This window comes from Episyrphus balteatus, chromosome 3 (genome assembly GCF_945859705.1).
Source record: "Episyrphus balteatus chromosome 3, idEpiBalt1.1, whole genome shotgun sequence".
NCBI classification, from domain to species: Eukaryota; Metazoa; Arthropoda; class Insecta; order Diptera; family Syrphidae; genus Episyrphus; species Episyrphus balteatus.
Genome location: NC_079136.1, coordinates 107,961,077 through 108,217,483, shown reverse-complemented (window position 1 = coordinate 108,217,483; position 256,407 = coordinate 107,961,077). Strand labels below are relative to the sequence as shown.

The 256,407-nt window shown below is 32.5% G+C and overlaps 2 protein-coding genes across 9 annotated transcripts; one reads left to right on the top strand and one right to left on the bottom strand.

Annotated features, from left to right (window-relative positions):
- Positions 1 to 56,190: 56,190 nt before the first annotated feature.
- LOC129914491 (protein AF-10) lies at positions 56,191 to 173,945 on the bottom strand. 7 transcript variants are annotated; one of them, XM_055993774.1, is made up of 14 exons: positions 173,204 to 173,945; positions 148,342 to 148,913; positions 148,076 to 148,272; positions 131,800 to 132,481; positions 131,576 to 131,741; positions 131,421 to 131,520; positions 75,822 to 76,206; positions 75,430 to 75,754; positions 65,686 to 67,147; positions 65,461 to 65,620; positions 63,223 to 63,375; positions 60,299 to 60,602; positions 59,525 to 60,182; positions 56,191 to 59,420 (listed from the first exon to the last, which is right to left on the bottom strand). In XM_055993774.1, the coding sequence occupies exons 2-14, from the start codon at positions 148,694 to 148,696 to the stop codon at positions 59,379 to 59,381; spliced, it is 4,989 nt and encodes a 1,662-aa protein (XP_055849749.1). In that variant the 5' UTR covers positions 148,697 to 148,913; positions 173,204 to 173,945; the 3' UTR covers positions 56,191 to 59,378. The 7 variants fall into 7 exon arrangements, with proteins under 7 accessions (XP_055849749.1, XP_055849750.1, XP_055849746.1 ...); XM_055993775.1 differs by having other exon boundaries at positions 56,191 to 59,443; positions 173,291 to 173,945; XM_055993771.1 differs by having other exon boundaries at positions 173,291 to 173,945.
- Positions 173,946 to 196,737: 22,792 nt separating this feature from the next.
- Positions 196,738 to 247,392, top strand: LOC129914502 (ELMO domain-containing protein 2). 2 transcript variants are annotated; one of them, XM_055993799.1, is made up of 3 exons: positions 196,738 to 196,831; positions 196,908 to 197,578; positions 246,215 to 247,392. In XM_055993799.1, the coding sequence occupies exons 2-3, from the start codon at positions 197,036 to 197,038 to the stop codon at positions 246,635 to 246,637; spliced, it is 966 nt and encodes a 321-aa protein (XP_055849774.1). In that variant the 5' UTR covers positions 196,738 to 196,831; positions 196,908 to 197,035; the 3' UTR covers positions 246,638 to 247,392. The 2 variants fall into 2 exon arrangements, with proteins under 2 accessions (XP_055849774.1, XP_055849772.1); XM_055993797.1 differs by having other exon boundaries at positions 196,757 to 196,834.
- The last annotated feature ends 9,015 nt before the right edge of the window (positions 247,393 to 256,407 follow it).

Here is a 256,407-nt window from a genome sequence, read left to right as displayed (position 1 = left end):
GAATCATACATAACCACTAACGGTTCTACTTAAAAAAAAAAAACTGAAAAGTTGTCGATTTGGAAAGGAACGTGTCAAAATCAACACAAATATAACTGTTCATTAAAATATTTTGAATGAATTAATATTTTATTTGTAAGTTTCGTATGTTTCCATACTTGCAGTTTGGCTGCTATTGGTCTAGGTTCAATACTCAAGTGTGACGAAAAAAGTTTTTCAAATTAAATGAAAAATTACTAGACTAAGCACCACACACAAATGGAATTAAGGAGTCTGAAGATCGAATTGGCATCCGTAAAAAAGTACTGTAACTCTAGCCATAAACACTTGGTGGTAGCACCTTAAAGATGTTGTTGTTGTTCAAAGATTATAATTAATATTTTAATAATTACATTAACAATTTGAACACCAGAAGTGGAATCAGGGCAAAACATGCCTGGCTACACATTGGGGAATATATTCACAGTCGTTTTTAGACCTCAGTTGATCTTAGACTGGGGTTTATCCAATGTTATTTGAATAGGATAAACTCCAGTCTTTCTTAGAACCGACTTAGGCAGTGTCTATGAAAATGTCCCATTGATTTTTCAATCGATTAAAGAATCACGCGCGGTGGCTACACAGTGTTGTGCCCAATTAATCACGTGCCGCTTTTACATTTTCTAGGAAAAAAGGTCAAAAAGAAGAATAATTAATCCCTAAGATCTAAGAATAAGAAGAACAGGAATGGGTGTTTGAAGAAACCAGTGCGCAATGTTCAACGGCAACAGTATTTTTCTCATTTTTACAAAGAAGTGTTAGTTACACAATCACATATGAACCAGTGATGGATTGCAGTAAGATGGTTGTTCGCATGGCGCAACGTTTTATCTACGTGAAAATTTATATTTTTTAGAAACACGTTATTTATGTTTTTTTTTTTAAAACAAAAAAAAAATTAATTTTGGCATTTAAGCATTATCTAACTACATCGGCTTAAAAGTGTAAAAGTACAAAAGTGAAAAATTTCAAACGTATTTTTTTGAATGGAAAACTTAATAAAATGATGCAGAAAGCTTTATATTTTGGTCTAAAAAACAATTTATATACCTACTCTTTTTCACAAAAAAAAACTTGGGCATTCTAAGCAAATGGAAACAATAATTTCACATAAGGGCGCCCGGCGGTTGCAGCGCCTTACCATAACCAAAGAAAAATAAATACACCCCTGTTTGTGAGATTTTTACTTTGACAGTTCTGGTTTGAAAATATCCAAGAAAAAAGGACACTTTTATTTTAAAAAATTTTATTATTTTTATGTCTTAATTCTACCAGACACCAATTGTAAATTATTCTACGATAATCTATTTATATGAATAAATTCACTTTACATAAATTTATGTTGCAAATAAAGTGTGCTCACCTGTGAAAGGAAAGGGTCTCTGAATGGTTATAAAAATTGCTTTGCACAATTTTACACAGCAATACATTATTGTTTTTAGTGTTTTATTTGTTTTTTTAATAACCAAGACTTATTTTATCAATATTTAATTCTATAAAAGTTTTTGCAATTGTGTTAAAGAATGATTTTAAAGGGTTTTTGAATTTGAATTACACTTTGGCTTTAATTCTATCACACACCAGAATGGCTCGAATGACAGCGTCGGCTTTATTATTGACAGGTCTTATGCCACCCTATCCTACACTCCGTGACCATCTTCCCCTTTCACTCCTCATCCCTCTTAGAGCTGTACCAAATCGTTTGTATTCGTTACTACAATGCGGGTATTTGCTTCAGTAACGAGTAACGAAACGTTACTTTCTAAGCAGCATTGTATATATATTTCCATAGTACTATTGTGAAGTGAAACGATCTTAGGAACTCTAGTGGTGACTTGCAAAAAGCAGAATTTGTATGAAAAAAACACACTGAGCGCCACCTCAAAAAAGTGACGACATGAACTAATACTAAATTCGACTTCATGATAGTACTATAGAAATATATATACAATGCTAAGCAGTATCGTTACTCCTATGTTTCGTTACTGGGTACTGAAGTAACGAAACATACGAGATACGAAACATACGAGTAACGACCGCATTCCAATTTCAATACTAAATTATTCGATATATGAGATACGAAACGATGTGATACACTCAATTTGTCGCATTTAGCATCTCGTATCGATATCGTTACCGTAGTCGGAATGCTGGTTCCAGATAATTATCTGGAGTTTACTTTTGTCTCGATAAAAACAGCAATGCCAAGGTATCGTTGTGTTATCGATAATAATTTATAAAGAAATATCAAAAGAAACTTTTTAGTATTTTCTCTATGTGGCCGAAATATACCCATGCCGCAACCAATGTGTTTATGACCTTTTTGTTAATGGTCTTGAAATGTAGCTTAAGAATGTACAAAGGTTTTTTTTGTTTTTTTTTTTTAATATTTGTTTATTTTCAGTGCAAAATTTTCAACTAAAAAAAACAGAGAAAACGAGGTTTGAAAATTACTCTCAATAGAAAAAAAAATAAATTGCACGACTGGGGTCGCACGTACTTGCTCTTATGCTTAAAGTAACTATAATGTTAAAGCTTTTTATTCAAGAAATTTAAAATTCGATATTTTGAATAAATTTCATAAGTAGTATAAAAAAATTAAATCTGTTTTTATAATTACAAAACTCCGTTTTAAAATATCTTAAAAAAAAAAAAAAACAAATATGCCATTTTATTTCTCGTATAAAAAGGTATTTTTAGAAAAAAAAAATTTGAAAATTGTAGGACCCGTTTTTTAAAAAAATAATTTTTTATACCTATATAAAATTTTTTTAACATTTTTCAAAAAAAAAGTTGGTATGCCATTTTGAAGAAATAATTAATTTACACATAAAAACTAAATTTCAAAATTTTTCATTGATCCGTTTTCAAAAAATTGATTTTTCAAAAAAAAAATTTGAAATATTTTTTAAAAAACCAAAAATGCGTTTTTTGAAAATTTTAATATTATCTTTACTTACACACTTTTGGTTAAAAATTTTCATTTAAATCGGGTTAATTTTGTACGAGATATTCAGAAACGAAAAAAACCGTTCTATGACAGGTACCGTTAATAACGGTACAAAAAATATTTTTTTTATTTAAAAAGTTGGCCCTTATGTTTAGTATTACACACAAAAATTTTAATCAAAATCGTTAGAGCCGTTTTTGAAAAAAATTAACTTTTGTATTTCCGTTATATGGCAGGTACCGTTAGTTTTGGTCATAAAAAAAATTTCAATTTTCCCTCTAGGGAATCACCAAAAACTGCTAACTACCAAGTTTGAAGAAAATAACTTCACTCGTTTAGGCTGCAGCTCCAGATAGAGACAGACGGACAGACAGACAGACAGACAGACAGAAAGACAGACAGACAGACAGTGGCGTACGTTGAGTCACCGGGGCCCCGGGGCAAGACTAAATTTTGGGGCCCCTTTGATATTTGGGGGCCCCTTAGGTACAAAAAAAAAAAAAACAAATACGTATACGCCATACATTTTTTTTGTTGGCTTATTTATTTTTAGGTTTATTTTAATGTTTTAATAAGTTCGTAATGCACATTGATATACCCACTTACTTAAAATTTCTATCATAAAAGAAGTAAATACTTGTACTAGGGGCCCCCTAAATTAAATATTTAGAGACCCCTAAAATAAATTTTTTTTAGCTTAGAATTGATAGTTCTTGGGGCCTCTGTTCTGAAGTAATACATATGTACACATTTGATTTTCGATCATCAAACATAGTTTATTTCTTTCGGGGCCCCTGAAAAATTATTTTTGGGGCCTCAAAATTAAGTGCCTAGAGGCCCCTAAAATATAATATAATATTTTTGGAGCCAAGAATTAATAGGTATTGGTGCCTCTGTTCTGAAGTAATATTCGGAATGCCACCAATAACGTAATATTTTTATTTTGGGCCCTGATATATTTATGTTGGGACCCCTGAATTGATATTTAATTTTCCATTTGATTGTTTTGAACCACTGAAGTAATAGCTTTTGAGGATCCTCAAATAATATTTGTCATGTCATCTGAAAATTTGATGAATATTTTTGGGCTCCTTAGTAATAGATTTTGGGGCCCCCAAATTAATATTTGATTGCCTCTAAACTAACGGGGTTCCTGAAAACTTATTTTTTGGAACCCTTCATATAATACTTTTGGAGCCCCGAAGTCATATTTTTTGGGGCTCCTAAGGAAATATTTAGTAATCCATCAACAAATGTAATTTAATTTAAAAAACAATTTTTTTTAATTTAATTTTTTTTGACGCCCTGAAGTAAAGGCTTTTGGGGCCCCTAATGTATTATTTGTGGTTGCAATTATTTTTTAAGTAATATTTATGGGGGCCCTAAGATAAAATTATAATTTTTCTTTTAAAAAAGCAGTTTATTTTTTTGCGACCCCTGAGGTAGCCTTTTTATTAAATGTATATATATTGTGTGGCTACCAATGCATTGTACATTACACTGAATGACATAATTTTTTCCCCTTGTATCCGATGTGATTCAAATACATTTTAATTTATTTCGAAACTCAGTTTATGCTAACAGTTTACTTCTCTGCATTGTCTCCAGTAGGGGCCCTAGGGTCGGTCGGGGGCCCCGGGGCGCCGACCCGCTTGCCCCAAGGGAGTGTACGCCCCTGCAGACAGACAGACAGACAGAATTGCCGGACCCACTTTTTTGGCATTCTCCATCATCGTAATGTCATGTAAAATTGTTATCTCGAGTTCGATTTTTTTTACGAATCCTAAACTTGCCCTATAGTACCTATATCGCAAGTAAAATGGAAAATTGTTCAAATGGTTGTATTGAAGTGTTAATATTCCGAGATCTGCGCGATGTACTTTTAAAATAAAGGTCTCTAAAGAACTGTGATAAGATTACTGAACGAATATAAACAACAAATTACCAAAATTTTGTCGAAAAATTAGGAAAAAAAATAAAAAAAGTTTCCACGTTTGATTAAAAAAAATCGAAAAAAAAAATCAGTATAGCTACCTTCAAACTCTTATAACATGAAAACGCCGCAAATTAAATTAATATTTATGGCTTTAAAATGTAGCTTAGATTATAAAAATTGTTTTTAGTTTTTGTTTTTGGAAAAAAAAAAATTTACACCCTTATACCAACGCACAGTACACATAATAAGGTAATATATTCCGAAAAATGTCAAAATTTGTTTGTCGAAAAATGGGCACCAATCTGTCAGGCCGGCCTTTAATTTTTATATTTCAATCGCAGTAAATAGGAAATTTGTTTTTGTTTTAATTTATAAAATGTCATTTGAAAAAATTATAAATTGAAAAATAACAAATTTTCTGCGTGTTTCGTCTCGGAAAATGGTAAATAAATGTTAAAAAATTAGTTGTGCGCGTGGTTTTTCGTTTTTTTTTTGCGTTTTTCGTCTGTAATTTAAAAAATTAAGAAAAGTAGTTAACATTGGTCGCCAAATTGTCATGTTTTGACAATTTGGCGACCAATGTCAGTTCGGAATGTATTACCTTTTTATGTGTACTGTGCCCGGCAAAAATCCTCGATCGAACCCTCCAAGTGGGTGCCGGGTGGACAATGACCACCACAATTCATGCTTTGTGCGATGTCAAAGCAGGGTCAGCTAAAGTTAGGTTGGATCGCTGAGAGGTTCTTACTTCTTAGTTGTACAACCCTCAGAAATCCAATTTCACCATAGATTCGAGGTCCCTAATTTCAGAGGTGGTGTGAGTGTTTTAAAACCGTGCCGAGGAATGCAAGGCTGGGGGGTAAACCAGTCACTTACGAGCTCTTTCGGATGCCTGGCAAGGTCCGAAATAGACTAGCCTTACCCCGGTACACGGCTCTGCCGGGGATTCCGTTTTTACTCGTGGGACTCTCAATTAACAATTCTTTAAAAAACAAAAAAACAAAACAAATAAACAAACAAACAAAACAAAAAAAAACCTGACGGGAAGCAAGGCTTGCCCGGCACTTGCTCCAAGTTAACTGAAAAGCCTACGCATGCAAGTGAAGCGACATCCTCGCCAACGTCTACTACTACCAGGTGAAATCCTTATGCTAGTAGTAAAAACAATATTCCGGGAACGGCGCCTCTGCTGACACCGGTTGGCGATGAGGATAGCAACCAAACCGCAAACCAAGGTGACGGAATGTCTCTCCAGGAATAAAACAAACTTCCAGGGTTGGCACCTCTGCTGCCACTGGTCTGCGGCGAGGGAGTGAAGAACGACCAAACCGCCAACCAAGGTGACGGAACGCCTCTCCCGGAAGGAAAAATGGAAAAGATAAAAACTGTTTCGGGGACGGTGTCTCTGCTGCCACCGGTCTGTGATGGCCAAGGTGTCGGAGCATCCAAACCGGATAGTTTAAATGTCCAAGGGGAGGGGGGGGGGGGGAAGCAAAGCTGATATTAGCAACTCTGCCTCAACCTCTAATGCCCGAAATATAAGCGAGACGGGGAGGAATATCGTGGCGGAAGGGGTTAGTGATACTGAAACCGCTGGCCACTATAAGTCATCCTCGAATCCAGTTGATTCTTCCCTTGGTGGAGTTGCAGTTCTGAACAAGATCTCCAGCTCGGCCAAGGAAGGGAGCAAAACGAGATCCAGGCCCTCTAATGAGCGTCGCCGAGCGAAGAAGATCATCGAACTCGATGCTGAAAAAGCTACGGGGGAGAGAAGTCGTTCTGAACTCAGCAAGCTCAAGTGGGCGCGCAAAGTGTTGGAGAGGACCAGCGAAGACTCTACGTCTAAGCGTGAAAGGTCCTTTGAGGATGAAAAGCCTCAACCCAAAAAAGGGTGTTGGATGGCGTACCACCGGCACACTGTTGTCCAAAATGACTTATCTCGTTGCAAAAATCATAACTTTTGAACGGATTAAGGTAGCGGTACCATTTTTTTTTAATTTGAAGGAGATTTCCAGGGCTGTTACACCAATGAATTTCAAGAAAATTGTTTTACAGGGTGTTTAGGAATCATCGGCCGAAAACAGATTTTCTTAAAAAAAATGTTTAAATTAAAATTGGTATGCCATTTTATAGAAATCACTAATCCACATCTAAAAACAAAATTTCAAAAAAATAAAGTAAATATTACTGTTTCATGGGCTATAGGTCTTGATTGTATTTTTTAATGATTAAAGTTCGTACCAGTCGACGTTTCGGGTATGGATATACCCTTCTTCAGGACTAATATTAAAAATTTTTTACCTCTTAAGGTTTCCCAAAAAAGTGGTTTGTCAAAAACTGCTTAGCTTTTTTTATATCAGTGATATTTCAAAAAATGCAATAATAGAATATCTTGAAAAAGACGTTTCACATTATTGAAATTTCAATATATGTATATATAAGAAATAGCAGACCGGTTCAAAAAGGCAAAACTTTTAGATACAGAAAAATATAAACTAGCTATGAAATCGACAAATACAACTTCACAACTCTATTCAAATCTGAAAACAAAAATAGACAAAATGGAACATTCAAATTTAATCTACAAAATCAATTGTAATGGAAACACAGACGAAGAATGTAACCAAATCTACATAGGAACTTCTAAACAAAAACTAAAAAGTAGACTAGCAGGCCACAAATCCGATATCAAGAGCGACGCACTCCAGAAGACAGCACTGGCATCACATTGCATAAGCAACAAACACTCCCCCAACTATGATAACGTCAAAATTATGCAGCGAGAAGAACACCAAAACAAAAGGATGATAATCGAGATACTACATATCATCAATGCTGATAACAAGATGAACAGGAGAACCGATATGGAAGATGTCAGCCCACAATACAAGCATTTGGTGGAGAAGAGAAAAAGCTCTGCAACATGATCTCTATGTGTGTGATGTTCAAATAATTTTTCATGTTATGTTTGTAGGACATGTTACTTGTCAATTAAACTTTATACTGTGTAGTTGTAAGAAGTTTATTATTTAATTTAAATGTAACAATAATTTTTGTAAGTTTTACTGTATTGTGAATAATTTGTAAACATTTCTAAAAATATTTATCAATGCTTAAATAGAAACCATTGTTCACCTGATGATGTCCATATACATGGACGAAACGTTGTGACAAAAAGAAAATATTTGTTTCATTTGACCTGAAGCCCGTTCACCAAAAAACTTATATAAGTACAAAAAGGTCACCAATATCAATAGATAAAAATAAACGGTGTTCAAGAAAAAACAATTCGACTGTTAACAGTCAAATATTTCTACAAAATTCCAGTTGACCAGTTTTCCTATAATTTTGGTTTAAAAATCCCAAATTTCAGTATTTATCAACAATCGATTGACAGTTGTAAATCACAATACGGGTGATTATAAAATGGATAATAGAACAGTCAAATCCTGTTTGCCTAAGAAGTATGGAGAAGGTTAAAAGGTTGAGAGTAGTCAAAGGAGCTGCAGGCACAGTTTTGGAAGTCATTCGGTCTAAAGTTTACAATACAGATGAGTACCCATTTTCTATTTTTTGAAACTATAATACTGAAGAATAAGAGTGGCCCTTTGGATAAATGGAAAAGGAAATGTTTGGCCTTATCCCATGCTGTTATAGCTGCTGCTCGTCCCCGATCCTTCCTTTCCCCCTTCTAACAAGAATAAGTGTATATGTAGAGGAAGGTCCTAAGCTTCTCATTGATATGATTACATCCCTTGGCTTTTCATCAAGTCACCACGAGGCGCAGCTACTTTAAGTTTCTACTACCATGCAACCACAACCACCCCTGATTCAACTCGAACGAACGGATGCTTTCTTCCAGTTGCGCCAGAATTAGTATCTAAAGCAGGTACCATAGAGCTTCAAAGATTTTTGAGGAAGACATCGACTTACAATACCTAGGGCCGAGAACGTGTACCTTCGAAAACCTGGGGGATCAATTTATCTGATGAATTCTCATTTTTCACATTCAATTCTATGGAGAACATCTTACTCATTCATGTCATAAGTGAATGTGACACCACCTCAAACATCTTTGTTTTCGGAATAAAACAAATTTTGCAAAATGCTTCAAAAACCCCTCTGCACTTGAAGCTGCAGAGAAGCTAAGGACCCAAATGCTAGAGATCAGAAAGTATCGGAGGCGGAAGAACATATCTTTTTGGCTTTATATGGAGAGGACAGTAGTCAATCTCTAAGCTCTCTTCGATATTTCAAATTTATGAGCAGTTCAACAAACTTAATTTGTGCAAACTACCGCCTACAACAGATCCAGCACACTTTCATTTCCTCCGGACTTATCACCAGATCATGGCGTGGATGGGTATTGAGAAAAACCTCTGGAATGGGGCTGAACGAGAGAATGCCACGTATTGCAACCCATTAAAACTGTGCAAGATCCTGCCCCCAAAAATTGATGAAAGCTGTGTCATGCAAATACCTATGTGCCTAGATGCATGGGAGCTGACAGATGCAAGAAAGAGGGACTTAAATGTTCCACATTCTGTAAGTTTTGCTGTGGACAATCCTATCAAAATCGTCCACATGAATTTTTTATGCAGATGACGACGAAGAAGATCAGATATCATCGACCAATTTGAAGAAAAATTCAACGAAGCCAACTTTTCTCATAATTCACCATCTTCAACTCCACCTATTACTTCTATATTCCCCCACCTGCTACCCCTGCCCCTCATACCCCAATTCTTTTACCTTCGTCCACTCATAGCCCACCGCTTTATAAGCGCATGAGATATTAAACTAGGTTATTAAGAAATATGACTTTTATTAAATAAAAATACTTACTATTACCTGGTTCTTATCAAAAGAATAAAGTTGTATTCATGAAAATGAATTCCCTACAAAAGGATTTTTGGCTAAAAATTAAAAATTAGGAAGTTATAGCGCTGTGAACAGGTAAGAAACTGAAAATAAAGAAAATCGGAAATTGTAACTTTTTTTTAAAAATTCTTAGTTTGGATATTGGATGTGCAAGTTGTAGAAAATTTTGTGTTATTTTGAAGCTATGGGCATAAAACTGAAAAAATGCAGAGTTGGTTTTTGGGGTATGGTTAAGGTGGCGGAGGGGGCGTGGCTATGCATTTTCTTTTTTTCAATCTACCATTAGAACCTGATTAAATATAGAATAAGAACCACCCGACTTTTTGTTGGATATAAATCCTTCATTTAATGGATAATTAAAAAAATTTCGAAAACTATCAAAAATACTTTTTTTACTATTTTAGCCCTAACTCGGTTATTTGATTCACAAAATCAAAGTGGGTTACATTTTATTTTAGATAATTAAATTGTCTATAAGATTGATTGTGAAGACTTTTGCGTAAAAGTCAATTGTTAAAGAGTTATAGCCAGGGGCGTACACTCCCTTGGGGCAAGCGGGGCGGCGCCCCGGGGCCCCCGACCCACCCTAGGGCCCCTACTGGAGACAATGCAGAGGAGTAAACTGTTAGCATAAATTGAGTTTCGAAATAAATTAAAATGTATTTGAATCACTTCGGATACAAGGGGAAAAAATTATGTCATTCAGTGTAATGTATAATGCATTGGTAGCCACACAATATATATATATTTAATAAAAAGGTTACCTCAGGGGCCCCAAAAAAATAAACTGCTTTTTTAAAAGAAAAATTATAATTTTATCATAGGGCCCCCAAAAATATTACTTGAAAAATAATTGCAACCACAAATAATACATGAGGGGCTCCAAAAAAGCAAAAAACAACTTCAGGCCAGGGGCCCCAAAAGCCTTTACTTCAGGGCGTCAAAAAAAATTTAATTAAAAAAAAATGTTTTTTTAAATTAAATTACATTTGTTGATGGATTACTAAATATTTCCTTAGGAGCCCCAAAAAATATGACTTCGGGGCTCCAAAAGTATTATATGAAGGTTTCCAAAAAATAAGTTTTCAGGAACCCCGTTAGTTTAGAGGCAATCAAATATTAATTTGGGGGCCCCAAAATCTATTACCAAGGAGCTAAAAAATATTCATCAAATTTTCAGATGACATGACAAATATTATTTGAGGATCCTCAAAAGCTATTACTTCAGTGGTTCAAAACAATCAAATGGAAAATTAAATATCAATTCAGGGGCCCCAACATAAATATATCAGGGCCCAAAATAAAAATATTACGTTATTGGTGGCATTCCGAATATTACTTCAGAACAGAGGCCCCAATACCTGTTAATTCTTGGTTCCAAAAATATTATATTATATGTATTTTAGGGGCCTCTAGGCACTTAATTTTGAGGCCCCAAAAATAATTTTTCAGGGGCCCCGAAAGAAATAAACTATGTTTGATGATGGAAAATCAAATGTGTACATATGTATTACTTCAGAACAGAGGCCCCAAGAACTATCAATTCTAAGCTAATAAAATTTATTTTAGGGGTCTTGTAACAATATATAAATATTGCAATTTGTTAGTTTTCAATACAACCTTTTATTATTCATGTTATTTTCATATAATCTTTTCATTGTATAATTTGGTTTGTTTCTATGTGAGTTTGTTTACTTTATCGCCTTTGACTATAATTTTCATTTTTATAATTATTTATTTTTATTTTCTAAAAATTCAAAGCCTCCTAATTAATTGATATTTTTTTTATTGTTTTCTGGCTATAAAAGGAGAGCCGAAACTAGAATTAAATCACTTTCGACTTGACCAGGAAAGAGTCAAGATATTACAGAGGTAACACTTACCGCTTCTTATCCTTGGCTTCTTTTCTGAAAGTATTATAACAGTGTTTCCTTACGCCTTCTGTAATAACTGCGGAACACCAACCGCATAATAGCAAAGGGTAGGAACACCATAATAATACTCTTTCAATAGAAGTAGTACCAAACTTTGTTAATTATTTTAATCTTCGTTTATTCAATAAAATTAATTTTCTTTTAAAAATATCCAGTTTCAAACAAATAAATGTGAATAGATAAAATTCTATAAAAAATAAACTTTGGCACTACACCCTTATTTACAGGAAACAACTCAGGCCATTTTCGACCCCCCTCTAACTTCCACAGCAAAGATGCTAGAAATTTCAAACTCGCTACATTTATTGAGCTGGTCAAAACCAAACACCTCACAAAATTTCAGCCTCCTACGATGAGTAGTTTCTGAGATATAGGGCTACAAAAATCGCAAAAACCGTAACTGACTCACTGACAGATCATCAAAATTATGGAGAACTTCCTGATATCGTAGAAACTTGAAATTTTACACGGTGATAGGACTTGTGGTGTATACAAAGGAAAAAATTTCAAATTTGAGGATTTCAGCCAGGGGGCGTGGCAACCGCCCATTTCCGCTGAATTTTCATAAAATATTATAGCGCACTTCTGATTATCATTGAATCTTGAAATTTGGTAGAATGGTAGAGATGGTAGTTTATACAGAGGAAAAAAATTAAAATTTGAGAATTTCAGCCAGGAGGCGTGGCACAGTGCGTCGATTGTATGGAGATGTTGGAAAAAAATCAAATTTTTGAAAATAAGTTGAGTTTGGAAAAAAAATTGTTTTTAAATGTTATTACAACACGTTTTACAAACTTTAGCGAAATTTCCACGCCCCCTGCCACGCCCACTCCTGAGTGTGCATATTTATATCTAGAAAACGGCTTGCACAATTTGAATAAAATTGAAAAAATTTGATTATCTAGGCGAGTTCAAAAATACAAAATAGTGTCGACCTTATTCGCCCCCTGCCACGCCTACTTTTGTATACATTATTCAATCCAGGAACTTGTTTGTATGGGAATTCGGGAAAAAATAAAAAAACAAGTGTTTTGCTAAGATTTCTTGATTTTCAGGCTCTAAATTTGATTGCATATTTAGTTTTGACTTCATTAACTGCAAAACACCACGCAATCGGGCTGTTGGGTTGGAAAAACAAGCATCAAAAAGCTCCCTAGCGGAACACATTATGTAATAAATACTCGTAAACAAACACTTGTTGCAAGAGAAAGAGCAGGCTTCTGCAAAAAAAACTTACTTTTTTTAAAAGGTATAATTGTTTACTTTCTTTAAATAAAAACACTTTTTTCCCATCGGACCCCTCCAAAAATATATAGCTTATCGAAGTTAGTACTTAACACGCACAAAGAAGCTTTGATTTGGACTCTCAAAAAAAATATAAATTTACATGCAAAAAAAAATAATGCAGTTAGAATAATTATATTTTCTCTCCTGAATATGAATCTAGCAAAAAAAATATTATATGTTCTTTTTTTCTTCAACAAATGCTCTTTTGACCGTTAACTAAAAATCTTACTCTCATCTTCTGAGCATCTCTGACGACAGAAGATTGAACTTTATCATAAATTAACTGTTGATTCATTCACTCAGACTAATTACCTTGAATTTGGCATACTTGCTCCACATTTTTGGCAATTTTTTTTTTTTTGATTTTTTTCCACTAGTCGCCGCACTGTGCGTGGTAACCGCCCATTTTCGCTTAATTTACATCAAATATTTTAGAGCACTTCTGATTATCGTAGAATCTTGAAACTTGGTAAAATGGTAGATCTGGTAGTTATTACAAAAGAAAAAATTTTAAATTTAAGAATTTTAGGCAAGGGGCGTGGTAACCGCCCATTTTCTCCGAATTTTCATCAAATATAGAGATTTTCAATTCTACAGCCATACCTTGCAAAAGTAGTGAAATCACAACAAAAACATTACTGTTAAAAAAAGAGCCAAGTTCTGTTATGTTGAAATTATAGGACACCACAAGTCCTATCACCGTGTAAAATTTCAAGTTTCTACGATATCGGGAAGTTCTCCATAATTTTGATGATCTGTCAGTGAGTCAGTTACGGTTTTTGCGATTTTTGGAGCCCTATATCTCAGAAACTACTCATCGTAGGAGGCTGAAATTTTGTGAGGTGTTTAGTTTTGACCAGCTCAATAAATGTAGCGAGTTTGAAATTTCTAGCATCTTTGCTGTGGAAGTTAGAGGGGGGTCGAAAATGGCCTGAGTTGTTTCCTGTAAATAAGGGTGTAGTGCCAAAGTTGTTAGAGAACTTGGCTGGGCACTACCGTGCCCCTTGATTTCTTTTTTAAAAATCTTTATTTTTTATAGAATTTTATCTATTCACATTCATTTGTTTGAAACTGTTTAGAAAAAAAGTCAATTAAACGCGAGTTATTAATTTTGTCCAGTTAGATTCGTGATTGGCCAAACTGTGCGACGCACCGAAACGAAAATCAAAAGGAAATTCGAAGATAATTTCTGCGCCTTGCGTCTTCGTGTAGCAGACTTATCAACGAACGCTTATTATATTATTATATTAATATTGTTATTATATTAATATTAATTTTTTTTCAGTTCATAAAATTTTTTCCCTAGGCCTGTTATCACTATTTTTTTCAAGGAAATTATCCATTTTTGATTACAAAAAGACAATTCATAAAGAGTCCAATAACTTTTTATATGATGGCCGAGACATTGTGGTTCTAATTTTATATGATCGGGCGTTAAAAAATACCTTGAAATCATGTATCAAACTAATAAAAATGTTTTATTATAATAACAATAAACTAACACTTTGGTTTATTAACAATTTTATGATATTTATTTTAATTAACTTCGCGAACTCGACCGAGCGCCCGTCACCGTTGATATGGAATGAATAATATTATACTCAACCACCAACTTCACTCAGTCGAGCTGCGTACACAGATACATATCCTTATATACCTAACAGAGTGATCGGGATTTTATCACTCTCTACAATATTGTCCCAGTATAAGCTCCTACAGTAGATTACCCATATTCTTTCCCTGTAGGTTAACAATTCGGCCATCCGACGTTTCACTGTCCTCAGTAATACTCTAGAGTTCAGAACCCCTTAACGACAATCCACTCTATCATTAACTCAGTTTATTCAATTAAATTTTCCGGCATGATCACAGCCAATAAAATTTCGATAACAGCATGATCACAGCCATTCAATAGCATCTCAGCATGATCACAGCTAACAAGTTTCTGCATGATCACAGCCAGTTAAACAAAGCATCGACATGGTCACAGCCATTTAATTTAAAACGGCATGATAACAGCCTGAATTTCTTACCTCAACATGATCACAGATCTTTTTCAAGATGATTACAACACAAATTTCTTACCTCAGCATGATCACAGCTCTTATTCAGGAAATTAATTCTCAATAAAAACAAAAATAAGTCCGAATACCTTATTTTTTTTTTCTTTTTTTTTTTTTATTAACTATTTGAAACGTAGGCTTAAATCTAGGTACTAACACAAAATTCATTTGACTTCATTGAATTCAAAATGTACGTAAAATTTCGTTAAAAAAACTGAATAGAAAGAGAAAGAGTAAAATAAATTATAAAAGAAAAGTATAAAAAAAAACAACAACAATAGGTGTGTTTTTTATTACCACCGGTCTTAACTGGACAAAAAAAACGCCTCGGGGCTTAACCTGAAATCTTGGCAGCACTCAGCGTTGCCAACTGAGGCATAATTATGTCTTTTAGGCATAATTTTATTAGCTAAGGCATTGAGACTTATTTTTTGCCAAAAAGGCATAATTTTTTTAATTCCACTTTGGATATATATTTTAAAAGTTTCTTATAATTTTTAAATATTTTGATAAAAAAGAATAAAAATTAATATATTATTATATCTTTTAAATATAACGGTTGTTCTAAATTTTATTTACAGAATTGGTTTTTACCATTTAACTCTTGTTAGTTTTTTTTCGAAGAATTTTGTCCACATTAATCAATAACATTAATCAAGACGAGAATCTACAAAAGCGATTTTGTTGCTATAAAAAGCCTAAAACGCTTGCAAATAGGCGATTATTTCTTAATGGTGAACAAAATTGGTCACTTATTTCTTCCAATTATGTAAAGGAATGCCAATGTCTTAGTTCCCTTGAAAATTCCTTTCGAAGAAAATTAGTTTCCGTTTCATGACAAATAAGTTGCTTTATATAAAAATTAATTAATAAAACATTCCGTTATGTGTACGTGCAATTTTTGTATTTATTTTTTTTAACATAAACTAAGAAATCTAAATTGAGGCATAATTTATTTGAAAAGGCATAATTTTTTTTCAAGTTAGGCATAATTTTGAGTGAATGGGTTGGCAACGCTGGCAGCACTGTATATTGAATGTTCCGAAAACAGCAGATACAATTAAAACTTAGAGTTGGCATATTTTTCGCTTTTGTCCTTTTCTTGTATTTTTCATGTATGTTTTACAATGAGATACAAAAATGTATGCTAGCAAAACTAATTTGATACATTTTGTCCTTCCAAACGTCAGTTTTCACGTTTGTAAACAAATTCTAAACAATTTATGAAAAAATTAGTTTGGTAGCACAGATTTAAAATTCTTCAAAAAGTTAAGCCCAGAGAAATGTCCGGGCTAAACAAATAAGCCCAAGGGGCTAAAGTGTTGTTGTATTTAACATGTAAATTGCTTAGCCCAGACTGCGTTTTTTTTGTCCACACCTAATGTAAATAAACCGACTCATATGGTTTCTGCGACACTTGTGTCATTGCTGAATCTTTAATCAAATATCTGTCATTTGGCAGCACACATTTCACCTCATAGGGCCCTTTAAATCTTTGTAACAATTTTCTAGACTGACCAGTAGCTGTATATGCGGCTCGAATTAATACCATATCACAAACCTGATACATTTGTGGTTCACGATGTTTTTCGTTAAAATCGGCTTGTTTCACTTGTAGTGTTTCGACTCGGAGCTTAACTTGATCTCGCAAGACATCTAATGGTATGTTTTCTTCTTCATTTTCGGACTCTTCGTCCTGTAATGCTAGATTCAATTCATTACTAAGTGAATTTCTTGGTTTAAAAGCGAATAAAATCTCCTGCGGTGTTTGGTTTGTAATTCGATGTTTAAGACAGTTCAATCCCCATTGTATGCATAGAGGAAGGAATACCTAGAGAGCCGACTCGTACCCGCCTTACCTAAAACACCCGCAAATTTAATTTCAGATAATCTCTCTTATTTTTCTCTTGTTTTCCTATCTGTGTTATTTTGAAAAGGCGCCCGGATTTCAAACAATATTCTTTCTGAAGAGATTTTGTCTTTACATTTTTCTTATCACAGCTTGTTAAAATACTTCTAATCTCGTTCAATTGTTGATCCTTGTTTTGCAATGTGGCCACCCAGTCAATATCTTTCATTACCACCATGTTGATATTCAGTCCAGCTTCGTCCATTTCTACGGCCTCCCCAGTTGGATTCCGGCTGAGAGCATCTGCATGTTGCATTTGACCTGCTGTTCTATACTGAAGGACCAGATCAAATTCTTGAATTTTAAGCCACCATCGAGCTATCCTAGCATTCAGGTCCTTTTTATCTTGGGTCATTTTTAATGAGTTGCAGTCAGTGAAGATAGTGAATCTCTTTCCCAATAAATAATAACGAAAGCGTCCAAGACTTTCCACTACTGCTAACGCTTCTAATTCATAACTATGAAATTTCTTTTCCGAATCTGTAGTGGCTCGGCTATAGTAGGAAACAGCTTGTGTTTCACCTAACAAACTCAACTGTAAAAGAACACCAGCCAGGCCTAGGGATGATGCATCAGCTCGTGCTCCAGACTTGGATTGTACATCACCAGAATTGGTGATTCACATAATTTAGTTTTTAAGGTGTCAAATGCTTTTTGTTGATTCTCAGTCCAGACGAACTTTGAATCTTGTCTTAATAAAACATGTAAAGAATTTTCAATCTTCGCGTAATTAGGTACAAATCGTCGAAAATACCCGGTTAATCCCAAAAACTGTCTAACGTGTCTAGTTTCAGTAGGGACAGGGAAAGATTTTACCGCTTCTACTTTAAAACTGCCAGGTCGAATGCCTTAACCACTTATTTCATGGCCTAAATAGGTCATCTTATTAAGGAAAAACTTGCATTTAGTTATACACTCAAAAGTTTTTCAAGGGTTTCAAAAATCGCGTCAATGTCTTTACCGAAGAGGACAATGTATAAATTAAAATGTTATCTGATACTACACGGCGCATAACTAAATATAACAATCGCATAAATGTCGCCGGAGCGTTTGTTAACCCAAAAGGTACACGTTTGAATTGATAATGAACATGTGGAGTGACAAAAGCTGGTAACCCCTTGTAACCCAACATCGTAAATTTTAAAATTAATAATGTCAATCGAAAGGGCTTTAGCTATAATAAAACACGTATTTTTTAAAAATTCAATAAATTCATTATTTGCTTAGTTATTTCGAAATTTACGCAGTAAAAAAAGAAGTTTAAATAATTTATTTTTGTATATAAATGCAAAAATTCAAACAAAAAGCTATCTAATATTTATTTTTAAGCGCATTCCTAAAATCCAAAATAAAACCCTGTTAGTTTATGCACGAAAAATATTTTTTCTGAATTTCGTAGTTTTTATATAAATTTGCTTAATTAATAAAATTGAACACGTAAAAACCGACAAGCAGGTGGCCTTGGCACAGAGGAATAGGTAGATGACTTCAGAGCCAGACATCGTGGGTTCAATCCCAACGGTCGGCTCAGAAGTTTTTTCTAAATCGCCAGCTTAACTGAAGCCACCTGTGCGATAATATGAGACAATTTTCAACTATGTCTCCTCCTCTGTGCCACGTAGTTCTATGTTATATGTTCTTTCTTAGTGTCTATCTGTCTCTTTCTTGTGTCATTGTCTTGTGTTGTCTCAGCCAAATGGTCTCAGTTGCCCGTGCTGTTAAATGTCTGTACTTCGTACATTTATGTGCGTTGTACATTGTATATAGTAATAGTAATAGTAATAGTAATAGTAATAGTAATAGTAATAGTAATAGTAATAGTAATAGTAATAGTAATAGTAATAGTAATAGTAATAGTAATAGTAATAGTAATAGTAATAGTAATAGTAATAGTAATAGTAATAGTAATAGTAATAGTAATAGTAATAGTAATAGTAATAGTAATAGTAATAGTAATAGTAATAGTAATAGTAATAGTAATAGTAATAGTAATAGTAATAGTAATAGTAATAGTAATAGTAATAGTAATAGTAATAGTAATAGTAATAGTAATAGTAATAGTAATAGTAATAGTAAAAACCGACAAATAATTAAGACAAATTAAACACCTTATTGTTTTTACACTTTTTGTGTTGAGATTTAATTAACGACGCGAATTACAACGTTCACGATATACCTACATATACATAATATATACGCACGTAAACATTAAACGAGACGAAAAAACAATCAAAACACGAACCTTGAATGCATTTCGGACTGCTTGCAGTCTATCATCAGCATCACGACTGGTCCAGGTTAGATCTTAGATGAGAGAAAAGAGGTACGATGTGATGTTGCCGTTATCAGCATTGATAGCATTGTTGTCTTTTTGAATATAAAAGGGCATCCAATTTTCTCTCATCTGATATGTGTTTCTTCACACTCAAGTTGTTTATATTTAAGTTTAAATGTTTATGTTTTATTGCGTGTTCTGCAATCGCTGAACACTGCGGTTTGTTTTGTTTTATATATGAGTTGTGTTCTTTAAATCTTTTTTCAATTGTTCGCTTTGTTTGACCATAGTTATTACCGGCACATAGCACATCGAAGCGCGTTTCATTTCACTTTTTTCACTGTTTTGCGAAAATAGAGTTGACAAATTCGATTTTTTAATTTTGTTTGAATGTTTCAAAATGAGTTTGCAAACTAATTGATCTGAATAACCGTTCATATCTGCTACTTTTTTGATGTATTCGTATTCGGTTTTGTAGCTTGAAGCAGACAGAGGAAGTTTACAAAGTCTATACGTAAGGGAATGGAAGGCCGCGAGTTTATGTTGTATTGGACAATGCGAATCAGTTGTTATGAAGCGGAGGGTACTTGTTGGTTTGTGGTAAACCGATATATCTATTTTGTTTTGTGAATTAATTTTTAATTCAAGATCTAGAAAACAGATTTTTCTATTTTGTTCTGTTTCGAATGTAAATTTTATAGACTCGAATTGTTCATTTAAAAGATTTAAGGTAGAATCTACTTTACCTTTTTTAAATCGAAAATACGTCATCTACATACCGGCACCAAAATCGTGGTAGAAGTTGTTGATTTTGTAAATTTGTTTCAAACGCTGACATGAAAAGTTCGGACACTAAAGGACTCAACGGATTTCCCATATTTGTACCTTTTTCAACTTTATAAAACTTTTCTCTGAATTGGAAAAAGTTTTGTTCCATACAAATTTTTGCAACATTTAAAAAACACACTAGATATATCGGTTTACCACAAACCAACAAGTACCCTCCGCTTCATAACAACTGATTCGCATTGTCCAATACAACATAAACTCGCGGCCTTCCATTCCCTTACGTATAGACTTTGTAAACTTCCTCTGTCTGCTTCAAGCTACAAAACCGAATACGAATACATCAAAAAAGTAGCAGATATGAACACTCGTGCTTTGCATTGTATATATATTTCTATAGTACTATCATGAAGTCGAATTTAGTATTAGTTCATGTCACCACTATTTTGGGGTGGCGCTCAGTGTATTTATTTCATACAAATTCTGCTTTTTTAGGTTACCACCAGAGTTCTTGAGATCGTTCCACTTCATGATAGTACTATGGAAATATGTATACAATGGTGCTTTGGGCCCGACGGATTATGGCCATTTCTTTTTCAAGCTCGGCATTTCTTCGCTTTAGCTCTTCCACCTCCTGCTTTATTCTACTCATTTTAATTAATTTTTTTTTTGTTTTGTTTGTTTTGTTTTTTTTTTTTTTTTATTTTTTAATTCGATTATTAGCCTGGCAACGCGCTGTTTTCAGTAAAGAACATTTTCTATGTTTTTGTTAGTAAATATACCGAATACCGATACACATGCGCTTTCTCAAAGAAACACAAAAAAGCGAACGACACTCAGCAAACGCAGAACTACAGAACAAACCGGTGAAATATGTACGTAAAAGAAGTAGCTCGGGAAGAAACTCAGTTATATACTTTCTGTATATAAGAATACGTGAAGCAGCTATCTCTTTCTCGCATGCAAGATGAAATAAATTTCCCCTCCATTAAAAGTACAGAAAAATGTACTTCAAAAGGAAGTGCTTCTGATGTACATTTGCCAGTACTTTTTTAGCTACAGAATAATCACTGAAGCTTCGAATCTGGAAGTACGTAATTATGTGGTGAAATTTGTACGTTAAAGAAGTAGTTAGTTCCTAGTGAATATAAACCTTTTGAAATTACACATGAAATTACAAATAAACTCTGAAGTTGAAACTTTGGTTAGAGATTTAGATTTATTCAGTCGAATTATATAATATCAAAACATACGTCTTGTGCGACACTTTACTTAAGACCACTATGAGAAATGTTGGCGTCGAATTTCTCTAAAATCATATCTATCCACGCAACTGTTGAGGGGAACAAAATGCATGCCTAGCAATGAGTTTGTAATACGAACGTGCACATCTTGATTGTCACTCGAACGGACTGCATCCAATACTGTGGCGAACAAGGAGTCTCTGACGTCATTTTTATACCCGATATAGAATTGTTGAATGTTGTTTTTGTCTAGGATTAGAGCGAACACATCAACAAGTGGTCGGAGGGTGCCATGGTATAAAAAAAGAAGGTATGATCATTAGAAAAAACTCAGTATCGAGAACTGTCAAAACTTATGGCTACTTAAGGTTTTGACAGCCCATCCCATTGAAATTGTTGTTGTAAATAAATTTGTCTTTGAAATTGTTGTTGCTTTTGACTTGCCAAATGCCAAACGTCAAAACACTATTACCCCATTTTGTAAGATGGCGGCTCTAATGATCATACCTTGTCTTTTTATACCATGGGAGGGTGCAGACCTGAGAAAAAAAAATAATACTATCAGCTTCACAAAGCCCAGAAGGGAATCTTATTAACTTACACTACAAGTCTGTGTGTGATCCACACACTCAAGTATTGTAGTCTCTATTAAACATAAGATTCATTTCACTCGTTCTGGATAGCGTGCAGGAACCTTTTGAACTGTAAACTCAGTCATTGATGCCTGGAATTGATCTCCACTAGAAGACAGAAAAAATCAACAACTATATAATTTATCAATTTTAAAATAAACATACCTTTATTTTCCAAATCAATTGGTGGTGGTTTTTGTGTCATTTTTTTATGATTTTTTTTCTAAATGCACAAGGCTGAGGCTGTGCATTTTGATGGTGGAAATGGTGGTGGATTTTATGTGGCGTTCCGAAGAATTTGTGCGGTAGATTGTTTTTTTTTTAGAAAATAGTTTTCACAAATAACACTGAGAAGATTATTTATTTTTTTAAGTTAAATTGTTCTATTTATCTTTCAAATGGAGCACAGAAACGTGTTAACTAATATGTTGCTGTGGCTATCAAGGTTTCACTAGAAAATATAAAATGCAGGAAAAGTCAAATCAATGGCGCGCCGCCATTACAAAAGAGACAAAACTTTGTGCATTGCATACATCGCGCTCTTTTCCTCCCACTTACCAAAGAGTTTATTTTTTTTAAGGAGAAACAAAACTACAATATATTGAAGGGAGAGATTTTGGTAAATAAGGAAACACATACACCTACAAAGTATAGACTTTGTTGGTGGTTGTAATTTCCCCTAAACTACTGAGGTTTGGTTTGCAGGGCACACCAACGCACAATTGTGTAGTATACAAATGGACCCAAGCCGAAAGCGACACAGTATTTTGCCAAAAAAAAGAAAGATACAAAGGATTGTAGTTACAGGCTGCACAGAAGCATTTGCGATACACACGAACGACACACCAACGCACAGTTGAGTAGATGTAGAACGAAAAGTAGAGACAAAACAATTAGACACTTCACGGGAGCGATGAGTAATTTGCAAAAAAAAAAAAGGAGATACAAGGACAAGGACTGTAGTTACAGCTTACAGGCTGCACAGAAACATTTGCGATACACACCAACGCACAACACACCAACAAATTGATGCAGAACGGAAAAAAGAGACAAACAATTATACTCTTCACGGGTACACACAAGAAGAGAGCAACACAATAATTGGCAAACAAAAAGAGACAAAATTGTTGTAGCTGAACAGACGAAAAGAACTCAAAATAAATATAACCACTGTACACATATATATCTGAGGCTGTAGTTAGCAATATATAATACTTCACAATATAATGTTGAACATACTGGTATGTATTTATGCGACATTCAAGATTCAAATTGTAACGGCCAGCGGCGGCGGCTGTAGCGCGTCTTTTACTTATGAATGTATCGCACAAATATTTTTATTTATTTTTATTTTTTTCACTCTTTTTTTGTTTATTAGCTTTTATCTTTACCATACAACCACGCACAAACAAAAAGAATAAGAATATAACTCCAGCCTATGAACTTGGTGGTAACACACACAAGTTGTTGTTGTTCATTCAAAACCTTCAATATAAATTGATTACACAAGCAGCTGCCCTGCACGTATTGAAAGATATAGCATTCGCACTTTTATTTAAACTAAACACAAATTAGTTTCACCTTTCACAAATATATTTCACCTTTTAGCAAATATAATTAAACTAAAAGCAATTATAATTAAACTAAAGCAAACTATTTAAACTTTTCGCAAATCTATTTAACCTAAACGCAAAATGATTTAACCTTTTTTAGAAAAGGCTTTTGATATCGTGCTATGAAGAAGGGATAAGAATTTAGAAGGTGAAATAAGTTTGTGTTTTGGTTAAATAGAATTGCTAAAAGTTTAAATTGTTTGCTTTAGTTTAATTATAATTGCTTTTAGTTTAATTATATTTGCTAAAAGGTGAAATATATTTGCTAAAAGGTGAAATATATTTGTGAAAAGGTTAAATAATTTGTGTTTAGTTTAAATAAAAGTGCGAATGCTATATACACAAACCTCTTCTAATAATAAATTCAAATTTGACCAGTGTCAACCTCTTTCCACTCATCTCCCTCCTTGTATACGAACAACGAATTGTTGTCATACGATTGGAGTTTAAATAGAGAAAAAGAGAAAGAAACCGAATGAACAATAACAGACTTGTCTGAGTTAATAAAAATGCTAGTCGGTTCAAGTAAACTTGATAATTGGAAAACCTGTTCGGGGTTATGAATTCACAAGTGGCAGCGGTGGTGCATCGGCCTCCCAACCGCTAGGTCGTGAGTTCAAGCCCAGCTCGGGCAATTTTCAAAATTAATTGAACATAAGCGACTTAGCACCACTGAAAGGAGTCTGATGATCGGGTTGGTCCCCGTGAAATAGCTATAACTCCAGCCTATGAACTTGGTGGTAACACACACAAGTTGTTGTTGTTCATTCAAAACCTTCAATATAAATTGATTACACAAGCAGCTGCCCTGCACGTATTGAAAGATATACACAAACCTCTTCTAATAAAAAGAATAAGAATTCTTACAGTTGTTTTTCGTAGCGCAATGCTACTTTTATCTAATCACAGTTTTTTTTCGCCTTTTTTCCTTTTTGTTTTGGATATGTAGTTATAATTTGGCTTATTATTTGGATTTACGAATCCCACTTCTGATAACACTGGTCAACAAGGTTTTTGCCACAAGAACCAAAATATATTTTCTAGTAGTTTTTAGGGTGCTGAATCCGAATCTGAAGTCAGAAAAACTTGATTGGCCTTCGTTTTTGAAATATTACCGTTAGAAAATGCCAAAAAACGTAATTTTGGCTATTTTCGAGGTAATGTTTTTATGTGGAGTAATTAATTGTGAATAAATTTGTAACGGTGCCTATAAGAGCTAGTTTTATTCTTTCAAAAAATGTTTAAATCTTTCCGATATCTCTTTTATTGCGCGAGATATTTAAAATTTAAGTAGCGGTCTTTGCATCAGAAACAACACTGGCTAACCAAATTACACTTTTTTTGCCACAAGAATCAAAATATATTTTCTGAAGGTTTTTGGGTTGCTGAACTCGAATCCACAATCAGAAAAATTCTATTAGCCTTCGTTCTTAAAATATTACCGTTATAAAATGCAAAAAAGGGTTTTTTTTATAACGGTTATATTTCAAGAACGAAGGCTAATAGAATTTTTCCGATTGCGGATTTGAGTTAAGCAACTCGAAAACCTTCAGAAAAGTATATTTTGGTTCTTGTGGCAAAAATTCTGTGACCAGTGACTTAAACTTTAGATTAAGTTTAGTTTCTCTTTGACTTATTAAATGAAACTTAAGATATCTCAAGCAATAAAAGAGATATCGGGAAAATTTAAAAAGTTTTTGAAAGAATAATATCTGTTCTTATAATAACCGTTACAAATTTGTTTACAATGAATTACCCCACATAAAAACAGAACCTCGAAAACAGCCAAAATTACGTTTTTTGGCATTTTCTAACGGTAATATTTCAAAAACGAAGGCCAATCAAATTTTTCTGACTTAAGATTCGGATTCAGCACCCCAAGAACTACTAGAAAAGTACATTTTGGTTCTTGTGGCAAAAAAAAAGTTAAATTTTGTTGACCAGTGTAATAATAACAATAAACTAATACTTTGGTTTATTAACAATTTTATGATATTTATTGTAATTAACTTCGCGAACTCGACCGAGCGCCCGTCACCGATGGAATGAATAATATTATACTCAACCACAAACTTCACTCAGTCGAGCTGCATACACAGATACATATCCTTATATACCTATCATGATCGGGATTTTATCACTCTCTACAATATTGTCCCAGTATAAGCTCCTACAGTAGATTACCCATATTCTTTCCCTGTAGCTTAATGCTGAGTGGACCACGTAAAAATCGGGTTATCGTTTACAAATCGGTGAATAACTTTTACATTTTTAAAGATAATTGAATGAAATAAATTTTTATTATTTAGATAATAAACAAGGCTAAATATCTTCATCCCCACAATTTCCAAATTTGTGCACTTGTAATTAAGAGAGAACAAAACATGATAAAATTTTCGTTCTTTTAGAACGACCTGAAAGACATTGGTTTGTTTCTTAGTTAGACTAAAATTTTTATTTTTTTTATTTCTATTTTGGATTGAGGTTGAATCAAACTACGGAGTAAAACTATTTTGAAAAACTAAAAATGTATTTTTCATAGAAAAAAATTAATCGAAACTGAAGCTATTTTTCCTTATGTTACAATGTTTGAACATGTATAACTTCTGCAATTATTGATAAAATTCATCGAAATAAAAAGAAATAAGTACCTCAACTCAAATACTAACACATTGATTAGTTTAAGAAATTTATATTAAGTTTTAAGGTCTTAAACAACAAAAAATACTAAAAAGTCATTTTTTCTTAACTTTTTTAAAAAAAAGTGGTTTAATTGATTTGTTTTTCAAAGTATGATTTTGATTTTTATTTTCTTTAAAAGCTTAGTTTATGGACTATGGAGTAAAACTATATTTTGTTGGAAAATATTATTTTGTAACCCTCCAATCGCTTTTTAAGTAGTCCCAAAAACAATAAACTGTACTATGAAACCAGAATTTTTAGATTTTTTGTTATATTTTTTTTATTTTTTTTCATTATTTTTTCTATCAATATCAAGTTAGAAAATAAGAATTGCTATAATAGTTTTCTTACAATTAATTTTTGAAAAAGAGTCTACTTTCCATTTTTTTCCTCAGAAATTCATGGAATGCGTATGTATTGGAATTTGTAGTTCAAACAAATTCCGCTGGCGCTAGTTGTATCTCTCTCTTTATTATCTTCTATTTTGTTTCTACATGATCTCTCGCACTCGCTCTGTCGAGTGGTTGTTTGGTGGTATAAAGAATAATGTAACGATGAATTACTGAACTACTTTTAAGATAAAAGTCTGAACACACTATCTACTACTGCAAAGGTAGAAATGTGAACGGACCTTTAGTAATTAAGAAAAATATCTCACTGAACACATCTAAAAATATCCCACTGAACATATCTCACTGAACACATCTCAAAATATCCCACACTGAACACATCTCAAAATATCCCACTAGACTGGAAGCCTTCCTGGAAAGGAAGTTTCGAGAGACAGGGACGAGAGCCTTCGAGGACGTTCTCGAGTCTCGAGATTCCGGTATAAAAGGCAGCGTAGACACCGACCGGAGACAGTTTAATCTTGAAAGTGAAAGAGTACAGTACAAAGTGAAATAAAGTGTTGCGAATTGTTAGTAGTAAATAAAGTGATTTAAAAGTGTGTTTGTTTGAGCGAATAATAAAAGTAAATTGAGTTGAAATAAAGTGTGTTCTTATTTGAACGGAAATATAAGTGGAAATTAAATAAGTTTTATTGTGAACCCGGAATAAAACATTACATTGGTGTCAGAAAAGTGGAATAAAACTTATTTATTTGTACGAATCAGATAATTTCGCGAATAAAGTAAAAAGTGCGCGTGTGTTTTAAAAATAAACAAAGTTTAAAACATTTTGAAATAAGTAAAAGTGCTCGCGTTTTAAAAAGTTAAAATGGGTAAGACATTAAATCAGTTAAGTTTGACTGAGCTGAAGGCGGAATTAACTAAGCGAGGTCTTCCTACTGCTGGATCGAAAAATGACCTCATTATTCGTCTGCAGGATCACTTAACCCAGATAAACGAAAATTTGGACACATTTCAATTCGAAATTGAAATGCCAGAAGAACAAGTAAGTACTGGTTCCGCTTCCGATATGTCGTCCGTGATGTCTGTTCTCCTTGCTAAGTTCGAGAAAAATCTTCTTGAACAAATTGAAGCACAACGTAATGAACAGAAGGATGAACAGAAAAATCTTCTTGAACAAATTGAGACACAACGCAAGGAACAGAGAGAACAATTAGAAAAACAACAGAGTAGTGTTCTCGAAAAAATTGAGGCACAACGTACCGAGCAAAAGAGTGAACAACAGAATCTTCTCGAAAAATTGGAAACCCAGAAGAACCTTCTAGATGAACAGAAAAACCTCATCGAAGGTAAGCTTGATGCTATCGAGAACAAGTTCGTTGCTCTTGATGCTTCCATCAAAGGTGTTGAAAAACAATCTCAAGAAAAGTTCGAGAAAGTTGAAGAAAAACTCGAAAAAGTAGAAATAAAATTCGATGACAAATTGAAAGGAATGGAAGTGAAAATGCAAAGTTTTACCGAAGAACTTGACAAGGTTCGAAAAATTAAGGTGCGAGAAAGTTCTGGTGAGTATTTAAAGAAGAAGGAAATGCATCCACCAACCTTTGATGGACAAAGTTCTTGGTCGATCTACAAGAAACAGTTTGAGGCAGCTGCCACAACAAATGGCTGGGATGACGAAGACAAATGTATAGCGCTGACTCTTGCTCTTAGAGGTCCTGCTGCTGAGTTGTTACAAACGTTACCACCAGAAAAGAATGGTAACTTTAACGCTCTTGTCCAGGTCATTGAAAAACGCTTTGGAGATGGCCATATGCAGGAAGTCTTCCGCGTCCAACTCAATACAAGAGTCCAGAAAAGAGGAGAAACTCTACAACAACTTCAAGCAGATATTGAAAGGTTGGCTCATCTGGCATATCCGACAGCAGGAGACGACATTATCAATCAGTTTGCGACAGAAGCCTTTGTACGTGCTGTATCTGATATAAATCTTCAGCGAGCAATTCGAACAGCTGGAAAACGTTCCCTTCCTGAAGCATTAGCGTTTGCACTGACTATGGAAGCAGCAGAACAGGCTTCTCAAGGCGTTCATCGAGTAAGAGAAGTTGCAGTGGAGGAATGCTCTTGTCAAAAACTCGCGTTCCAAAGAAACCAGCGAGACGGAGCTGCTCGATGCTGGAACTGTAACAAGACAGGACATCTCCAGCGGCAGTGCAGATTGCCACCAAGAAGAACTGCTTGCGAACACTGTGGAAACAGGAATATTGCCCAACAACAGGTAAGCGATACAACCAACGCTCATCCTCAACTTGATTCCCATTCGGGAAACGAGAGAACCAACTTCGAGGGGCAGAAGCTGGTTTCTGGTATCGATGGCCCCAGAACCACAATTCAAGTCTCACAGACTAAACGAGACAACAAAAGTCTGACAGTGGAGGCGACCATAAACAACAAACAACACGTGGCTACAATTGACACCGGTGCCACCGCCTCTATTGTACGAAGAGACTTGGTGAAGATGACATGGCTACATAACACCAACAGCTACCGTCTGAAGACAGCCACAGGAGAAGCAGCAAGGGTGTACGGTGAAGTTCGTCTTACGATCCGTATGGCAGAACTAGAGTTTTCACATGTGTTTTTGGTGGCAGATATATGTGACGAGTGCATCATTGGAATCGACTTCATGAAGGAGCATGGAATCATTTTGGATATAGGTAATCAAGTCCTGAAATACAGAAATGTAGAGATTCCAATGGTCTATGGCAACGAAAACTCGACAACAATTAGAACTGTCATCAAAGAAGACATGTGCCTGCCTCCTTCTTCAGAAGTTTTTGTGTGGACCAAGTTAAAGGGGAACTTTGGAAGCCATCGATACCTCATGGTTGAACCAGAAGTTGAGCAAAGTTCCCAAAACATCATCATCGGGAAGACTCTTGTGGCACCAAAGAACAACATGGTACCTGTACGGATACTTAACATCAAACCGTACCCAATCAAGCTTAAGAAAGGAGAAGTTGTTGGGCAATGTGAATCTGTGGCCGCAATAACTAAGATCAACGAGGTGGATACACAGATGACTATGAACTCGGAGAAACTAAAGAAACAAATTCTCAATTCAGACAACCTGAGTCAACATCAGCTTAATGTTGCGGGAAGGCTTCTTCATGAGTATGCTGATATCTTCTCTTCACCCAGCGGGCAATACGGCCGAACACAACTGGTGCAGCATCGAATCGATACAGGAGATGCTAGGCCGATTCGTCAACCAGCAAGACGTCTCCCCTTGGCCAAACAAGGTGAAGTTGAAGAAATGATAACAACAATGAAGAAAGACGGGCTAATCGAAAATTCCAAAAGCCCTTGGGCATCACCGGTAGTTCTCGTCAAAAAGAAGGATGGAAGCACTCGATTTTGTGTCGACTACCGCAGGCTGAATGATGTGACGAAGAAAGACAGCTACCCACTGCCAAGAATCAGCGATACTCTAGATGCAATGGAAGGAGCACAATGGTTTTCGACTTTGGATTTGAAGAGTGGCTACTGGCAGGTAGAAATCCATCCAGAAGATCGGGAGAAGACGGCTTTCTCCACAGGAAATGGTCTGTGGCAGTTTAATGTCATGCCGTTTGGACTATGCAATGCCCCAGCTACTTTTGAGCGCTTAATGGAGTGCGTTTTAAATGGATTAACCTGGAAATCTTGCCTAGTGTATTTGGATGATGTCATCGTTTACGGGAAAACATTTGATGACCATTGTGAAAACCTAAAGGCTGTATTCCAAAGGCTACGAGAAGCACATCTTAAGTTGAATCCAAAGAAATGTGCACTTTTCAAGACCGAGGTTAAATATTTGGGGCATATCATCTCATCCCAAGGAGTGAAGACTGATCCTGAAAAGGTTGACACTGTGAAGAACTGGCCAACCCCTCAGGACAAGCATCAACTTCGGAGTTTCCTCGGTCTGGCAACGTACTATCGACGATTTGTGAAGGATTTTGCGAGAATCGCCAAAAGCTTGCACCAACTTACGGAGAAGGGTAAACCCTTTAAATGGTCAGGTGAGTGTGAGAAAAGCTTTCAGGAACTGAAGCTGCGGTTATGTGAAGCTCCTGTGCTGGCCTATCCGACTCCAGGCAAACAATTCATCATTGACGCAGATGCAAGTAATGTTGGAGTTGGTGCTGTTTTATCGCAAGTTCATGACGGAGAAGAAAAGGTCGTTGCCTATTTCAGCAAGGTACTCTCGAAACAAGAAAGAAACTATTGCGTGACCAGAAGGGAACTTCTAGCTCTAGTATTGGCAACAAAGCACTTCCATAAGTACATCTATGGACAGAAGTTCCTTCTTCGCACAGATCATGGTGCACTTAATTGGCTTTTGAACTTCAAAAATCCAGAGGGTCAAGTAGCAAGATGGATCGAGATACTTCAGACGTATCAATGTCAGATTCAACATCGAAGAGGAAAACTGCATTCAAATGCAGACGCATTATCTCGACGCCCGTGCAAGCAAGACTGCAAACATTGCACACGACTAGAAGAAAAGGAAGTTGTCGCTGTTAGAAGAACGAGAGCTGATCCCATTTGCGGCTGGAGTAATGAAGAACTCAGAATGGCCCAACAGGAAGATTCGGACCTCGAACCCATCCTTGCATGGAAGGAACATCAAGAGAAACCAGAATGGGCCGACATCTCCGACCGAAGCCCCACTCTAAAAGCATATTTGGCACAATGGGACTCACTTCATGTGCAAGAAGGGCTACTCAGGCGTAAGTGGGAATCCGCAGATGGTAAATCCTATGTAATGCAGCTAGTCGTACCTCAGTCAAAGGTAAATGATGTTCTCCGAGAGATGCACGGTGGAACTTCTGGAGGCCATTTAGGCATCAACAAGACGCTGGAAAAGCTACGACAGCAATTCTACTGGTTACGTATGAGAGAAGACGTTGAAAAGTGGTGCCGAAAATGTGATACTTGTGCCGCTAGCAAAGGACCAGCTAGAAAAATCCAAAGCAAGATGCAGCAGTACAATGTGGGTGCACCTTTTGAGAGAATTGCAATAGACGTAGCAGGTCCTTTTCCCGAAACCAACAACGGAAATCGATACATCCTTGTAGTGATGGACTACTTCAGCAAATGGCCTGAGGCATTTGCCATTCCAAACCAGGAAACCAAAACAGTTGTGGATAAGATTGTCTTTCATTGGGTGAGCAGGTTCGGAGTACCCATGGAACTTCATTCCGACCAAGGAAGGAACTTCGAATCTAAGATTTTTCAAGAGGTTTGCTCACTCCTTGGCATCAAGAAGACGCGAACAACACCGCTTCATCCACAATCTGATGGGATGGTTGAGCGATTTAACAGGACACTTAAGGAACACCTGTCAAAAGTAGTCAATGATAATCAACGAGACTGGGACCGACATATTCCATTATTCTTGATGGCTTATAGAAGTGCAACACATAGTTCTACTGGACATACACCATCGGAAGTCCTATTTGGCTCAACAATACGTCTGCCAAGTGAGATAAAATTTGGAAGTGTTCCAAACGAGCCACATGAAATGGATGAGTACGTAGATAAACTGAAAGGAACACTGGCTGACATTCACCAACGGACAAGGACAAATATAAAAGCGTCTAGTGACAGGATGAAAACAAGATATGACGCACGAGCGACAGCAACAGGGTTTCAAGAAGGAGAACTTGTGTGGTTTTACAATCCCCACCGACAAAAGGGACTATCACCGAAGCTACAACAAAACTGGGAAGGCCCTTACACAGTAATAACCAGAATTAACGACGTGGTTTACCGTATACAAAGAGGGGTAAGAGGCAAACTAAAGGTAGTTCATTGTGACCGTTTACATCGTTATAATGGTGATAGAAGCAATGGAGTTGTTCGGGACGAACAATCCTAAGAGGGGGGCAATGTAACGATGAATTACTGAACTACTTTTAAGATAAAAGTCTGAACACACTATCTACTACTGCAAAGGTAGAAATGTGAACGGACCTTTAGTAATTAAGAAAAATATCTCACTGAACACATCTAAAAATATCCCACTGAACATATCTCACTGAACACATCTCAAAATATCCCACACTGAACACATCTCAAAATATCCCACTAGACTGGAAGCCTTCCTGGAAAGGAAGTTTCGAGAGACAGGGACGAGAGCCTTCGAGGACGTTCTCGAGTCTCGAGATTCCGGTATAAAAGGCAGCGTAGACACCGACCGGAGACAGTTTAATCTTGAAAGTGAAAGAGTACAGTACAAAGTGAAATAAAGTGTTGCGAATTGTTAGTAGTAAATAAAGTGATTTAAAAGTGTGTTTGTTTGAGCGAATAATAAAAGTAAATTGAGTTGAAATAAAGTGTGTTCTTATTTGAACGGAAATATAAGTGGAAATTAAATAAGTTTTATTGTGAACCCGGAATAAAACATTACAATAAGATGAACTTAGGTATCTGCATTCTACATATTGTTTGTACATAGGTTTTTCCATAAAAAAGGATTGGCGCCAGGCTAAGTGCATGCAAAGTGTTGTTGTATTTTTTTTCGCGAAAATGAGAGGACACAGGAAATGGATCTCTCGCACGTTTGCAATGTATGGTATCTGGTGTTGCGTGGTAGGTATATGGAATAGGATAAACGAGTTTTTTTTTGTATTCTTGTTTTTTTTTTGGGATTTGGGATGAACAAGTTACCAAATTCTGAGAGCCCTAAAGTTGGCCTATCTGCATATTTCGTTTGATCCATTACTTTTGGGACACCCTGTATATGAATAACAATAATATCAATTAATAATATAATATATAAATCTATGTACAAATTCGAAAGAAAAAGTTAAAAACATTCAAATAAATAAACAAAAATGTACCTAATAGTTTTAAAAAATAAACGTTTTATTTGCCAAAAAAAAAATGTTGAAAAAAATTTTTTTAAACTACTAAAATAAATATCATCACTGAATACTTTAACAAAGAAAAAAAAAGTCGATCAGATTCCTGCGCCTACGAATACTTGCAAAAGTTATATAGAATACCAAGTGATGTAGGTACATAGATGCGCGGAAAGATAGAAAAATTCAACACTGAATATCATACCATTTTTTTCTTCATAAATATACCTACCATGACTCTTGCACATAGAGTAAAACCAACGGAAAACGAAAACACAAGTGAATTCGGTTGCGCAAAGCAAAACCGCAATACACACTTGCAAGGCTTGCAACCCTTTTTTTGCTATTTCCTTGATGATGATTTGTTTTTTCTACCTAAATATACTTTATTTTTATGACTTTGGTTCTCTAGAAAGGGAAAGAGAATGCAAATAAAGATACCGAGAGAGAACTGAGTTGAGATGACGTTGAACGTGAGAGATGTATGGCGAAGAAAGGTCACTTATACACACAAACTCATTTACATGAAGTCTGAGTTCGTCATTCGGGGACATGGTATAAAAAGAGAAGGTATGATCATTAGAAAAAACTCAGTATCGAGAACTGTCAAAACTTATGGCTACTTAAGGTTTTGACAGCCCAGCCCATTGAAATTGTTGTTGTAAACAAATTTGTCTTGGAAATTGTTGTTGCTTTTGCTTTGCCAAATGCCAAACCTTATTACCCCATTTTGAAAGATGGCGGCTCTAATGATCATACCTTGTCTTTTTATACCATGATTCGGGGACACCCACTCTTAACAATTACTTATACTATGATATGCAATAAAGCAAGTGCAGCACAGAAAAAGTCTTGTATCTAGCAGAGAACCAAACGAGTCGAGTATTGTTTACGAACATCGAGCACTTACTCGAAAAAAACGATCTCGAACAAACAGAATCAACACAACTCAAATATGTTCGAGCTTTCCTGTTCGAGTAAAATCGAGTAAAATGAAATGAAATGATGAACAAAATGTTTATGACCAATGTGATCGAAATTACTCGAACTGGAAAGGAAATGTTCATAGTGTTCGAGGGTGGTGTTTCTTGTAGAATAAATAAAAGAGAATCAGTTTGGTACACAAAAGCAAGTTACATTTGTTTTATTTAAATTAATTAATTTGATAATATAATGAAATGAAGAAAAACATATTAGAATAAAATTAAATTAAATACAGAAAAAAAAAGAAAAATTAAATAAAACTTAATGCTAGATACAAAAAATTGAATAAATTAAATTAAGTTAAAAATTATGACACTTCTATTTATGAAAAAATAAAAAACATATTTATATTTGATTTATCTTTAAGTTTGAATTCGCAATCATCAAATTATTTACAGTTTCTGGGTTGTGTGCTTCATAAAGGTTTTTGAATTGGCCTTTATTTTCACACCACCATTGAAAACTATCCACAGGGCCTTTCGAATTAAACTGAATGTATCTTTCTATTTCAATATCAATAGAGTTCACGCTCGTTGTTGTATTTTCATTCATAAAATCCGAGAAAATATAACTGGCCCTGGAACTAAATGTTGGTTCAGATGCCGCAGCAGTAGCAGGAACTATTGACTTTATGTAATCATATATTTCAGTCTTTTCAGTTGGGGACAATAATTGCATTTTATTGCACGGGGGATATAAAAATGTCGCACTTTTGAATGACATTTAAATTTCGGGATAAAACAATGTTTCATTCATAACTTTCCCTTTAACCCTTTCATGCTGATTTGTAATTTCCCCAATATACCTACCCGAAAAAATAGTAATTTGTTTTAAAAACAATCATCCCAAATAGCATTTTTGCATATTTTTTAGGGATATGTTTCTACTACGCACCTACCTGCACAAATTAACTGGCCTTTCCCCACTACCCCATTTGTATTGTAACCTAACGACTAATTACTTTTTTATTTACTCAGTCATTGAAAATCCCTTTCTAAAACCACAATTGTAAAATTAAAATAACCTGTTTTAATTGCAGTTGTACCGCAAACAACCAACCCTCAAAGCCTAAATAAAAAAAAAACATATGCAACAGTTACCTATAGGACTTATGGGAGTGGTTTTTTTCATTTTTCAAACTGTTCATGATTTTTCGATCACGTTCGAACACTTCGATCACTTTCGATCATTTCGAGTAAAGCCTAGTGTTTATGAACAGTCGATCTGTTTACGAGTAATTTTGTTCGTTGGTAGAGTCGTTCGTGGTAAGTGTGCGCAGCCGATAAGTGTGCGCAGTGCGCATTGCTATTTTCTCGAAACTAGTGTATAAATTTAAATTTCTGCTGATGCACAATTAATTAGATATTTGATCTTCGTCGAAGTCCGTTATATTTATGGTTATGTTGTTTTTAATGTTTCGAGAAAAAGCAAAAGAAAAAAACGCTAACTTTCCTTAAAATTTTTCACAATTTTCAAACTCTGACAGTGATCTGTCTTTGACTTAGGCCGTGTGTGAATTGCGTTAAATAGTTAAATATGTGTTAAATTTTTGACACTATTGAGGTGAACAAAATAATTTCAAAAAAAGAATTTATTGTTTAAAATTTTGTCTGCCTTTTTTCTGCCGTGATACTCCTTTTTAATAATAAAAAAAATATAAAACAAAACCATCTGTAAAAAAAATTTAACTCAAATTTAACCAGGTCCCGGAGTCCAATAAATGTTTAACAGCTGAAAATTTTTTATTCACCTTAATAGTGTCAAAAATTTTATACGAATTTAACTATTTAACGCAATTCACACACGGCCTTAAAGTGAAGGCAATTGATTTTTTTTATTAAGCTTACTATTTAAACTTTATGTTCCAATTAAAATGTTATTGTTTTTAGTATTTATTTATTAATATTTTATCAAAAACAATAAAAAACTGCATTTGGGTAAGTGTACGCAAAAATTTGGGGGCAAGTGTGCGCATGCAAATGCATGGGATTTCACTGAAAATATATATATTTGCATACAATGCTTCAAAGTGCATCAAAATTTCACAGTGTACAGAATGGATCAAAATAATGAGAAAATTGTATGGAAGCGGGGGTCTTAGACCCCTCGTTTGTCTTTAAAAATTGAAATAAAGAACAATAGATATTCATTAAGATTACTAAGCAAAAGTACCTGAGCACACTTACCGTACACCCTGCGCACACTTACCCCTTCGAAGGGGTAAGTGTGCGCAATGCGTTTTGGTTTTCTTAGAAAAATATAATTAATTTTATAAATATTAGTTATATTTAAATTGAATTTAAGAAGTCAAAACATGTATCTCTAATAAAATCAATTTACTTTTTTTATGTACATCCTATATTTTACTTGTAATACATCTTCAAAGTCAAAAGTGCGCACACTTACCACAAAAGACTCTATTGAGTATCGAGTATACTCATGAGTTCAAACAATTTGGTACTCTCATGAAGTAGAATTTTCTATTTTGCGTCGCCACCGCTGGGATCGCTAGTTTATTTTATGTTTGAACCTTATGCAGAAAATTGAAGTGCAGATCTACCAAAAGATGTCGCTAAAGTATTTTCATGGATTGATAGTACTTTAGAAATATATATACAATGTTATCCCGAGTCGAACTTTATGTATGAATTTAGTACTCAAAGTACTTAATAGAATCTACTTAAATACTTTTCATTTTAAATTGAACCTAAATATGAACTTTGAATACTTACTAAACTCAGTATCTCCCGAGAAACCTTCACGACTAATAATTAACGCCTTTGAAAACTGAAAATAGTAGTTTAATTCTAAATATTCTATTTGTGTCCTAAATTTTTAGACCTAAGTATGTACTTGAAAAATTCTTTGAGCTTGGAAAATACCATTGACACTATTAAAGCTCGGTTGAGACTATTAAAACTCCAAACACTTTTTAGTCCTAAATGTTCATGTCTCTAGAATTTTTAACCCCTAAATTTGTATTCTTTAATCTGGGCTGAAACTTTCGAAACTCCAAATACTAGTTAAGTCCTAAAGGTATAGGTTCAGACAAGCACGATCTTGTCCATTGTCTCTTGCACTTGACACGTTAAATGCCATTCGAAGTAGGTCATTCGGCGAGAATGGGTCAATCGGCGAGCGTGATTTTAATATTATTAGAAAATTGGAATACAAATAAAATTTAAGTTTTGTTAGTTTGAAATGAAAAAAATAATAATTTATAAAAACCAGCGTACCCTGGAATATGAAAAAAAAAATGAATTTGTGAAATAAAATATAAAGAAAAAAACAGTGAAAGTGAAAAAAAATTAATATTGTAGTGAATTTTTTTTTAATTGCTCTAGGTATAGAGCAAGATTAAGTTTCGTGTCAAAAACAAAAATTTGAGGTTTTAGTTAATGATAATGGAGAAGTAAAAAAAAGTGATTATCGTCATGAAGTCCGGCGGTCTGTGCATCGGTACGTCTGTGCGTCGTCAAACTAAGTTGTAGTCTAAACGGTTAGACGGTTTTTCTTGAAATTTAGTACAGATAATTTTTTAGTAATTGCGGTTTTTTTTTTAATATCTCACTTAAAAAGTGAACCTCCCACACACAATTTTTGAGCTTAAAATTTTCTCGAAAACGGCTTTAACGATTTCGAATAAAATAACTGAGCACACTTTGTTCAGAGGATTTTAAGAGCATGCTCGATATGATGCTTGATGTGTTCGGAACTCTTTTCTGAGCTTAACAGGTAAAATGCCTAATGATCTGGATCAATATAGAAACAGATGTTTACCGTGTTTTATGTAATTCAGTACTCAGTAGAATTTTGCACTGTAAAAACAACAAATAAATGCTAAGGACAAACAAAGCATGGATTTTTTGTGGTTGACGGAAACATTTTTTTCTAAATTAATACATATATACATTTTTTACTCTTTAACATCAAATGATTTTTTATAATAAATAAAAGTAATCGTTTTTTGTTCTTTAAGGTATTAAGGACCATTTGCTGAATCGAAACTTAAATAATTTTTGTTAAACATAAGCTCGCATTCCCTACTTTTTCGCTTAAACTGTCACAACATAAGGATTTATGTTTCACTTAAATGCTTAAGTTTCAATTCCGCAAACGGCTCTTAAAGTTTACTTAGCTAAGTAGGTAGGTACTTACCGAAAAAAAAACGACTATACCCATTTTATTTAACGTGAACATTAATTCTACCGTAGTTAGTAATTGTAGGACCTAGCAAGAATATTTAGACCCTAATGAGAGTAAAAAAGCCTATAGGTAGAATTTTTGAAAATAAGTAGAATAAATAGGACCAAATGAGTTTTTGTAGTGTATTAAGGTTTTAAAACAAGGGTTAATTAGATTTTTTTTGGTCCTAAATAACTACCCCAAATGGGATTTTTTCCGATAACCGACTATTTGCGGTCTTAAGTAGAGGTTATTTTCTTTAGAAATTAAGTGATATTTATGGTCTATTAAATCTTAATAGAGAATGTTTGGGATTAAAATATGTTTTAAATAGTGCCAAATGTTCGACTCGGGATACCTTTCACACGTATTCACATATAGGAAAACAAGAGAAAAATAAGAGAGATGTATACCAATTGTCTGAAATTAAATTTGCGGGTGTTTTAGGCAAGGGGGGTACGAGTCGGCTCTCTAGGTATTCCTTCCTCTATGTTTTCGAGGTTGCTCTTTTCAAATCTGTTATCCGATTTTTTCTATCTTTTTTTTTTTGCAGAGATATTCACTGTTTTTTTTTGACAAAAAAAAAACAAATTTTGGCATTTACGCCAAATTTTTCATGCAATTTACGAACATTTTGAGAATTGTTTTGACGTACGTATTATATCGTTTATGTTTTTTTTTTTTGACGTACGTGTATGAATAAAAGAAACTTCTGATTTTCATGGCGTATGCGGCAAACTCATTTTGGACAAAAATTTGAATATTTTGAGAACTAAACGAATTTCAGATGTCCAATAACATGTATGTATATAAAAGATACATTTTAAGATTAACTATACATATATCATACTAAAAAATCAAAAAATGCCAGCGGTTAGTTCTTTCGCAATAATCTTCGGAACATTTAAATGCGATTTCCTAAAAATGTAGAAATGGCGTATACGGCACACTGTTGTCCAAAATGACTTATCTCGTTGCAAAAATCATAACTTTTGAACGGATTAAGGTAGCGGTACAATTTTTTTTAATTTGAAGGAAATTTCCAGGGCTGTTATACCAAAGAATTTCAAGAAAATTGTTTAGGAATCATCGGTCGAAAACAGATTTTCTTTAAAAAAAATGTTCAAATTAAAATTGGTATGCCTAAAAACAAAATTTCAAAAAAATACAATGTCCCGTTTTCGAAAATTTTATTTTTCAAAAAAAAATTTCAAAATTTGTTTAAAAATCCAAAAAATATTTTTTTTGAAATTTTATTTTTGGCTTATATTTGAGTTATATAAGTGCTTCTTCACAAAAAGTTTCGTTGAAATCGAATACGCCGTTTCGGAGAATATCGGATTAAAAAAAAAAACGGTTCTATGGCAGGTACCGTTAATAATCCATTCGAGTCCATGCATTAAGCCGAATAAGGTATGTATGTGTACCAACCAATTGTTGAGCCAAAATAAAAATATTTAGCTGCGCATGCTTGCGCACTGCTGAGATTTTGTACTTTGAAAAAAAAAATGAAGGCAGAAGGAACAGATTTTCTTAAAAAAAAATGTTTAAATTAAAATTGGTATGCCATTTTCCATTTTATAGAAATTACTAATCCACATCTAAAAACAAAATTTCAGAAAAATACAATGTCCCGTTTTCGAAAATTTTATTTTTCAAAAAAAAATTTTCAAATTTTTTTTAAAAATCCAAAAATTATTTTTTTTTTAAATTTTATTTTTGGCTTATATTTGAGTTATATAAGTGCTTCTTCACAAAAAGTTTCGTTGAAATCGAATAAGCCGTTGCGGAGAATATCGGATTTAAAAAAAACCGTTCTATGGCAGGTACCGTTAATAATGATTTTCCAAAAAAATTTTTTATTAAAAGATAGACCTTGTCTATCCGTTTTTGAGCAATCACAACTTTACTGAAATTGGTGTATGACAAGTACCGTTATTTTTGGTCCAAAAAAATTAATTCCAAAAACCCCTCTGGATGGTTTTGAAAAAATGCTACATACCAAATTTGAAGTCAATCGGTCCATCCGTTTAGGCTGTAGATCCTTATACAGACAGACAGACAGACGGACTTCCGGGACCAACTTTTTTGGCATTATCTATCATCGTAATATCATGGAAAAATGTTATCTCAACTTTTTTTTAGATGTGGATTAGTGATTTCTACAAAATGGCATACCAATTTTAATTTAAATATTTTTTTTTAAGAAAATCTGTTTTCGGTCGATGATTCCTAAATACCCTGTAAAACAATTTTCTTGAAATTCATTGGTGTAACAGCCCTGGAAATTTCCTTCAAATTAAAAAAAAAACTGTACCGCTACCTCAAACCGTTCAAAAGTTATGATTTGTGCAACGAGATAAGCCATTTTGGACAACCGTGCGGCACTTCAATACTAGGGCGACGAGATATTATTGGTAAAAAAAAAAAAACAAACAAAAAATGGGTCCTTTAAAGTTTAAACGTATCAAGTTCGAAAATGATGTCATTGAACGTGAATAAAAGTTGTTTTTACAAAATATGGAAGGTAAAATGTTAATGCAAATAAAAAAAATCGTTATTTGAAAACATTCAACTCGTTTTTTTTTCCTCGTTAGTGGTTTTTAAGAATATTTTGCTCACTATTCTTTCAGAGGTACCTACAGCGAAAAAAGTTAGCTTTTGTTGGACATAGTTTAAAATAAAACATAAAGCCATACAAGCTAGCTACTTTTTAAAATTATTTCTAGAGTGTGCCTACTCGTGCCTCTTTTTACAAGCTTAGGAACATTCGTTTTATATGAAATCTGTGCTAGCAACATACTTTACTTTAAAATTCATAGCAAATACCATTTTTGATTACATCACTTATTGATAAACTAGAAAAATTTTGACAATCGATCCGTTAAAACAAACCCAGTAAACGAATATCAGCATAAAGGAAAAAGTGGCCTTTTTTGTTTTTTTTTTTTCGAAAACTTGCTTTTCGGCTCTGTTTATTAAGTAGCTAATGAATTTTTTGACCTCAATTTAGAATTAACAGTTATAGCTAGTCCATTTATCTATCGAATAAGACTGAAATTAGCAATATTGGAAGAAGTTGACTTTTTAATTAATTCCTATACTAAAATAGGGTAGAGTTCCTAGTAGCCGGCCCCTCAAGGATTCTATCTCATAAAATAAAGCACAGAAAGGTCAAATATCAACATTTTCGAATAATTCTTAAAATAAAATTTACTTTAATTAATAATTTTTTGGTATGGTCAAAAAAATAGTTATTAATAGTTCCCAAAAATATTTTATTTAAGTTTTTGTATAAAAAAGTCCGATTCTCCTAAATCCGGCCTTTGTTTCCTATTTTCGGCCATCTAGTGTCCCATTTTCGGCCACTGACTTTATAAGGTCAAGCTTAAATAAATTGAATGTTTTTTATTTAAATTTTTGTGTTTTAAGAATTTAGAAACAATTTTGATTATTAATAAGTTATAACATCAAATGATTTAAAAATGTATTTATTTTCCCCCATTTTTTAAACTTTTATCAATAAAAGGAGGCCGAATACAGGAAACTCTTGAATTTCAAAGCTTTTTTTTTGTGTTCTATCTCCAGCCCCCCTTAAAATTACCAAAATTCACATATTTTTCCTATTTAAAACCTATTTTATTTGAAGAATAATATATATTTAATAAGAAAAACAACATTTCAAAGCATTAGCTCCGAAATTGTTTCCACAAAACACTAATTTTATTTATTTATTTATTTCGTCTATAAGTACATACATACATAATACTACTTTCTTAGACATAGATACAAAAATATAAGATTATAATAAATAATAATTATTTCTTTAAACCAATCAATCGATAACAATAATGTTCATAATATGTTTTTTGAATACTTCTTTTGTAGAATCAAGTTCGATTACATCAGCATATTTGTTAAAAAAATGACAAGCTTTAGTAATCGGTTCATTTAATCCGTAATTTGTCGAATGTTGTAGGATGAAGAAAAATTGATTAGCCCTCGGTCTTAGACAACGTCCAGGTGTATGTCTTATAAATTGTTCTAATAAAGGAGCACAATTAATATGACCGGTTATTACATCTCTAGCGAGTGAAATCAAAAAATAAATTCTCCTGATTTCAAGGGGTTTAATATCAATCAACGCACACCGATCATTATATGCTGGTAACGGATGGGTCCATTCAAGTTTCAGAAGCGAATATTTCGTAAGTCTTTTCTAATTACGATAGGTAGTAGGTTTCGGCAGTAAAATTTAAAAAAACCATACCCGATTGGATCACTTCACTTCACTTATTTTTTTCTAAGAAAACTGAATAACAAGAATAATAAGAATATTGTAATTTTAGAAGAGGCATATGAAAGAACAGAATAAGAGCAAAAATTTGGAATAAATCCTACGAAATCACTAGTTATAAGGATTTTTCTGAAAGGTGGCCGGCTACTGGAGAGGGCCGGAATTAGGCAACTCTACCCTAGCGTTCTAGCCCACAGTGCGGCGGCGCCTTAGATTTCAAACTAAAAATTCTGAAATCACCTTCTTTCTTACACATACACAAAAACATTATTTAAACGACTTATGTATGAAATTTTCTTTTATTTTAAAATCTTGACTTTTTCATTTACAATTTTTTTTATTTATAAAATAATATTTCATTTAACATTGTTTTAAATTAATTTTACCATTTACCATACATAATTTTGAAATATTAACTTGTTTAATCATTATAATAAATACAATATCTTACATACAATGGCCCCTATCGTGAATATCTAGGGAACTTGTGTTTCCCTCGAAATATTTTTTCCCTCGGAATTTCTTGTGCGATATTGAATCTCTATTGTAATTTATTCCCAGGGAACAAAAAATCCTATGAAATGAAAGCTTAATTTCCCTGGAAAAATTACTGCCGATACCAATTCCGAGGGAATCTTTTGATGATCATTTGTCTGGGAAATGTTTATTCACGATAGCCCCCAATGATACAAATTATGAAAGGTTAATTAAACACATTTTTCAAAAGTAATTTCAAGTTTTAAATAATGAGTTTTATTACACATACATATTCAAATAAGTATAGTCAAAAGAAATTGTTTGGCGATGTCGTTTGCAATAAAAATTTAATTTATATAATATGATGCTTAGAAAACGAAAATCAAAAGGAATGTGGATAAAACGTGGGCCAATTTAACAATTTGTTCAACTGAAAATGAAACAGGCTATTTTTTTAAAAACAGTGGCATTGAACCACTGTTGATTTTTATCCGTTTCATATTTTTTTTAAGTTCTGAAAGATCGCACGTTTTTTAATCCAAATAGATAGAACCGTGAAAAAACTTAAACATAAAAGTTTTGTAATGTTTATTATAGAATTTATATTAACGATTAATTTAACTTATAAATAAATGTACACATTTTCAGACTCTGAAAATGAAGTGTTTAAAAATGGTTATGTTATAAATACTCTAAATTAATAAAATGTTTGTGCTTATGTATAAAAGTAATGTGTATTGTGTATATTATATTCATTGACAACTTTGTCGTATCAATTTATATTTATTTTGACAATAAAATCTTTATTAATAGGTTGAAACGTTTTCTGAATGCAAGAGTTATCATGGAACTGTGCATTTTTAATATGGTAACAAAATAGATCAGGAAACTATTGGCCAAGAATCACTTTTCTCACAGCAATTTTTACAATTTTCACGGCGATCTGGCAAATAAGACTTAACTTATAGTTTTTCAATTAAGGGCTGATGGAAAGTGTATTCACTAGGGCGTTCGTTATTTTTGATTCAAGTTCCTAAGTGGAAAAACTGTTTCTAAATAATAAAAAAAAAATCCTCTAATTTTTTCAGATTTTTATTTTGACACTAGATGGCGCCCCAAGAGGGTTAAAGTTTTTTAACATTTGAAATAGGTATGGTATAGGTATTTTTTTAGATATAGACTTCAATCAAAATTTTTTGATGAGGTCCTTGTCTACGTTAAACAACGTTTTCAAAAAGGTATAGATCATTTTTCTAGGACCAGGGGTTTAGTCAGGGCATGCATGGCTTTTTTGTATGTTTTATTTAAACAAGCATATTAGTAGCATGAAAAATAAAATAAAATCCAACAAAGCCATGCATGCCCTGACTAAACCCCTGGTCCTAGAAAAATGATCTATACCTTTTTGAAAACGTTGTTTAACGTAGACAAGTACCTCATCAAAAAATTTTGATTGAAGTCTATATCTAAAAAAATACCTATACCATACCTATTTCAAATGTTAAAAAACTTTAACCCTCTTGGGGCGCCATCTAGTGTCAAAATAAAAATTTGAAAAAATTAGAGGATTTTTTTTTTATTATTTAGAAACAGTTTTCCCACTTAGGAACTTGATTCTCGAAAAAAACCTAAATAACGAACGCCCTAGTATTCACGTTCTTTTATTGACCTGGAGCCTGCTCTAAAGCTTTCCATAATATACTATTTGAAGAGGTCACTACAAAATTCCTAGAAATAAGACTAATAGTAATATATCGTTAAAAGAGGTTTGTGTATTGCTTTTTCATACGCGCAGTGATGCTGCCTGTGAAATCAATTTATATTAAAGGTTTTGAATGAACAACAAAAACTTGTGTGTGTTACCACCAAGTTTATAGGTTACAGTTATTCAATTAAAAAGTTAATAACTTTTTATTATTAAAAAGTTATATTCAATCACTCCGCTTAAAAATAAAAATAATTTTCATTATTTTTTTCACTTTGTTTATTGGTTACAGTTATAGCTATTTCACAGGGACCAACTTCTTTTAGTGGTGCTTATGTTCCATTTATTTAGAAATCAACTCTCGACCCAGCGATTGGGAAGCCGATGCACTACGCATCGCACTACCGCTGCCACCTGAAAAGCTCTAACCTAGAACAGGTTTTCCAATTATCAAGTTTACTTGAGCCGACTACCATTTCTACTAACTCACACCTGTCTGCTGTTGTTCATTCGGTTCATTTCGCTTTTTCTTCGAACTCTATTCGTAAGACGACAATTCGTTGTTCATCAAGGAGGGAGTTGAGTGGAAAGAGCCACTAGTCAAACTTTAATTCATTAGAAGAGATTTGTGTATGGCTTCTTCATACACCCAGTGATACTGTCTATGAAATCAATTTATATTGAAGGTTTTGAATGAACAACAACAACAACTTTTGTGTGTTACCAACAAGTTTTTAGGCTTGAGTTATAGCTATTTCACGGGGACCAACCCGATCATCAGACTCCCAATCCCTGCTTCGCTGGGGGCCTATTACATAATACGAAACGAACGGCAAAACAACAATAGCCACGACAAACGATAGTCGCGACAAAGAGCGACTACATAAAACGATAATGAATTAATTCTTTTTTCAAGCGCAACTAACTTCACTCCTAACTGTGACTGTCAAAATTGGCTATATAAATAATAAAAAAAAAGTAGGTAAATTAAATTTCTAATCTTTGGTAAAACTGTTTTTTTTTTTTTTTTTTGTTGTACCTATTTTGTAGTATTTCCACACCATAAATAACATAGAAAAGATAACACGGTGTAACACTCAAAATATACGCGGGCGGGGACCTATCAGGTTTTGTAGAGCTAGTCGCACTGAATACGAAACGGTATTTGAAAATCCCCTAACACCCCCAAAATCTAGAGTTACGGGCAAAAAACGGTTTTTTGGACCTTCACCCATTGAAAAAATGGTATCATTTATTACTGTAAGTGTTGCCGTTGTTTTTTAATGATTTTTATTATTTTGATAATTTTTTTTTACAAAAATCTCCCCACCTAAACGGGGGGAGATAGACACCCTCCCAAAGAAAAAAATGTTTGTATTGAGCTCCTCTACAAAAACCCGTTATCAAATCATGGCGCCAAGTTATCCTACTACGTGTCGAAACAACATTTTTGTTTTATACCTAAAAGTTCGAATTTCTATATCTGGGTTGAAATCGAAAAATTTTTTTTTTCTAAGCCAATTTTGAAGTGATTTTCATAAAAAAATATCTCGATTGATTGAGAAATAGTATATCTATTTTTAGAATATATTTTTTAAATAGCATGTTGTTTTGAAAACATATACTTTAAATTGATGCCGAAGTTGGGCAAATGACGAAAAAAATGGAATTTTTGAACGTTGACAGCTTATAAATTCTAAGTGGTTTAACCGAGTTACATGTTTTATACATTGTTGAAAAGGTATATTTATCTTCTATCAGAAACTGTAAAAAAATCGAAAATTGTCGAAGCTAGAATTTTTTCAATGGGTGAAGGTTCAAAAAACCGTTTTTTGCCCGTAAAGCCTGGTACGCTGCTCGCGCTAAATTTTAGCTCCCATACAAATTATCGAAAATTTTTAGCCGAGATAAAATGGATCCCATACAAGTTATCGATAACTTGTATGGGAATTTTATCTCGGCTAAAATTTAGCGCGAGCAGCGTACCAGGCTTAACTCCAGATTTTGGGGGTGTTAGGGGATTTTCAAATACCGTTTCGTAATCAGTGCGACTAGCTCTACAAAACCTGATAGGTCTCCGCCCGCGTATATTTTGAAACCTCATTTTTGTAACACCGTGTAATTTTTCTTATGTTTAAAAGAACATATGCGATACGCTTTTCCAGCCATCGATGTTTTTTTCCGGAAGTCCACTTTCATTGAGAGTGTCTGCCAAATTCAAAGTACTTTGGATTTAGTCTTGGCTTGGGTGTTGGGCAAATAATAATTCTTAGCAAGGCCGGGATTGTTTTCCATACATTTGATAACATCCATTTGTTGGCGGCCTATTTAATGTATAAAATATTTGATTATTTTCATTCTTCATTTCCAAATATAATGTATTCACATTTTTTAGCCGAACAGGAATATCACTGGCAGACACGAAATATTTTTTAAACGACGAATAAAAAATGTATTTAAGTTTTTTATTTTAATTATTTCAAGAGGAATATCACTAGTAGACACAAAATATTTTCCACAACAAAACCAAAACGAAAGCCAAACGACAGCAAAATGTCAGTCGTATTGAAAAAAACGAGTATCGTTCAGCCTTAAACGATTTTCGTTTTACGCAGTCACGTGTCATCGTTTTTATACGATAATCGTTTTACGGAGTCACTTTTCAACGATAACGAGCCGATGGAAACGATAATCGTTTTACGTAATAGGCCCCCTGGTTCGTGAGTTCAAGCCTCGCTCGGGCAATTATCAAAATTAATTGAACATAAACGACTGAGCACCACTAAATGGAGTCTCATCGGGTTGGTCCCCGTGAAATAGCTATAAGTCCAGCCTATAAACTTGGTGGTAACACAAACAAGTTATTTTTGTTCATTCAAAACCTTCATTATAAATATATTGAGTTTACCACATATTCGTTTTAAGGAGTATAGTTGAAGATTCTATTACAAAAGGTCAGAAACTGGGGCCCTATTTTGTATTATGAAACGAAAGGCAAAACAACGATAACCAGGACAACGATAGTCCCGACACATACCCCGTTTGTATGACCGATTTAAAGATCGAATTGAATCTGAATTGAAATTTCGATCCAGGTATATGACTATACCAGATCGAGGAATCGAATTGAAATAGAATCGAAAACACAATTGTTCTTTTAAATATATTAATTTATAGTAAAATAGAAAAATCTTATCAAAAACATAGTGCAAGTAAAAATAGATACCATAATACATACATACAGTGAATTTGCAAATAAGAAGACAATTCACACACAATTTCCACCATAAATTATATCTCGAGTATTTAATTCGTTAGGTATCTATGCATATTTTCGATTCGATTCTGCTTCCCGAGTCGGATCGGATCGACAAATCCGGATTCAATTCGATTCAGGTATATATAGACCTTAATGCTGATTCAATTCGGATTCAAATCGCCATACAAACGGGATAATAGAGCGATTAAATAAAACGATAATGCATGGTTGAAAATATGCCAGATAAAAATGAAAAAACAATTTTTTTTTCAAGCGCAACCAACTTCACGCCTATTAATAGCTGTCAAAAAATTGATAAAGAAACAACATCTTGAGTGGGAAAATATTTTTTTTTACTTTTCTTGTGCCATTTAATAATATTTTCTATTCAAAAACATAATAAAATTGAAGTTATGGACACATTTTGTGACTTTGACTATTTATTTTATGAGTTTAGAGAAAAAAATCATCTTTCCGAGAACTTTATCTCTGCCATTGCCAATTGGCCATGAAGATTAAGATTGTTTTATTCTTTTGTTGTGTTGTGGTGCTTTAATAATAATAAAAAATTTGCTTGCTTGTTTTAATACTTGAGTATGTTTATTGTAATCAGTGGAAAAAAAATGGTTTCGAAGTTTGGCAAATTTGTTTTCTAACTGCCATATTATTCACTAGTTTAAAAAATACATCTGGATGTAAAATTGTCAAATGTCAAAAATAAATCCATATCCAAAATAGATATCCCGATTTTAAGTATGAAAATAGTTAAAAAAAATAGTTAAAAATGAGAAATGACTATTTTTTTGTCTGTGTGATATTGAATTTGGATTTATTTTTAACATTTCAATTTTTTTACATCCAGATGTATTTTTTAAACTATTGAATAATATGGCCGTAAGCAAGCCAAACGAGAACGAAAGTCAAACGATAAGCAAATGACAGTCGTAAGCATTAACGAGTATCGTTGAAATAAAACGATTATCGTAATACCTAATCGCATTTTAACAAGAACGAATTAGTTTCAACGATAATCGTTTTACAAAATAGGGCCCCTGAATACATTCTTCGTAGAATTTAAGTCCATAATTCTTTGCCGCTGGGTACCTACAAAGTCATAATTTACAATTGTTGCCAATTTAATTTTTTTCATACATATGTAATGTAAAGCAAAAAAGGGGTGCTTTCATAAATGCATGGTTGCGCAAGTCTGACCAATGCAAAGCTTTCATTAATGCAAATGACAAATGTCAGGTGTTCATAAATGTAAAACGCAAATATTTGCAGCGCAAATGTGCAAATGAAAAAAATCCCATGCGCAATGAATTTAAACTCAAAGAAAGAAGGAAAATGCGGTAAAAATGATACAGCTTTTCTTTATTTCTCAATTTTGTCAAAATATTGATTGGAAATTCAAAGTTCAATTCAAAATAACAAAAATAGCCGCGAATTTCTTGGATATAATAAGTTTGTAAATATTTAGAGAAATGTTAAAAAAAGTTGTTTTTTCTTCTTAAAGAAGATAGGTATGATTGTTTTGGAGAAGAGGCTGAATTGAAACTTAAAAATTTTGCCAAATGACGCAAATCAGAAAGTATTCATAAATTCAAAGTAAAATACATGCGCAAATAGTTTTTCTGACATTAGTCTGATCGCAAATGACCGCATGTAAACAAAGCAACCATGCAATTATGAAAGCACCCAAGGTCTTGCCCACTTCCCCTACATGCGTTTATATATTTTATTATTAATACCACGTAAAAGAGACATATTGCACAAAAAACGTTATCCAGTAACTAATGACTAAAGCCAGAACTATAATTGGCGGATGGAGTCGGAAGCTACTGTCAATTGTTGTTGTTTTCCATAAGTTTTCATCCGACGAGTGCGCTCGCAACCGCACTCGCCGGACGAAAACTTATGGAAAACAACAACAATTGACATTAGCATCCGACTCCATCCGCCAATTATAGTTCTGCCTTAATGGAGTCACGACGGCAGCTAGCGGCAAAGTGGAGTGACTCCAAAGTTTCAAACTCCTTGAAGTTGGTATGCTCGATTTTATAAGTATTTTTGTACACTTGAAAACTGCCATAGGTATAAAATCGTTTGGAGAATTTCACAGTAGGTCAATATGTCGCGTCGATGGGAACAGAGATACTCCAGTCATTAAGAGGAATGAGTAGCATAAGATCCAGGCTAACTAAACTTGGCCTGAGAAAAAAATGGTGAATGGAAAACATTATTGTTATCATTCTTCCTGTTTTCTGTTTTGGCCCCTCGAAATCATTGAGTTTGACATGCCTTTCCTGAGCTATCACGAATTTTTAAATCAGGAAAAGTTTTATTCATATAAGCCACTTTGGATATGTGTATATTAGGGTCCTTAGGAAAAAAAATTGGGGACGCTACCTAGATTGATTCCAAATCTCTCTAATAATGTTTATGCAGAATATCTTGAGTCGATGGAGATTTCTATCAAACAAGACCCTAAAAGTTTTTGGAAATTCGTCAATTCAAAAAAGAAGTCTGACGGCTATCCAGTCAACTTTAATTATAACAATAATATCTTAAAAAGTACTATTGAGATCTCTGACGCGTTTGCAAATAACTTTAGTCAATCTTTTATTGATACCCCCATCGATATAGATATAGATTACTTCCATTATTTACGTGATTACCCCCAAGTTACATTTAACAGTATTCCACTTGAGCTCGATAAGATCTCACACTGTCTTTCACTTCTTCATGATGATTGCTCTCTGGGACCTGATGGAATCCCTCCGATAGTTTTGAAAAACTGTAGATCCGTTTTAGCTCTCCCTCTTCAACACATTTTCGTATTATCTCTTAAATCGGGTATATTTCCAAACATATGGAAAAGCGCATATATTACTCCTGTTTTTAAAAAGGGAGATAAAGCCCATATAACTAACTATAGGCCAATATCAAAACTTTCATGTATTCCAAAGCTTTTTGAGCAAGTTATTTGTGATAGTTTAACGTTCTACTGTAGAAATATTATTTGTAATCAACAACATGGTTTCATGCAAAAAAGATCAACGGTTACGAATCTACTTTCATTTTTGCAAAATTGCTCCTTCGCTTTAGAAAGTGGACAGGAACTCGACTGCATTTATACAGACTATTCTAAGGCTTTTGATCAACTTTCTCATGACATCATAAAGTTTAAATTAAAAATGTTTGGTTTTCCTATAAGTTTTATCACTTGGATTTCTTCTTACCTTATAAATAGGTCATATCAGGTGAAATTCAGAGGGACCTTCTCTAAATCCTTCATTGCCAAATCGGGCGTCCCGCAAGGTAGCCACCTGGGACCTCTTCTTTTTATTTTAGCTATTAATGACGTACCGTTATGTTTACGTAAGAGTGAAATTCTTATTTTCGCAGATGATATGAAAATTTACAAAAGCATAAGCTCTGTGAATGACCGCATATCCTTGCAAGATGATCTTGATAGATTTGCTATTTGGTGTACAAAGAACGGTTTAAATCTCAACCCGACTAAGTGTCAGACGATGACCTTTTCAAAGAAAAAAACTCCTAGTCTGTATGATTATAAGATATCTCATCACACTTTACTCCGTGTGCATAGCTTTAAAGACCTTGGTGTTAACTTTAACTCCAACCTCGATTTCACAGAGCACATAAACCTGATTGTAAACAAGGCCAATTCTATGTTAGGTTTTGTCAAGCGTTGGTCGAAAGAGTTTAGGGACCCTTACGTTACATTAGCTCTTTACAACTGCTTAGTTCGCCCCCACTTAGAATACGCATCTCAAGTTTGGACACCTTTTTACAGCATCCATATAGAAAGAATAGAATCAGTCCAACGTAATTTTATTCGTTTTGCCTTAAAAGGCTTACCATGGACGGACCCTTTTAACCTTCCTTCCTATGAGCATCGAATCAACCTACTGCAGATCCAAACCCTGTCTCAAAGGAGAGTAAATAACGACCTTGTATTTATTCATCAACTTATAACGGGTGTAATTGATGGCCCGGATCTGCTTAATTCTATTAATTTTAACTACCGGAGAGGTGCTTATAACTTTCGTAGCTTAGATTTAATAAAATTACCCCAACACCGTACTAATTATGGTATGCATGAGCCCTTAACTCGCATGTGTAAGCTTGTAAATTTGAATACTAATCTGTTTGATTTTAATATTAATAAAACTAGTCTGAAAAAAATACTAAAAACCAGTGTACCACGCTCATAAACTTTTTTTGTATTTATGTTTAATGTTTACTGATTCTTTTCTCATTTAATGTCTATATCTATATACCTAATTTTATGTACATATGTATACTGAGTTATTTTTTTCTCAACAATCTTGACTATTAAAACATTTTTGTTTTAAAATTTTGACACTTTCTGAAAATTAAACATGAAATATTAAATTTATTTTTTTTGTTAATTTAAAATTTTTTTTATTTTGCATAGATATAATAAATGCTTGTACTAAGCAGTCCCAATCTTTCACCTTCCTTTGATATTCGTATCACCATTCTCTTAACTTATTTAGTTCTTTTTAATTTGTTTTTACCTTCAAAAAACACTAAAAAGTGCCGATACGATAATCATCCGCAAATGACTTCGTACTCGGTGAAAATGGACCCCAGCGCGTGCGGTATCTGGGGGGGGAAAGAGGCGTGGGAAATAAAAAAAAAAAAAAAAAAAAAAAAAAAAAAACAAATCAGGAAAAAATATGCCACAATTTTTCAAATTTTTATTCCTAACCCTATTTCATAAAGCAGTTTATACGTATGAATGATCAAATATGCGCCATTTACTCAACACACTGGACACAGAATATCGCCCATGCTCTAGCAACTTCTTATCAAAATAGGGTCAGGAAGGGTTAGAGATAAAAATATGAAAAAAAATAGGGTATTTTTTTCCTGATTTGGAACCAATCTAGGGGGCAACGCTCAAAATTTTAGCAAAAGAGTAAAATAAGGACCACTCTAATGTATGTATACAGCCCTATTCTGCTATCCATCGGGTGAACTGCATTATCATACCTATGTAACATCCACATGAACGTCAACTTAAAAAAAATGGCGACGAAGTAAATTGAAAGAAAAAAAATTTGTTTGTTTTTTTTGCATTGCAAAAATAAAAACAACCAATTAGATACTAACAAATACATAACTTAAAAATTTAAGTGGCATTTTGCTTAATTTTAACGATGGTGAATTTATTTTTACAACCAAAAGTGACGGATCCACAACATTTTGTATGCGGATTGCAAATGTATGAAGCAAGTTCATTTACGTGAATAGTGGAATACCGAACAACATTACCGATGTGAGTTTCGATTCCCCTCAAACCTCGATGAATAGCAGAATGGTAGAGATTATTACCCCCGATGCGATGGATTGCAGAATAGGGCTGATATTCAAAATTGTTCCATATGTATATACATTTACCAGCGGGCGTCGCGTGTTTTCAACATGCTTTCAAGAGGTTAACTAGTGCTTTTCTTGCTGAATAAGTCACAAAATTGTGATTCCTAAGTCTCCTGGGAATCTTTGCTTTCCGAGGAGGAATTCTTCCCTAGGGATTTCATTTCCAGCTCCATGATATAAGGGTTCAATCTTAGATTAAAAGTGAACTACGCAAAAAAAAATTGTCTTTTTTTTTTGTTTAATTTTTTGTTTTGTACAGATTCATGGCTGATTGTACTCAGTACTCGTACTCTTGTGTTTCTTTATTAGCTAAGACATAATTTGACGCAAACAAATCAGTTCTCCATTGATTTGTTTAACAGGCAACGGGATTTTTAACTTGTAACAATAAATGCCCTAATTTCAATATTTATTTGCGAAATGTTTCCAATTTTTTTTATGAATCTGAGCCTTAACATGTTCAACAGTTTTATACATGCTTAAAAAAAGCAAAAGGTATTACTTTACCTTACCAAAATTGAAAAAGAATGCTGGTCAAAATACTTATGCCGCTCAAAAAATAGCACTTCTAATACAAAAAAAGCTGCCTGAAAACCAAATTTCACTCAAAAGACTTACCTTGACCACCATGAGATTCACCATAACATACTTAATAAATAACCATTAACTTTACCTATATAAAGTTTAAACGTTAGAAATTATTCTTATTATATCGAGAATTGTAAATTAGTGAAAATAATTATGCCGACGACTGTACATCAGTAAACAAAACTACATTCCAGACTCTCGTGCATTGCTTTTTTTCGCACGAGATTCGATTTTATACATCGTATTTTCTGTCTAAGAAGTTTTACAGAAACGGAACAGAACAGAACAAAAGAAAACAGCACAGAAAACCGTCGTTTCATCCTACAAATTCATACAAGACGAAGGGGATAATGCCAAAATCTTGTTGCCTTGGCATTATAGGTAGGACGGAGTTGAGTTTGATGACTTAATTTGACATCAACAGAAAATGTGCAGAGCTAGATTTCGTGCGAGTTTATTTTTGCTTCTCAACTATCGATGAAGAAAGAACAATTAAGAAGGAAGAATATGAATGTAAGATGTGTAATGCAAGTTGTATGGGATGTGTAATTGTGCATATAAGTGGGCGTCATTATAGACCGAGAGCCAACGACATAATGAATCAAGTCATCTAAAGAATGTTGTGAGGCATTGACCTACTATATATGGACTGCTAGTCGTTTGACTTTTCCATAAAAAAATTAAAAAAAATGATTCCACATCTTTCTAGCTCTACTAGCGGTATAACCTTAGACGGCGAAAAGAGGAAACTTTTAGTGAATGACATCTGTCGTTAAAAGGTAGTGCTTTCTCTGTTTTTCTATATTTGTTCCTTTCGCACTTCGTCAAAAATATTGCACTTATTCTCAGCTTTTTTTTAGGGCGCTAATTTCACGAAGAAACAAGTGGAACCAACCTGAATATGCTTCTAGCAGTCCATATATATTAAGCCAATGTTGTGAGGCATATCATTTAAAAGGTCTTGGTCAGTAGAGCACGAATCTTGAAGTCTGGCAGCATTTTGGAGTGACCAACATGGGTTAAATTCGACCCAAAGTGTAAAAAAATTAAAAAAGTCAACCTGGTTGGGTAAATTTATAAATTTAATTCCTAACCCAAAGTAATTTGCATAATATTTTTGTTGATAAAATTTGTCACATAATATTACCAAAAGTGTCAGCGCAAAAAGTCAGCCCAAATTTCTCTCACAAACACCCCGGTAGACAACTTTAAATGTCGAAATTTCGAAATTTACGAAAAAAAATCCTGTTTCTGTTTCTTGTTTAAGATGCATATCCAGAGAAAGGTCTTGATGTATAGCATAAAAATAAATTTGTCTGGCAGCCTTTTAGTGTGACCAACATGGGTTTAATTCGATCCTAAGCGTGAAAAACAGAAAAAAAACTTGTTTGAATAATTTTGTAAATTTAATTCCTAACCGAAAGCAATTTGTTCAATTTATTTTTTGACAAAATTTGTTAAACAATACTCCCAAAAGTATTTGCGCAAAGAGTCAGTCTAAAATTCTTTGACAAACACCCTGGTAGACAATTTTAAATGTTGAAAAATCCAAAATTTTCGAGGAAATTCAGTTTTTGTTCCTTTTTTTTAGGACTCACAACTTTCTTTTGATGACTTAATCTAAAGAAAGTTGTGAGGCACATAAATAGAAAGGTCTTGAGGAGTTAGACAAGAATAAATTGGTCTGGCAGCATTTTGGTGTGACCAACATTCGTTTATTACGGTCTGAATGTGTGCCAAAACTATGAGAAAATATATTTTTATTCATTATACAGTGCGATTTAGGAGAAATGTGTCAAAAAGCTAGAGCGTGTAGGTTACGTTGAGACAAGAAAAAAAACGTATTGGGGGGGGGGTCTATTTCCCCCGTTTAGCCAGGAGCGGCAATTTTCTAAAAAATTGACTTTATTTGGGAAAAAATAAAATAAAATCAACGGTTTCACCTACAATAACCTGTTGTACCTTTTTGTAAAGCCGAAAACATTGTTTTTTATATACTTTTTAAATAAAGCTGTTTTATGAAATAGTTTTTGATAAAATAATTTTCAAAGTCAAAATTTTGAAAAAAAATGAAAAAAAAAATATTGATATAATTTTTTTTCAAAATTATATGTATATAAGTACTAAATTAGCTTTCAAAAATTTAATGGTCTTATGTTTTTAAACAGAAACAGAAAACGGGAAGTAAAAATGTCACACCGTTTTCGAGAAATTAAAAACAAAAAAAAAAAACAAAACTACTTTAAAAACAACCTTTTTGTTTTGTTTTTACGTGGCTGAACTCTTGGTAAATTATTTTATGAAACATTAACCTTCCATTATTCTTTAACATTCAGATAATATGAAGACAATAAAATGAGATAGTATTGGATTAACCCAGAATTAATGCTATTTTTCAATCAAAAGGTATCTAGAAAAAAATATTTCTCTATGAAAATCAGGAAATATGATTTTAAGAGCCCTTATGCAAATTACTTTGGGTTAGGAATTAAATTTACAAATTTACCCAACCAGGTTGACTTTTTTCATTTTTTTACACTTTGGGTCGAATTTAACCCATGTTGGTCACACCAAAATGCTGCCAGACTTCAATTCGTGCTCTACTGACCAAGACCTTTCTAATGATATGCCTCACAACATTCTTTAGATGACTTGATTCATTATGTCGTTGGCTCTTAGAGATTTCGAAAGTAACCTTAATTTTTACTTGCTCTAAAGAACTAGTGTATGTTTCGTCTCAAAATTTTGTTCGAGGTTTTAATGAAAACGAACATTACGATAGTGGACAAGCTCAAAAGCTCGTCATGCCGTCCGCGCATCTGGGCATCAATCTATACATCCAGCTAGGGTCTAACTGAATTAATAGATTTGCTTGAAATTTACATACATTTCCATATTTAATCTAATCTGAAGATAAATCTTCTAGACTAGACACACTGCAGCTTCGGAAACCAGAGACCAAAAATAACAGTCAACCTTTATTTTCAATCGGTTTCTCTATGAGAGTAACCACATTACTTTAAATAGTTTCGGTTAAGGTTTGAGATTTATTTTTTAAAATCTAAAATAAAGGTTATCGGTTGAGATTTATTTTTTATTTTTTTAAATATCTCTCAATGGTTGAGATTTTTACAAAAAAATAAATGGAAAAGGTCAAAGAAAATAAATCAAAAATGGTCAATTCAAAGGAAAACGTCGCTTCCAGAAGCGTTTTCGCCCGCCCAACTTCAAACGGCTATATCTCAGAATTTGGGTACAACTCCCATCCCTGTAGGTGCACGCGTTCTCAAACTGGGTGAACTTAAAGGTAACAAAAAAGTTAAGCCTGATTCTGAAAAAATAGGCATGATGTGGCGGTTTAACACGGAAGATGATTTTTTAAAAATCTGACAATGTGCAAAGCGTACCCCATGGCACAAGCTATTATTTGGCATCACTCCCAAAAATTGCTCTCAAGCGGTTTAGCTTCCAGGAGCGTTCAAAGATTCGGGGATTTTTCGAAAAAAAATTTTACCCAAACTTTCAAACGCGATTTTCTCGGAATTTTGAAAATAAATCCAAAAACCGATTATACCACTATCGGGTAGCTGAGAACATAAGCTTTCATATGGCACCACTCCCATGTCTCTAGGAATTGATACATTTGCAGATGAATTTATTTTTTTCTCTCAGCGACAAATCTCACTGGTTGACCGAAACATAAAAAAATACAAAATAAAGGTTTCTCTCAGACCGAAATTTTTCTTTTTTAAAAATAAAGGTTATTTTATGACCTTTATTGAAAATGGCGACAAATATGAGTTATAAAGGAACCTTTCAAAAGGTTGAGATTTATTTCTGATCTCTGTCGGAAACTAAGTCCATTTGGCTGATACAGCACAAGACATTAATACAACAGAGAAAGATAGAGAAAGAAAAAAAAAACAGAAACATATACAACACATAACTACGTGGCACAGAGGGGAGACATCGTTGACAATTGTCTCATGTTATTGCACAGGTGGCTTCAGTTAAGCCAGTTAAGTTGAAATTTGAATATGTATATCATACAAGAACAAGTAGGTGCGACCCAGTCGTGCATTTTATTTATCTAAATTCCAGGGTTTTGTTTGGTAGTGTAGTTTAAAAAATAACAATTTTCTCTACTTTTCCAAAGATTTTTTTCTGACTATTTTGGATAACAAAAAAAAATTCATAACATATCAGTAAACATTTCACTTATTTAATAAAGAATCAATAGAAAAGTCTTTAAATTTGGCATTGGAATCATCGACCAAACTTATATTAACCGGTTTCATAGACATCATTGAACTATTAGACTTTAATATCATGTCGCTTGACACCGCAGTTGACATTTCGCTGCTGGCGGTTCTCAATTTATTACGTGATTTTCGTAAAAATTTTGTAGAAATGGTAAATTTTTTAGGTCGACTCCTTAATGATTTCTCAATGTTGGTATTGCCATCTTTTGGGTTTACAGTAATGCGCCGTATACTTTTACCCTGATTAACGCTATTTCGAATATTAATGTTATTGTTGTGACTATATTTTAGACTATGTTTATTATTTGTAGGTTCAACATTATTGTATGGATGCTGGTTTTTGTCTGCTTCATCGAAACAATTTAAGAAATTTTGCACTTGCAAAAGGTTGTTATCACCACTGTCAGATGGAAGCATTGATATCGTAGGTGATGAAACTGCGGTGTGTTCAACGCCATGCAATGAATCATCATCTGATGTATGCGATTCTGATGACAGTGATATAGACATTTCATCGTTGCCATCATTGGCATAACTGATAGCGGTAGCGGTACTCAATACATACTGTGAGTTGCTAAGGTTTTTTGTGTCGTTATTGTTAATCTTAGTCCTATTGTGATTGGACTGTGCAGAATGATCTGCTGAAGATGTAAGGGAGGGAGGTTTTAAATTATGCTTCTTTTCCCGAAATGATTTTCAGCTGGTCTTTCCTTGGGAATCATCTCGCCTTAATTGTGACTGAAAAGGGATCGAGAAATAGGCTGTATTTATTTGATATAAACATTTTCAACAAAGGAAGGAGAGAGAGAGAGACAAGTGGAATGACATTAAACTACTTATACCTGATGACTATACACTGGGTGATAAGCCGAGTTATCACCATGAACTGGTCTTCCAGGTAGCATTTGGCTAGCGCCAACACCACCCCCACCACTATTATTACCGGCACGCCCCGTACCACTATTGCCACCTGTTCCGGTATTGCGCATTGAACTGTCACTTGATGCTATTGACATTTGGTGATGCTGGCTCGGTTGTTGTTGTATGTGGTGTGGAGCAGCAGGTCCAGTGGACGAGGGATGGTGATGGTTGTGGGTATGTTGCACTAGCGGATGAGGCTGGTGCTGGGTATGCTGATGATGCGTATGAAGTGATTGCTGCTGTTGTTGTTGCTGCTGTTGATGCTGTTGTTGAGCATGGTGACTATGGTGCTGAGGGTGGTGAGTTTGCTGATGCGGGTGTTGCGGCTGTGGTGGATGGTGATGTGGAGGAGGCTGAGCTTGCTGTTGTGTCTGTCGACTTACAGAGGCCGACGTCATCACAGAATTTGTATTGCTGGCGGATGACGACATTGTGTTGTGCTGTGCTAAAGATGGTTGTTGTTGCTGCTGGTTGTGATGCTGATGCGACTGAAGTTGGTGATGTTGATGATTGCTATGGTGAGAAGCGGATGAGGAAGGATTTGTAGTGGAATAATTTGGATGAACAGATGATGAATGTCTGAATATGTATTCAAGGATTAAAGGAACAGGAGAAAATAAATTTACAACAATGATAATTTACAAAATCCTCTCACAACATGTGTGTAAATATATTCTTTATCAAATTAAACTCACCTAAGACCAACGCCGCTAGTTGATTGAGGTAATGGGGCTGCAGGGGCTGCTGTTGGAGCTGGAATTGATGTTGGTTGCTGAATAGAGGAATGTCGAAAATCAATACCGTTTTCCATTGTTGGCATTTGCGATGAAGTTGCTGCATTTGATCGTGGAGCTCGGTTATTTGAAGTGAGGGTTGCTACTGTGGGAGTTACGTTACCGCTGCCTGTGGATGGCACAGAAGCTGTGGGTTGCATAGTAGATCCAGCAGCAGCAACATCGGGTTGCGTTGGTCCATTAATATGGATATTATTGAGGTTAACTGGAATTTAAATGTTTTTTTTTTTCTTTTTTGTATATCACCAAGGAAATTTTTTTTATCAGTGGGTTTTACTAGGAAAGTGCAATTGATGTGTCTCTACAAAAATGCAAATAAGTGTATAACGAAGAAATAAAACAAATTAATGTTTTCTTTTCAAGATAATATAAACATTTTTAGATTAGAACCATAACAAAAAATATTGAAATCCAATGAATTATTTCAGTTTTTGCTCAATGTAATAAAGTACTCTAAGGGCCATTTGCTGAAACAAAACTCATGTTTTTTGTTTAAACGTATACGTATTTGATACTTTTGATTTAAACACTCTTTTTTAGGGTTGTTTTATGTAATTTTTACCATTATTGTTATTTTTATGTTTTTTTACTTTGTTTTTGCTATCCAAGTGTCTGTTTGGCATAATAAAAATTTTCTTATTCAACCAAACTACAAAGTTATGAAGAATAAAGTGATGTAGCAATTTTTAAAAAGGTTGGTCACACACAAGTTTCCATTTTAAAGCCTAGTACGCAAATTGGGGAAAAAACAAAATTTTATTTCTACAATTTTAATCTCTACAAAACATTTTTTAATCCTGCGCAAAATTTTGAAGTTGGAGAAATTACCTAGAGTAAACTGCCCAATCATTGGCACCTTAAGCGAAAGTCGCACCAACTTTAGTTTGCAGTTTTTTCCGTATAGCATAAAACTATTATTAATACTTTTTTTTGTAATTATCAATATCTCTTGCCAAAAAATCCCGCCTTTTGAGTGTGAATTGAGAGTGAATTTTTAAACAAAAAATAAAAATAGTAGCTGTAAATGGTTTTTAAGCTCAAGGTGCCAATCACATAGGGAGTGGCAACAATAGGGTAACTGCCTAAGTAATTTCTATCAATAGTTTTTTTCTTCTTTCAAAATAACTTAATTTTTTTTTTTTGTTTTTGATTTGATTCTGAGTTGTATTTTCTTCGTCTTCACTTTCCAAGTATTTTATTATAGAGTCCACCTTAATTTTGTTTGAATTTTTTTCAATTTTGTTTCATTTTTTTTCCTTGTCACAATTTTTGCCGGCAAAATAATGCTTCGAACATTATTTGTCCGCGCAAAATTAAGTGGAGACTATTTCTTAACAGAGGGTCCAAATATTTAAATTTTGCGCGTGAACTGCGTACTGCTTGGAAAAATATTCAAGACAAAATTTGTATAACAAATAAATTTTCCCAATCTGCGTACTAGGCTTAAAAGTTGAAACCCTATTATTTTTAATTTACAGTATCAACTTGCTTTGACACCAATTTTAACCTGCAATTTTATGAGCTTAACAATTTGGCGAGATGACAATCTCTATGTGGCCCATTTACTTGGGTTTTGTTTGACGAATATAAGAACCTTAACAAAAAAAAAAATGCGTTTAGATAATGCCTTGTTTCCACCAGAATTCAATGTATATTTAAGTTTCTATCATTTCGCTGAATCGCGTGAAATTGCAATTCAATTCAATTTGTTTTGTTTTTTTTTTTTTCATTTTTTACAACTTTTCATGTTTTTTGCCTTAGCCCAAACATTATGGTAATTTTATCCTTACGTTGTTTATAACGAAAATTACCCTACATCTAGATTAAAATTCCGGTGGAAACGAATTATAAAATTCAAAAAGGCGTCATAGAATCAACCATCAGTTGCACTAAAAAATTACTATAAGGTTTTACGTCCGCAATTGCCAAACATTTTTATAAATAGAAGTTATTGCTTGAGTCGAAAAACAAATATTAACAACTTCAATTTACGCTTCAATTTATTATTCCCCTGCATAATAGTTTCAGTTAGTAATGCATTGGTTAAATGTAGGCCCACTTTTTACATCAAAAATGCCTATTTATACATTGAAAATCTCCAACACCAAAAATAAAACACTTCAAAAATTAAAATCTTTCACCAACAATAAACATTTAAAAGCCAAAATAAAAAAACGAACAACAGCCACTGAAAAAAAAGGTCTTCGATAAAATTCCAAAATATTTTTATTCAAATTAAATTTCCGGTTTGTTTGTTTTATAATTTGTAAATTTAATAAATTTATAAATCGGTGTATAAATTATTTGTATTTAATAAATGTCTCATAAATAATTTTTAATTACTAATTATACAAGCAATTTTTTTTTAGAGAAAAAAAAAACAAGCATACACCAATTGTATGAAAACTATTTGAAATGTTTTACAATACTAAAAAAATAATATAATTATATAGAATATCTTTCGTTTGTATTTTGTTATAAGTACCTAACATACTTATTGTTTATAAACTTAAAGAATTTCATATTTTTTTTTAGGACAATTTAAAATTGTTTGAGGTGGGTAAGATTTGTTAATTTGTTTTAAAATTAATAAAGTCAAATTTCGAACAGTAAAATAAGATTTTTTAAACAAAATAAATCCAGGATTTTACAAAAATAAAATAAACTAATAGAAAAAATATGCATTTTTTCGGAAAATATTATAAAATTTATAGAGTGAATTAGGTTTCGGTAGGTATTTGCTTAAATGGATGAGTTTGGATGAAGAAATTATGATGGACACGTGCATGAAATTTTCTGATTGTTAAGCTGCAGCTGTTACTTACCTTGACTCTGGGGAACGTTGGCATTTAATGGTATAGCCAAGCGGGCATTTACAGCAAGCAAATGGTCACGCCTAGCAATTAAGCTATTAACATGTTCTTCAAGACGAACATTTTCAGTTTGAAGCTGATGTAGACAAGAGAGTAGTGATGCAACTAAAAAAAATTAAATAAAAAGTTTAATTAAGTTGTTGAATAATTTAAGTGCCTTTTCGTATATTATTTAAAAAACGATCCGAGGATCGTTGTCCTTTCATCAAGCCTTTAAATAAAAATATTCACACAAAAAATTTTCAGATCGTTGCTTATCAGTTCTTACTAAATGGAGGGTGCTTCAGAAAACAACACTATTTTTTCCTAGCCGCTCTAGTTTTTAAAATATTCATACATGAAAAAGCATACAAATTCATAAAATTTGTTTGTTAATTTTTTTTTACAACAGCATTCGTTTTGAATAATATTTTTCTTGTTCTTAGATTGTAACATTCGTAAAGTGTGGACTGTAATTTGTTTCGTTTTTTTTTTTTACTTCGTTATGCGTTATACAACAACATTCCAATAAACAAAATAACAGCAACAAAATTTTTCAAACATTCACCAAACGTGAAATATACACTCTCAAAGCTTCGCATAAATTCCTCAAAATATCCTCGATTTCCGGGGTACTCATGTGTCGGAGCTTCTAAATTATATTTACTAGTAAAAATACAATGGATACCGGCACTGAAAACAAGTCGATTTCATTGATGATAGTGAATTAATCAGAAAAATCACGATTGAACACACTTTTTCTTCTTCCTTTTCTCGGCGCTGTTATAATCTCGAAATACATTAAAAAATACAACTATTTTAGCGGAACTTTAAATTAAATGGTAAGTCATCCCAAATATATGAAAGCTCAAAATGCAATAACATTTTTAGCATTTATTTATTGGTTTATAAGTTATAGACTCGTGAACATTTAGGGCCATATTCATAGTTGTTGTTTAACTTAAACTGGAGTTTAGCCAATGTAATTCAAATGGGATAAGCTCGAATTTTTCTTAAAAGCATCTTAAACAGTGTCTATGAATACGCCCCATAGCCTCTTATCCTTTTTTTTATAAAGAGTTTTTAGGTGATTTTTTGTTTTAGATTTAGCTGCTGTGTATTAAGGTATTAAAATTAAAATAGTTTTTTTTTTAAAGGAAATTTTTCCTTGAGTTTTTTTTAATGCCGATTCTAAATGCCTTAGTACGATATGAGAGAAAAAAAATATATTTTCAAGTTTTAAGTAGAGTTTTCTAAAAATGGTCAAATATGGTTCTTGGGTTCTTTTTAAGCTATTGCATAGATTTTAACGCAGGCCTGGCATGAGGAGCGAGCCAAGAAATTTCGTAACGAAAAATTATTACACCACACACTTAGGTAATTCGCTAAACGTGTATGGTATGTTTGTATATGCATAATATGCATATACACACATACACACATTCAAATGTGACCTTGTTGTTGCATATGAATTGATAGGTAGATACATAACATAATCATTGGTTTTGTGTAGTGTAGGTAAACAAATTATAATTGCATAAGTTGATAAAAATATGCAATGCAATAGCTTTACCGCGGCAGTCCTCGAGTGCCACAAGTTTTTTTTGTTTTATCAATGTGTCTATAAACCGAATCACGAAAAAATCTTGGGCAAGTTTTAATACTTTATCTTTATACTAATAAATCTGTGAGAGGATTATACTTTTTCTCACTCGAAATCTCTTTTCTGCAAAAAAATAAAATGCACGACTGGGGCCGCACGTACTTGCTCTTGCAGTTCAAAGCACTTTTATGTTAGTTTACTTGTAGATTTTAAGAGCTGCCTCTATATAAATTAAAAAAAAAAATGATATTGGGGAAGAGCTATAAAAAAAAAAAAAACAACTAAATTAAAAACTAACCGCACAGACGCACGGGCGGAATTGCGAGACCCACTTTTTTGAAATTCTCCATCATCGTAATGTTGGTTTCGATTAAAACCTCAAAATTTTTTTTGACACGAAACCAATACTTGCCTTATAGCGCAAGTAAAAACTATACCCAAACACTGTCTAAATTCAAGAAAAACATCTCTCACTTGAAATTAAAAAGTATTTATAATTAAGCAAAAGTTAGAGGACTGTTTAAAATTAAAATTAGCACTACAGCTGATTATAATTTTGTAGTTATTTTTAAAAAAGGACATTATATGAAAATGTGTTGTGAACTTACTATCAAAATGCTGTGCTTGTTCCATTAAAAACTGTGAGCCCTGCTCCCATTGTCTTTCTAGCAATTGTTCCAGGGATTGAGGTGCGTAACCTCCTCCATTTCCACCAAACATAGATGCCAAAGAATTAGCACTATTTGGCATACTTGTTGGGTTTCGAACCTGAAAAATATAATTTAAATGAATTTCAATTTAAAAAAAAATTGATTTTGATAGTTTAAGCTTACATTGTTCACTGGTTTTGATGGGAATGGCACACCTACAAATTGCGGTGGCTGCGATTCAGTATACACACTATGGTCCTGCATTTCCATGTGCAGCTGATCGGTGAGTTTTTGCGCCACACTACTTGTTGGATTCAATTGGTTGCCCAGCATATGAGTGGCATGTATTGGGCCATTTGAAGTTGAAGCAGGTGTTGGAGTCGTGACAGGCGTTGAGACGGCACATCCACCATTTTGAAAAACCTTAACATCTTTTATCTCATTTGACTTTCGTCCGCGTTTTCTAGCCGATCCCGCCTCCGAACCAGGTGAGGAGGGAGGAGAATCTTTAAAAGCTGTATTGTTCGCTGGGTTTGCATCCATATTTGAAGGTACAGCTGCCGTCGCAACCCCAGGCTGGGCTTCATAACTGAATTTCAAGCCGATATTCGCAGAAGAAGTTGCTCCTGGTAATGAATTCTGCGAACTGCCACTGATGTTAAAGGACGAGGAGAAGATTCCACTGTCTGGCGTTCTAGAAATGGTTGGAGGAGGAGGGATGGTGTTAGAATTTGAATCATCAATGGGGAGAGAAGAAAGTGGGTTTGTTGTATCTGTCACTTCGACAGTTTTTGCAACAATTGTAGTTTGTTGCTGCTGTTGAACAGCCGCCAATTGTTGCTGCTGTTGTTGCTGTTGTAAAAAATGAGACTGCTGGGCTCGCAGAAGTTTCTTATTAAGTGCCTTAGAAGCTGGGACATTTGAACCAGCTGGTGGAGCAACAACTGTAGGAGTTGGTGTCGATTGTGCTGGTGGTGATGGTGTGATAGGACTACAACTGTTTCTACAACTATTAACTATAAGCGTTGCCATTGTGTTGTTTACATTCTCATTACTATTATTACTTTTAACAGAAGTAATAGTGGTCTGGGTTGTACTAGATGAAATGGAAGAAAAATTTAGGTCAGGTGCAGAGGAAATAGGTAAAGAGCAAGGATTGACCGTAGAACTTGGAGTTGATGGAATTGGAGGTGGTGTAGGTGTGGGTGTTGATGGAGCGGAAGAGCTTAAGTTCATTGCGCTATTGTTACTATTGTTACTATTATTATCATTGTTATTATTGCTGTTGGTTTTGTTGATGTTATTATTTCCGCTACTGTTGCTATTTATAGAAGAATTATTTCCAATTCTGTCGCTATCATTCATTTTTGATGATGTGGTTAGTGGTAGTGCAGATAAAGGTGGTGACTTTGGTTGCAGTTTTTGAGAACTCTCAGATAATATATCTGGCGTATGACTTATAAGAGGAATCGAAGAAGTTGTTCTTTGTTGTTGTTGCGGTTGTTGTGTCGCTTCGGTTGAACTAACTGTAAGCGATGATGATGAGGATGACTTTATCATTTGCGCATTGGTACTGGCGGCTGAGCGTTTTTTACCAAAACGTGGCTTTGTTGGTATAGGATTGATATGCTCTCCAGACCGCGATCTTACCAAATTTAACATTAAAAATGTGCAAATAATATTTTGTTGTTTCAATTTAAAATGTTTTGTAAGATACATTAAGATTGTACGGTGGTGCGGTAAGCATGTAATTAAATTTGATCAGAAAAAAAGAAAATACGTTTGACATGGGATAGATAAATTTTCTATAAATTTATTTTTAATCAAGTAATGGCATTTAAAATAAGTTTAACGAAAAATTCATATTGATATCATTTTGCAAGCTAGGTATGGTCAAAAATAAAAAAGTCTTAGCTTTTGAGATTTATTTACAGCATGAGTTGTCGTAAATACTTTTTGTTAAAAGCAGTTTAGTTTGCTGACAAAAATATTTCAATCAATTTAGAAAAAACTTTTTTGTAAACATAAAATAAGTGAAAGAATTAGTTCTAAATAGATTTGGAGCGATAAGAAATTGTTAAAAGAAACACTTTCCTTGTGTACTTTAGAATGAAATTTTGTTTACTTATAAAATTACACTGTTTGACAAAAACAAGGTTGAAAAATATACGAGGGCGGACCCTATCACGTTTTGTAGAATTATTTGCACTGATTACGAAACGTTGTTTAAAAACTCTGTAGCACCCCTAAAATCTAGAGTTAAGGACAAAAAACGATTATTTGGACCTTACCCTATCGAAAAAAAACGCGACAATTGCCATGGACACTTTTTAATTTTCTTAAATGAAATAACTTCAACTCATTTTGTCGCCCTAGAATTGGGTTGCCGTATAGGCTATTGAAAACCTATGTATATGTATACGGCAACCCAATTCTTGGGCGACGATTTGTTATGTCGCTTTCCAAAATTATGGAAGTGAATCACTCCTTTTTTGTGCAATTTGAATTTGACAAGCGGAGTGATTTGACGTTTGCTTTGCATGTGTTTGTTATACTGCACAATAAATAAAATAGTAACACAATCTTTTAAATTCACTTTTATAGATTTTTGTCAATTCTTTATGATTTTTTTACATATAAATATAATTTTCTTCACAAAAAAATATTAAAACGACCACCCAAGAATTTGACAAGTAGTCCATGAAGAGAAATGTAGAAGTATTGGTAATCACTCCGTCACTCCTTCAAAATTTTGTGAGTGAAGAATTCACTCCGAAAATCCACTCCAATTTTGGAATTTGAAGTCACTCCTTTTGGGAGTGATTATATAGCTAGGAGTGACACTTTTTGAATTTTGGAAAACGACATTATTCTTTGAATTGTTTTTTTCTTTCATCTGTTGTTTTTTTTCTATCATCTGTGATAATTATAGAGATGGCCTTCTCAAAAAAAATATCGATATTTTTCGATTCGATATTTTGTTGAATAGAAATATTGCAATATCGATTCATTTTCTAACTAACACTAGGGTGTAATTTACCGTACATTGACATTCTTACTGATGAAAAACTATGAAATGAAACTCTCTATATAGTTATATGACAATTTAAATGTATTTAGGTGTTTTTATATACAAATATCGGAAGATATACCAACTTAGCAATATATCGGTATATTTTGTATGTACATCTCTATTAAAATCTTGAATCTGACGCATGTCAAATTATTGCGATGCAGTGCGTCGTCGCATTTGTTTAGTATTTTTTCCGATGAAAGATACCTCGAATGTAATTGGAACCTCCGACGAAGTATGCGTTGCGGAAAATCTCCGCTCCGAAGGAATACCTCGCTAGGGCAGACCATTTTGAAATGAGAATTGAACACGGCAACATTTAATGTAACTTGCTTAAATTTCGTAGTGCATTTTTTTTACACTGTAGTCCATTGAATTAGGGTCATGTAAAATGTGTGTGTAGTTAGTTGGGCAAAACAGTGATTTTTCTTTAAAACTGATGCACTTGCAGTTGAGTTTAAATTTTTTAATATGCAATAGGTTTCATAGCAAAAGGAAAAATGGAGAAAAATTAAGACTTGTAATCCCGGCACATGTAAGACCGTCACAGGGTGACCATTTTTTCAATTTGTTTTTTTTTGCTACGATTTTTTAAACTATTTTTCTGATAACTGTCACCACATACACTATCTACCGTTTTCGTTGCGACGGTAATTGAAACAAGGAATTAAAGGAAAAAATTTCAATTAACGATTTTTTGCATTAAATAAATATTGGAAATTAAAATAAGATAAAGATGTCTCAGAACGTTCTCCCGTCCGTTGTGAAATTAAAGGCCGTGAAAATTGGAATTCCTGGAAGGTATCGGTTAAAGAACTTCGAACTGGAAGACCATGTCATATTTAATTTACATATTTAAATATATAACTATTTCCAAATTCAACGAAGAAAAAACTTTAAACGATTTCATAGTAAAAACTTTCGCATGAAATAAAATTCTTTTCCTTTATCTAAATTGTGAGTGAGATGACAATAATGTTACAGCAGAACTTCAAAAACCTATCGAACATATCTTGTTTTTTGATTATCATGACTTCGCAGATATATTTCACAAAAAAAATTTAAGCTATTTAGACCGAGAGCTCACAGCAAATTTTGGGTGTGGAGGTATAACCAAAATGTGAGTATGCAGTTTTATTGTCTTATGCGTTCTAATAACGAATTTGAAAGTCTGGCAGCTTTAAATCGCGGCTTTATATGTTTTTCGGGGGGTAAAAAAACGCGAGTTTTCCTATTAATGTGAGTAGGCTAAGTAAGCAAAAATTCACATTCTGAATATAAGGAATGATGCTCTGTCATTTCCCCTAAGCCTGAATACCTCAATCTCGGTGATACGACAAATAGAAATTAAGATATAAACTTTTTTTTTACAACCATATCAGCTTTCTTCTTGGAGAGTTTTAAATTCAAAATAACAAACAAAAAATTAAACAAAAAAGTCTCCAAAACAAAGCCGCTTAAAAAGCTTATATCTTGAGTTCTATTAGTCGCATCGTCAAGATTAATGTCTTCTGGCTTAGGAGAAACGACAGAGCATCAGTAGCTGTGATGAATTTAGCCTACTTATATGAATTGGAAAACTCAACCCCCTGAAAACAAACCACCCCCTGAAAACAATATAAGGCCACGATTTAAAGCTGCCAGACTTTTGAATTCAATATTAGAACGCATAAGGCTTTAAGACTGCATACTCACATTTTGGTTATACCTCCACTCTCAAAATTTGCTGTGGGCTCTTAGACTAATTGGAATGTGTCGGGACATTAAGTAGATCGTCGGGACACCGCTGTTGATAACGGTACATGTCCCTACGTGTCGGGACGAATGGTAACCCTAAGTTAAAGCGGTGAAGGTTCAAGATTACCATTAATACTGACATCTTCAACCTTCACCGCTTCATTAAAAGCTCCAACTGGTTTAATTAGTCAGTCGTTTTCCGGACAGCCATTTCTATGTAACCTAACCTAAGTTAATGCAACACCAGATGCTAAGAAAGTGACAAAGTCCCGAGAAAAAATAATCTTATTGACCGAGCCGATCAATGTTGTCCATGTGCAGTCTGCGAAAGAAGCATGAAACAATTTAAATCGAACTTTTAAAGATTCTGAACTAACGCGACAAGTTGGACTTTTAAGTTTAATATGAACACTTCTGGAGGAAAGTGATAACGTTGAATCATACGTCACGAATATAGTACAAACTGCCCACAAATTTAAATCTTTGGCGAAAGATGTAAGCGATGTACTTTGTTGCTTGTTGGATTGTTTGACTAGTATCGCCCGATGATGATGGGGGTCGAGAGCTCAGTAACTCCTAACACTGCAGATGCTATCCAGACAAAATTGCTCCAAAATGCTAGATTTATCAAGCAGGATCTGTTGCGTTCTTTGGTAAACTAAAACCAGTTTGAAGGGAAATAGTCTGTGCCAAAAAATTTGTCTGTCTGTGAGGGGCATTGGTGGTTTCAAGTTACAAGTAGCTATTCAGAAAAAATGTCTCAAATCAAACCAGAATGCCATTCAAGGAAAAAGGGACTCGACCGATAGAAGTCCTTGAAATAATTTATTGTGATCTCTGTGGTTCTATTGATGGCGTTTCTCATGGTGGTGCACGATTTATAATGGTTCTAGTGGATGACTTTACAAGAAAGTGTATGTCTATTTTTTGAAACTGAAGTCAAAAGCTTTTCAAAGATTTGTCGAATTCAAGAATTTGATCGAAAGACAGATTAACAAGAAAATAAAAATTATATGTACTGACAACGGCACCGAATTTTGCAATGGATCATTTGACAACTTACTAAAGGAAAATGGTATACGATATCAAATGACTACACCATAATACTCTACAACAGAAAGGTTTGGCAGAGAGAAGCAATCGGAATGTCATCGAGAGTGTACGCTGCATGTTGTTTGACGCTGGACAAGAGATTTTAGGCGGAAGCTGTATCTACTGCTGTGTATGCTGTCAACACGTTACCTTGTCAATCAACATCTGGTTTGACTCCCGAACACACGTTTTCTGGAAAAGTTCCTCACCTTAGTCGCTTTGTGCGTTTGGTTTTGCCAGTGGTACACACCCCGAAAATTTGTCGAAAAAAGTTCGATCTGAGGTCAAAACGTTGTGTATTCTTGCTACTGTGAAGACACCAAAGGCTATCGCCTGTCCGGATGGATAATTTGCTTTTCAAGCTAAGATAACTAAAATCTACGATCCATTAACAGTTCAAAAGGTGTTGAACCGAAGCGTTTCGAAATTTTGGAAAGCAACAATGAAAGAAGAATACGACTCACTAATTTAAAATCAGACTTGGGTGTTGACTGACATTCAGCTCAGGAAGAGGACCATCGATTTCAAGTGGGTTTTCAAGGATTCTATAAAGAAAATTTTGCGATTCAAAGCTCGATTTGTTATCAAAGGTTGTGCACAAAAGCATGGAATAGATTACGAGGAAACTTACTCTTTCCTCTGTAGTACGATATACATACATATGTATGTACCTCGGTCCAATTTCTACTTGCAATGGCCGCAAAATATAACCTGGATATCGATCAGATGGACGAAGTTAGTGCATTTCTTCAATGCGAACTGAGCGAACGGTTTTTTTTATGTTGCTGTCAAATGGCTTTAATGAAAACAGTTCATAGGTATGCAAAAGCCTTGTTACCGCCTCAACTAACGCTTTTTTTTTATTTTAAAATCGTTTCTCACGATATTTAAGTTTAATTTTCAGCTCTTTTAAATTTTTGCTCAAGTAAATAAGATTGCGAAATTTCATGGCAAGCCAGTCGACACACCAGTCGGTGTGTCAAAATCGAAAGTTGATAATAGCGGATATTATAAAATCTCAACAAAAACATGACTGTTAGAAATAGAGCCAAGTTCTGAGTACTGAGATGTAAAAGTGTACCAAGTTCTAAAATTTGGTTTTTAATTTATATCAATTAAATTTTGATTGATGTTGTCATTTCATTAAATCAAGAACAATATATCAATGAAATTTTTAATCGTTTGAATATAATGGATCCAGTGATCCGCAGAGCGAAACTGAATGCGCTGAAATGAATGATAAGCTTTACCAACAAGTTGTTCGTAGCAGAATGCGACTCAAGTTTCACGTCCTGATAACAGCTTTGCTGTCAGCCGTCAGTCGATACAATCAAAATTCTGGGAAACCACACTGGGCGACAGCTAAACATATTTAACGGTATCTTATCTACCCCAAGGGAACAGCCGACATGAAATTATTTTATACCAGCAGTGGGGATAGCAATATCTGCGTTTTGCGATGCTGACTGCGCAAGTGATGCTGATGAATGATGTAGTGTTAAGCGCAGGATACTGACAGATCTTTAACTGAAAATGGTTCTCGTTATCTTTTAGAGGACTCACCAACAGATCCTAACGTAGAAAACTAATGGGTATAATGACGTCAAAAGGCTTCAAACAAATGATAACACCATAATTTTTGCTTACCGCCTCTTTTGTTATATCTCAGATGACCCATCTCTAAATGTTGAAGAAGATTAGTGGGTTCAATACCAAGGGGCCATTAGAAGTACCGCAACTGATGCACCAAACGACAAAACCGAAACCACTTGTTCGACGAAGGATGTAGCATGTAGGCGACCCCATGATGCAGCCAAGGACGGACCAATAAATCCATGCCGTAGCAAGAACTAGAACTGCTGAGAGAGAAGCCCATGATATCTACATCCAAAAGAGGAGAAGAACGCCGAGTTTTAAAACGGAAGAAGAGACAACACGAAAAACAAGCGGTAAAGTCTATCGAGAGATGCTACGACATATCAAGGATATCGAGACAAAATAGATTCCTACCGTGATGAAAATGGGAATATAGTAGGATATACGGAGACGCGTTGGTAAGAATTTATAGAAATCAGTGAACAAGTGAATAAGAATACAATCTACTATTATTTCCAATTGTTATACATATTTGCTACAATACATAATTTTTTCTTTCACTAACGCATATTTTTGGAAACTATCCACTTAATACGTGTCCAAACTAAAAATTGGAAAAGTTTAACGTCATTCCGTTCTGCATTCAAGCTGAGAATCTTTAATTTTTACAAATGTGCTCGTGTTTGACGTAAAAATACGAACGTAAGGGCATTACATTTTTGGAATAAGCCTAGAACCCAAATCGTGCTAAACTAAATCTTATCTCGACAATTTTTATCTCTATACGCGTTTGCCAAAAGCCAAGATAAATTTAAAAATATGAGAGATACATAATGAGAGATACATAGAAATGTCTACAACTGACAGTTTCATTTATATCTATTTGCATACATTCAATTTTCTCGAACTTAAAAGAATTTTGTTTTTCTTTTATTTTTCATAAAATTGATTCAACAAGAAACTTGTTGTAGGTTTTGTTACTGAAAGTTAAATGTGCCCATGATTATGAAAGTCACACAAAAAAAAAAATAAAAGTTCTGACCTGGGGTTGCGACTAAGTTTTTCATATAGTTTTTGGGTCGCTGAAACCGAATCCGAAGTCCGTTTTGCTCCATCACGTCAGGTTTTCGAGATAACCTCTTAAAATGTCACGAAAACAAAAAAATTTTTTCTTTGATCTGGATGTGCGAATATGTTATTCATATAGTTTTTGGATCGCTGAATCCAGATTCGAAGTCAATTTCGCCCTATCACGTCAGGTTTCTGAGATATCCTCAAAAAAATGTCAAAACCAAAAAAAAAAAAAAACAAAATTTCTTATCTGGGGTTGCGTCTAGATTCTTCATATAGTTTTTGGGTTGCTTAAACCGAATTCGAACTCTATTTTGCCGTATCACGTCAGGTTTCTGAGATATCCTCAAAAAATATCAGATAAGAACTTTTTTTTTAGTTTAGACATTTTTTGAGGATATTTCAAAAACCTGACGTGATACGCCAAAATAGAATTCGGATTCGGTTTCAGCGACCCAAAAACTATAAGAAAAATTTAGTCGCAACCCCAGATAAAAACTTTTGTTTTTTTTGGTTTTGACATTTTTTTGAGGATATCTCAGAAGCCTGACGTGATAGGGCGAAATTGACTTCGAATCTGGATTCAGCAATCCAAAAACTATATGATTAACATATTCGCACATCCAGATCAGAGAAATTTTTTTTTTGTTTTCGTGACATTTTATGAGGTTATCTCGAAAACTTGACGTGATGGAGCAAAACGGACTTCGGATTCGATTTCAGCGACCCAAAAACTATATGAAAAACTTAGCCACAACCCCAGGTCAAAACTTTTATATTTTTTGTGGGGCTGTGTAGTTATTTTTAGGCTAGATTTTTGATGCCATTTTTGGGAGTGACTTAGTCCACTTTCATAATTAAGGGAACAAATGATTACTTTTGCTTTCCAAAAGAAAACATTCCATAAAGCTTTGGTAAAACATAAATAAGTATTTTTTACAGCGCAGAAAACCCTTTTTACTATCTCATTTTTTTGTTCCTTTTCTTTCTATTGGCCACAAATAATTTCCAAATTTATCTGTTATTCGCCAAGCATTATTTCGCAACCTAAATTGAGTGGAGACAATTTGCAAAAGTGCGTGCTATCTGGTTAAAAATCGTCGCTTAACTTTATCTTTGGAGAAAATATGTATGGAAGATAAATTTTAGCGCGGTCTGCGTACTAGACTATAAGATTTAAAAAAGTATAATAGCGTGCATGCTTAAAAAATATAAAAACAATGAACATAACTATTATGTATTAAAAATTTATAAAAACAATGAAAAAATAAAAAGCCATAATTAGTTAAAATGTAAACAAGCAACAATTCAACGGCATGCAAACAAATTTTCTATTTGTTCTGATTTTGTAAACTAACCTTGATCTACGCCCCGGCGCTGATTCTTGCTCTTGCAATTGAGCTACTCGTGAATTTTGTTTCTCAAAGCTTATTTTTAAATTTCCAGTTTCTGTTGTTGTTGCAGTTAGATTTCCGCCAGTTATACTGGGCGATGGTGATTTCCCACTTTGTAAAACGGCAGCATTAACCGGCGATGGCAGAGAAGATGAGAAACTGCCTTGTTCTGATATCACTGGCGATGCTGATATTTGATGATGTATTCGAGGAGACTGACGCTCTGTTACTGTTGATTGTTGCTGCTGTTGCGTAGCAGCACGTGTCGACTGTGACGGTGTAGGGTGATCTGTATAAGCAAGTTAATATGAAAAAGTTGAAATGCTGTATCAACTTATTATCTCTATAGATGTTACCTGCTGTGGTTGTTGTAGGTAAATTAAGCCCAGGTACGTTAGCTGTTGAAAGCGGTACTGATACATACAAACTAGGCGCCGCACCAGCTGTAGTATTTCCAGCAGTAACGGTTGTTCCTCCAACACTGCTAACCGTTGAGGTAAATGGTGATGAAGAACGCACACGTTCATCTCGTTCTTTTGCAGTTTTATGACTTCCTGAAGATGACGACGAAGGATTTGTCGAGGAGCTTATTGACGATTCAACTGGTGGAACATTCTGAGTCTGTGATGCAGAACCACTGGAATGTGAGTGATTTTTTGTCGATGGTAAATGTTTAGGGCTAACATTCGGAATACTAGGTTCTGTGGATTGATGGGTTGGAGGACTCAATTCTGTTCTTTGCTAAAAAAAAAAAAAAACAGGATTACAAATTAGATACCATGCTAAAGAAAGACTTTTAAAAGTGTAAAAGTACTTATGTAAGTAAAAATTTTCAAACATATTTCTGGATAGAAAACTTAAAAAAAGCTTAATGTTTTGATCTACAAATCAATTTATATACTCTTTTTCACATTAAACTTGCGCTAGTGAGAAAAAAAATAACAAATGGAATGCAACGCCGTGCCATCACCAAACAAAAATAAAAACACCCCTGTTTGTGAGATTTTCAATTTGACAGCTGTGGATTGAAAAAATCCAAGAAAAAAGGACACCTTTATTTTAACAAGTTTTGTTATTTTTATGACTTAATTCTACCAGAAAACAATTTTTGAAATTGAATTACACTTTGGTTTTAATTCTATCACAGACCAGAATGGCTCGAATGACAGCGTTGGATTTATTTTTGACAGTTTTTTTTCCACGCTATCCTACACTATAAAAGTGATATACACCCATTCCTGTGCTTCTTATTCTTAGGTCCATGGCAAGTGTCGCGTTATTTTTGGAGGCCGAGTCCAAACAAATAAGAGCAAACAAAATTCAAGAAAAAAGGGAAAATCTAAAAAGTGAAAGAAAATTTATTTGTGAAAAAAAAAAAAATTAGTCACGATCCTTTTTCATTCACCAACATCCCTTTGTCGTGGTCTAATTCAATTTAACTGATTCGGCAGATTTTCCCAATACAGCCACAATTTTTGGTGATCTTTTTAGATACTTTTGCTTTTTTCGTTTTTTCCATAATAAATAACAAACATTTATTAAAATACTTTTTTTTTCTTTATTACTCACATTTTAATTATTTATTCCGCCACAAAAACTCCGACGGATTACCTCGCTAGGGCCGAATATGTACATGCTTTTTGGAATAACCAATCAATAATTAGTTTTTGGTAGAAATATAAAAATCTTTTATTTTCCAACGATACCTATATCAAGAATATATTTCATAGTTGAAGAAGGAGTTCCAAATATCGAGGGGCGAAGAGAAACAGTCACATTAAGAGTATTTGTCAGGCTCATGTTCTCCAGAACCTCGATTATAGACAATCACATTAAAAGAGCAATGGACCACAAACTTATCAAGCGAATCCCATCTTTAACAGCGACTGTACTTGAAAAAGCAACCCTATTCAATTTTCAACTTAAACGAATTCATAGTACTACTCCATGTTTCCTCCCATGGTTTATCAACCATGAATCTATCATACGGAGTTAAGCAACATATTTTTAAAAAAGATGTTGTCTGTAAAGTCGGTTTACGGACGGGCCATTAGTAGTTACGAAAACCACAGGGTTCCTATCCGGATCCTGGCACGATTGGTGTTGTTAAACGCATTGTGTATCTCATAGAGCTTAAAAACGATATTGTTGTCATATTAAAAGTAATATTGTCAGCTATCAAAATTCAGAGGTCTTCTGGGTCAAAGCCTGGCAGTTTTGTCATGCAGTCCGTTGAATGTTGAACGCATTTCAAAACTCAGAACTTCAAAACTAATTTTCATCGGCATCTCCTTTCAAACCCCTCCCATTTTTCTTAATACTCGTACTGTGTTCACCATATAAAGGGTAGACCAATCCCTTTAGTGCGCGCTCATTACAAAAAAAAAAAAACATGAGTTTTTTGCTCAAGTCCTGTTTTTTGGTGTGTTGGTCGACGAGTTAAGGAATTTTGTTGTTGTTGGTATCAAATCAAAGGTATAATTCTTTTTCATAAATTATTCGTACTTTTGCATATAGGTAATTTGGGTCGTTCTTCAGAAATTATCAAGATTTTTCAAAAATATCGTTTTGTATCTTAATGTTAGTGACTTTAATTTTTATTTTATAGCAAAAAAATTCCTTAAGGATAGTCGCGCACATTCATCTTTGTCAAAACCAAATAGTTTAATCACCAGTTGAACGAGCAGCGCGCACATGAAAAACTTCACAAGCTAAAGGTATATTACTTTACTTGTCACTCTTCAAAAAGCTGCACTACACATCACCAAGAAACTATTTAGTTGAAAATGCGTGTAGGTAGGTTGAATTTTGTAGGATACAGAATTGTTTTCGGTCTGCTCAACTATTTAATCCTCGCAATCGGCAGATGAAAGAGAAAACCACTATAATTGATATGTATGGGGGATCTCTTCTGTCGGAAATATTGACTACATTTTTGTTCCCTCTTGCACTAATTCACAATTGCTCAAATATCTAGTTGAAAGTGCGCGCTGTTACATACGATTCAGTATGGCACAAACTACAAAACTGATTTGGCTCAACCGTTTAGTTTGTGATAAAACACAAATCGTTTAGTTGATCAAACCGACAACCAAATAGTTTCTGCATATGCGCGGGGTCCCAAGACCGTGTATTTCATTTTTTTCAACCAAACAGTTGAGCGCCTAACTCATCGACAAACATACCAAAAAGAAGACTTTATGCAGAAACTCGCTTCTAACCTTTAAACAAGCTGCATTAGGACCCGGAAAACCTCTTAATTTGGGAAGAAGATTGCCTTTAATTTGACACTAATATCGTCTATTGACTCTATGAGACGCACAATGCACTTCACCACATCAACAGTGCCAGGATGCGGACCTGTGGTTTCCGTAACTACTTGCCCTTGCCTTGAAGTTCCCGAAAATGGTAAAAAAAAATCAGTTTTTGATGTCGGAGGTATAACCAAAAGTGATTAGAAAATTAGGAAAAATACTACGATTACAAAACTCTGGATCTCAGACGTTTTATTCGCGGCATTCACCCTACCAGACGTCATTGGAATCTTGAAATGCATTTTCAGAAAAGTCAAAAGAGTTAAGCATAATTGTTTTCCCCTTAACAATCTGATGGATACTCTTAAGGAAATTACCACCAGAAGTCCTTAAAAAGTCCCGAAATAGCGATTTGCATACAAAATTCAGAAGCAAGGCCGTGGTTAAAACGTCTGGGACTTATAAATTTAGTATCAAGAGGTAGTGATAATTTTTTAATAGTTACATCAGATGGTTATACATCAAGACAAAAATAATATTCTGACTTTTGTATGAAAATCTCTATTTCGGGACTCTTCTAAAACGTCTGGTGGGGGAAAGGTCGTATTTAAAACGTCTGGGACTTATTAATTTAGTATCAAGAGGTAGTGATCATTTTTTAAGAGCAACCATCAGATGGTTGTATTTAAGGGGAAACAATTTAGGTTATTTTTATTTTATTTTTCCTGATTTTTTGGCATATCATACTTTTGGTTATACCTCCAACTACAAAAACTGATTTTTTACCATTTTCGGGAACGTCAAGGCAAGGGGAATGCCGCCCTCTATCGGCTCTATATGGTTATATTCTCGACTCAGAAATCGGAAAAATGCATTTTTCAACTCCCCGTATGTGAGTCACCTTATAGTCTTCGACGAGTTATATAAAAAACCGCTGGTCTGCCCGTCCGTAACTGGCGAACATGTGTAAAATTTGTCAAAAGGTGCAAAAAATTACAAACAATTGTAGGACATTGCTTAGTATTCACTCATATGCCATGTGTCTAAGGACATCCCCAGGTATGTTACTACAAAAAAAAAGTCTAGTCAGCCGTGGCAAAAACGGTCTGCCAAGCACTTGAATGTGAAAAAATTTAAAATTCAGAAATCGACCTTAAATCAATAAAAAATTATTTAAAGACAATGGCAACACTTACAAAACTTAACAATAGCTTTTTTTAAAGGTAAAAAGTTATACTATTTTCTGGTTTTTAAATAAATGTTTTTTGATGAATAGTTTTTGAAACAAAAAACTTCAAACACAAAATTTTGAAAAAAAAAATTTTAAAAAAGTTCAAACAGTTTTTATTCCCAAAAATTTACCCAATTAAGTTATAATTTTTTTTCAATTCTTAATTTTCTTATATATTTTTAGTCAAACACAGAAAACTAGGAGTCAAAATCTTTTTTAGTTTTTGAGAGAACTACTCTCTACTTTTTCTACTACTTTTTTTTCACCAACGCCAACATTACAGTGTTTTATTTTTGCACGATTTTGAAATTTTCTTCAGGAAACTATCTTAATCTATGCTTAATATGTCAGAAATAATTTTCATATCAAAATTAATATGATATAAAACTTTTTTTTGTAGTAACATACCTGGGGATGTCTTAAACATGTGGCATATGAGTGAATACTAAGCAGTGACCTACAATAGTTTGTAATTTTTTGCACCTTCATGACAAATTTTATACATGTTCGCCAGTTACGGACAGGTAGACCAGCGGTTTCTTATATAACTCCTCAAAGACTATAATGTGGTTTGACTCTGAATACTAAGCAATTACCTGCAAACTTTAGGTCGCTGGCTCTTAGACTAACAGCCCTATTCTGCTATCCATATCGGGGGGAATAATCTCTTAATCACGGTTGCCACTGGTGAAAAAAATTCCTACCAAAATTCCCCAGAAATCCTACCAATTTATACAAAACCTGCCAAATTTCGAATTTTTATTTTTAACTGATAAAATGATTCAAAATTCCAAAACGGTAACTACATTTAAGGTAGGTAAATTACAACTATTGAGGCCACTTTTTGCTAGAATTGCAAAGAATAAAAATGAAGCAAAACGAAGAAAAAATTTTTTTTTTCCAGAGAAAAAAAATGAAAAAAGAAAAAAAGGTTAATTTCTAGTTTTTGATAAAAAAAAACATTACGAAGATTTTCTGATGGTCTTCAGAAATTTTCGTTGCTTTTGTCATTTCAAAACTTAAAATTGGTATTTCAAAGATCTGAAGTTCTGAAGTTTTTTTTTAAAGTGGAGTGATGGAATGAAATTAAAAGTTGTAGTGACCTCTCCTCCAAAATGAGTTTTGGTACCACAAGGTTCATCAGTTAGAATTGCAAATTTTGGTCAATTTATGACGTTATTTGGATGAACTTATAATTGAAGTTTTGAAGCAACATTAATTTTTCTTACTAATGCATTGAAATTGCAACTTTTAGAAACAGATTTTGTAATCTATAAGAATGAAATTAAATAAATGTAATTGACTGACTTGAGATTGAAGCGTTTAATAGTCATTCTAAAAACTTTAAAATAGTAAGCATTTTTAGGTGACTTAAAAAAACCTACCAAATCCTCCACAATACTGACCTCGATTTTCTGCCCCCAATATACACTTTCAAATTTGGTTTCTATTAGTTGTTTAATTTGTGTGCTGGTAAAATATTCCCTAAATTTCTTCAAATTTATTCATTTATAAACAATTTAGAATTTGATTAAATACTTTTCATTGTTCTTTTCCTTCATTTTTACTATAAATCGCGTCGGCATCAACAAGTTATCAAGAAAATTCTTGATGCTTTTTTGTTTGATATTTGCGTATCAGTTTATCCAACTCTGCAATAGTGAACGATCGACATTTTAAGTGATGCTAATTATTTGCGTTTATGAACGTGCTATAGGAATGATCGCAAATCATCTCTGCAGTGATGCGTTTGTGAATTTACACTATATTATCAAACTAAATGGTCTATTGTTTAGTTACAATTTCTAACTATTTGAAATGGTTCCTAAACTCCTTTTGAAGTGTCAAATAGTCACGATTCGTATTTTTTCCCAACTCACTTCCATGATACGAGTTTAGTGAGTTATTGATCTAAGAAATAAGATGTTTGGTTTTCAAGACAGTTAAAACATTTGTATTACTTTTATCAGCGGAAAAATTAAGTTAAAATGGAATTTTGGAAATGATGGGAGAAAATTAATTTTGAATAAAAACATGATTTTCGGTTAAGATACAGAAATTGGAATTATTCTAAAAAAAAAAAAATCGTTTGACAGTTTATCATTATCTTACAGCAAATTGTTCCTAAATGATTTATAACAAGAACACAACAAATTCTAATAACTTCTTTTCACATAGTAACCATAATTAAATAATCCCAATAGTTAATTATTCCTTATTTCAAAATTCATTCTTAATTTTACATCACTCACGTACCTATTACTATACTCTTTATCTTCAAAAAGTCATTCAAAGCGATTCATTTTAAATTATCATTTAATAAACCCGAACTTTACACGAGAAATGGCCATCCATGAAGGAACTACAAATGTTCGAGAGAAAAATACTGAGGATTTGCACTGGACTCATCTTTGACCGACAGCGGCAGAAATACTATAGCAACAAGCGACTCTACGAGTCTACGAGGAAGCAAAAATCATACCACTGGATAAGTATCTAATGCAATCGGCGAAGGTACTGGTAGGAAATATCGCCAACAATCCCAATCAACTGATGAGAAGAATGACAGCCCAACAACGACATCCGGAACCTAGGTACCTTTGCGCTTTGGATATACTGGCTGAGAACATAATTTCAATGGACAACCAAGAAGTTAACTTTTACGCCGACACCCAGTCGGCTTACTACCATGGCTAACGCCAACCAAACCAACTCAACCAACCCCACAACTGGACATCCGGGTCTGAACACCCCGAGGACAACCTAGTCAGCAGACTTTAAATTAAGTTTATCCATGTATAATATGTATAATATATATTTTATAACTTAGTCATTGTATAAGGTTAGGCCCCCTCTGTGCCAACAAAATTTTGTATCTATCAATGAATCTTAGACATAAGTTAGTTTTAATTCAGTTGTAAATAACAAGTTCAATAAAAACAAAATTGAAAAACAAGTAACTTTGTGCTTTGCAAATTTGTTGTTGGTGCAACAAAATTTGCAAAGAAGTAATTTTTGTTTTACAAATTCGATTACAACACCAAGAACAAACACTGTGAATGTGGGAGATTTGTGGACACGTATTGATCGGCGCTTTGCATTATTGGAAGAGAAATAAACAGCGAAATAGCTGTATTGAAAGCAACCGAACACTTTATTCTTAAAAAATTGAGTGCAATCGAGTTATCTACAATCGGTAAGCTAGCTGAACCACAGTACATATAATAAGGTAATATATTCCGAACGTTGTCAAAATTTGTTTGTCAAAAATGGGCACCAATCTGTCAGGTCGGCCTTTAATTTTTATATATTTCAATCGCAGTAAACAGGAAGTTTGTTTTTGTTTTAATTTATAAAATGTCATTTAAAAATATTATAAATTGAAAAATAACAAATTTTCTTCGTGTTTCATCGCGGAAAATGGTAAATAATTGTTTAAAAATTAGTGGTGTGCGTGGTTTATCGGTTTTTGTGCGTTTTTCGTGCGTATTTTAAACAATTAAGAATTCGGTAGCTGACATTGGTCGCCAAAGTGTCATGTTTTGACAATCTGGCGAACAAAGTCAGTTCGGAATATATTACCTTTTTATGTGTACTGTGAGCTGAACTACAACAACACTGTAACAAACTGGGGGCGCGCATTGATTCCCTTGAAAGAATGCAAATTTCTTCTGATGCTGTTTTGGTTGGTGTGCCCTCCATAGAAGAAGAAAATCTCAACGTTGTATTTGACAACTTGTGCAAAGCAGTTGACACTGATACGCCACCTCTCAAATCAATATTTAGACTCAAACAACATCCAACAAAGGAACAAAATTCTTCGTATGACGGCACAATAATAATAAAGTTTGTCGAACCACGTGCAAAAAATAACTTGCTGAAGTGCTGTTTCAAGAGATTTAAAGAAACGAATTCTGCGTTGTCTCTTCGTGATATTTCAATACCATCTGATTCCAAAATATATTTAAACGAGAGCCACCAAGTTCAACTTTCTCTTGCAACGGAATGCTTTGAAAATGAAGAAAACTAAATTCAAAATATCATCTGTTCATACCAAAAACGGAAAAGTGTTCGTGCGAACACTGCGGGGAGATTCCAAATTAATTACCTGCATGGAAGATCTGGACAAAATCAACATAAATATTAATGAAAATGGAACATCGTTAGCAGCGAACACCCAAAACAATATTTTTTAACCTAATTTTTCTTGTATTGTTACGAATTAATTTCTTCTTTTTATATAATTTCTCTTTAAATTCTTTTTATCATTCATATCTCTTGCAGTACTCATTTTGTAAAGTCATTGTTGTGTTTGTCATTAAACTAAGTTCTAATTTATTCGTTTGTTTTTGTATTATTGTGTGGTTCACTTGATGTTTACTCTCTTTATTTTATGTCGTTTTCGATTGGCTCTCCGGAAGCGTCCGGAATCATTCAGAAGCCTTCTGAAAGTGTTTTATTCGCACTAATATGACAGACAAAACGCTTCTGAAAATAAAAATTCTCTTCTTGATTTCAAAACAGAATTCACTCAAAATCACTAATATTTAAATAAGTAAACGTCAAACCAAATTTTCTAGTAGAAAAGCAAAAAATTTTTATTTGATTATTCACCAATACAGATAAAAAATTTCAGAATTGAGTGGAAGTGATTTAAACTGTTTTATTGGATTTCAGAATGAGTAAATCCTTGAGTTATTCCAATCGAAAACGACATTAGTGTCAAGCCAAAATTTTATTAATGCAATATAATACATTTGGAGGGAATTATCGGCCATTGGGAAATTGCATTGACAAATCTAAAATTCTTTTTGACATTGTGTGTAAAAACAAGATAGGATAACGTATCTGCCATCTTAATACTCAAAGCATGGTAAACAAAAAAGATGAAATGCGTATTTTGTTGGAAAATGTTTGCATGGATGTAATTGGGGTTTCAGAAACTTGGACAAAACCAGAAATGAGTGATGAGTTATTTAAAATTAAAGGTTTTAAGCTATTTAGAAGTGATAGATATACTAAACGGGGCGGGGGTGCAGGACTGTTTATTAAAGAATATTTTAAAATTAAGATCATAAAGCGTTCAAATGAATCAGACAAATCAGAGTTTATATTTGTTGAAGTTTCATCTGGAGCTCATAAACTATTGGTGAGCACTATCTACTCAGCGCCTCACGTAACATCCCACTCTGAAATTAGAAATATTCTCGAAGAAACTAGTGCAGATTATTCCAAAATAATTGTGAGTGGTGACCTAAATATGAATATATTAGCCAATAAAAATAAACAGTTTTCAGATTCAATTGAATCATTAGGTTTAAAGTTTTTGAACACTTCCAATCCCACTCATTTTATTCCAAACAAAGTTCCTTCACTCATTGATGTCTTTTTGGTACCAAAGACGGATTTAATATCGCATTATGACCAAATCAGTTGTCCAGGATTCTCACATCATGATATGATAATACTCGTGTTAAATGTGTTTCCTTTGCCTAAATCTGAGGTTTATGTACAATTCCGTCATTTTCTATCTGTCAATGTGTGTTCTCTATTCAATGATTGCCTTTATATTGACTGGTCACCTCTATACAATTCATCTGATGTAAGTTTATAAGTTGAAATCTTAAATAGAAACATTCAATATTTATTCGATAAACATGTCCCTTTAAAAACCAAAAAAGTAAGGAACTCTGATATACCTTGGTTTAATCAATATATCAAAGATAAGATCAATGAACGAGATTTACTTTTTCATAGATGGAAAAGATTTTGTTGTCCTTTTATGTATGAAGAGTTTAAACGAGCTCGAAATAAGGTCACATCTCTCACTCGAAAAGCTAAAAGCACATACTATTATAGTAAATTTAATGAAAACATGTCCAGTTTGGGATTTTGAAAACCCATACGGGAAACAGGTATTAGTTCCAACAAACTAAACAAAAACATTGATATGGACCTGAATGAATTAAATCAAAAATTTGTTGGATCATATTCTGTATCACAGCCTCAATTCGAACCAGACATAATTCTGAATACGTATAGTGGACGATCGTTTTCATTACAATGCGTAGATGCATTTTGCTTTGGACAGGCTATACTCTCAATAAAGTCAAAGGCTGTTGGATTGGATGGAATTTACCCAAATATCATAAAAATATTATTACCTCTAATTGGTTCACACATTACTCACATATACAATACTGTAATAACAAATGGAAAAGTGCTAATATATTACCTATTCCAAAATCCAAATCCCCTAATAACACCGATTATAGACCAGGTGTCTATTCTGCCTTTTCTAAGCATGGTTTTTGAAAAAATTATCAGCCACCAGATCAAAGTCTTTTTGGATGAACAAAAGCTAATACAAATTATCAATCGGGATTCAGATGCAAGCATAGTTGCATTACAGCACTTATGAAAGTAAGTGATGACATTCGTTCAGGGTTTGATAACAATTTGATGGCATTCTTGGTGTTGCTGGATTTCTCAAAGGCTTTTGACTCAGTAAACCATTCAATTTTAATTCATAAACTAAGGAGTCAATTTGCCTTTGAGAACTCTGCCTGCAATCTCATGACGTCATATCTTGGTAATCGAACTCAGGCAGTTTTTGAAAATAATAGTAGGTCAGATTTAATGATTGTACCTAACGGTGTACCACAAGGATCCGTTTTGGGTCCCCTTTTATTTGTGATATATTTAAATGACCTGTCTATGTGTATCAATAATAGTGAATTTCATTTTTTCGCTGATGACGCGAAACTAATGCTGAATCACTATCGAAGTTAAATGTCGCCTATAACACTGTGCAAGTTTTTTGAAAAAAATTTTTGAGACAGGCGCGCGATTAACTGTTTCGCCCTATTTCGGACCCGAGAAATCCATTGGCATCATTAGTTTTTCGATTTATCGGTACGACTTCGAGCAAATTTTTTTTTGAAAGTTTTTTCAATTATTTTGAGATTTTTCTACTGTTTTTAGTCATTTTTCAATCAAAAACAATGTTTATATTGCTAATAATTCTGCTCAAACGTTACTTTCTATATTGTAACCAATTTTGAACAATTTATTTGAAAGTTTAGTGATTTTTTTTGAAATTTTTTTAAAAAAATCGAAATTTTTTACATTGTTATCGTTTTTTCGCTGTTTTTGTTCTCTTTTGCACAAATACATAGCATGTTTTCCATTAAAAATTAATTTAACTGTTAATTTAGTGTTGGTTAAACTTTGACATACTATCGATAGCATCGATAACAAAAAAATATCGAGTATATCGATACTTCACAAAACTATCGATAGTTTCAATACTTCCAAATTATTTTACCACAAGGCTACCGATATTATCGATAGCTTTGAAATTAATTAAACACAATTTGAACTACAAGTTAAGTTTTCGTTTGACATTGGATGTAAACAACGAATTAACATAGTGTTTGGTAGATATCGATAGTTTCCATTGCCGATTGTATCGATAGTTTTAAGAAAAAACTATCGATAGTATCGGTAGCCTTGTGGTATAATAATTTGGAAGTATTGAAACTATCGATAGTTTTGTGAAGTATCGATATACTCGATATTTTTTTGTTATCGATGCTATCGATAGTATGTCAAAGTTTAACCAACACTAAATTAACAGTTAAATTAATTTTTAATGGAAAACATGCTATGTATTTGTGCAAAAGAGAACAAAAACAGCGAAAAAAACGATAACAATGTAAAAAATTTCGATTTTTTTTTAATTTTTTCAAAAAAAAATCACTAAACTTTCAAAAAAAATTGTTCAAAATTGTTTACAATGTCTTTCTACTGGTAGCAAAAAACGTTTGAGCAGAATTATTAGCAATATAAACAATGTTTTTGATTGAAAAATGACTAAAAACAGTGGAAAATTCTCAAAATAATTGAAAAAACTTTCAAAAAAAATTTTGTTCGAAGTCGTACCGATAAATCGAAAAACTAATGATGCCAATGGATTTCTCGGGTCCGAAATATGGCGAAACAGTTATTCGCGCGCCTGTCAAGAATTTCGACTTGCACAGTGTAATAGTTGCGCAAGATATGTTTTCAATTTGAGTCGATATGACCATGTTTCTAATTATGCTAAGCAAATAAATGGTTGCTCACTGATAGCTCTATTAAAATTTAGAACAGTACTTGCTCTACAAAAAATTATTTCAACAAGAACTCCAAACTATCTGTTTTCAAAAATTAAATTTAATAACTCTCAAAGAACCCATGCAATAGTTCCACCTAGATATCAATCTTTGGCCAACAGTCGACAGTTTTTGGTTAATGCAATTCACCTTTGGAATAATTTCCCTCAAAATCTACGGAGATTAAGTGCTAGTGGAACATACAAAAACCTAATATTTCAACATTTCGCTACTGATTAATAATATATTCAAAGACTCGAGTACATGCAATTTTGTTATTTTTAAATTTTTTTGTTTAGTGTTTTTTTTTAGATTAAATACTTGTCTTATATGGTTTCTTTAACTACTTATTTGTAAATTTAAATTTTCAAACCAATTGTTTTCCTGTACAAGTTTTCCTCTAGAATTGCCAACCAATTAAAAATATACAGGGTGTCCCAAAAGTTAACGTCGAAACGAAAACGGTAGATAGGGTAGGTGGTGACAGTTATCAGAAAAATAATAAAAAAAATCGCAGCTATATATTTTGGGAGTTATGGGCATTTGAAAAAAAGTCGAAAAAATGGTCATCCTGTGACTGTTTTTCATGTGCCGTGACTACAAATCTTAATTTTTCTCATTTTTTTCTTTTGTTACGGAACCTTGAATAACCCTGCTATCAAATGCATTAAAAAATTTTAACTCAGCTGCATCAGTTTTAAAGAAAATATTACTTTTTTACCCAACTTAGTACTAAAAAATTTTACATGACTCTAATTCAATGAGCCGTAGTGTAAAAAAAATGCACTACGATGTTTCGGCAAGTTGCCTTAAAAGTTGGTGTGTTCAATTCTCTTTTTAAAATGGTATAACATTGTTGGGAATATTTCATAAATAACCGAGATAAATTTTTTTTTCCTAAGAAATCCGACTTTTTTATGAGGTAAATTTTCCATATTATTCAAATTTGTACCCTTTCAGAACCTTTCAGAATACAAAAACTTAAATAATATGGATTTCTTAAGAAAAAAAATTTTATCTTGGTTATTTATGAAATATTCCCAACAATGTTAAACCATTTTGAAAAGAGAATTGAACACACCAACTTTTAAGGCAACTTGCCGAAACATCGTAGTGCATTTTTTTTACACTTCGGCTCATTGAATTAGAGTCATGTAAAATTTTTTAGTACTAAGTTGGGTAAAAAAGTAATATTTTCTTTAAAACTGATGCAGCTGAGTTAAAATTTTTTAATGCATTTGATAGCAGGGTTATTCAAGGTTCCGTAACAAAAGAAAAAAATGAGAAAAATTAAGATTTGTAGTCAAGGCACATGAAAAACCGTCACAGGGTGACCATTTTTTCGACTTTTTTTCAAATGCCCATAACTCCCAAAATATATGGCTGCGATTTTTTTTATTATTTTTCTGATAACTGTCACCACCTACCCTATCTACCCTTTTCGTTTCGACGTTAACTTTTGGGACACCCTGTATAATTGTTATTATACCTAAAAGTATTTTTTTTTATTTAATTTTAGGGCAACCAAAAAGTGTGTTGTTATCGGTAGGTTAACCATTTGTTTTCCGGTGGTTACAATAAGAAACCACCTTTTAAACTTTATTTTTTTACTTTTTATCCCAATTAAATATGTCAGCAAATACCTAGCGCAGAAGTTTACTAATATAATGATATTTACTAGTGCAATGGATATATTTTTTTCTGGTGCGATATTCAAGAAATATTTAAAGTTTTTTCAACGTTTCTTTAATTTTTTTGAGAAAAAAATTGCTCCGGGCAACAAAGGGTTAAGTAAAAAAAGAAGATTTCAACCTTTTTTAACAACGAAAAAAAGTTGAAACTATTTATTGCTTTACTTTGCAAATTTTCAAACTACGCAAAGTTCCATTTTTAGTTGGTTCAACGCCCGCACTTTTTGCTTTGCAAAAATAACATCAAAAATTACAAAGTGGGGAACTTTTAATTTTTGGTGCAACACTTTGCGCTTTTACTTTGCAGAAAAGTTGCAAAATGCAAAGTGCAAAGTGGTTGGTGCAATAGGGCCCAGGTCTTACAGGAATATACATAATTGAAATATGTATATGTATATATATGTATATATTTTTGTAGAATTACCCATTTCTAAAATAACACCGGAATAAGAATAAAAAAAAATCGTGAACAAATGGCTTTCATGACCTGCCCTATCTCACTGGTGGAAGTTACAGTAAAGTCACCTATGGCTATGACACTTTTATAGACCGATAAATTCTGAATAATATGCTTTTTGATTCATTGAGTTACCATAAAATTCAGCTGAGCTGTATAAATTTTTTTAAAAATCTCTGAAACGTAAATACGTCTATTTTGTATGGGAAATCTTAAACTCATAGCGAGTTCCAAATTTTTAGGTAATTTTTTTTTTGACGATTTCCAACCGAATTTTGAAATGGGAGCGACGAAAATCGATGGTCGATGGTTGATTAAAATCTCGAAATTTTATTTTGACACGAATCCAATACTTGCCCTATTGAGCAAGTAAAGGTACCCTAATATATAAAACCGAAATTACAGGAATTTAGCTTTGATTCACGAGTAAATGTTGAGACAAAAATTTCAGTTCAATTAAAACTTTAAAAAAATAATATTGAAAACTAAATTTTAAAAAATTTCTTCAGTCCACATAAGCTACTCTATAAGATTTTAAGTTATGCTTTTCGCGGGTATCAATCATTTTAAGTTTAATTAAATTTTACGAAACTCACCGCGTATTTATAAGAAATATTTAATTTTATTTCTTCGCCCCGACGTTTCGAAGAACATTCAAACTTCGTGGTCACGGGATTACAATGGGTTTGATGGATGCTGTTAATTGTTGTTGTTTGTTCTCGATCGCACACGCAAGTTGTACCAGTGCGTAGTTGTTGGTGCATTTTCTATTGCAGTGGGTGATGACGGGTTTGGTTCTTCTTGAATTGAACTTGTGTAGTCTTGTGTAATCCCGTGACCACGAAGTTTGAAAGTTCTTCGAAACGTCGGGGCGAAGAAATAAAATTTAATATTTCTTATAAATACGCGGTGAGTTTCGTTAAATTTAATTAAACTTAAAATAAGCTACTCTGTCATATTGCTACAGAACATTTTAAAATATAAATGGAACTCGTCAAACATGATAAATAACAAATAACAAACCAAACAACCAGGGCCCTATTTCACCAACTACAAGTTACAAGCACAAATTTAAACTTGTAGATCACAAGTACAAGTTATATGGAATTCTGTTTCACGAAGTACAAATACATAAGAAATTCACAAATTTGTGATTACTGAACAAAAAAATTACAACTAACTTTTGAAAACCACAAGTTTGTAGAGTTACCGATTCACCATTATATTTTTTTCTTGTAAACAACAAGTTTTTCTCACAAACTTGTAAAGCTCATTATAGTCTTAGGTCGTGTGTGAATTGCGTTAAATAGTTAACACCGTGTAAAATTTTTGACCTATTGAGGTGAACAAAAAAAATTCAGCTGTATGGCTTATTGTTTAATATTTTTCTCTGCCTCTTTTCTGCCATAAAACTCTTTTTTAATAAAATAAAAACAAAACAAAAGCATCTGCAAAAAAATTTAACTCAAATTTAACCAGGTCCCAAAGCCCAATAAATTTTTAACAGCTGAGATTTTTTTATTCACCTCAAAAGTGTCAAAAATTTTACAAGGTGTTAACTATTTACCCCAATGCACACACAGCCTTAGAGGTGAAAGTCGAGTTATTTAACTCATAAGGATAAAGGTTAGAATTGGTGTTATTGGTGAATGAAAGATAAATTGATATAGAATACGAAAAAATAGGATTACCACTTTTAAAACTGGAGCTCGTATGTGGCAACCCTATTTTAAACGAAAAATTATCAAATAATTTACACTGTGATACCTTTGTAGTATGATCAAATAATTTAAATATTTATTAGGCTTTTACATCCTAAAATGACGTTTGTTCCATACAAAAAAACGTAATTTAAAATTTTAAAAGCCTGTTTAATGTTGAAATAGGCCATACGAATTTTTTTTAAATGCCAAAAAGGATTCTAAACAGTGAGGAAAATAATAATAATATTTTGTTCTAATTTTGCACAATTATACTAATAATGATTCTTAGTAATATTGCATTCCAAGATATTTTTTTTTTTAATATTCTTGAACCACAAAAAAAAGGAAAAGTTAATCGATTTTTTTAATTTTTTTATAAAATTCTCAAAAACTGCTCAAGCAATTTCTTACACTGGATTTTTCAAAAATCTATACAGATAAAGTTTTTGTTGTATTTAACACGTAAATTGTTTTGTTTTCAAATATCTCGATGTCGTTTTTTTGCACAAAATCTATATAGATAAACAAAAATACACACCTATTGTTTGAAATTGTTGGGTTTTACATATCATTTAGGAACGATTTATTGTTAGATATTGTTAAACTGTCAAACCACAAAAAAAATTGTTTTGAGAATATTTAATTATAACAAAAATTACAAAACTCTGTTTTTATATTCATTTTTTCCGCTTATTTCCAAAGAAAAAAATCTTTTAGCTGTTTTTGTAAACAAAACATCCACTTTGACACATCAAAAACGCTCATGAGTGTTCAACTCATATCATGGAGGTGAGTTGGAAATAGTAACGAATCGTACTTCAAAACGAGTCGACACATCAAAACAAGTTTAGGAACGATGTTCATATGTCAAATAGTTACAAATCGTAACTATTTCGTAGTTTAGGAACGACATAAGGTTTACGATAGTTAACTATTGTTAGAAAAAGAACGCACCTTTGGCTGGGTATCTACTTCTATTTGTAATTATTCAATTGTCGATACGAGTAACATTTCGAATTTCTGTTTAATTTTTCACTTTTTTTCAGTGAAGGGTTAACATTAACTCCTAGTTAACTTATCAAATTTGAAGACTTAATTCTGTTAGCTGAACATATTTGTTTTATATGTAATCCTATGAGTTTTTTAGGCTTTTAAGCATTCATTTTCTAATGCAAAATTACTTTTCGAGTTTACTGGAGTCAAATTCATTTGCAGGATTCACTTCCTCTGAGTTAACTCAGCACAGAAAACCTGATCCTTAAAATTTTCTTTTTAGCTCCTAGTGCATTCACTGAAAGAACTTTAATTTATAAATAATTTTCAACTGTAATTACTACAGAAATTGTTTAAAACATTATATTTTCGAAAAATTGTTTACCCCTGATAATAGAAAACGTATTTTCAAATTATGCGGAAATGATGTTGCCGTGGTGGCTGTTGTTGTGGTTACCAATGAAGTAGTAACAACTTCTGCAGTAGCTGCGGCAGAAGAACAATGATGATGATAATGATGGTGCGATTTCTTTTCCTTATCTTTTTCACGTTTTTCGCGCTTTTTCTTTTTATTTTTTCTGTGTTCTTTGTATTCTAGTACTTCAGTATTATTATTACGCTCAGGTGGCTCCATGTTACTATCACTATCCATTGTGGGGGAGGATTTACGCTTAATTTTGATTTAACAAAAGACTATCAGAGACGATGCAAGAATACTTATAGAAAAAAATATATTTTTCTCTTTCTATCACAGCAGATAAAAGCAAGACACAGCACGCAGCAACTATATTAAATTTGATTCTATTTTTTACGCTCCACTTTTATTTTAATAGCTTCAAACATTTAATAACAACCGAGGATAACACGAATAAAAATTTTCAAACGCTCGTCCATTTTATTATTTTGTGTATCTTCATCTATGCAGACGGAATTCATCGCAACACAAAACCACGACGTCACACTCGGAATATGGATGATACGGCGCAACTAAAGTTCAACATAAAAAAGCCGACGACAAAAAAAGAACAAGAATGGTAAAAATAAAAAAATAACAAAAAAAAACTATTTTAAAAGAGGACGCGCTGAAGCGACTTCGTGCATCGACTACGACGATTGTAGAAAACTGAAAATTTGTGTATAGGACATGGACAACTAATGTTATGCCGGAGGTCCGGAATCTAGATCTAGTGAAGAAACACAGTGGATAAAGAAAACGAGAAATCAACAAGCGACCATATACCGCACACACAGATGCAAAATCTGTATTGCCGCCTTGATGCAATCGCAGTCAATTTTTTTAAATATGTATACCTACTTGATTAAAATCGTTTTGCGAAATCTCTCAGTACTTATAAATACAGATTAAAAATGTCAGATATCAATTCTATTTCTTTTTGCGAAAAATCGTAAAACATTTTGAAGTATTTCGTGCTTAGTGCTATGTGCTCAGACAAATTTGTTTACAACAACAATTTCAATGGGCAGCTGTCAAAACCTTAAGTCGCCATTTTTAAGTTGTGACAGTTCTCGATACAGAGTTTTTTCTAATGACCATACCTTCTTTTTTTATACCATGCTATGTGCTTACTTTTATTTCTATTTGGATAAAATTGAGAATTGGAGGATAGATAGAGTAGGTGCCTTAAATCAGAAATAAATGCTAGATTTTTTCTTCTAGATCGAGAGGTGGCATGCTTTCTCAGATTATTAAAATACATAGTTTTGTTGGTAATTAAAAATGATTGCTTATCCATACAAGAAGGGAAATTTCCGAATTTGTTGAAGTCAATGATGAACCTGACAGATACAATGTCAATACAGTAGGTATACATTTACAAATACAGTTTTTTTTTTTTTTTGTTAACTTTGTTACGAATTTATTAACTTAATAATGGTCGACCCTTAAAATGTTTAATCGATATATTTGATCAGAAAAACAACTTACCCAGTTCCCATACATAATTCCCAAGAGATAAACATAAAAGTACATAATTTGGAGTTTGAGAGAGAGATATATTGTTGTTTGCTTTAAGGCCCTGTCGCCACCACATAGAGATATTATATAAATAAATATGTAAAAATGTCATACTAAAAACACAAATATTAAGAGACTTTTTTTATTTCATCATAAAAAAGGTAATTAAATCATGTTGGCTTAGAAAAAATATGATGTTCAATAATTAGTTTAACTGTACTTTTGGTAATTTGGTTAGTGTTGAATAGAGTCAATCAAATTTTTTCAAGTTCAAATAGACAAAATATACTTTTAACTGTTTTTCATAATTAAATACTTGAAAATTTGAGAGGCGGCAACACTAACGTAAGCTTCACATACACCAAGCAAAAAGGCAATCAATTCGTTGTCTTTGTCTGTCGTCTGGCGGTTTGAATGTAATACTCACAAACATTTAACGAAAAGGATATCTGCTCCGGGAACCGGGATGCACATCACTATCACTACCAGGGTTCACATACAAGAAAACGCTTTATTATTGCTTTAAAATTTGCAAAAAGAGGCACCAAATGCATTATAGAGTAGTGAACCTGAACGGACACACACGCACACACACATAATCACACAGATGACACCTTTTAATATTAAGGGATGAATTTAGAAAACAATTGAATTGAGTTTTTTTCTCAAGTTATACAGTTAAAGGAAAGCCGAAACATTTAAATGCTATTGCCGAATGACTGAAAATTACCCGCCAAATTGAGTTAAACAAAAAAAACTTTGCATTGAGCTCGACAACTCCATTTCCTCTCAGGCGATTTCAAATTGAAAGGGTAAATAACATAAACAGAACAGAAGAGGGGAAGAAGGTAACACAAGGGAGAGCAAATAGGTGCATACATATAAACATTTTTATTTTTTCAAACAACAACGGAATTGGGAGAAATTGTACGTTGATAGACAAACGAATGATGACTGGTCTGGTCGGCGATGTTGCCTATTGAGTAAGGATTAAATCGAATCGATGTAATAAAGGTGAGGTGGAAAATGATGCGTTTTTGGTGAAAAAGCAACTGAGTTAAACGAAAACATGTTTGGAGTGTTACGTGACATTGTAACTTTGTTTGAACTGATGAGATGAGAGATGAATCATTCATATGAAAACGAATATCATTTAAAAGGTAAGGGGTATAAATAAATAGGTATAAAACGTATTTTCTCTGATTTGGCACACCACCTGGATAGGTAGATTTACACAGGAAATTTTGTGGGTATAGGTAGGTACAAACTTATGAATTATAATAATAATTGACGATTTTGTGGCAAAACAAACGCTAAGTACAGTAAAACCCGGATAAGTACCTCACCTTAAATGCACTATTTTGACAGGCACTAAAGCGGGTAAGGTACTTACAAGAACCCGGTTAAGTGCTCATAGGCACTTATCTCTATATTTATTAAATAATAAAAAAAAATATGTTTGATTACTAAAAACATAATCTTCACAAAACAAAATTACTTTGAAAGTTCAAAATAGCTAACTAGTTAATTTCTACCTTTAGTAGAATTTTTGAATTTAAAGCGGTTTAGGAAACGAAGTTTTTCTTACAGTTCAAACTTGTTTCAAATGTGTACTTAAAAGAATTTTTTGCAAGTAAATTCAACTTTAAGTATTTGAAAAGCCAGGCAATTAAGCGGGGAAGGCAGTTAAGCGAAAGGTACTTAAGAGATGAATTTTATATGAAAAAATCCTTAAAATTTTGGTTCTAAAAAAACAAAGGTATTTATGCGGGTTAGGCACTTAAGCGAGAGGCACTTATCCGGGTTTTACTGTAGATAGATACTCGTACATAAATGTTATGGACATTATATTGTTGATACCTATGTACATCGGTAGTTCAGTTTTGCTAATGAAGGTCTTGCTGTATTTGAACTTATTCTAATTATTTGTTATCTTGGTAGGTAGGTAGATTTTTATTGAAATTTGTGAACACCTTAGGTTTTTGTACAGCAGTTGCAAAAAAAGACACAAAAAAAATGGAAACGTAGGTATCTATTATGTACTTTGGAAATGATCGTTTACAAAACCGGTTTGTGTAAAGAGACAATTAAGAACAACCTGGGTACCTATCATCAAATCCCTATGATTCCGTTTTTTTGAGAAATTATTTAAAAAAAAGTAATGTGTGATAGTGAGGCGGCTTAGCAACAAAATCGTGCACTTTGGATAAAAGCATGAAAGGACCACCCACATTTCGTATGGGAAGTGGCCCTCGGTGAAATTGTCTGAAATTTTAGTATGTTGTTCTCTTGAAGCTCTTGATCAAAAGCTGATATGGGCAGAAAGTCGAAAAATGGACAATTTTTAAGATAACGGGTTTTTTCGGATGTCTATCTCAAACCTTTTATAAGGGATAGTAACTCTATATATTGTGTTTTGCGTCATTTTTAAGTAGAATTCATAGGTTTTTAGGGTCGCTGAATCCAAATCCGAAGTCCATTTTGCCTCATCACGTCAGGTTTTCAAGATAACCTCAAAAAATGTCACAGCCTTAACATATTTTTTTTTTATCTGGGAGTGCGACTATGTTAATTACATGTTTTTTGGGTCGCTGAAACCAGATTCGACGTCTATTTTGTCCACGTCACACGTCACGTCGTTACTTTTTGAGGTTATCTCAAAAACTCGAAATGATAGAACTTTTGTTCAAAAAAAAAAAATTTACACTCATGAAACTTGGCAAAAAGTTTGTTTTTGGGATAAGAACCAAGTACATAAAAAGTCTGTAAAAAAAAAGTTGGGTAGAAGGGTGTTTTTTCGCGGACAAGAGGGTGAAGGTCAAAAATATACTGAGCAAAATTGTTTGTCGAATATCATCATATGACACATGTATTATTTGATGCTGAATCTAATGACATAAAAATAAAGCCAATACGATTGCTCTAAGAAAAGTAATTGCCGATTAAAAACAATGGTGCTTTTTTTTACTTCAACAAGTAAAATATAACCGAAACCCATGTGAAAAACATGCTGCACTGATAAAATTCGGGATGAAGGTTTAAGATAAAGCAAGGACAAAGGATTCATAAAGTTCTTAAAATTATTTTCGGTGAAAGGGTGTTTTTTTGATGGGTTAAGTTGTGTGTGAGGAAGGTATCATAACAGCTGACTTAAATTTTATTAATTTTTAAAACTTGGTGTAAATGTTTTGGTTGGTATAAGAATTAAGAATCTATAAAGTGTACAAAATTATCTTGAGTGAAAGGGTGTTTTTTTTTTAAGAAATGATGAAAATCGGAATTAGTACCACAAAAACTAGGAAAAATTGCTACACCAATGAAAATTGGTACAAATGTTTCATTTATAACAGAAACCAAGAACCCGAACAGTCTATACAAAAATTTTAGGTTAAAGGGTGTTTTTTTGGGAAATAGGGAAAAATCCGCGATAAGTCCGATAAAATCAGTGGTATAAATGGTACCCTTACGAAATTCATTAAATATGTTCTCTTTCCCATGGGAATTTCGAATAATGTAAGACTATAATTTTTTTTATGTGTAAAAGGGTGTTTTTTTAGAAGTAAAGAAAATATGGGTGTATTTGAAAAAGAGTGTAATACTAGAGTAATATTAGTGGTACCCTATTGAAATTTAGCAATTATGTTACTTTTAAGATAAGAAACAAGAATCTAAAGTGTCTATAAAAATATGGTGTTTTTTTGAGTGAAAACAAAAAAGATTGGTCACGAAAAGACAGTAAAATCTGCAATTGGTTCCAAAAAGCCAATGATTCGCGTAAAACGTGTAAGAACTTATCTGTAAATGTTTAATTTGTCATCAAAACCATAAATAAAATGAATCATTGGCTTTTTGGGACCAATTACAGATTTTACTGTCTCTTCGAAAAAACACATTTTCACCAAATTTTTTTTTATGAAAACTCTCTATTCTTGCTTTCTATCCCAAAATCAATGTTTTTACCAAATTTCATTAGGGTGACCACTCGTTTTTGTTTTCACTCAAAAAAACACCCTTTTTACCATGATATTTTTATACACTTTAGATTCTTGTTTCTTATCTTAAAAGTAAAATAATTGCTAAATTTCAATAGGGTACCACTAATATTACTCTAGTATTACACACTTTTTCAAAAAAAAAAAAACACACTTTCACATAAAAAACATTTATAGACTTACATTATTCGTAATTCCCATGGGAAAGAGAACATATTTAATGAATTTCGTAAGGTACCATTTATACCACCGATTTTATCTTATGACTTATGACTGACTTATCGCGGATTTTTCCCTATTTCCCAAAAAAACACCCTTTAACATAAAACATTTGTATAGACTGTTCGGGTTCTTGGTTTCTGTTGTAAATGAAACATTTTTACCAATTATCATTGGTGTAACAATTTTTTCCTAGTTTTTGTGGTACTAATTCCGAATTTCATCATTTCTTAAGAAAAAACACCCTTTCACTCAAGATAATTTTGTACACTTTATAGATTCTTAATTCTTATACCAACCAAAACATTTACACCTAGTTTTAAAAATTAATAAAATTTAAGTCAGCTGTTATGATACCTTCCTCACACACAACTTAACCTATCAAAAAAACACCCTTTCACCAAAAACAATTTTAAGAACTTTATGAATCCTTTGTTCCTGCTTTACCTAAAACCTTCATCCCGAATTTTATAAGTGTAGCATGTTTTTCATATATTTTACTTGTTGACGTAAAAAAACAAGCCCCCTTGTTTTTAATCGGCAATAATTTTTCTTAGAGCAATCGTATTGACTTTATTTTTATGTCATTAGATTCAGCATCAAATAATACCTTGAAAACATGTGTCATATGATGATATTCGACAAACAATTTTTTTCAGTATATTTTTGACATTCACCCCCTCCCTCTTGTCCCTTGATTTTATGTATTATTTTACCTGTACTATAGACTTCGAATCTGGATTCAGCGACCCAAAAAACATGTTATTAACATACATAGTCGCACTCCCAGATAAAAAAAAAATTTTTTTGAGGCTGTGACATTTTTTGGGGTTATCTTGAAAATCTGACGTGATGAGACAAAATGGACTTCGGATTTGGATTCAGGGACCCTAAAAACATATAAAGTCCACTTCAAGAGAACAACATACTAAAATTTCAGACAATTTGCCGAGGGCCACTTCCATTACAAAATGTGCGGGGTCCTTTGCATCATTGGCAGTACTCAATAAAAGAGTTATTTTGAGATATTGGGCCACCTTGTATTCCATCTGGAAGGGTAGATAGAAGAGTTTTTCTGTGTTGCACTTGCTTTATTGCATATCATAGTATAAGTAATAAAACATTTTTATTTATATGATACATGATTTCGAGGTATTTTTTAACGCCCGATCGAATAAAATTAATATCAAAGTGTATCGACCATCATGTAAAAAGTTATTGGACTTTTTATGAATAGTCATTTACTGAAAGAGCAAGAATCAGAATATTAACAAATGCTCTTTGAAAAAAAGTGGTAGGCTGATAAAATTTTGTATGCACGCTTAATATACAATATTGCCATTTTTAGAGCTTTAGTTACTCCACTAAAGGTGTTATAATCTAGTTGTAGTACCTAGGTATATTCAAATAAATTAATTTCCAACAATCATATAAAACATTGACGATGAACAGAGCCTGGGTAGCATTACATTATTTAGCACGTACAAATAACATGTTTACTTAAATTTAAGTTTATGTGTGTATATAACACATATACACACAACTTTTTGAAGAGCATCATTACAAGACACGTCGGCGTCGATTGGCATAAACAAGTATTGTACGTAATTACTAAGGTACAATTTTATAACGACAGGTAGGTAAAATTTATTTTATAACATCATTGAGGGTTAATTGTCTTTAAAAATGTTCCTAGAGTAGCATTAAACAGTTACAATCTCATTTGCAGAGAGCAAAGCATTTTATATATGTATATATTAACACCAGTAAATGGCAATTTTAACGCAAAATTATGTAGGTATGTATTTGAACAAATGTATTTTATATGTCACAGGAAGTGTATGCAACCTAGGAATTACATGCATACAATTTTCAGGAAATGTGAACAATGACGAGCTTAGGAAATGTGTAAAATACACTCTGTCGGCACACGGGTGCGAATTTCGCAGGTCAAAAATTTCATATCTCCAACAATCGTAGAGCATACATGGTGGAGCCATGTATTGTGAACCGGAATTATGTCAAAGTATTAGAGTAAGCATAGGGCAGTACATTGGATTCAGTCGCTGCACACTTGCTGTGCACTGAGCTCCGAAAAGTAGCCTTAAGCCAAAGTCGCACCCATGTGCCTAAGGCTACGGCTACGTCCTGAGCGTCTGAGCGGCAGAATCCTGAACGGCAATTTTGAGCGACGAGGTGGCCACGTCCTCAGCAGCGATCCTGAGCGGCAATTTTAAAACCCTACATATGCTAAAAATTCGATGAGTATTCGGCTCACATGCTGGAGTCCCAGGTTCGATTCCTATCGGTGCCAGCTTTTTTTTTATTTTATAGCTCTAAATAAAATAAAGTTGGTATACCATATCCAAAAACTGCGACATACCAAGTTTCAAGAGAATCGATCCATCCGTTTAGGCTGTAGCATCTTAAACAGAGACATTCGAATCACTCTGGCGTCCTAGGTTCGATTCCTTTCGGTGCCCATTTATTTTTTTAAATTTTAAATAAAAATTTATATATTAAATCAATATTTTTTCTTCACATGAAAACATACTATTCGTATTAATTTAGAATATGATGTAGTTCGCCGCTCAGGACTTCAATAAAAACAGAACAGACCTGAGCGACGTCGCACAGTGTGGGAATTCGCTCTTTTAGCGGAATTAAATTAATATCGCTTACAAGTTTAACTTTTTGAGGTTTTTTTTTGCAAGATTAATTATATATATACACAATTGATCGACACCTTAATTCGGATGTTTTATCGCGGCACTTCAGTATGCTTCTTAATCCTTGAAATGAGCACCAGGGTCTGATAGAATACCAGCTGAGTTTTATAATTATGAGAATAGCGGTCTTTTTGAAAGTTTAGCTCTCTTGTTCAATAATGTTTTTGAACCTCTTCAGTTCAAGGAAGCACTGATTTTTCTATATTTATACAAGAAAGGATGTGCATCGGATCCAGCAAACTATCGGGGAATTTTGTTTCTTAATGCATCGTATAAAATATTTATCGCAATAATGCAACGAAGACTATCAACATGGATAACAGAAAATAAACAAAAGAATTTAAAGCCGGATTTGGACAAGGATATTCAACTGTTGATCATAAATTTGTGCTGAGGAGTATTGCAGATTAATTCTTACACCAAGACAAAAAAACTCTACGTGTTCTTCATTGACTTCAAAGCTGCGTTCGATACTGTGGATCGTAAATCGCTAATCTCTAAGCTGTAAGAAAAAGGAATGTCTCTGAAGTTTGTCAGACTAATTGAAAACTTATATGAAGAAACTCGAGCTGCTGTGTGGAATGGTGAAGAAAAGTCTGAAGAAATGTGTGTAAATATGAAAACAGACCACATAGAATTAAGCGGACCGCACCTTAATTTAAGCCGATTTCTGCATGGTTTTTTGCTAAGATGACTTTCACTTTAAATGAATGTGACATCACCTACAATTAAGGTGACAAGTCACATTAATTTCTAGAATGCGCAAATTTATTAAAAATAACTGACAGCCACCGCATGTTGTGGGAATTCGCTCATTTAGCGGAATTAAATTAAAAGTGCTTACAAGTTTAACTTTTTGAGAATTCTTTTTTTGCAAGATTAATTACACCGGCACACAAAAAAAAAAAAGTGTCATGTACCAGGAACCAGACCTATCTTTCTATATGTTTTTGGATCCGCTGAATCCGAATTTCAAGTCCGTTTGGCCCTGTCACCCTCCAGTTTTGAGTAATATGCAAAAAACTCAAAAAAAGGAAGTTTTTTGACTTTTTGGGGTCTTTTTTACAATTTTCTCAAAACTGGAGGGTGACCGGGCAAAACGGACTTGAAATTCGGATTCAGCGGTCCCAAAAACATATAGAAAGATAGGTCTGGTTCCTGGTTCATACAACTTTTTTTTTTGTGTGCTAGCGCTGTCGCGACATGTCGCTGTCATCCCCGGCACACAAAAAAAAAAGTTTCATGTACCAGGAAGCAGACCTATGTTTCTATATGTTTTTGGGCACGCTGAATTCGAATTTTAAGTCCGTTTTGCCCGGTCACTCTTCAGTTTTGAGAAAAATGAAAAAAACTCCAAAAAAGTCATAAAAATTCAAACAAAATGCACTCACAGCTCAAAACTGGAGGGTGATGGGGCCAAACGGACTTCAAATTCGGATTCAGCGTGCCCAAAAACATATAGAAAGATAGGTCTGGTTCTTGGTACATGACACTTTTTTTTTGTGTGCCGGTGAATAAATATATCAATAACGAAATATAAGGCGTGTTTTTTCTACAACTCAGTAGCTACTCATTTTTTTATTTTATTCGAAAAACAATAAAAACAAATACTTACTTGTGTAATTTTTATTATTGTTTTGCAACGAGTAGCAACTGAGTATAATAGAAAAAACACGCCTATAATAACAATTATTTAAATATCTTGTCAAATTTTGTATGTAGAGAGCTCTGAAAGTTTTTTGCCTTTCAGTGGACTCATTTTTAAAAGTACTGTACGGTCACAAAAAAAATTTCACCATTTCTTTTTTTATAATATTATTAAAAAATAAGTACAATAATGAGTAGAAGTACGATTTAAAACATATTTACACACATTTTTGATTTACAGAGCTCTAAAAGTACACGTTTTTGGCACTTTTAAGGACTCTATTAAAAAATTTAATTCGCGCAGAAAAAAAACTTTTTATTCATTTTTGTTGGTAATATTTATAACTATTACATACGAAAATGAAATAGAACTAATATTGTATGCATAACTAGCCCATTTTTTGATAAACGGAGTTCTGAAACTACATAAAGGTTAACTGGAAACATTCGGTTTTTTGCCTTTTTTTGCAGGACTCATCAAATTCTTTTTTGTTTTATATTATGATGATCTACTATCATAATATGAGAAAGTAATTTCATCTTAAACTATTTACAGTACTTAAATTCTCAATGAGTCAGGAAAAGTATGTGAATTTCAAGCTTCCACATTTTCGACCGATTTTAGCCCATATTTCACGGAATCTTTAATAAAGCGTTCTTATAGTTGCCATAAATAAATTTATTCTATCTTCAAAAAGCAGCACATTGTCTAAGCCACGAATTATAAATGACCAAGCACTTGATTATTAACTTAGGTATGCAAATATGAAAACCCTGTTTAAATATCGATAAACGTTATGTAATTAAAAAAATTTAAATTATTTAAATTTTCTTATTATTATCTAGTGAAACACCCTTTATCCGATATAATCTTTTTTTATTCCTTGGTAGTTTTCTTTTTTTAATTTTTTTCAAATTACTTAGTTCGTTTTTTCTCTTACTCTAAATTTTGGATTTGAACACCCTGTATTTCTGTTATAACTATTTTTAAATGAAATTCACTAGCTTATTGTTTTTTAAACATCCTGTGAAATAAAAAAAGTTCTTAAATTTATAACATAGCTAACCAAATCCTAAGAAATTATTCAATTTTGACGGTAGGTCATCTTTTTTTTTGTTGAATAGTCACTTAGAAAAATATATTATAACATAATTGGGGTGCAAAATTTTAGTGATTCTTGATAGATAATAAATAAAGCTTTGCATTGAATATTGTCTCTTAGTGGAATAACGCGGAATAACTAAAGTTTTGCTCTAACAAAGGTACAAAAATCGAAAAAAACACATTTTTTTTACTTCAATCACCAAAACAAAAATGTGAAACACCTTGTGAAATAAAAAATTACTTACATAATTATACCTTGTGTAAGGACTTTTACTTAAAAAGATTGAATAATTAATACACGAGACGACTTTTTTCTTCGAGCGCTTTATTTAAACTTAATAACTATAACATCATTTCGGATAAGGAAAAGTACATTTCATGCAAATATAAAAAAGACAACGGTCAATTGAATCATACGATGAAAGCATACATATTCTAACGTTAGATTTTTATATAAAACATCGAATGCACAATATTTATGTATTGGTGCGTATACAGGGTGTTTTGAAGTGCAAAATAATCGTTTATAATGCACATTTTAATTAAATTAATTATCCTACACTTGATATTTAGGAAATATAAAAAATAAAACTTTTATTAAAACACTCACCAAACGCAAGAGAAAAAATTAAGAGCAAAGTAATCTCTTCCACCAAATAAACACAATAAAAATCGCCAACTGCAACTTCAAAGCTGTTTTTTTTTTTTTTTTTGTTTACATGATCCCCACCTAACAATGCTTTTGTTATCAATTTCTACAATCTATTAGCTTTAAGAAAAACCGGTTTTGGCATCAAACAAGACAACGACAAGTCATTTTTCTACTTAAATTCCGCTAATTTCGCGAAATCCCACACCGGGAATCGAACCTACAACTGTTGGGTTACTTGTCGAGTGCCTTGCCATCGTGATATCTCACAGTGTGTAGAGTAGGGTGGGTCAAAAAAATCGAAAATTTTTTTTTGATTTGGTACTTCGAAAAATCGATTGCTAGACCCCTCTAGAATATGCACACCAAATATGAGCTCTTTATATTAATGGGAAGGTCCTCCGCTTTGCAATTTTCCATTTTTACATCAAGCTTCTACTAAAAAAAAATAATTTTTTTATTAATTGACTTTTTAGCAAATTTCTTTTCATATTCTTGTAGGAAATTGAACGCTCTACAAAAAAGGCCTTATACACTTTTTTCGTTTATCTAACCGTTGAATAGATATTTAAGGGCCAAAAATCGAGAAAATCTTTAAAAATTCGTTTTTTGTTCTTAATTTTGTAACAAATTGAAAAATTATAATGATCAAACGCGCAAGACATATTCTTGCTGGAAATTGTTTGTGTCACAAAAAAGGTCTTATTAACTTTTTTCATTAATCTAACCATTCTAAAGATATTCGAGGTCGAAGTTAAAAAAAAATATAAAAACATTTTATGTTTTTAAAAAATTCTAATTCACTGAAACTTCATTATTTTCAAATTAGCAAGATATATTCTTGTAGGGACTTAAACGTTCTACAAAAAATTCCGTGGAATCAAATTGATTGCTTTAACCGTTTAGAAAATATTCGTATCCAAACCAATGCTCACTGATTTCAATAGTTTTCTTATGACCCGTATGCATTGCGATTTGGATACGAATATCTTCTAAACGGTTAAAGCAATCAATTTGATGCCAAGGGATTTTTTGTAGAACGTTTAAGCCCCTACAAGAATATGTCTTGCTAAATTGAAAATAATGAATTTTCAGTGAGCTGGAAAATTTTTAAAAATATAAAATGTTTTTATCATTTTTTTTTTAACTTTGACCTCGAATATCTTTAGAATGGTTAGATTAATGAAAAAAGTTAATAAAACCTTTTTTGTGACACAAACAATTTCCAGCAAGAATATGTCTTGCGCGTTTGATCATTATAATTTTTCAATTTGTTACAAAATTAAGAACAAAAAACGAATTTTTAAAGATTTTCTCAATTTTTGGACTCCAAATATCTATTCAACGGTTAGATAAACGAAAAAAGTGTATAAGGCCTTTTTTGTAGAGCGTTCAATTTCCTACAAGAATATGAAAAGAAATTTGCTAAAAAGTCAATTAATAAAAAAATTATTTTTTTTTAGTAGAAGCTTGATGTAAAAATGGAAAATTGCAAAGCGGAGGACCTTCCCATTAATATAAAGAGCTCATATTTGGTGTGTATATTCTAGAGGGGTCTAGCAATCGATTTTTCAGAGTACCAATTCAAAAAAAAGAATTTCGATTTTTTTGACCCACCCTAGTGTAGAGCCCATACAAAAGTTTATCATAAATACTTGCAGCTAAGTTTTTGGAGTTTAAATATTTTTTTTTGTGTGTTTATGGCAGGAGTAAAAAAAACGTTAAAAATTAACAAATTGAACAACCTATAACTATTTTTACTTGCGATATAGGTACTATAGGGCAAGTTTAGGATTCGTAAAAAAAATCGAACTCGAGATAACAATTTTACATGACATTACGATGATGGAGAATGCCAAAAAAGTGGGTCCGACAATTCTGTCTGTCTGTCTGTGTGTGTGTCTGTCTCTATCTGGAGCTGCAGCCTAAACGAGTGAAGTGATTTTCTTCAAACTTGGTAGTTAGCAGTTTTTGGTGATTCCCTAGAGGGGAAATTGAAATTTTTTTTTATGACCAAAACTAACGGTACCTGCCATATAACGGAAATAGAAAAGTTAATTTTTTTCAAAAACGGCTCTAACGATTTTGATTAAAATTTTTGTGTGTAGTACTACACATAAGAGCCAACATTTTAAATAAAAAAAATATTTTTTGTACCGTTATTAACGGAACCTGTCATAGAACGGTTTTTTTCGTTTCTGAATATCTCGTACAACATTAACCCGATTTAAATGAAAATTTTTATACAAACGTGTGTAAGTAAAAATAATATTAAAAATTTAGAAAATTTTCAAAAAACGCATTTTTGGATTTTTAAAAAATATTTCAAAATTTTTTTTTGAAAAATCAATTTTTTGAAAACGGATCAATGAAAAATTTTGAAATTTAGTTTTTATGTGTAGATTAATTATTTCTTCAAAATGGCATACCAACTTTTTTTTTGAAAAATGTTAAAAAATTTTTATACATAAAAAATTATTTTTTTTTAAAACGGCTCCTATAATGTTCGAAATTTTTTTCTAAAAATACCTTTTTATACAAGAAATAAAATGGCATATTTGTTTTTTTTTTTAAGATAGTTTAAAACGGAGTTTAATTAATTATAAAAACAGATTTAATTTTTTATGCTACTTATGAAATTTCTTCAAAATATCAAATTTTAAATTTCTTGAATAAAAAGCTTTAACATTATAGTTACTTTAAGCATAAGAGCAAGTACGTGCGACCCCAGTCGTGCAATTTATTTATTTATTGAAGAAGACACTGGTGAGCAAAATTAATTTTTGTTATATGTATAAACCAAAGTATAGTTTTAGCTTTTGAACTCGAATCCGAAGTCAGAAAAATTCTATCATATCACGTTTTTTAAATATTCCCGTTAGAAAATGTGAAATGTCGTTTTTTAAGAGTTTCTAAGGTTATGTTCTTGAACGTGGTGATTTATTTTAATAAATTTGTGACAGTTTCTAAAAGAACTAAATGTTTTCTTTTAAAGCCCGTTTAAATCTTTTCAATATCTTTTTTCTACTTTGAGAAAACTTAAGTTGAAGTCAACTTGTTTTGTTTATCTTCTCTATACAAAAAAATCGTGTGTATATTTGCGTTTGATAGCAAATCTCGAATAGTTTTTTGTCAATCGCTTTCAAATTTTGAAATAACGTTTTATTTACATTTTTGTAACTTCTTATATCGGTGAGGTTGGTGAATACGCTATAATACACAGTAGAGCGTGGCCGGCAAGTAATTATATTAAAAAATTAGTATACAGAAAAATATAATTTTTTTCTTGTTTAAAACAATATGTTTAATATTTTTAATTACATAAACAGCTTTTTGTTACTTGTGTATGGTTAAAAATTATTAAAAACATCAATGTTTTTATTTTTGTGATCCCCTTGAAGCTGTTTCTCAAAAAATGAATTATTTTGAGTACTTGACTCGTAGCACATAAATGTGAATATCGCTGGAAATCGCAAACAGAAGCAGACCAAACTTTGCCAATATTAACTCTCTGTAGGCACACCTCTTTTTTGTGACGTGATAGGAACACGGGTGCGAATTTGGTTTATACTTTTTCATGTCGCTAGAACTTTTTTCGGTCACAATATTTCAAAGAGAATCAAGTATGAAATTGATGTAGAATATTCCGAGGAATTCGAATATTGTATTCACAATTCCGAAAAAAAAATATTTTCACCCTTATAAAGAGACTTTTTTGTGACCACTTTTTTGAAAAATCGTAATTTTTTTATTTTTGTCCTGCCAAATTCGCACCCGTGTGCCGACAGAGGGTTTAGTATAGACCTAAGGCAAAATAATATACAAAAATGATCGATATGATTTTCAATGTATTTTTTTTAATTAAGTTTAAAAATGAATTTTTTTTTGCTATTTATCAAAGAAATTTTACTAACTCATATATAATTTTATAAATTTAAAATTTTTTTGTTATACGTTTTACAACAACACTCAAATAAACAAAATAACATTAACAAAATTTTTCTAACATTCACCAAACGTGAAATATACACTCTCAAAGCTTCGCATAAATTCCTCAAAATATTTTCGATTTCTACTCATGTTTCGGAGCTTATTTTGAATACATAATTTTTTATTTTTATTTTCGAAGATAAATATTTTTTTCATATGAGACACTGCTAAATTATATTTTAATAGCAAAAATATTAATTTTTAACAAAAAACTGTTGTATCTGTTGGAAATGAGTATAAACTGCAAGTAAAGCTAAAGTGTGACTATAATTTTTAAATTTTTATTTTTCGTCGGTTTTTTTAAGATGAACAGTTCCTGAACGTATTTTGTACGTGTAATTAATGAACATTCACATTAAAATAAGATGAAGTTCACATTAAATTTAACTGAGTTTAAGTGGAATCACCTTATTTTAAGCGGATATCACCTTATTTTAAGGTGGTGAAAATTAATGTGCGCATCATCTTATCTTAAGGTGACACTTTTTTCTCCGTGGAAGGATGCAAACTAAGCCTGCTTTTATTTGCAATATTCTAATCAACTGGTTGGCCGGAGGTATTGTTTATGCGGGGACGCTGATTAAAGCTCTGCAATTTGCAGACAACATTGTGCTGCTCGCATATACTCCAGAATCACTTTAACCAATGATTAATCCGATACACGAATATGCCAAACGTAGGGTATTAATTGTCAATTCAGTGAAGTCGAAAGTGATGATCGTCAAAAAACATGGAGGGAGAAATTGCGCAAACGAAAAGTGGAAATTCAATGGAGAATTGATTGAAGTGGTTAAAGAGTTAAAGTACTTAGGAGCTACCTTCACGAAGAACTTAAGTATGGGGAAACACTTAAGTGAAAAGCTTAATAAAGCGAAAATGGCGATAAACCTCACATGGAAAAGATGTTTCACGAACAAATCTGTGGCTCATAGTAGCAAATACAAAATTTTTGAAACGGTATCAGAATCCATTATGCTATACGCTGCACAAACTTGGGGAAATAAATATTATGAGGTGGTTGAAAAGCTATTGCGCTTCTACATTAAACGAGCATTCTATTTGCCGGCCAACACACCGAACTATGTCATAATGCTAGAAACGGGAATTTCGCCACTTTTTGTGAAAACATTAAAACTGCAAGTGAGTTACATAATAAGAAGCTTAAATTTGGCAGACTATCGTTTACCCAAAAATGCAGCTCCTAAGGCTATTAATTCAAAGAGTGGATGGTATCGCGAAAGGCTTGATTTGGCAGAATATTGTGGAATTAATTTGGTTTGTAATATTGAGGACTTTTCCAAATTAAAAAAGGAAATGTACCAAATTATTTCCAAGGTGAATCAAACAGCTAAAACCAAATAAATGGATGAAGCTTCAAACTCCTTACATCGCAGTGTGGTAATTCGCCAATCTGACTGGACAAAATAGAAAAAAAAAGTTTAACCACATGAAACACAATCACGCTTTGCCGTCGATTTTGACAACTGCCAAAAGTTCAACCATACGAAATCTGTGTAACCTCCCACAATGACGCTTTTCTTACGTACGCTTTTTTGACAAACGTAAGGAAACGTAAGAAAGCGAGCAAAAGTTCAACCAGACTGAACTTTTGCTCGCTTTTTGACATTTATCAGACATAGTTACAGTCACCCATATTATTATTGCGCCAAATGTAAATTAAAAAAAAAAATAAATTATTGCAAACATAGGTGTGTTTTTTAATTTCTCTATATAGATTTTGCACAAAAAAAACGACATCGAGATATTTTAAATCAAAACAATTTACGTATTAAAAACAAAAATAATTTAATGATGTTGTAGACTGAGTTTTATTGTTAAAAACAATTTATTTTGATTGGTTTTGTTTTTATAACTATAGGATTAAAGAATAAACAAATTTCTATGCATTTTTTAAAAACATTAATATCCTTTTTCATTTTTCCACAACTTGGCTCACGACAACAACTTGGCCCAATAATTTTGTGAGTGACTGTGTTTTTTTTTATTTGACAGCAGAATTTTTGTTTCAATCAGCTGTTCGAAGTCAAAGCGACAGAAGCGCGCTTTGAGGATTTCTCAACGTAACTCGATGACGCGTCTGGCAAAGCGTGATTGTGTTTCTGCTTTAAATAATGAATTGAGCTTCTCAATACAATGGGTAACTGTAATTCATGTTTTGTTTTTTTTTTTGTTTTCACCTCGGATTAGCGTAAGCTAAGCTTGAAAGTTGGTTCTTGTCAACAGTTGGATGGAGATAATACAAAGTATTCTATTTTTCGCTTGAGTTTGGTTGACGATTAAAAACGCTGTGGTACTTTTATTGTTGTTTTTTTTTATTGTTAATCTACATTTGGAGGTAAAGTATTATAATTTTTATTTATTAATTACTATTGCAACTATTTAAAACAAAATAAATTCTGTAAGAAGGCTAGGAAGTGCAAAAAAAATATCTTTGTTTTTCAAATAGAGGCAAAGTTAATTTTTCCGCATTTTTCCGGTCTGAAAATAATTAATTAATGTTTTGTGGAGTGTTGTCATTAAGACTAGCTAGTTACATGTCTCATACAACTTTTTTCACTTTTCAAAATGAAGTCAAGATTTTCAAAAAAAAAAAACAAATTTTCGAAAAATGTGTCAAAACTGCCAAATAAGATCGAAAAGACAGTTTTTTGATCTTTTAATGAACAGGTATCATCCTTGGAACATTTTTGACAATAAAGAAAAATTAAAAACATATTAATCCAGTTAAATAAGGGTTTAACCTCGGAATGAATGTTAGTAGAAATTTTTTTTGCTCAATATCTTCCTTTTGCCATTCTATAACATATCTCAAAAGTCTAGAAAAATCTCATGTCCGCTTGTCGCGATTTCAAGGTCATATCGCGAAATGGAGATTTTCAAAATTAGCAAAAATAGGCTATGGTAGTATATACACATATGATACATGATTTCAAGGTATTTTTTAATGCTGATTCCAAAAAATCTAAAATCAAGACAATCTGACGTCTCTGGAAAAAGTTATACCTGTTTTTCATCTGTCAACTCATATTATTATAACAGTTGCAAACTTACTGCCGAAAAACCCTTAAAAGTTATTTTAGATGAACCAAATTTTGCATGAAGATTTTAGAATCCATCATTATTAAAAATCAAAACAATCCCTTACAAAAAATATATAAACCTACGAAATAATGGTATTTTTTGATGGAGGGGCAAATTTTAGGATATGCACTAAAGAAGATTCTTGTTCATCTTAGGAATAAGTGCAAATAGGCTAATTTTTTTATTTTAATCTTTGTTTGGATATTCTTTAACTACCCTCAAAAATCTAAAAAAATCTCATGTCCGCAAGTCCTAATTTTCTTGGTTTGAAAATAAGGTGCAGATTTTAAAAAATTAATAAGAAAAGTTTAAATTTTTATATGTATACCAACATAAGCGACATGATTTAAAGGTATTTTTTAACACTTATTCCAACAAAACTCACAAACAAGTCAACCTGACCATCCCTGAAAAGTAATGCACCTTATTCATGTTGATCTGACACAAATATCTGAAGTGTAGTTTTTCAATTTTTTTAAAATCTGCACCTTATCTTCAAACCAAGAAAATTAGGACTTGCGGACATGAGATTTTTTTAGATTTTTGAGGGTAGTTAAAGAATATCCAAACAAAGATTAAAATGAAAAAATTAGCCTATTTGCACTTATTCCTAAGATGAACAAGAATCTTCTTTAGTGCATATCCTAAAATTTGCCCCTCCATAAAAAAATGCCATTATTTCGTAGGTATATATATTTTTTGTAAGGGATTGTTTTGATTTTTAATAATGATGGATTCTAAAATCTTCATGCAAAATTTGGTTCATCTACCATAACTTTTAAGGGTTTTTCGGCAGTAAGTTTGCAACTGTTATAATAATATGAGTTGACAGATGAAAAACAGGTATAACTTTTTCCAGAGACGTCAGATTGTCTTGATTTTAGATTTTTTGGAATCAACATTAAAAAATACCTTGAAATCATGTATCATATGTGTATATAATACCATAGCCTATTTTTGCTAATTTTGAAAATCTCCATTTCGCGATTTGACCTTGAAATCGCGACAAGCGGACATGAGATTTTTCTAGACTTTTGAGATATGTTATAGAATGGTAAAAGGAAGATATTGAGTAAAAAAAATTTCTACTAACATTCATTCCGAGATTTACCTCTTTTTTCTCCTTATTTTACTGTATTATATATAAAAGCTTCGTGCTTCAAGTTAAGTGAAAAAAAGATAAAAAAAGGTAGAAGACACATTGGACCGTTCTTTAAACATGAATTTCATTTTGCTTGACCAATTTTATGTGGTAACTAAATAAACAAAAACAGTAGATAGTGAAACAAAAGTAGAAAAGAATTTTTAAAAATTAAAAAAACGGAAGGTTAAAAGTCTTCTAAGTGAACCTATCCATTAGGAAATAGTTAAAATCAGTAGAATCGCTCTCCGCAAAATTGAAAAAGCATATTCCAATAAAACCGTAAAGGATTTATCGAAATTTTTTTTTGAGTGAAGGATCAAAATGTATAAAAGATTAAGTTCTGATCCCCTGAAACCACTTGAATTTTCAACTAATGAGGCATTATCATTGATGAATGATGCTTTTCTTTCGGAACATCTTAAACAAGTTCAATGCAAAAAGCAAGCTAGTGTAAAAGGCCAAAAATAGGGTCACGAAGAAATTTAGAGAATTATTAGCTTGAAAAACCTCGAAGGTAATATAAACACAGCTGTTTTTAATGGGCCCTTATGTTTCAAGTTTGCATCGCACAAAAAGGAGTTACTTTTTTAAATTATCTGCAGATATTTTTAAAGGTGATGCCATTTTTTAACTAACTAACTAAACTAATTATTCTGCCTCTCTTTTTTCGTTTTTATTTATTGAGATCTTCCAAGCGTTTTTTTTTTTAAATAATTAAGTATATCCAATCATAGAATATGTTTATGGAAACATAAGGTCAAATACTATCTATTCACATTCATTTGTTTAAAACTGTTTAGAAAAAAAGTCGATTTAACGCGAGCGCGAGTTATTAATTTTGTCCATCTAGATTCGTGATTGGCCACACTGTGCATCGTACGGTTTACTGCCAGCTTAACCACAATTTGCAGCAGTTGAACTACTTCCGTGATGAGCTTAATGTCAGGGAAATATCAATTATGGTCAATTCTAAACCTGAACTACACTCCTCCTCAAAATTAACGCACACTTTTTACTTCTTTAGTTTAAACCCTGTATCTTATTTAAAATGGTGTATTTTGTTGTGTTTGCTTGTTGTTTAGCAAGTCGAAAAAATGATAAATTGCAACAGTATAACCAGCCAAAAAAAATATGAACCAAATTTAGAAATTGAAGGTTTCTCTCCAAAAATTTTATTCAATACTTGGTATTGTCCCCTCAAGCCCATATGAACACCCGGAGTCGTCTGTTCATTCCACTAATTAACTTTTGATGGTTTTGTTGTAGCAATTTTTTCACTGCAGTTTTCAGTTGATCAAGACTGCTTGGAGGTGGATTTCGGTCGCGAACGCAGCTTTTCATAATTTTCTAGACATGTTGTATTGAATTCAAATCCGGATTTTTGTGTGGTCAATCCAAAGCTGGCATATTAAGATCTTAAATATATTCTCAAACCACTCTAGTTTCCATTATCGTGCATCAGACTAAACTGTGGACCAAATCTAAAGGTGATTAATACCGGATGCTGTTCGAGGATATCAGTCAGGGCTCACTAACTCCGTAGGTATTGTAAAGCAGATCTCACTCCATGACAATTTAGGACTCTTCTCTAAAAAGTTCGCAGGTTAACAGACAGACTTCAACAAATCTCTCGCCAAATCTTCCCCACAAACATTTTATTCCATTCCTTAAATTTAAGATCACTCCTGTCTCATTTCAGAATATAACCATGTTGCTGTGGCATAAAGTAATAGTAGGACTTTACTGTAACATAAATAGGATGTGCGTTAAATTTGAGCAGGAGTGTATATACCTCACAGAGCAAATCTTCCAGTCATCTACAATATATGTATGCAACAGGATGGAGAGGGGAGACGTTGTGCATTTCTTGGGAAAGTGTCCTACTCTAAGGTGTATCTTTGGAAAAGATTCTCTAGCCATTGAGGCTAGATATCGAAACAGAATCTTACAAAAACTTTTTTGATGAAACACCTTTTTTTCTTATTATGAGTGATAATTGTTAATTAAAAAAAAATTATAAAATTTAAAGTCAAATTAAAAAAATATAAATAATATTTAAAGTATAAAAAGTAAATACGGCAGACGGTAGATAGCCATGTCTAAATGATTTTGTTTTATATTAAAATGTTATATTAATTTTGTAAATTATGAATAAAATCAATTCTAGTAATCTAAAAAAAATAAAATGCACGACTGTGTCGCACGAACTTGCTCTTATAGTTAAAGTTGCTTAAATTTTTAAGACTTTTTATATAGAAATTTGGAAAAAAAATAAAATTCGTGTTTTAAAAAAAATAAAATAAAATCTGAAAACAAATTGCCCTCCAAAACAAGTATGCAGTTTTGATTGATATATTAAGATGCATTATTACAAAAAAAAATTTCAAAATCGTTAGAGCCGTTTTTTAAAAAACTAATTTTTTATTAATAATTTTTTGGAAAAAAAGTTTTAAAATAAAATTGGGATGCCATTTTGTAGAAATCACTAATCAACATCTAAAAACAAAATTTCAAAAAAATTCAATGTCCCGTTTTCGAAAATTTGATTTTTGAAAAAAAAATTTTCAAAACTTTTTTAAAAATCCAAAAATTATTTTTCTCAAAATTTTATTTTTGGTTTATATTTAAATTACATAAATGCTTCTTCACAAAAAGTTTCGTTGATATTGAATAAGCACTTTCAGAGATAATCGGATTTGAAAAAAACGGTTTTATGGCAGGTACCGTTAATAATGATTTTCAAAAAAAAAATTTTTCATTAGTAGATAGACCTTAGCTTAAAACTAACATTTGAATTTTTTAAACAAAATCGTTGGAGCCGTTTTCGAGATATTTCAATTTTACTAAAATTGGTATATGACAAGTACCGTTATTTTTGGTCCAAAAAAATTAATTCCAAAAACCTCTCTGGAGAGTCGCCAAATAACGCTACATACCAAGTTTGACATTAATCGGTCCATCGGTTTAGGCTGTAGCTCCTTATACAGAAAGACAAGCCGACTGACAGACAGGCAGACGGACTTCTGGGACCCACTTTTTTGGCATTCAACTTTTTTTTTTGTACGAATGCATAACTTGATATATAGTACCTATATCGCAAGTAAAAACTAAAATTATAAATATATCAATATATATTTAAATATCTCGTCAAATTTTTTATGTACAGAGCTCTGAAAGTACAAGTTTTTTGCCTTTCGTTGGACTCATATTAAAAAGTACTGTACGGTCATAAATTAAAATGCACGACTGGGTCGCCCGAACTTGCTCTTAGAGTTCAAGTTGCTTAAGTTTTTAAGACTTTTTATAAAGAAATTTGGAAAATGTAGGTACCTACTACATACACAATTATTTCATATAAAAAAAATTAAATTCGTTTTAAAAAAAAATAATATTAAATCTGAAATCAAATTGCCCCCCAAAACAAGTATGGAGTTTTGATTGGCATATTAAGATGCATTTTTAGAAAAAAAAATTTCAAAATCGTTAGAGCCGTTTTTTAAAAAACTAATTTTTTATAAATAATTTTTTGGAAAAAAAGTTTCAAAATAAAATTGGTAAGCCATTTTGTAGAAATCACTACTCAGCAATTAAAAAAAAAAATTCAAAAAAATTCAATTTCCCGTTTTTGAAAATTAGATTTTTCAAAAAAAATTTTTTTTTTTTAATCCAAAAATTATTTTTTTCGAAGTTTTATTTTAGGCTTATATGTATTTAAATTATGTAAATGCTTCTTCACAAAAAGTTTCGTTGAAATCGAATAAGTAGTTCCGGATATAATCGGATTTGAAAAAAACGGTTCTATGGCAGGTACCGTTAATAATGATTTTCAAAAAAAAAAAAATTTCATTAGAAGATAGACTTTGTCTTAAAACTAACATTTGAATTTTTTAAACAAAATCGTTGGAGCCGTTTTTGAGCAATTTCAACTTTACTAAAATCGATATATGACAGGTACCGTTATTTTTGGTCCAAAAAAAATTAATTCCAAAAACCCCTCTGGAGAGTCGCCAAATAACGCTACATACCAAGTTTGACATTAATCGGTCCATCCGTTAAGGCTGTAGCTCCTTATACAGACAGACAGACATACAGACAGACAGACAAAAGATTTTACCATTTCTTTTTTTATAATATTATAAAAAAAATAAGTACAATAATGAGTATAAGTAAAAATTGATTACGCGCAAAAAAAAATATTTATAATATTTATATAATTATTTATAACATTTATTACTATTAGAGTGAATGCACAAATACCCGAAAAGTTAACGGAAATTCAAAAGTAAAAAATTATTTACTGAAGAAAAAAAATTTAATTATTTTTTTTTTTTACGAAAGGTGTACGAATAATTTATTATAAAAAAATAAGATTGTGTCAATGAGTACAAAGGTTTTATTATAAAAAAAAATAAAAACCGAAGGCATGTCGTTTTCACCAGAAGTTGAACACTAGGTGCCTACTTCCGAACATAAAGGAGCCTAATTCCCAACACCATAATTTTTAACGATTTTCTTCTATTATTTAGATAAAAACTCTTCAATAAATAATTTAAATAGCAAAAATATGTAACCTTCAAGGTAAACAAAAATGTTCCATACAATGTATGTATTTATAAACCATAATAGGAAACGGGCCTCATATGGTTCTGGCTCTTCGATGGGCTCAATTTTGTGGCTGCAACCTGCAACTTTACATACAACTTTAAGAACGGTTTTAAAATGAATTTTTTTTTAGTTATGGCTATGAATACGTGGCGTTAGATGTGCATTCACATAAGAGAAAGTTATTATGATGCATTTTGTATGGTCGACCGCGTTAGGGACGAAGGGATAAATTCCATATCTGCGCAATGCATTTTGTATAAAACCAAAACGGTCTTTATTTTCTAGAATGTGCACAACAGTCCGCAAAAGTTTGTTTTTGTCACCTAGGTATTGCTCAACGTTCGTTGCCTTTTAAACTGGTCCATTCCAACATTGAAGCTATGTAGTGACTCTTGAGCCCTTCAAAAGCTCCAACATCTGCCGGCTGCATGATGTGTGTTGTATTCGGGGCAGAAATTAAGTGGATTTTTTGTATGAAATATAAATAATTATTTATTTTGTTTAAATATTTATAAATTTATTCATAAATATATTTTCATAAATTTTAGTTGACATAGAATGGTTATAATTTAATCTATTATAAAATAACATTTGCCCCGATGTTTTGAATGAAATTTCTATATTTATGACTGTTTAAACACAAAGTGATCAAAAACAAACAACTGCGTTACTTTACTGCAAATTTCAGTTTTATTTGTGAAATCATATAATTAAGCTCTCTGATATTCCTATTTGAAACCATGAAGATGTTAAATTTAAATCATAGAAATATTAATTTCAATTAAATATTCTTAATAGTTTATTACCAAAAATCAGCTTTAAAACTTTAAATACCACTGCGTTCCCAAGATAAGCCACAATGTTACCGTGATTTGCAAACAATTCAATCTAAATTTGGGTTTGAAACTTGTACATGTAAATAATGTTAATTTCAGAACTCAATATAGTTTTTCTTTTCATGCATGTCAAAATTGCAGCCCAACGAGTAACTTTGCGGCCCTCGCCTGGTACACAGATCCGAGCTAAATTTTAGGTCCCATACAAATTATCGATAAGATGCTCAGATAAATTTTAGCTCGGCTTAACTTTTTCGACAGTATGGGAGCCAAAATGTATTTTATTATGAGTTTGTTTTGAACAATTAAAATTCGAAATATGCTAAAATTTATCTAGATCTGCATACCAGGCTTAAGGTTATTATTTATATTTTCTGTTCAACGCACATTTACCTCTTTTTTAATGAACAAATAAATATGGAATGTACCTGAAAATAAAATTATAAATTTACCTAAAGATAAGATCTCGTGAATTAGGAAGCGAATGTTCTGATAATTCTCGATATGAAAATAAAGGCATGCGATTTTTAGTGTGACTCCGAAGTAAGTTCCAAATTTCTATGAAGTGGATATGAACGAATTTCATAAGTCTTTTTCAGTCAGATTTGGGACAATTTAAAACCGCCATACAAAATCGCTTACAAATTTCACACACCCTTCCGACGCAAGTAGATATTTTTATTATTAAGAGATATAAGATCCAGCTTAAAGTAAAGAGATTGTAGGTATCAGGAAGAAAATATTAATGATACAATTTTTCTTATTTTTATAAATCTGTTTTATAAAAATTCTAGTTTTACCTACTTTTATTGCGGAACAAACAAATTTAGATCTCACTGTTTTGGCCCCTAGTAACCATTGAGTTTGACATGTCTGCACTAAATAGTACTTTGGCCCATATAAAGGAAATGTATAGCAGTTGCCTAGTTCCAAACAGTAGTGTTCGGGAAAAGGAAACAGTTGGAACAGTTTAAAATAGGAATAGATAAAAACAATTTAAAAAAAAATTCAATAAAAATTAATTACTTATTGCCTAAACTAATAAAAAAAATAAAATTATAAAATTAAGCTTAAACTATATTTTCATTCAAAGAAACACTATTTCATGTGACCCCTCTCACTATTTTTTTTTTTACAAAAAAAAAATACGATAATTTTACGCATCTGATCCTTCCGACAAACTAAAATCTATTTGAATAAGAAAATATAGATTTATGAGCTAGATATCGCAAGGAGTGATTTAATAAACACCCGTATTCTGCTATTCGATTCACGTGAATCGAAAGATTTCCTTACCTGTTACAGCTGGGGATAAAGAAAAGAATGCTGCGTGAAGTAGTGCTCGAACCCACACCTCCAGGCTAGCAGTCAAGCACTACATCCACTGCACCATTGCCACCCGATAGTATATTTGAGCAGATTATAATTTGACACACAAAAATTTTTCCTCTGTTGGTCTATTGACTTGGTCGTCTTCTTAAAAAAACTAGGCCACCAGTTTTCAAAGTCGAAACAATTAATAACAATGAAGGAAATGGAAATCGAGGTGGTTTAGTGGAAGAACGCTGCAGTGCAATAACACCTGCGGCAATAATCCCAAAAGTTTGCTTTTGCGATAAGAACCAACTACAAAAAAAGTCTATAAAAAAAAGTTGGGTTTTTTCGCGGACAAGAGGGAGGGGGTGAAGGTCAAAAATATACTGAAAAAATTGTTTGTCGAATATCATCATATGACACATGTTTTCAAGGTATTATTTGATGCTGAATCTAATGACATAAAAATAAAGTCAATACGATTGCTCTAAGAAAAATTATTGCCGATTAAAAACAAGGGTGCTTGTTTTTTTACTTCAACAGGTAAAATATAACTGAAACCCATGTGAAAAACATGCTACACTGACAAAATTCGGGATGAAGGTTTTAGATAAAGCAGGGACAAAGGATTCATAAATTTTTAAAAATTATTTTTGGTGAAAGGGTGTTTTTTTGATGGGTTAAGTTGTGTGTGAGGAAGGTATCATAACAGCTGACTTAAATTTTATTAATTTTTAAAACTTGGTGTAAATGTTGTTGGTTGGTATAAGAATCTATAAAGTGTAAATTTTTAAAAATTATCTTGAGTGAAAGGGTGTTTTTTCTTAAGAAATGATGAAATTCGGAATTAGTACCACAAAAACTAGGAAAAATGATAATTGGTAAAAATGTTTCATTTATAACAGAAACCAAGAACCCGAACAGTCTATACAAATGTTTTATGTTAAAGGGTGTTTTTTTGGGAAATAGGGACAAATCCGCGATAAGTCAATGGTATAAATTAACCTTACGAAATTCTTTAAATATGTTCTCTTTCCCATGGGAATTACGAATAATGTAAGTCTTTAAATTTTTTTTATGTGAAAGGGTGTCTTTTTTAGAAGTAAGGAAAATATGGGTATATTTGAAAAAGTGTGTAATACTAGAGTAATATTAGTGGTGCCCTATTGAAATTCGGCAATTATATTACTTTTAAGATAAGAAACAAGAATCTAAAGTGTCTATAAAAATATCATGGTAAAAAGGGTGTTTTTTTTTTGAGTGAAAACAAAAAAGAAAAACAAAAAAGCCAATGATTCGCGTAAAACGTGTAAGAACTTTTCTATAAATATTTAATTTGTCATCAAAACCATAAATAAAATGAATCATTGGCTTTTTGGGACTAATTGCAGATTTTACTGTCTCTTCGAAAAAAAACACCCTTTCACCAAAATTTTATTTATGAAAACTCTTTATTCTTGCTTTCTATCCCAAAATCAATGTTTTTACCAAATTTCATTAGTGTGACCAATCTTTTTTGTTTTCACTCAAAGAAACACCCTTTTTACCATGATATTTTTATAGACACTTAAGATTCTATAGGAAGGTATCATAACATACCTTCCTCACACACAACTTAACCCATAAAAAAAACACCCTTTCACCAAAAATAATTTTAAGAACTTTAGTACAGGAAAGATAGACTTTTTCATGGAACGAAATATAGCACGGCTGAATTTTTCAAATCTGAAAGAGGGGCATTAGAAAAGCTTAAGTCCTTGTTTTCGGGACGCCACCCCCCTGGCGAAATCCGCCATTTTGGAAAACGCGAATCGCTCTATATCTCCAAAACTATTTATCCTAGAGAAATGGTTATCAGACCAAAGTTCTTGGAAATTTAATTATCTTTTTCTTTGTAATACATTATTTTTCTGAGCGGGCAATAGTTTTGAGGTTATGTTGTTTTAATTTATTTTGTTTCCTTTTTTTTAAGATTTTATCATTCTCGGTAATAGTAACATAATTTTATATACAGTACAAGTTATAGACCATCAAATTTCCAATAATTAGTTTTTTTTTTTTTTGAAAGTCATGCGGTCGAAAGTTATTGATCTGAAAACTGTAGTCTAAGTACAGGAAAGTTAGTAAATAAAACAGGCATTTTAAGAAACGAAATATATGGAGGCTGATTTTTTCACATCTGAAAGAGGAGTATTAGAAAAGCTTTAGTCCTGGTTCTCGGGACGCCGAACACCTGGCGAAATCCGCCATTTTGAAAAATGTGAAAATCTGAAAAACAGTGCATGTACAAGAACAGATATTTATATTACCTATAACTTTGGTTAAGTAACTTATTCGGTCAAGTCAATAGTGTAGCAGATATATACCAATTCACGTTTTTCAAAATGGCGGATTTCGCCAGGTGTTCGGCGTCCCGAGAACCAGGACTAAAGCTTTTCTAATACTCCTCTTTCAGATTTGAAAAAATCAGCCTCCCTATATTTCGTTCTACAAAATGTCTGTTTTTTTTACTAACTTTAATGTACTTAGACTACAGTTTTCAGATCAATAACTTTCGACTCATACATCGCATGACTTTCAAAAATATACCAAATTATTGGAAATTTGATGGTCTATAACTTTAACTGTTTAAAAATGTATGTAACTAATACCGGGAATGATAAAATCTTAAAAAAACCGAAAAAAATAAATTAAAACAACATAACCTCAAAACTATTGCCCGCTCAGAAAAATAATGTACTACAAAGAAAAAGATAATTAAATTTCAAAGAACTTTGGTCTGATAATCATTTCTCTAGGATAAATAGTTTTGGAGATATAGAGCGATTCGCGTTTTACAAAATGGCGGATTTCGCCAGGGGTGGCGTCCCGAAAACCAGGACTTAAGCTTTTCTAATACCCCTCTTTCAGATTTGAAAAATTCAGCCGTCCTATATTTCGTTCCACAAAAAAGTCTATCTTTCCTGTACTAAAGTTCTTAAAATTATTTTTGGTGAAAGGGTGTTTTTTTTATGGGTTAAGTTGTGTGTGAGGAAGGTATGTTATGATACCTTCCTATAGAATCTTAAGTCTCTATAAAAATATCATGGTAAAAAGGGTGTTTTTTCGACTGAAAACAAAAAAGATTGGTCACACTAATGAAATTTGGTAAAAACATCGATTTTGGGATAGAAAGCAAAAATAAAGAGTTTTCATAAAAAAAATTTTGGTGAAAGGGTGTTTTTTTTTTTGAAGAGACAGTAAAATCTGTAATTGGTCCCAAAAAGCCAATAATTCATTTAATTTATGGTTTTGTTGACAAATTAAACATTTATAAATATGTTCTTACACGTTTTACGCGAATCATTGTAATCAATAATGAAGCATCAAAAACGTTCAAATATTCCGCTTCTAGATTTTATGTTAAATTGGGCACGTTCAGGAAATATTAGGGACTAGATATTTAGGCAACGTCATTTTCTGAACGGAAATTTGAGTTAATTGACTAAATTAGTTTGGATGTGATGCTATTGTCAAATTTCGAAATTTATTTAAGAATATTAGCGGTCGCATGGGTAAGACACCCAATTTCACTTAACTGCAATGAATAAAAAAAATTAATTATAACCGATAATGCAGATTTTAATTACACACACCTATGTATGTACGTAAAAAAATGGTTTGGCGATCAACTTGTAGACTAATGTGTCGACTCGGCAAATCGTATCTCGTACGCGACACGAGTTAGCCAGATTTTAAATACATACACCTATGTGTAAAAAAAATGATTTGGCGATAAACTAAGATTACTGATTACAAATGTAATCAGGATTACTGATTACAAATGTAATCTGATTACTTGTAATCAGATTACTTGTTTTCGATTACTTTTGTACTGTATTACTGTATGTATGTACAGTTGTGTTCAAAATAATAGTAGTGCCTGCAACAAAATAACACTTGTTATATTTACGGTGCTTCTATGGTTAAAAATTTAATTTCTTTGATGTCAAAGTTTGTAACGGTCAATTACTAATAAATGTATCGTAATTTTAAAGTGGAAAAGAAGGTGCCAAATAATTTTTCAATGATTTTTGGTTGTTCTTTCGAATTTGACCTGTTCAAAATAATAGTAGTTAAAGTTATTTTTTAAGAATTTAAAAGCGCTTTATAACTTAGAATATTTATTTTTGGTTTAAAAGTAAGTACTCATATAATTTGAATAATTTTTCAACAAAAAACGATTTGTTTCGGTTTTAATCTATTTAAAGTTCGAAGAGCAAAACACTGCAGTTCGGATAACGGAAACTTATACGAAAGCTGCTTGAAGAAGGGAAAACCTACTTGGAAATTCAAGTTTATATTAGGATGCTCCCCTACAATGGTAGCCAATGCAATAAAGTCAACGAAAAACCCGAAACGCGCGGTAGAAGAAGAAAAAAGACCGCCGTAGATGACAGGAGTAATGTCCAGACGAGCAAAGTTGAGCTTTCTGCATCGTTGTTTCACATCCAGAAGGCTTTAAGCCTGGATTACAGTGCAGTGAAAATTCGGAGGCGAATGTTAGACACTAATTTGTACGCTTGAAGTCCACGAAAAGTTCCGCTGTTAACAAAGAAATATGTTTAAATTCTTAAATTTTCGACCCTCCATGTTTAACTGTTTCCGTCGTATACTTTGGAACATATTCCGTATTGGGTGGACGTCGGACTTATTCTGGAGATCCAGTACCACCAAAGGGGACAAATATGCTCTCATCAATAAACAATATGTTACGCCATTACTTTGCTGGCCAGTTTATGTGGTCTTTTACAAACTGGATACGCTTTTTAACATGTTTCGCTGAACTTTTCGTGGACTTCAAGCGTACAAATTAGTGTTTAACATTCGCCTCCGAATTTTCACTGCACTGTAATCCAGGCTTAAAGCCTTCTGGATGTGAAACAACGATGCAGAAGGCTCAACTTTGCTCGTCTGGACATTACTCCTGTCATCTACGGCGGTCTTTTTTCTTCTTCTACCGCGCGTTTCGGGTTTTTCGTTGACTTTATTGCATTGGCTACCATTGTAGGGGAGCATCCTAATATAAACTTGAATTTCCAAGTAGGTTTTCCCTTCTTCAAGCAGCTTTCGTATAAGTTTCCGTTATCCGAACTGCAGTGTTTTGCTCTTCGAACTTTAAATAGATTAAAACCGAAACAAATCGTTTTTTGTTGAAAAATTATTCAAATTATATGAGTACTTACTTTTAAACCAAAAATAAATATTCTAAGTTATAAAGCGCTTTTAAATTCTTAAAAAATAACTTTAACTACTATTATTTTGAACAGGTCAAATTCGAAAGAACAACCAAAAATCATTGAAAAATTATTTGGCACCTTCTTTTCCACTTTAAAATTACGATACATTTATTAGTAATTGACCGTTACAAACTTTGACATCAAAGAAATTAAATTTTTAACCATAGAAGCACCGTAAATATAACAAATGTTATTTTGTTGCAGGCACTACTATTATTTTGAACACAGCTGTATATTAGGGTGGCTCAAAAAATCGAATGTCTTTCTTTGATTTTATACTCCGAAAAATCGATGCTAGATACCTCTAGAACATACTCATCAAATATGAGCTCTTAATATTAATGGGAAGATTGTCCGCTTCGCAGTTTTCCAATTTTACCTCAATCTCATACCAGGAAAAATAATTTTTTTATCATTCGACTTTTTAGCAAATTTCTCAACATATTCTTGTAGGAAATTGAACGCTCTACAAAAAAGGCCTTTAACAATTTTTTCGTTTATCTAACCGTTTTTCGTTTTTTATTTTTAATTTTATTACAAATCGAAAAATTATAGTAATCAAATGGACAAGACATATTCTTGTTGGAATAGGATTTCCCCCCAAAAATGTCTTTTATACTTTTTTTCATTAAGGGGTAATTACACTTGGTAGGAACGAAATCGAGTATCATTTTCATCAGCGCACAGTGCGGTATTTTGGTCTAAAACCTTGCCAAAAATATTTGGGCACATTTTTCACGTCAAATAGGTACCAAATGAATAAAAAGTTATTCGAAAGGAAAATGTTTCATTTTCTTGGTACAGTAAAACCCACTTAAGTGCTTACCTCCGATTAGTCGTGGAAAAAAAGATTAAAAATCAAAAAATGCACGTACAGTCCTGTGCTTTAATTTTTCTTAAAGCTAGTAGTTTATTCTTTATTTTGCTTTTTGACTCAAGTTGTTTTATTACGTAGTTTTTCAACATATTCTGTTTAAAACTTTTTTTCTAAAAAGTTTTAAACAAATGAATGTGAATAGATAAAATTCTATAAAAAAGAAAGATTTAAAAAAAAATCTATAATTTCTGCAAAAAGTGGGTCAAAATAGTGATGAAGAAAATGCATTTTTATAGTATTTGATGTTAGTTTTTATAATGTGTTAACAACGCATATTTGCTTTATATAAATGTTTGTTTAGTTAAAATAACTTTGCTGAAAAAATAACTTTGATTATGTATAACTATATCTAGATTGTGATATACTTTATATCAAATAATTATTTTTTCATTCTGAATAAATTCTCCAATTTGTATAAACATAAAAAAAAAGTCTCTATCTTATTTTATTATCAAAACCTTGCTCTGCTACATTTGAATTTATGTTTCCGTAAACATATTCTATGATTGGATATACTTAATTATTTTAAAAAACGCTTGAAAAATCTCAATAAATAAAAACTCTATTGCTATTCACGAAAAAAGAGAGGCAGAATAATTAGTTTTTATTAAGAAATAGAACTTTTAGAAAAGCATCATTCATCAATGATTTTGCCTCATTAGTTGAAAATTCCAGTGGTTTAGTGGTTCCGGAGGATCAGAACTTAATCTTTTATACATTTTGATCCTTCACTCAAAGAATATTTCGATAAATCCTTTCCGGTATTATTGGAATATGCTTTTTCAATTTTGCGGAGAGCGATTCTACTGATTTTAACTATTTTCTAATGGATAGGTGCACTTAGGAGACTATTAACCTTCCGTTTGTTATATTTTTCCCGTTTTTTTAGTTTTAAAGTTTTTTTTCGCTTAACTTGAAGCACAACGCTTTTATATATGTTTTTAATTTTTCTTTATTGTCAAAAATGTTCCAAAGATGATACCTGCTCATTAAAAGATCTAAAAACTGTCTTTTCGATCTTATTTGGCAGTTTTGACACATTTTTCGAAAATTTGTTTTTTTGAAAATCTTGACTTCATTTTTCAAAATGAAAAAAGTTGTATGGAGAAAACGCGAGACATGTAACTAGGTAATCTTAATGAAAACACTCCACAATACATTAATTAATTAATTTCAGACCGGAAAAATGCGGAAAAATTAACTTTACCTCTATTTGAAAAACAAAGATATTTTTTTTGCACTTCCAAGCCTTCTTACAGAATTTATTTTTTTTTTAATAGTTGCAATGGTAATTAATAAATAAAAATTATAATACTTTACCTCCAAATGTAGATTAACAATAAAAAAAAAAACAATAACAACAATAAAACTACCACAGCGTTTTCAATCGTCAACCAAACTCAAGCGAAAAATAGAATACTTTGTATTATCTCCATCCAACTGTTGACAAGAACCAACTTTTAAGCTTAGCTTACGATGATCCGAGATGAAAACAAAAAAACCAAACATGAATTACAGTTACCCATTGTATTGAGAAGCTCAACTCATGATTTAAAATATTGTGGCGAAACTTTTTTTTTCTATTTTGTCCAGTCAGATTGGCGAATTACCACACTGTGCAACGCACTGAATTTATATATACTCCTTGTTTGGACATCCACCGGTTGCTTTTTTTGTCTCTTCCCATACCTCAAATATTTTTTTTAAAGCAAAACATCATGTGTATCAATTCACCTAAGTACTTTTTCCCATTCAGAAATAGATTTTGTTGGTGGGCCCAAACCGATAAGTACTTTTTCTACTTCTTTCCAAAATTTTGCTACATCTTCATGAGACCGATTTTTTGTGAAACCTTAACAATATCTCGTATTATTTCCATAACACTGATTAAAACTTGAACTAAGTGAGTTTTTGATGAATTCGACCTTAAAAAAAAAATTGTCATTATTATTATTTTGTTGAGAACTACTTACAGTATTTGTTTTGTTTTCAATTCCGACAACTAAATAATGGAGAAATATTCAGACAGAAAAAACACAAGATTTCCCATAAAAAAAGAATTGCCGATAGGTATTTTTCATAGGAATTTTTTTCCCAATTCCGAAAAGTCCTTGATACCAATTTTTCGAATATGAGAAAAAAATCCATGGGAAAAAAAGTCCCGATAACCCCAAATATATAGGTTAGACGTGTTGCGCTATTTTAAAAACACCAATGTTAAAAAAAAAACAACGAAAAAAGCAATTTTGTTCAACCCCTACGTATGGAAAAATAGAGTTCCATATAAAGTAAATTTTTTTTAAGAATACCATAAATACCTTGTTGTCAATCAACCTTATCGGGAATTCCCTGGGAAATATTTTCCCCTAAGAATTTTTCCCTTCCCGGAAACAAGTTCCCCACGGAATTTTTTTTCCTTGGGAACAAGTTTTGCCAACATGAAAATAATAAATTAATTTTCGAATATAATTTGTGAACAATTTGACAGCATGTTTTTAGTGAAAAAAAATTGTTTGTTTTTGTTCTAATCGATAAAAATTAGAAATCTGTCAGATCGCTTACAAATTTTAAAATTTCCCGTTTTTAATCGAGACTTAAAATTTAATGGAGTGGGAATAAATTGGGCCTTAAACTTGAACTTGGTGAGTTTTTGATGAATTTGATCTTATTAAGATAAATTTGTATTTTTTTATTATTGTTTATTATTATTTATTATTGCTAAATAATTGGGAAATATTCTGTCAGAAAAAAACACAAGATTTCCCATAAAAAAAGAGTTGCCGATAGGTATTTTTACAAAGGAATTTTTTCCCAATTTGGAAAAGTTCTCGATACCAATTTTTCGAATATGGGAAAAAATCCATGGGAAAAAAGTTCCCGATTTAACCAAATATCCATATCAAAATTTTTCACCAAAATCACTTTTAAGTTAAAAGAAAAAACGCTTAGAAAGTTTAGTTTTTTTTAATAAAAATCGCCAAAAATTACCCAAATTGTGCAAGTTGCAACTGATGGTGTCGCGAACTGGGTTGATCAATTGATAGATAGACTCCACTAAAAAGAAGCCTGGTTATCTTCCTCTTATGGGACATAAGCTTAATCCTGGGAGGCAAAATTGAGAAATTTTATTTATGACCACGTTTTAGGTCAAAATATCGCACTGTGCGACGGTACCATGGTCTATCGACAGGACATTGTTGTGTAGAGAACAATTATTTACTCAATGTATCTTTTCGGTTCTACATCTCTACATTATCATAATATGATACATACATATTATGTATATGAATAAATGTCAATATCATTATTTGCTTAACCTGGTTTTAAGTCCTTATTCTTTTTAGTTACGCGATGTAATAAAGAACACACATCTTAAGAGACGCTTTGTTTTAATGTAAACTGATTAATAGACACGAGCAGAATTTCATTACAGGACATAATTATCGACCGGGCTCTTTGACTATTGCGACCATTTTTACTGACATGTGGTCTATAGAAAATCACTTAAAAAATCACACATTTTATTTGTAGTTTAGACCCATAATTACCTATGGTGCGTGGCTTGGCACAAAAGAACCGATCTTGCAACAACTAGGAAATCACTAGATAAAGTGCAAAGACTCGCATGTGTCTGCATCACCGGGACTATGAGAACGTTCCCTACAGCAGCAATGGAGGTTATTCTAGATCTAACTCCACTCCACATAGTTATTGAAAGTGCTGCTAAGGGAGCTATCATAAGATTTACCAAGGAAGGAACTGGGGCTGGAAAATGCATAGGCAACAGAGAAAGAGAATTCCTGTTCAGATCCTCAGAAGAAAACATCCTTGACTTTCCAAGAGATGCGATGGTCACAAATTATAACTTTGCGAAAAACTACATCTCAGTAGTAAAAAAGATTGGGTAGGTGAAATTATCAACCACTCATTTTAAAAAATAACATCAAATGGTATATAGACGGGTCGAGAACAGCGGAAGATACTTGGGCAGGCGTCTTTGGGCCTAGTACCAAACTCTCCGTACCAATGGGTCAATCCCCAAGTATCTTTCAAGCTGAGGTAAATGCCATTGTAAAATGTGCAAAAATAAACCTCGAATTAATTCACCGAAACAAAAACATTGCCATTATGTCTGATATTCAAGCTGCCTTAAAAGCACTTATGTAAATCCTACACTAATTCACCAAAGATTCAAACACCTGGGTTGCTACTAGGTGGAAGAGGAAAAATTACACTCTATACTCAATTTCCTGAAAGGAATTATGTAAGTGGAGGAGCTCCAAAATGAGGAACTATCTCATGACAATCAATTAATCGATGTTATTTGTAGAAAATTTTATGATGCATTCTTAAATTAATTACAAACACACAAGAATGGTTGATAATTGTTAGCCACTAGGCCTTGCTCCTTTATTATAATATTTGTGATGAGTAATTTTTACGCTATTTTAGAATGCTTATATAATTTTTAAATATTTAATCCAATAAAAGTATTCTTTGGCAATTTTTTCTAAACATAAAGCAAAAACTATAAATATTAACAGAGTTCTTTACCTCAAGGTATCCCACCCTTTTCTTAATTGATAAAAAATTAGGCGTGTTTTTTTTGGCAAAGATATTCGCAGTAGGATTTCCCAAGTATCGACACTGGACATAAATTTATACGTATGCACTCACCAAGAGAAAGGGAAATGTAAAATTATATCCGCAGCTTGGTATAGCTTCTATTCCTATCGGCAGCTGCGTGTTCTTTTTGTAATGCATGTAAACGCCAACTGCGGATACGGATATCAATGCCAAAAAACACAGCTATTGATGAAATGTATACTAGTTGCTCAAGGGATACAAATGCTAAAAAAAACAGAATTACTAGAACCCTGAGGTTTAAAAGGCTTTAAAGTACCTATGCTTGTGCTTTTAATTAACGAGGATTTAAAAAAAATTACAATGCGTTAGACAATAATGTCCTCGATATGGTTAGTAATCCCTTTAATTATTTGTACTTACCTTCTTAGATAACTTTTCAACTTCACCCAGATCAGACGTTTTATCCAGAGGAAGTGGTGTTAATGTTACTGAAACATCTTTTATTATATCACGAAATGAACTAAAAAGATTCATATGTAATGCAAATAATGTAGGTAAAATCAACCTTTTCTTACTGATTGATATCATTTGCATCTCCAAATATTCCAGCCTTCGATTCAGCTTTCCTCTTTTTTGCTATTGATGTTCCAGAATTCTTCATCGGCACACTTGAAGATGTAGAGTTAGAAACTGCTTCGGCAGTTGGGAAGACATTATCTGTAGAACTTAATGTTATATCCACTAAAAACAAATTATTCATTATTGCAAATCTAAATAAAAGAGCATTCAAAATACTGACTCCCCATTCCTGAGCGACCTGCAACGTTAGCTAAATTTTGACCACCGGTTGACCCTCCCCCTGCGGCAACAGAAACTCCCGTTCCACCGCTACCATGTTCTCCAAAATCCTTGGTTTTGTATTTACTTCCTTTCTCCCGCGAAGATGATGAAGAGGATGATGAAAACTCTTTATCTTTATCTTTGCTTGAGCTTATTTTATTTAAATTTTTGCTATGTTTGTCCTTCTCTTTGGAACTCCCAAAATTGTTGTTTGGTTTTACATTTGTGTTCAAATTCATACTGGCATTAGAGCCCCCACTAATGGATGTACTTTCATTGCTGCTAGATGGTACTCCAAGGGTACACATTCCACTATTCCCAGGCACTATGGCATTTGTTCCACTCAAATTGTTTGTGACACTGGGCGTTACAGCAGATGAAGAAGACGACAAACTTGATTGCTTGGAAGCAATTGAAGATTTTCTTTGTTTTGTCGAAGAAATTCCAATAGTACCACTAGTAGAAGCAGAAGAACTTCCACTTGCATTTGTTATTTTTATACTTGTTGCTGATGTAGATGATGCTGTAGCACTTACTGTCGAGTCAATTTCTTTTTCTGGCGAGGAGCCAGAATCGGAACCAGAAGAGTCATGAGTGATTGGTTTATATGGTGGGATGGTTTTAACATTGCCTCCTTTTTTCTGTAAATAATTTTAATTAATATTTATTACAAAAATTTGTTTAAAGATTTTGGGTGAGATTTTCAAGTTATTCGAGTATCTTTAATGATCCAATTATCTTGGAAGTCATTTCGTAACTCGTTTATCAAAAAACGATATCATTTAGACGATGGTTTGGTTTCCGTAACTTCAATAATCACTATAGTCGCAAACGATATCGTAATTTTTTCTTTCTGTAACTCCATTATTATCGGGGGCTATCGTGAATAAAAATTTCCCTGGGAATGTTTCCCATGTTTTAAACATGGGAACGAAAATGATCATAAAAAGTTTCCCTCGTAATTTTCTTCCCTGGAAATAAATTCCGAGGGAGATTCACGATCGCTCAAAAAATTCCGAGGGAAACAAAATTTCCCTGGAGATTCACGATAGGGCCCATCATGAAAACGATTGTACTTGGACGATAATTGGACGATAGCTAAATAGGTATTGTCCTGAGTATATTTGTAACCTAAATTAATCCTTTTTGTGAATTAAATCATTTTATAGAAACTGTTTGTGTAAACAAGCACAGATAAAATTGTCTGCGATAAAATAATAATCTTCTTAGGATGAAAGAACAATAAAAAAATATTGCAAATTATAGGGTCAATGTGGGTAAATGTAAACAATTTCATCTTTTTTTTCTTTTGACTTTACATTTTAATATGTTTTTACGGAAAAACTTGACATCTTCAAATGCAAATATGAAATGATGGCAATTCTTTTTTATAAATATAAACAAATATTTCCCATATTGTTTAAATTACTGTCAAATATGGCATGTTTACAAATACACCACCATGTTTGTGTTTTTTTTTACAAATTCGGGGTAAATGTAAACAGTGGTTTAAAATTTAGATTTTCCGCTTTATCATATGGATAACGACTTGAAAAACGTTCAAGAAGGTATTTGACAAAAACTTTTTCAAATTCCAACAAAAGTTTTTGTTTTCTTCCTTTGATTCTTTATATAGACACCCAATATGCATCCTGAGCAGCTCTGAACGTTAATTTTTTTTTACGTCAAAGACCGATTTTGCAACATCATCCACTGAAGTTGATGTGTTGGCTACTTTAAAATGTGACTCCGTGGTACTTTAGCAATAGTAATTGACTAAAAATACTTTATCTTTAATAAAACCAATAATTTCAGCAAGAATATATGTTTATATTTACCCTCAGAATACGTTGTTTACATTTTCCCATTATGAAAAATATTCTGGGGCAAATGTAAACACATGCAAATCGACATAAATGTCCTGTATTTTAAAGTTTGTTTGTTTCACATAGAATCTACATCAAAATTCAAAACTAAAAAGTATTTGCAAGTTATACTGACTTAATTGAATCTACAAAAATATCTAATATTTCTGAAGACTAACGACTTGGCACTTTAAAAAATTATCTTTCACGGAAAATAAGCTCGCCGAATGAATTCTCTCTTGACAGCAATGATTAAAAGATACATGTGTCCGCGATTTGTACTAATGTATGCGTCAAATAGATTTAACTGAAGCTTGTTATGAGCCATGTTCTCATTTACCCCTGTTTACATTTACCCACATTGACCCTACATATTCAAATATTTTTCATCTCCACCTTCCTTAACTTTAAGTTTGTATTTCAAAATAAAACACAATTTCTTCTTTGTTTTTTCCTACTGCAATGTTTTTTTAATTTGTATGGGCAGACATCATTTTATTTTTCTCAACCCAACCCATTACTTCACTAAGCACCCCAAGGTATGCAATTCCATGATGACAGACGAGACAATCTTCAACATAAGGGGTAAAATATGCCAAGATATTACACTAAGTTATCTTTCACCTATCTGTCTTCGATATCGGCTTAATATCGCTTGCTTGCATGATTCGTCTACTACATACTTCCTTTAATGAAAACATGATATGCTCTGATGGTTGTTTTAAAGTTAAAGACGTGGAAAGTTTCAAATACCTAGGCATACTTATAGATTTTCAAATGAGTTGGAAAAAGCACACTTCTAACTTGAAAGATTATCTAAACAAAGTTGTTAGGCAAATCTACCAGCCTGTATTGCCAATTTTAAATTTTGTCAACAATGGTTTATTTAAATCTAGGGTTCAATACGTAGAATATTTTTCGAAAATGAATTTGGTCACTGTACCTAACACAAAAAAAGCACACTTTTCTCACTTTTATTTGGTTACTGAAACTCTAGGTTACAGAAAATATAAGATGCGGGAGAGTCCTATAGATCGTTTCAAATCAAAAGTCCTGACTCTGAGTTTATTTTCTCCCTTTCAATAAAATTGAGAACAAATAAACGAAAAACTCGATTTTATTGGCTCATTGCGACAAATCAGCTCAAAAATAACAACAAATCATGCTTGTTTGAATGAAAGAAATGCTAGAGAAAAAAATAAACAAACGAAAAATCAGAATTTATTTTTTATGATTTCTATGGTGACGACTCCAAAATAATTGAAAAATAAAAATAAGATATTTACTGCCCAATTCTACAAATGAAAAGATCTGCATAGAATTTTAAGTTATGAATTGCTATCATATAAACTGGACATTTCTGGTCCATTTTCACCTAGTCCTATAATAATATCTTCGGCAAAGTTATCCCATCTGCCTTCAAATGATAAATAATTAAATAATTGTATGTTTTTTGTATTGCCCGCGTTAAGGAGTGATGCAAGCCCAGGAGACTTGCCTCCGCTTTCAGAGGCTAACCCAGTGAATCTCACAGACGGATCAATTAATTAAAATAGGGATAGCAAGAACTGTTCTTCTTTATTTTATCGTAATTTCCTTCCAGTAAGCGAATGAGTTTTTTTTATTTTTGCTCAATTTTCCATGGGACTTTTGATTTGAAACGACCTATATCAGCCTTCTTACATAATATAAAATTATAAACATAAAGCTTTTGCTATTTTCTATCAACTGCAGTGAAATAAATACTTGAATAGCACACCTTTTTACTTACGATATAGGTAGTACGTATTAGGTACTATATATCAAGTTATGCATTCGTAAAAAAAAAGTTCAGATAACAATTTTCCATGATATAACGATGATAAAGAATGCGAAAAAAGTGGGTCTCGAAAGTCCTTCTGTCTATCAGTCAGTCTATCATTCTGTCAGGATGTCTGTCGGTCTGTATAAGGAGCTACAGCCTAAACGGATAGGCAGATCCATTTCAAACTTGGTATGTAGCAGTTTTTGGGTCTTGTACAGAGGGATTTTTGGAATTATTTTTTCGACCAAAAATAACGGTACCTGTCAATTTTGGAAAAGTTTAATTTTCTTATTGATGGTACCTTCCATAGAACCATTTTTTGAATTTCCAACTATTTTAAAAATTACTAGTTAAATTTTAACGAATTTTTTTATGCAAAAACATTTGCAGTGCTGCTAAAAACATTCCCGTTTGTTTGTCATTTTCATCAATTGAAATTTTAAAACATAAAACTAGAACAAAATATTGTTTTTATATTTTTTCTAGGTCGTTCATATATCAGTTAAGCAATTTCAAAAGAAAATAATGATCTTTAACACTTGCAAAAAATTGAAAAATGAAGGAAAGTCAGAATTTTGTCGGTACAAAACTAACCGGATTTTTTTAATGTTAATGTTCAAAGTTAATATTTTGATCAAAAACTTATGTTTTCGAAAACTGCTCGGCAGCAACGAGGCTTGGACTCGGCCAAATTAAATAAAAAAGAACTAGGAATATACTCCTAGTCATTTTTTAAAGCTACGAGTACGTTAGTTGCTGAGGTGTGCTTTTTCTTCTCTACCTGTCACTTGAAGATTGCCCAGAAATTTTCAATCGGGTTCAAGTCGGATAAATCCGTTGATTTGGTGTAACGGGGTAGAGCCTGCAGCTGAAAAACCCCCAAACTATCACTGACCCTCTGCTGTGCTTCACGGTAGAGGCACATTTTTTTGGTTTCAAACATGTCCATGTTTGGGCGCCTGGCTGCCATTTAACAATCGGAATAGAACAAGTAAAAATTGCTTTTATCATTGAAAAACATATTTTTCCGTTTTGTTATCGAGCAATTTAGATGATTTTTTGTAAAAAACCATGATGAAGTATTTAAACTTTAAAATTTAAATTGTTTCTTAAGATCCTTTCATTGCCTACCTTTTAAGACAATTCTTATGCTTAGTATTAAGGAATGGCTTTTTTCCGAGTGGAAAGAGATTAAGACAAAATCTCTCAAAGCCTTCCTTACTGTACTTGATGTTGAAGGCAGATTAAGCTCCTCACAAATCGTTTAAGAAGTCGCAAAAGGATTTTTTATTCGCCTTTCAGTTTTTAAAGATATTTTGTTATCGCATCCACCCAAGTGATCTGCTTCAACTAATTTTTCTCTTTTTTACTTTTTGACGATATCATACTTACTTGACGTTGCAATTTACATCATCGCAAAGGGATAACATTTTGTTTTATTTCCACTTGAAAGTGTTCTACGACTTACTAACGAATTTTATGACTATAATTCGTTTTTTCCGTTATTCCATTAAATAATTTATACAAACTCACAAAATTTGTTTGTCACTGCAAACAAAAATGTTACAGAAGTTACGCTTAAAACTGTTACCTCACCACCGAGAATCGAAATCCTTGAAAAATCCGGTTAGTTTTGCAGAGACAAAATTCTGACTTTCCTTCATTTTTCAATTTTTTGTAGGTGTTAAAGATCAATATTTTCTGTTGAAACTGCTTAACTGATGGAAAAACCGATGTGTACACCATCTAGGCTATCCAAATTAAACTTTCTCTCATTGGTGAACTTAAAAGTTTTTCCATTTTTCATCCCAGAATCTATGCTTTTCACCGAGGCGAAGGTGGGAAAGTTTATGCCTTGACAAGAGCGCCGCTTTTCCACATTTTCTTTCGTAGGAATGACATAATTCCACCTTAATTATTTGCTGCACTTGTCGTACTTCCACTACGACAAGTGCAGTTTAACGACGGCAAAACGGGTTGTCAGAAGTGGTAAGCATTTGAGAAGAACAAATCTTCGCAAAAATTACCACTTTACAAACCACGAAAAGAAACTCACCTCCAATCGTAAAAAAAAACTGTGTTAGAAATTGCAGATCGAAAGTTTTGTAGAAGGAAACAGCTTTGCACTTAATGACACTGCCGTCACAGTTATGCAGACAACTTAAAATAATTCTTCTCTCTACGAAGGTCATAAAAAAGAAATTTAGCCCTCAGGGTCAACTTAATTCATTTTTATCCTTTGAAAAATCACCGGTTGCAAATTCGACTTTCACGACAAGTTTTTTTTTTTTTTACTGGAGGCGAGTTTCTTTTCGTGGTTTGTAAAGTGGTAATTTTTGCGAAGTTTTGTTCTTCTGAATTGTTTGCCATTTCTGACAACCCGTTTTGCCGTCCTTTAACTGCATTTCATACCGGTTTTCAGCTTAATTTTTAGCGCGAAGTCATGCTGTTCAGATCATTGCACATCTATCGGCCAATGTTGTGGCTAAGCAACTTGGACTGTAAATGTTTTTTCTATACCCTTGAATATTGCGCGAATAACTGCATACTAAATTTTAACTTGTGTTAATTTTTGTCCCAATGCATCGTTGATTTCGACCTAATTCAAAGACTTCTTTTATTTTGGCCATTTTTTCCGCGCCTAAAGATTTTTCCCGAGCCGGTTTCGTCCTTACAGGTTATAGACAATCAGATTTATTGACAGACAATATTTTGAGACCAACTGACCCATGCAACTCATTATTTATTAACATTTTTGCTTATGAACGTATTCAGATGAGCCAAAAAATATGCTTGTTTTTATGAATAGATTTGGTCTAGCTACCGTGTGAGAAGAACGGTAAATCCCAAGACAATTTTTTTTTCTCCTAAGCTAAGCGCATAAAGATGTTCTCTCTACGTACATATATAAAAAAGATGTACCACTGCAATAAATATCAAGCCAGGCTAAAAATAAGATGAACTAAAATGTGGACGTATTCAAGTGACCGGCAGTGTAAATAAAAATAAAGGGTGGCAAACAATCCAGTATATGCCTGTCATCTTATTCGTGCAAGGAGTAAAAGTTAAATATCCTTTATATGGTTTAAAAACGAATAAAATCGCACACCTTTATAATTATTTCGGTGGGTGTACCTTTCTAAAACTTGCCATACCAAATTCATTAAATTAAACTGCATACTTTTTTCGGACCTCAATTTCATTTAAAGAGTTGTTTTTTACAAGAACGAATTTTAAGTTTTTTTAATACATTAATTTACCAAATTTTTATACAGGGTGTCCTAAAAGTAATGGATCAAACGAAATATGCTGATAGGCCAACTTAAGAGCTCTCAGAATTTAATAACTTGTTTACCACAAATCCTTACGGGTTTCGATTAAATGCAGTTCTTGTGAAATTTCGAAAGATCCCTACTTTGCAACAGTATTTTGCTTCCTCCGCCCATGATTGATTTTAGTTTTTTACTGTTCTTTCACTAAAAAAGTGCCTTATAAAAGAAACAATTAATTGATTAAAATATATTTCATTTCATACGCCATTTTGCTGCAAATTAATTAACAGTTTCAAGTTTTATAAAAACTAAATTTCTTATTTTAGCAATGTTTTAGTGAAAGAATAGTAAAAAAAACAAAAATCAATTAAGGGCGGAGGAAGCAAAATACTGTTGCAAAGTAGGGATTTTTCGAAATTTCACAAGAACTGCATTAAATCGAAAACTGTAAGGATTGGGGTAAACAAGTTACTAAATTTTGAGAGCCCTTAAGTTGGCCTATCAGCATATTGTGTTTGATCCATTACTTTTGGGACACCCTGTATAAAAAGTTTTTAGTTGTAAGAGCAAGTTCGTGCGACCCAGTAGTGCATTTTATTTTTTAATATAAGTGGGTACTTTTACTATTTGGTATGTCCCCTTATGCACTTGCACTCTCTCTGTGATTAAGATCATTAATTTTCAATGTCCCGTAAGTTAAATTTTGCAATTTTTGTGGAATAAGAGCTCCCATTTTGGCTCACTTGAATAGCATATCCCCTTTTATATTTGATTTCGTGTACAAATCAAAGAATGTGGAAAAGCAAAAATGTTCTCCGATGCCTTTTAGTACTTTTCAGTTAATTAAATTTTAAATGGGTTGAAATTATTGAAATAGAAAGAAAAAGCGAAAATCAAATCACTTTAAAGTTTAAAAAAAACGCTACAAACTCGGAAAAGGTTTTCAATATTTCTACGCAACGAGTCATAAACTTGAGTGAAAATGGAAGACAATTGTAGTGGTGACAAATGCGACAAAAGAATTAACCGGAATGATGATTATGTGTTATGTAGCGGGATGTGCGGGAAAAAATTCCATATCAAATGCGTTGAGTTAAGCAAATTTGATATGACGCTACTAAAAAACAACGCAAGAATCAAATTCATGTGCATAGATTGCCCAAATATTTTATCTGGTCTCAGCAAACAAATCGCCGAAATCGCGAAAAATAACATTGAATTAAAAAAAATTGTGGATGAAGCAAAAAATATAAGTGTACCAACACCAACACAACAAAAAGTCTCCTATGCACAAACACTAAAAGAAAATAGTGAAGTTATAGTGCTTAAACCAAAAACAGATCAAAACAATGAAAAAACAATAAACGATTTAAAAAATGTTATAAATCCACGGAACATGAAATTAAAAATAAATGAAGTCAAAAATGTTCAAAACGGTGGTATGCTAATTAAATGTGATAAAAAATCGGTTAAAACCATAGAAAATGAAATAAAAACAAACATGAGTGAATATGTTGCAAAAATTCAAGAACATCGTAATCCGCGTATTAATATTGTTGGAATGAGCGAGACAATTAGTGAAGAGGATTTAGTTGAAGCAATTAAATGTCAAAACATGATCAATGATAGTGATATAAAATGTGTCAAGATATATTTATCGCACAAAACAAAAAAATATAATGCTATTGTGGAAGTAAACAGTGTTACCAACACCAATATTATGAACATGGGTAAATTAAATATTGGATGGGATAGATGTCGTGTTTACCAATATATAAGAGTATTAAAATGTTATAATTGTTGTGGCTATAATCATATCGCAAAATACTGTAATAAAAATAAAATATGTATGAAGTGTGCTGGAAATCACGATGTAAAAGATTGTAATAGTGATATATATAAATGTGCTAATTGTGTTTCTTTAAATGAACAAACAAATCTCCAGCTGGATATACATCATGCAGCATCTGACAATAATTGTCCAGTGTTTTTAAGAAAGCTAAAGGCTGTCGAAAATCGCGATAGTTTCTAGCAACTAGAAATTTATCAAGTGTTTTTTCTCAAATATCGAAGGTCTTGCAAACAACTTCACCAGTCTACAGATAACTATAAATGAATATAACTTTGATATCCTAGTATTAACAGAAACTCATGTGACAAAAAACCATAATGTGGCTGAAATCCAACTAGACGGTTATTACATGTTAAACTGTGATAGTGAATCTAGTCACACTGGTGGATTAGTGTTTTATATTAAAAAAATATTTAAATGCTCACTCGTCAAAAAATATGTTTTTGCGATGAATTTTTGGTGTCTTATTATTAAAGTGCAATATGAAAATACAACTGTGATATACCTAAGTGCAATATATAGATCTCATATGTCTACAAAAAATGCTTTCTGTGATGATTTAGAACAATGGATAGACTTTCTACAACAGTGTAATAGTAACTATATAATAATGGGTGATTTTAATATAGACTGGCTAGACCAAACAAATACATACACCAGACGTATAAACCAAATAATAACAGACAATAATTTAACCATGTTAAACACAGAACCAACAAGAATTACACAAACATCAAGGACTTTAATAGATTATGTTTTAACTAATAACAAATACCTTTGTAGTGCTCAAATAAAACATACTCTAAAAATTAGTGATCACGAGGCTATTGAAGTACTCATTAAATGTACACGAAAAAAACAAAATAAGAAAAGTATTAAATATTGTAAGTACAATAAAGAACATTTCATAAATGAACTTAGAATAAACCCTTTTTTTTCGATTTCGACCCTAACATTCCTTACAACGTAAATGTGCTAAGCGACAATTTTGCTAACGAATTAAAAAATTTAGTCGACAGTATGGTTATAACACGAGTGGTGCCATATGAAAACGGAGAATGGTTTAATAACACGTTAAGAAGTGCTAAAACACGTAAAGTAAACTTCTATAAAACAGCGACTCTTTCAAATTCACTCAGTGACTGGCAGAATTATCATCAATATAGAAATTATTATAAAAAGCAAATTGAAACTGCAAAGTCTAATTTTATATCTAATAAAATAAATAGTGCAAATAATCAAAAAGATATGTGGAAACAATTGAAAAAAATATGTTCTCAAAACAAACAAAGAAGAAATAACAGAAGTGCAATTTGAAAACTGTGATATAGAAACTAATAGTGCAATAATAGCTGAAAAACTGAATAACTTTTTCATTACGAGTGTAAATGATCTTACTAATTCTGTGATATTTTCATTATTTAAGTCTAATCCAAGAGTGAAATATAGAATTTAAGTTTACTTCTCTGTGATATAAGCAATACCTTAACTGTGATAAATAAAAAAAAACGACTTTAATTTTATGAATACTAAAATGTTTAAAGATGCTATTGAAATTGTTGGTCCTGTCCTTTTGCGTATAATAAATACTTCATTTAACTGTGGTGTCTTCCCCGAATCTTGGAAAAATCACTTATCCTTCCAAAAAAAGAAAATTACAAGTGCAATTAAATGTAGTGATCACCGTCCCATAAATATGCTTCCATTATATGAAAAAATTATAGAAAAAATTGTATCCATTCAACTCCAAGAACACCTCGACAATAATAAAATCTTAAGTGTATACCAATCTGGCTTTCGTTCAAACCATTCATGTGAAACTTGTGTAAATTTTGTAGTAAGTGACTGGAAAAGAGAAATTGACTCAAAAAATTGTGTTATAGCTGTTTTCTTAGACCTTAAACGCGCTTTTGAAACAGTCAATCATTTTATATTATTAAATAAGCTAGAGAAATATGGTGTAAAAAATACGGAACTCAAGTGGTTCAAATCCTTTATATGCAATCGATCTCAAAAAACAACAGTCAACGATAAAATGTCAAACCCTGCAATAGTGAATATAGGAGTTCCACAAGGAACAATCCTAGGTGTCCTTCTCTTTCTGCTCTATATAAATGACATGGAAAAAGTGATACAATATTCTAAACTAGTACTATTTGCTGATGACGGGTTGCTGTATATATCAGGAAATAATCTAAATCTAATAAAAGAAAATATTGAAAAAGACTTAAGAGCAATATATACATGGCTAAATATGAATAAACTTGTTCTCAACACCAATAAAACTAAATTTATGATACTAAATAATCCATCACCTGATCTGCAATTTAACATACAAATCAATAATACTATAATAGAACAAATAACCTCAATTAAATATCTTGGCATTGTGTTAGATAACAAATTATCATTTAATGAACACATAGACCACATATGCAAAAAAGTGTCAAAAAAGTTAGGAGTCCTTAGAAGGACGCGTAAAAATATTTCTAAAAATAGTGCAATAAAAGTGTTTAATGTAACTGTCAAGCCCCATTTTGAATATTGTGCAAGTCTTCTCTATTTGTGTAACATAACCCAAAAAACTAGACTACAAAAATTGCAAAACAAAGCCATGCGAACAATACTAATAGTCCGGTCAATTTAGACATCCGAGGTTACATTAATTCCCAGCAAGCTGAAAATTGGTAGGATTGTTGGAAACACCATCATAAATTAAATCTAAAAAGTCCTCATCGATCCGAGGTGTGGAAAAAAATTTACGGGGGGTCAAAGGTCAAAAAAATGGGTTTTTCACGATTTTAAGCAAAACGGTAAGTCTTATCAAAAAATTTTCAATGCAAGAATTGTAGACCAGATTATTATATATAAAAAAGGTCATGACACTTTTTTTCCTAAGACCCACCGTTTCTTAGGTATAACGATTCAAAAAGTTGAAGTTGAGTTGTAATCGTCCTAATCAGGCCTATTCTGAAAAAAAACTCCTAACTGAAAAGTTCCTGAAATTTCATTATTTTTTTAGCTTGAATTTCGTTCTTCAATGGTTAAGAATATGGGGAAAGCAAAAAAAAAATGGAAATTTTCGCCATTTTTCAAAATGGGGGCCCTTCTCCCGAAACCATTTCCTTGGGAATTTTTGTTTAGAATATGTCTGAATATATACAGGGTGTGCAATAGAGAATGGACAACCCTAAATTGGCTGATAGCTAGACTTATGACTGTTCTAAAAACAGATAGAAAAATGTTCTATCGCAACCAGTTCATAAAATATTGGCTTTTTTTCGTTCAGTGTATTTTAAATTTTATCATCTTATGTTTTCGTTCACTACAACCACGAATGAATGAATTTTATTTATTTCTTTTTTTTTTAATTTTCTACAATAATTGTATGAGTACATAAACGCTTTAAAAACTGCAAAGCTATTGCACATTTTCGTAAAAAAAATTTTGAAATCTGTGTTTTGATGCAAAATGTAAAAAAAGTATTTTATGAAAAATTTTAAACACCTGTGGTATAAAATAAATCTATGGAAACCTAAGTGGCCAACTTTCTTAAAAATATTCTGGTCTAAGGGGAATATTTTTAAGAAAGTTGGCCACTTAGGTTTCCATAGATTTATTTTATACCACAGGTGTTTAAAATTTTTCATAAAATACTTTTTTTACATTTTGCATCAAAAAACAGATTTCAAAATTTTTTTTACGAAAATGTGCAATAGCTTTGCAGTTTTTAAAGCGTTTATGTACTCATACAATTATTGTAGAAAATTATAAAAAAAAGAAATAAATAAAATTCATTCATTCGTGGTTGTAGTGAACAAAAACATAAGATGATAAAATTTAAAATACACTGAACGAAAAAAAGCCAATATTTTATAACTGGTTGCGATAGAACATTTTTCTATCTGTTTTTAGAACAGTCATAAGTCTAGCTATCAGCCAATTTAGGGTTGTCCATTCTCTATTGCACACCCTGTATATATTCAGACATATTCTAAACAAAAATTCCCAAGGAAATGGTTTCGGGAGAAGGGCCCCCATTTTGAAAAATGGCGAAAATTTCCATTTTTTTTTGCTTTCCCCATATTCTTAACCATTGAAGAACGAAATTCAAGCTAAAAAAATAATGAAATTTCAGGAACTTTTCAGTTAGGAGTTTTTTTTCAGAATAGGCCTGATTAGGACGATTACAACTCAACTTCAACTTTTTGAATCGTTATACCTAAGAAACGGTGGGTCTTAGGAAAAAAAGTGTCATGACCTTTTTTATATATAATAATCTGGTCTACAATTCTTGCATTGAAAATTTTTTGATAAGACTTACCGTTTTGCTTAAAATCGTGAAAACCCCATTTTTTTGACCTTTGACCCCCCGTAAATTTTTTTCCACACCTCGGATCGATGAGGACTTTTTAGATTTAATTTATGATGGTATTTCCAACAATCCTACCAATTTTCAGCTTGCTGGGAATTAATGTAACCTGACCCCCTTATTTTAGTCTAATTTGACCGGACTATAAAATGTGATCGATATAGCTCAATAACTTCAATGCTTGAATCATTAAATTGGCTAAATATCAACCAAAGACTTGGCAATGGTGTTTGTATTCAAAATAAAACACAATCTTTGCCCAGAATACCTACAATCCAGTGTACCTACAAGAAGAGTAATACCATATAACCTAAGAAATGTTGAAGAGTTCAATATTATCCGGACCAGAACTAGTAGAGCACAAGCCAGCATACTCTACATGGGATTACAAGCCTTTAACTATCTTCCAATCAACATTAGAAACATCAACAATTTGAATCAATTTAAAAATCAAATATTTATATATGCCAAAACTTATATTAATTAAAATTTATAGGTCAATTATTTTGAATGTAACATAAATATCAAATGTAAATTATCATTAAATATAAATGGCCACTGAGCCAAATAAAGTTCAAAATCAAAAAAAAATCAAAAAAGCCATTAAAGCTTAAGAAAAAAATCATCGGTTAACCCCTCCCGTAAAGAGCAACACCTGAGTTTTTGTCGATCTTAAGACATGAAATAAAGCATCTTTTCTCCGATGAGAAAAAAAAATTAGTTAAGAGGGTCCAGTTGGCTTTAACTATTGTTTTCATGATTTGCGAAAGAAGGGTCATGCATTGGATCATAAAAACAGTAGTTTAAACCTACAATAATGTGCTGTAACTTTTTGTAGAGCCAAAATAACTTCGTCTTTTATTTAGATTTTAAATACATAAAGCCCTTTTATTGCACAGTTCTTGCAAAATTAATTCTCATTATTATTATTTACGAAACATTAACCTTTTGTCTATTTTTTTTTTGAAGCATTACAGACTTGACTGAGGATACAACAAAGTGACACAGTATTGTATTAACACTGAATTGATCAACTCTTTTCATTGATAACACCCGAAAACTAACTTGAGAATTTGTCTTACTATCAGTACTATAGTGCTATCCATCGGGGGGAATAATCTCTGAATATTCACCAATTACCATTTTGCTATTCATCGGGGGGAATCCAAGCTCACGTCGGTCCATACATTTTCAATCCGCACAAAAAATGTTGGGGGTGTGTAATTTTGGTTGTAAAAATAAATTCACCATCGTTTAAATGAAACTAGGTCGTGAGTTCAAGCCCAGCTCGGGCAATTTTCAAAATTAATTGAACATAAGCGACTTAGCACCACTGAAAGGAGTCTGATGATCGGGTTGGTCCCCGTGAAATAGCTATAACTCGCGCCTATGAACTTGGTGGTAACACACACAAGTTGTTGTTGTTCATTCAAAACCTTCAATATAAATTGATTACACAAGCAGCTGCCCTGCACGTATTGAAAGATATACACAAACCTCTTGTAAGAAACAAAATGCCACTTCTCACAATTTTTGAAGTATTTTTTTAGCATGTAAGGGTCGTTTTTATTTTTTCTAGTAAAAAAAAAAAAAAAAAAAAAACAAAAAAAAAATTTGTTTCCTTTCAATTTACTTCGTCGCCATTGACGTTCACGTGGATGTCAAACAAAGGTAAGATAATGCAGTTCACCCGATGGATAGCAGAATGACAGGGTAGTGTTATGTCGAATTCCTTTCAGTTTTTAGAATCGCCTCAAAAAAATGGAATTTTTGGTGTTAAAAAGGAACATGAAAACAAACCGAATTCTTTTTGCGATTGTGTGTGTGTCAATCGACAACAAATTTTACACGAACGTCAAGCTGAAATCAAAACAATTTCTGTAAAATAAAACCAAAGGTTCCTTTGATCAATAATTTTGTTTATTTGCTTCGGTAATATTAATTTAATTTAATCCAAATCAATAGGAAATTGCAGATATTATTAAGATCTGAGTGAAGATGAAGTAAAAGGTTAATTATTTGGCCGTATGCTGTGGTTTTACAGAGAAAAAAATTTCCTGAAGATAATCACGAGAAGAAAAGTCACAGTAATTTGACTTTTTCACAAGAACTATGCCAAGAAAAATTATATTTTGATCGCACATTGTTTTTTTTTATTTATTTCATATTTTTCCGCAATAAAAACACGATATTCCATTATAATTTACTCTTTATTTGAAGTTGGTATTCTCAAATAAACAAACAACACGAAGGAATCTTTCAGCTTGACGTTTGAGAAATGTCCAATGTTCCAAGTGTGTGTGTGAATCCGTGTAAATCTCTCAAAAAAGAGGGATTACAAAAAATTCGAATTCTGCTTCGTTTGAGGCGAATTTTTTTTCTATGGAACATGATTTTCAGAAAAAATTCGCTTCGAGATCGCCGAAAATTCGATTTTTGCATTGAAAGGAATTCGACATTAAAGTGGATCGAATATGTGAATCGGATCAGAGATTCATAGGGCTGTATGTCTGGGGCGCCCGCCACCCATGTATTCTAGCTGTAAGGGCCTTAAGTCAATAAAACTAAATTTTTTTTATGAAAAACTATCAACAAAGAATAATGTACATCCCAAAGGTAAATCAACGACAAGAAGAGACAAATACGAAGGAAGAGAATTTGAATGGCATCTAGGAAAAAATAATTTTCTTGGAACTTTTAAAAATCAAAGAATATGATTTAAAAAGCCCTTGCGCACATATTATTTTGCTGTTATTCATTAAAATAAAATTATTGTATTGCATTAAAGCTCTTACAGCTACAATTATAGGTGTAACCGTTGATTTTTAATATTTTTTCCACACTAAGTAAATTTTTTTATTGCCCCTCCCGGCTAATCGAGAGGAAATAGGCCCTCATCCCATTTGCATTCTTTTTGGCACATTCCTACTGAATTATCTTGTATAAATGTAGTGTTTTCATGTTACTGTAAGAAGCAATTGAGTTCAAGCGATCTCAAAAATCATCACTATCATACAAAATACTGCACTGATTTTGACCACCGTATTTAGATTAATTTTGGTTATCTTACCAATTTACTATAATGATGTTGACAATATCCGCAATACTTGACGTTGTCTAAATAATTTCCAGCTTCTTCGCACAAGAGACCTAAGCTCTGAGCACACGTTACGTGAAATTGTTGCTTGCAATTAAACTTGTTACATTGCATGCATGCCCCTACATTAGCTCTGTTGGGCTTTCCGATTTCTTGGCAGATATAACAAGCTGAAAAGGTAGGTACATAAAAAAAAATTATTATTAGACACGATCAAAAGCAAATATTTTACAACTTACTTTTTGCATATCTTTCTGAAGGAATCAATTGCAAAATGATCGGTTCCATTGTTGTCACATTTCCAAATCTTACCTCTGGGATGTATAAAGCGCATACAACATGTGCCCAGCCTTGATTATCTGTGCGTTTAAGAGCTCCATCACGCGATGGACATAGCTCACAGCGCACGCGCGCTGGACGCTCTTGACTCTCACATTTCCGACAGTACCAAGGTCCGGTTGGAACCGTCACAATGCCATAGCAAGCTTGGTGGACAGCTACTGTACAATTTTGGCCATCACAGTATACAAGTGGGTTCTCTGGCCATCCCCGCTCGTCTGAACAAACACAACATCCACCGACCATCTCCTTCATTCTGGCCTATTCTTCAGATGTTTATCTTCCTCGCTTCATAACAAACGGAGCCATAAACGTTTCAGTGAATTGAATTAAGCATCTTTCGCAAGATTGTACAAAATAAAGAAATAAAATAAAATTAATATAAAACGAAAGAAGCCTTCTTCTTTCCAAATTAAGTTTTGTCTGCGTCAGCGTTGTGAAGTTAGATTTTTTTTTCAAGATGTTTATATAACTGCAATATAAAGAAAAGATAAGAACTGATATAATTTAAAGCGATTGGTGCTGTAGTTTTAAAAACTTAAATACATATACAGTCGAATTTATAAAAACTTTACAGAGAATGCACATTTTTATGACTCTCGACAGAAAATTGTTGTTAAGTTTATAGGTAAAACACAACACAATTATGATTTATTTTTTACTTGGCTAAAACTAAAAATACGAAAAAAGATACATAGGTTCAAATGGCCGTACTTCAGTTAATTTTGAATGAAAAAATCTGGACAAAAATAGTAATCAATGAGTATAAAAATTTTTTGTTTGCCTATTTTTAACTTTGAAATCGATTATTTCAAAAATAATTGGTTAAATATATTGATTTAAAAATTAGAATTAAATGTATAATTCTGCCTTTCGGAAATAGTATCAATTATAACTGTAAGTGTTGATTGTATTGAACTCCTCTACAAAAAACCGTTATAAAATCCTGGCGCCCAAGTTATCCTACTATGTGCCAAAATAACATTTTTGTTCGGTGTCTTATCGTTCGAATTTCTGTATCTGAGTTTAAATCGTAAATTTTTTTTTCTAAGTCAATTTTGAAATGATTTTCATAAAAAATATCTCCTTTGATTTGGAAACAAATATTAACCCTCTTCCTTTGGGAGGTGGCGAAGTACTTCTAGTAGTTTACTAGCGATTTTCAATGAAACGCACTTTCAACGAATTCAATACAATTCGTATCTACTCGGGAAGAAGGAGTAGATGATAGTACTAGATTAACTAAAACATCTACTATTAGTAGACTACCACCTCCAATGGAACAGGGCTATTATTAAAGAATATTTTTTAAAACAGCATGTTGTTTTGAAACCATATACATATTGATGTAGAAGATGGGTAAATGACGAAAAAAATTGAATTTTTGAACTTTGTCAGCTTATAGAATCTAGGTGGTTTAACCAAACCACATGTTTTATATATTGTTGAAAAGGCCTAAATGCTAAACTGTAAAGAAATGAGGAACCTAGGAAAACATACGCCCGCGTATGTTTTTAAACCTTGTTTTTCTTACACAGTGTAATTAATCCTGCACGATTTTGTAAATAAAACATCAAAAAAGCAGCCAAACCATTTTCACAAACACCTGACAATCCAAACGTCCAACTACAGCAACTTCAACAAGTACTAATCTATCTGCTTGTAAATATATAAGTCATCAGTAAATTTCTTCTCGGTGAGTTCATCCTTAGTTTATGTTCTGCCGAGTAACTATTCAAGAGACTACACACCACAATTTGTTTTCTCTTTATTTCACTACTTTTACATCAGTTGTTTTACGTCTAAGAACAACAAATCATCATCCATTAGTTTTGACGTTTACCCCAGCGCCATCTGTCGTGACCTAGAAACCCCAGAAACCCTATTAACACTGCATAACGTGATCAATAACGAATTTTAAATTTAAAAAAAAACTTAACTGATAATTAAAAATTATAAAGTAATTTCGATTAAAATATAAATTAAACAATAACTGAAGCAGTATGGCAAACTGTGGATCTTGCGAACAAATCTGCGCTTACATAATAGACTCCATTATGTGTAGTGGAAATTGCCGAAGAACTTTTCATGTTCTATGTATTGGCGCCTCGTTTAGAAGCATCAACCTTTTAAATAAAATGAAATCGTTCTACTACTTTTGTGACAAATGCGATCCATTTTCTGATAATAATATTGTTCGTGACGTTCTGCAAAACATAGAGCAGTTAGAAAATTTAGAAAAACAATTATTTTTTCTCTCTGACAAAATCGAAAATACAATATAACTTCAATAAAATATACAAATATAACTTCACCCTCACAACTACACGGAGAAAACAGACCTCATACAGTAGGTGGCCACATGATTATGACCGATGAAAATTTTCACAATTTTTTGGACTTTGCTTCTTTAAAAAAAAAATTAGTATTGGCATAATGTTTTATACAACCGTACATTATGGCAATACTAATTTTTTTTTTTAAAGAAGCAAAGTCAAAAAAATTGATGACGATAGAGGAAACCACCATTTTTTCAATATTTCGTGTGTTTTCCTTTTGTTGCAAAACTGCCTGTATTCTTTCGGGAACTCTTTTTTTACCTTAATGAGTTGTTGTTCCGTGCTTGTAATGATTCAGCCACTCACCTCTTAGCTTTTCCAGCAGTTGGTATGAGGTTTTCTGCAGCATTTCGCTAAGAACCCCCAAAGAGCGTTATTTGTGGAATTCATCCCTGGAAAATTACTAAGCCTGTTTATTCTTTAATTTTTCTTACTTGGGAAGTACGTGACACTCTAGCGTTATAGAAGAAAGCCGTTATAATAATTACTGTACAGAAAAAAATAAAATAAAATTAGTTTTTAGCGTAAAAAAATTGTGAAAATTTTCATCGGTCATAATCATGTGGCCACCTACTGTAGAATTAAGCGGATCGCACCTTAATTTAAGCGGATTTATGCCTGGTTTTTTTAACTAAGATGACTTTCTTCTTAATAGTACAGGTGAAATAGGCATTTCAAAAATAAAAAATTGTTACACTCATGAAACTTGGCAAAAAGTTTGCTTTTGGGATAAGAACCAAGGATAAAAAAAGTCTATAAAAAAAGTTGGGTGGAAGGGTGTTTTTTCGCGGACAAGAGGGAGGGGTGAAGCTCAAAAATATAATGAAAAAAATTGCTTGTGAAATATCATGTTTTTAAGGTATTTTTTATGATGAATGAATGACATAAAAATAAAGTCAATACGATTGCTCTAAGAAAATTTTTTTGGGAACAACTATGTACAGATTTTACTGTCTCTTCGAAAAAAAAAAAATTACTTTTTATAAAAGCTCTTTATTCTTGCTTTCTATCCCAAATTCAATGTTTTTACCAAATTTCATTAGGGTGACCCATCATTTTTGTTTTCACTAAAAAAAAACACCCTTTTAATCATGATATTTTTTACATATACCCATATTTTCTCTACAAATAAAAAAACAACCTTTCACATAAATTTTTTTATAGATTTCTCTTATTCGTAATTCCCATGAGAAAGAAAACATATTTAATGAATTTCGTAAGGCTAGCTTTGATTGATTTTATGGGACTTATCACGGATTTTCCTTGTTTTCCAAAAAAAAACACCCTTTAACCTGAAATATTTGTATAGACTATTGGTTCTTGGTTTCTGTTATAAATGAAACATTTTTACCAATTTTTATTGGTGTAACAATGTTTTTGTGGTACTAATTCCGAATTTCATCATTTCTTAAAAAAACAACACCCTTTCACCCAAGATAATTATGTACACTTTATACATTCTTAATTCTTATACCAACCAAAACTTTTTCACCAAGTTTTAAAAATTAATAAAATTTAAGTCAGCAGTTATGATACCTTTTTCACACATAACTCAACCCATAACAAAAATTAAAAAAAAAAAAAACGAAAATGAGATATGTACGCTGCGGTGCTCTTACTCTGAAAGTATGACTCCCTGAGAAAAATTATGTACTAGAGAAAGAAATAAATTATACCTATTTGCAATCAGAAAGATCTTTGCAAATCTTCTGTTCAACAAATCGGTTTCAAAGATATTGAGACTGTTACGTTTTTTCAAAATGGCGGACGCCCTACACGACCAATTGATACGGCTTTGCCGTTTCAGTTAAGATTTGCAAAAAAAAGCTTAATGTGTAAAACTCAATATTGAATTTAAATAAAATCTAACCTTATCTACATATGTATATATATGGTGTCCTAGCTTCGACGTAGCCATAAATAAAATTGAAAGTGTTCAAAAACGCTTTTTACTATTTGCTCTTCGACATCTCCCTTGGGACCCGAATCTAAATCTTCCGGCTTATGAAAATCGCTTAAAGCTTCTTGGACTGTCGACACTTAAGAAACGGAGAGAAGTCACCAATGTTCTTTTTATCTACCAGCTTATATCCGGATCAATCAATTCACCTTCTATCCTCAGCATGCTGAACATCAACACTCGCCCAAGACTTACTCGCAACCCTTCATTTTTTTATATGGCTTCATCCAGAGTTAACTATGGAATTAATGAGCCTGTTAATATTATGTGCATGGACTTTAATCAATATTATCAAAACATAGATTTTAATTTATCAAAAAATATTTTAAAGACGAAACTATTTAATTGTTAATTATGATTTCTTAAACTTTCTAAAATAACTATTGTTACTATTTTAACAACTTAGACACGTAGTCTTTAGTTGAATAAATAAATAAATAAATAAAATGTAAATAATAATAAAAACTTTTCATTAAAAATTACCTGACAATAAATCGAAGAACACATACAACAATAAAGGCGAACAAAAAGTTGAAGGGAAAATTATCATATTAGTTTGGTCGGCAGGTCGTTGACCCTTAAATATTTATTTTTCGAGCACGTGTGTTTTGAAGATACTTTAAATACAAATAGGTGATTCTCAAACATAAAAAGAGATTTTTATTTAGATATACTGCGAGTGAAGCAGTTTGTATACACACATAGAGGACAAAACCATAATGGGAACACATCTCAGCGGAAAAGGAATAGAAGAGTGTAATAGTGGTTGATAAAAAACATCCAGCATATAACATACCATGATATGCTGATGAAATCGAATGAGGTCAAGAGAAATGAAAATCAAGAAGAAACAGAAAAAGGTGCACATTTCACTGTGTTGGTTCTTTTTTTTCTTTAGTTCTGGATATTAGGAACAAGTACATGCATATTTACAATATAGAAGCAATGCGTTGGGTAAATGAATAATTCTCTAATTTATGTGTTCTTAATTTATATGACGGCGTGTAATAACACGAAGATGAAAATATGTTATGAACACTGGCTTAAGTAGTTCTTATTTCATGAATTATATACTTTATAGTTACATAAAACATAAGAGTAGGTACAGTTAGTTTTATTTGAACAATATTTTTTCAAAAACTTTTTCAACTTGGTACATTAATGTCGTTTTCAATTGGAATCACTCAATGATTCAGTTATTCACTCATTCACTCAATTCTGAAATTTAATATCTGTATGGGTGAAAAATCAAATAATTTTTTTTTGTTTTTTCACTTGGAGAAAATAAAAAACTTCAGCAGGCTTCTGAATGATTCCTGACGCTTCGAAAACAACATACCTTTATAAGTATTAGGTTTGTTCGTTGCGAACTCTAGGGCACTCTGGGTCGCTCCGAACTCGTTGTCAAGCGTTTTTTGTAGCTACTTCTTCAATCAGAGTTATTTCCTCTGTGTTCGATGTTGGATTGGGGTCAAAATTCCGAAAACCCAAAATCCAGAAAACCCAGAATCCCTAAAACCCAAAATCCCAGAATCCCGAAACCCGAAGTCCCGAATGGGATCCTGAAAAATTTTCGGGATTTCGGTTTCGAAAGCAATCCTTAGTGTGTAATTGAATCATTTATTTGCAAAACATGATAAGTCCACTTTTTTTCAAAATTCGTTTTTTTGACTAAATTTGTACTCCAGGGATAACCACGTCTGTCTTTAAAATATGAAGTATCTACTCCATCTAAATCCGATTTTACAGCTACGCGAAATATTTTTTTAGTATCAAAAACAGAATAAGTACCGGACTTATCATGTTTGAAAATAAACAACAGCTTCTTTTTGTGTAAATGGTATATTAGATAAATGGCTGAAAATCTTAAGTTTAAAGCTACTTTAAAGTTAAATAAGCAGTCACATCCGTTTATTTTCAAAGTATGATAAGTCCAAAAGCGTTTTTTTTTATCTTTTGAGCTATCGCTCCAAAAATTAAAAACGAAACGGCATTTTGTAGCTAGTCAAGAGTTTTACAGAATATATTTTTTATAAATTTTTCTACGCATATCAAAAGAAAATTTAAAATCATGGACTTATCATGTTTTGCAAATAAATGATTCAATTAAGGTGCTAACACGTAAAAAACAATATAAGTGTATGATTCCGTTAATATCTTTTTTTTACATGATTTCAAGTTCTTATTGTGCTTTCAGCAGTGTTTTGTTGTGATTGAGTTAAGTTGGAAAAATCGTTGATCTTAAATCAAAAGATAATTATAATTTAATGTTTAAATTGTTATTTATTTGGTTTTAATTTTATGTTTCAGTTAAAATTTCAGTGAAACACAATTTTGAAGTTTTTTATTTTTCTATTTTATTTTTGGGATTTTGGTTTTTCGGGATTCTGGGTTTTATTGATTTTGGGTTTTCGGGGCTCTGGGTTTTCGGGATTTTGGGTTTTCGGGTTTTTGGGTTTTCGGAATTTAGGGTTTTCTGGATTTTGGGCTTTTTGGATTTCGAGATTCTGTCCGTCTCCCTTCTGTTTCTATATTCATTACACTGGTTAGCAATGGTTCTGTTGCCGAATTAAAAATATACTCTTCTGAAAGTTTTCGGTGTGCTGAACTCGAATCCGTAGTCAGAAAAAATTGATCAGCTCCCGTTTTTGAAATATTACCGTTAGAAAATGCAAAAGAACGTTTTTTTGACTACTTCGGACCTTATTCTTTAATATATATGAGGAAAATTGTTAGAAGATATTTAGTACCGGTTTCTATAAAAACTATTTTCCTTCTTTCAAGAACTTTTTTAATCTTTCCGATATCTTTGTTATTGTCCGAGATATCTTAAAATGAAGAAAGTGGCTTTGGCTTCATATATCATAAAGGAGATAATGACGTTGTAAAATTTATGAAATATGCAAACAACTGAGCATATCTCGGGAAGTAAAAAAGATTTCGAAAAAATTTAAACAGATTTAAAAAGGTGGAAAATAAAAACCGTTACTAAATATGCACAAACAATTTACCTTATATAAAAGAATTAGGCCCGATTTACTGCACTTTCTAACGGTAATATTTCAAAAACGGAAGCTGATTAATTTTTTCTGACTACGGATTCGAGTTCAGCACACCGAAAACCTTCAGAAAAGTATTTTTTTGTTCCGGCAACAAAAAAAAAGTTAAATTTTCTTAACCAGTGTTATTACAGTCTGGATATTCTCCATAAACTATTTTGTCTCGTCGGTCTTTTATTTTCCATATCCGGAAATAATAAAGAAACACACTCCATCTCCATATTACCAGCTATTATTTAGTGATTTATATATAGGGGCGCCTTTGCAAAAATTAAATTGGTTGGAGGAATATTAGGATTGCTTCAATCTTTCAAAAGAACGAAGATTTTGGGCACCATTGTCCTTCCGGAAGCCAAACAAATTAACCCAAAATTGGGGGGCGCCTTCATTCTTCAAAAAGTTTAGGACAAAAAATACGAGCGCCGTTAAAAAAGTAAAATAGAAAAAGATTGTGGTGCCTTTGTGCAAGTAAAATAAAACATCGATTGGAAAGACTTCTTTATTTTTATTTATATAACTTTTGTGCCCCAGGCTGAATTATAAACAAAAGGTCATCACCACCAACATAATTAGTTCTCCAATTACCATAAAAAAGATGGTTCCCCGGTGGATATTAATTTTAAAAATTCTGTTGGTGAAAAAAAAAAATAAACTGTGGAGATACTTGAAAATAAAATGCACGACTGGGTCGCACGTACTTGCTCTTGGAATTTATAATGCTAAAATTTGTAAGACTTTTTTATAAACATTTGAAAAGTTTATATGAAAATAAAAAAAAAATTTAAAAAAACATAAATTCTTCAATGAAAAAAAAAACAACTCTTTAAATCGAGCTCCAAAAAAAGTATGCAGTTTTATTTCTTTTATAAAGATGCATTTTTAGAAAACAAATTTTCAAAATCGTTGGAGCCTTTTGTTTTTAATTATTTTTTATGGGAGGTACCGTTAATAACTATTTTTTGATATAAAAAGATAGACCTTATCTTAAAACTAATACACAATATCGACAAACGGACTTTCGAGACCCATTTTTTCGCATCCTCTGTAATGTCGTTTTTGATTGTTTGTTATCTCAACTTTTTTTTGCACGAATGCGTAACTTGATATACAAGTTACTAGAGCTAGAGCGTGTAGGTTGGTAAATATAATTCATTTTTTGATTATTTTTGATTCTCATACGATGTATAAATTATACAGGGTTTCCCACAGTCACCGCCCCAAATGAAAACCATGAATTCCTGAGGTCATTTAAGTCGAAAAATTTAAGAGGTAATTTTCTCGTTTTTGTCACGTTAATGAAGATTGATTTTTTGTGCTTTTCATTAAATCCCAGTTTATTTTCATAAAAAAATAAATTTTATTTCATAAAAAAGGCTACTGAAAGTAATTAAAAAAAATAAACAAACTGAGTGAATAAAAAAAATAATTTTTAAATACAAAATTAATTTAAATGAATTAAAACTTTTTCTGAGCCTTATCTATTTGTTCTTTTCTTAACCACAATAGCTCAGAAAAAGTTTTTAATTCATTTAAATTAATTTTTTATGTAAAAATTATTTTTTCTTTTTTTTTTAATTCACTCAGTTTGTTTATTTTTTTTAATTACTTTCAGTAGCCTTTTTTATGAGCTCCGTGAAGCCAGAACTGCTACCATTGTATATCAATTCCATAGTACCTACTATTAATACTCAAGATTTTGTGTTTTCTGTCTTAACCACCGGATCGCTGTAGTCGCGCTGTATTCTTGCAGATTCAAATGGTGTGTGTCTAGAATAAGGGAGGAGCAAAAAAAGTCTTTATTTTATTCTATTTTGTTTTATGTTCCCATTCTTTTTTAAAAGGGGTATTTTCTTTCTTTCATACATTTTCTAGAAACTGTAAAAACTAAAAATATTAAATAGACAGCAAAAAATGTATTCATGTGTTTTCTTTTCGTTTTCATTTGTATGTATTGTATGTATTATATGAATTCATACACAATGATCTTGATGCAGGTTGTTTTGATTTTTTTTGTTTTGAAACTTTTTTTTTGCTCTTCTTAAATTACACTGTGCAAGTCAAAATTCTTGACAGGAGCGCGAATAACTATTTTGCTCTATTTCGGACTCGAGAAATCGAATGGCATCATTTGTTTTTCGATTTATCGGTACGACTTCGAACAAAATTTTTTTTGAAAGTTTTTTCAATTATTTTGAGAATTTTCCACTGTTTTTAGTCATTTTTCAACCAAAAACAATATTTATGTTGCTAATTATTCTGCTCAAACGTTATTTGCTACCAGTAGAAAGATATTATAAACAATTTTGAACAATTTATTTGAAAGTTTTGTGGTTTTTTTTTTAATTAAACAAAAAATCGAAATTTTTTACATTGTTTATCGTTTTTTCGCTGTTTTTGTTCTCTTTTGAACAAATACATTGCATGTTTTCCATTAAAAATTAATTTAACTATTAATTTAGTGTTAGTCGACAGTCTATCGATAACAATAAAATATCGAGTATATCGATACTTCACAAAACTATCGTTAGTTTCAATACTTCCAAAATATTTTATCACAAGGCTACCGATATTATCGATAGTTTTTCTTAAAACTATCGATACAATCGATAATGGAAACTATCGATATTTACCAAACACTATGTTAGTTCGTTGTTTACATCCAATGTCAGAAGAAAACTTAACTTGTAGTTCAAATTGTGTTTAATTAATTTCAAAGCTATTTTTTTTAATGAGAAATTGTACGAGTGGTTTTAATACTTTTTGCTACGTGTGTTGCAAAACTATTTACAAAAGTGTTTTGCCACGAGTTAATCTAGCGAATTTATTTACACATGCGTAGCAGTTATCTTCACTGTGATCTTTTGGATCTGACCATATCATTGGAACTCCAAAATCCAGACTTGCACATACATATTCGTTTTGAACATTTGATAAGCTTATTATAACAATAATTTGAATGGGCTTGGTGCCCATTCGACGTCTCTTTTAACTTTTAAATTGAAATATTTTTCATATACATATATCATCAATTTCAGGAGATATTTTCTTTCTACTTGGCATGTGTGCAAATTTGACGCACACGTAGCAAAAAGTATTAAAACCACTCGTACAATTTCTCATTAAAAAAAAATAACTTCGAAATCAATTAAACACAATTTGAACTACAAGTTTAGTTTTCGTTTGACATAGGATGTAAACAACGAATTAACATAGTGTTTGGTAGATATCGATAGTTTCCATTACCTATCGATTGTATCGATAGTTTCCATTATCGATTGTATCGATAGTTTCAATTATCGATTGTATCGATAGTTTCCATTATCGATTGTATCGATAGTTTCCATTATCGATTGTATCGATAGTTTCCATTATCGATTATATCGATAGTTTCCATTATCGATAGTTTCTATTATCGATTGTATCGATAGTTTCCATTATCGATTGTATCGATAGTTTCCATTATCGATTGTATTGCGTTTGATAGTTTTCATTATCGATTTTATCGATAGTTTCCATTACACAGCCACACAAAAAAATATAAAAGTTCTGGTCTGGGGTTGCGACCAGGTTTTTCATATAGTTTTGGGGTCGCTGAAACCGAATCCGAAGTCCGTTTTGCCCCATCACGTCAGGTTTTTGAGATAACCTCAAAAAATGTCACGAAAACAAAATTTTTTTTCTCGGATCTGGATGTGCGAATATGTTATTCATATAGTTTTTGGATCGCTGAATCCAGATTCGAAGTCAATTTTGCCCTATCACGTCAGATTTCTGAGATATCCTCAAAAAAATGTCAAAACCAACAAAACAAAATTTCTTATCTGGAGTTGCGACTAGGTTTTTCGTATAGTTTTTGGGTTGCTAAAACCGAATCCGAAGTCTATTTTGCCATATCACGTCAGGTTTTTGAGATATCCTCAAAAAATGTCAGATAAGAACTTTTTTTTTTGAGTTTAGACATTTTTTGAGGATATTTCAAAATGTCTAAAAACAGTGGAAAATTCTCAAAATAATTGAAAAAACTTTCAAACAAAATTTTGTTCGAAGTCGTACCGATAAATCGAAAAAATAATAACGCCAATCGATTTCTCGGGTCCGAAATAGGGCGAAACAGTTAATCGCGCACCTGTCTCAAAAAAATTTGTCAAAAAACTTGCACAATGTTATTAAAGAAGCAAAGGATTGCAACTTTGTATATCAATTTCGAAATTGGTATACCTACAATGATTGCAATTTTTTTCATGTTTGACATTGTATATGAATTCTCATTTTTGGAATGGATGTAGGTACATTGTATATTTGGAATATATTGGAATGCCTTTTTTTTAAGAATTGGGTTTAGCCGAGGATAAATTTAAAACTGAGGTTGGGGAATTGGTTGTTGTAAAACTATCTCCACAGGTATTTTGTGGACATTTTGCACTTTGTAAAATTAAGATTGTAAAGCTTGTGGTGCATGTACCGTTATGCGTGATATATCAAATGAAAGGTTATATTATCTCCATGCAAAATAAAGTTAAATCAAATTTTAAATGCTCTAGGTAAAAAGATATTTTTGACTTAGTAAATAACATTGTATTTAAATTTTCATAATTGATATACCAACAATGTAAATTACTGAAAGTCTAAAATAAAAAATAAAAACCCACTCAAAAATACCCCAAAAAATAATTCAAGTCTTGCACAAATATAGCCCTGCTTATTAAGTACCTATCTATCTATCCTATAAATTTCATTTATATTTAAAGAAGACTGAAAACTGTAAGGAATTTAGGGCGAACAAAGTAGTTTTTCTAGTTATTCGGTGAAAAACATTTTAAAAATTCATTGTTTTGCACACGTATGTAGGTAAAACCGATGGTCCTCCTAAAAATTTGAAAATAAGTCAACTAAACCTTTTTTAAATTAAAGACCCATGTTTCAGCTGCAAGATTCATCGCAAAAAATTAGCAAAACCCAACGATAATGTTGAAAAATTATTTTTTCAAAAAAAATTCGTGTTGTTTCAGTTTACCTTGTATACGGGGCAAAGTGTAACACATACCAGGGTAGGTTGTACCAAGAACTAAAAATAAGAAATAAGAATAAGCTGGGTATTGGTCAGAAACTAAACAGTCAAAAAAATAAATAGTGGTGGTTTATTGTTTCTAGTACCTCAAAGATTTTTTTTTATTAAAATTAAAAATCATGCCGCACACCATATTTGTTGATTTCATATGGAATGACTCTTTTATAAGAAAAGAAAAAAAGATATTTTTTTTAGCTTTTTCTTGTAAATTATGTATCTAGCTCAAATAAAAGAGATATGACCATTGTATATGAATTTTTATATATACAATGATACAATATGATGATACAATTGATATACCTACAATAGCTGTGTTTTATTTTCCATGTGATCCGGATCCGATAATTGTTTTTATTAGCCTTACAACAAAAGCAGGATTTTGTTTTGTTATTGTTTTGCAATCAAATAAGTGATCTGATCCGGATCACGAGGAAAATAAAACACAGCTAATGATATGACTAAAATAAAAAATCACTCTGAGGTGTTTCCAAAAAAAAAAATAAACACCCTTACTCTTAAACCGAATAGCCCAGTAATTTTAGTCATTTTTTACCCCAATCTGCGGAAAAATTCCTACTGGACTCGATTTTGGTATAGACCTTCGTTCCGGCGTTGTTATGAAGATGTGAAAAATCTACATTGATATCGCGTCCGCGTTAGAAGATATAGAGGTCAAAAGATCACGCATATATCTCGTGACCTGTTGCTCGGAGGTCAATAGGGGTCTATGGCAAAACTGTTCGTCATAAAATTATCTACAAATATTGCCTTATGCATTTTTCTGTAAATCCAACCGATTTCGGACTATATTATAATGTCACTCAAACTACATAAATTTGTTAAAAGTTTCGATATGACTTTTAGAAGTAGTCCAACATTGATTTGGGGTGTTTTGACCCTTAAATGTTTTTACCCTGAGACCAAAACGTCTCAGGGTAGATAATTTTAAACTGAGGGTCAAAATTAATTGCTAAGATTTAATTAAATAGTTAGTTAGTAGCTAAGTAACTTAGTTAGTTAGGTAGTTAGTTAGTAAGTTAGTTTGAATATCGATTACAATTGAAACTTATAAAAACGTATTAATAAAAAGCAAAAGATATTAGGTACACATGTATTTTTCAGAATTCAAATACTGAATTATTCATTCTTAAATATAACACACCTATTAATACGTCTCATGTATTATGCCTACGCTTGAAACAGCTCTATTCCGAAAACGATTGGATTTACAGAAAATTGCATAAGGCAATATTTGTAGATAATTTTATGACGAATAAAATTTTTCATAGCCCCCTATTGACCTCCGAGCAACAGGTCACGAGATATATGCGAAAAACTGATTTGCGTGACCTTTTGACCTCTATATCTTCTAACGCGGACGCGATATCAATGTTGATTTTTCACATCTTCATTACAACGCCGTAACTAAGGTCTATACCAAAATCGAGCCCAGTAGGAATTTTTCCGCAGATAAAACCTAAAATTACTGGACTAGAAGAAATAATCAAAAAAAGTTATTTATCATATATTGTAGGAAATTAAATTATCTTCTAGTTTGTCGCATTTTATTTCTGTAGATTCAAAAACACGCGAGTTATGAAAAAAAGTAAAATTTTGATAAATATCAAAATGACGGCCAAATAACTCTAGGTGCATTTGTGCAAAATATGGTTTTTGACTCGTGTTTTGACACTTTTTCGAATCCTGAAGTCAAAATGCATTTATACATTTTTTCCCAGACCCCATATTGTGACTTGGGAAATAACTTTCCAATCCATCTACCTCTTGGAGCGACAACCTGAAATGATATAGATTTTTTTTCGATTTGCCGTTCAATATAGTTTCCATAAGAAATAAACAAAAAAGACCTCGAAAATTTTATATGAACGAGTTTCAATTTTATGATTGTAAAATGATAATAATATGTGTTTATATCTAAATCAGGTTTAAAAAAAGAATAATAATTCCTATGTAATTTGTCTCGAAAGAGGGAAGCAAATCGCAGGAAAACAACAACAAATACTACAAAAAATAAAGAAACGATTTCGGTTTAATTTTCTTTCAAAGTTGTTGAAAATAAAAAAAAAATGCTTACCTACTATTATTTGTGAAAAAGCAAACAAATAAAAGAATAATTTAATAATATCTTTATTTTTTATAGTATTTTTTGTTGTTTTCAGTCGATTCGCTTGCACTTTTTAAATACAAATTACACAGGTATTATTATACTTTATGATATATTTTAAACATGATTTAGATAAAAACACGTATTATTATCATTTTACAATAATAAAATTTATACTCCTTCATATGAAATTAATTCGTAAAATAAATTTTTTTCGAGGTATTTTTTTCTTATGGAAATTACATTGAACGGCAAATAATCTATATAACTTTGAGGTTTTCGTCGCTGTCCACCAGGTGCCGTGATGCCAAGTGTCAATAATAAAATCTATGTAACATTCCCGTACTACAGTGCCTTTACTCTACGCCCTTTTTGCTTAGCATACCTACCTACCTATAAAAAGAAGCAAACTCATCAACAAACTAAAGCTTACGATCGAAAGAAATTTCACCATCGTACTATATCAATTTTAAATCAAATACCAAATCCTGTACCTACGACGATTTCATCCACAACATTGTACAACAAAAAAATCCTACATACCTAAACAAGCAAGCAACAAGGTCACAAATGAAAATTAACACCCAAAATCTCATGAACATGAAAATTCATATGCATACAAAGACCACACGACAAACAAATATTCATAAACACACATTACCTGCTAGCAAGAGACAGTATTTTCTCTTTATCTTCTTCCATCTACTTCTTATAACAAAAAAAAAAAAACCTTAGCAGCAACTACCTAATAAGAAACAGTTCACTATCTTTATTTTCTTCTACCTACTACTCAAAACAAAAAAAAAAAAACAGCTGTCATTTTATTATTCTTTATTTTCTCTTTCATTGTCGATTCCTTCTCCTTCCCCGTTTTCGCTTCTCGTTCCAATTTGGCTTCTCCTTCTTTCTGTCCAGATTTTAACAAAAATCTGCAAGAAAAAATGATTCTTTTCCAGGCGTTGCGTTAGGATGGCGCTAGTAAAAGTTCGTCGCGTGAGAGTACTATGAAAATTCATATATGTATGTACAATGCTGCGACCTCAAAATTTTTGAACCAAATTTGTCTAATTCGTTTGTCCACCATTTGTCCATCCAAAATTTTCGTTGTCCACCGTTCAAAAAAATTTTAGAGCAAATTCGTTTTTTTATAGGAAGTCTGAAAAATCGTTTAAAACGCTCAAATTTTGAGATAGACGTATAAAACAAACTGCAATCGCTTGTCCACCTCGAGTTCTATATACATACCAAATATTATCGTTTTTCCACCCCCCGTTTAGGAGCAATTCCAAAAACAAATTTTGCACTGAAAAATTGAAATTCCCCTAAAATCCTCAAAAATCAATTTTTATCAAAAATTCAAACTGCTGTCGTTTGTCCACCTCGAGTTCTTTACGTATACCAAAAATCATCGTTTGTCCAACCTCTGTTTAGGACAACGATTTTTAACATACGTATAGAACTCGATATGGACAAACGACAGAAATTTGAAATTTTGAAAAAAGTCAATTTTTGGAGATTTTTTGGGACTTTGAAATTTTCAATACAAATTTTGTTTTTTGAATATCTTTAAAACGTAGGGTGGACAAAGACGATTTTTGGTGTGCGTATAGAACTCGAGGTGGACAAACGACAGAATTTTGAAATTTTGAAAAAAGTCAATTTTTGGGACTTTGAAATTTTCAGTACAAATTTTGTTTTTTGAATATCTCCTAAACGTAGAGTGGACAAACGATGAATTTTTGTTTGTATACATTTCTCGAGGTGGACAAACGATTGCCGTTTGAATTTTTGAAAAATAATAATTTTTGAGGACTTTTTAATTTTCAGAAGAGGTACAGTGTGGTGTATGCGTACTTTTTTTAGAGTTGCTATAAAAAAATATGTAATGTAAATAACAGAAAAATGAAAACATTGAAACAGAAACAAGTTTTGTAAATAAAGTTGAATTTTTTCCTTTATTAATGTGCTAAATTCTTGTCCATCATTGTATGTGTAAGAAAGGTACCATAAAAGCTGACATAATTTTTACTAATTTTTTAAACTTGGTGAAAAAGTTTCGTTTGTTATCAGAGCAAAAAAAATATTATCTGTGGGTGTACCCTATTCAAATTCAGCATATATTACTTTTGAGATTAGAAACAAGAATCTAAAGTGTCTATAAGAATATCATGGTGTTTTTTTTTAGTGAAAATAAAATTGATGGGTCACCCTAATGAAATTTGGTAAGAACGTTGCATTTGGGGTGAAAGCAAGAATAAAGAGTTTTCATAAAAAAAATTTAGGTGAAAGGGTGTTTTTTTTTAAGACACCGTATAATCTGTAAAACCAATAATTCATTTTAGTTTTGGTTTCGATGATAAATTGAAGGTTTATACTAAAGTTCTTAAGCGTTTTGCGCGAATTTTACTGGGTTAGAATTATGTTAGATACTTCAAACTTTGGGAATATTTTTTTTGTATTTATTTCCAACCATTATGTATGTATGTCATTTCGAGCAAACAAATTTCAATTTTTATAAATAACGACGAAATATAAGGAATACTAGTCATAATTCATATATTTTGAACTTTAAGCTTGAATAACTTCAGTGGGGTTCACTCTATGAAAAAATGCCTCGAAGATTTTTTGTAGAGCGCCTAATTTACTATTAGAATCATATTTAAGTTAGTTTTTACAATGCTTTTTTTGTAAAACTACAAAATATGGAAAATAGAAAATTAGAATAGAAAGGGGAAAAATAAATTGCCCACAAACAAATTGGGGGAAAAGGAGTAGGTTGGCGAAAAAGTGGGATGGGTGTCAAAAAACTTGGTTTTTTACAATTTCTATCAAAAATGTGATTTGATAGAATTTTTCTGACTTTGGATTCAAGCTCAGCACATACAAATACAAATTACGTTGACAAGTGTAATCGAGAAGAGGAGAAAAACCTACCGTTATTAGCTGCGTTTTATTTTGTAAGTGATCCAGATCAGATCATTGTACGATCAGGGAGTATGTAAAAGTAAGCCTTTTCTTTTTAAAAAAGCATAATCTTTACTATTGAGATCCCAAGAAACATTTCTGCATTAAAAATTCTGAATTGCAAGAAACTTCGAGTAATTTCGAGTTCAAACGACCCGGGCCAAAACATCATAAAAACAGTGCTTTTGGAAATACAAAATTCGGTATCTCAAAAACTTTGCACGTTAGAGCCATTCTAATTCAAATTTAGAAGATCAAAGGCTATTAGAAAAGTATACATAATTTTGTTTCTATTTAAAGATATTTCTCGCCAATATTACTGTCATTTACGGAAAAATCGAGCTTAAAAATCGGTTTTTGTTTTTTTTTTCAATTTTTCTCAATATTTTCTAAAATAGAAGTATAGTTTTTCTATATAATTTTAAATAAAATGATTTAATCTCATTCCAAACTTTTCGAAAATCAAACATTTTGTCGGTAACTTTTTTGATTGAAAAATAGGCTATTTTTTCAAATTTATTTCAAATTTAGAAGATCAAAGGCTATTAGAAAAGTATACATAATTTTGTTTCTATTTAAAGATATTTCTCGCCAATATTACTGTCATTTACGGAAAAATCGAGCTTAAAAATCGTTTTTTGTTTTTTTTTTTCAATTTTTCTCAATATTTTCTAAAATAGAAGTATAGTTTTTCTATATAATTTTAAATAAAATGATTTAATCTCATTCCAAACTTTTCTAAAATCAAACATTTTGTCGGTAACTTTTTTGATTGAAAAATAGGCTATTTTTTCAAATTTAATTCGTCAAAAGTTAACTTTTTGCTCAAAAACCATTTAAATATGTAAAAAAACATAACAAAGTTTTTTTTTAACCAAGTTCTGTTAACCCTCTGTCGGCACACGGGTGCGATTTTGGCAGGAAAAAAATAAAAAGTGGTCACAAAAAAGTGTCTTTATAAGGGTGATAATACATTTTTTTGTAATTTTGAATTGTGAGGTGTGCCTACAGAGGGTTAAAATGCAACCATTTTTATAAAAGATAAAATTTAATGACCAAAAAATCGTATTTTTGCATTTTTCTCAATATTTTTTAGGTTATATAAAAAAATGGTTTGAGTAAAAGATGTCGACATTTTTAATATCTACAACTTTTGCATTTAACTTTTTTTCCACCAATTTGTTGTAGGCAATTTATTTTTCCTATTTCATATGCCAATATGCTGCTAATAACTTTTTTTTCAAATATTATTGACATTGTTCTAAAAGCACCATTTAAATTTTGAAAGCTAAAAATTGAAGAGTCCGAAAATTTCGCTGTTTTTCGCGCACCGCGGTATTAGCACCGGTCTTTCAAAGCTACAAACTTGGTTTTAAACTGCTGTCTACCCTAACAAAATCTCAAAAAATCAGGACATTGCAATTATTACTCACACTTTAACACAGTTTTTTTTTTAAACTCATTTGAGTACTTTTTCGTTTTTCAAGAGAAACTTTTTTTGAAAAAAGTTACTTAAAGAGTTTGTATTAAATGTTCTTCTTTCCAATAGACCAAAACCAATGGCTGTCGGTCTACCCATTCGATTCGTATTTATAAAAACACACATACACAAAATTGCACACAAGGCCGTAAGGATGCAAATAAAATTTTTTGTTTGCCATACTTAGTTTATATTTAATCAATCCCTCGAGGTCTGTTTGATTTAAAAGTCTAAAACTTACTAATTACTACGATTTCAGCTAATTTAAAAAAAAAATTCTTTCAACAAAAAAGGCAAAAATAAAGAAAAAGTGCTAATTTTTTAAAAGAAACATTTCTGTCGTTTCTTGGAACAAAAAAATTAAAAATAGCAAATTATCAAGAGATTTTGTTTCTTCTTTATTTTATTGGTAGGTACAAATTTTGGACGTACCAGGTTCATACACCAAGCGCCCCCGATTTAGTAAAAAAAAATTATATCCTCAATTTTGTAACTGTTTTTTTATTGATTTTAGGTTAGAATTTTAGCATTGAATAATTATATATAGAAGTGACACCGATAGTTTCTAGCGCCAAACAATTTATTTTTTTTCGCAATCAGATGTACTTAAAAATCACCAGAGAGAATGGGGCTTGTCCTTGTAAATTAGGTTTCCAAAAATTTGTTTTTAAAAAAGGAAATTTCACTAATACAAACATAAGGAAACAAATAACAAATAAAAATAAATCGTATCGACACGTCGACATCCTATAATAGAAAAAAAAAATAAGGAAATTTTACTCACACATAAAACATAAAACAAATATCAAACAAAAATAAATCGTATCGACACATCGACATCCTATAAATGAAAAAAGAAAATAAGGAAATTTTACTCATATATACAAAATTTATATTATATTTTGTTATGAATATTATGAAATGCATAACAACTAGCGCCGTTTTTTGCTGAATCGGAACTAAAGCATTCAATTAAAACATAAATCCTTATGTGATAGTTTACGCCGAAGGAAAAGTAGAGCATAAAAGTTTATGTTCAAAATAAATTATTTAAGGTTGGTTTCAGCAAATGGCCCTTAATGAAAAAAAGAAAAGCGTTAAGAAAAACTCAACGCAATATTGTAAATCAGGTAAGAGCTCAAACCAATAAGTGGATATGGCTCAAACCTTTTTTTATTGTTGATTCCAAGGAGGGGATATTGAAATTTTTAACGGTACCGACTAGAGATACTGCGAACGATTCGGCCGAATACCGAACACTCGACCACGCTTATACATTTATCTACTATGAGGCTAACCTACACCTGATAACTTTACTTCATGACAAATACATTTGACGAAGATGGAAGTTATCATTTGCGCCAAAGAATTCTGAATAAGAAGTTTTATTCACCAAAACTTATCATTAGTAAATTTTATTTTCTGCAGCCCTAACCAATAATCAAATTTAAGGCTGACTTTAATATTTAACTGAATTATACATATTTCACCCTACCAATAAACAATTTAATACTCAAGTACAATGCTAGCGCTCAGCTAAATTTAATAGTTGAGTTTCATAACCATAAAATTTAACCGAGCGTTAGCTTTAAACCTGAGTTGTTTTTATACACTAGCCCAAAAACTTAAAGGAACAAATCGTTGGAACCTTATAAATAAATTAAATAAAAATTCAAAAATAAAATTGGTATTATAAGCCCTGTTCCTTTGGGAGGTGGAACTCACTCAATGGAACTCACTTTCAACGAATTCAATACAAATCGTATCCACTCGGGAAGAAGAGCATGAGTAGATGATAGTACCTACTAGATTAACCAAAAAATCTACTATTAGTAGACTACCACCTCCAATGGAACAAGGTTATAGTAATGCCATGTTTGACTGTTATATCAACTTTTTTTTGTACGGATGCATAGCTTGACTTTATAGTATCATGACAAAATAAAAAGCATGTAAAATCTACATTCTTTTAGTTTTAGTATATTAGAACCAAATATTTTATTTCAAATGGTGAAATAGAAAAATCATTGGAACTATCCAAAAAACCACATTTTCTTACAATTGCGATCAAAATAGGCCTTTTTACGGTTTTTTTCAAAAGAATTTGAATTTTTTTGAACATTTTATTAAATAATATAGTTTAAATTTTAGATAAAAAAAAGAAAAAAAAAAAAGTAGGTATCAAAAATGGTACGAAAATATTTTTTTTTCAAAATTTAACATTTTATAAAAACTTTAAATTTTCATTTACAGCTGCAAATTTGAACAAAGCTGTATATCAAATGTTCTTGTTCCCATACATACATAAATCAGTTTAAGCAAATAAACGAGGTAGTTTCATATTATATTAAAATACTTTGAAGTATGTATTAAAATATTTAAAATAATGGGTAATATGGCTATATTGTATGAACTGGATCCTTACCTACTCTTTCATTTTGCGGTTTAAGAAAATAGTAAGTATATGCCACAGTGCATGTGGACAACATTCAAATAATAAGAACTACAACTTTGGCCTAGATGTTATAACAAAAGCACCCTAATCAAAATTGAATAAACACTTGCACTCTATAACTGAAGAAAATCTTGTCGTTAATAAAAACAAAAAACAAAATCCTTTCAAATATGTAGGTACATAAGAATCAAACATTCAAAAATAAATATTCAATTCAAAATATTACAAAAATTAAAAATAAATTCAATTTGAATATTACAGAAACAAAAATAAACAAAAACACTACTAACACAAAACAAAACTATAGGTCGTTTCAAATCAAAAGTCCTGACTCTGAGTTTATTTTCTCCCTTCCAATAAAATTGAGAACAAATAAACAAAAAACTCAATTTTATTGGCTCATTGCGACAAATCAACTCAAAAATAACAACAAACCATGCTTGTTTGAATGAAAGAAATGCTGGAGAAAAAATAGACAAACGAAAAATCTGAATTTGTTTATTAATGATTTCTATGGTGACGAGTCCAAAATAATTGAAAAATAAAAATAAGATATTTACTGCCCAATTATACAAATGAAAAGATGTGAATAGAATTTTAAGTTATGAATTGCTATCATATAAACTGGACATTTCTGGTCCATCTTCACCCAGTCCTACAATAATATCTTCGGCAAAGTTATCCCAGCTGCCTTCAAATGATAAATAATTAAATAATTGTGTGTTTTTTTGTATTTCCCGCGGATATGAAGTGATGCAAGCCGGGAGACCTGCCTCCCCTTTCTGAGGCTAACCCAGTAAATCTCACAGACGGATCAATTAATTAAAATAGTTATATCAAGAACTGTTCTTCGTTAATTTATCGAAATTTTAGAAAAAGTTTAGCTGCCTCATAAATGCTTCCTTCCAGTAAGCGAATGAGTTTTTCTTATTTTTGCTCAATTTTCCATGGGACTTTTGATTTGAAACGACCTATAATACAAATACACCAAATATAAATAATATTGTAGTTGTGGTTACTTAGTAACCAAAAGTCCTTTTCAGGAATTTTTCGGCCATCGAATACACAATCCTAAAACGATTGTGGCGCCACTCCTGAAACGATTGTAGCGCCACCCCTCAAACATAGCGGATGTTTTTTCCGGTGTCACTTCTATATATAATTATTCAATGATTCTACAGTTTGTTTCAAATCAAAAGCCATGACTCTGAGTTTAATTTCTCCCTTCCAGGAAAACTGAGAACAAATAAACAAAAAACTCAATTTTATTGGCTCATTAGGACAAATCAACTCAAAAATAACAGCAAATCATGCTTGTTTGAATGAAAGAAATGCTAAAGAAAACAATAAACAAACGAAAAATATAAATTTGTTTATTTATGATTTCTATGGTGATGACTCCAAAATAATTGCAAAATAAAAAGAAGATATTTACTGCCCTATTATACAAAAACTCAAAAATAATTGAAAATAAAAAAGGAGATATTTACTTCCCAATTATACAAATAAAAAGAGGTGAATAGAATATTAAGTTATGAATTGCTATCATATCAACTGCACATTTCTGATGTATCTTCACCTAGTCCTATAAGAATATCTTCGGCAAAGTTATCCCAACTGCCTTCAAATGATAAATTATTAAATAATTGTATTTTTTGTATTGTCCGCGAATATGGAATGATTCAAGCCCGGAAGACTTGGCTTCCCCTTTCTGAGGTTAACCCAGCGAATCTCATAGACGGATTAATTAATTAAAAAAGCCATATCAAGATTTATTTTTTTATTATTTTATCGTTATTTAAAAAAAAAAAAGTTCACCTGCGTCGTAAATGCTTCCTTCCAGTGAGCGAATGAGTTTTTTTTTATTTTTGCTCCATTATCCATAGGACTTTTGATTTGAAACGACCTGTAATCTATATGTAGGTCGTTTCAAATCAAAAGTCCCATGGAAAATTGAGTAAAAATAAAAAAAACTCATTCGCTTACTGGAAGGAAGCATTTACGACGCAGCTGAACTTTTTTTTAATTGTATTTTTTTAAATAATTGTATTTGTTTGTATTGTCCGCGAATATGGAATGATTCAAGTCCGGAAGACTTGCCTTCCCCTTTCTGAGGTTAACCCAGCGAATCTCATAGACGGATTAATTAATTAAAAAAGCGATATCAAGATTTATTTTTTTATTATTTTATCGTTATTTAAAAAAAAAAGTTCAGCTGCGTCGTAAATGCTTCCTTCCAGTGAGCGAATGAGTTTTTTTTATTTTTGCTCCATTATCCATAGGACTTTTGATTTGAAACGACCTGTAATCTATATGTAGGTCGTTTCAAATCAAAAGTCCCATGGAAAATTGAGCAAAAATAAAAAAAACTCATTCGCTTACTGGAAGGAAGCATTTATGAGGCAGCTGAACTTTTTCTAAAATTACGATAAAATAAAGAAGGTCAGTTCTTGATATCCCTATTTTAATTAATTGATCCGTCTGTGAGATTCACTGGGTTAGCCTCAGAAAGCGGAGGCAAGTCTCCTGGGCTTGCATCACTCCATATCCGCGGGCAATACAAAAAAACATACAATTATTTAATTATTTATCATTTGAAGGCAGTTGAGATAACTTTGCCGAAGATATTATTATAGGACTAGGTGAAAATGGACCAGAAATGTCCAGTTTATATGATAGCAATTCATAACTTAAAATTCTATTCAGATCTTTATTTTTATTTTTCAATTATTTTGGAGTCGTCACCATAGAAATCATTAATAAACAAATTCAGATTTTTCGTTTGTTTATTTTTTTCTCTAGCATTTCTTTCATTCAAACAAGCATGATTTGTTGTTATTTTTGAGCTGATTTGTCGCAATGAGCCAATAAAATTGAGTTTTTCGTTTATTTGTTCTCAATTTTATTGGAAGGGAGATAATAAACTCAGAGTCAGGACTTTTGATTTGAAACGACCTATAAGATGTTCCTGAAGGCTTTTCACAAGCATAAGACGTGCCAAATGATAGTTTGGATGGATACGCATGCTTATTAAAATAAAATAAAAGAAAGCAGGAATAGGTATGAATTTGAAGATAAGCTATGGCATCTTAGTTCAGCTGCGGATAGGTACCTATATGAATTTCTCCTTTTTTTATTTTGCAGCGTTCATACCAATTTGTGTTCAAATTTGATATTTGAGAAATCCATCTTCGGATAGCTTTTCCAAAAAAAAAAAAAAAAACACCTATGCAATAATACAAAATTAAGGCACAAAACTATTCTAAATACATACAAAAATAAAATACAAAAAGTTCATTGGTAATTACATACGTTCATAATACAACACTTTTCACTTTAATTATTTATTTATTTGTTTGATGCAAAAATCAATAAAAACAGCAAAATGAACCACTTTACCTATGAAACCCGAAAAAATATCGATTTTTAACTGTATGTCGAAGAGCAATCTTGAAGCTTACGATTGTACAAGATTTATTTCATGTTTGGCTTGATTTAAAAATTATATTGACATTTTTTTGTTAAATGTATGACTTTTCTTTATTCTATTACTTGAGAATTTTTTCATAAGGTCTTGTATTTTAATTGAATAAATCAAACAAATATATATTTACTCTGTTCACACCGTTGCCTTCCTTATTAGATTTAGAAAGAGATATGCATTTATGCTATTTTTTTTTTTTCCAAAGATGGGTGGACAAAAATGTTTTGTCAAGGGTGTTGCTTGAACGAATTATTATACTATTTAAAACCAGCACTTTATGTTAACCTCGAATCAGATCTTTTAATATAAAACGATAAGTACATTCACTTCATAATGTTTTAGTTTTACTTTTATATTACTTTATTTTAAATATTTCAATGAATAAATAAAACTAATTCTCACGAACGCAGAATCGAAAAAAGTTGTACGACAATCAACGACGGCGGACAACATCACAAATCATGAAAAACAAGATACATCACAAATTCCCATTGGATATTAAACAACCATTTTGTTGCAACTGATAAGAGAAAAATATATTTCACTTATATTCCATTTCGGTCCTTTTTGTTTTCTTATATGCTTTTTACCGCTCTTACTAGCGCTGAATGTTTTTTGTTTTGGGAAATTCTTAAAATTTGTTTCCTACAGGGAGATACAAAATTGATGTACTAATGGGTGCGTTCACGTACTCATCTTATAATCTGTTTCCACTGAAGCCTGGTACGCAGTTCGAGCTAAATTTTTTTTGAGATTCATTTTAGCTCAGCTAAAATTATTTGTATGGGATCTAAAATTAAGCGCGAACTGCACACCAGGCCTGAGTTAAAACGCGGTTTTCGCAAAAAAACTTGCACCAAAACTCAGGTTTTACCATACATTTCGGTTCAGCAGATTTGTTTATAATCACCGCGGAGCCGATTGCATATGTATTGGTGTGGTGAAAATCTCCATTACTAGAAATCGGAGCCGAAGTCGTACCCAATATGGAATGAAAGACGTGACATTTCCAACAAAAAACCCTTCAACCCTTCAAGCAAACAGGTCCGACCTCGGTCCGAATCCGCTCCGCCTGAGGTGGAGCTGAGTCCGACTTCGGATCAGAAACTGGTCCGAAGGCGGCTCAAATTAGTATGGAAATTATAATCACCGCGAAGTCGATTGCATACGTATTGGTGTGGTGAAAATCTCCATTCCGAGAAAACGGAGCCGAAGGCGGACCTGAGCCGGAGCAGCGAAAACCTACCAGAAAGAGGAATAAAGCACTATTCACATGAGCACGAACAACGACCAACGAATGAACGAAAATTCGTTGATTTTGACATTTCTTTCACATGAGAGTTTTTATTTCGTCGCGAATGAAGTTTGAATTCGATACCGTTCACCACCAAAACCAAAACAAGAATGATTTTAAGGTTAAGTCGCGCGCGAACAATTTATTCGTTGTAGTGTGGATGGTATGTGGAACGCGAATAGAGTTTGACAATTCGTAGCAACCAAACTGCAATTCGTAACTACCAAATTGTTTTTACAAATTTTTTCTTATTTAAGCAAACAAAATGCAAATTTTAGTGTTCTAACATTAGTATCAATTGGTTTCTTATAATTTGAATCATTTTTTGTTTGAAATTGAGTCGTAGAAATGTGTTAAATCTCGTTTGTTCGTCCATTCGTTCATTCGTTGGTCGCTCTCATGTGCAAAGTCCTTAAGAAAGGGATGACATTTCGCATTTGCGACCAAAAAAAGAACAAGATTTATTTTTTTTTTCACTGAAACTGTTTTATTTTTTATTTTATTTTGGCAAACGAAATTTTCACAATAAATACAATATAAAATACAATACATTTTTTTTTCATTTTATTTCATTTGATGCTGCTGCTGTTGTTGGTGTTTTTTTAGATACCCAATCGCATGTTTCACCTTCTAGATTTTTCTTCATCATTAGAGATTACATCTACAACACAAGAAGAAACAACATTTTAACCCAAACACTTTGAGCGATATATAAAACATACCTTTTTTGTTTTCCATATTGTTTATAATTTAATAAAATTGTTTATAGTTAATAAACTAACATTATACAAACAACGACACGAGACACGACGCGACCAAACACTTCAACAAAAAATAACAAAATGACGCTTTGGCTCTTGTTGGCCTTGTCTTTCTTTTCCTTTTCTCATTTTTCACCACGATTCTCGTTCGACTTTGTGTTCATACACAAAAAGTTGCAAGTGTGTGAGTGCAAGCCGGATTTTCGCGGTCTGAGGTCGGAGTTTCTTTGTTGAACTCAGTTTTCTTGCTTGAAGGGAAGCAAACGAGTTCAACCTCGGTCCGAATCAGCTCCGCAGTGAGTACGACCTCAACTACGAAACGAGTCCGAAGGCGGCTCAAATTAGTATGGAAATTATAATCACCGCGGAGCCAGTGCATGTGTAGTGGTGTGTTTAAAATTTCTACTCCAGGAAAACGGAGCTGAAGTCGTACCCGAGCCGGAGCAGCGAAAACCTACCACGGTTAGGTTAGGTAGCAGTGGTTGTCAGGCAAATTACCCCAGTAAAGAGTCTTTGTCCAGGGTGCTAATGTCCTCCCATTCAGTTCTGGAGGGAATAGAGTTGTGGAAATTATTATCGAACACCAACTGAGGTGTAGTATAGTCTAAACGACCCGGAATGAATCCGAAGTTGTTTAGAATGTTAGTGTGCCCAATATGATTACTGGTCCACTGAAGGGTTGCTTTTAGACGAGTAGCTGAGCTTGCTGCTACTTGTTTTCTGAAAATGTCTAGGGGTGTGAGATTTAGTAGTATGTCGAGGGCGTCAGAAGGGGTTGACCTTAGCGCACCGCTTATGCACATACTAGCTGACCTTTGGACTTTGTTAACCTTGTTTAAGTTTATCGCTTTTTCCAGTGCGGTCCACCAAACTAACATCCCGTATGTAAGTACCCTACTAACACTTTTGCTTCTATAATGCTTTACAGAAGCATGAAAAGACTGCCACATTGGCTTTCTTAACCCTTTCTTCAATATTGAGCTTCCAGGTCAGTTTTGTTTTATCAAAAATGAGTCCTAGATATTTAGCTTGATAGCGGATAGAGTAAGTGTTACATCATAACGAAGAAAAAAATAACAAAAATAATAAAAAAATTGTTAAATTATTTTTCTTTTAATTGAATATAATTCAATTTATAAGTGTTACATCTTTAATTGTAGGGAGTTTGAAGTCCGAAACGGCAATTGCCACATCATCCACGTAGGCTATAACCTTAAAACCTTATTCTTCTAGGTCTAGCAGCAGTTCGTTGACTACCAAGTTCCTTAGGAGAAGTGATAAGAGGGTACTCTTTGTAGTGTAGGGAATATTCATTGGTGCCAACCAAACAATGGAGAGCTGTTTCCACCGATTTCCCCTTAGTGTAGGCATGTTGTGCCTTAGTGCCTGGCTACACAGTGATTTTTCAATCGATTGAAAAACCACATGCGGTGGCTAGACACTGTTGTGCCCAATCACGTTCCACTTTTACATTTTCTAGGAACAAACGTCAAAATGAGGAAAAATTTAGCAATGGAACTGTACTGCCCTCAGAAAATTCAGTTCCCTTCGTGAGCATCTTCCCCCTTCACTCCTCATCCCTCTTGCCTACAAACTCACTGCTTAGGCGATTGAAAAATCACCGTGTAGCCAGGCACTTAGAGATCAGACATGGTTCCATTTCCTGTCTTAGATGGATATCTATCATTCTTTCTAGAGTTTTAAGCAGAAGGGATGATAGACTAATAGGTCTTAAATCTTTTGGAGTAACATGAGAGCATTTACCCGCCTTTGGTATAAAAACCACCTTAGCTTCTCTCCAGGCCTTTGGAATATACGAGAAGCATTGACCTATTATTATAATAGGTCAATGACGAGAACCTTATACAGCTTATCATTATAATTTCTAGCTTTCGCAATATGATATCTGAGATGTGTTGTAGTTTGGCGGGTATGATACCATCTGGCCCAGGTGATTTGTATGGATCGAAGCTGTTTATTGCCCGTATTAGTCTATCCTTGGAAATAAGATCTTTACTAATTTGATGAAATTGGTTGGATCGGTGACCAAATCGTCGCCTCAATAAAATATTGTCGTATGTGCGAAATTGAGGTTTTGAGATTTGAATATAGTTTTGCTAATTGATTTTTTCTCTTTCATTCTGTGTAATCCGTTTTTCGATATCTGTATTCGTTTCCGAGATAATCGCTATGCATTTTGTCGTATGTGTAGGTTTACAAACATTTTCAGTAGCTTTTTGTCGTAAGTGCACAGAAAACGTGCACATACGACAAAAATTATCACATACCTACTACAAATTTTACATACAAAATCTGTGTTTTTCTTCGTTCGGTAAATAATTGTCGTATGTTCTGTTTTTGCTACACATACAACAATATTTTCCTGGAATTTCAGTAAACGTTTGTCGTATGTTCCATAAGGAAATACACTGACGAGTGTAATTTCAGTTGCAATAAAGATGTCGAGCAGGTCGGACGAGTGGACCTGTGCCAAGTTTATCCGAGGAGCTTTATGCTCTATTTTATGCATATTTAGTGCATAAAATAGTGGTTTTATGATTTTATTAATTTAGCTTACGTAACTAAATATTGGAAGATGAATTCCTTGGTGTCTATCATTTAGGGCCAGTTGTACAAATATTTAATCTGTGGATCAGCGACTTTTAATTTCTGAAATCGGTATTAAAGCTGAGGTTTATCACTCGTTGAAGGTTCATATATCGTCCCGTTTCTGCTTGAACCTCGTAAGTGCATTTTTTTAAAAGATTTAATTTTCTGTTAAACATTGCTCTAAAACTTACACAAGGAATAGATACAAAGGTTTAAGTGTAGAAACAACTTAATCAATATGTCATAAACATAACTTGATTTCCCTTTGTTCAATTCATATTTTTAACTTTGAGAAAAATGTATATTTATTTTAAGAACTGAACAAAATTTGCTGTGTAGATACGTGGTTCAGACAGAAACGGGACGATATGTTTAAATAGCAACATCCATACTTGAACCGAAGTTGACCCGCAGGTAATCCGCCGAAATCGGCGAGTTAAATTTGTGAACCACGGCTGATCCATATTTGTACAACTGGCACTTAGGTTCCCCCAATGATACCAATACTTGGCCCTACGAAATTTGTATGAAGCTTTTATCGTGCTTTCTTAAAACTGTAATAATTTTAATTCAACTTGAATAGTAACTTAATTTTAGTAAACTGTGATCTCATTAATTTTAAAATTGCTTTAAATTATTTTTTTTTTCTGTTTATGTTAGTTTCTCTTTAACGGCCATATTATTCACTAGTTTAAAAAATACATCTGGATGTAAACAATGTCAAATGTCAAAAATAAATCCAATTCCATAATATTCACTACTTAAATCCAATCTTAAATCCAATTTTTTAAATCCAATCTCGTTAAATCCAAACAAATTTAAACTGCTCTCTGGAGGTCTGTTTAACTTTATAAATCCAGATGTAAAATTAATTTTCACAGTGTTCGTTTGTTTTTTCACGTATTTTGTGAAGGAAAAATAAAGATAAATGCAAATTATACAAAAATTATTGAATAAACACATAATTTTTTTTGAGTGAATAATATGACCAAAAAATTAAATCCTTGGATTTATGAAATTCAGATTTAATGGATTGGATTTAAAATTAACTTAAATCCAAACTAAATCCAGAGTGAATAATATGGCCGTAAGAAAGAATTTGGTTGTGAAGTCAATAATTTAGCGAAACCTCGATTTTAACAAAAAATAACACATACACTTCCAAATTAAAAAAGTTCTATCATTTTATTGGTGAACTGCTTCTAAAGCAATTCTAAGTTTAGAAGTAGATGTATGTTATTTTACCATTGATGTTTTTGTTAAAATCGAGTTTCGCCAATGTGATTTTAAAAAGTTAATAAATTAACGTTAGTTGTTTTAAAAGAAAAAACCTTCTTCTATGTTTTTTTCGCATTGAATTTGACATCTATTTGTCGTATGTCGTAAACAAGTGTCGAATTGAACTTTGCTTATTTTTGTCGTATGTGTCATCAATTTGTCGTATGTGTTTGGCTAGCAAATAGTTTCTGTGAAAACGTTACATACGACATCGGCATATTGCAGAAAATTGACTATTATGTATTTGTTTCTGGATTGGAATATTGAAATAATTCTAACAAATTTCAATAGACAAATATTTTCTGTATATGTCATGATATTTTTAAAAAAATTGACCGTACAGTTATCGAGAAAAAAAATCTGATCTTTAATTGCGTTTTCCCAAAAGTAGCCGAATGTAACATACGACATTATTTTATTGAGGCGACGCAATGTCCCTTATTGAGTTCGAGTATGATACCATCTGGCCCAGGTGATTAGTAGTCTATCCTTGGAAATAAGTTCTTTACTAATTTGATAAAATTGGTTGGATCGGTGACCAATGTCACTTATAGAGTTCGAGCTACCAGGGAAGTGAGTGTCTAGTAGCAAGTTTAGTGATTTCTCATAGGAGCTAGTCCAATCGCCATTTGAGTCTTTTAGAGAGCTCGGCATGGTTAGATTAGTTGAAAGGATTTTCCTAAGTCTAGATGCCTCAGAGGAGTCTTCAATTTTACTACAGAAGTTCCTCCAGGAGGATCTTTTACTTTTCCGTAGTTGTTTCTTGCAACTTTTTAGAGAAACTTTATACAGGTCCCAGTCTGATGGGTTCCTTGTTTGTTCAGCCCTATTGAAAGCCTTTCTACAGTATTTCTTGAGTGGTTCAAGCTCTTTGTTCCACCAGTGCGGTTTTTTCTTTCCTCTTATTGTGGTAAGAGGACAAGAGTTAGCCATGGAGTTGTTTAGAGCTTTAGTGAGATCGTTGACTTCTATGTCAAGATCATCAGTATTTATTTATTAATTTATTTCGTCTATAAGTACATACATACATAATACATACTACTTTCTTAGACATAGATACAAAAAAATATAAAATTATAATAAATAATAATTTTTTCTCTAAACCAATCAATCGATAACAATAATGTTCATAATATGTTTTTTGAATACTTCTTTTGTAGAATCAAGTTCGATAACATTAGCATATTTGTTAAAAAAGTGACAAGCTTTAGTAATCGGTTCATTTAATCCGTAATTTCTCGAATGTTGTAGGATGAAGAAAAATTGATTAGCCCTCGGTCTTTGACAACGTCCAGGAGTATGTCTTATAAATTGTTCTAATAAATAAGCACAATTAATATGACCGGTTATTACATCTCTAGCGAGTGAAATCAAAAAATAAATTCTCCTGATTTCAAGGGGTTTAATATCAATCAACGCACACCGATCATTATATGTTGGTAACGGGTGGGTCCATTCAAGTTTCAGAAGCGAATATTTCGTAAGTCTTTTCTGTATTCTTTCAATTCTTTTCGACGCATTTTTGTAGTAAGGAGACCAGACTACACAGCAGTCTGGTCCCCCATGCGACCATGAGACGACCTTTTGAAAAAGTGGCTACTTTGACCCTTTTTTAAAAATCTGGCGACTTTTTTGACCCTAACTCATCTCTAGAAAAAATGTGTGAAAAAAAAATCTATTTCCATTGAAATAATATTGTTTCACTTCCAGAATTCAACTCGACTTTTTAATTCTGCATGAAAATCTAGCATTTCCTTCTAAGTTGTGAATCGTGAATGTATTATGTAAGTAATTTCACCACTCTCCACTCTGTATCTGTTTAACAAAACTCTGCAATTATGTCTGTGTTTGTATGTGTTCGACTGAGGTGAAAATTTCTCCGTTATTTTACTGTTTCATTTGCTATTGCTAGGGATGAGTAATTTCAAGAGTGCATCAACGATATTTTTTATCAAACCAGAAAATATCGATGATTTTATTAATCGTTTTCTTTTAAGGCATGTGCACATGTTCTGTAACTGGATATAGATGTTGAAAAACATTTATCGCCAGTGTTAAAGTTAAAGAACAGGGACCCGTAAGTGATCAAAAATTTTCAAAAATAAAAAAAAAACTCTTGCAGAGCATACATTTTTTACAGACGTTTTGTATGGGAGCTGAAATTTAGCTCGATCTTAAATCAATGTTAAGTTGTTTGAAAAATAGTGAAAACCTATTTCAGATTAAATATCTAGCCGCGGGTAAATTTTTAACATTTATATGGATGTGAATACAAATTCATCTTTGGTGAAATTTATACATATGTCTGAATTGGGATCCAAAACAAAAGAATTAATGCTGTTACAAACAATTATAAATCTTAACAATTTACTCCGGAAACACGTTCTTCTGTGAATTTCATTTTTGATTATCTACCATTAACTAACAATTTATATTAGGCGTGTTTTTTTTTCTTTATCTATATAGATTTTGAACAAAAAAAACGACATCGAGATATTTGAAATCAAAACAATTTACGTGTATAAATAAAAGCACAAAAAAAAAATAAAAAAGTTTCCACGTTCGATTTTTAAAAAATCGAAAAAAAATTCAATATGGCTACCTTCAAACGCTTATAACACAAGAACGGCGCAACTAATGTTAATGGTCATGGTCTTATCTTAACCCTAGAATGCATATATACACATTTGTATACTTATTTCAATCTTTTGTTAAAATAGGACATACATTTTAGTATAAGTTAAATAAAAGACATTAGTTCACATATTAAGTATCGAAAAGGTTAAATACATTTTTGTTTTGTTTAATTTGATTTTTTTTAAGTTTTAAAAATAGATTTTATCAAATAATTAATTTTTTGGGTTTAATATATTTCCGATTAATTTTTTTCATAGGTAAGTATACATATGTAATATGTAAATTATTATAATACAAATGTAAATATTCCACTAGTATTAAATGAAAATATTTTTTTAAGTTGTTATGTTTCAATAAATAAATAAAAACACTTGAATTGATATTTTCGTTTTCAATTTATATGGATTTGGTTTGATTTTGATTCATACACAAAAAAATTTGGAAATGCGACTTTTTTTTCTCGTGACCCCTTTTTTTGCTTTTTTTGCTTTTTTTGTGACCAGCCTAAATTTCCCAGCGGCAACACTGATAAGGACACTTAAATTCCTTAGAATTCCTCAACAAAAATCCGAGCATAGAGTTTCCTCTAGACACGATATAGTCCACATGCATTCTAAAATCTAGTTTGGAATCGAAGATAACTCCCAAATCTTTGTGATTGAAAACTCTTTGAAGAACGTTATCAGATATAAAGTAATCAAAGAAAATCGGACTAAAAGACCTAGTAAATGTAAGAACACAACATGTATTGATATTTTAATCAAGGTCATTTAAAAGACACCATTTTGACAAGGAAGTTAAATCATTTTGGAGTTGCATACAATCTGAAAATGAATTGATTGCTCTGTAAATCTTAAAGTCATCAGCAAATGGAAGGCATTGTGAGTCTAAAACAAAGCTAGGTAAGTCATTAACAAAGAGTATAAATAAGAGTGGACCCAGATGACAGCCCTGAAGAACCCCTGAATAATTCGAGATTATTTCCGATTTAGTTTGACCAATTTTAACTGATTGCACTATATTTTCTAGATAGCTTTTGATCTAGTCAAATATCTGAGAATGAAATCCTAGAGATCTAAGTTTTGACAAAAGATGTTTATGGCTAACTCTATCAAAAGCCTTTGAAAAGTCGGTATATATGACGTCTACTTGGCTTCTTTGTTCGATTGTGTTAATACAAAAGTTTGTTAGTAGTGTGAGGTTTGTTGCTGTGGATTTCCCAGTAACAAAACCATGTTGAAAGGGCGATATATATGCTTTCACTGCATCATACATTTTAGTTTTTACCAATGATTCGAAGACTTTTGGGATCAATTGAAGTTTAGCAATTGGCCTATAGTTTTTAATTGATTGTTTAGAACCCGATTTATGAATTGGGGTTATGAATGAACTTTTCCAGGAATCAAGAAAAACCCCAGTGCCTATGTTCTGTAACTTAGTCGAGAACTTCTCGCATCGAAAAATTTTGAAACAAAAATTCCATACGTTTCTCTATTTGGAAAAATAACCTGTGTCTGTATCTCGATGTGAGAAGTAACCCTGTACATTTTTTATTCCATTGGAATTATTGGAAACTGTCAAAAAAAGTGAAAATATTTGTACCTTTGGCCATCAAAGGTCATATAGACATAGTTTTACAATAAATATCCCAAGGCTCGGTAGTCTAAAGGTAGAGCAGTCGGTCAGCGAGTGGAGGGTACCGAGTTCAAGTCACAGTTGTGGCATGTAAATTTTTCTTTTTTTTTTCTTTAATATTCTTTTTTTTTATTTTAAAAATTTAATTGATACAAAATTTAATTACCGTGAACACTTTTTCAGAAGTAAAATCTCACATTTAATGCATGATTATCAATTTTTTTTCAAATATCTTACTTTCTCGCATCCTTTTTGCTTGTAAGTAATTTTGGCAGTTCAATCGAGAAATTATCTCGATAATTTTCTTACAGACACAGTTTTACTCACATTTTTTCAGTTTGTCAAGCATTTTGATTCAGAAATGTTTCAAGGCGAGAAAATTTTGTTTATAGAAACAAACGAATGTGAGAAAATGATTTTTGTGTCGATTCACATTATTTTTGTTCCGATTTGCGTGTTTCATGCGAGAAATTTCTCGATGCGAGAGTAACACAATACACAACGTAGGCACAGTTTGGAGAGATAAGTTGAAAATTATATGGAGGGGCTTACATAAATTTGTCATACATTTAAAAAAAAAAATTCTTGAATATTATCAGGAGGCAAGCTCACACTATTATCCAATTTGCTGAGTGCAAAAAGAATTTCTTCTTCTGATATATATATGTAACCCATATCAATTATAGTCGGAATATTATAGTTCAGTTCCGAATGAGCTGGATTAGATCTAAAATTAGATCGAAAAAATGACGCAAACTACAAAATAATTACTTGAGCAACAAAAAAGACATACAAATAAACACAAACATTTATTAGCGTGGTACACTGGTTTTTAAGACAGTTTTTAATCTATTTTTATTAAAGTTTAAATCAAAAAGGTTTGAATTTAAATTTAAAAGTTTGCACATGCGTGTTAAAGGTTCATGCAAGTCATAATATGTTCGGTGTGGTGGAATATTCATTAAGTCCAAGCATCGGAGGCTATTAGCACCCCCTCGATAGTTAAAACCAACAGAATTAAGTAAATTTGGTGCATCAATTACGCCTGTGATTAACTGGTGAATGAAGATTATGTCATTGTTAACCCTCCTCTGAGCCAAAGTTTGAATCTGAAGGAGATTAATCCGATGTTCATAAGGATCAAGATTATAAGGATCAGACCATGGCAGTCTGTTGAGATGTCCACTTCAACATCCCACACGTCCCGTGTAGATCCCACCAGCTAAATACTCAGCGCTCATACTTAACTGAATTCATTCATCGAAAAAGACTTCGACTACGGAAGTTTTTATTACCATTACGAATTGTGCCTTCATAAGTGCCTGGCTACACGGTGATTTTTCAATCGCCTAAGCAGTGAGTTTGTAGGCAAGAGGGATGAGGAGTGAAGGGGGAAGATGCTCACGAAGGGAATTGAATTTTCTGAGGGTAGTACAGTTCCATTGCTAAATTGTTCCTCTTTTTGACGTTTGTTCCTAGAAAATGTAAAAGAGAAACGTGATTGGGCACAACAGTGTGTAGCCACCGCATGTGATATTTCAATCGATTGAAAAATCACTGTGTAGCCAGGCACTAAGATTAACTTACCTTTTTTACTTCTTTTCGCTTTCGAGCTAAAATATGTATATTTTCATATACTTTAGTACAAGTAAATTCGTTTATAAAATTTTAATCTTTGTTCTTTTATTTTCCACCATCCTTAACAGGTTATGGGTCCAGCTCGTCGAGCAATAAAAGAACGAAGCCTTCACTAAATTGAATTTTGTCCGGCGAAGAAGAAAAGAAAAGAATTGCAACACAAAATGGCTGGTCACGACCATGTGGAAAATTATAGAATTCCACTCTTCGATGGGAGCAATTTTGATTGTTGAGATTTAAGATGAAGATAAGCAGCCTGAATTCAATGCAAAAAGGCCTTGCAATTAATAAATGACAAACGCGACAAGAAATGCATGTCCCAGATCATACAACGAATTCCAGATAGCCACCTCGGGTATGCAAAAGACAAAGCCTCTGCTTTGTCTTCCCGTGCATTTTAAATGGCACCAACACATTCAACTGTGGAGTTTTGCTCAAAACAATAATTTAAGTGCTCATTAGACGAATTAATACATAAAATATTAATAGGGGTAGGTATTCACGATTCGATGCAAATGGTCTTGTATTGTTGTAAAAGTGCAAAAGTGTAACATTTTCTTAAAATAAAACAACCAAATATACAGACTACAATTTTTTTTATACTTTTACACTTTTGCAAAAATAAAATACAATGGTGCAAAATTTGTCTATTGTAGTTGTAGTAGTAGAAAACAAAATATTGCATTTTTACACTTTTTTGTTACACCGGATCGTGAATACCCCTAGATAATAATAATAAATTCAAAACACGAACCTTTATTTTTATTTCTGTACATATTTATACATAACGTTTGGAACTTCTAACTAGGTCGGCTGGTAGAAGGTTGGAGAGTATCCAATGAGCCTTCCCTGTCTGATCATAGAGTAATTACAATTCCCAATAACACGCCTTCTCACAGAGAACACCTCTGGAAGGAACCCTAAGAAAACCGACTGGAATCTTTATAATACTATGTTTCCACCTGCGCTAAATCCACTAAATCTCAGATTTGGGTTCAGCTACCCTAAATCTAAGATTTCTACCTACTTTAAATCCGAGATTTACAATAAAACTTGAGATTTGTGCTACTTAGCTAAATCTCGGATTTAGGGTAGGTGGTAGGTATTAGCATAAATCTCGAGTTTTATTATTAACGTCATTTATCAACGTGGTGGATTTCACATATATTCACAAACAACACTGTTCGCAACAGGGTTTTGGGGGGAAAGACGTACGAAAGTTTCCAGTCTTGGTATTTTTTGATTATAGTTTTGGGGGGAAAGACGTACGAAAATTTATGGGTGGAAGTTCCCCATAGAAAGTGACATTTCATCATGGCCTTTTTATACCATGCCCATAAACAAAAAATACCAAAACTGGAAACTCGGAGGTCAACTGACGTTTGCCTACAAGCTGCGAGGTGTGGTGAATGTCGTGAACCTATCGTTGGGTTCGTGTCCCATGTGTGATGAATGTCGTGAACATAAACAAAAAATACCAAGACTGGAAACTCGGCGGTCAACTGACGTTTGCTTACAGGCTGCGAGGTGTGGTGAATGTCGTGAATCTAAAAATGTGTGCGTGTTAGCGTCATTTACCAACGTGGTGACTTTCACATATATTCACAGACAACACTGTACACAAAAGGGTTTTGGGGGGAAAGACGTACGAAAGTTTCCAGTTTTGGTATTTTTTGTTTATGGTCGTGAATCTTTAAAAGCTGAAACACAATCACGCTTTGCCGTCGATTTTGACAACTGCGAAAAGTTCAACTATAGGAAATCTGTGTATCCTCACATAATGACGCTTTTCTTACGTACGTTTTTTTTGACAAACGTAAGGAAACGCCCTTCAAGCAAGAAAACTGAGTTCAACAAAGAAACTCCGACCTCAGACCGCGAAAATCGGGCTTGCACTCACACACTTGCAACTTTTTGTGTATGAACACAAAGTCGAACGAGAATCGTGGTGAAAAATGAGAAAAGGAAAAGAAAGACAAGGCCAACAAGAGCCAAAGCGTCATTTTGTTATTTTTTGTTGAAGTGTTTGGTCGCGTCGCGTCTCGTGTCGTTGTTTGTATAATGTTAGTTTATTAATTATAAACAGTTTTATTAAATTATAAACAATATGGAAAACAAAAAAGGTATGTTTTATATATCGCTCAAAGTGTTTGGGTTAAAATGTTGTTTCTTCTTGTGTTGTAGATGTAATCTCTAATGATGAAGAAAAATCTAGAAGGTGAAACATGCGATTGGGTATCTAAAAAAACACCAACAACAGCAGCAGCATCAAATGAAATAAAATGAAAAAAAAATGTATTGTATTTTATATTGTATTTATTGTGAAAATTTCGTTTGCCAAAATAAAATAAAAAATAAAACAGTTTCAGTGAAAAAAAAAATAAATCTTTTGTTCTTTTTTTGGTCGCAAATGCGAAATGTCATCCCTTTCTTATTCCTCTTTCTGGTAGGTTTTCGCTGCTCCGGCTCAGGTCCGCCTTCGGCTCAGTTTTCTCGGAATGGAGATTTTCACCACACCAATACATATGCAATCGACTTCGCGGTGATTATAATTTCCATACTAATTTGAACCGCCTTCGGACCAGTTTCTGATCCAAAGTCGGACTCAGCTCCGCCTCAGGCGGAGCGGATTCGGACCGAGGTCGGACCTGTTTGCTTGAAGGGCGTAAGAAAGCGAGCAAAAGTTCAACCAGACTGAACTTTTGCTCGCTTTCTGACATTTAACAGACATAGTTACAGTCACCCACATTATTATTGCGCCAAATGTGAATAAAAAAAAATAAATTATTGCAAAACTATGTGTTTTTTAATTTCTCTATATAGATTTTGCACAAGAAAACGACATCGAGATATTTTAAATCAAAGCAATTTACGTATTAAAAACAAAAAAAAATTAATGATGTTTTAGACTGAGTTTTATTGTTAAAAACAATATATTTTGATTGGTTTTGTTTTTATAACTATAGGATTAAAGAATAAAAAAATTTCTATGCATTTTTCAAACACATTAATATCCTTTTTCATCTTTCCACAATTAAATCAAGATAAAGACTTGGCCCAATAATTTTGTGAGTGACTGTGTTTTTTTTATTTGACAGCAGATTTTATGTTGCAATCAGCTGTGCAAAGTCAAAGTGACAAAAGCGCGCTTTGACCCTTCAAGCAAGAAAACTGAGTTCAACAAAGACACTCCGACCTCAGAACGCGAAAAATGGGGTTGCACTCACACACTTGCAACTTTTTGTGTATGAACACAAAAGTCGAACGAGAATCGTGGTGAAGAATGAGAAAAGGAAAAGAAAGACAAGGCCAACAAGAGCCAAAGCGTCATTTTGTTATTTTTTGTTGAAGTGGTTGGTCGCGTCGTGTCTCGTGTCGTTGTTTGTATAATGTTAGATTATTAATTATAAACAATTATATTAAATTATAAACAATATGGAAAACAAAAAAGGTATGTTGTATATATCGCTCAAAGTGTTTGGATTAAAGTGTTGTTTCTGCTTGTGTTGTAGATGTAATCTCTAATTATGAAGAAAATTCCAGAAGGTGAAACATGCGATTGGGTATCTAGAAAAAACATTAACAACAGCAGCAGCATCAAATGAAATAAAATGAAAAAAATGTATTGTATTTTATATTGTATTTATTGTGAAAATTTCGTTTGCCAAAATAAAATAAAAAGACTTGTGTCACTCGAGGACTGCCGCGGTAAAGCTATTGCATTGCATTTTTATCGACTTTTGCAATCATAATTTATTTACCTACACTACACAAAACCAATGATTATTTTTTTTTTTATCTACCTATCAATTCATATACAACAACAAGGTCACATTTGAAAACATGCATAATTGCATACACACAATCTCATTCATAAACTTCTCCAGACAAAAAAAAAAATAAGAAAACACAAGAATACTTTTTCTCTTCTGATTTAATATCGCAAGCGCAATGCAACGCTTTACTCGTTCACAAATCACAAGAAGTTGAACAAGAAACAGAAGAATAGGAAGAGGAAAGAAAATAGAGATAATTTTTTTTGCTTCTGTTTTATTCCGCAGACACAGCATTTATGGTCTTCTTCCTTACTACTCTCTTTGTTGTCTAACACAATTTTTATAACCCTCTCTGTCTGACTTAAGGAAGTTGAACAAGAATCAGAAGAAAATAATAAAATACATACACACCATACCATACACGTATAGCGAATTATCTATGTGTGGGGTGTACTAATTTTTCGTTACGAAATTTCTTGGTTAGCTTCCCATGCCAGGCCTGCGTTAAAATCTATGCAATAGCTTAAAAAACAATTTCAGTGAACAAAATTAATAAACCTAGTTTTTTTTTGTTAGAAATGTCAAACATATTCGATCATATTCGATACTCGAGTATCGATCGATGTCAAAATGCCGGACGTCATTCATTCCGACTTCGGCTCCGTTTTCTCGGAATGGAGATTTTCACCACACCAATACATATGCAATCGACTTCGCGGTGATTATAATTTCCATACTAATTTGAGCCGCCTTCGGACCTGTTTCTGAGCCGAAGTCGGACTCAGCTTCGCCTCAGGCGGAGCGGATTCGGACCGAGGTTGGACTTGTTTGCTTGAAGGGGAGGATTTCTCAACGTAACGCAACGAAGCGACGCCCTAAAGCGTGATTGTGTTTCAGCCTTAAATGTCCTTCAAGCAAGAAAACGGAATTCAGAAAAGACACTCCGACCTCCGACCGCGAAAGACGGTGTTGCACTCACACACTTGCAACTCTTTGTATATGAACACAAAGTCGAACGAGAATCGTGGTGAAAAGTGAGAAAAGAAAAAAAAAATAAAGACAGACATAGCCATGTTATTTTTTGTTGAAGTGTATAGTCGCGTCGTGTCTCGTGTCGTTGTTAGCATAACACATATTAGTATAATTATAAATAATTATATCAAATTATAAACAATATAGAAACAAAAAACGGTATGTTGTATATATCGCTCAAAATGTTTGGATTAAAGTGATGTGTTTCTGCTTGTATTGTAGATGTAATCTCTAATGATGAAGGAAAAGGCAGAAGGTGAAACATGCGATTGGGCATCTAAACAAACACCAACAACAGCAGCAGCAACAAATAAAATAAAATGAAAAAAATGTATTGTATCTTATATTAGGGGTATTCACGATCTGGTGCAACAGGCCTAGTAAAAATGTAAAATTTTATTTTTTTACAATAGATCGTGAACGCCCCTCTTCTTATCTATAGTAAATATTGAATGATGTTTTTTTTTCCTCCACCGTTGCTTCTTCTTTTTTCCATTTTTTATAATTTAATTCTTTGTTTTGCTCGTGTTAATTAATTTTCACTAATTATTTTACATCAAAAGAAACTAAATTACGGGACATGAGTAGCGACAACCATTATAAACAGAATAAAAAAGACAAACTGTTTATCATGAACGACGAGACGGTGAGCTGCCATCTGTCAAAAATAATTTTACTCCATTGTATTTTAGCGACAACCATTATAAACAGAATAAAAAAGACAAACTGTTTATCATGAACGACGCGACGATGAGCTGCCATCTGTCAAAAATAATTTTACTCCATTGTATTTTTATTTTGCAATAGGGTTAGGCTATAGCAAAAGTGCAAGACCATTGTAAAATTTCAATCCATATATTTTGTTGTTGTAGTGTTGTAAGATTTTACACTTTTGCACTTTTGCAATGATACTAGACCAGTTACATCGGATCGTGAATACCCCTATTGTATTTATTGTGAAAATTTCGTTTGCCAAAGTAAAATAAAAAATAAAACAGTTTCAGTGAAAAAAAAATAGGTCTTGTTTTTTTTTTGGTCGCACATGCGAAACGTCATCCCTTTTTTATTCCTCTTTCTGGTAGGTTTTCGCTGCTCTGCCTCGGGTCCGACTTCGGCTCCATTTTCTCGGAATGGAGATTTTCACCACACCAATACATATGCAATCGACTTCGCGGTGATTATAATTTCCATACTAATTTGAGCCGCCTTCGGACCTGTTTCTGAGCCGAAGTCGGACTTGTTTGCTTGAAGGGTGTGTGCGTGTTAACGTCATTTACCAACGTGGTGACTTTCACATATATTCACCCTTTCAAGCAAACAAGTCCGACCTCGGTACGAATCCGCTCCGCCTCAGGCGGAGCTGAGTCCGACTTCGGCTCAGAAACGGGTCCGAAGGCGGTTCAAATTAGTATGGAAATTATAATCACCGCGAAGTCGATTGCATATGTATTGGTGTGGTGAAAATCTCCATTCTGAGAAAACGGAGCCGAAGGCGGACCCGAGTCGGAGCAGCGAAAACCTACCAGAAAGAGGAATAAAAAAGGGATGACATTTCGCATTTGCGACCAAAAAAAGAAAAAGATTTATTTTTTTTTCACTGAAACTGTTTTATTTTTTATTTTATTTTGGCAAACGAAATTTTCACAATAAATACAATATAAGATACAATACATTTTTTTTCATTTTATTTTGTTTGTTGCTGCTGCTGTTGTTGGTGTTTCTTTAGATGCCAATCGCATGTTTCACCTTCTGCCTTTTTCTTCATCATTAGAGATTACATCTACAACACAAGCAGAAACACATCACTTTAATCCAAACACTTTGAGCGATATATACAACATACCTTTTTTTGTTTCCATATTGTTTATAATTTGATATAATTGTTTATAATTATATTAATATTATAATAACAACGACACGAGACACGACGCGACTATACACTTCAACAAAACATAACAAAATGACGCTTTTGCTCTTGTTGGCTATGTCTGTCTTTACTTTTTTTTCCATTTCTCACTTTTCACCACGATTCTCGTTCGACTTTGTGTTCATACACAAAAAGTTGCAAGTGTGTGAGTGCAACCCCAATGTTCGCGTCCTGAGGTCGGAGTGTCTTTGTTGAACTCAGTTTTCTTGCTTGAAGGGACAGACAACACTCCCTTCAAGCAAGAAAACTGAGTTCAACAAAGACACTCCGACCTCAGAACGCGAAAAATGGGGTTGCACTCACACACTTGCAACTTTTTGTGTATGAACTCAAAAGTCGAACGAGAATCGTGGTGAAAAATGAGAAAAGGAAAAGAAAGACAAGGCCAACAAGAGCCAAAGCGTCATTTTGTTATTTTTTGTTGAAGTGTTTGGTCGCGTCGTGTCTCGTGTCGTTGTTTGTATAATGTTAAATTATTAATTATAAACAATTCTATTAAATTATAAACAATATGGAAAACAAAAAAGGTATGTTGTATATATCGCTCAAAGTGTTTGGATTAAAGTGTTGTTTCTGCTTGTGTTGTAGATGTAATCTCTAATGATGAAGAAAAATCCAGAAGGTGAAACATGCGATTGGGTATCTAAAAAAAACACCAACAACAGCAGCAGCATCAAATGAAATAAAATGAAAAAAATGTATTGTATTTTATATTGTATTTATTGTGAAAATTTCGTTTGCCAAAATAAAATAAAAAAAAAACAATTTCAGTGAACAAAATTAATAAACCTAGTTTTTTTTTGTTAGAAATGTCAAACATATTCGATGATATTCGATACTCGAGTATCGATCGATGTCAAAATGCCGGACGTCATTCATTCCGACTTCGGCTCCGTTTTCTCGGAATGGAGATTTTCAACACACTAATACATATGCAATCGACTTCGCGGTGATTATAATTTCCATACTAATTTGAGCCGCCTTCGGACCTGTTTCTGAGCCGAAGTCAGACTCAGTTTCGCCTCAGGCGGAGCGGGTTCGGACCGAGATCGGACTTGTTTGCTTGATGGGCTGTACTCAAAAGGGTTTTGGGGGGAAAGACCCCTTCAAGCAAACAAGTCCGACCTCGGTCCGAATCCGCTCCATCTGAGGCGGAGCTGAGTCCGACTTCAACTCAGAAACGGGTCCGAAGGCGGCTCAAATTAGTATGGAAATTATAATCACCGCGAAGTCGATTGCATATGTATTGGTGTGGTGAAAATCTCCATTCCAAGAAATCGGTGCCGAAGTCGGAATGAATGACGTCCGGCATTTGACATCGATCGATACTCGAGTATCGAATATGATCGAATATGTTTGACATTTCTAAAAAAAAAAAACTTTGTTATTAATTTTGTTCACTGAAATTGTTTTTTTTTTTTTAATTTTATTTTGGCAAACGAAATTTTCACAATAAATACAATATTAAATACAATACATTTTTTTTTTCATTTTATTTTATTTGATGCTGCTGCTGTTGTTGGTGTTTCTTTAGATACCCAATCGCATGTTTCACCTTCTGGATTTTTCTTCATCGTTAGAGATTACATCTACAACACAAGCAGAAACATCACACTAACCCAAGCACTCAGAGCGATATATACAACATAACTTTTTTGTTTTCCATATTGTTTATAATTTAATATAATTGTTTATAATTAATAAACTAACATTATACAAATAACGACACGAGACACGACGCGACCAAACACTTCAACAAAAAATAACAAAATGACGCTTTGGCTCTTGTTGGCTTTGTCAGCTATTACATCAAGCCTCAAGAGGCTTGACTCTTTTTTCTAATTTTCTTTTGATAATCATTCTGTGAGGCGCGTACTATTACACGATGCCTCTTGAGTCCAGGACTCTAATTTGACATTTCTCTTTTGATTTAAAATTTGTTGTTGTATTGCACCAAGAAGCAAAAAGAAATGAAAGAGAATGTTGAAAAAAGGAAAAGTGGAAAAAGAAACGTCAAAAAAGAGTCTCAGAATTCCGACCCATGACTCTCTGGTCGGATAATTTTTTGTTTCCTCTCTTTTCTCTTTTGCACCCATTACGTTTGAAAAGAGGCGCGCCTCTTGAGGCTTCATGTAATAGCTGACTTTGTCTTTTTTTTCCTTTTCTCATTTTTCACCACGATTCTCATTCGACTGTGTTCATACACAAAAAGTTGTAAGTGTGTGAGTGCAATTCCGTTTTTCGCGTTTTGAGGTCGGAGTGTCTTTGTTGAGCTCCGTTTTCCTGCTTGAAGGGACGTACGAAAGTTTCCAGGCTTCCCTTCAAGCAAACAGGTCCGACCTCGGTCCGAATCCGCTCCGCCTGAGGCGGAGCTGAGTCCGACTTCGGATCAGAAACTGGTCCGAAGGCGGCTCAAATTAGTATGGAAATTATAATCACCGCGAAGTCGATTGCATATGTATTGGTGTGGTGAAAATCTCCATTCCGAGAAAACGGAGCCGAAGGCGGACCTGAGCCGGAGCAGCGAAAACCTACCAGAAAGAGGAATAAGAAAGGGATGACATTTCGCATTTGCGACCAAAAAAAGAACAAGATTTATTTTTTTTTTCACTGAAACTGTTTTATTTTTTATTTTATTTTGGCAAACGAAATTTTCACAATAAATACAATATAAAATACAATACATTTTTTTTTCATTTTATTTCATTTGATGCTGCTGCTGTTGTTGGTGTTTTTTTAGATACCCAATCGCATGTTTCACCTTCTAGATTTTTCTTCATCATTAGAGATTACATCGGTGCCGTGAAATAACGCCGAGCGAGATAACGCCGAATTCCAAAATTCGGCGTTATTTCACTTTACAAAAGCGAAACAACGCCGAATTTCTACATTCGGCCTTATTTCACAATGATAAAGTGAAATTACGCCGATTCGGCGTTATTTTACTTTTTCAGTGAGGCAAATCCTGCTAAGTGGAGCTTAGGAAAAATTTCTATGTAACCACCTGCAGTCAGTTTGGTATTGAAATGCCATATTTTAGGCACAGGGACATAAGGCCCATGGAATAACAGCCACTATTTATTTGTGCGGCTTACGTCCCGCTTGAGTGAGACATAAGTTCCAAATTAAATGTGGGGCTTATGTCAAACTCAGGTTGGACAAAAGACCCACAAATAAAGGATTGGCGTTATGTCTCACTAACAAAGAATTTACAAATTATAAAATTATCTCCCAACTGGATAACTGTATTTGGGATAGTTACATAATTCGATTTTGCACCTATGTCCCACCTTATTGGCAAATAAGCCGATTCAATAGTGTATCCAATCAAGGGGATTGCAGCAGAGCAGCATGCTCCCAGCCTCCAAACATATTTCACTGTTTATAAACCTAAGTCCTGGGTTTTATTGTTTTATTTATGTGTATACCAAACAACAAAGATATGTTTGTGTTATAACTTGGCAAACGCGAAGCGAAAAATAAATTCTTACATAAGAATCTATTTAATTTTTGGAACCCAAACGCGAAGCGGAAGAAAATTTTGCCCACGAGAGAATCAATTTTGAGGTGTGAAAATAAAAATTCGCGCGAATTTTAATTTTTACACCTCAAAATTGATTCTCCCGTGGGCAAAATTTTTTTCCGCTTCGAGTTTGGGTTCCAAAAATTAAATAGATTCTCATGTAAGAAATTTTTTTCCGCTTTGCTTTCCACTAATTAAAACAGGTGGGATCTATTTCTATCTTATCATTATCTTATTCAAAGTTTCTTTTGCATTAAAAGAATCTGGAACAAAAAGCGAATAAAATATAACAAAAGTTATAATTGTTCATTATTGTTTTATATTTCGAAAAGTGTGGGGCTTATGTCCCATTTAAATGAAAAATATATAGAGCTTATGTCCCACTCAAGTGGGATATAATTCTTAAATTAAATGTCAACCCACTCAAGTGGAACATAACTCCCATAAATAAAAAGTGGGTGCTACATCCCTGGGCCTTTTGTCCCTGCGACATGTTTTTGTACCTTCTTGAGACTAATCTATTAATGAATAAATAAGAGGCACATAAGACAAAAAACTTTTTTGGAACCTATACCTCGATTGGATGGACATAAGTCCCAAATTGGTATTGGGGCCATTCTGAGTTAATAAATTAGGGCCCTATATGCCTTTGAAAATAAAAAAGTTTAGCATATTAATATACGGGTTAACTTAGGTCCACTTCTATGCTCACTTTTCTAGCATTCGGCCTTATTTCTCACTTGGGACTCGGCGTTATTTCACTTTGACAAAGCGCAATAAGGCCGAATGTTGAAATTCGGCGTTGTTTCGCTTTTGTAAAGTGAAATAACGCCGAATTTTGGAATTCGGCGTTATTTCGCTCGGCGTTATTTCACGGCACCGATTACATCTACAACACAAGAAGAAACAACATTTTAACCCAAACACTTTGAGCGATTTATAAAACATACCTTTTTTGTTTTCCATATTGTTTATAATTTAATAAAATTGTTTATAATAAATAAACTAACATTATACAAACAACGACACTAGACACGACGCGACCAAACACTTCAACAAAAAATAACAAAATGACGCTTTGGCTCTTGTTGGCCTTGTCTTTCTTTTCCTTTTCTCATTTTTCACCACGATTCACGTTCGACTTTGTGTTCATACACAAAAAGTTGCAAGTGTGTGAGAGCAAGCCCGATTTTCGCGGTCTGAGGTCGGAGTTTCTTTGTTGAGCTCAGTTTTCTTGCTTGAAGGGTTGGTATTTTTTGTTGTATGACCATGACATTTCATAACTTTGTTTACCTTTTCAACTTCCTCTTCCATGAAAATCAACATTACTGGCAAAACATTAATCGTTGTAATTCACATTTGCAATTGTTTTAATAAATTAACATTAATACGAAATTTATTTTTATATCCCTACATATTAGTTTAAAATTAAAATAAAATACTGGGATGGCATAAGCAACTCGTAACTAAACCCAGCGGCAATGTTGTTCCCATGACACTGAAATAATTATACAGATCGATTCGATTAATTTTTGTTAATTATATCCAAATGTTTCGGGAAACTTTTTGTTTGGTTATGTTCCTGTTTAAGAAAATATTACCCGTTTTACATTTATTAATACGGCCTTTTATAAAATGGTTCTTGCACACCTTTACACGACTTTGCGAGTTGCAACGAATTTGCTATGGCGCGAAAGCAGGTGCCAACCGCACTAAGCAAGTGGAGCGTTCATTGACAATGTCCCATAATCGCAGGATACAAGAACTTATTAAGGACCTCAACCAACATGTTGAACACTGCGATGACAATGAGTTTATTGGCTTTTCTGGTCGAGCAGTCGGGATTGTAATGCGTGAGAAGTGTATCAAGCCACATTGTCATCCAGATTTCCCCGCACTCTTTGGACAATGTGTAACTCAGATATGGGGATATAAAAGGCTTATGATTGCAGTGGAGAAATTGCGTTCTGAACCGTATGATGCAGCAAACATAGTTCATGAAAGAAAACTACTTGAGTTGTGGAATGAACTCATGCCTGATACACCACTTGAGACAAGAATTACAAAGCAATGGCAGGAAATTGGCTTTCAGGTTTGTTTTAATAGCCCTGTTCCATTGGATGTGATAGTTTACTACTAGTAGATGTTTGGTTAATCTGGTACTTTCATCTACTCATGCTCTTCTTCCCGAGGAGATACGATTTGTATTGAATTCGTTGAAAGTGCGTTCCATTGAAAATCGCTAGTGAACTACTAGAAGTACTTTGCCAACTCCCAATGGAACAGGGCTAATATCATTCTGTAAATTTAATTAGCAACTAATTTTGAGTTGACCCTTCAGTAGTTGGTGGAAAGTACGATAACTAAAGCGGTAAAAATTAGTAACGGATTCTTGTAGAGGAGTTAAATATAAGCAGTTTTTACTATGGGAGGGGGAGGTCTATTTCCCCCCCCCCTGTTTAGGAGAGAGGGGCAATTTTCTAAAAAATGACTCAAAATAAAAAAAAAAATATTTAAAAATGACGGCAACACCTACAGTCATGAATGATACAAAAGCCAGAATATTATACTTTATTAAAGTTTTTAAATCAAGTTATTTCAATCAATAGTTTTTGAAATAATCGATTTCAAAGTTAAAATTTGGAAAAAAAAATTTAAAAAAAATTACATTTGATTCAATTTTCGATAAGGACTGTGGATTTCAATACAAAATTTTCTAATAAAATATTGATTTTTAGTAAAATACTGAAAATCATTTGTTCCTATGCCGTCTAGTTTTTGAGAACATTGAAAAAAAGTACTTTTTCTAAGAAGAAATTTTATTGCACGTGTTTTAATGATGTTATTGTTAATGGGGGGTTTAGTTTTTTTTCTGGCTAAGGGGACCAGGCAAAATACTTTTAATTAAAACGATGTTGACATTGACGTCTGCCTGGCGACTTTACATACCCTATGCGGAGCAACGACGTTGCGTGAGCGGGACGACAGAGGACCCAAAAAGTAAAACAGGCCAGGCAAAGTACTTTATAGATAATAAAAGCTATTGAAATTGGCGCCTGCCTGGCCAAGTAACTAGTGTTTTTCTTGTATAAAATATCAAAAAACTAATGTAAAATTTATTGAAAACAGTTAAAATCTGATAAAAAACTATATAGTGGAGTAAAATAAGATTTATACCTCGGTATCCAGGGAAATTCGATGAGTCTGTAAAACGAGTTTTTACAGACTGTATTATTAAAAGGTCAAATAAGAAAGTTAAAAGTTCTTCTCGATTACAAGTTTTAAGGGCAGTTTACTGTCATTCCGTATCAAAGCGTTCAATCGGAATTGCTGTCTCATTTTAAATTTTGCTCAAGCTTTGAAGGGATGTTCTCTAGGACTGTAAAGAAGCAAATCCATGAGGATTTAATTTTAAGTTGCGTGGTTTCCGCGCTACCCGCATTCGAATTTTTGCAAAAAGTCATTTTCATGTTACTATAGTTTTGCGCCTATTGAAGATATCTTTTTGTTTGAAACGGCATTTTAAAGCTTAAGAATAGTATTTTTTGAATAAATATTAAACAATTACGTATTAATTATCCCTGAATTAAAAACAATTTTTGAAACCTGGTAATTTTGCTGATTTTTCATGGTTTTGACTGGCTCCAGAACCTTGGCTATAGGAGGATTATACTTATCAAATATTAAATATAGATATTTTTTAACAAAATAAATCTTAAATCAACTCGATATCTTCAATAGACACAAAACTATAGTAACATTAATATGTCGTTTTGTCGTTATATAATTTATTAACATAGAATTAACATTTCGTCGGTCTCATGCGAAAACTTCGTAACTCCCAAAATCAAAATTTTACAGGAGAGACAAAAGAGTAAACAAACAACAGAGTAGTTGGGAAGAAAAATTTGAATTTAAGTCTATTTAGAGTTTTCGGAATGACCCAAATTTTCTGGGTTGCTCCGCTGACATATTTTCTAAAGAATGGCATTCAAAAGTCATTTTTGAAAAAAAGTGGAGTTACGAGGTTTTCTTATGAGACCAACGATTTACGTGTTAATGTATATATGAGTGCTAGCTGCTTATAGTCTAAGATCCCGCCATAGGACGACCTACCCTCATCGTTATACCAGTTGAGAGTTATATTTTCTGAAAGGTAGTAACTAAAGAAATAAATTGCACATGGGTTGCCTAGCGATATCCTGTCAAGGCATAGGGTTGCCAAGCCTTAAAGTTTATTTTTGCGTATTTTTTAATACGCGTCCCTGCTTATGTGGCAAGCCTAAAAGTTCTAAAAAAAAATAATATGTCATAGGAAATTTAATTTAAAAATTTTAATTTTCAGGATTTTTTTAAATTTGAAGGTTGAGTAGGGTAAACGAAGGTGAATTTAGAAAAAGGGCAAAAATCTATCTTCTAAGCAAAACGCGATAGAAATAAAATTGAAATTGGAATCGATAGATATTATAAATATATGAAAGCCACACATACATACAAATAAAAAATGTAAACAATCTACAACTCGATATATAGTCTTTTTAAAGTCATGACAGTCAAATTCGAATGAAAGATTTTTTAAATAATTTTTTTTGATAAGTTACCTAGAAAAAATAAAATAACTTGACACGTATCTGTCAAATTTTTAATTTAACTTACTGTTTTCGCGGAGGGATTTTTTGAAAAAGTTCTTATTTTCGTATTTCAATATATTAAAAGAGAAAATCCCGTCTTAGGACGACCTATCCACGTCGGTATACCAGTTGAAAGCTATATTCTCCTAGGGGTAGTGTCTAAAGAAACAGTTTGCACATGGTTTGCCTGGCGAAATCCTGTCAAGGCACAGGGCTGCCACGCTTTAAAGTTCATTTTTTGAGTTTTTCCAAAAACGCCACCCTGCAAAGTTGATACCATTTAGCGATGATTTAAGAAAACGCTTACTTTGGCATGCCTTTACTCATGTTAATGTTAATAACTCCGTTAAAACTTATGAAAAAAACTTCATTAATGTCTTCATTTTTAGATGAAATTATTTTTTTTTTATAACACATTTATCATAAAGTCTATGAATTTTCTGGCAAACTTGTGCACAAGATTTTTGTTCATTATTGTTTTCTTCATAAAAATAAATTTATAAAACACTATGTTTATAACACATTTATCGAAGAAAATCGGCCCCAAAGTCAAAAATTATCATGGGTAAAAAAAAAATAATTCCATTTAAAAATTAATATCTGAGCAACTAAAAAAGATTTTAATATTTCTTAGCGGCATGTACAAAGAATAGCATTTCTTCTAAAAATCAAGACCATACTGAAGTTTTTATCATAAGTATTAACGGAGTTATTATATTAACATTAACAAACATGGGTAAAGCGTGCCAAAGTAAGCGTTTTCTCAAATCATCGCTAAAGGGTATCATTTTTGCAGATAGAGAGTTACTGTAGAACAATTTTTTTCTTAGAATATACCCAAGAATCTGTGAAATATTATGCAGGTTCCCAAAAGAAGAATGTTCTTAATAAAAAGAATGTTTATAATAATATAAACAGGAACAATGTTTATTAAGCAAAAGTATTTGATTGAATGAAAAAATATTAATTACAAAATTAATAAAGTATTATTATCAGAAACACTATACATAAATTTAATACAGTAAATATATCAAAGTAAATAATTATTGTAAACGTACATATTGTTAAAGACCAATACATATTTAACACGCCCTCTCAATACAAACGTTAACAATAATGAAATTAATTTAGTTTTCTTAATCCAAGTGCTTCAGTGCATTTCGAGTGAACTTCACGACTCAACGGCTTGGTAAGAATATCTGAAGTCATCTGATAAGTTGGTATATGTTGCAACACAAACATCCCAGCAACAACAGATTCTCGAACAAAGTGATGTTTGATGTCGATATGTTTAGTGCGTGCATGAAAAACATGATCATTTGCCAAACACAGTGCACCACGATTATCAACAAAAATTTTAGTTTTAGCAAAGTCCAAAAATCCAAGCTCCAGCAATATACTTTTCAAGTAAATTGCTTCCTTTGAAGCTTCGTTTATCTGAAGCTACAGCCTCTGTAGTGGAAAGGGCCACAGTTCGTTGTTTTGTTGATTTCCAAAAAATTGCTACACCACTAAGTAAGAACACATACCCAGTATACGATCGACGATCTATGACACAATTTCCCCAATCAGCATCAGTGTATCCACATAAGGCTTCTTTCTTTTTTGTATACACAAGCCCAAGACTTGCACTTCCAGCCAGATATCTTAGCACACGCTTCGCTGCTAACCAATGACACTTATTTGAATTGCAAGTAAATTGTCCTAATCATGAGACAGTATTTGCAATATCTGGCCTTGTCGCCACAGAAACATACATCAAGGCACCAATAAGCTCTCGATACGGAAATGTTTCCTGTGAATCATTAACTGGTGGATTGTCAAAACTTACATTCTTTTCGGAAGGTGTCGCAACTGGATTGCACTTCTCCATTCCATATTGTTTGAGAAGACTTAGTGTATATCCCTTTTGACACAGTCCAATTTTTCCAGCTTCTTCTTGATTGATTTCCAGACCAAGACAATATTTCGCCAAACCAAGATCTTTAATTTCGAAATCTTCTTCCAAAAATTTCTTAAGTTGTGATAATCTTTTGGCATCTTACGAAGCAACTAATATGTCGTCAACATGAGTTTGAGATACCATTGACGACCAGCCTGTTTAAGTCCATAAATAGCCTTTTTCAACCTACAAGCATTGCCTCCATTTTGAAAACAGGTCAGCATCTTCTTCGCTTGCTCTCCAAAGTTCGATTTTCCCCTTGTTTAGAAATAATTCTTTGCAATATCTCATGCAACATTTCAGGTACTCTCATCGTCATCCTCATTTAATGTTGCATTTAAATATGCCGTCACAACATCAAATTGCCATACATTTAGGTCAAACTGTACAGCAAGAGCCAATAGCAAACGTCAAGTTTCTAGTCTTGCAACTGGAGCAAATGTTTGATGATAGTTAACTCCATGCTTCTGACTATATTCTTTCGCTACGAGTCGAGCTTTTCGTCTTTCGACCTGACCATCAGAGTTATGTTTGTTGGTCAAAACCCAACGGCACCCAACGACATCACTTTTCTTGTTGACCTCAACTATTTCCATGGTATCATTCTTGAGCCAACTCATCACTTCGGATTCCATGGCATCCTTCCATTCCACGTTTCGTCACTGCTCATAGCATCAGCGACACTAATCTCAACTACACCAGCGAACTCTTCACTTTCGTTTTCTGTTTCAGCTAGTATTTGAAGGTTTTCTTCTTCTTTTTCTTCCTTCGATTATGTTGTTTTAAAAAGTTTTCTTGGACGCCCTCTGCTTCCAGTGCGAAGTAAACGTGGCCTTTCAGGAGCTCTTCTCTAAGATCGGTAAGTGAATTTGGTTCGTTTGATTCAGGTTTTTCTTCAGAAATAATTTCATCTATCAATTGACTCTGCTCTGCCTCAACTTGGCTTCGTTCGGGCTTTCCATTTTGCCACAAAATGAACAACTCATCTACTTCAGCATAACAATCATTCGGAAGTTCTTGTGATTTCTCTTCAACGAATTTCAGATCACGACTATGCACAATTTGACGTTTACTCGGTACCCATACGCGATATCCTTTACTTTCTCGCGGATACCCAACAAAAATTCCTTCAACAGATCTTGCCGCTAGCTTATTCTTGCCTGGATTTTTGTTCAAAATGTGCATCTTCGAGCCAAATGTCTTCAGATATTTTAATCGAGGAATCTCTTTATTCCACTTAGCAAAAGGAATTTCACCATTAAGACCACTAGTAGGACAACGATTTCGGATATAAGTTGCCGTTGCTACTGCTTCGGACCAAAATCCAGCACTCAGACCAGACTGTATCATCAAGCATCTAGCCATGTCCATGAGGGTTCATCCTCTCGGCTAAACCATTTTGTTGTGGAGTATGAGGAATCGTCAACCTTCTCCTTATGCCTTTATCTGAAAGATATCGATCAAAATTAGCATTACAATACTCACCACCATTATCTGATTGTAGATATTTTATTTTTGCACCAGTTTGCCTTTCAACATAATTTTGATACATTTTGAATGCATCGAAAACGCCACTTTTTTGTTTCAGAAAGTAAACCTCGCACCATCTAGTACTTTCATCTATAAATGTGACAAAATATTTTGCACCACAGATTGATTCCTTTCGAAATGGACCAATAACATCAGAATGGATTACTTTTAAATTCTCTTCGCAAGATTCTCGAGATTTTGGAAAAGGTGTGCCACCATCTTTCCTTTAAAGCACACATCGCACTCAAGTTTTTCATGGTTTTTCGTATTAATAGCAGGAATTCCACCGATTTGAATCAGCTTTAAAATGTCTTTGCTGTTCAAATGACCCAACCTTTCATGCCACTTCAACAGTTCGGAGCAATCAGGGCGGACAACCAATTTTGGGCAATTGAGCTGTTCTCTTACTATGTAAAGATCACCTCTTCTATCGGCAATCATAGAAATTGTACCATCTTTAGCTTGAACAATAGCTAATTCCTTCCCAAACTTGACTTCATGTCCCTTATTAGTGAGTCTTGCTACTGAAATTAAATTTGTTCGCAGCTCCGGGACAAATAAAGTGTCCTTGAACTCAATCAAGCGAGGACCTTTATCGCTAGCCACAGTTATATGCACAATACTTCTCCCTTTGACTTCGGCTGTTGCATTGCTAGCAAGGTTCAGCTTTACCTTAGGTGATTCATGTAAGGATTGGAAAAGAACTTCATCACCGCACAAATGAGATGTCCAACCACTGTCAAGAATCCATTCCCGATTCGTCTTTGCATAGCACATATTACTTTCGTGAGCATTCGTAAGATAATTTACAGCAAACGAATGATCTGTATTATGCGCATATTGCTTTGACTTCTTTTTGGGGAATTTAGACTTCTTAGTTTGACACACATTCGCCTTGTGACCTGTAATACCACATTTAAAACATTTTACCTTTTTATCGAGAGGTTTCTGCGATAATTCTCCAGACCTATTTTGAGTCTTAAACGAACCTCTTGAATTCTTTGCTGACATTGCAATAACTGCACCCTCAGTTGATTGCTTTCTTGCTTCGCATTCTTCAATAATTTTGACTTTCAATGCTTCAGCAGAAGGAACATCATCGCGAGATTCGATCGCACATCGGAAATTTTCGAAAGAAGACGGAAGGCTATACAAAAACATTATTGACAATAAATCACCATTTATGGTCACTTTCATGCTTTCAAGCTTATCCACCGCATCGAAAAAATTTGCCATATGCTCCCTCACATCACCGCTATCATCTAGCTTTTGAAGCATTAATTGTTTCAACAGCGATGCTTTCCTAGCAGGACCCTTTGAAGCGTAAATTTACTCTAACTTGAGCCATACACTTCGTGATGTTTCGCATCCACGAATCTGCTTAAGTTCCAAAGGATGAATGGACAAAATCAGGTCAGCTCTGGCCTTTCGATCTTGTTTACACCATTCTTGAACTGCAGCAGGAGGTTCAGTTGGCTTTACAGATGCCCCCGAGACATATTCCCACAAATCATTTTTTGTAAGTAGTGCTTCAGCTTGCATGCTCCACGTATCATAGTTTTCTTTTGAAAGTAATTCCTATACGTGGGAACATTGCCAGCCATTTCAATTGTATGTGGATTTTCAAATTCAAATTAAAATAGTTGAAAATTCTTGCCCTTAAAATATTCTTCAATTGGAAATAATCGCAATAATTTTATTTCTATGGAACTCTTGGTCCTGGGCCCATAACCTGTGAAATATTATGCAGGTTCCCAAAAGAAGAATGTTCTTAATAAAAAGAATGTTTATAATAATATAAACAGGAACAACGTTTATTAAGCAAAAGTATTTGATTGAATGAAAAAATATTAATTACAAAATTAATAAAACATAATTATCAGAAACACTATTCATAAATTTAGTACAGTAAATATATCAAAGTAAATAATTATTGTAAACGTATATATTGTTAAAGACCAATATTTAACAGAATCATCCCTCAAAGTCTTCTTATCTCATCCCGGGAAATAATACCTATATCTTTTTTTCCAAAAGAACGAATACATACACTTGATTTCCTATACCCAGACGAAATGATGTGTACTAATAAAAAAGGCATACTTTGGTGTGTGCACCGCTTCTTCTTCTCCAAAAAAGAGTAAATCGTACAAACGAACAAAAAAAAAAACGGCCAAATTGTCGCATCCGTTGACGAAACCTCAAGTCTACGAAAGACAATTACGTGATACATTAAACGAGCACAGTGATTGGGATGACGGCATACGTTAGCAAACAGAACGTAATTTTTGGAGACCTACAACTGCATAGGCTTAATTATATTCTGTGACAAATTTGACTTCGTCGACCCCGAGCCGAGCGGTCTAAGGCGCCTGACTCAAGAAGCAATGTTGCCTTCTAAAGATATGGGGGCTTAAATGACGTGGGTTCGATTCCCACTTTTCGCAGGAATTTTTTTACTTGTTTTATAGGGTTTTCGTGTCGAAAAAAAATTGAGGTTTTAATCAAAACTAACATCACAATGATGGAGAATTCCGAAAAAGTGGGTCTCGCAATTTTTTAAAAAATGGCTCTAACTATTTTCAAATTTTTTTTTATAAAAATTCCTTTTCATACAAGAAATCAGTTTTGTGATCAAAACCTTTAAAACCGATGTTTTATTAATTATAAAAACAGATTTTATGTACTTTTTTACACTATGGGAAATGGTTTAGTTAAATGTAATTATAACTTTGCCTCATTTTTTTATAAAAAGCTTTAAGATAAGATCTATTTTTACCAAAGAGCAAGTACGTGCGACCCCAGTCGTGCATTTTATTTTAATACATTTTAAGAGTTTTATTATTTTTTTGGCTAATCACGTCGTTTTAGTTTTAAGATCTATTTATTTCCATATTGTAATTCTAATTTGAGGAATTATTTTTTTTTTAAATCAATGGTCTGCAATGGGGGCTGGCGCTAATGCTTTGAGCTCTTTTGGTGAAATTTTATTTTGTTAATATATGCCCTAATGTATGTTTTCGTGATTTCAAACAGTCTGATTACTTTTAAAATAAATATACTTATATTTTTTTTACTGTTTGAACCCGTTAACAATTTTGTTCGAAAGCTTCAAACCAAACGAATGACATTCCGTTCAGTTGAATACGAAGTCGTTTGCTGTACGTATGACATCATGCCAAATGAACAGATTTCGTTCACGAGTTAACGTATGCGACGATGCGCGACGATGCGCGTATGCGTATCTACTTCTTTTCTTCTTTCTATTTCTTTTTTTCTTGTATACCTAATAATCGAACGATGTTCGTTCGAAGTTCAAACATATTCTTATTCCTAGGTCTGGGTTTTTTCTATTTCATTTTTATTCGAAGAGGTGTTTTAATGAAGGTTGGACCAGAAAATAGCTTATTGTTTTGTTAATTTTTCTGCATACTTAACTAATCGCTAAATTTTGAGATAGGACACTTTGCTTCTGAAGCGACGATTTTATAAATGTTCAGAGAAATTTCAAACAGAAGTGTGTATGAATCTTGAGAAAAATCTAGTCAGATATTTGATTCCATTTTTTTTTAGACTGATGACACATGTCACAAATTGAACATGAAATCTGAGACTTTCCTATTTTCTTTCCCTTTTCACCTCTTAATCCATTAGACTCGGAATTGGAAAATGGATTAGGGTCAATGTGGGTAAATGTAAACAATTTCATGTCTTTTTTTTCTTTTGACTTTAAATTTTAATATGTTTTCACGGAACAACTTGACATGTATCTTCAAATGCAAATATGAAATGATTGCAATTCTTTTTTTTTTTAAATATAAACAAATATTTCCCAAATTGTTTAAATTACTGTCAAATATGGCATGTTTACAAATACCCCACCATGTTTGTGTTTTTTTACAAATTCGAGGTAAATGTAAACAGTGGTTTAAAATTTAGAATTTCCTCTTTATCATATGGATAACGAGTTGAAAAACGTTGAAGAAGGTATTTGACAAATACTTTTTCAAATTCCAATAAAAGTTTTTGTTTTCTTCCTTTGATTCTTTATATAGGCACCCAATATGCATCCTGAGCAGCTCTGAACGTCATATTTTTTTTTTTACGTCAAAGACCGATTTTGCAAAATTATCCACTGAAAATGATGTTGTTGGCTACTTTAAAATGTGACTCCGCAGCACTTTAGCAATAGTAGTTGACTAAAAATACTTTATTTTTATTATAACCAATAATTTCAGCAAAAATATATGTTTACATTTTCCCATTATGAAAAATATTCTGGGGTAAATGTAAACACATGCAAATCGACATACAGTACCTTGCCATATTATTAGGCCCAAGCGAAAAAAATACAATTTTTCGGTTCAGTTTTTGCTCAGTTTTTAAAGTTTTTGTCGAAATATGTTGAATTTTTTTGTCCCATTTACTTGCACATATCATGTAGATATGTATTGACTTGAAAAAAGTTTAAAATTCATACTTTTTGATAAAAATAACGTACAAAAGGGGATAAGCTCCAAAAAACGTACCCTGTGGAATTCACGCCCGGATAATTACCAGACCGGTCCAATACTTAATTTCTTGTACCGAGGAATAACGTGACATTCTTAACTTTATGGCAAGGACCCAATCTTGCATAAATAAAGAAGCACTGATCGTCTGGAATGTAAAAAATGTTCTTAGATTTGGGGTAATTTTTTTCTTTTTTATAAGACCAGACGAGCACAGCTATTCAAAGTACGTTCTTCCAATAAAAAAACATCCTCTGGTCATTATTGGTTGTTGTACTATCTCAGGGAAAGGATGAAGTTATTTTTATATTGTGGAAAACGCCATAACTCCAGACCAACACAAAAAGGAGCTTGGGAACGTTTTGATTCTACGATTTCGGAATAGGCTCGAGGCTCTAAGCTTATACATTTATGCAAGATTGGGTCCTTGCCATAAAGTTAAGAATGTCACGTTATTCCTCGGTACAAGAAATTAAGTATTGGACCGGTCTGGTAATTATCCGGGCGTGAATTCCACAGGGTACGTTTTTTGGAGCTTATCCCCTTTTGTACGTTATTTTTATCAAAAAGTATGAATTTTAAACTTTTTTCAAGTCAATACATATCTACATGATATTTGCAAGTAAATGGGACAAAAAAATTTAAGATATTTCGACAAAAACTTTAAAAACTGAGCAAAAACTGAACAGAAAAATTGTATTTTTTTCGCTTGGGCCTAATAATATGGCAAGGTACTGTAAATGTTCTGTATTTTAAAATTAGTTTGTTTTACATATAGTGGAGTCAAATTAGCTTTATACCTCGGAATCCAGGGAAAGTCGATGCATCTGAAAAACGAGTATAGGGCTGCATTATAAAAGGGTCAAATAAGAAAGTTAAAAAAAAAATTTCACCGCTCTCGATTACAACAGTTTTTATGGACCGTTTACTGTCATTCCGTATGCAAGCGTCAATTGGAATTGCTGTCTCATTTTAGATTTTGATCAAACTTTGTAGGAATGTTCTCTAGGACTGTAAGGAAGCAAATCCATGATGATTTAATTTTAAGTTGCGTGGTTTCCCCGCTACCCGCATTCGAACTTTTTCAGAAGGTCATTTTTATGTTATTATAGCTTTGCGTCTACTAAAGATATCTTTTTGTTTGAAACGATATTTTAAAGCTTAAGAGTAGTAATTTTTGAATAAAAATTAAAAAATTACGTAATAATTATTCCTGAATTAAAAATAATTTTTGAAAAACTGGTAATTTTGCTGATTTTTCATGGTTTTTGACTGGCTCCAGAACCTTGGCTATTATATGTAGGAAGCTTATACTTACCAAATATTAAATATAGATATTTTTCAACAAAATAAATCTGAAATGAACGCGATGGCTGTACTCCTTATGCAAAAATTTTAAGCAAAAATATATTTAAAGATACATGTATTTTTTTGAGTGAAACTAATAGTTGTGTATTTTATTATTTATCAAAGCTAGCTGGACAAACATTTTTTTTTTTATTATTTTTTGGTATTCTATTATGATGTTACCGCAAAAAAAAATATGTTGTTAAGTCTTAAAATGGAAGAAAATTTAAGTTTGTTTCGAGCCTAAGGTCTCTTTATTTCAATTATTTGTTCTGACGTCGTCCAGCGTTTTAAAAATGTATCCGCATGTATCTTTCGTGAAATAGTGCTTAGGACCTCGCTCAATATTCTATTTATCAGAATCCGTAAAGGGTTTTTGTGAATAGTTTTTGTGAGGGCCCCATACAATATTTTTTTTTTGTTCAGATTTATAGGCCAAAAACGTATTTTCGACATTTTCAAAAATCGTAAATCAGATTTTGGGAATTGCAAATTACTTTTTTAGACTCCTCATAATATTATAAGACAAATCAATAAGGCACTTGTACAAATACATATTTAATGTAATTAAACTGGTTTTAATAGCAAAAATTAAGTGTACTTGAAACCACGAATTTAGTTCCGCTAGATTGGCAAAATTGCACACTGTGCTACGCCTTAACAAATCACTTTTGATTACATTACTGCAGATTTGAAGTAGGATTCTACACATGTCTGCACACTAGAGTGACCGCAACTCCCATAGAGAAAATTTTTTGTCGAATTTTTTTCGGGGGAACCCAATTAAATGTTCCGCCTTTGCAGATTTTTAGATAGCCAAAATTTCAGCTCGATTGGATAAGTCTAAATGGTGCCGACACTCGCTCAAAGTATCAAAAATTTCACTGTTTTGGGAAGAAAATTAGCTCTAACTCTCAAACAGATAAGGCTATTTGCACTATTTATATATTAAGTTAAAAGTAGTGTTTTTACGAATAATTCAGATGCTAAATTTGTTTAGTCTTACAAAAAAAATTTTTGTGTTCAATTTAAGTTTTCAGTACTGACCTCAAAAAAGAGCTGAGTGCAAACTCTGTTAACAAAGAAACTTTGTATGTTATAGATTGATGTAAGGTATCTGACCGAAATGCTTCTCTTATTCCGAAGATCCTGTCAAAAGCGATGAACACTTCCACTTTCCAATCATTTTGGATGAAAGAATGATGAAAATAAAGGTAGGACCGCACTTGATGTTGAAGGAACTACGCTAAGTATACCAAAGTAAAAAATAGCAAATATTTTGTATCTTTCATTGGTTATCGGAACTACACGATGTAGATTAATTTATTCCTATTAAAAAATTGCATTATGTGCTAACTGAATAAAATAAATCAATTATTTGTATCTATTTTTATCATCAGGTTTGTTTAGGTATTGCCTTAATGCCCAACCATTGACCTACTATATATGGACTGCTAGTCGTTTGACTTTTCCATACAAAAATTGAAAAAAAAAATGATTCCACATCTTTCTAGCTCTACTAGCCGTATAACCTTAGACGGCGAAAAGAGGAAACTTTTAGTGAATGACATCTGTCGTAAAAAGGTAGTGCTTTCTCTGTTTTTCTATATTTGTTCCTTTCGGACTTCGTCAAAAATGTTGCACTTATTCTCCGCTTTTTTTAGGGCGCTAGTATCGCGATGAAACAAGTGGAACCAACCTGAATATGCTTCTAGCAGTCCATATATATTAAGTCAATGTGCCCAACTATAATAGGCATGAGCTCGCATAGGTTTATACATATGTCAAAATCGAACGGATTGCTTCGTTCTGTTTCTGAAAACATGACAATTAACCATAATGAACACATGCGCGCATAAATTTCTGTCACAAATTACATTTTATTTAAGTGAAAATAATTTAATTCTTCCATCTCCCTTGCATCCAAGATGTTTTCCTTATATTCTGAGAAATTTACTCATGTCGTGCGGTTGAGAGTATTCGATCCATAACCATGGACATCCATGTCATGTAGTCAATATTTCTTGTAGAGTCCCATCATCAGCATGTCTAAATTTTTGTTACATTCAGATATAAATGTCTGTATTTATTTCTTGTTTTCTAAGAAGAAATAAATTTGGACATTTCATGCCACCCCAATATCAGTGGGCACAAATTTCCTAAGAATAAGAAGTACAGGAATTGGTGTATATCACTTTTAAGCCAGAACTATTATTGTCGGATGCGTCGGATAAAACGGAGGGGAACAGCGGATGTAAACTTCTCGAAAATACAAAGAAAACAACAACAATTGACAGTAGCTTCCGACTCCATCCGCTTATTATGGTTCTGCTGGCTTTAAAGTGTAGTTTTTTTTTTTTTTTAAAGTGTAGTGTGAAGGATAGCGTGGAAAAAAAAACTGTCAAAAATAAATCCAAAGCTGTCATTCTGGTGTGTGATTAAAACCAAAGTGTAATTCAAAAATCCCTTAAAATCATTCTTTAACACAATTATTGCAAAAACTTTTATAGAATTAAATAGTGAAAAAATAAGTCTTAGTTAATAAAAAACAATAAAACAAAAAAAACAATAATGGATTGCTGTGTAAAAATGTGCAAAGCTTTTTTTATAACCATTCATAGATCCTTTCGTTTCACAGGTAAATACACTTTATTTGCAACATAAATGTATATAAAGTGAATTTATTCATATAAATAAATTATCGTAGAATAATTTAGAATTGGTTTCTGGTAGAATTAAGTCATAAAAATAATAAAATTTGTTAAAATAAAAGTGTCCTTTTTTCTTGAATTTTTTTCAATCCACAGCTGTCAAATTGAAAATCTCACAAACAGGGGTGTATTTATTTTTGTTTGGAGATAGTAAGGCGCTGCAACAGTAGGGCGCCCTTATTTGAAATTATTCTTTCCATTTGTTATTTTTTTTTTCTCGCTAGCCAAATTTTTTTGTAAAAAGAGTATATTAGGTATATACCTAATTGTTTTTTAGACCACAAATTTATGTTTTCTGTATCATTTTTTAAGTTTTTCATCCAGAAATACGTTTGAAAATTTTCACTTTTGTACTTTTACACTTTTAAGCCAATGAAGTTAATGCTTAAATGCCAATATTTTATTTTTTTTATTTTAAAAAAACCATAAATAATGTGTTTCATAAAAAATATAAATTTTTACGTAGATAAAACGTTGCGCCTTGCCTAGTACGATAAATTGGGTGCCAGGATTCGATAATGGTTTTTTGTAGAGAAGTTTAATACAATCATTTTTTACTATGGGAGTAGGGTCTATCTCCCCCCTTTAGGAGGGAGGGGCTATTTTCTAAAAAAAAGTATGAAAATAAAAAAAAATTATTTAAAAACAACGGCAACACTTACAGTTATAGGTGATACCATTTCCAAAAGGCAGAAATTGTACATTTATTTTTATTTTTAAATCAATATATTTCAACCAATTGTTTTTGAAATAATCGATTTCAAAGTTAAAAAAATCAAAAATGGGTAAAATTTCGACGAAGCTAGATTTTTTTCAATGGGTGAAGGTCCAAAAAAACGGTTTTTGCCCCTAACTCCAGATTTTGGGGGTGTTAGGGACTTTTTAAATACCGTTTCGTAATCAGTGCGATTAGCTCTAAAAAAGTGATGGGTCTCCGCCCGCGTATATTTTGAAACCTAATTTGTAACACAGTGTTATTGTTATACAGCGTGATTCAGGAGTAATGTGCCAAAAAGCTAGAGCGTGTAGGTTAGGTCGAGACAAGAAAAAAATCGTATGGGAGGGGGGGTCTATAATTCCCGTTCGTTTAGCGAGGAGGGGCAATTTAAAAAAAAATTGACTTAATTTGGAAAAAAAATTATTTAAAATCAACGGTTATACTTACAATAACGTGCTATACTTTTTTGTAAAGCCAAAACATTAGTGTTTTACAAAATTTGTAAACAAAGCCATTTTATGGTACAGTTTTTTGAAAAATTAATTTTTAAAATCAAAACTTTGAAAAAAATAATTGGATTTCAAACTAATTTTTTTTCAAAATTTCATGTAATTAAGTACTTATTTAATTTTTAAAATTCGATGCTTTTATTTATTTTTAAACAAAAACAGAAAACCAGATTCAAAAATATGTTGTCGTTTTCGAGAAATTAACAAAAAACTAAAACGACTTTTTTTCTAAAAAACCCCTTTTATATTCTGTTTTTACGTAGCTGGACTTGTTGATAAATTAATTTATGAAACATTAACAATTCGTCAATTATTTTTTAAACATTCAGACTTAAATAAGGATACAATAAAGTGATACCGTATTGGATTAACCCTGAATTGATCAACTTTTTTCATTTATAACACCTGAAAATTTACCTGACAATTTTTCTTACTATGTTTGGGGTGCTCGCCCGCCCATGGATTGTAATAGATTTCAAACATACCGCTGGGGAAGAACTACTGTTCTTAATAAAAAGATACAATTAAAGATACAAAATATAAAAAAAGATTGGTATATAAGCATCTCCTCTTATATTCAATATAAATTAAATGAATGTTGAATATTGGATCAGGTTTTGTAGCGCCTGATACTCGCTGCCGTTGATGATGATTTTGAATACTGTTGATGTTGCTGGTTTTTAAATAAAGTTGAATTTTGTTGTATGTTGATTAAAAAACGTTTAGTGATAGGTTTGGTTTGTTTACTTCAGGGAGTAAACATAGCTTTGTGATTGGGCGTTTGAATTGTTTTCCGTGAGCATATACAGATTCAACTCTGCATATGCCGTCTGTACCAGGATGCGTCTCCACTACTCTGGCCAATGGCCACTTCGCTGGAGGATGTCTCTCATCTTAAAGTATGACTATGTCGTTTATTTCGATGTTTCTTTTGGATTGGGTCCATTACGGACGTTGTTGCAGTCGGGAAAGATACTCCTTTTGCCATCTATGCCAGAAGTGCTGGAACATTTGCTATGTTGCCATCTGTTGAGTCTGTTGGTTTTGACGTCAAGTAGGGACGGTTCTGGAACGATGTTCATAGGCTCACCAATCAGAAAATGGGCAGGAGTGAGTACACTTAGGTCTGTAGGATCATCAGTGAGTGGACACTAGAGTGACCGCAACTCCCATAGAAAAAAATTTTTGTCGAATTTTTTTCGGGGGAACCCCATTAAATGTTCCGCCTTTGCAGATTTTTAGATAGCCAAAATTTCAGCTCGATTGGATAAGTCTAAATGGTGCCGACACTCGCTCAAAGTATCAAAAATCTCTGTTTTTCACTGTTTTTCGCAGAAAATTACCTCTAGCTTCCAAACAGAGGGGGTTATTTTCACTTTTTATATATTTAATTAAAGGTAGTGTTGTTACACATAACTTAGATGCTAAATTTGTTTAGTTATACTAACAAAAAAAAAATATTGTCATCAATTTAAATTTTCAGTACTTACCTCAAAAAGAGATGAAGTGCAAACATTTTATGGGGTCCCCCGACCAAATTTCGAAAATCGATTTCTTGCGGTCACTCTAGTGGACACAGAGGTGTCGAATTAAGAGAGGATTCAATTTGAACTAAAAGTGTATACATTTCTTCACAGGAATGAAATCTATTTGATAAAACACGTTTAAGATGGTACTTAACTGATTTTACTCCTGCCTCCCATAACACTGTGCTACAAAATAAAAAAAAAAAAAATACACCCGAGAAATAACATAGTGTAGGCTGTTCGTATGGTCGAATAATGCATAAAAATATTTTTGTTATATTTTTGGAACCCTCCATTTTTTTTTTTATTTACAAAAAACCATTTTTACAGACCTTACGATGTAATCCAGACCTTTTGAATGATGTATATAAGTCTATTGTTTAAACAAATTAAGTGTAGGTTTTTATCCCACAAATCTTGAAAAAGTGATTTTTTTCCCAATTTTTTCAACTTTACCCAATTTTTTTTTGCAAAATAAAATAAACAAAAAAATAAAGTAAGGTTATATTCTGAAAGAATATACATTTAGGCACAAATTGGCGTATTTTTTTTATTGAAATTGACCAAAACTGCGGAATCTATGTTATTTTTTCGTAAATAGAAAATTTGGCTTTTCATGATGTGAATTGCAAGGTGCACAATAGGGTGTTCATTATTTTAAAATAATAAGAATTTCTATGCTCCTAGGATCTTATATGGTTGGAAATAAACTAAAAAAAATATTTTCCAGGTTTCAAGTCTCTAACTTAATTCTAACCCGTGCCGCCAAGCGGTTGAAGTTTCTTATGGGAATAACATGGGGTTTCTTGGACCTTGTTCGATCAATTTTAAATTCCAGCCAAACCATTCGTTCAAAAAATTTTAAACTTTACAGACTCAAATTTAATAAGTGTAGCTATCATGTGAAAATTTTTCAGATTTTTAATTGTTATAATTTTAGAGATTTAGCTTGGTAAAAAAAGTCATTTTTTCAGACTTTTTCAAAAATCGCTTTTTACACGTTTAATGCCAAAAATTTAAAAAACATACATTTTTATTCACAAATAAGCATAGCATGTATATTTAAAATGCAAATTCAATTCATAGTTATATAAAAAATTAGTTTTGTATTCATTCTTTAAGTCACATCGATATTCAAAAAACGTGTTCCCGATTTAAGAAAAAGTACTGTAGTAAATAAATAAAAAACTAGTTAATTATATCATGTTTTTTGTAAATAAAAAAAAAAAATGGAGGGTTCCAAAAATATAACAAAAATATTTTTATGCATTATTCGACCATACGAACACCCTACACTATGTTATTTCTCGGGTGTATTTTCAGTGTCGCACCGTGTAATCCACCAAAGTGTGGCGAGGCAGGCGGAATGAAACTCCATGAGGTTCCTTCATTTTCCATTTGGGCACGGATGTCAGGCGAAAGTAGTTGAAGAAATTGACGATTCATCCTTATAAGCTCCTTGTTGGCTCCCACAAAGTTGGTTCCATTGTCACTGTACAAGTGACTACAGCTTCCTCTTCGTGCGGTGAACCTTCTGAATGCAGCCAAAAATCCTTCGGAAGTCATATCTGAGACAAGCTCGATATGAATAGCTTTTGTAACCAAACAAATGAAAATACAGATGAAACCCTTGTAGGTTTTCGGCGATCTGCCTTTGGATAGCTTAAGGTCGAAAGGACCAGCATAATCCACACCGCTGTGTCGAAATGCCCTGCTTTCATTCACCCTTACCTTGGGCAGTGAACCCATTAATTGCGTCGTGCGTATTTTGTTGGAACGAGTGCAAGTAACACAAGAATGATATGCTGTCTTTGCAACATTTCTCAAATTTGTTATCCAATTCTTGGTTCGAATATAAGATATAATTAATTGAGGTCCACCGTGTAGGGTTTGTAAGTGCGCATCAGCAACTATAAGTTTTGATAACTTACAAGAACCTGATAGAATTAAGGGATATTTTGAATCATCGTCTAAGTTTGCAAAACGAAGTCGACCTCCAACGCGAAGTTGGTGATTTTTATCGATGAAGGTATGTAAATTAAGTATTTCACTTTTGGAGAAATATCATTTTTAGATTTAAGCTTTCTTATTTCGTTGGAAAATGATAAGGATTGTGAAAGTGTGATGAGATGCTTTAATGCAGCTTGAACTTCTATAGCCTTTAAGTAACCACTGTAAATTCTCATTCTTCTATGGTGAATTCTAAAAATATGTGATGTTACTCGTAATAAAGGGTTTAGTGAGCTGAATCTGCTTAAGAGATTAGTGGAAAATCGAGTAACAATTACATTAGTAAACGCAAATATTTTGGTTTTTTGCTCAAGATTTGTATAAAATCGAGAAGTATCTTGACTTGGCCACTCGGATTTTGGGCGGTATAACCATCGAGGACCATTCCACCAAAGTTCATGGTTTTTTAAATCTTGAGATTGAACTCCTCTTGAAGCGCAATCAGCTGAACTTACATGGAACCGTTGATTAGCATTTGTCGTTTCTTGAATTTCGCTTACACGGTTGGCGACAAAGGTTTTCCAACGAATGGGTAAAGCACGACTCCAGCCAAGAACTATGGTTGAATCGGTCCAATGATATGATTCCAAGTTTGTATTTTCAAATTGAGAAACAGATAAGAATTTTTTAAACAGTTTAGACAAGAGAACTGCACCGCACAACTCAAGTCGTGGTAATAAAATTTGTTTAATTGGAGCAACTCTAGTTTTTGCAGCAATAATATTGACAAAATCTGACCGTCAGGTCTCTGAGTTCTACAGTATAAGACTGCAGAGTAGGCATGGTTTGAGGCATCGGAAAAGCTATGAATTTCTACTCATAAGGAACTCGTAGTGCCTAACCATATAGGTATTTTTATAGTTTGTAAGGATGGTAAGTTATTTCTATAATGTTCCCAATCGGAACGTAATTTAAGTGGTAGAAGATCATCCCATTTAATACCTTCCAACCAAAGTTGTTGAAAATATATTTTAGCCAGAATTATAGTTGGTGGTATATCGATGCATCGGATAGAAAGGTTCGTTTTGTGAAAACATTGCATATAGGAAGCGATATTTTGAAGAAAAAGTAATCGTATTTTGGGTTCCAAAATAAACCCAATGTTTTAACTGATGAATTTGATACATCGGCGTCGAATGAAAACTCACAATCTTCTGGTTGTAAATCAGAGAGGAGTTCTGGACAATTTGAGGTCCGGAACTTCCAAGCTCCTTTAGTTGCTTTTGAATTGTTTTTGCTAAAGTAATGTCATCAGCACCAGAAATAATATCGTCAACATAAATGTCATTTTTCAATACTTCAGCGCCTTGAGGAAAACTGTCTGCTTCGTCATGCGCTAGTTGTTGCAGAACTTTGATTGAAAGATACGGAGCACAAGTGATACCATCCATAGGTAACTGTTTGCAGTTCAAACAATTGCAGCGAACTGAATGTATTGGGACGCCATAAGATCCGTTGAAACTTTGTTTCGTCCGGATGAACAATGATTTGTCGGAACATTTTCTCAATGTCCGATGTAAGAACGAAAAGAAATTTACGCCATTTCAAAATTACTGATGATAGATCATTTTGTAACGAATGACCGGCAAGAAGCTCTTCATTGAGAGAAGTGGAGTTCAGTGGTTTTGATGATCCATCAAAAACAACCCTTAGTTTTGTTGTAGAGCTACTTTCCTTCCATTCTCCATGATGTGGTAGTATGAAACTATTTTCATTAGGAAGAAGATCTTGAAGATTACATTTAAATTTCATATGGCTGGGGTTTATGTATTCGTCATGAATTTCGAATACTCTTCTTTGAGAGTGGGATTTTTTGAAAACACTCTTTGTTCGAGATGAGTCAACCGTTTTTGAGCATTAGCCAAAGAATTTTGAAAGATCGGTTAGTCTTCATTGAGGACTTTGGATTTGAAAGGAAGTTTTACTATATATCTTCTAGTAGAAGAACGAGAAAATGTATTTTGAAAGTAATCGTCACAAGCTATTTCTTCGGGAGTGAAAATTCTAGAAAAGATAACTTCTTCCAGTTCCCAGAGTTTTCGAAGTGAATTATCGATTGCATTGACGAGTGTATGAAAAGAACTTGTGTTTTGAATAGGTAAATTATTTTTTGAATTAATATGACCAGATAATTTCCAACCCAGTTGAGTACACTGGGCCAAAGGTCCGTTTTGAGGTTTTATTACACCATCAGGAATTATTTCGTGGAAAATGTCAGCACCAATGAGTATATCTATAGCACCAGGCTCAGAAAAATGTGGATCAGCAAGTGTAATATTGTGGAATTCTTTTGGTATAGCGGAAGGAACTGGATATTTATGGAGATAGTCACTAATTGATGACATAACTAGTGCTTTTGCTAGTGTTTCGAAACTAGAATTTGTACAAGATTTTAAAAGAAATTCTACAAAACTTTTGCAGGCTTTTGAAATTGATGATCCGATGCACCTGACTACGCATTATACGGATACTTTTTAAGTTTTAGTCGCTGAACACATTTTTCAGTGATGAATGAACATTGAGACCCTTGATCAACAAGAGCTCTCAGAAAATGGTCACCAGAAGATGTAAACATTTTGACTTTTGCAAGTAGCAAGAAGAATTTGAGGAACTGTCATGACAGTAGAATCAGAACAAACAAGAGACTGTGTTTTGGATGAACCACTACTTGAAGCACCTTGTACATTGGAAGAGTTATTGTTTTCATTATGCATTAAAGTATGATGACGTTTGTTACATATACGACAATTGTATTTAGTTTTACACTGCGGAACAGTATGTCCTTGGGCAAGACAATTAAGACACAGATTATTGTTTTTCGCAAAATCAATTTTTTTGTCAAAAGTGAAAGCTTTGAACTGCGGACAAAGATATATGTAATGTGTATCTTGACGACAAATGCACGATGGAGTTTTGAAATTGTTGCGCTTTGAAGTGTGAAGTGATCTAGAAAACACTTGAGGTTTACTTGAAGTAGGAGTTTTTTGATCTCTACAGCTTCTAAAGAATGAAAAGAATCTTCAAGAAAAGTAAAAAAATCTTCGAGTTTTGGTAAATCATTTGTTTTTCCTTTGGCACTAGAGTTTTTCTGTACCAGAAAGTTTTCCCAATTTGGTCTAGAAATTTTACCTAATTTTTGAGATATGAGGAAAATAATGAACAAGTCCCAGGAATCGGTAGAGACACCAACATTTTTTATTGAATCTAAACACTCTTGTATACAATAGCTTGCGGATTGAAGAAGCAGATTCTTTCTGCATATCAGGTTGTTCACCGAGATTCTTTAGATAAGAATCTATAATAAAACGTTTGTTATCGAAACGATCACAAAGAGTTTTCCATGCAGTAGCATAGTTCACATTTGTGCACTTAATGGATCGAATAAGAGATTCAGCTTCACCGGTTAAACATTTTTTAAGAAAATACAGCTTCTGAGCATTAGAAATATTAGTTTGTATATGAATCATACTTGTATATAAATCATGAAACGTTGACCAGTTTTCATAAGTTCCATCGAACTCAGGAAGTTTTATTTTACTAAGATGAATGTCACTTTCTTCACGAAAAGTATGTTCAAATGTTTGATTGACAACCGTCTCTCAAATTAGATGCTTCAATCAAAAAAATGTTATCTAATACATCATCTTTTGTATCAAGAATTTTTTGTTGAAATTTGTCATATTCAGAATCTGAGAAATAACTGAAATCAGCCTTTGTTTTCCTTACACCTTTGAGAAGACCAAAAATCTTCAAATAGTTATTTTTATAAGCTATCATATGAGGCTATGAGAACAATAGTGGCGTAAGCCACAAAGAGGAAGTTTTGAGCTACGAGTGATTTAAGATGCAAGGTTTTTCAAAACAACACTTTTTTGAGTGCCATCTAGTTCTGAGTGTATCTAGCTCCATAAATCTATTTTTGTAATAAAGTAGATATATTAAGAGACCAAGTTTTTATGAAAAACTCATTTTTGAAAAAAAACCGGTTACGCCACTATTGCTCTCATAGCCTCATATAAGCTTCGCATTGTTCTAGTCTGCTACGTAAATATCCCAATTTCAAAAGATTTTCTTCACTAGATTGTGTAAAACTATTTTGAAAACCAGTAAAATCCAATTCACATAAGCGTTGTTCTTCAATAGCAGCTTTAATTTGTTCCATATTGGAATAAATTGAAAATTGAACGAATGAAAAAAGATAGCTAAGTCAACAACCAAAAGATTATAATTGTAGGAAAATGTTATTTGATTCAAAGTAGTCAAAGCTACAAAAGAGAATCAGAATTAAAAAGTACTAAGTCGAAAAGAATTAGGTATTTTAGCGATAATAGCGAAGTAAAAGAACTAATTTAGCACTATTAAATCGAATTAATATTTTAGCACAAAAAACTAATGTCGTTTTCTTTCACTCTATTAAGGAGTACTCTAAATTTTTACTCCTTTTTCTGGAGTGAAAGAACATAATGAGATTAATTTTTTTGTTTGTAATTGTGTGTGTGACAAGGCAAAATGGATAATTTCTTTGATAAAAATAGTGATAACCGGCCTAGGGAAAAATTTGTAAAAACTAAAAAAAAATTCGCAGTAGTTAATATTTGTTCTACTTCCAAGGGTGCTTTTACTTCATGCAAATGCTTCATGGTATATTTTGATTTCGAATATTAGGGTTTTTCATGAAACTCTTCCCATACTCTCCCATACAAAACTATCTGAAAAGTAAAGTATTTTTTAAAAGACGCCAATTTGGCAGCTATTTTTTTTAGTTTTATTTTGTTCTTGTTTTCGTATGTATTTTTATTCAAAAAAAAATCACCAAAATATACAAAGAAACAACTCCAGTGGGGTCTATGCGCAACGAAAACATTTGAATAAATCAAAAAAGTTACTATACACGCAAATAATACACAACCGACGAAGCAGACTATGCGACCGACGAAATCAAATAAAGCAAAACAGCAAAAAAAAAAAACAAGAACAAGATCAAAGAGAAACGTCAAAAAGAGTTAAAATTTTTTTACCGGAGACTCACGATAGAAAATCTTCCTTCCCCTTTTATTTTAATTTTCTTTCTCCCTTGCTCTTATATGCGTCTCGCGCTTTGCGTCTTCGTGTAGAAGCGAACTTATGTCGTTTTCTTTCACTCTATTAAGGAGTACTCTAAATTTTTACTCCTTTTTCTGGAGTGAAAGAACATAATGAGATTAATTTTTTTGTTTGTAATTGTGTGTGTGACAAGGCAAAATGGATAATTTCTTTGATAAAAATAGTGATAACCGGCCTAGGGAAAAATTTGTAAAAACTAAAAAAAAATTCGCAGTAGTTAATATTTTTTCTACTTCCAAGGGTGCTTTTACTTCATGCAAATGCTTCATGGTATATTTTGATTTCGAATATTAGGGTTTTTCATGAAACTCTTCCCATACTCTCCCATACAAAACTATCTGAAAAGTAAAGTATTTTTTAAAAGACGCCAATTTGGCAGCTATTTTTTTTAGTTTTATTTTGTTCTTGTTTTCGTATGTATTTTTATTCAAAAAAAAATCACCAAAATATACAAAGAAACAACTCCAGTGGGGTCTATGCGCAACGAAAACATTTGAATAAATCAAAAAAGTTACTATACACGCAAATAATACACAACCGACGAAGCAGACTATGCGACCGACGAAATCAAATAAAGCAAAACAGCAAAAAAAAAAAAACAAGAACAAGATCAAAGAGAAACGTCAAAAAGAGTTAAAATTTTTTTACCGGAGACTCACGATAGAAAATCTTCCTTCCCCTTTTATTTTAATTTTCTTTCTCCCTTGCTCTTATATGCGTCTCGCGCTTTGCGTCTTCGTGTAGAAGCGAACTTAGTTTTACTTTTGGTACATTTTTCATTATGCTTCTGATCGGTTTTTTCAGCCTAATTGACACACACCCTTAGTTTGATTTTATATTTGTAAAATAAAAATATCCCATCAACGCAGAAAAAGAATGGGATTTTCTTGTTATATGGCACAGGATTTTTTTTTATTGATGAAGAACACTGGCTGAAAATTTTTTTTATTCGGTTTTCAATTTCATTTTGGAAAAAGTGAAGAATTAACGAAAAAATGGAAGAAATATATGTGGCGGAATATAATACAATAGAAAATATAATTCATAATGGTTGTTTTTGTTAATAACAAAGGAGTTTGAAAGAAAAACTTTTCGCATTTTTCACTTTTCAAACAAAATTTTAAAATGTCAACCTTCAAATTCATAAGTGTGTGTGCAAATCGGTGTAAATCTGACTAAAAATGTGGAGTAAATCCGGAGTACTCCGTAGTACTAAAATTACTCCGGAGTAATTTTTTTTTTACACTTTTGTGGCGTCAAAGAACACAAAACCTTCAAAAGTGCAAAAATAAGTACTAAAAGGGTACTCTCATTGGAGTGAAAGAAAACGACATAAGTCATACGATGAAAATTAACTGAATAATAAAAAAAAAGAAAAGAGAAATACAATTGTATTTATAATTTGAAAAATAAGTACTAAAGCACTAATCAAGAACAAGTTAAACTTTTGTCGACAGCACTGTGTTTTGTGTGTGTGTATTTGCAAAAAAAGGGCACTGATCAAATGAGCGATAAGGCGAAGCAAATGTATGCACTCAGAAAAAAAAGTTTGAATCTCTATTTTAAATTTCAGATTCTTTTGAAAGAAAACTAATAGCACTTAATAAAAGTTTTAAAGTTTCTTAATTACTTTAATTAAGTTTGCTTTAATTAGAAAGAAATTAAACATGTACTTTTAATTTGATTATAAAAGTACCGGCACATAAGAACAGCTGGGGCAATTTGTCCCGTAATATAACGGGTCTTAACACTGTAAACTTTAATTTACGATTAATTAAATCAATTTTCACGTTATCACAATTTTAATATTTATCACAATTAGGTAAATCAGATTAACTAAATCAAAAAAAAAAAATATTTTAATTTTCACTCCGTGTAACTAAAACTGATTTATAGCGTTTTCGTTTGGGAATTCTTAGAAGCGTCCGGGACTTTCCGATCCGGAATGACAAACGATCAGAGTTGGATACTTTTTTTTATTCTGAAGTTTGGGTTTCTTTTAGAGATGAGCTAAGTCGTGATTTTTCAATCACAGGTATACCTGTGACTGTGATTTTTAATTCACGGTGATTCTAACCTGTGATTTTTAACCGTGATTTCAATTTTTTTTAATGAAAATCCCAAAAAAAAAAAAAAAAAACGTAGCATTTTTAACGTTTGTATTTTCGTACGATACTTACGTAGGAAGTACTATTGAAGCTCAAATACGAGTATATTTGAAACAATGGAGCTGATTTTACAAGGAAAACTGGTTTAAGCAAACAGATCCGCGATTTACCAAAGCCATTAGTGATTATACTGGGGAAAACATTATTTTGTCTAGGCGACTCTTGATTTTACGGAAGAAATTTATTATTTCACGGGAAAAGTAACTTTTAAACCCCTTATTCTAATCAGGGCAACCTGCGATTTCACAGCAAATATTCGGGTGCAAACCGTGATTCTTCTGGAGCCATACGTTATTGTAAGGGGTTAACAAAACAATTATTTTACCGAACGTGCGTGAATTTCGGTAAAAACAATTCACGTTGCAAAAAATTGTTTTATCCAAAATCACAGGTTAAAAGTAATTTTCAATGCATCTGCGTGAATTCCGGCTAAAATAATTCACTTTTACACTGTTGCAAATAGTTGTTTTGGCCAAAATAAAAGTCATTTTCAATGCATTTTCGAACTCTGCTTAAAATAATTCACCTATACACTTGACCTGTTGCAAAAGTTGTTTTGGAAAAAATCACAGGTTTGAAATAATTTTAAAGCATTTGTGAAGTGAATTCCTGTCAAACCAATTCACGTTTACAAAAGAACTATTGCAAAAGTTGTTTTGGGAAAAATCACAGGTTAAAAATAATTCCAAAGCATTTCTGAAGTGAATTCACGTTTACACAAGAACAAGAACTGTTGAAAAGTTGTTTTGGGAAAAATCACAGGTTAAAAATAATTCCAAAGCATTTGTGAAGTGAATTCCTGTCAAACCAATTCACGTTTACATAAGAACTATTGAAAAGTTGTTTTGGTAAAAATCACAGGTTATAATTTCCAATGCACTTGTGTAAATTCCGATAAAAACAGTTCACGTTTGCACAAGAACTGTTGCAAAAGTTATTTTTTCCAATCAAAGGTCAAAAGTAATTTTCAATGCATTTTCGTGGATTCCGCTTTAAATAACTAACGTTTACATAAGAATTGGTGCAAAAATTATTTTGAACAAAATCACGGGTTTAAAAAAATCCTAAACATTTGCGTGAATTATGGTCAAAACATTCATGTTCACAAAAGAACTATTGCAAAAGTTGTTTTGGGAAAATCACAGGTTAAAAATAATTCCAAAGCATTTGTGAAGTGAATTCACGTTTACACAAGAACAAGAACTGTTTAAAAGTTGTTTTGGGAAAAATCACAGGTTATAATTGCCAATGCACTTGTGTAAATTCCGGTAAAAACAATTCACGTTTACACAGTAACTGTTGCGAAAACGCATTGAAAATGACTTTTGACCTGTAATTTTGGAAAAAATAACTTTTTGCTACAGGTCAAGTGTAAACGTGAATTATTTTCCGCGGAATTCACGAAAACGCATTGAAAATGACTTTTGACCTGTGATTTTGAAAAAAATAACTTTTTGCTACAGGTCAAGTGTAAACGTGAATTATTTTCCGCGGAATTCACGAAAACGCATTGAAAATGACTTTTGACCTGTGGTTTTGGAAAATATAACTTTTTGCTACAGGTCAAGTGTAAACGTGAATTATTTTCCGCGGAATTCACGAAAACGTATTAAAAATGACTTTTGACCTGTGATTTTGGAAAAAATAACTTTTTGCTACAGGTCAAGTGTAAACGTGAATTATTTTCCGCGGAATTCACGAAAACGCATTGAAAATGACTTTTGACCTGTGACATTTACTTTTGACAAACATTTTTGCCTCGCTTCTAGTGTAAAGTGTAAACTTAAAACATAGAGATCTTTTTTATGATTGATCTATGAGATCACGCCATATCCTAAACGAACTTGTCGAAAATGACATTCGGGGTAAATGCTCTATTTGAGCGAAATGCGAACTGTAAAGTGAAAAGTAAATACCCAATTCACGGTTAAGGTAATCACAGTTTATTTGAGAACTGTTCACAGGTAGTGATTGTGATTTGTCAATCACAGGTTAAAAATCACAGGTCGTGATTTTTTGCTCATCTCTAGTTTCTTTGTATTTGTGAAACATCAAATGCGAACGTCTGATGAAAGTTTTGTTTTGTTTATTTTTTTTTATTATCATTAAGTTATCTATTTTTGTTTTCTTTCTTCACATTATTTTAATATAGTTTAAAGTTTGTGCATAGTTAAAAATCTTGAAATTGAGAAATGAACAACAAAGAATGACATGATACAACTACTAAAGATATGGCATTGCGCATGTTTGGTGTTGCTTTTCACACTTTTGTGCGCCTCGATGACGTCACTGAGTTGAGGCAAGTAGGTATTTTTGGCGCGATTTCACTCTAATTCCTTATGGTATTGCATTTAGTATTTACTTTTAACGTGCCTTTAATTGATAAAAACTACATCAAATTGCTTTAATCGACAAGAAAAAACTATTTTTTAAACTTTTAAATCCATTTATGAAAAAATAAATGTATATTAACATTTTAATATAAAAAAGAAAACTGCAAACCAAAATACTAACATGTTTTGCTTTGAATTCCTATGCTGAAGAAGAAATGTCAAACTCTTTGAGAGTCTGTGACGTAGATGCGCAGAACGAAACAAAATTATAAACGCGAGTGCGCTATCTGTTTAATTGTATCATGAAAGAATGACATTTCATTACTTTGACGTCTTAAGTATTTACATGTGTGCGTGATTCTGGTTTTGATTCTGCCTCAAAATTCGGAATCGATTTTCTCTTCTTTTCAGAATTAGAACTGTCATTGAGTGCCAAACGATCAGTTTCAGAATTGTTCGGGAGAATTCCGGACAGTCCGGGACGACCAAACGAAAACGCTATTAATTAATCCCAAATCAATGCACTTGTCTTGTACCGAGTGTGTAGGTGCAATGTATTTTTTTTCTCAAATGCAGGGATTAAAAAAAAAATAAATTAAAGAAAAAGAATTTGAAATTTTATATCAATATATATAAATAATTTATATAAAAGAAATTCTACTGAATTACCTTTATATAATTAAAAAAAAAAATTACCAAACCATATTCCAACACCGCAAGCGCAATTGCACGCGTGTAAATATGTATGTACGTGTGCTGAAGGCAAAAATCAAGATGAGCAAAAAGAGAGAATTGAACAAAAAAAAAAAAGAATTTACTTTGACTGAAAAAATGAAAACTATTGTTAGAAAATGAAATTAATTAAATTAAATACGGATCTGAAGGACCAAAAATGTTCGATAGCTCGAATAAATAAAAAAAAATATTTAAATTTTAAAGTTTTATAATAAACTAGCTAACCCTCACCCGCTTCGCTGAGTGCACTTTTGAAAAATTGAACCTGTGTGAAACTAATTTAAAACCGAAAAAGAGAATTTATGTTTATTGCAATGAACATTTCTAATGGTTTTTGGTACACAACATTTTAAAAAGAGCAGATTGTTTTCCTACACGTGGACAGCCAACGTACCTATATGTAGCTGTCTATAAACAAAAATAGGTAATTTCAAAACCAATACCTCATATTTGCAAGAATGGACTTTGTGCTTTATTTATGGTTAAAGCGAAAGCAAGATGAACAGGAAATCAAAGTCTGGCGGAATAATTGCAATTCGATGAATCGAAACATACATCTTCGTCTTTGAATTTTCCATACAAAATACCAGCTTTAATCAGAGTTGCTATTAAATTCCTTACGGGAAGTCTGTCACCATTACAAAGTTTACTTTCAGGACTAAATAATATTGCGGAGTTCCTGGTTCAACCATCAAAGGATTCAATAACTGCGTCGAGTAATATTCTAAATCGTTTTCACCTGTAATTGTGTCAACTGATTTGTCTAGGCTAAAAATTGTGCATTTATATCGCCCGAAAGTATTACTATGATTTCTAAAAACATTTTTATCTGTGCCACCCATTATTGCTTATTCATTTAACACACCATATGTGTAATTTTTCTTTATGCTTGGAAACACATTTTAAATCAATTAATTCCTCGAAATTGTATTACAATAAAAATTGGTTGGAAGTGCAGTTTGGCCTTCAGAATAAAGTGGCATTATTCTATTACCAATGTCCAATAGTTTATAGCTAACAAAAATCAAGATTTTAAACAGACATTGATTTTGCCTGCAGCAGTGCACCATGTTACCTATAATCGGCAAAGTTTGTCGAAAGTCACCAGCCAAAAGTTTAATGGCACTGTTAAATATTTTTTGACTTTCTAGCAAATTCATCTAAGGTGCTTTCATCCACACAATAACCTGACACTGTTGCAAAACTTTGCTCATGTAGGAGTAGGTGTTTTAAAGGCAACTTAAGAGCAGATTGAGCTGTACTGTCATTAATAACGTGGCTTGAAGAAGCCAGAGCCAATGTTTAGATGTTAAAATCAAGGATAGCAAAAATATTTTCCCTGTTTCACCAAGTGCATATAACACAAACCCAAACTCTGATTGATCACACGTTGTTTAATTGTATAGTTCACATTATTATGCAGACCACTTAACTTCGGCACATTAGTATAATTCAATGCAATCGTATTGCCTTCACTTGATCAAAAAAAATATTGCTCTTCTGCACGATTTGGAGTAACCATTTCTAATTTTGCCCGTGTTTTATTCTTAAAAATAAGACTGAAGATCAAAACTTGACTTAGGCCAGTCATTATGTCGGAAAAAACGGCTTAGAAATGCAAAATGACCGAGAAAGCTAAATTTTGGATATGTTGTAGAGGATGCTTAAAAAAGCTTAACTTGAAGTTTTCGACCAAGATTTCCTATGAGCTTTTTCCGCCATTTTGAAAAAAAGGATAAAATTGGTTTTTTGACAATAACTCGGCTACAAGGAGCTTTTTTGTAGCTTTTAACGAGTTCTACAATTCATGCGTACACACTTTTTGTGTATCATGAACCGTTTTCGAGATATCGATTAAAAAAGTCAAAAATTTAGGAAATGTCATTTGTTTTTTGACATAATCTATTTTTGGGTAATGAATATCGAAAAAATTATTAAAATAAAATTTGTAGACCACATTCAGACCTACAATGTCGTATTTTTATATTTTTTTTTGGACAAAAATTACGACTTCCAGCCAGCCGCAAAGTCGTTTAGTCCGCGCACACCGCCAAGCAAAACGCCCGTTCGGTTGTAAAAAAAAACAATCATTCATGTTTTTTTTAATGTTTATATTATTAATATTATTATATCAGTAACACATACATACAAATGTATGTACACTCCGCTTCAACTGAATAAGCACACAAATTTTCAAAGGTATTTTGTCCATTTTTTCCTAAGATTAAGCTTTCAAGTAACATTTGATGATGTTTACAGTTAGCTTGCGATGTTGAGAAACCAAATCAGAAAGAATAATTCTCAAAGTACCGCTATTTTTTTTCGTGTTCTCTTACAAAGCGTCCCATATGGAAAAATGCAGTTTTTTTTTGCGTCAACTGAATAGACACACGGTCTTTCAAGGTCAATATCTTCGTCGTTTATGAGAGTTTTGAGGTGTTTGGCATACCAAATCAAAGGTTGAAATGTTCTCAGTGAGATTTTGCCATTTAATTAAAATTAAAAAAAAAAGTAGTAGATTAAAAGCTTTGAATATTGTCGACAGAGCTAAAATCAATTTGCTAACGGAACATGTACTGACCGGGTCTGCTATAGCTACCAAAATTGATCGGAGTTTTAGTGTGTTGCCTATTCGTACCTCAAAAATAAAAGTTCGTACAGGAAAAATATGAATTAAGGTAAAAAACGGCAAAAATAGCAGTTAATCGACGAGAAATTTTGAGATCTGCCTCCAATTCATTTGACTCTGGGGCAAAAATCAAACAAAAAGCTGGTGTTTCTGCAAGTGTTTCAACACTCCGCAGCGTTATTAATAGCACGGATCATTTTAACCCATTAAAAGTCCAAAAGAAACCAACTTTAAACAAGCAACAAAAAAGTATTCGTTTAGAATTTTCTAGACTCCATATGAGCTGGAAAAATGAGTGACGCAAAGTGGTTTTTTTCATTTGAAAAAGGTCAATTTTGATGGCCCCGATGACTTCAATTGTGAAAAAATAGCCTATTTTTAAATCCAAAAAGTTTTTGATTTTTGAAAAGCTTGGAATGCAGTTACTTTTAATTATTTAAGATTGTATGGAAAAACTATACTTTTGATTTAGAAAATATTGAGAAAAATTGAAAAAAAAAAAAACAAAAAAACGATTTTTAAGATCGATTTTTCCATAAATGACAGTAATATTGGCGAGAAGTAATTTTCCATAGAAACCAAATTATACTTTTCTAATGGCCTTTGACTTTCTTAATTTCAATCTAGCATTAGAATAGCTCTAACGTGCAAAGTTTTTGAGATATTGAATTTTGAAAACACTATTTTTGTGATGTATTGGCATGGTAGTATCTCAACGTGATGTGATAGAATTTTTCTGACTAAAGATTCGAGCTCAGCATACAAAAAATCATTAGAAAAATATACTTTGATTTCTATAAAAAAAAAACTTTTTGACTAGTGAAATTGAACAAGGCATTCACCCACCCCCTTTCCCCAAATTAGTTTGTGGGTAATTTATTTTTCCGATTTCACATACCATTTATCCTAAATTTTCCAACCACCCATATGCTGCTAATAATGTTTGTATTTTCAAAAATGATTGGCACTGATATAATAGCAATTTTGATGAACTAAATAATATAGAGATTAAAGTAAATTACAAAATGCACAATCAACACAAAAAGACGGTATACTGTATTTGCAGAATTTTGGTTAATAAAATTGGGGTTACAAAAAAACCATTACCATCTTCTTCTCATTATTTATTAAATAAATACATACATTTGTATGTATGTGTTACTGATATAATAATATTAATAATATAAACATTAAAAAAAACATGAATGATTGTTTTTTTTTTTACAACCGAACGGGCGTTTTGCTTGGCGGTGGGCGCGGACTAAACGACTTTGCGGCTGGCTGGAAGTCGTAATTTTTGTCCAAAAAAAAATATAAAAATACGACATTGTAGGTCTGAATGTGGTCTACAAATTTTATTTTAATAATTTTTTCGATATTCATTACCCAAAAATAGATTATGTCAAAAAACAAATGACATTTCCTAAATTTTTGACTTTTTTAATCGATATCTCGAAAACGGTTCATGATACACAAAAAGTGTGTACGCATGAATTGTAGAACTCGTTAAAAGCTACAAAAAAGCTCCTTGTAAAATTTTCGCATCTCGTCAGATAGCCGAGTTATTGTCAAAAAACCAATTTTATCCTTTTTTTCAAAATGGTGGAAAAAGCTCATAGGAAATCTTGGTCGAAAACTTCAAGTTAAGCTTTTTTAAGCATCCTCTACAACATATCCAAAATTTAGCTATCTCGGTCATTTTGCATTTCCAAATGTATATAATGACTGGCCTAACTGTACATTTCATGTTTGTATTAAAAATATGGATTAAATGTCACACGACGCTTTCGATATGCTATATTCTGAGTAATGTTATCAGGATTGCATGCGGTATATATTACTAAGAACAATATCTGTATTTAATTTGACGAAGACCAAACAAATGTATCAGGAAGCTCTGAATCGGAATGAGTGTCAATTTCAAGGAAATCCAAACGTCAATTTTCAAAAAAAAATGTTTGAATTTCAATTATAAATTAAGTGACATCAAAAGATTTTCCTTAGGTTATTTAATGAAATATATTGGAGCTAAGGACAATTTTCTATCGTAAAAAATATGGAAATAATTTACTTTTAACACGGAAAAACAAACACACTAATATTTTTCCATGTCAAACGAATTGTATAATAAAAACAGTAATTTGTACTCACTTTGCTTTTTCGAAAATCTTTCTGAGTTGAGCGATTCTTGCAATTCAAGTTTACATCGGTAAAATCATTTGATCAAAACTATAAGTTTTTTAAAAGCCCCACTTTAAAAGAAACGGTTATTATTTTGAAACCCTGCCTTAATTAATTTGTTTACTACTTACCACGATAATGTCCTAATGTCCTTTGAATATTGTTGAAAATTTATTTTTACTCGGAATCAGGCTTTAAACGATAAAATTATTTTGAAAGCCTGTCTGAATAAATTTGTTTTCAAATTAAGTTTAGTTAAAATTTTTAAAAAGCTTAAGTGTTTCTTCACTCGTACAAATTGACAGCTATGTAAAGATGGGAGAAAATGTATGATTTTTTTTTTGATACAAACCATCTACATATTAATACTTTTCAAACAAAAAAAAATTACCAAAATCGGACCAGCCAAACGCGAGTTTATCGGCCACACACACTAAACGAACTCATTTTTATATATAAGATTTATTTAAATAAAAAAGAATGATTAGCGAGAAATTAAAAGATAGGACTTAACCCGATGCTGCAAAAGTGAATTATAAAAGAGCAAGATTTTGACAATAAGCTAACTGGAACAAATCGGAAAGAAATTAGGAGGCGTTGCCAATTGTTAGTATTTAGTGTAGAATAAAGGACATTCGTTTCGGATAAAAATTTGTAATAGATTTCAAACAGTTTTCGTTTATTGAAAAGTCATATTAGTCTAGCAAACAAGGTCGATGCCTTTAACTCCTACTGGCCTAGGTTCGAATACCGGTAAAAATTGAATTTGTTTCTTTTTTTGTGGAGATTTTTTTGACAAATTTAATTAATTTTTATTCTAGTAATGTAAAAAAAAAAATAATCAGCCTTATCGAGGTATCCGTTCGGAGAAAGTTCCGAAACGATAGCCCGTTCCGATCGGAACTTACATTTCTTTCAAGGTATCCACTTCTGAACAAAAAAAAAAAAGTATACAATCGCATTCATTTGACACATGTGTCAGTGTGATTTATTCAATAAATAAAAATAGTTGTGATGCTCAATTCTTCTTAATTTCAACCAACCTCTCTTGCTGAGGCTTTGTCGCTGTTTTTTATTGATCTACACGAAAAAATCAAAATTATATTCAAAGCACAACTGTCAAAAAGTCTTTGCTGAACAAACTTCATCGTAATGCGTTGATGGGCGCCATGTTTCATCGGAAGATTCTCCGATATGTCTATCGGAAACGATACCTCGATAGAAAATTCTCCGATTTCGAACAAATCGGAAAAAAAAATTCTCCGGACGGATACCTCGATAGGGCTGAATAATATTATCCCTTCAGATTCGAACCTAGGCAGGTAAACTTAACAGACATTCACCTTATCCTCTAGGCTATCTCCAATTTTTGAAATAGGAAAACTTTTATCTTATAAGCTGTTTAGGATTTGATTTTGGGTTGCTGGATTTGCTTTTGGATTGTTGGATTTGCTTTTCTTAATTATTTTAATTCAACGCACGATACTAGAGACATTGAGAACAGCGGAAGTTTCCCTGGGTGTCCACTTCTATTTGTAATTAAAATTATTCAATGGTTATACCTTAATGCTGAAAATAAATTAATGCTTTATGTTAAAAAAGTAACAGAACATTTTGTCCTAAACCGTTTGGGTACTTTTGCACAACGTATAGGTACCACTTTTTGTATCATTTTAACAAATTCTCTCTCATATATGAATAGTTTAAGGAATTTTTACATTTAATGCTAAAAAATGTTAACCATTCGAATTTTTAAGGAAATCGGAGAATATATTTTGCTGTTCTACAAGACTGTTTTGCCTTCATAAAATGTGGACGTCATCTGTGCCCATGTTCTGTAACTTTTATCATTGGCGACAAATTATTTGAATGACTTTAAAATCCATTAAATCTCATCAAAATAAAAGAAATTTTGCTCCGGATCATAATTTCTAAATTCATAAATTCTGAATTTGAAAGAAATTTTGCTTTATTTACGGAAGAAAATGGATTTTAGAGACGTTGAATAACCTTTATCGCCAGTGATAAAGCTACAGAACAGGGGCCCTGCATAGATACAATGATCAAGTTGTGAATAGTTTGACATTGGAGACCCTTGGGGGATACCGTTCTGTAAAGAGTAATATTCAGAAAAGCAATTATTTGTTTTGACACAAAATTTTTCTATTTGTCAAAAAAGATTTTGTGTACTAAAAAATCTTCGGGCCTATACCCCAGGCTTTAATTTTGTTTAAGACTTGATGAATACCAATTCTATTTAAAGCCTTTTCGAAGTCAAGTGACAAGTTAGTCACATGCATCGACAAACTATACCAAGAGTACTGGGAGTTTTGCCTTTAAATTTGGAGAGGCAGCTTTCGAGCTCGATTTTTGAAATTGGTGTTTCAACATATAAAGATTAAGAAGTAGTCGAGTAAAATTAAGCATAAAATTGGTAAAATCTCGGAATCCAGGGAAAGTCGATGAATCTGTAAAACTAATATAGAGCGCGGTGAAATTTTTTTTTAACTTTCTTATTTGACCTTTTAATAATGCAGCCCTATACTCGATTTACAGATTCATCGACTTTCCCTGGATTCCGATGTATAAATCTAATTGTACTCCAATAAAGAAAAGTAATTAGTATTTAAAGGTGGTTTCAGTGATTGAATTTTATTAGTTCTGAAAGACAAAGAAAAGTTTTCATCGTTGGAAAAATTTGACCATGTTTGTGCGAAAACCTTACTTATTTCGCTCGGGGTTATGATATTTTGACCTTAGTCTTCTATACACATTATAGAGTGCGGTGTATAAGAACCTGTTAGAGAGCGGATTTCTTGCCAGATTTTTGAGGGAGAAGAATGTGGTGTTTATTGAGGATGTAACTTCATTAAATTTATTTGCCTTTGAAATTTTTAATTCCCTACGAAATTTAGCATTTGATTTTTTAAATACGAGAAGGTTAAGCTGATTAGGATATTTTTTGAAAAGTTTCCATGTCCTGTTTTTTATTTTTTTGCAATGAGTTGAGCTCTGAATTCCACCAAGATACGTCCCGACTTGGAGGTTTTGACGAATTTTGGGGAATAGAGAGGTTGGCTGCAAATCTAATCGCTTTAGTAAGTCGAGCTGTCTCTTGAGGAAGTGCTCGTGCATGATACATTTTGTGTGCGATGGTGTTGGAAAACGGTCCAGTTTGCAAGATCAGTTTTAAACTTGGCGGTAACACGATACTTTTCGAGTGTTTGACTAGATGTAAATGTCGTTATTATAGGGAAGTGATCACTGACTGTTATAAAGATTTTCTAATGCAATCCATGATATTCTTGGAAACAATGTAGGGGAACAGGTGGTTCTGTCTATATGTGTGAAGCTTTAATGGGTGGAAAAATGAGTAGGGGAGCCATAATTGAGAATTATGAGGTTAGAGTTTGATACAAACCTTTCTATGATCGCACCTCTACAGTAAGTTACGGGGGAGTCCCAGAGAACGCTCCATGAATTAGCATCGCCAGTTAAAATAACTGGCGTGCTTATTTGGTCAGTTATATTTACAAGATCATTAATGGAAAACGACTGATTAGGATGTATATATATCGTTATTATAGTAAAATTACATGGGAGCTGAATTTCAACTGCTAGTGTAAGAATAGGAGAATTTATCACCTTTAGTTTATGTGGTATACCTTTTCTTACTAAAATAGCTATTCCTTGTTTTGATGGTCCCTGAAGAGCTCGGCTGACTCAATTCCCGATCAGCGGAGTCAAGTAGTGGTTCGATGTTAGTGTAGTTATTGCATACCGACATCTTGTGGGCCTGGGTTTTCTACGTAGTAGTTATTTTTTTCAAGCTAAGTTTGAGTTGCTTTTGAAAAAGGAGATTGAGATTGTTTATTAGATGAGTAGGTTTTGGATTTTTCAGATGAATGGGGCTGTGTGGTAATAGAGTTTGAGTTTGTTTCTGAAATTTTGGAAAATTCAGATAAAGGAGTTGGGTCGGGTATTTTTGATTCTTGAGTTAAATTTAGATCTCGTTTCTTGTGATTGTTTAATTTGGGAGAAGTTGGATGATAACACTGGTTAACAAAATTTAACTTTTTTTTGTTGCCGAAACAAAAATATACTTTTCTGAAGGTTTTCGGTGTGCTGAACTCGAATCCGAAGCCAAAAAAAAAAAATGAATCAGCTCCCGTTTTTGAAATATTACCGTTAGAAATTGCAGTACTTCGGACCTTATTCTTTTATATAAGGAAAATTGTTTGAGCATATTTAGTAAGGGTTATTTACTATTTTCCACCTTTTTAAATCTGTTTAAATCTTTCCGATATCTTTTATAAATTTTATAACGTCATTGTCTCTTTTATGATATATGAAGCCAAACCCACTTACTTCATTTTAAGATATCTCGGGCAATACAAAAGATATTGAAAAAATTTAAACAGGTATCGAAAGATGGAAAATAGTTCTTATAGAAACCGTTCCTAATTATGCTCAGACAATTTTCCTTATACAATAGAATAAGGTCCGAAGAACTCAAAAAAACGTGTTTTTGCATTTTTAACGGTAATATCTCAAAAACGGGAGCTGATTAGTTATTTCTGACTTCGGATTCGAGTTCAACGCACCGAAAACCTTCAGAAAAGTATATTTTTGTTTCGGCAACAAAACCCTTGTAAACCAGTGTAATCATTGGAAGTGGTGGATATAATGGTGTTTTGAGGTATGAATTGTGGAATTTGTACTGTTCGTTTTGGTGCTTTTAGAGTTTAAAGTTGAATTCTCTGTGTTAGTTTGATTGGATTTAGGAGAGTTTTGTTAATTTTCTTTATACAGAATTTGTGCTGCTGAATCATCCGCATTTTGCTTTGTTTTTTTGGAAAATAACTCGGATGAGGATGAGAAACAAGCGGGGATGTTATTTTGTTCTCTATGAATTTTCTTAGCTTCAGCCATTGTTTTTTTTTTGTGGGTTTTTATTGTTAAGATTTCTTTGGCTTCTTTATAAGCAGGACAAACCTTAGAAGAAGATGAGTGGGCTTGTGAGCAATTTGCACACATAGTTTTAGTGCAAGGTTGAGGAGTGTGAGGAGGGAGACTGAAAATATCGCATTTTGCTTCACCAGTAACCCGTTTACTCGTGTGACCGAGAAGTTGGCAACTACGACTGCGCATAGGATTTGTTATGTATTCATATTCAGTGACTTGCTTTAAAAAAGCCAATGTCTTGTCACTTGATTTCGGGGTGTAGTAGAGGTTAAATGTAAAGAGAATTAAACCGGTTTGTCTTTGCTTGCCATCCACGTTTTTGGTAAATTTATAAACATCTTTAACTTCTTGACGTTCCATTTTTTCTAGTATTACGTCTTTTGGGGTGTTGACCAAACAAGAGGCATAGGCAATGCTCTTGACTCGTTGCAATTTTACAACTACTGGACAAGTTTTAGCAAGATTGTCAACTTTAAGGAATGTTTCATTTTATTGTTTTTACTAAGACAAGAAGGTTGCCTTCACGCATTTGATTTGGGCGAAATCACTACAAATTCGGGATTTTTTGTGTTTGTTGAAGTTGGAAGTTCGGGGTAAGTATTGTTAGCAAAATCGTATTCGTAATCCAACATTGATTTGAAAAATAATCAAAAAGTAGATCGTCCTTTTCGATTCGATAATTATAATAATATATTTTCAGATATTTTTTAGAACAGTTTTTAATTGAAATACTAATTTTTAATTTTAAAAAAGTAAGTGTTTTTGTAAGTGTTTTGGTTGTTCAAGTAGAACCAATTCTTCTTCTTGATACATCTAATACGGCCCACCGCTGGTGACGTTCTCGGCACCTCAGGAAATGCCATCAGATCTAAAAATAAACAATTCTTTGAAACAATAACTAACAACTTGCTCTTTAAAATCTGGTGTGACATCAACCATCACCTGGCTCCAACACCACCGGTATGGAGACCAAATATCAAAAACTTTACTGGTGTGACCGCAGCCAACACCTGGCTCTAACACTAACGGTATAGAGACCAAATATCGAAAACTTTACTGGTGTGATCGCAACCAACACCTGGCTCCAAAACTAAAGGTATAGAGACCAAATAATATCAACAACATTACTGGTGTGATCGCAACCAACACCTGGCTCCAACACTAACGGTATAGAGACCAAATAATATCAAAAACATTACTGGTGTGACATCAGCCATCACCTGGCTCCAACACCACCCGTATGGAGACCAAATATCAAAAACTTTACTGGTGTGACCGCAGCCAACACCTGGCTCTAACACTAACGGTATAGAGACCAAATATCAAAAACTTTACTGGTGTGACCGCAGCCAACACCTGGCTCTAGCACTGACGGTATAGAGACCAAATATCAAAAACTTTACTGGTGTGATCGCAACCAACACCTGGCTCCAACACTAACGGTATAGAGACCAAAAAATATCCAAAACATTACTGGTGTGACCGCAGCCAACACCTGGCTCTAACACTAACGGTATAGAGACCAAATATCAAAAACTTTATTGGTGTGATCGCAACCAACACCTGGCTCCAACACTTACGGTATAGAGACCAAATAATATCAAAACATAACTGGTGTGACCGCAGCCAACACCTGCCTCCAACACTATCGGTATGGAGACCAAATATAAAAATCATCATTGGTGAGACCTCAGCTATCACCAAATTTTGCAACCATTATAATGAAAACAAACCTGGATTAATTCTGTTAGCCTCGTCTTCAGAATCTAAAAACTCCAATATTTCTTTCATGTCACAAGATATAGACCATTACAAAGGCCATGCTCTCAATTGTTCTTTTGAAACTTAAGTTATGATTTTTGTGCCAACCTTTTGTATTTAATATCTTCCATTGGTCAAACATTTTACTATTTCATAAGGACCCAAATATTCATAATCAGTTTTACTATCATGCATATTATATTATGCATATTGGAGCGGTCTAAGAAGCAAATTCAGGAACGAATTTTCTAAAATAACCCGCTAGTCGCATCAATTGTCGGACTTGCTTGACATTTTTTGGAAAAGGCGTTTCAATCAAAGCTTGAATTTTCTGTTTTCTAGGCCGTATTCCTTCACCTGATATTTCTCTGCCAAGATATTCCAAGCTTGATTGAAGAAAACGACACTTACCAATATTTAAGGAAAATCCTGCAATCTTTAATGCTTCTAATACCTCTCGAAGATTACACTGGTCAACAAGGTTTTTGCCACAAGAACCAAAATATACTTTTTTTGTATTCCGAATCTGAAGACAGAAAAGTTTGATTGGCCTTCGCTTTTGAAATATTAGAAAATGTCAAAAAACGTAATTTTGGCTGTTTTCGAGGTTATGTTTTTATGTGGAGTAATTCATTATTTTCTCATAAACTAGAAGACATAGAAACATATAGTTTTCACTGTTCGATAAGGAATCAATTGAGTCAGTTTTCTGTGTGAGTATTTTATTTACTAAGATTCACAGTCTGGACAAAAATAGTATAAAATGAGTTTAAAAAATTTTTTTTCGCCTATTTTTAACTTTGAAATCGATTATTTCAAAAACTATTGGTTATAATATATTGATTTAAAAATTAGAATCAAATGTTAAATTTTGCCTTTTTGAAATGGTATCATATATTACTGTAAGTGTTGCCGTTGTTTTTTAATAATTTTTTTTATTTTGATATTTTTTTTTAGAAAAATGCCCCTCCCACTTAAACAGGGGAGGTTATCAAATCCTGGCACCCAAGTTATCCTACTACATTCCGAAACAACATTTTTGTTCTATACCTTAGGGCCGGTTTGTTCGCAATCGATTATCTTTAATCAGGGATTATTCCAGTTGATAATCGTAGATTCCGTTTGTTCACTAAAATTAAAATCAAGGAATCTATGATTTGAGCAGTTAATTTGAGATTTTGTTAATCAGCCGATTTTGATCGATTAGCACCATTTAATCAAGGATTTGCTCGAATTCAGTTTGTTCAAACTTGATTTTCGCAATTGACATGAAAGGACAAACAAATAATAATTTTTTCATCGCTCAATAGTCAATACAATACAAAATGTTGCGTTGTTGTTGTTTTCAATGAAAAAAAATATATCTTTTCACCAAACAAAAACTGACATTAGTACCTATAAAGTTCGAAAATAAAGAAATAAAACTTATTCTTTGGCTGCCAAGTTTACATTTATTCATAGTGTACAACTTCCACAGCAACATTATGCACCTATTTTTCTTAATACAAACTGCATTACAATATTAACGCATCTTGAAATTTACTTGGGATTCGTAGTCATTCCGATGTGGGTTTGAAATTGCTGACAAGACCTCCCAAGCTGCGTCGTTTTGCTTGGACGTTGAAATTTGATGTCCGTTTTGGCTTAGCGATGTAACATATTATGTATTTCTGAAAACACACAATCATAAATAAAACAATATAAAAAGATAGATAAATATTTTGGTATTTATTTACCTTCCCAACTATTAGCGCTTTCAAATTCACGAAAAATGTGTTTTGTTCACATCACAAACTTCAATAAAATGACAAATAAAAACTTAATTAACTCTAGATTAAGTTTCGACAACCAAACTGACAGATAGATTGGAAAATGGAACGATTTGTGGAAAAACTATGATTTGTTAATCAAGGTGAAAAAAATTTGAACAAACGCTCTTGATTATCAAGGATTCTTAATCCTCAATTAAGGGGAATCCGTAATAATCAAATTGACGATTTAACCCACTCTCGACAAACTGGCCCTTATAGTTCGAATTTCTGTATCTGGGTTGAAATCGAAAAATTTTTTTTCTAAGCCAATTTTGAACTGATTTTCATAAAAAATACCTCGTTTAATTCGGAAATAAATATTATTTTAGAATATGTTTTTAAAACGGCATGCTGTTGTGAAAATATATACTTTAATTTGATGTCGAAGTTGGATGAATGACGAAAAAAATGGAATTTTTGAACTTTGACAGCTTATAAATTCTAGGTGGTTTAACCGAGTTACATGTTTTTTACATTGTTGAAAAGGTATATTTATCTCCTATTAGAAAATGTAAAAAAATCGAAAATGGGTAAAAATTTGACGAAGCTAGATTTTTTTCAATGGGTGAAGGTCAAAAAAACCGTTTTTTGCCCCTAACTCCAGATTTTGGGGGTGTTAGGGACTTTTTAAATATCGTTTCGTAATCAGTGCGACTAGCTCTACAAAACGTGATAGGTCTCCGCCCGTGTATATTTTAAAACCTCATTTTTGTAACACCGTGTAATTATAATAATATATTTTCAGATATTTTTTTAGAACAGTTTTTAAATGAAATACTAATTTTTAGTTTTAAAAAAGTAAGTGTTTTTGTAAGTGTTTTGGTTGTTCAAGTAGAATCAATTCTCGTTTCAATGATTCTTCTTCTTGATACATCTAATACATCTAATAGTATACAGGGTGTCCCAAAAGTAATGGATCAAACGAAATATGCTGATAGGCGAACTATAGAGCTCTCAGATTTTGGTAACTTGTTCATCCCAAATCCTTACGGTTTTCGTTTTGATGCAGTTTTTGTGAAATTTCGAAAAATCCCGACTTTGCAACAGTATTTTGCTTCCTCCGCTCATAATTGATTTTTGTTTTTTACAATTCTTTCACTAAAACATTGCCTAATAATAAGAAATAATTAATTAAACAAAATATTTTTCATTTCATACGCCATTTTGCTGCAAATTAATTAACAGTTCCATGTTTTATAAAAACTCAATTTCTTTCTTTTATTTCAGAGCAACACTCTGAAAAAAATTTGTATGGTGTGGCACTGGTTTATTATTTAGAAAATTTGTCGTGTTATTGCAGTTTTCAAAAATGTTTAAAAGTTTCCAAAGTTGAAATTAAAACGAAAGATATTACAATTTGAATGCAAAAAACAGAGGTTTTCAGAGCAAAATAACAAACAAAAAACGAGGCTTTTGTTCAAAAAGAAATAAAAAAAAACAGTCGAGAAAATATGTTTATTTTTCTTTGTTATTTTTTTCTGAAAAGCCCTATTTTGTTTTGTCCAAAAAATTTGAGATAGCATTTTTCCATGATATTACGATGGTAGAGAATGCCAACAAAGTGGGTCCGGAAGTCCGTCAGTCTGTAAACGAGGCTTCAGCCTAAACGGATAGACCGATTGATGTCAAACTTGGTATGTAGCGTTATTTGGCGGCTCTCCAGAGGGGTTTTTGGATTAATTTTTGGACCAAAAATAACGGTACTTGTCATATACCGATTTTAGAAAAATTGAAATATCTCAAAAACGGCTCCAACGATTTTGTTTAAAAAATTCAAATATTATTTTTAAGACCAGGTCTATCTTCTAACGAAAAAATTTTTGTTTGAAAATCATTATTAACGGTACCTGCCATAGAACCGTTTTTTTTTTTTTTCAAATCCAATTATTTCCGAAACTGCTTTTTCGATTTCAAGGAAACTTTTTGTGAAGAAGCATTTATATAATTTAAATATAAACCAAAAAAAAAATTCCAAAAAAATAATTTTTGGATTTTTAAAAAAAATTTTGAAATTTTTTTTTTTTGAAAAATCAAATTTTCGAAAACGGGATACCTATAGTTTTTAAAAAAACCGCTCGAAAGATTTTGAAATTTTTTTTTTTTTAAATGCATCTTAACATATCAATCAAAACTGCATACTTGTTTTGAAAGGCAATTTGATTTCAGATTTTATTTTATTAAAAAAAAACGAATTTTATTTTTTTTTAAATTTTTTTGTATAGTAGGTACCTACATTTTCCAAATTTCTATATTAAAAGTCTTAAAAACTTAAGCAACTTTAACTCTAAGAGCAAGTTCGTGCGACCCAGTTGTGCATTTTATTTTGTTTGCAATTTGAAAAACATGGAACCTTATTAGGGAACAGGATTGAGTCAACCAACGAAACTCTTGATCTACAAGCAGCTTCTTCGACCAGTCATTGCCTACAGCTTTCCAGTATGGTACACCATCTCCAAGACAGCCATGAAGGAACTACAAATGTTCGAGAGAAAAATATTGAGGATTTGCACTGGACTCATCTTTGACCGACAGCGGCAGAAATACTATAGCAACTCTACGAGGAAGCAAAAATCATACCAATTGACAAGTATCTACTGCAATTGGTGAAGGTACTGGTAGGAAATATCGCCAACCATCCCAATCAACTGATGAGAAGAATGACAGCCCAACAACGACATCCGGAACCTAGGTACCTTTGCGCTTTGGGTATACTGGCTGAGAACATAATTTCAATGGACAACGAAGAAGTTAACTTTTACGCCAACAAACAGTCGGCTTACTACCGTGGCTAACGGCAACCAAACCAACCCAACTCAACAAACCCCACAACTGGACATCCGGGTCTGAACACCCCGAGGACAACCTAGTCAGCAGACTTTAAATTAAGTTTATCCATGTATTATATTTATTTATATTTTATAACTTAGTCATTGTATAAGGTAAGACCCCCTCTGTGCCAGCAAAATTTTGTATCTATCAATGAATCTTAGACATAAGTTAATTTTAAGTCTATTGTAAATAACAAGTTCAATAAAAACAAAATTGAAATTGAATTGGAACCTTATTACTTATTAGGTAGGTATATTAATAAATTTGTGAGAAACCATAGAAGTTGTATAATTTTTTTATCAGTATCGTCACCATTAATCTTTTAAAAATATTTTTATAAAATTATCCTGGAAGCCGTTGAAATTACTAATTTTGGTGCATAAAACTCATTTTTTGTATTTGGTATGAAATACAACTCTCAGCCAGCGATATGTCGGTAAGCAGTTTATTGTGTTATCGTGGATCGATAATACAATTTATCCCAAGGACTTCACGGATTTAAATTTGTTTCGGTTGCGGATCGAGTAGTTTCCCGGAGAGTGAATCACTACTTCTTCGGTAATAGGCATGATTATCTGTGCTTCGACTTTGAGTCGAGCATGTGGGAGGTTGTATTTTTTGTTTACTAACCAGAACCACTAACATGCACTTATGATGAGCCTCTGACCGTAGATAACAGCTTGTTCTAAGTTTAATACACCAAAGAATCTGAAGTAGAAAAAAATAGTATACTTATTTCTAATGAGAAAAAAGTTTAACCCTCTTGGGGCGCCATCTAGCGTCAAAATAAAAATCTGCAAAAATTAGGGAACTTGTTATATTATTTTGAAATTCCTCTTAGGAATTTGATTCTTATAGCGTTTTCGTTTGGTAATTCTTAGAACGGTCAGGGACTGTTCGATTCGGAATGCCAAACGAACAAACTTCGATTCTTCTTTTTGATTCTGAACTTTGGGTTTCTTTGTATTTGTGAAATGCAAATAATGCGAACGACTGATGAGTATTTTTTTTATATTTCATAAAAAGATATCTTTTATTTTTGTTTTTTCACTTTATTTTAATATAATTTAAAGTTTGGCATAGTAAAAAATCTCAATTTTCAGCAATGAACAATAAACAATAACATTTTAATACTTTGACGTCTTAAAGGCCCCAGCCCATAGAATCCGTTGCGTCCGTTCCGTCAATCCATCCGTTGAAGTTGAAGTTTGGGACAGAAAGGGGTGACCCATAGAATACGTCGTACGACGGATTGCTTTTTGACAGCTCACTTCAAATTCCGAGGTGTGTTCGATATTTTATCGCTGAATGTGCACTAAGGAAGTTCTGATGCAAGAAATTTGTAACTATTATTGTTGTTCTTTTTTTTAATAAAATAAAATGCGCGACTAGATTTCATGTAGGTACTTGCTCTTCAGTTAAAAACAATTTTTAATAACAGATTATCGTTTGTAGATATGACTTTGGCATAGTAAAATTGAACTCTACAACAGAATTTGAGTATTTAATTGATATAATTTATAAGATACATCATTAAATGTTACTTTTATTACAATTAATTCACTAATGAATACTGAAATTTCACAACTCATAAAATCGGAGAAGAAAAGAACGCAGTTCATTTAGTTCTGAAATTCCCCGGTGTGCACTCTCAAATAGAAAAATGAACAGATCTATTGTTGACAACCAATGTCAAACCATACGACGGATGAAAAAGTAGAAAGTTGGGCAACTTCTTCCGTCGAAACCGTCCGTCTCCGTCCGATCCGTCGCTTATGGGTCGCTTCCCATAAGAACGTGTGTATTTTATCGAGCTGTCAGTCAAAAACTTCGACGGAAAGGACGCAACGGATTCTATGGGCTGGGGCCTTAAGTGTTGATTCTGCCTTAAAATCTGGAATCGATTTTCTCTTATTTTCAGAATTAGAGCTGTCATTGACTGCCAAACGAACAGTTTCAGAATCGTTCAAAAGAATTCCGGAGAGTCCCGGACGACCAAACAATAACGCTATTAAATAACGAACGCCATTAAACTTCATATTTACTAAGGATTAGGGTGGGTCAAAAAAATCGAAATTCTTATTTTTGATTTGGTACTTCGAAAAATCGATTGCTAGACACCTTTAAAATATACACAAATATGAGGTCTTTATATTAATGGGAAGGTCCTCCGCTTTTCAATTTTCCATTTTTACATCAAGCTTCTACTAAAAAAAATAATTTTTTTATTAATTGACTTTTTAGCAAATTTCTTTTCATATTCTTGTAGGAAATTGAACGCTCTACAAAAAAGGCCTTCTACACAGTTTAATAGATATTTAAGGTCAAAAAATCGAGAAAATTTTTAAAAATTCGTTTTTTGTTCTTAATTTTGTAACAATTTGAAAAACTATAATAATCTAACCCGCAAGACTTATTCTTGTAGGAAATTCATTGCTCCACAAAAAAGATCTTGTTAACTTTTTTCATTAATCTAACCATTCTAAAGATATTCGAGGTCAAAGTTAAAAAAAATTTTAAAAACATTTTATACTTTTAAAAACTTTCCAAATCACTGAAAATTGATTATTTTCAATTTAGCAATTCTTGTAAAGGCTTAAACGTTCTACAAAAATTTCCTTGGCATCAAATTGATTGCTTTAACCGTTTAGAAAAAAAAAATTTCGATTTTTTTGACCCACCCTAATAAGGATAGATCTATATTGTCATTTGAACCAAACCCTATACCTTCATTTTTGCCCATTCTCCTTTATAATTATTTTTTTTAAATATTTTTAGGGTGACGATCCTAAAACTGATTTTCGTGGAATGGGTATGCTTGGCCTTGAGAATCTTTTGTATTTTGTAAAGGAGTACAGAGACGCAGCACGTCATGTTCTTTCGCATTCGATGCATCCTAGATTTGGTTACACATTTGCAATTGTTGGCATTAACATAACATCTATGGCTTTTCGAATGGTTAAAGAAGGCAGTGCAAAGACACAGTTCTTTAATATTTGCAAAACAGCACCAAACGTGGATCACTTTCATATGTTTTACAGCTTCTTGTTCTATCAATTTGATAGTTTCTGGATGGAGTCAGAGCCACGAAACATCATGGACTTTTCGACGATTTATAAAAATTTTGAAGAATGGGTCTTGCATGCTCTGAAAAATGATGATACGGTTTTCAACTCGAATCCACTAATAGAAATTATTTAATGTAGCTAATTTATGTATGTATGTATAGTTCGAGTATTTTTCTTTTATTTAGCTTTGTGTGCCATTAGGAATTTTTTCTAATTATTTCATTTATCGTTATTATAGCCATAATTTTAACGAATAATGATTATTTTTTTTGTTTTGATTCTGAGCACAGCCAGTACCTACATAATGTATGAATTTTGTCTCTAACATCGTCAGGCGCAAAGTCGAAATGTTAACTTCGATAAAAAATCAATTGAGAAACTTATACCTTTTTGTAACTCGCCCATTCCAAAGTAACGGAGAAGACATATTGACCTTGTTTTCAGTTTATCTCGTTGAAGAAGCAATATTTTTTCTTGAAACTTGGTAGGTCTCAAGGGCTCATGATAAAGTTGATGTTCTAGAAGTTTCACGAAAAACTAATTAAATGTAGCCAAATTGTTCACAGATGAAGCGTTTACGAAGAAGACGCGTACAATTCTTCGCCGTTACCGTCTTTGTCTGTTAATAATTCAGCTATTTTGAATTGGTTTTTCTTGAAACTTCTATAACTTCAACGCCCTTAAGACCTACCAAGTTTCAAGAAAAAAGATTGCTTCTTCAATGAGATACACTGGATAATAAGCGTGAAAATGTCCTAAAAATTCAAATGGAATGGCCGAACTATAAATAACAGACATGTTTTTTTTGTAACAACCTTTGAGGGTCTTAAGGAAATATAAGTAGAAAATTAATACCGAAATAAAAAAATAAACATATTTTAAGATTAATTTTTTCGGTATCTATATCGATGTTGTTAAGTTTTGGTTTCAGATATTAAATAAGTAAATTTGTTTGTATAAATTTTAATTTATGAAGCTTATAATAGCCCTATGGGAGGAGGCAAAGTACTTCTAGTAGTTTACTAGCGATTTTCAATGGAACGCACTTTCAACGAATTGAATACAAATCGTATATACTCATGAAGAAGAGCATGAGAAGATGATAGTACTAGATTAACCAAAACATCTACTATTAGTAGACTACCACCTCCAATGGAACAGGTCTAATATGTCTTTTTCGATTGGACGTCCAGAAGCGTTACGAAGAATTTCTCTTTTCGATTTCAAATCAGAATCCACTCAAAACCACTGATAGAAAGATAATCAAACGTTAAACAAAATTTCGTGGGGCAGAAGCAAAAAATTTTTATTATTCTCCACCAAGCATACAAAATGGAAGAATTTCAGACTGTTTCGTTGGATTTCAGAATGATTGAATACTTGAGTGAAATCAATCGAAATGACAATAGTAATATTGTCGAAGCTCCCACAGCATATTTTGAGAGTGCGCATATGAGGCGTTCAGAATAATAAAGGGTCAATTCCTTTTGAAATTTGTGCATTAAATTGAACTAAAGGAACTTTTGAAATCAAGTTTTCACAGATCAATAGCTCTAATCTCGAGAATTTTATTCTTTCATTATATTCAAGATAAAGCTAAACCTCTAATTTTTAAGACCTTTAAACATCCATCCTATAGAGAAGTGGACTTCAATCCATTATTATTCTGAACGCCTCATATATCGATTGATACTCAATAGTCTGGCAGCTTAAAGGTAGAAATTTAATTGTCGGAAGCGTCGGACGAAACGGAGGGGAAAAGCGCTCGTACTCGACGGATGAAAACTTGAAAAATTCAAAGAAAACAACAACAAAAACTTAAGATTTGACATTGGCTTCCGACTGCTTCATTTAATTATAGTTCTGGCTTAAGGCCCAACTATAATATGCGAAGGCTCGCATAAGCTTATGTCAAACTGCTTCGTCCCGTCTCTGAAAACATGATGACTAACCACATGCAAGCATAGCTTTCCATCACAATTTACATTTTTGTTTTCCATCATTTGTTTGAAAAAAAAAGTTGAAAAACAAAAAAATTTTAAAATAGTTTTTCTTTAATCCACATTTCATTACATTTTTATTAAGGCCGTGTGTGAATTGGGTTAAATATTTGACCGAGGTTTTGAAACTATTGAGGTGAATAAAAAACCAGGTTAATTTTTTATCTTCATAATGAATTTTTCACAGAAAGATTTATCAATTTTGGCTCATTTTTCCTTTAGGGGCGCACGAATTTTAATACGCGAATACTTTCATTTAAAAAATTAATGACTAAAAGTAATAAAAATAACAATTTTAATGTGAGGAAACGTGTATTTATATTTGTAATTAATTTTTAAAGTTAATTTTTTCATACAAAATGTATGCAAATGACGACCACGAAGAACTATTTTTTTAAGTCGCCCCGACGATATTCCCCATAACTTCTAAATAACAATATTTGTTACTTTTTTGTATCAATTCCAAGTTAGAAAAATGAGGACTAACTAAACAGAAACTTTTGTTTTATTGTGCTTGGCAAGGATATAATGCAAAAGAGTCGTTACGAACTGCAAATATCATCAAAGTACGAACTGCAAAAACAGGCTCAAAATCGCCATTACCGACAGCTTGAGGTTTAACTTACTTCTTAGACATGTGGTGACACATGTTAGGCAATTGTTTGTATACAAGAATATAATCAGCCCTATCGGCAATCTCACGTGAGAAATTTCCCCGGGAGTAGGTTTTCTCTCCCGGGAATTTTTCTCCTTATCGGCAATCTCCATCGGAATTTCGTTTTCGGGAAAGAAGTACAGCCAACTTAACAAAATAAAAAAACCTTCGAACACATGTCTTCGAAAATTTTGACAACTCTAATTTGATTGTATGTAGTGCACAAAAACAATTAAAATGTTTAATAGTCAATATTTATATAATTTTTTTCTTTGTTGTTGATTTGTGGATTTTTATTCAATAATTTTTTTTATTTTTTGCCCATTAGTTTTGTGTTTTTAATTTTAATTAAAGAATCAATCAATAAAGTTTTTTAAGCTTTGTTTTTTTTTGACATGATAAACAAATAACTGAAATACTATTTTGCGTTATCCAGTTGCAATATCATTTGCTTTTTGTTGGATTAAGGAAGTAAATAATTTAATATTTTTAACAGAATATTTTGAAAGAAAAACACGTACATTTTGGCTTCAAAATATCTGTTCCCCATAAAAAATATGATAGAAATACTTCGGGGGAGAAACTTCATTCCCGATAGGTATTTTTGTGTGGGAATTTTTTCCTAGGAAATTTTTCCATTCAAAAAGTATTGCCGATACCGATTTTTCGGAATAGAGAAATTTTTCCAGGGAAATTGTATTGCCGATAGGGCTGAATATTTTGTTAAGTGTTTTCCTGTTTTCCTTACCGTTACTTATTTTCGATAGACATTGTAGACGTGTTGAACCCGCGATTGCCGCGATACCTTAGAATGTAAATGGCTCTTTGTATATTTTTGTTTTCTTATTTATTTTTTATGTTTTATGTTTAATAATTCAACGTCATTCGATATATGTAAGTAAAAAATCGAATATGTTTGATACCCTTTCAAGTGAGTTTAATTAAAATATTTTTGTATTTGTTTGTAATTAAGGGGGGAAATCCCTCTGGACAATAGCTTTTTCAATAATTTTTTTTGAAAAACTGAAAGCATTTATTGAAATTTGATACAATTTTTTTGAAGTAAAAAAAAAAAAAAAAATGGCGGCTCTACAGCCAATTAAAGTTGACGCCTCGAGTTTGCGCCGTGCAATCCTCAGGTCCAAAAAATTATTTATAATCCAATAAAATATTTTTATACGCATTGCATGAACCTAAATTTAGTAAAAAAAAGTGTAAAATAAAAATTAGAGACAAAAAAAAAACGAAAGAACAATGTTTTTTGTTTCCATGGACTCTTGAGGGTTTATTTAAGGCTAAGACAACTGAAAATAGTTTCTTCGGTTGATAAATGAATTTATTCAGCCCTATCGGCAATACAATTTCCCTGGAAAAATTTCTCTATTCCGAAAAATCGGTATCGGCAATACTTTTTGAATGGAAAAATTTCCTAGTAAAAAATTCCCACACAAAAATACCTATCGGGAATGAAGTTTCTCCCCCGAAGTATTTCTATCATATTTTTTATGGGGAACAGATTTTTTGAAGCCAAAATGTACGTATTTTTCTTTCAAAATAGGTATTCTGTTAAAAATATTAATTTTTTTACTTCCTTAAGGCAACAAAAAGGAAATTATATTGCAACTGGATAACGCAAAAAGAGTATATAAAAAATAAAACATAAGAAAACCTTAAAAAAAGCATGGAACTGGAGAAGACCATTCCGAGAGTATTAGTCTTCTGCTTTGGACGAAGAAATGATCAAAATCTGTGCAATGCCTCAATTTATTTTAGTTATTTGCTTATCACGTCAAAAAAAAAACAAAGCTTAAGAAACTACAGATGAAGAGCCGTGATTCTTAAATTAAAATAACAAACACTAAACTAATTACATGTCCATCTGAAGAAACAAACAAAGTTATAAGTTGGGCAGAAAATAAAAAAAGTAATTTAATAAAAATCCACAAATCAAACCAAAGAAAAAAATTATATAAATATTGACTATTAGACATTTTAATTGTTTTTGTGCACTAAATACAATCAAATAAGAGTTGTCAAAACTTTCGAAGAAATGTGTACGAAAGTTTTTTTTTTTAAGTTGGCTGTATTTCTTTCCCGAAAACGAAATTCCGATGGAGATTCCCGATAAGGAGAAAAATTCCCGGGAGAGAAAACCTACTCCCAGGGAAATTTCTCACGTGAGATTTCCGATAGGGCTGATTAGGAAATCCAGAGGGATTTCCCTCCTTAAACTTCGAATGAGTATAAGTGTTGCACCCGCGATAACGGAATTACCCTTTTAGTATACCTACCCAGTTATTCTGCAGGAGCTTTCCATTTTAACGTATATGAAATTTTTGCATGTTTTTTGGTGTTTGAAATAGATTTTAAGTGCCGTAACAGTTTTTAGATCGATTTGAATAGTTAGAAATATTTTTATATTATTCCTTCTATGTAATGAAGCGTCCACAAGTCGCAATTTAACAAACATAGTTACAATAAATTAGTTCGCATATACTTGTTAACTCTTGATAAAGAGTTTTCTGCCTCTAAAGAAGTTTTTCGTTGCAATAAATCTCATCTATTAATTATAAAAAGTTACAATTTTTCATGGAATGCCCCTGCAATTAATTAAAACTTATAAGTTAGTTTATATATAAACAGTTCAATTTTTAGGTTTTGTAGGTAATCTTGATTTTTTTTTTTATAAGCAAATATTTTATTTAACTTTTGCTTGTCTTTAAAAAACATATAAAATATTTTTTTTTTCGAACAAAAAAAAATAAGCAAAAGTAAAAAATAAAAAAAATAAGCAAATGTGCAAATAAAAAGTCTGTGTACTACCATAGCAATCTAGTCCTCCCTGTCGCCCTTGTAGCGTGCATCGTAAGTGTGCGCATGGTTTTGACTGACAGAATAGTTACGATGAAAGTTATCTATCCGCCCACCACGCCAACTCCCAAACCCACCAGCATAGTACGAAGACGAAGAACCGCTGTAGGGCAGTTCCGATTGCTGCCGCATTCTGTCAATCTGATCAATGTTGGCATAGTTTCTGTTGTTGTTGCTCAAATTGTTGCTGAAGAAAGAAAGTGTTGCGGGCAAGTACTGTTGCTGTTGTTGCCGTGATGGCAGTTGCGAGTGTGCTCGGCGGTCATGGTAGACATCGTGGTGAATCCTGAATGGAATTTTCGTTGTAGGAGGCGCATTCACAATTGGGAGAGGAACTAGCACAGCAGCGGATTAAATTGTGTGATGAAAGACTAGGAGTAAATTTGCCAAAGTAACCGAGACCGGAGGTCTTGACAATTTTCTTGGTGCTTCCGAATTTATCTTTGTCTGTCCTGTGCGAGAGGGTTTGGCTGTTGTGTCGATTTTTTCGTTTGTTCTTGTTGTCATCGAAATACCAAACGTTAATCGCTAAATTTGATTCAAATATAAAATTCGCAAGTGGATTCTTTGGATTGTATTTATTTAAATTATATTCAATTGGTGCATTTATTTACCTGGAATTTCCGGTGGTTTGTCTTTTTTTTAAATTATTTATATACCTTCTTTGGGAGATTTGTCTTTGCTCTTGAGAGAAGCATTTGTTTTTATTTTTTTTTTTTGCTGCAGTTTTAATTTGTAGAAATTTTAAAGAGTTTATTTAGTTTAAATTTAAATATTGCAAAACAAAAAGCAAACAAAAAATAAACAATGAAGTTTGTCAAATTTGACGTTTAAATTATGAATGGGTGCGTTCAATAAAATCGGAGGTGCGTTTTTTTCTAACAATACTCAACTGGGTGTTATGTCAAAAAATATTCTTGAAATGTCATTGTTTAGAATTTGTTGGGTTTTTTACAAATCAATTATTTACAATTTATTGTTAAACTTTCAAACCACTAACAAAATATTTTTGTGAATACTTTTTTGTGCATTATTATAAAAAAACATATTTTTTATTCAAAATCAATTCGCACGCGTCATAAAATTACAAAACTCTTTTTATTTTCATTTTTTTCCGATTGTTTTCAAAAGAACAAAACATCCACTTTGACACATAAACAATCTCATGTGGTTTCAACTCATATCATGGAGGTGAGTTGGACATTTCAAAGTAAGTTAGTTGTGAGTAATTGATAAGTAGGCTAGTTTTCATGAATTTTTGTCTAGCTTTAAGATAGTTTTAAGATGATGAAAAATAAAAATGAATTTAAAATTGAAATTGAACACTTCAAACCGAGTTTGGGAATAATATTCAGCTGCCCATTGAATAAGAAGTGCAGGAAGGGGTGTTTATCCAAATAAGTGAAGCCGCTTTTTATTAGTGTGAGTTGTACAGATGCACATGTATTGGTAAAGGCTCGGAGTGCATATATATTGTTCACTCAAGGGGCGCCAACAGAAAAGTAACTGGTCTCGTGAGAGACTTCCGTATAAGTGCTATTTTTTATCATAATTATATACGAATTTTAAACTTTTTTTTTCTCAACTAAAAACAGACTTAAAATTGTTTTAAAATCATCAAGATTAGCTGAAACATTTTCGGTCAATGATTGCATTGCCTTGTCATCACCAATAAGAGTAAGTTCGCCCATGGAAAACGAGCTCGAAATTTGACAGATTATATAAAATTTGTGACAGTTTATATAAAATTTATTTTTTTTTTATTTTTTTTTGTTGCTTCACTCGCCAACTCTAAAGGTGTGATATACACCCCTTCCTGTACTTCTTATTCAATGCAGCTGCCTAATAATAGTTACAAATCATAACTATTTTACAAAGAAAAGGAACACCAAAAGTTATAGATAGTTAACTATTGTTAGAAAAAGAACGTTCCTCTGAGGTATAAAAAAAAATAGCTTCATGTAAGCTGTTTGAACGCACCCGTTACTTCTTTTTTGCAATTTTGTATTAGGTCCGTTCCACATTCAGTTTGCAACTACCGAATTTTTAGTAATACACAGCATTGTATATATATTTCTATAGTACTATCATGAAGTAAAACGATCCACATAGGAGTATTCTGGTCGAAAAGCTGGACAAAAGTCGATTTTCTAAAAATCAAAATTTTGAATTAAAGTTTTTACAAAGCGGATGCTAAATATACATGGGATCATATGATGCACTTCTTTTTTTTTGTGGTAAAGTGTTTGGTGTGTCAAAACAAGTTCAAAGTCAGCTGTTTATTTTCTGGAATTTTTTTTGTAATTTTTGCTGATTTGGTGAGTATATTTAGAGATTGATTGTGAGCAAGTGTGCTTTTAAACATTAAATTTTCATATGAAAAATACAATGGCAGGTATTGAATAATAATTAAAGAGTAGTTATGGAAATATTAAATTTTTTTTTGTTTGAGTAAATGACAGTGGGAAAAGAGTCTGCCACATATAGATATTTTTATTACTTTTTTTTAAAGTCTAAGTGTTTTGTTATAGTATTCCCTCCTATTCTGCTTCGTAAAATAGATTTATGATAACTTTGACTATTCTTTAAATTTAATATCAAAAAATTGGGTGCGATTTTTTGCGATTAACAAAATAATTTTCGAGTGAAATTTTCACTTTTAGAAAAATCACTCATACGCCCTACGTTTAATTTGAACTAGTTGTTAACATTTTCCAGAAATTTTTTTATTGATATTAATGCATTTGGATTCACTAAGCCTAAAAATCAAAATGGTTCCATTCTAGAAGGTCTAATATTTTAGATATTTAATTTTTTCACATTTTGGGTGTATTAAATTTCATACTTTTTTTTTAGTTTTTCTTCTCACAAGCATTTTTAAAGTTTTGCTGAAAAAAAATTAATTCCTTGCATAAATAATAATTTTTAGCAAAAATAATTAGTTTTACTTCAAAAAATAATTTTGTCCAGGTTTTTGATCGAAATACTCCTATGTGCGATCTTAGGAACTCTAGTGGTGACTTGAAAAAGCAGAATTTGTATGAAAAAAACACACTGAGCGCCACCTCAAAAAAGTGGCGACATCAACTAATACTAAATTCGACTTCATGATAGTACTATAGAAATATATATACAATGATACACAGTACACAAATCGCGGTAAGTCCGTTAAGTTAATAAAATATACACTATACACTAGGTGTGTTTTTTATTACCACCGGTCTTAACTGGACAAAAAAAAACGCCTCGGGCTTAACCTGAAATCTTGGCAGCACTATATATTGAATGTTCCGAAAACAGCAGACACAACAAAAATTTAGAGTTGTCATATTTTTCCCTTTCGTCATTTTCTTGTATTTTTCATGTATGTTTTAGAAAGAGATACAAAAATGTATGCTAGCAAAACTATTTTAATACATTTTGTCCTTCCAAACGTGAGTTTTCACGTTTTTAAACAAATTCTAAACAATTTATGAAAAAGTTAGTTTGGTAGCACAGATTTAAAACTCTTCAAAAAGTTAAGCCCAGAGAAATCTCCGGGCTAAACAACTAAGCCCAAGGGGCTAAGGTGTTGTTGTATTTATCATGTAAATTGCTTAGCCCAGACTGCGTTTTTTTTGTCTAGTTAAGACCGGTTGTAATAAAAAACACACCTACTATTCAAGAAAACAAATCCGCAACAACAAAAACAAACTCTAGTCTTAAACCTAGCAAAAACATAACTATAGCTCCACAGTCCACATCCAAATAAACATGAACACACATCATCTCACCACGAAATAAATAAATCCGTTATCAAATCTAATACACACAATAAAACCACACCACCAGCATCTACAGTTAAACCCGGATAAGTACCTCACCTTAAATGCCCGGTTTTGTTAGGCACTAAAGCGGGTAAGTTACTTACAAGAACCCGCTTAAGTGCTCATAGGCACTTATCTCTATATTTACTTAAAAATAAAAAAAAAACATGTTTGATTATTAAAAACAGAATCTTCACAAACAAAATAACTTTGAAAGTTTAAAATAACTAACTAGTTAATTTCTACTTTTAGTAGAATTTTTGAATCTTAAAGCGCTTTAGCAAATGAAGTTTTTCTTACTGCTGAAACTTGTTTCAAATGTGTACTTAAAAGAATTTCCTGCAAGTAAATTCAATCATAAGTATTTGAAATAGAAGGTAGTTAAGCGGGAAAAGCAGTTAAGCGAAAGGTACTTAAAAGATGAGTTTTATATGAAAAAATCCTTAAAACTTTGGTTCTAAAAAACAAAGGCACTTATGCGGGTTAGGCACTTAAGCGAGAGGCACTTATCCGGGTTTTACTGTATATCGTCTCAATCACTCCTGAACTCCTCACAATCACCTCTAAACAA

What these genes read in the sequence shown, in the direction of transcription:
- LOC129914491 (XM_055993774.1), bottom strand. Translation starts at nt 148,696, where the DNA reads ATGAAGGAGATGGTCGGTGGATGTTGTGTTTGTTCAGACGAGCGGGGA. An exon ending in ACTAGCGGCGTTGGTCTTAG is followed by an intron (nt 60,183 to 60,298) that starts GTGAGTTTAATT and finishes ATACATATTCAG; the next exon opens with ACATTCATCATCTGTTCATC. An exon ending in ACCCAGTGTATAGTCATCAG is followed by an intron (nt 59,421 to 59,524) that starts GTATAAGTAGTT and finishes ATCCCTTTTCAG; the next exon opens with TCACAATTAAGGCGAGATGA.
- LOC129914502 (XM_055993799.1), top strand. Translation starts at nt 197,036, where the DNA reads ATGTTTCGGGAAACTTTTTGTTTGGTTATGTTCCTGTTTAAGAAAATA. An exon ending in GGCAGGAAATTGGCTTTCAG is followed by an intron (nt 197,579 to 246,214) that starts GTTTGTTTTAAT and finishes AAATATTTTTAG; the next exon opens with GGTGACGATCCTAAAACTGA.